Here is a 288,358-nt window from a genome sequence, read left to right as displayed (position 1 = left end):
TTTGACTGAATTAAACAAGCAAAATTCAGTGTGTAAATTAGTGAAAGGTGCTGTTTGGTGTGTTTTTTAACTTTGGACTAACCAGGCTACCCCCCCACCACCCACCCCCACCCTTGTTTTACGTCTTTATGCTAAATTAAGATGATCACCTCCAGGCCCCAGCTTGATATTTAATGGAACATAATGAGATTTATATTGATTATCTTGTACAGTATAGCTCTTGAACAGAAAGCAAACTGTCAGACTGTACCTTAAGCTCTACAATTAGGCAGATGAGGTTATAAACAGCCAAGGGCACAACAGATGCTCTGAAATGAACCCCCCATTTGCACTTCCTGTCCAGTGTCTGGTACATTATCATACAATCATCAAATGAGAGTTCCACCCCTATTTTCGTAAAATCACTATTATTCTCATCAGATCATTACTCATATTATGCATTTTAAAGATTTGCAGTTGGTCTTTAAGGTTTTCCCAAAACTGCACTGTTCAGTTTGAGTTTGTCAATTTGAAGTGACCCAATTATTCCCCAGGTAGAACTCCAGCACAGCAGCGCTCAGCTGGGGGCCCCTGAATATCACCACACCTGCCTACCACCTCTCAGCCTGGGAAACTCAGTTTGAGAGAGTCGAGCCCCTCTCCAGGAGTTTGGTTCTCAAACCCCTGCCACCCGCCACACAATGACCTCGCTGCCAAACCAGGTTCCATGGTCCAAGACCAGAGGGGCGTTCTGCTTTCTCCATACTGGATTAGGTAGTCAAGACGTGCAGAAAAGGCACAAATTGGAACATAAATATTCACCTGAATGCAGGAAATTAAGTGTTTGATGCTCAAAATTTCTGGCGGAGGGCACCCAACCCCCCCTGTTTCATATGTGTTCCCCCCGATGTAAAAACAAAACCTTTGCCCTTGGTTCATTGTTAAAAAAACAATGTATATATTTTTTCTTCTCTTGGAATCTAACCTTTGAGTGACCCAGCATTCAGATATAACCGCAGGGATTATTTGTACATGCATTATTTTATGGAATACTAGGGTCAGACTGAGAGGGCAACTTGGTCATAGGCCTGCTGGGAGGTGTAGTCTCTTCAGTCTGTTCTGCAGTCTCCTCCTCTCAGCAGGTTTTACCTGGAACACCATCAAACAGAAACACTTCAGGGATGTCCTTACCAGGTGCAGGAACCATGTCTCCTTTCAGTGAGGACAAGCAGCCGCTTGACACTGAGGTCCTCGTGTATTTCTATCTGACGCTGTCACCGAGTGTGAGGAAAGCTTTAAGCCTCCTCGCTCTCATTCTTTTAGGCGGTCTGTGCTAAGAGCTCATGAGCAGGTCAAGGTTGAAAATAGGTCAAAGGTAAATCAAGAGATTTGCTTAATGGCTTTCCTTTTTCCATTTTGGTCTGGCACAATGCCATTACTTGTGAAGTCACAGCACCTAACAATCCTAATAATCCTTTTTACCTTCACGCGTTATTCATCACTTTAAGCCATCCTTTTTCCACTGACCTGCACAGGACAGGCTACTGTTTCTTGCAGAGAGCAATGACCTCAGTGTTTAACCCACTGATGTTCACATTGATTAATGCTCAAATGCTGGTCTCCATCAGAGCACTTTGGTGTAGGCTCTCTGAAGGGTATGATCGCTGGATCGCACGTCATCAAAAAATATAGAGGCTATCCATTAGAGAGACGTATGCTTTGTGATTTTAGAGACATTTTAAAAATTGGATTCCTAGACGTTCAGTTGTGTACGTGACTGCGTTTTTCTTTGTGTCTGTGTTTTGGCCATCATTAAAGAGATAAACATATGCATACCCAGATAGAATACCTGACAGATGGGGAGTTTTCCTTGAACATGACTTTGTTGGCAGATCTCTGCCCGCAGAGCTTCCAAGGAGGATGCAGACAGACACAGGGAAGGCGCAATCAGTCAAATACCGTGTATCTGTTTCACCGCCAGCCAGTGGAAATCCAGGCTCTCTCTCGCCCGCACAGCAGGAGAGCTGGAAACACATTCACTTGGGCTTAGTCTGCAACCAGAGCCAGATTCTCCGTGCACTATGAGCAACGAGCCAGCTACAATAAACAGTGTGGAAAGTTTGGAAATGACGAACATGTTTGGAAACTAATTTTTACAAAATAATTAACTGGAGGAGTCGCTCTGGGTCAGTGTACCTTTGACAAAATCTGATCCAGGCAGCATAACGAAATGAGCTGTGGGACAGTTCTCTCACTGTGTGTGTGTGTGTGTGTGTGTGTGTGTGTGTGTGTGTGTGTTTGCACTTGGCCAGTCTCCAGCAGTGTGGACTGTGTAATCTTAGAGGGCAATTTTTATTGAAAATTCCAGTATTCCCATCTCTCGGTTCGTCAGCAAGTGATTTCGCTGAACCCTATCGCTGGTGTCAGCTGAAAATCTTGTATCTCCACACTGTTGACTTGTCAGGATCCATGTTGTTCTCAGTGATGCTGCAGTTTGGACTTTGTGAAGCAGTATGAAAAGTTTTATTAGCCATTGGGGCTACAGAATTGCCAATGCAAAAAAATGCAGAATTTCAGCTAACCTTAAAGTGTGAAAATTGTCCAAATTTGAGATGGAAATTGGCTGTTCTTGGGCGTTTGATCCTATCGCACAATCTTCCTGAGCAGATGGAGTTGCCCAGTTGTCATGGAAATGTGGATGTCCAAATTTGAATTTTTTTGAGCACTTTTTGTTGGCTTAAAACTTGAAAATTCATGAAATTCATTAATTCATGTCTCCCACTGGAGATATGAGGTTTTCATGTACTGTTTGCTGCAAGGGACTGTTCATCATCTATAGGAGGGGAGGGAGAGGAGCAAAACTGAGAAGGCCCTTCAAATATTTTTTTAAAAACTAGGGAAGGACTTGTGTTTTGTTATGGGGTGGAGGTGGTGAAAAGTTTTGTTTTGTTTGCATTTTTGAATAATATATGTAGCCCTGGTGTAAAATAGGGAATAAAAAAATAGCTACTTATAAAGTGAATGATAATACTTCATTAAGGAAATTAAACATAAAATAATTTGGTTTTATAAAGAAAGAAAAATGGTTAACTGAGATATTGAGAAAATTACCTCATAAAGAAGTTAGGATGTAGGTTGAATGAATGGTTATAATTAATAGTTCTAAATAATATTGTATGCAAACTACCCCCCCCCCCCAACGCCAACCCAACAGATTGTGCCTTTATTTTAAGATTCTTTATCTGATTGGTTATTGTAGGTATCAATCAAGCCACCTGTTGTAATTGGTTGTGAGTGAGGAAATGAACGTGGGAGGGCGGGCCACAAACAGTGCGTAGCAGAGTCGTTAGCGAAAGACACGGCCGGGATGACGGCAGAAAACCCAGTTAGAAGAAATACCGAAAATACTAAAAAGACTGTTGAACGTTTGAGTAAACATACGGAGAATGCAGCTGTGGACAGTACCGAAAATGCATTGTTTAATTTTGGTTTATAAAGTCAAAAGTTATGTACGCCTATGCTAAGCTAAAGCTAACGTCGGTGAATCGCTGGACGAGAGGACGATTTGCCGGAGAAGACTTTTTGTTTGTGGGCTTCCTGTCGAGGAGTCGCCCCCGCTGCCGTCTGGTTTTATCTTTGGGGCCACAGGCTGTTTCTGCTGGACTGTGTCTCCGAGACTGACGCAAAAATGTAAGTCAGACTTTCTGTGTTTTCTTGCTCTGCTGAGGGAAAAGAATTGCATCGAGACTTTGCGATTTTCAGGTCTGCAACTTTTTCAGTGTGTGCGCGTGAGTGTGTGCGCGTGTGATAACACAGCTGGGTTGAGTATTTTTGAGTCGGTAAAAAGAAATATTGGCAAAAATGGTGAGAAATATAGATTTCGACTGAGAAATCTGTGATTTGGTATTGTACGTTTGCAACAATATGAGTTTTTCTCCTTACGATAAGTTTCTCCATATCGCGTCTAAATGTGCGTTTTCACAGTATCACGGAATTATTATTATCAGTCAGAATGACCCTTACAGGTATGAAAAAAGACGAGTTAGTTATGGTTTCAGTATTGCTTTATAATTATAACTAATACTTGAAAGCATTTTTTTTAAAATGGAGGTATGTGGAAAACTCTCCCTTTTGAAAATTATTAAATTAAAGGTGATCTTTTCCATCTAGTTGAATTTTTTTCAATAATCTAGATTAGCAAATGTACATGATTAACTTTAACGGTGTACCTTAAAACCAGTATATTGCTTCAACCCAAGTGGTTTGTAATATTATGGTAAAAGTCAGTTCTGACTAACATATTTTTCAAGTAATATATAAATATCAACTAATTTATGGATTTACTGGGCGAACTTTGATTAAAAGTAATAATGTTTCTTATTAATTTAAAGGTGCATATTTTTTGTTATAATGGGTAGTGTTGTGATTTTTTTCAGTTGTGAATAGGGTGAATAATATTTGTATTTTCCAAACACCATAAAAAAATACAGTAAACTGTTATTCCCCTTTATTACAAGAGTTTTTGGGGTCAGTTATTTTAAGTATAATCGCATGCAACAGTCAGTGTGAATATACAGAATATACTCCTAAGTTTAAACATTTCATTGTTCAGGAGTAGGGTAATATACATTTCAGCCAAAACAGGTAAACCTTTGTGGTAGCTACCTTCAAAAACCAAACCCAAACGTCCCATCACTCCTGTTTAAAACTAGTTACTAGCATTTTAAGCATAATTTATAGTGTTGGGATGCTGCATATATAATAAGAGCCACAGCTAAATTGGCTCAAGAAGTCACTAGAAAGACTGAACTCTGTATGAAAAAAATGAAATAAAATAACAAAGGAAGCCCCTTTTACCGCTTAAAGTTGCAAAATGATTTAGTTCGCCCCCAAAATAGGATTTTATTTTATTTTTTATCACTAAACAAAAGAAAAGAAGGGAAAGAAAGCAAACAGACTTTGTAAAACATAAAATGAAAAATTAAAAGTTGGTGATAGAGACATACTATATCAAGATGAAGGGAAGGGGGACCCACAGAGACAGTCTATGCATAGGGCCTAGAATTTGATGCTACACCCCTGGTCAAGGGAAGAATATTTGTAGCTCTATAGAGTGTCATGACGTGAAAAAGACGAAGTCACACCTCAGCCATCCCCCTGCTCTGATAAATATAGTACAGTCCCTAATAACACACAATACTTTTACATTTTTCAAGAAAGCCACACTTTTTTTTTTAAACAGAGAAACAATTCATAAGCTTTAAGAGAAACAACTTTGCTGCAGTTGTTATGGCAGACTCAGCGATGTTTCTGCGCAATAAGGAGGAAAAAAACTCTTAGCTGCTTGTCCTCAGGCATGACATTAAGATATAGTACTATTGATTTACGTCTACAGGCTTAAAATATCCCCACCAACATACACAGATTGCAGAGTAGTAAAAACTTTGTGATGTGGGATAAAACAAAGACACAGAAACACACAGCAGGAAAAGAAAGAGAAGCGTCTCACATTTCATAATCCAACTCTGCCATCTTGTGGTTAAATTTGTGGTCAAAAAAAGATTTTCCCTTCAACTCTAGCCTTGCTTCTTGAGCTACAAAACCATTTTTTAATATCCAGAGTGAATCAGTGCTGCGGCCTGGCTTTTCCCAGAGCACTGGAACCTGTTGTGACAGCGGTGCTGGTCCCAGTCAATTAAGCCATTGACTGAGTTGTCAGGGGTGGAAGGGAGCGATGATATGATGTGATCAGTGGTGACACCCAGTGGTAATGTGTCGCTCCTGGTGCTCGCTGCTCCATCCAGCTCATTTGGCCCCTGCATCTCCCTCCACTTAATCAGATATGACAAGCTCCCCGGGCCTCCACTTACAAAACAATCACAGGCGAGCAGCCGAGCCGTCGCACCCGAGTCCGTCGTCCCGCCCAACGTTGGCCATTAAGAGGATGATGTGTGGCCTCTTTGCTCGTCTGAGCCCTCCTCTTAATTGTAAACACATTATTCTCAAGACAGCCTTGGAAACACAGCAGATGTCTAATTGGCGTGTTAATTATCATTATGTGCTACTTATGAGTCTGTCGACAGCACTCTGGCACAAAGCGGAGCTGCTGTCAGATGGCGCAGTTTTTTCAGCGCCATTTTTTGAGGCTCCCCAAACTCACTGATTAGATCCATGCCTCATCATCAAACCATAATATCAAACAGGCTGTGAATATTTGAGCTACTCCAAAAAAAAAAAAAAATTCCAACACTGCTTGAGTGCCACGGGTTATAAAAATGATTCCTCAAGTCTGTCTCTGTGTGACAGAGCAAGTTATTAGAAATCATCTTTCTGCTCCAGCACCAGCTGACCTGACAGACACTTCACTGTGCAGGGCTGGGTTTTGTCCTCAGCTGAGGGTTGATCAAACACTGCAGGCTTCTGTCTGTAGGAGGCTCTTCAGACCTCTTTCATCCTGTCCTTGCTTTTCTCACCAGTAGAAGAAGTGCCATTTCACTTTCTGTCTGTCTACTCTTGCCTGCTAGTATTGCTAAATGTCAGAACTTTAGCTGGCCTCACATAGTCAGACTAAAAAATTAGAAAATAGGTTTGCAGTATTGTTGCACTTTCTGACAATGATGTGACTTAAAACTGTAATTCGGAAGGAACTTTTACTTTGTAAAACTGCAGGGAGCTATTTTTATCCACTTATAATAAGTTGTTGCTGGCAAGTGTCTTTGTATGATGTTGAAAGTTTCAGTTTTGATTAATCATTTGCTAAAGGCAAGTTTTTTTTTTGGAGTTTGTTATATTCCAAAACTTCTAAATACTGACAAAGATTTTCATTTTTTTGTAAAAGCATATTGGTTCCAAACATTGGTTATTGGTCTCATTAACTACTGATAATCGTTATTAGTATCTGCCCTGAGAAACCAATACCGGTCGACCCCCCTAAGGTTTATTTCTTGTTAAAAGGACAATCCTTAAGGGGGTTAAAGATAGATTATGTTATATGTGATTCAGATTGCAAAACCCTCTGAAGCAAATTTGTGATATTTAGCTAACTATATATAATATGACTGGGGTGCCATCGATGTAATTGACATAATCGATTACGTGAATATGGCGATTCACGTGATGTCAACGCGTCGCACTGTTTCACACAGCACGTGAAAAGAGAGCGTGAGCAGTGCCGGGTGTGTTTTTTGTTTCGGTTAGAGTGTACCCACTGCTTGCACAAGCAGCGCTTGTTAGGCGCGTCTGAGCTGCGTGTCAGCTAAAGCCCATCTACAGAAACGGTGGTTCGCGGTATTTTTACGGTGACGCTCGCGTTAGTTGATACCACTTTATACTGCAGTTTAAAGTCTCTCTTTGTCACAGAGAGGAGGAAATACAAAGATGTTTGTTTCTTTGTTGCTTCCCTTTCAAAACAAAAGCTATCTTACTGTATCTCTGTGGACAAAATGCCATCAGTTGCTGATACAATGCATTTTATTTTGAAACATTTGCAGTATGGGGTTGTCAGCTGTGCAGGAGCTTGTATACCTTCATGAATGAGTGGAATATGTGCTTTTATGAAAATACAGCACTCGTTTCAGCAGGCAGCGGTATGCCTTAAGGCCCAGTTAAGGCTGGACTATTTTGATGCAGAAAGAATGTACTAGTTCTAATTAGTTATGTTAGAGAAAAGTTATAGTGTTATTCAAATTACACTAATTTTACTGTAAGATGTTTTGTTGGACTGCTAGGTTTGAGGTTTGTCACTGTAACAAAGAGTAACTATTTTGTTACATTGTTTAATTTATTTCCTGTTGGATTGCTAAATGTAGATGCACTACATTCCTTTTACTTGAATGGAACAAGCTCATGCATTAATTTTATTTTGTAGAGACTTTATATCAGACATATCAAATTTTAAAATGTAATTTTCAGTAAATCTGTTGTTATATTTATTGAGTAATAAAAAATAACAGTTAGATCAATTAAAAAATTGATTGATTAATTGATTAATCGAAACAATAATCAATAGATTAATTGATAAAAAAATAAATGTTAGGTGCAGCCCTAATAAATAACATTAACTTGACTTAACTCTTCGTATAACACCAGTATTTTACAATTCACAGTAAGAACACTCCATATACACGCTATAAACTTTCCTAAAATATCTGCGGAATGGCTGTACTGTCATTTTCATAACTTAAATGCATTGAAATATGGGTTCTCAAAAACCCATATGTCATGCAACAGATTAAACACTATAATTTTTGCTCTGTCACGAGCGGCTCTTGAAGGCTGCTCAGATGGTATCTCCTCCTTTTAACACACTGATATTTATAGGAGAGCCATCTGAATAATTGATCTGGAAGTTGAAGTAGCTGGCCACTGCTTCACGAGGGCACAAAGAAAAGCCCTGATGGCTGTGCCGGATGGAGTTACTGGAGCAGAAGTTCCTGACAAAGACAGAGGAGTGAGTGCAGCACTCTGCTCCGCTCTCCGCTGCTGGGCTGACAGCTACTCAGAGCTTGTGGTCGACTCCTTTTCCTTCCTCATTATTCTCCCCCGTGTGTGCTAAAGATCACAGTCTCTGCTCTGGAGCGTAATTTCATTTAACCATGTTATTACACGTTTGAACTCTAGGAAATACATTTGCACATAACAAATTGCAGAAGGGGGAAATTAAAAGAGTCAAAACATTTACACTGCAGAAAATGCAAACATGCGACTGTGAAGAGAGGGCAGTCTAAAAGCACCATCCTGTTTCTTGGCGACCTGCCCTTTCATGCTTTATCACTGCACAAATCAACCCTCTTTAACACAACTCAACACTTGTGGCCCCTTTCATTTAGCACTAATAAGATCCCCTTCAGCTTTAATGAGCATAAGCACCAAGGTTGTTTAATTGGTGAACACAGCAGTGTCGTTGTGTGCCGCAAGAAATTGAAAAGTCATAAAAATGTCACATGAATATTCAGATGAGATGGACAACAGCCCTTCCCTCACATCTCCATCCTCATCCTTCCACATCATCCTAATTATGGGGATATGTTAATTGGGCATCTGTTGCCTGGAGTCAAATTCATTTTTTTTTCCCTCTCTCCACCTCTCCTCTCTCCACCTCTCTCTCCATGCTCACGTCCCTGCTGCCTTTGAGGTGGAATCAGCCACCACCAGCATTTAAAATACACATGCACACACACATACATGCATGCAAACTATAAGCAGCAGTCGTACTTATGCACTCATCTCATGCATGTTAACTCGTGCCATGGGCAAGATGTACGCACACACGCGATGCCACATATGGTGGTGGTGGCAGTCTCTGTCAGTTGTAAGTGGTTGAAGGCGTCAGCTGGAGCTGCGAGGCAAGCTGTGAAAACCAAGTCAATTAAGGAAACATGAAATTTCCAGGGAGTAAATATGCAATACACCGGCTGCTGTTCCTCTCCTCGACGTGGATATAACACAACACACTGCCATTTGGTGGTTGCATTTTTTTTTTTTTTGAAAGTGCTTCCCAGTTCTGTGAGAGCTTGAATTTTTAGCGTGGCAGCGAATCAAACATTTAATCCTGGCTGGCAGTGTTGGTGCCGCTGTGGAGTGAAGGCGAGTGTAGTGGCGGTTGCTTGAGGCTCAGTGTTGGAGGGTGATGTCAGATGAAATTCAACAGAAGAAGTGAGTGCCTGTATGTCACTTTGTTTCAAGGATCAAATTCTTTATTGTCATCATGTGCACAACATAGACTGTATATAAAGATGGATGATGTGTCTCCACTTTCTCATAACATTGCTTATCACTGTGTATTAAAATATGCGAATCACGCTAGTAAAAGCCAAATGAGAATCTCTGACATAAAATAGTTAACTAGTTAAGTAAATGGTTAAGTAGTATATATATTAAGTTAAAATACAGGCTAAAATACAGAAGTAAATATGAATTAAAGTATGTACAGAGTATATAGAACATACACATTTGCGTAGGGCAGCATGGTGTTAGAGTGGTATCCTCTCACAGTCCAAACACGTGCAGGTCAGGTTGACTAATTGTATTGTTTGGGTTTTTTAGGCACTGGTGCTAAAATGATACTTTAAAAAAAAAAAACCCAAAAGAAACACAAAACGGTCAGTCAGTCAGTCATCTTCTGTAACCGCTTGTCCTCGTAAGGGTCGCGGGGGGGGCTGCAGCCAATCCCAGCTGTCATCAGGTGGAAGGCGGGGTACACCCTGGACAGGTCGCCAGACTATCGCAGGGCCGACACATATAGACAAACAACCATACACGCTCACAGTCACACCTAATTTAGATAGTAATTTAGTAGTAATTTAGAGTCACCAATCAACCTGAGCTGCATGTCTTTGGACTGTGGGAGGAAGCCGGACACCCCGAAGAGAACCCACACAGACACGGGGAGAACATGCAAACTCCGCACAGAAGGGCCCCCGCCCGTGGACCGAACCCCGTTCCAACCGGGTTTTCGAACCAGAGACCCTCTTGCTGTGAGGCTAACTTGCAGCTAACCACAACGCCACCGTGCCACCCACACAAAACGGTTAATGAGGCTAAAAATTGCCTTTTTTATTGCAAAGGGAAATTTAGACTTGAAATTGTAACAGTATACTCAACAGTCTAGATAGGTAGGTAGATAGATAGATAGATAGATAGATATAAATCATTAACAAATTCTCCTCAAATAGAAACAAATCCAGCTAAAATAGTTTAACCCTTAATAACAGTTATAGGACTACAAACAGAAAGTTAATTATAATTTGGGATCTGTTATTGTTTCACGAACAGAGGAGAGACTCAGCAGACAGACATTTCTCTTTTATCTGTTTATGAGCGGCTTAACAGTCCACCTAAAGGGAGCATGGGGGGTTAACTTACCTTGCTAACTTCAGTGGAGGACTGGAGTTGTAGCATTTATTCACTGACAAACAGCCTAAACTGTTCACGCAGTGCACTGCCATCTCATACTGTCTGCTCCACTCGCTGCAGCCTCACTGTCACCGGCACACAGTCGCTCACTTGCTCTATTTTCTCACCTGCACTCGCCCTCTGTCTCTCTGTTCACACAACCTGGTGCTGAACTGGGGCACTGAAATTTGTGTTATGATTTAGTTGTATAGGAACTGTATAGGAGAGTTTTGGTACCCAACCTTATTAACTGCTGACTCTAAATGTTCAAAGGTGTGAATGTGAGTGTAAATGGTTGTCTGTCTCTGTGTCAGCCCTGTGATACTGTCCATGATGTCCCCCGCCTCTGGGATCTGCTCCAGTCCTTCAAGAGGATAAGCAGTTATAGAAAATGTATGGATGGACATTACTGTAGACAATATTTGCCAGTGAAAAAACTGGATGTCAACAGGAATATAGTAAATGTATATACACGTAAAAAGGACTACTAACTACATATATACCAGAGGTGTTAACAGTTTGTAAAAGTAAAAGTGTGTAAAAGGTAAAGTGTCAAAGTAATGAACTCAGGAGCTCAAGAGTTCAACAGTCTTGTGGCCTCTGGGATGAAGCTGTTCCTTCGCCCAGTCGAGTGGCAGCAGATGCTTTGGTAGCGTCTGCCAGATGACAGCAGGCAGAACAGTTTGTGGCTGGGCTGTGGCTTTGATAATCCTGTTGGCCTTCTTCCTGCACCCAGGGTTTAGAGGTCCTCAATGGATGGCAGCTCTGTCCTAGTGATGCAGGGCCCTGTTAAGTCTTATGAATGTTGTTAAGTGCCTCATGAAGCCAAAAAAGTATGACATTACCTGGACATTATACAAAGAATTTATGTCAACTGGCATATGCAGGCTTCTAGTTTGGTTGTGGTTAGGCAACAAAGACTCATGGTTTTGGGAAAGGAAAAAAAATGGTGGTTACGGTTTATAAAAACATGAACGTTAAAAAAGGTCTGTTACAAGAAGTGAAACTCTAGTCTCTGGCATTTAAGTCTGGTGTGCTGCACCTGCTTGTTTTTTCATAGTGGTACTTCACATCCAATGTAATTAGAACTCAGATTCTCACCTCTAAGCAGGAGGTTGAACCAATTTACATACGTACAGTTTTTCACCTGTGCAGTTTGCAGTTGTTCTTTGACTGCAGCAACACCTGGAGATCTCTGTGTTTTTTGGCCCCTGGAGGCCAGACAGGGTTAATTTGCGGCTGTGTTACATGGAGATTTGCCGTTAGCGCTCTCTGATGATACATCCTCCGCTCAATTAGCCGTGCTGACGCCAGCGCCTCCCCGAAGATACCTCGGGGGCGGCTGAGATGAAGCAGCTCTGGATCCTGGGAAGCTGGATGACTATTCTGAGTGACTCACAGAATTGGCTCATTGCCCACGTGAAGGTGAGTTCAAGGTGTGTATAGAGATGGAGAGCGAGGGGAGAGCCAGGCCCACTCGTGCGACTGTAGTGAGAGAGGGAGTCCTTGAGAAATCCTGACACATTGGTCTCTGAGCTTTCCTGCTACACCAAGAATCTCCAATCCCCATGCTCCTGTAGACCTTATGTCTCTTTTTTTTATTAGCGTCATAAAGGTGAAGCAAGAGAGTAGGCTTCTGTAAACGTAATGCTTTGTATGCGTACTTTATTATAAGTTATTTTAAATTGTGTGCAGATTATCCACTTGAAAGAGACTGATCAATCTACCCGGAGTTTTTAACTGGATTCCATTCAGTGACTAAACAGCTTATCCTTTATCGTCTTTTACTTTTCACAGTTATAGCAGTTAATTTGACAGTTTACTTTGACAGTTCCATTTGTTTAATTTCTTCACTAGACCAGTTAACTGGTAGTAGGTAGTTTGTAGTAGTAGCTTTAGCAGTTGGTTGTAGTTAGCATTAGGTTTTTTTTTAATATATATGCTGCTGTGAATAAATGTAACTAGAAAAAAACATTTGTAAATATTAAAAAAAATCCAGTTTACACCAATGCCACCTTAAATTAAGTGCAAGTATATACTCTTTTCCATCTTAACATCAGCATATTTATGGATTTTGTATTTAATGTACGTAAATTATTGCATTTTAACATATCATTTTTAGCCATATTTATTCAAATAGCTATTAAATTATGCAATAACTTTTAAACAGTCCTCATCACAAATGCATAATAATTGTAGTTAAAAGTCTGCATTGTACTACTTTGATAATTCATGAATTAATATTTCACCACATGTATGACTAAAAGACTAGTGAAGAGATGGAACTAAAGGTACCGTCTACTAACTGAACTGTCAAATTGAACTACTGAACCTGAGAAAAAATAAAAGGAGAAAAGGGACAAGCAGTTTGGTCACTGAGTGGAATCCAGTTAAAAACTCTGGATAGATGGAGCAGTCTTTTTCAAGGGGAGAATCTACACACAATTTAAAATTGCTTAAGACCACCCATTAATATCAGCCTCTGCAAAGGTCAGAATAAGCCAGACAAATTTTCATCTGCAGCCCTTGAGCAAAATCTTAAGTAATCTGGAAAAACATATACGCAATTACATGATTGTTTTGCTGATTGACTCCACTTCTCACACAGGAGTAGTTCAACATTTTACCGTCGCTATCCTAACAAACATCTTGTATGGTAGGATTTTCGGAGGGAATTCTGGCTGTGTATATTACTAAAATTGTAAGAATGCTTATTTATTAAAAGACTGCAGCCTTTGGAATTGTCATCAACAATAAAAATTTCAGTCAGCATTGGTCACACAGGTAACCTGTGCGGAGTGCTGGCAAAAAGACCTTAGCAATGCAGCCCAGTCACCGGGAGAAAATGATGGCATTGTATGTTTGTGAAAGCAACAGATAATGTTACATTTGAACATTTCATATGCATGGTACAGTGTAATATATGATGATGGTGGATGGCTTGACACCTTAGCAAGATGCAAGCTGCAGAGCACAGATTGAGTCCAACAAACAACCACCACATGCTGGTATGGAGAGCTGTTTCCTCTCACGTAGGTGCAGAGCATACATGCATAATATTTATTATTATTATTATTATTTATTTATTTTATATTTAAATCAATTGTGTACTTTATTGATAACTGGCATAGGGGAGGAATGGTCTCTCTTTCTGGATCCAGCAGTGAGTCAGAAGGCATAGCTCGACATTAGAATAATTTGAAGACAGATACAAATTAGGTTTCACACTGAGCTTTTCTTTTATCTTGTGCTGCACTCACCACACAAAGCCCCAGAGGATGTAGGGAAACTCTGCTGCCTATCACCTCATATTCCCTTCTCACGGTGTAATGTCCAGCCAGGCTGCTGAATATCACAGAGGGCCAGTTGTTGGCACAGCGCCGGACAGAGAAATGCTGCGCAAGGGATTGTGATCATGCCTGCTGGTCATCCCTCCGTATCTCCAACACTTCACAATCCAAGTGATGGGAATCAGCCAAGAACATGTAATCTCACACTGAAGGCACATGCAGGAGGTCGATCCAATACAGACAGAATTTATGCTTCATGAATATGTAAAAGCAATTCTCACAATATTTGAGAAGATATAGTGGAACATGGTTAATATATAATTCTGTTATTGTTAGGGTTGGAAATTCACTTACATCTAATGTCTACACAGTTTGACTTCTTTTTAAAAAAAAAACTTTGTTGCCTTTGTCTAGAACAAAACTTTGCTTCTTCTTTATGGTTTCACCTCAATCCAAGGATGACATAATCATCTGGCGTGTTTTAAATTAGAAAAAAGGTCTGTGTATTCAATGCTTGGCTTTCATTAACTACATTTTATCCCCTCTTCACTCAAAAGTAAATCTGTTGTTCTGTGTCACATTGTTGCATCACAGAGGTTTTGTTTATTCATCCTTTTTCTTCACAATGCTATTCCCCCAAGACTGAGGTCTGTTTTACAAGTGAGCTCCATCTATGAATAAATCACTAAAAACAAGTACAAAGACACAATGGGAGAGATTGTCCAAACAACAAAGAGAGAACAAACACGCCATGCAGACGCAGTGAAGGCAGTGAGGCATGACAAAGGTGTTGGAAATGAACAGGAGGAGGAATAATAGACAGCTGTAAAGGATATAAAGATAGGTGGATGCTGCTCAAAATGATCTGTAACAGGTGCTCAGTTTATGGCTCAAGTTCAATTTTGATACAGTAAAAAAAGTCAAAATGCCAGATCTACACATTGTTTTATTTTATGAAATTTTAATTTAAATTCATTTTTTAATGAAAACTAACCATAAAGTTTGATCTTCTTTGACTTTGAACAATGATGGCGCTGCACCTGAGTGACCCATCTTCTAAGGTGTCTTCTTAGCAGCATAAAAAAGAGCAAAAACAGCTCCTTATAAAATATGGAATGTAATGTTGTAGCTTTAAACAAATACAAATAAAAGACACATTTTATTTGTTTGTTTTCTGTACAAAGCAAGAAATATGTTCTGGCTGGACTCATTAAAGTCCGGTTAAAGCAAATTCAGTGAAAGGACAAGGAAATGTGTAGCGCTGTGTATGAGTTCGCTACATCCCCAGCTGTCTTAGCTTTGTAAAACTAATAAATAATACAGTAAATTAGTATTATACACAGGCAGTTGAGGCAAAAAACCCCAATAATGCTACAACATGCATCACCAAAACGGAACACTTATACTGACTACTATTTGCGATGATCAGAGCCCTTTAAGAGAGAGTTGCGTCATCTCTGTTCGCTCCAATGGACCGTTCTTTTCACAGCAATGGCGGAACATGGAGCATCTCAATTGTTCAAGGAAGTAGCATTTATTGCTAACAGGGCAGTGGAGTTGCAGCAGAGAAAACCCTTTGTGATGGGCTTTAACAGGGTGAGACGTCTAAAGAATCTGTTTTTATATCAGCAGCATATTTTAGCTAAATAAACATGTGCATTAAAGCATGATATTGGATTATCTGTCGCTAAATTAGTAGATTTACAAAGTAATAACAGATATGCTAATAGAGTAAGCTAACGTTAATACACTGTACTGTATATACTGAACACATTTTATTAGCCGCTAACAGCCTGTTAATTTAAAATGCCCTGCTTTTGAAAATGTAATCTAAGATTGGGGAGTTAAATTGGAGAAAAGGCTTGTATGATTTATATCACAGGTCAGTGTGAGTTACATGTCAGCTTTGTTAAAGAAAACATGGTGCTTGATAGCAGAGTGCTATTTTGTGATATATGAGTATTGATATGGATTAAGAGTGCATATTTGAGACTAATAAATAATGTAAAAAACATTACTGTAAACAGAAATGTAATTTATGGGTGAGTGTTTTTAGCTTTATGATTCTGTTGACTCCATTTGTCTTTATTATGTTTCAGCTCAGCTGATTTTCCATTGATGGCAAAAGGAGGGAAGCTGAAAGACCTGAATGAGATCACAGGGTAAGTCATTTAGAAAAATGAAACATACTTGGCTTAATGGGGAATTATTCTAAACACTGACATTGTTACACCACTATATTATATATTTTTTTATTATTATTTATCTTCTTATTGTATATTGGTAACTTACAATAAGAGCACTGGGTGCTGGAGGAACTATTTCGAAGTGGGTTATAAAAACGCAGAAGGCTCTAGCTTAATGCAGTTCATTAACGTATAAATCCAGTAGAGGGCAATATTACACAGCCTGATGAAGGCTCTCTTCTAGAGCACAGATCTGACTAATTCATGCATTCACAGGCAGTGGTTTACGCTTTGTATTAAAATCACTCTCATATTAACTGTAGTGTGACGGCATAGAACAATGAAGTAGCCTAGACCTTTTTAAACAAAGGAAAAGCTTGGACACAGTGACGGCCAGGCTGACAAAGGATCAAAGTCTGATAAATTATTAAAAAAGGATCAGTATTTGTAGGCCTGTCATATGAAACGCTATAGACAAATGCTGAGGTTAGCACAGTAAAAGCTAATTTCTAAGCGAGTAATTCACTATGAGAAGCACAAACTTAACACAACTAACAAAGTTCCGTAACTGAAGTTGGGGAACAAACACGCCTCACCTCCCAAAGGGGTTTCCCATCCAGGCCTATAAAGGTATGTCTGACCCTCTCTCCTGTCCTTTTCTCCCTCCCCCTTTAAGCAAAAGAGCTACATAGGATTCGATAGAGTCTGCAGACTCCCTGCACTAAGACAGCACCCTTGTACTGAGTGTCAGCTCCCTGTCTTCTGCAAGCCTTTCCCTGTTTCTTATTTTTATTCAACCATATACAAGGCCTCTCAATGGTGTGCTCTTTGTTTGGGTAAAATGTTCTAATGCAGTTTTTGAAAATGATAACTATATACTATGCGCTCCGTGTATATTGTAAATCAATGCAGTTATTGACTGCTATTTAGCGAAAATCTGAGTTTTGTCTCTCCATATACAGTAATGTATTCAGATGGCCCGCCAGACACTTTGGGGAACTATTTGAAGCCTCCATGTGTCACGTGACGCCCGAGCAATTTGAACCTCCGTTGTTATTACTCTCTTTATCATTATTATTATTATTATTATTATTATTATTATATTTGGATATTGCTATGATACACTATTCTATGCTATACCATACCACACTATACTATACTATACTATGTTATGCTATAGTAGAACATAGTATAGTAGTTAATTAGTAGTTATAGTAAAACAGTTATACTATACTTGGCTATACTTAACTGTACTTTTCAATACTATGTTGTACCATGGTACTCTAAAATATGAATAAATAAATACTCTAAACAATGTTATAAGAAACTACACTATGCTATACTATTACTATACTATGCTATACTATACTTAACTGCATTATACTATGCTATGCTAGGCTACTTTATACTATACTATGCTATGCTATGCTATGCTACTTTACTATGTTATTAAGTCCTGAGTTTTCCTGGCTTAAGCAAAGATTTTTGTGGCATTAGTTCTGAGAGTCTACTAGTTCAGTATGATCTAGGTTTATACCGATGAGCACAGGGGTACAGCATGAGCTTTTTAATAAGGTGCTGCAACAAAATTATGTCTTAATCAGAGTACATGGAGATTCCTTCTAGGGATGTCAACATCTACACGTGTAAACGGGTACACGGATAACAAATCATAACCGTTCAGAAAAATCAATAACCGTTTACACGTAATTTTTTCCTCTCCTCCTCCTCGTTCATTTCTCACCAATAGTATTTTTAGGGGTGATAATGTTGCCTGAAAGCTTAAGATAATAACATTAACTAACTATACACTTAAATGTTCCCACTAATGCAGTTATCCGCATACATAATAGATGCACAGGTGGCAATGTTACGTTGATATTAAAAAAAAAAACGCAGCCACAGCCAGTGTCGCATCACTTCAAGTTGACTCGGGGCCGCATGGACAACAAGCAACAAGCGATGAACAAGCGGAGCTTAAAAAAATATATTGTACAAAAGTGAGCAATAGTTAAAACAATGATTAAAAAAGAAGGTTAAACCTTCTCCAGCTTTCACTTGTACGTTTTCTTGTCTGTCAAAATTGATGATTTTATTTTCAACTCATTTTACTTTCTGTCATAAGTAGGTCTAAGCCTTAAATGGTGAGATGGATTGCCTACTTTTTAAGTTCCGTTTGCTGAATAAACGTTTTTGTGCGATAACTAACTACTGGAATGGCTTTGATTTAATGAGATTAGGAGGTATTTGAATGGAGACAGAACCATCTAGTGGGTTTATAGCGCAACTGCGATAGAAAAAGATCATAAATCGTGTAACCGGGTACACGTCGGTTAGAAGTCCCGTTTACACGTGCAGAAAAAATTGTAAACGTTGACACCCCTAATTCCTTCATGCTCAGTTTTCTGGTCAGTGTCTATCGTCCGTTGTCTTTAGGTCAGTCGCTACAGAGGAAAGTTATTGCCATTTATGTTTTTTTATTTTTCTTTTTAAAATTGGACTTCTACATTAATCTTCCCTGCACCTCCTCATTCTATGTGTTGTTTATGGGACCCTCCTCGCGCCCCATCAGAAAACCACAGTGATTAGCAAATTCACTTCAATGTGGAGCCTAGTAGTTTCACTCTTGAAGTTGCCATTAAACATTCCTTTGATTCACATTGACTGGTTGAGAGAAAAAGATCATCCCTGCTCTGTGCGCGTGCTCCCCGGTGGCTTTGTAGAATCTTATTTTGGGCAGGAAATTGAAAACTCAAATTGCGTTGGACCTGCAACCTGCAGGCAGCTCAGCAGGAAGCCTCCATCATTTTAAATTCAGCCTACATAAAGGGCAAGTAGGGGTTTTTAGAACAGCTTTGTTGACAGTTTTATTTTTTTCCCCTGCATTTTGAAAAAATGTTTCTCTGTGTAGCCTGCTGTTTACATCATCCCTCTTCTGCAGCTTTAGAAGAATCTCTCCTTTCTCCTGCTTTTCAGTGAAAGCCCTTTTTTTCTCCTGCCGTGTGCCATATCCCCCAGAGCTCTCAGCTGTGTGCCCTATTTTTAGAGGAGCACTCGGGCAATTTAGCTGAACAATGTGCTGGAGTCGCATCTTCACTTCCATGTGATATGGTGGGATGTTGACTAAAGACATCACATTTGCATTGTATGCATATATGTAGCCTATATTTTCGGACATCTCTTAGGTATTGATTCATGCAGTAACATATAGAGAAAGCCGTGATTTTTAACATAATTCTGAAAAGCCACATAGAAAAACATGTGACTGCAACATGAGATAACTGGATGAAAAACAGTTAAGGTTAGGATTTACTGTGTAAAAAAAAAAAGCAATGTTTTTCCCCACACTACTTTCTATTTGAGACTAAGTAAGCCTCAAGTAGGAGCATAAGCAGATCCCCTTGTGTCCCGTCTATGGTTCATCATTATTGAACTGCATTACTACATTAGCAGCCAGGCTGGGTTAATTAAATGGAAGCCCTGTCGTGTCCTATAATTCACTGAAAGCAAGCTCAATTAACTACCTAATTAGAAGTAGAGCTTGCATGAAACATGTGAATTCCCCTTGTGTCTAATTCAATTTATTGATTGATGCCATATAATAGAATTAAGAGTCACACACAATGCAATGGGAGACACAAAGAAAAGGATATGCATTAATCAGAATATGATTAACAGATAATGTTATAACTTATCTTTATTGGCTCTGTTTTTGTTTTCTGCATGGACTTTAGTTGAGACCCACTATCTTTAAGTCAGTCTGATCAGTTTGCTTTGACATCTTGCGTTGGGTGCAGCTCTTAGACGAATGTAAAGAATACTTAAATGAATATACACAACAGAGTCACTTTCAGGAGACGACCTGAGCAAAGGCTGTTGTTGGACACTATACTCAAAGGAGTCCCATGTGGGAGGAAGACAGTCTGATGAATAGGACAAGAGCCATTAAAGTGACATTGATAAAAAGGCAGGAAGTGAGATTATCATCTGGAGAAGAGGAAGCCTATTAGAGGTGATTGCCTTGGCCTGCTGTAGGTAAAATGAAGAGAGCTAGTAGGAGGTTACTGCAGGCTGGGTCTTTCATTATTGAACTGCCTTAGTGTGAGCATGAAGTTCAGAGCCAATGGAACATCCTATATTCTTGCCTACACTTTCCGCTTTTACATAAATGCATGTAGTGTATGAATTACATCAGTATTTGCGCAAACACACATACATGCACATGCTGTTTCTTTCAGACAATGAATGGTGCAAAACAAACAATGATAGATGGATTGCAGACTCTGATAATTGTGCATCACTCACAGCCACTGTCTGATTTGTATCAGTGTAAAATCCACAGAAGATAATGTGGTTACAGTATTACAGCACAAACGTGCCCATGAGCTATTGCAGTCCAGTGCAGTTTGCCCTTTTGCATCTGATTTCTATTGTCTGTGTGGCAAAGTTTAAATGTTAAACACAGTACGTCACATTCCCATTAATCAGTATTCCCCGTATCTTCAAATAACACTTTGTCATGCCCCATCAGGCTTTTAATAAAACATATGCTCATACAGCAGTTAGAGTGATATGTTACAAAAATCCATTCAACAATTTGTATGAAATCCAACAAATAAGCATCCCATGACGGGTGTTGTCATGTAACATGCATCACCTAAAGTTATATACCTGATGTAAAGTTATGTAGGTTAAGTTCTGGCAAGAAGATTATGTTGGTTAGGTTTAGGAAAGTAAAGTTATGAAGGTAAGGTTCAGACAGTTAAGTTACATCGGTTAGGTTTAGGAAAAGAAACATGGTGGGGTGTCATCATGTGACATACTTGTTAAGCACTTAAAGTTATGTAGGTTAGAGTTTAGGTAAGTTAATTTATGAAGGTTAGCCTAGGTTTAGGAAAAGAAACATGATGACAACTTACCTTAAAAAAGCTCAAAGTTCATGTGGTTCCACATGGGACACAGACGCTGTCTCCTGAGGGAAAGTCCTGTGCCGGAAGCCTTCCAAGGAAAATCTCAGTATCAGTAAGTGATAAATGTCCAGATTGGTTAGCGTCAACTGCTGTTATTAATTGAAAACATTATGGAGAGAGCTGGCTAACATTAGCCCTCTGAATATAAATAAATATAATTTACACTTTAAAGGTTGTGTAATTATTAATAATCATATACCTGCTGTTGGGAGAAATGGAGATTGGCACCAAAGTGTGTTCATGCGCTTCATGTAACGTTATAACCATTCCTTCTTCTTTAGTTTCCTTGGTAGCTGACAGGAAGTGACAAGGGACTAAAACTTTTGCCCTAGCAACAGAGTAGCAATAAAAAGGTCTATTAATTTATGACTGCTTTTAATAAATGACACCAAGGTGGATGGTTTCGAAATGACATGCACATCTGTTTATATTTAGCATTGCAAAAAAAAAAAGCTTAAACACTTTTTTAATGTATTAAGCAGAGTGACAGGGTGAAGGCTTTGGTTTGAAAAGTTTCCATGTGTCACATCACCTTAGCAGCAGAGAGGAGTGTGTGTGTGTATGTGAGTGAGAGTGAGAGAGAGAGAGAGAGAGAGAGAGATGTCCTGCCACGTCAGATCAGGCACGTCTGTCAGAAAAGATATAGTGCTATTCTGATTCATCCCAGTTTAAGCCCAAAAGCATGAAATGTAATTCAACCTCTGAGCATAGACACAAAAATATAAATAACTGTCACAACTTCCCTTTCGTGAAACTTCTTCTGTCTGCATTCATATTCCTTTCTGTCAGACTGGCACATCTGCCATGCACACTGCAGCTTCTGTCAGAGAATCAGGACAAAACAGTCAGCTGTTCACCCTGTAGGCATATACACGCTTAGCTATCTTTGAGTTTTTATAACAGCGTCATGCACAAAGCTGTACGTGTCATTGTGAGTGTGAGAATCAGTGTTTGCCCTCAGAGCGTCTTTGAGCCCCCTTGTGCTGCTGTCACAGTCCGTCGAGTGAGTGAATACTGGACATTTCAATTTAAAAAGCTTATGGTCATTTAAGGGATGAAGAAAGTGGGAATAAATGTGTAAAATGACTTTGTATTCCAGAGCCAATATTAGAAGCCCTGCAGGAATTTTGGCACAACCTCAATCATCAGTGCTCTGGGGCGAAGGAGTTTGAAAGCGGGTGCTTGTAGGTGCCTCTCTCGCTGGCTAATGTCTCATTTTACAGCCTAGTCACCAGAGTAAAATGTTGACATTGCATGTTACTCCAAACCAAGGATATGTTGCATTTTTACCTTTCACACGAATCATATCAAAGTGTCATAAGTGACTTTGTTAAGGTTACATGTGTATGAGCTGAGTTTCTAATCAGGAGGAGTTGGGGATGGTGGATAGGGGGATGACATGTGGCGAGATGGCTGTCATTAGCAGACAGCAGCGGCTTGTTCAAGACCAAAAAACTGCAAAAGCTGGTATTTTTACGTCAGGACATTTCCAGTCATGTTTGTTGCATTTTTCATGCACTGTCAGTATGTATACCCACGAAAAGTAATGCACCAAAATTTGTATATATACATGTTGAGCCATGTACATGTATGAGCCAGTACTTTATAGTCTGTATAATCCACATTATCAGAAAGGCTGCAATAATATGATTGATGCACGGACAAGTGTAAAGAAGTTAGTTAATACATTGCCAATGGGTTTGAACCCATTGGCAATGTTTTAGTGCAGTTTTTCTTTGGGCTCTACACCCCACTCCCACTCTTTAAAGACATGCAGATTAGGTTGATCAGGCTGATTGGAGACTCTATAACAGGCATGTCAAACTGGTCCACAGGGGGGCCGGTTTGACATGCCTGCTCTATAAACTACCTGTTGGAGTGAATGTGAGTGTGAATGGTTGTCTTTTGTCCATGGTGCACTCAGTCAGGGAGAAGTGGCTACAGACAATTTATGTATGGATGTTTGTTGAATGTGACACACTGAAAACAAGGAACAGATTTACATATTCACATATTGACCTTGCGGTACAAGTGAATAGTGTGTCGTCATGTTGAATAGAAGTCGTCAGTGTTTCACCAAACGAAACCATCTTGGGCAATAATGAGTGACTAGTCCACAGTTGACCTTGCATGTGTAAGGCTTTGTTCAGACTGCAGGAAAATCAGATCTGTTTCTCAAATCAGACTGTCTGTACTGTTATTTGTAAGTGATCAGATCAGAGTTGTGTGTCCAGACATCACCAGCCTATCTTCATGGGCTGCTGTAGCATGATGTAGGTATCAGTTAGTCTGTAGCTATGCTGGTGATGCACAAACATCCCAAGATGTTTCACAAGACAAACTCCTCCATAGTGCGTTACTGTAATCAGCATGGATTCTGCCATGCATTTTGGTAATTCTGGATTTGACATTGTCCTCGTGTGTTGCATTGTGAGTGACGCAAAAGACAGTTGCAATCCAAATTGAGCATCCAGATTGAGGCACATCTGCAGAAATCCAATTGGAATCGCATTTCAAATCACCGCCAAATCTGTTGTGTGGATCTGATAAGCAAAAGGCAAATTTCGTTTTGTTTTTTCTGCTGTCTAGACTTTCTGAAATCAATCTGAATACAATCTGGATATGCCAATAAACAAACTTGAACTGGCAGTGTGACCAAGACCTAAGTGGCCCACAGGACACCCTGTTGGTAGACCCAGGCAGAGCCAACAATACACGCCTATTGATGAAAATTTTCTCCTTGTGAAAACCATTTCCCATTTTTACATAAGAAACTGATTTCCTGGAAATAAAATAAAATGAAAAGATAATCAAATTGGCTGCGAAGATAAAAGGTGAAAAGCAACGTACTATTCCTCTGCATCTTGCATAATATATGTGATGCTCTTGTACAGGGCGGAAATTGTCTTTCTAAAAATGTTAAGAGAATAAAGGTAAATGTGTTTGAATGTGAAGCTGGAAATAATTGCATGCCCCAGATAACCACCATATAACCAGTTTTTCTTCGACATGTTATGATAGATTTGAAGATAGTTCTATAATTTCTGTAGGCCCATACAATAACATGATGTAATACAGAAATCCAGACAGTGATAACAAATTAAAAAATGATTTTTCAATGTAATAATAGCTCATATTTTCTTTCCAGGATTAAGAATGCATTTTTGAGCATTTTACGAGTTCAGACAAGTGATAGCAACATTAGGGTGTCATGCTGGGCTGCAGAAGTCACACTGTGTCTGAAACAGAGCCATCACACTCACACCTCTCACTGTGAATTCACACTCATTTACTGTGCGCTTCATTCACAGAGACACAAAAAACTGAGTAAATTATTTCACAGATAAACTGTTGATATTATGTAGCGCTGTCATATGGGTCTGTAGTTGTATCTGTTTATGTAACCGAAAATATCTGCAATCATATTTATATTCAGATTATAGCGGAAGTTGGTGTGATTCATACAGAAGTGGTCAAAAATAGTCTAATCTGCTTTATTTTCTGTATTTTATTATTTTTTACTGCCTTTTATACTCTTCCTATATATGTATACAATTAACTGCCAACAAAATGACATAAAGCACAAGAAAGCTAATGACATAATGGCTCACAGGGCCCTGTTGCATAGTTTTTAGAGAAGAGATTATTTGTTGCTTTGGGAGGAGGTTCAGGATAGATTAAAAAATGAAATGTCTATTAAAGAAAGAAAAAGGAAGTTGTTGACAATTTGAAATTCCCCAAGCTCATTAGCATGCACTTTTAAGACAGTCCCTAATTTCATCTCCTCAATTTCCTTCTTCTGACAAGTCTCATAGTGCCAAAAAGTCTTAAAAGTGCCACAGAAGTGCAGCGTTAATCTTTTTTTTTTATTCGACACAGCGCTGTCCATATTACATGTAGTCAGAATTTCTGTTTTCAAAAAATCTTTTTTTTTCATGTCACAGGTTGACATTTATTTGTACACAGTTTTTTTTTTCCCAGTTTCCTCAACCAGACTACTAAGCCCCATAATTCAAGATTTGGATCCATGATCAGCTCTCCTGATGTGTCCAGGAAAGTGTTAAAATTGAGAGGAGAAACAAGAAAATAAATCCATTGATGAATTCCAAATTGCATTTTGAGTGGCAGCTGTTCTCAGAAGAGTTCCTTCTTGTGAAACATAACTCGTCACACCACAACAACAGGCAGCTTTCCTTCATGCTGCGCTGTTGTTTTGTTCCCATCACAAACGACTGCAGTCAAGTGTGGTGTTTCTTTTGTAATTAAGGAGCCAGACCTAGCTGCTGTAATTCTCGACATGAATTTCGGTGCTCATTAACACCCAGTGAAGCTATCTATGGACCAGTCTGCATATTTATGCACAGTAACTGCTGCTCCACTTCTCCCCACGGACGCCGTGTGTTTACTCATTGAGGTTGTTTGACACGCCGCATAACCTCTCAGGATATAGCCGTGCATCATGTTTTTATCCCTCCTCAAACAAATGTGTTTGAGGAGGGATAAAAACATTTTGTAGTGGGGATCTGATCCACAAGATGTGACAGCAAGATAAAAAAAGATCAAGGCTCCCAGGCTTTACCCAGATACAGATGAAGAAAACACAGTCAGTGAGATATAGCCCAGTCACCGCTTCCATGCTCTCCATCATGGACTCTGACCCTCTGGAGGGCAGAAGAGGAGGAGGGGAGGGGTTTTCCAGGTCTTGTCTTTAATGAGGGGAGCACCTTGTTATCCAGGACTCCTGCTGTTCAGCCCTTACCCTGCAGCAGTGGTCTTGGTAAGCAGGATGAAGAGGGGAGGTGGAAAAAAGGGTCAAGGCTGCATGTGTACTTGGACTTGGGTGGCTTAATGTTTGTCATCTGGAGGTGGAGGGGATGGTGGATAGTATGTCACTTAGCCAAGACTCCTGCCAAGCTTAGATCGCTGCTCAAGACCAACAAACAAGACAACAGATGTTTTATAAAGAATTGCTGTTATATTCCCAGCTGCTTTTTAGACACCAAACATGGGTGTGACCTCTCAAATACCTGCGTGTCCCTTTGTGTCATGCTGTGTTGTAAGGTTAATGTGGGACTGTGAATGCAGCAAGGGCAGCAGTTCTTCATTCAGTCTTTTTTTCCTCAGTGGCAGTTTGTGACTTGCTGGATGGATTATTGATCTGTAGAGCTGTTCAGCGCTGATCTGATCTGATCACATCAGATTGATGGATGAGAGGAGCAGCAGCTGCGATTGAGTGCAAACTTTTAGACCTAGCAGACAAAGTTTCACTTTCAGTGTGTTTGACATTCTACTGCTCCATCTGTGCCCAAAGTACACTCTGCACTCTGAGATTGTAGTGCAATAAATAACTGAATGATTTTTCAACATGGCTCCTAATGAACGGCCAGCTCTAAAAGTACAGAATGTATTAGTGGTAGCAGATCTTATAATTGTGGCAGGAAAACCCTGAAATGTTCTATATCCTTAGTTTGCAGAAACGTACAATGCCAACATTTATTCTCGTGATTTAGTTGACACACAATATGCTTTTGTATTAGTTTGTGCCTCAGAGAGTACACAGGTTCAGTTGCTTTAAAACTTGGGTCTTTATTGGAGCTATTTTTTCTCCAAATGGAGAAAAGCTTTGAAACATCTTGGGAAAAGAGGCAGAGCACAACACAGTCATATCTTTGTGGCTTAAATAATAAAGAAAAACATGTCCGGATGTTCAGGGTTGCAGTGGTCAAAGGCTGAGTTGCAGCATGTGGAAATAAATCATACTACAGAGAATCTATATGCTCGGTAGTTACTGAATAAGATCATGAAACCCCTGGGCACAATTAGTCTTCATTAGTGATGCACAGGTCAGCTGTGACATAGTTCAGATCTTCTTGCATGTAGAGCTCAGCCACCGGTGTGTGCCAACTAGAATGAAATTCCTGCATCTGCATAATGATAGCTAATTAATAATGCACGAAAAGGAGATCTCTAACCAACAAAAAATGTAATCTTACTATAAAGCAAGGAATCTCTGTCAGTCTCTATGTATGTGTGTGTTTGTTCTTTGCATATCTCGAGCACTATTCATCTGATTTCCTGCACATTTGGTGGATGTATGGGGTCCCAAGGACGAGCAGTATCAAAGATGGTGCAGTTTGAACAAACATGTTCACAATATCATCCTCAGGGCCCCATTTAGAATTAAACACACTTGTATCGCTCTGTGCACGTAATGTGCATTTCAAAATCAAGCTTTAAAAAATGTTATACATTAATATTATTTTCTACTTTCAGTGAGTTAATTTTTTGACCAACATCAGTCCTAATCATAAATATAAAATATTCATTAATTTTCAGAAATTCAACCCTTTAAATGCCAAGTTTTTGTCATGATTTTTTAATTTTTGATTGTAAAAGCGTGGAATATGTCAGCAACATTGATTGTGACACCTAGTGGAAAAAGTATGTATTTTCTCCATATGCCAAATATGGTGACGAAGACATCATTGGGAGATAGTGAAATTATAAAATTCCAAGGCAAAAGCCGAGAACAACACCCAGTAATAATACAGTGTATGTTTTTATGCTTTGATAACTGTGGGATTCAAAATTGCAGTTTGAATGAGTTTCAATGGCACGTTTTGCACTTAACTGTTTGAATGTAACAATTTTGTTTGCACAGTGTATTTTAGACTTATTGTAAAAGCTGAGCTGGAAATTCCAAGATTAAACAAAAATACACAATCTTGCCAAAATGTATGCTGTATGCATGAACACAGCCAAAATTAGCAAAAAATGAAGAATGAAAAGTGCGTAAACTGCGCCAAACATTCCCTAAGGGGTAACAAACTGTAAATAAATAAGTGGATAACACACTATGGATGTGCAGTGTTGGCTTTAGGGCTCTGAGTCTGAGCATGTTGTCCGCAGCTCATTGACTACAGTGCAGATGCTTGCCTAACCCATTACAACCGAACTCTTCTCCACTTTCTCTGTTGCAAATGTACTTAGACCGCCGTTTGGGTTTATAACTTAAAACACTAATGATGTTACCACTGGAAAAATACCTCAGCTTGTAAGGCCTTGCTCTACTTTATAAATGCTGTGGTTATGTCAAAGCAAATGACTAATAAGCCTATTTGGCATCTGCTAAGTGTATCTCTTTAGCCTCTGAAGTTTTCTGGTAGGATTAGTTTTTTTTTCTGTGGATGAGCCATATAATTTTTATATGCCTGTGTGCTCAGCTTAAGTAAATATTTTTGTAAAGACTTTAGTAAGGGCGTAGGGCTGTTTTTGTTCTTAAGCGTTGACTATAACACTGGGATTAAGCAAAATAAAGATTTAAATATTTTCTATTGTTCTTGCAGTTCAATGTAGACAGTTGTCTTGGTTTTTACTTATCTGAAGACAGTTTAAGTGAAGAAAGACGACAAAACTGCATTACATTTAAAATGTAGAACTATTATTATGAGAGAAATAAACTAAAGAGGTTGCAAAATGTGATGGCTGCTAATGTTACAGTTTTGGTACAATAAAACCCTATAAAACCAACCGGTGGCACCTCATGCCTGCCAGTCAGTCCCTCACAGAAGCTGACTACTGTCCAGTCATTTCCATTATTAATATTCATTCAAACAGTAAATTTTGATTTTGATATTATTTTAGATTTTGAGTACCGTTTCAGAATACGGCATGTTACTTTAGCTTTCTACAGCTTTAATCACTTGCCTAAGGCTTTAAAGCTGAGGTTCAAAGGGTGCAGTCTTGAACTGGGAAAACTCAGTTGATGAAGATCATGTGATATGATTGAAAGCTGCAGAACTCCTCTCACCTTGTTGTGAGATGGTTTTATTAACTGGCCTTCCTTCTGCTCTGAGGAATGAGTCAGCAATGATATTTTAATGGAGTATAAAGCTCTGCAGGCTTTGAGTGCTCTGATGGCGTGCCAACTTTTATTACTTTTGAAGTGATTTGCATCTTCATATTATTATTTTCTGCTTGTGTGGCGCGCCTATACTAAACCTGCACATTACAAAAACAGAGCCCACATAAAAATGTGCAGCTTTCATAATCATCACCTTAAAAGACTAGCTCTTTGTCAATCAAATGGGAGCATGGATCTGTGATATTGACAGTGTGAATATGAATGATTGAATGACTCCTGGAATGTGGTCAGGATGGAGCTGCTGTGGGAGTCCACTTATTCAAATGCACTCAAATTGACCTAACCCATGTGCTTAAGTGTCACACCCAGAAGTTTTCGGAGCTTCCTGAGTCACTGTGTGTAAGCATCAGAAACACAACATGTATTCACCACACCAAAGTCATGGTTGAAATTTGCACAGATCAGCTCATATACTGTAAAAACTTCACTTAAAAGCCCAGGCCATTATTTACTTAAACCATTAAACTCAACAGCCGTATATTTGAGACAGGCCTCTATATGGGACAGGCTTTTAAGTTTTCTTTTACACAAAACTGTTGCTCAGTAAAGATGGGAAAACAAAAAATGATTTATTTGACCCAAAGAAATCCAGGCAAATTGGCTTTTTTTTTCAAAAACATTGGAAGACAGTAATGACAAGCAAAAGAAGAAATGACCCAGAATTTACCAAGAAACTTAAACAAAACAAACAAAAAAATGAAAACAAAAAAAATACAAAGAATAAAACGACCTGAAAATAAATAATTCTGTTAAATGATTTTAAATATATATATATATATATATATATGAATAAAGTTCACCTGACATTTTTTCCCCTGGCTTTAAAAAAAAAAAGTCTTCTACATCTACTAATCTCTTTTTTTTTGTGTCTCGTTTACTATGCCAGTATGTGATGGTGCTCACAGTTTAAGTAAAAATTACCTGAATGATTGAATTGTGGAGAATCATACAAAGCTAACATTTTGTGTGTATGTCCATATTGACAAAAGTTTAAACATATATATATATTGTATGCACGATTTAAGCAGCTCACTCACGTTAGCTCCAGCAGGAAGCCAACAACCCGCTTTTTACATCTAAAGAACTTCTATAAAAAAGAACCGCATGTAGCATGCCTATATTGATACAAGCCTGTATTTGTCAAAATGTGTCACCACACCGGGTTAGTAAAAAGAGACTGGCTGTTTAATTGGGACTAGGCTTTTATTTGAAGTTTTATGGTACTTGTCTACAGGCTGAACTATTACAGATATCAATGCACTCTTTTATTGAGGAAATAAGAAAAAAACTGTCGGAGATTGATGTTAAGGTGAAGTTGAGATAAAAACAAGAATGTCAAAGTCCGAATAGACTCATGCATTTCTGCTGCCTTTCTGAAGTCTGTTAAAAACTACCTCAGCTTTTTGAGAGCTCAGCCCGTTGGTCCCCTTGCACAACACATGATCAGAGGATTGACACCAGAATCACCTCTGTGTCTCCAGCGGCTCAACAGACTTTAAACTACAGCATGTCAAGTAGCTGTTGTGAGATAATGAGCATGTGTAGCTTATATCTGTATCTTTAAGTGGCTGTCTTCTTTAACTTAATGAGACATCTAAAGCTGCCAGGCTTGTTTACGCGACAACTTCGTTAACGACATCATTAGTGAGCTCCATTATGAAGGTTTTGTTTTTAGGCTATAGAATAAATCCAACACAAACATAAACAGATTTGTCACGTATGTTATGTTAGGTGAACAAACTCCCTGAACTTCATCAGAGTTCTTTAAAGGGACAGTTCACCCCAAAATCAAATATACGTTCATTTCCTCTTACCTATAGTGCTATTTGTCAATATAGATAGTTTTGATTGGCGAGTAGTGGAGATATTGACCATAGAGATGTTTATCTTCTTACCAATATAATGGAACTAGATGGCACTCGGTGCTCAAAGCCCCCACCGCCATAAATACATGCATGCATGCACACACGCGACAAAAAAATGCGAAAAAAAAGTGTTCATCTACACATGGACAACAGGCTTGTGCACTCTTCTTCTGCGCAGTGATGCGGTTGGCAGGTGCAGTTTGGTAGAAAAGAAAATAGCTCATACATGAAACTGCTCATTAACAAGTTGTCTTGCCAAGGTCTGTGGATTATCTTGGTCATAGTTTCTGAAAAGAGACATTGCTGTTCAGCCCGTTCTCATTCCGAAATTTTTCAATACCGCCACTTGGTCAGTGATTTTGGCATCAAGGCAACTTTGAGGATGGTATAATATGCTGCCAGGCAGCAACGCCACCAGTAACCACATAAACAGGAGCTGGGCAGGTACAAAAAAACTCAGGACTTTCACCTGGGGGCCCGCTGTTCACAGTTCACTTCCTGTCAGTGTTGAGCCAAACCACAATGTTTTTCTCTAAACGTAGCTATGTGGTTTTTTCGCACAAGGAAATAAAGGCAAATACGATATTTATTAATGTTGTGAGTTTATTTAAAAAAACCAAAAAAAACAAAACAAAACTGTATGCATGTAACCAGTAGATACTGTTTATTTCCTGTGAAAACACAATGCATTTAACAGACAAAAATTGACATGCTGTCTTGTAACATGGACAACAGATTTAGGAGCATACCTAGGGCATCATATGTCAATTGCCAACAACCTGGCAGCGATATTTAATGAGTTTAGATGAGAATGTATTTTCAAATTGTTTTTATTTTGTATTTATTTATTTTTGGCACTGTGTGCACCACAAGCTGAGTGCCATCTAGTTCCATTTTATTAGAGAGAAAGCAGACATATCCTCGGCCAACATCTCCAACACTCAGCAACTCAAACCAAAACAATTTAAATTGATAAGTAATATAACAGGTCAGAGGAAAAATGTGTATTTTTTATTTTGGGATGAACTGTCCCTGTAACGGTAAATATCACCTGTACATCAGACTAGCACAAAGGTGTGTTTGTTTGGTATGTTCTGTCTTTTGCTGAAGAGACAAATCAACTGACAGCTATAAACCTCACTGGAACGTGGAAGCACTGTTCAATCCACTTTCCCTCTGCAAAAAAAAAAAAAAAAAATTAATCAGACAGACAAGGAATATAATTGCAAACCGTACTCCCATTGAATTTTGAATAGCAGCTCCTTTTGCACAGATGTGTTATGCACACCGAATAGCTGCAAATCCTTTGCATGCTTAAAAGAAGCTCTCCTCTCTTATATGTAAATATTCAAAAATGAGCAGATAGGTGACAGGTAAAATGTATTGTCTCAAGTTTTTGTTTATTTATTGATGTCCTTATAACACATGCGCGCTGAAAATAGTTGCTACCCAATATCTCTAAATAATAACTTTATTTTATTTATATAGCACCTTTAAAAACAGAGTTTACAAAGTGCTTTGACAAGCAAGGCAAAGCAGTAGTGAGAGGAGTTTCATGCATACGCAACATGACAAAAAAGAGCCAAAAAGTAATACTGAACTAAAGCCAGACAAACGAGAGAGACAATCACAAAACAGAAGTAACAACAGCAATGCAGCCTAGTATGAATAAATGCTGTTTGAAGAGATTTGCAGTAAAACACAGAATTAATAGTACTTGTAATAGACTTAAAACATTGCTGGGGCAGAATAAAAATAAATAAAATAAAACAAAATATATTAATAGAAGAAATAAGTAAATCATTTTAAAAAGAATTAAGATCCGATAAAATAGAATTAAGAAAATAAAAGATAAATAAATAAAAATACTGAGGTATGTATATATATAGAATAGACGACGTCACATAAATGCAAGTTATAAAAATGGGTTTTAAGATGTGATTTAAAAGAAGTCACAGAATATGCAAACCTTATCTCCTCAGGCAGGTTGTTCCAAAGGCGAGGGGCCCTGATGGCGAAAGCATGGTCACTCTTAGTTTTAAAATATTATACTCTGTATGTACTGCACTGTATTAAATCCTATCCATATGCAGAGTATAAACACAGAGTATGCTTGCACTACACAGCCACAGCACTTAAGTTTGCACAGGATGAGTCACTGTATATCATATACAATGTGACGTCACACTAGCATGAAGAAGGAAATGTATTGCATATTTCTGTACTTTTCTTCATATAGAACATAGCACACAGAGTCCTGAAAACTTGAATTGAATCCATGACACCACCAACCAAGCCATGATTCAGTCACATTATTAAAACATACAGAAAATTCAGTCTAGGATATGAACAATACATATTCCACACAGAGAGCACCCTACCTTGGTTTTACTGCTGGGACTCAGCTAACCGCTGAGCCTTGTTATCGTTGTGCTGTTTCTATTTTTATTTGTCAAAGGCAAATGTTCTTCCATCCTCAATCAAGTTTGTGTAATGAATCTGACTGCTTCAACCTGAAGTGGTGATAAGAATGTGAGATCTTTGAACTAGAATCATTCAGCAGATATATTATCATCACGTTGAAGCTAAAATATAATATTTGTGATAAAATACTACACAAATGCACATTATTAAACAGCAACATAAAAGTGGAAAATAATGCAAAATAATTAGGGGACAATATTTTTCCATCTCCCATACATTGACCAGAATGTTAAGTTGCATCATAGTTGAGCAATAGGAGCGCCAGTATTGGGACAAGCTCATGAGGTGAAAACACCAGTGGTCATGACATTGTTGCTGCCAGTAAATAAGGCCCTCACATCTGACTTAACACTTGATAAAATGCTGTTTCATAATGATGTAAACTGAATTTGGCAGGCTTTAAATTACATTTCACAAAAATAACAACCTCATAATACAAAGTTACCCTAGTGGTGACTGTAGTGACTAAGTGACTTAATAATGTTAGCAGGGTTACCTTGATTGGATATCGCCATTTCAAACTGCCTCTGAAAAACATTTCCTTATGTATTAATCGATAAATAAAAGAAAGTCAAACCTTGATTCACAAAGAATCGTCTGGTTAGTTTAGTACATCATTTGCCCAACAAAGAAATCTCTGTACTCAAAGCTCATGTCAAGGTGTTTTTTTTGCAGAAAAGTGCAAAAGTGTGTGCTTTTCTGACAGAGAATTCAAATTACCATTGGACAGTCACGTAGGTGTGAGGCGGGAATGGATGATGGCCGTGAGAGGAAGCCTTTGTGGAAGGAAGGCACGAAAGCAAGGACATCCCAGAGAATGGATTAGCTATGACCTTGTGTGGTGACGGGAGACAGCCGTGACATTTTTTTTTTTCTTTCAATTTCCTTTCAATTCATGGAAAGAAATGACAGGTGTTGCTCTCTATGCAAAATGCATTCTGTTTTTGTGGATGTCATGAATACATCTGCTCACATCATCATCAGAGGTGGTGAGATCTAACAGGAAACTCATGTCTATCATATGGTGAACAACTAAAATGATAACAGAGGGTTCGAGATCAATGAGTAGAAATTTTTTTTTTTTTTTTTTTTCAAAATGCTATTTTTGTTCAGCAAATATCCCACAGTATCGAGCAAAATGTCGTCAGCATTGCACTTCATCACCTGGGCTTCTAAAATAATTGTCCCATACACAATCTTCAGGCGTCCTTGTGTCCTTCGGTTTTTGAACATCCAGTCCTCAGCTGCTATTTCGACAGCCAAGGACGAGATTCTTGCTCTGCCAGAATTGTATTGTAGGAAAGACTAATAAGAGGGGAGCAAGGCGAGGTAAGGCGGCCTCTGAGCTGCTTTGAGAGAATGTTAATTTGAAGATAGTGGCATGACGATGCTACTTCCGAAAGAAAAGCAATTTATAATTCATATTTCATCACGAAGTCCTTAGGGTGTTTTTTTCCCTTTCTTTTATGCATTTCCTTTATGTATGTTCCCATACAGTAAGGCTTTATTTATGCATGCTCATCCATACTCCTCCCTGATCTTTTCTCCCAGCCGGTGGGGGCCCCGGCTTTACCCTCAGTCAGCCAACATTAAACCTTGTACAAGCAGGTCATGTAACAGACAGAGAAAAAGCAGCAGATTATGTGTGAGCGAGGGATGCTGGCATGATGTGTGACACAAAATATGGGAAGAGGCCCGCTGGGGGCATGATGCGGCAGCAGCAGCAGCATTATGTCATACGAGGGGCTGATCCTCTGATGACATGCTCTGGCACAACCCCATAATCTAGTGGCATGTGTTCCCCTCACATGTTGATGGAAACGCAGCAAATGAGATTTGAGATGGTAGAGGAGGATGGAATCAGAGGATGAGCTCTTGCTATGAAATCCAACATGTTTTTGCATTTCTGTTGGTAAACGACACGGTTCATCCACCTGCGCTAAAATGGTCATGGTAAGCACCAGTCATGCCTCCCTCCCTGCATTAGATCCTAACCATTGGTGTACAAACACAATGAAAAAGGAGTCCTGGGAGCCAGAAATCTCTGTTGACATGCTAAAAAGCCGAGAATGTCAAGCTTGCCTGTCAGCTTGCCATCGCCTAAAGATAATAAAATGCCACAAAGAGTTGTCCACCCCGTCTCTTATTTAAGATATAATTTGACATTATCAGTGTAGGGATGAATGAAGAGCTACCATCATTTTCAAGATTGATCAAGATTCATTGTGAAACTAAACTGGTTTGATTTAGATCTTTATTTCAAACATGCCAAATAAAATGGGACAGTAAAAAGGGATGTAAGGAAGATAAACGACACCAGAATGCCGATCAGACAGTATCATTCAGTCAACAACATAAGTATTTCATACCTGAAAAGGAGTATGTGTGAATACTCAACAAATCCTACCCCCTTTTTTTTCCAATTTTATATATAAAAAATAATTTTTAAACATTATTATTTCTAGTTTCTGCCTCAATTTTTACCGTACACACCTCAATGAAAGCAGACAAAAAATAAAGAGAAAACAAGGACAGATCAATCTGAACACACACACACACACACATAACAAAACAAATAAAACACATCAATACTAAATACAAAGTCACACTATCAAAAGGAACCTGCCTATCTTGTACCTTGTCTCAATGTGCCTGTAATATGTGGCTTTTTTAATTTAGGAGATATTATTCCTTTTTGGTTAGAACAGCTTAGAATGGTTAAGAACCATAGAGGCCTCCCCAAAGAGGTCATATTCTTAATATATTGGGGGTTGTTAGGAAAGCATATAAGACAAAGGCACCTAAAGATTTTCAAAAAAATTAATTCAACGGTCACAAAAGCAAATTATGATTAGTTCTGTCTGCTGGCAACACTTAAAAAAAGCTGAATATTCTTTGTTACCATAAAGTTTAATACTAGCAATCACTTGAGGCAATGAACCAAATTTGATTTAACTGATGTGCAGCTTCACGTCAAACCAGATGGATCCAGGCTCTCTGTTTTAAAAGGAAAACTTTACCTGCAACATGACCACCTGTATATCAGTCACTCATCGTGTGTTACCTTGAATTCATTAAGAAAAGTGTGTTTTTCTCGCATGCCTCCATGGTGAGCAGAGAATCCAAAAAGGCCAAAATTCTCCATGAAATGAACAGGGGCTGTGCTTAACAACAGCAAAACTTTATCAAGACATCCTTTGACAAACTTTCACACACCTTCTGCAGTATAATCCAAGTCTCATTTATCCAGTCGTGTGCTCACTTCTTACCAAACACCAAACACATGCATTTCATTGAAACAATGATTGAAGTTCTGCTGAATAATAAGACACAGGCATTAAAAATTATTTTCTGTTATTTTGGCATGGAGAGAAGAGTCATTGGTGCCAAAATGGTGACAGACAGTTGAAACTAAAAAACATTTGTCATTTAAAAAATACTGTTTGCATAAAAAAACTGAAACTGGGAAAAAAAAGTGACATGAAGAAAAAAGAATGCAATAAATACATGAATGAATAATTAAATCAATAAACAATAAAATAATTTGTTATGCATGTGTTTTATGTTTTCAGTTCAAATTTTATTTTCAATGGCATTTTTTTTCTAATGCCATAATTCTGTCATTGTTTGAGCTCCCTAAAAGCAGTGCTCCCGAGAACAAGAACCAGGAGAAGTGAACACACTTCTGTTCTTGAATCTGAACACTGACTCTCTGTTGGTCCCTTGGATCTTCCAGAATCAGTCAGCTAGTCGTACGTCAGTCTGAACTGAACAATCCAAAGCTGGCTACGTTTTGTATTTCATTTCATTTTTCTCATTTTATTCTAACACTTTTTCGTTGGGAATTTCCTGTGTTTGAACAGTGCTCTACAAACAAACTAAACTTCCCTGTCTCTGCATGATTTCCATTGTTCAGTATAATAGCTGAGATGGAGGCCAGTTAAGGGTCACTGCTGGAAGCTTTCTAAATGTCGTTCTGTGTGACTCGTCAGTGTCACTCTGCGAGCTGCGATGAAGACAGATTTAACTCACAAGTGTTGATTGGCCGTGTCAGTTAGCCACTGCTCTGAAACACATCGACTCCAGGCGATGGCACTGCTTTGTTCCTTCGCCACAGTAATCTGAGGTCACTTTACAGGTTACTCATCATCATCGTCATCTATATTTGTTTGCAACGTTTCTCCATGTCAAGTTGTAAACTTTTCTTTTGCCACTTGTCATATTTTCAGAAAAACACACAAATGTCGTTTGAAAAGTTGCGAATCTGTGAATTTAAAAATGTGATGGCTGTTAACAGCAAATTGGTTTGATTTCTTTCTAAAACATGGGAGCAACACAGTTAGCAACTTAAGAGGAAATAATTAAAAAGTTTTTAAAAAATTAAAAGAAAATGACCAAAAAAGAATAGCACAAAAACCCTGTAAAAAGTAACAAATATAGGTAAAAAACAAACAAACAAGGAAATCAACAACAGCAACAACAACAGTAAAATAATTTTAAATATATAATTACGGTAATTGTAAGTATGGGGTATTTTGTACATTTTCCCTCCTTTTGTTTGGTTGGTTTTTAAAACATTTGTTTTTCCAAATCTACTATTTTCTTGCAATTTTAGGAACACTTCTTTTCAAATTGCTCATTAATTTTTTTTCCCTCATGTTTTCAAAAGAAAAAGCAAATCAATTTCTGGTATGAAAGAGAGGCATAATGGGAGTGATGTGTAACACAACAGCGTCGGCCTCTGTGACAAACCCATCAGCAGTGCTCCGTGAATAATAACAATGGCATAATGCAGCATTAACAATCATTCATCGATCCTGTTATATTGCATCTAAAAAACTTCACACCCATCCTCATGGTCCCATCCTGCCATCTGTCTCTTTTACACAGATGTTTTGGCACTGTTACTACCTCCGCTGCCGGCTAAAAAGCAAGCAACTGTATCCCCCCATTGCATGATAGTAGCTTACATTTTATCAAGAACAGATGAGGCGGCCTTGAACAGGCAGTGTAAATGGGCTAATGAGACTGATACATCTTCTCTATGCATAGTTAGAGCACATTTATCTGTTAAATGACCATTGTTGTACCTCAAAATGGAAATTACAGTTTGCTATAATACTTGGCCTGTACCGTTCGAGGATCTTTATTTGCAGGAATGCAGTGGCCTTAGAAATGCTTTCATTGTCAGCAACGCTGTTGTGAGTGGGTTTGAAAGGATGAATTTAAAACTGTGGCCTTGAAATCTAAAAAGGTGAAAGAGTGTGTGTGTGTGTGTGTGGGGGGGGGGGGGGTATGCTGGAAAGTATAACTGGATGCCACAATGAAAATATCGCCACTAATCTTAGCTTTAGCATACCTGAGTGTAAAAATATACTTTTGATTTCGAAAAGGACGAGAGCATTTTCAGAAAAATGAAAGGCTATGGGCATTGTCATGTTAAAATTTACCTTGGTCTTTGTTCTGCTTTTTTTTTGCGGCCCCTGTAAAGTGATGCTGGTGCGAGTGACTCACAGAGAGTCTGAATGGCGGGCTGGGTTTATAAACCTCCTCCAGCCCTCAACACAGGACTTTGAAGGCCACTTGTCTCCGTGCTCTGTCACGTATGCACATGCAACGAGGTCCGACAGCCTCAGCACCCTTACTTTTCACCCTGGAGGGCACCGCGACGCAAAGACAGCTCTTCATCATGAGGTCCTTCTTCCTGCTGCTCTTCTCCCTGTTGTTGGTGTCCCACGGATCCTCAGCAGTCATCACAGGGGTAAGTGGAAGACAACAGGTAGATTCCTCATGAGTCTTTGGGAAGCTCTTGATGTGATGGAATAATACTTAGCTTTCAAATTTTGCTTTTTAAATATTTTATTTTAATATTTTCTTTGCCCTGCATGGCAAAAAAAAGCAAAAACAATTTTTTTTAAAAGCATTTATTACCTTTAAGAGTACTGGCATTTCTTAACACTCCACATAGAGCAAACCCTGTAACATAAAGGAAACTTAAAAAAAAAAGTAATAAATAGATCACATTGGTACATAGAGTGACACTGCAGGACTAAGAAAATATTATTATGTTCGTTTGTATTTGTCTTATTTATACTTAGACCAAACTCTTATTTAAACAACCATCCTTTCATAAAAATATTGACAAATTATCCTTGAAATAGTTATTGAAGTATTTGAATGTTTCTTTTAAAGGTTAGCTCAAATTCAGAAACTTTAAATGTGAAATTTAAGAAAAATCTCATACTAAAAATGTATCATTTATAATTAAGAAATAGGCATAACAAAGATTTTTGAAAGGCATTTTTGGTATTATAGAAGCACACATAGCTGTCAGATAGTAAGATGATAAATGCAGTGTATCTATCCACGAATCAATTTATAACAACCCAGCGGTGAAGTTACAACCTGTGAATGATTTCCCTTTTCCAAATCATAATCATAATTCCATCATCGTAAATCATGGCTATAACCTGTTAATAAAACAGCCGTCCCTGTCACAGCGACCCGCTCTCTGGTTGCTGATGTGAGTTGAGTGCGGAGCATGCAGCCGTAAAACACAAAGTGATTTTCCTCCACGTCTGTCACATGAAATCACTTGTGTTCCTCCTCATTGTGTTTCCCTTCATCTCATCCACAGCCACAACTCTCACTCAGCCTCTCATCCACACTCGCAACAATAAATCACCGCCAATACTGAGCTGTTTTATTGAGCTATGATATAACTAATGGTGTAATAACACTATTCCATTAGCATAAAATACTGTAATGATAACACTGTTTGTGTTGTGTGTAATAAATAGCATACAATTGTGTTAAATTTCACCACACAACATTACATATACATTATTGTTAAAATTATTATCATTATTGTATACATAATTGTTAATTTCAGCTCTCCTTTGATTAGTTAAAGCACCAGTACAACCAGTGACAGCTGTTCTTTCAGTGTTAGACCACGTTGTAATTTAGAACAATTTCAGACCTAAAACTAGAAAGGTCTCATAATATAAAGTTAATATTAACAGATAGTAATAGGCATAATGTTATTACATGTAATCAGGGGCTTAGCACCAAATTTTGGGTCCTGTGCATAAGCTGTCTCTGTGGGCCCCCTGCCCTTCCCCTCTTGATTAATGTCTCTCAATTTTTTAAAATTTTACACAGCCTCTTTGTTTTCTTTCCATTTTGTTTCTTCTTCTTTGTTTCTTATTCTCTCTTTTTTTTTAATCCCTATTTCCCTTTTTTAGGGAACACCAGTCTACGTCGGTGCTCTAGCACAATAAGCAGTCAGTCACTCTGTTCTAACTGTGTTCAGAGATGAATCTTAGACCAGGAGCAGACTAAACCATTTTGCATCATCAAGGTCTAAGAGGGGCTTCAGAGAGCGTCCATTGTTTTTATTTTTAGGTTTTTTGGTAGAACTTTCAGTTTTTCAGGTATTTAGTGGGCCAATTTTAATTAAATTATGGCACTAATTATTTGGACATTTAAAAAAAAAAGTAGCAAACTAAACCAAACCAAAAGTCTATTCAAGTAACCCGCCCTCCCATTTGGACTCTGGGTAATCAGTTCCACTTTTCCCTTCACTACGACGCCCCTGCGTGCAATGATTATGGTAATGTTAACTAGTGTATATTATTACTTAAGGGCTGTAAATAACACTGCAACAAAGTGTTGTAAATTTATTGTGTGTCAAAATTCTTAGTCAGTTTTTAAAAAATGCAGGCAAACACTGTAATCTGTATGTTTTTTTTGAGCTGATATTACACTGTAAACCTCACATTCTCCTGTAGAATTCTGTAGTGAATTTAACACTAATATACTGTTGACGTTATTTATGGTAATGATAATGTAAAATAACAATACGTTGCTGGCAACTACAGCTGCCAGTAGTTTACTGTAACTTTACAAGAATTTATTACATTGTTAGAGATTTAAATGTTGGTTAAAAGGTACTTCTCCCTAACCGTGTGTGTGCGTGTTCACAGGCTTGTGAGAGGGACTCTCAGTGCGGAAAAGGCATGTGCTGTGCGGTGAGTTTGTGGATTCGCAGTCTGCGTATGTGCACACCCATGGGACAAGAAGGAGACGAGTGTCACCCTATGAGCCACAAGGTGAGACAGATGTACCGCCATGTCATCTATGAAGTGTCACACGTCATTCATTTGTCTGCACGCAGTGGTGTCATGACAGCGGTGCTTTTGTGTGATCACCCTCAAAGCACCTCGACCTTCACACGCACAAGGTCAGAAAAACAATGTCTAGGAAGCGGTTTATAAGAAGTACTCTGGCTAAGTCTGACATTCACACTTCCCTCCACTGCTGACCGGTTACTCCTGATGAAAATAAATCCTGCACTAAAGGTGTCTCCCTCTCTGCCTCCAGGTCCCTTTCAATGGGAAAAGACTCCACCACACTTGTCCCTGCCTGCCCAACCTGTCGTGTATCACTATAGAGGAGGGGAGATCCAAATGTCTCTCACCGTACAAGTATCCAGATTACTACCTCTGAGGACCAAGTTACACTACCTGCTAGCTGCACTCTAACTCTTTGCCTTTAAAAGCCTGTTTGTTTGTTTTTAAATTTATTTTGAATAAAGAGATATATTTAATAATGCTTCATCCTTTTGTTTCAGGTTTAATTAAACTAAGGTGGGCAATTTATATCTATTATATTGTTATCTTGATATGAAACTAGATATCATCTTAAATGTTGGATATCATAATATTCTAAGTCTTTATTATCCAGGTTGTAAATACTGATTACAGTAAAGTGGATGTTAAGTTGGTCATTATATCCACATTACTGATTCAGTAATGTTTCTTTTATATATATATATATAAATATATGCAAAAAATGCACCATTGCAGTCCTTTCAAATTGCAAATGCAATTGTCATATTTACCATATTTGGCATATGGAAAAATTTCATGTTATTTCCACTGGGTGCACTGTCACAATCAATGTTGCTGCTAATCACTGACATATCCCAGGCTGTGATCATCAAAAAAAAAAAAAAAAAAAAACTTTGCGTGTAGTTTATTGAAAATATTTCATTTTCTGTATTTTCTTTTTTCTTCATCTAAAAACTTGGTGTCATGACTAAAGCCTGCCATTTAAAGGGTTAAAATTCTGAAAATTAATGTTTATTTGATATTTATGATTAGGACTTATGTTGGTTAAAAAATAAAATCAATGAAAGTAGAAAATAACATTAATGTATAATATTTCTAATAGCCTGATTTTGAAAAGCACATTTTGTGTGCAGAGCAATACGAGTGTGTGTAATATTAAAGTGGGCCATAAGGGGTTAATAACACAAAATTCGTAACTCGATAAGACACAGTACAGCACAGTACAAGTCACACACTATGATACAATAAAACACCATAAAACAATAAGCACCAAATGATTCATTCATGACTGCATGACTAATCTTCTGCCCAAACTGTCTTAGTAAGAGCTTAAAATGATCCCAGCCACCAAGTAAGGAATGAAAAAAGCTGTTTATCCAAATGAGGATTTATGTAAGGAAGTGTTAAAGTTCCTGTTGGATGCTCCACATGTTACCTAGCCTGAAACTCTAAGTGGGACTACGAGGTCCCTGAGCACCTAATTAGGGATTGACTTATATTGTTTTCTCAGGGCTGATACTGACACCGATTGTAAGTAGTTATTGAGACCTGTAATCAATATTTGAAACCAACATGCATTTACAATAAACATGAAAATCTTTGTCAATATTGAGAATTTAGAATATAACAAACTCCAAAACAAAACACTTAAAGGTCTTTAGCAAATGTTTAATCAACATGAACATCATATACAGCAAGTTCCCAGCATCTTTTTTTATAAAGTCATGTGAAAATTCAAATTAAAAAAATGAATGAATAAAAATAGCTGCCTGAGGTTTAACAGAATAAAAATTCCTCCCATGCTGACACTTTCTTTGCACTTTTCAATTAATTCATTTTATCATCGATCATTAAAATAAAACGCTGATACAGATAATCGACGAAATGCCAAATAGTTGCCTAAATAATCAGCCAAGGCAATAAATTGTCAACGTCTACACCTAATGATGTCGGTATTGATAGATGAGTTTAGCACATGTCATAAAATTGTCAAACTTGGAATACACCTGCAGTCCTTCTTGGATAATGTTGATACAGTACAGCATGTAATTCTGCAGTAGTTGAGTTGTCGGTGAGCTTTCAGCTGCCCTCTAGGGAAACCTGAAGAGAAGCACATGTTATTTCACTGCTAATAAAATGGCGTGCTGACTGATGTGCAGGTTGGGTTACAGTTTCATTATCCACTCGAAGCCAAAATGCACACGTGACACTGTTTTTTTAATTGTTTTCAAACGACAATGTGCGAAAAGCGTGACAACATTTCAACTGTGGTTGAAGGACGATGGCAGTTGGGCTTTTTCTCACATCCACCTTGGCAGCAGGTCTTTATAACGGCAGGAAACAGTAAGACAGCTATGGAATTAATCACTGTCAGCCTGTGATTCACTGTGTTTGTTTGAGGCTTTGAGCTATTATTAGGTTTGTCCAATGTGTAACGCGATGACTCACATCGGTCTTATACATACATATGAAATGGATGTTGGTCTTGTGTGTTTCTGGACATGAGAGCTTTCAAACAGAATCCTCAGTGGAGTGATGTGTGATCAGGCAGTGTCCCACATAATAAGAACATAAGAGTAGATGAAGGAATATATTTCACCAGGAGCATATACATCTCAAGACACAATTTGTTTAATTTACTGTGACAGTGTAACAATAAGCAAAATATGAGACATGACTTAAAATGAACCATGAACTCTCTCTAAGGCCTTGGAATAGTTGAGATTCTGAGAGTGTATCACCTAATAAGAGCTGGATAAATGAGTCAAATTATCTATTAGTTAACTGACAACAAAGTATTTGGCAATGTTGATCATGGACAATCTTTTTTTTCAGCAGGAATGTCAAATATTACCCAGTTCCAGCCTTTTTAAATGTGAGACATTGCTTCTTTTCTTTGTGTATGTGTATGTTATAGTAAACTGGACACCTACAGAAAAAAAGTGTTTCATTGCAGTTCTGCTAAATATGGCTTTTTCGAATCGCCTGACATACCAACTCATGCCAGTGTAAAAACTTTTTTGTGATTAGAGTTAGTTTTTTTATGTATTGACATGTTGCCATTAGGCAAATTATATGTAATCGCAATCTCAATTTGCGCAATTTTAGGGTCAATGGAAACCCGTCTGTTGTATCCAGAGGGAGCGGTATGAAGTCTGATAAATAGCCTCAAGTGATGTCACTTGAGTCAGACTACAAATTTGAACATGAAGTAAATCTGGTCGTGTCAAATTTTAAAGAGGTGAGTGTTCCAGACCTCTGTAACCTGCTCTGCTCGAGGCTACATTTGCTGCCAAAAAAATAACACAACCACATCTTCAACCGAATTGTTGGCAGTTAGAGTTGCATTGTGGGTAATGTAGGCACCACATTTTGACAAAATATATGATATCTTTGATTGTGCTGCATCAGTGTTTATCCCTGGAGTGCAATGTTTAGTGATGGGAGTGCTTGTCTTTTGTCTCAGAAATTAAGTTCATAGCTTTGGATATTGGGAAAAGCCTAACCTCATCAGATGATACTGTCTAAAAAGAAAAGAAATACTATCCAAATAGTATTTTAGGAAAACCCAGCGAGGAGGACAGAGGTCAGCGTAGTTGCTTAGTGTTTGGAAAGACTGAAAAGGTCAATAAAAGAGCCAGCAGTAGTGAGAGCTGAGCAAAAAATAGTCACATTTCCCAAGCATCACAGTGGAGCCTGCTTGCCCTGGAGACAACATGATGTACCAAAAATACCCCGACCTGCATTTGCATCACACGAGAGCACGTGCAGGTGAGGGGCTTCCTGCAGCTGAGGAGCCACAGCAATTACACTGCAGACCTCAGCGCGCTGGTAACAGAGCGCAGCCAGCTGTCAGGAACAGCCAGGCATGTTGTGATGCTAATGGTCATGGATGCACTGAGGGCAGGCGGCGTGTTGAGGAGCTCGGCGCTGTTCGGCGGATCACAAACACCTCGCTAAATCACAGTGATTAAAGTGTGTAATGAGAGAAGTGCTCAGCCTTTTGGAGCTGCGGTTTGGTGTAATCGAAGTCAGTGTCAATGAATGCAACCGCAATTAGCTAAATCAATAGTGTGCGATTGGCTTAAGGAGGCAGGAGGGGATCGGGATTTGAGGGAGTTTGATTAAAAGGCAGGTGTCACACAGACGGCCCATTAAAACAAATTTAATTAAGTGTTTAATAGGTGGTTTGTTAAGGAGGACAAATCAAACCTCTAACTTTAAACTAAGCATCTGCAAACAGTTTGCATTGTATGTCTGCTCACATTTTGTTGTTTTGCTTTTGCCACACATTGACAATTTCACACGACACTGTTTATTTCCACCAGCTAGTGTTAGTTTGAAGGCAGAAGATTTTTCAGTGGTAGTAAACGATGGTGGCAAATGTCTGGTTAAGGTTTTGTGTCAGAATCAAAGAGCAAAAATGTCCTTTTAAAATCCCTGTTTTAACCTGATATTAAACACTTATACAAGGAATCATAGCAGGGCCGTAGCCATGGATTTTAGATATACTAAGGTGATTATTAGTCCCCTTAATGCACCCCAAATCTCTATCCCTTTTTAACATTTTCTATCAGTGTTATATCAGTGTCTTTAAACTGGCATAGTATATAAGCTGACTTTGTCATCAGGAGACGGAGGAGATGGTGTCTGTACGGACTCCTAAGCAAGACAACCACTGCAAACCACTGTTTGAGACCAACACTAGATGACTTTTAGCATTTTGAGCCCCTTTTTTAGTGGCTTTTGTGCCACCAGATTTAGGATTTAGGGTTAGCAACCCGTCACTGCTTTACCAGAGGCTTGTCCTTTTGAACGCAGGTGTTTTTTAGTTTCTTATAACTGCTTTTCCAGCAGGTTTTGTTTCCACAGAATGTGGGTTTTTTTTCCAGAGGCTTTTGTGCTGTCAAGCGTAGGTGTTTTTTGTGCCTTGTAACCGCTTTTCTAGCAGCACTTGTGCCACCAAACATAGGTGATTTTCTAATGACTCATCACTGCATTTCAGGCAGCTTTTGTGCTGCCAAACATGTTTTTTTTTTAAGCAACAGTAGCTTTTGTGCAATTGGACATAAGTGTTTTTTTGTTTTTTTCCCCCACACATCACTGCTTTTCTAGCAGCTATTTCGCTGATGAATGTAGGTGTTTTTTGGCAACCCATTTCTAGTGTCTTTTGTGTCTTAGTGTTCTTTTTTAGCACCTCCTTGCCACTTTTAAAGCCGCTTTTGTGTCCCATATGTTGGTATTTTAAGTAAAAACATGATCTTTTTCTTACCATAATGAAGTGGGGTTTTTTTGTTTTTTAAATAAAGTGACACGATAATAACAACATTGTTATAAGCATAAAGTTTCAACAAATCAGCAACAAAATAAAATACAAATGTCACATATCTGTGGTTTGAAGAAACGTTAAATGCCAACATTTTTTTCTGGCGATTGGGTTGAACACAAAGCATTACCCAACTGAAGGTGTAGGGTTTGAAAGCAGTGGGAATTTAGATGTTACCCAGTTGCTTTATGGGAAATGTAGGATTAGGAGCTTAACCCATTGTAGTTATTTCTACTTCACTGCTTCAGCCCCAACCATTTCTCTTTCAAATTGTCTCTTCTGAGTCCCTGAATAGGACCAAATCAAGTATGCATCTTGTTCAAAACAGATTATAGAACCCAAACAACTTCATCATCATCCATGTCTCATTTATTTGCTAAGAAATACAAACAATGCAAACATCCTTTCCAGAGCACCAAATTGTTAACATTTTCACGTCCATATCCGTAGAAAAAGAATGATATCCATATTCATTCACAAATTCACAAATTCGAATCAGCCCATTTTTCAACACAACTGACCCATGAAGAAGAAGAAGAATTTGCAAAATACCTTTTAAGTGAGTTTCAACACCTTTTCAACACAAAGATTCCCAATGGGTTATGAAATATACAACATATCTGGTTAAAAAAGCAGAAGGAAAGAGGGAAAGGGGCTTTACAGTATTTACAAATGTGACGTCCTCGTTAAAAATATACTGAGATCTGAGTCTCATTTGTGGTATCCAAACAACTAGAAACCCAGCGTGTCACAGATGCTAGAGACTCTGACCAGGTGATAAAATAGTTCTGTTGTGTTTCAGTCATCAGCTCTGCAAAAGGCAATCAACCTTAGATGGGTGTGCTGGGGCATAATTTTAAAATATACAAACAAATAGCCAAAGTGACATTCATGTACAATATCATAGTGGACCAAAGGGTTGATTTATCAAATGGGGTATAAAAAATGTCTCCAGGATATAACATGACACATAGGGGAGAGTGGGGTCACTTGGGACGGTGAAACGGTGCCTTTTTAGTAAGTTAGCATCTATGCCTCTGCCATTCACCATGCTCACACTCTACCAAACCCTGCTTACTTTTAACAACAGAGAGTAGAAACCTTCTGACCTTTCCTACCAAACTGAACCACGGTCACAGGGAGGCAGAATTTTAGAGAAATACACTTGTATATTTTACAAAATGGGCTCTAGAAAACTTAAAAATTGTTAGCAGACAGGTGTACAGGAATCAAATTACTTTAATTACTGTTTAAGTAGTCTGTGGATAATAGAAGGTTGTTTCCAGCCTGTTCTCATGCAAACTCTTCAAATACTGCTGCTTGGTCAGAGATTTTGGCATCAGACACTGACATCAAAGACTGCCTTTCATGGCAGGATGATATGCTGCCGGATGGGGTTGGTTTATATTGCGGCTGGTCGGAGACTTTCTCGGCAGTATGATATGTCGCCAGTCAGCTGGATGGCATTTTTTGCCGTGGTATGATATGCGGCCAGGTGGTGTCATTTTATAACGTGTCCAGACAGCACCTGCGTGGCAGTATGATATGCTGCCGGACAGGGTTAGTTTATAACATATATGGGTGGAACCTTTCGTGGTAGTATGATATGGGGCTGGTTGGCTGTTGCAGCACTATGATAAGCTGCCACGTGGCATCAGTTTATAACACAGCTGGGTAAAATCTTTTGTGGCGGTGATATACGGCCAGGCGATGTCAGTTTAAAAGGTTATTAATGTGTCCAGACAACACCTGTTGCAATGGTATGATAAACCGGCGGGTGGCATCAGTTTTAAACGCTGCTGTTAATTACATAATAAAAGTAACTAGAAAATCCCTAAAGGGCAGGGGGAAGGGGCGGTGGATGGGTGCAACAAACCCCAGACTTTTACCCAAGAGCCTGCTGTTTGCTTCCCATATGAATGTTGTGCCAAACAATTATGTTTTTGTTTGTTTTAACCTAACCCCATGCTTTTGTTTACAAGAAAATAACATAAATACGAGGTATTTTACTGACATTGTAAGTTTATTCACAAAAGGGACTGTATGAATCTAACCTGCAGAAACTGGACATTTCCTGTGAAAATGTAAATGTATTTTGTAAAGACACAATGTGTTTAACAGGTGTAGATTGACACATTGCTCTGGAATGTCAACAACAAACACAAGACCTAGCATGTAATATGTAGACTTGAATTGCACTGACCAAGTGACGATATTTGATGTGTTTGGATGAGAATGTGTTGTTATTGCATGTTGACACAAACATGTCCCAACCGACCCCATTCTCCCCTATTGTCATTGAGGCTATACCCTATATTTGAAATTAATGTCACCTGCATTAAAAATTAAAAAGTGGTTTAACCATGATGCCCAGTTGATGAGGCTGACAAAAACATCTCATTATGCTTCAGTCCCATATTATGCTTCATAATAAACGAATGATTCTGATGAGCAAAATATAGAATTATTTTACATCATATTCAAGTTTTTGTCAGATTTAAACAGTGAATATAATCTTTCTCACAACTAAAATGCGGATAAATTGAACAGAAGTGGGTTCACCCTCCACATCATCCCTGTGCGTGTACAAACACATTTTTGGGGACCAGTCTGCGTACATTCTGAAATAAGATGTTATGTGTCTTTGGCAGTATTTTTTGGGGGGGCCTGTGTGTGGTTCAGATGACACAGTATGGCTCCATGGGTGTCTGTGTTCCCAGGCAACAGGGGAAACAGGCTCTGAAGCGCATCCGCAGCTCCTTGTTGAACATGAAGCTGATGATGGGGTTCGCTCCCGCCTGGGCGAAGCTCATCCACACCGCAGCGCTCAGGTAGAGCTGCGGGACCGGAGCTCCCCGCACAAATATTCTCAGGTAGCAGGCGCTTATATAAGGAGCCCACAGAATGAGGAAGGTCAGTGTAATCATGTAGTACATCTTCCCGATCCGTTTCTCCATTTTGAACTCATCCAGCACCAGCAGCCTCCTGTTGCCGGGGTACAATGCTTGCCTGATCCCGACCAGCGTCGGCGGGGTGGGTCCGCGGCCGAAGCCGGCGATCCAGTTGGCGGCGGCCTGCCCGGTGGCTCCGGGGCCGTGGAAGGTCCAGTTCTGGCTGATGGCAGGTACCAGCTGCGCCGGCTTCATTTTGCGGTGGTCGTACACGAAGCACAGCATCTTGATGTAAACCACATGCGTCGTCCCCACGATGACGGCCAGCATCAGCATGAAGCCCAGAGTGTCGTTCGCCTTCACGTAGCGGTGCTCAAAGATGCACTGCTCCTCCTCACGGATGAATTTATAGGTGCCCACGTCGAAAACAGGAGGGAACGCCATGGCCACAGAGAGAGTCCACACCATGCAGATGACCGCCACGCACGTACACAGATTCATGCGCTTGTAGTAAAACCTGTGGTGGGCGATCGCCATGTACCGGGTGACGCTGACGCAGAAGAGCAGGAAGGCGACGTGGAAGCAGAAGAGCACCGACATGAAGGCGACGATCTTGCAGCTGAGCGCGCTGTACGGCCACGCGGAGCCGCCGCTGATCGATGCCATCACGAAGGGGAAACACACTGCGGAGCGCACCACGTCCGCCAGGCACAGGTCCAGGAGGAAGTAGTAGGGAGCCTTGTGCAGCGAGCCGTCCTTGAGCAGCAGCAGCGACAGCGACGCGTTTCCCAGCAGGCTGATGCCCATGATCAGACCCAGGGAGACCAGCTTGACCGCAGAGGCCGCGGACGCATAGTTCTGTAAGGACGGGCTGCCCTCCCCAAACTCGCTTGTGTTTGCCATCTGTGCAGCCGAGGCAGCGCGTATTCCCACATCAATTCATCGACGCGCGGTGTTATCCTGCCGAGGCTTTAAGCAAAATCAACACGATCCGCCGCCCCTGTAGCAGAAAAACCGCTGAGGAATAAATTCCACTCAGACGCATCCGCTCAGCATCCCACATCCATCCCCGTGCGCCCACAAAAAAACAAACAAAAAGCACCTAATATTTCTTCTTTTTCTTCTTGTCCTTCATCTCACAAGTGTCCGGCGCAAAAAGCATCCCTGTCTGTTGGTCCGGTCTCTGGTTCAGCTTTGTACACCATCTCGGCAGACGAGCGGCTCACAAAACACATCTCAATTTCCACCGATGGCGGAGGTCTCCCGTTCGTCTTGAGGAATAAAGAGGCAGACAGTGCTGTGCGGAAGCATGGCGCAATTACGCACCCACAGCCTCATCAGCGGCGGTTAAAATACGAGTTATATATAGCCTGGAAAAGCAAACATGTTTGTGAAAAGCCGAGTGGTGATGGGAGGCTCGCAGAGCTGGGAGCGTCAGGATGGGTCTATCGGTGCATCTCACACAGCAGCAGCGTCTAGTCTATGCGACGCACGTCCGCCTGCATGTAGCGAGCAGAGCAGGCCTGGGATCAGCCAGCAGTCTCATCTGCCGATGCTTGTCAATGCAATCTATAGGGAGTCAGCCTCCAGGCGCTGATGACATGCAAATGTTGACAGAGATGCGCTCTAACATGGCAAAATATTTGATGTTGTGGAAAAATTACTCTTAATTCTATGTTTTCTTAGGGAAAATACTAGCAAATATAGCATCATATATATATTATAAAATAAGTACTGGAGTATTATAAGAGTCAAGTGCACTTAATGTCCATTAATATTTATTTGTAGCCGAATTATAGCTAGACAAAATATTGCTAGAAAACATTTTACCCTTAATATTAGTGTGAGCATCTCTTTAACCCTTTGAAACCTGGATCGACAACTTTTTTTCCTTCTTTTTTGTTTAAGAAAAGGGGAGAAGATTATCAGAAAATAATCAAAAAATAGGGGAAATGTACAGAAAACTTTATTTATATTTCTAATATTTTTTTGTTTAAAGTTATGGTACAGAAAAATATATAAAATAAATGCATATTTTTTACATAGTTTCTAGGCCCATTTTCTTTTTCTTTTTTTTTTTTTTAGTTAATTTTATCTATCTATCTAATCTAATATCTATCTAATTTTATCTGTAACTTTTTTACCTTTTTAAAAAAATAAAGACAAAGCAGTCAAGTTTCATGGTCATAGGTCATTATGTAACTCACGTCTATATCTTGTGGCTTATTTAATGAGGCTATAATAGAATAAGATGACACACTTAAAGGGCAAACTCATTTTTTTTCAAGCTACTCTATTTTCATGAGTGTTTGTGACTAAAGGAGACAACAGTATTTGAAATTAATCCAGTACTGAGTGAGACCACTGGCGGGAAAGGGTTAAAATGTAATGTGAAAGGGCAATGTACCTCCATTAAAAGTGGTTGATTTTGCCACTGACACGCACATATTGTTATTAGAAGTGTCATACACCATTATAGAAAGGATCCATACAGAGAAAGACATTTCTGTTTAACCATAAACAGCCCCAAAATTGCTATCACCAAACCCCCCAGACCCCATTTAAAAAAATAATAATTTCATTATCATAAAACACACTTCATTCTTAGTCAGCTGAAACAAAATTACTCTTACAAAACCATCTTGGTTCATCTTTTCACTATTCCAACATCCACCAACTCTGGTTTGGTTGAAGTGAACCCTTAGTTCTCCCAGGCAGAAGTGAAAATATAAATGTATAGAGTCTGGTGGGTTAAGCGATGACAATACGTGAGCTTTTTGTGGTGAAAGAAAAAGCATCTTACCCTTTAACAAAAAGGTCTATCCCTTTTGGGATCCTCCCCAAAATGTTGTCAGATACGTAGAATAACAGCCTGAACCTGTCAGTGGCAATAATATGCAATTTTAATGGACGCAAATCAACAGTGCAAAAATGCCCCAAGTAGCTTTGGGCTGTAGCTGTCTCCCTCAGTACTGGACCACAAAAACAATGGCAAAATATGGTCCAGGTTGAAAAATACCAAAGTTGCGCTTTAAAATAAACCAAAACAAAACTCTAATTCATCACCTATACTGTCCAGACTACTAAACTAACCACTCTATGGCCTCATTTTTTTCAGCACACAATAGTAATAGACAATCAGTTACAAGGTGCAACACCCACTGACAACAATGATTCACATCTGCAAATAAGTCATGTGGTTGTGTATTGATGAAAGTCAACCTATGAGGTTAAATTCAATGTTTTACCACTGACTGATGCAACACTTGGGCTCTCCCAAAGTCAGCACACACAGCTCGGTTTAGGAATGAAACGCATCACATGGCTACAGCCGATGATGACACAGTTAGAGCTAACAGTGTGGGTTCAAATGAGGTAAACAGTTGCATAAGACAGCAGTGGTATCTCTGAAGATACATCTGCAGAGGAGAAGTGGCTCTGACAATGAATGTTAGATTTTTTGCCTATAAGAGAAATGGTCGAAGATTTGACATGAAAACTGCTTAAAAGACTTTTTGCATTCTGAAAAACACAAATAAAATATAAGGTTACTTCAGAAAAAAAAAAGAAAAAGGAACACATCTTTCCTGGATAAATACAACACGGTGTCAGATAATCTAGAATATTTTGTGTTAATCTTTCAAATATCTCTAAAATATAAAATCTTGCTCTCAGCAAACTTGTGTACTTTGAACTCCAGATGCCGTCATGTGACAGAGCTGCACCTGCTGCTGCAGTGATTCACCAGCACCCCCTGCAGCCAGCACCAAGTAACAGCATGAGCTCATGATGAGGTAGTTAGCCTTCACTGCTGTTACACAGATACATATTGACCTTGTCCACAACTGACCAGAACTCACATTAGTCATGTAGTGTTTAGCTGATGCTTGTAACCCTTTCCATCCCAAGCCGGTCCAGGTTCTCATATATACGACCCTGTGACCTCACTGGAGCCCGAGTCCATCAGGTCTAGAGGAATAATGAAAGAAGGTTGTTTAGTCAGATTAGATACCACAGTAAATCCCAGTAACACCACTGGATCAATCAGATGTTTCCACCCATCAAATAGGCAGGTGTGGGCTCATGTTAGTTAGGGTTTACATTAACCCTCAAATTGCACAAACTGAAATTGTAAATATAAAATCCACCTAATGGAAATATGTCAGTTTTGAAAGAACCCCCATTTACTGCAAAAAACTTTGTACGCTTGCATGAGGTGGTGTTTCAGGTGATTTGAAAAAGCCATATTTTGCAAAACTGCAATGGATTTTTTTTTGTGGCTTTTCTAGGTCACATGATGCTATGGCTATGTGCGTGTCAGTAGGAACTGGCTCCCTCATGATGCAGCAGGAGCTATAAGAGGTGTTACTGCATCGCGTAACTCTTCAAAAGTCGAACAGATCATCTGGAAGTTTTGAATCCACAATTCCTCTGTGAAATTGTGCACTATCACCTCCCAGAAATCCCTCATACGTGGCTGCTCACATGTATAAGAGGGTCGCCTTTCCATTATCGCTCACATAACACGCTTACGTGGCCTTGGACTGGAAATAATGACGACTAGTGCGGTGACTGCAATAGAAATGAAGCTGCTAATGTTATGAACATCCATTCAATACTTGTTAGAATGTTATCACCAGAAGAGAAGTCGCAGAACATTAAACAGTGGAAACGCAGTCATCTGGCAATTCTGCCTAATGCGGATGGCAAAAAGTGGAGATAATAAGTTAATTTCCCGCTAAAGAAAAATGATAACTTCATACAGAAACAGTTCTGTTTGAGTATTAGAGGTGGTAAAGTTTAACCAACCCAATGGCCAGAGTAAATGTTGTCATTGTACGTTTCTGCAAACCACGGATAGATTACATTTTTATTCAGGTGTTTATTATTATGTAGCTGATATGTTGAAACATCACACTTCTTTATGTTTCAACAACCCTGTGGTTAGGTTTGGGACAAAAATGGTTAAAAAAGGTGTTTTGGCTTAAAATACCTGCTTTTGGTTACACAATGACTGCTGTAGTGTAGTGTAGTGGTCTGCAGCTTGGCAGGCATCTCACCTCTGTCTCTCCATCACTGTCCCCTCCACCTCCAGGTGGAAAAAAATGGTACATATGAAATGTGCAAGTGTAACGGTTTTGTGGTTTGCAGAAACGTCAACACTTTCTTCTGGAGAGGAGGATACTTTAACAATGGATTTGGTGCAGCTGCGTTCACAATAGGGAACTAGCAGAATGGTTAGCAGCTGTGATTTAGACTGCTGGAGCTTTAAAACCTCACATTAACTTTCTTTAGTGCTTAAATGCCAAAAGAACAACAGTCTTGTTGGAGCTTGCACAGTTCTTTCACGAACTGCCCTACAACAAGAAACTAGAAGCTTGAGACTGAAGATAGTGCAAATGAGGAGATGTGTCACTCTAATGAAAAACACTTGCTCATTCCACGGTCTGCAGTGGGCATTGCTCTTAAGTTGTACTTGGATAAAACTTGCTTACTGAACATGTCTCTGTCTCGAGAAATAATCCTCCAGATCAACTTTTCTTTCAGGATCAGAAAGATACATTTTGGTAAGTGTGCTGTGGCAGTGTCTTAAAGCCTTGCTAGAATATTTCATGGTTATTGTTAAAAAAAAAAGCTGGAGCTGCAGTAGAAATAGTAGACCCTTGGACTGAAAAGGCATTTGTAAAAGCAGAGGTGGAGGAAGTATTCAAAGTTTTTACTCATGTAAAAGTAGCAGAAATAACGTAAAGATACCCTGTTACAGTAAGAGTTATGCATTTAACCTCTTGCTTTAGTAAAAGTACAGAAGTAACGGCATCAAAATATACTTAGAATACCATAAGTAAATGTACTTATCATGCTGTATGGCCTATTCTACGATATTATTTATGTACTTCAGATATTGATGAATGTATGTGTATATCACATTGAGGTTGCAGTTGGCAGATGTGGTTAAATTAGCCATATTAGTTTATTTTTGAGTATCTACTAATGATTAATTAACCTGTTATAATTTACCATAATTTATTGGTTGACTTATAATTTAAAATCTAAATCTGCAAAGTAATGAGCAAAGCTGTTAAATAATGGAGTAAAAAAGTACTATAGAGTCGGCTGCAAAGAATTAAAAAATACAAATATTTTGAAATTGTACTCAATTACTTGTAAACATGGGTGAATGTGTTACATGTGAACGTAACTGACATTTTAAGGCCACTTAGGGGCTGTTTGGTATTATGAGAGTGATGCAAAATCAGGGAGGCAATTCCAAAAAATATTTTAAGCATTCAGGGAGGGAGTTATGTCACGCAATTTATTATATCCACAAACTGTGAAATGTGGTTATTAATGGTGGAGGGAGGTTCATGCATTTGCCCCCAGTTAGTAAGGGAGGCTCAAGGAAAAATAAACATTTGTAGTTCTGGGGAGGGTCATGATATACATATATATATATATATATATATATATATATATATATATATATATATATATATATATATATATATATATATATATATATATATACTGTCAAACCCAGCCACCCCCTTTTCCCTATTCTGATAAATAAAGTACAGTTTCTTTAAAAAAAGAACCCCAAAACCAACTGTTTGCCCTCCCGTTTGTGGAATGCTTATTAGTTCAATTTTTTCTGTATCAGAGATAAAAGTGTTTCATTTAATTAGAGAATTTTTGTTTGTCAAATCAACGTAGAAACAAGTTTTTCAAGTCATCCTTCTTATTTTATATTTGTGAAATATTAGATAGAAAAACAGAAATTCAAGAAATTTTTAAAATCGTAGAGTTTTTGGCCCTTATTGATTTTTGGCCTGATTTTTAAATTTTTTTTTATTTATTTTTTATTTTTAAGAACGGTGGTTTGATATATTTAGATATATTTCTGTAAGACCTGTTATCCATTGTAGTTACATGACTGCATGGTGATTTGTAGTCCAGGTCAGCTACCCGTAAAACAGACAGAGTGAGACCTCTCTCTGTATCTCCTGCTCTCTGGGATGGACCAACTGCGACGTCTGTGCCTGGTGACGCAGAGACGTCAGCAGTCGGTAGGCGGAAAAGCGGAAAAGCGGCAGTGTGTTTCAGTACCTGGAGATAAAGCCAAACCGGGTGCTTTTATTAAAGGGATTCGTAGCGGAGATATCGAGAGGTTAGCTCTGAAATGTCGGTCCCTGCGGGTCACACAGATGTTCAGAGGGACAGAGGCGCCCTGAGCGGACAGACCGTCTCCTCTGAAAACAACATTGACATCGACGAGAAAGAGTTGGAAAATATCACAAAGAAACACCGAGAAGACGAGACGACAACGCTGCCTCTGCACTCACCTTGGACGTTTTGGTTGGACAGGTAATATTTGACGGCCCCTCCGCGGTGTGCGTGAAAGTTTACAGGCAGAAATGTTGGGGGAGAAATGTAGAGTCAAGGCCACAGCTCTCAGCAGGCCTCCGGAGCAAATGTAGCGGGAGAGGGTTCAACATGACTGCTCTGTAAACAATACCGTTAAAAAGTTAGCATTTTCACCGCTATGTTGTTATTCAAGACAATGTTGAGCTTATTTTTCAATGCATATTAAGCGTCTACAGCTCCTTTTCACAGGAGCTTGACACTAGTAATGGCGTATTGGTCTAATTAAAAGTTTCACAGTTACAGAATACATTTACCTTTTTCTTATAGCTAGATGAAATATGTAACTTGGTGTAGACTAAATGCCAGACAGTTGTACATAGTACATTTGCTACCGGCAAGTTATTATCAATACAGTTCATGTCTTTCCTGCTTTTTTATGAGATCATGGGATATGTTGCATTGTTTATTGTTCTACTTTCTGCCTTGGAGCAAAGGTTTTTGAGGTTTTGGATGACACAGTTTTGATCAAAGTTAGTCATCTTTTATTTGTTTGCTCAGCCTGTTGACTTGAAAAATCAATTAAACCTGTAAAAGAAATTTCCAGATCATACACCCTTTAAAGGTCCAGTGTGTAGGTATTTGGGGGGATCTATCAGCAGAAATTGAACATAACGTGCATTATTATTTATTCATTAGTTTATAATCACCTGAAAATAAGATCTGTTGTGTTTTTGTTACCTTAGAATGAGACATTTATATCTATATATGGAGCGGGTCTTCTTCCATGGAGTATGCATGTTTTAGATGTCCAGAATGGACAAACCAAACACTTGCTCTAGACTGGGCCATTGGCGATTTTGTGTCGGTCACCTTAGTTTTCCTTCATGCCTGGCATATGAAAAAAAGTTTCAGTTCTGCAACCTCACCACTAGATATCACTAAATCCTATTTACTAGACTTTTAATTGAACCCCTGAAACCTCCTAAAGGACTGGCTAAATTATTTTCGAGTAACTTATTAGTTAAAAGTTAATCAGCAATAATTATGACTTCAAAAAATAATTAAGGTTAAAGTTTTATCAAGTTGGCTAAATATGAACTATTCTCTGGCTCCAGGAACTGTAGTGATGATTTGCTCCTTCTCTGTTTTGTTTTGGTTTTAAAGGTCTAGTGTGTAGGATTTAGTGGCATCTAGTGGTCAGGTTGTAGACTGCAACCAACTGAAACCCTCCTATGTACCAAGCGTGTAGGAGAACTACAGTGTTCAATGCAAAAATGGCCCTATCTTGAATCAGTGTTTGATTTGTGCTGAGTTTCTGGAGAAACAACATGACGAACTTGGTGAAAGATGACCCACTCTGCATGTACATTCATTTGTTTCTGGTGGAAGACCACGATCAAAACATCTGCCACCATGAACTGATTTTCTATTTTGAAGCTGGACTGTTAATTAGGAGCGCTATTGGAATATATATGGTTATGCATTGCAGCACACTCTCGGAGCACAGCGCAGACTCGGCATAGACGGAGCAGCAGAATGCCACGCACAATTGCGCTTGGTCTAAATTCATCAGCGCGACAGGTGTATTATCCACCTTGTGACTCAAACTGCACAAAGTGCTGCTGAGAAAAAAAATCACAAAGAGTTCCTGCATTCATGGACCTGCAAAAATGTCCAAATTTAGAGAAGGGACACAGAATTACATTCAACATGGAAAAGAAAAAAAGTTTGCCACACTTCTGAAAACTGATTAAGCAACAATTCTGACTGAAAAAAATCATTACAGTTCAGGTTTAATCAAGTAGGCTAAATATGAAGTATTCTCTGGTTACATATTCTCACGTATGTCTATTTGCCTCTTCTTGGTGTTTGACATAGTTATAAAGGTGTCTATGGCTTTTTAAACAATTTTTTCAACATACTATACCATGACTTTTTTTAACCGTTTTTTGACATACTAGAGGATGATTTTTTTCCCGACATTATATCGTATGACTTAAAAGTCATAGGACAGTATGTTGAAAAAACGGTTATGAAAGTATAGTACACTATGTATATATGTCAATACGTTTATGTCAATATATCAATAAAAGTCAGTATAGTATTTTGAAAAAAGTCATGGGTTGTCGAAAAAACTGTCAAATAGTAATGCTGTAATATAATGAAAAAAGGTTAAGAAATTCATACAGTGTGCTGACAAAAATGTAAAATGTTTTTTTTTACAAAAGTCATACTATAGTATGTGAAAAAAATAATAGTATATATATATATTTTTTTTAAAAAGTCATGGTATAGGATAATGGAAAAAAAAATCAAAAAGCTATATTTTAGTCTGTCAAAAAATGATATAGTGTAGGATGTCAAAAAATGTTTTAAAAAGTCATAGTTTAGTCTGTTAAACTTTTAAAAAATGTCATAGTATATAATACCGAAAAAAGTCTCAGTACAAACTTCTCCTGTTTGCCTAAGCATGTTGGAGAACTGCGGTGGCTGAAGCAATGTGATTAAAACAGATTATGAATATTATATTTAATGTTTGGCTTTATATCAAACTAAATCCCACATGCTGGACCTATAAACTAAATAAAGTTGAGTTTTATTTTGATAATTCAGCAGTTAATGGTAAAATAATAGGCAGTATAATCAGTAATGAAACAAAATGTTAGTGGCAGTCTTACGTAAGACTGCTTGGTGTCTGTAAAGTTTTGCCTCATTTGGTAATTAAAAAAAAAAAAAATTCTGAAAACCTAGATTAGAATATGAATTGTGACCCTTTAAAACTTGTTGGTTTCAGTATGGCTGTATGCTCCATACAATCCATACAGGCATGAATGAAGGCTCCATAGAAGTAATGGGACTTCTACCAAACCTCTAAAAAAAAAAAAAAGAAATCTCTGCTCCAAAGCTGGTCAACACCCATTAAGCAGCACAGACGGCTTGTTTCTTTCCTTGTTCCATCAGTGTATCATTACTGTGGGCTGAAACAGTTTCCCCTCGTTCTTCCAGATCATTACCAGGAACGACGGCCGCAGAGTGTGAATCCAATCTGAAGAAGATCTACACGGTACAAAGTGTTCAGGTGAGATTTGGTGTCAGCTCAAAGAGCTTCGTCATCCTAAGAGCAAAGAGATCAAGTGCATGACTTGGCTCCGAGTCAAATTTGCTTGAGAGGAGCCTCACTGATTTAAGGGAATAAGCTGCTGATTTGCTCTTAAAGCTACAGTAGGCACAAGTGGTGGGAAAAAATGAAACCGTTGTATCCTGAAACATGAACTTGTAGCACAGGTTTATTGGCACCATATTGCATCAGCTTCATCTACTGAAACTCAAACCTTTGTGACTGCAGACGTGTAAAGTTCCTGCTGTCGTGCTGCAAGTGTGACAGTCGTTTCTCATGTGTGATTGATATACAGTGTTGCAGTGCATGCATTACTGTCTGTTAGTGTGATGCTTTGATGGCTTAGGGACTATTTGACACATTTTACAGCCTTTTCATTCTTCATTTTCTGATAATTTGGCTGTGTTCATGCATATTGCATACATTTTGGCAAGATTGTGTATTTTTGTTTAATTTTGGAATTTCCAGCTCAGCTCCCAAAAATAAGTCTAAAATACACTGTGTAAACAAAAACTGTTAAGTGCAAAAAAATGCACAATTAAATCCCTTTCAGACTGCAGTTTTTGATCCCATAGCCCTAAAAGCATAAAAACATCCACTGTAGTATTTCTGGATGTCATTCTGGGCTTTACTTGGAATTTGAAATATTTACTATTTTCCACCAGATGATGTCATTTTTACCATATTTGGTATTTGGAGAAAATGCTTGCTATTTCCATTAGGCACACTGTTACAATCAGCGTTGCTGTAAGTCACTGACATATCCCAGGCTGTGATAATAATAATAATAATAATAATAATAATAATAATACTAACAATAATAATGATAGTAATGATAGTAAATAATAGTAATAATTAAAATAAAAATCTATTTAGCATGTAGTATATTAGTACATTAAAAGTATTTAATTTTTTGTGGGTTTTTATTTAATCCAAAAACATGACAAAAATCTTGAATTTAAAGAACTAAAATTCAGAAAATTAATTAATATGTAATATTTATGATAAGGACTGATGTTGGTTAAAAATAATAAAAATAACTCACTGAAGACAGAAAGCATGTTTATGTATAATATTTTTTAAAGCTTGATTTTGAAAAGTGCATTTTGTGTGCAGATTAATATTAGTGTGTGTGATATTAAAGCGGGCCCTAAAGGTTAGGAGTAAGTCGGTGTGTTGTTTTCATGGTAATATTTTTGAGGAGGTGCTAAAGGTTTGTTTACATGGCTAATTTTGGTAGAAGTGAAACGGGCTTGTAGTTTCAGTTTGAATAAGCGGTGACACACCAAATACAGTTACTCATACTCTTATCTTATTCTGTGTAAATATGTTCATTATACAGATTGGGACATTAAAGGCATTAAAAAATGTTTTAACCCTTTGAAATCTGAGCAAATTGGCTTGATTTATTTAAAAAACACAGGAACTATGCAGAGAGCAATGGAAGAAGAAATTACCCCAAAACAAGCAAGGAATTAGAACAAAATATTTTTAAAAAATCCTTAAAAACGTTTTTAAACAAAAGATAAGATAACAGAGAAATGCATTCGAAAAAGTGTTGTCATGATTTTGTAACACCATTTTAAATATGTAATTGTCATCACTATAACTAGTTTTTCCAAAGCGTTTTTCCCTAGTCATTTTAAACTTTTTAAAAAATAATATTCTAAATCTACTTATTTCTTGCAATTTGTGGAACATTTCTCACCAAGTTTGGCATTTCCTTTTTTATCCATGTTTTTTTAGGAATTGCACTTATTTTCTAAGAGTTCAACCGCCACACATAAACTCTAATTGTGCGAAACACTTGGAGTTCTCGATTCTGGGGAAGCCTTTCATAACAAAGCCTGTGAAATACACATACACAAAGTTTGACAGAACTGATTACATTTTATTTGGTGACTGAAAATAAAGACAAATGGAAAATACTTTGCTTTTAGCATGGTGGCTCTTTTCAGATTTGACTTTGTTTGCATTGACACTCTACTATAATGCTGTAAATAAATCAAATATGAATTGGATGAAGGGTGACAGAACATTAACTTCGTATTTGAGTTTTAAGAAAGTGAAAATGACCTTTTTTTCGACTGTTTTTTTTGCGTACAGACGTTCTGGAGTGTATACAACAACATCCCTCCAGCCACAGCCCTGCCTTTGAGATGTAGCTATCACTTAATGCGCGGAGAACGGAGGCCACTGTGGTGAGTATGTTGTTCTCATACATATTATGATTGTGTTTCTTAACACCAGCATGAGCAGAGGGCAGATTCTTAATGGAGCTCATGCGCTAACTGTCATAATACAAAATTTCAGCCATTGGAGACACAGGAAAAACTCACAATGATGTGATAGTTATGTAATACAACACAGCACCCCCTCAACTTTAAGATAAGATAATCACTTATTAGTCCCATAACGGGGAGATTTGCATTATTACAGCAGCAAAGGGATATCAAAGGAAGGTACAAGATACATAAAGCAAAAAGAAAAAAATAAATAATACATAATAAATAAAAAATGTCTTCACCAATTGGACATGGGTAATTGCACATTGTGATAAATTGTATGTTATGATCAAAAAATTGCATGTTGTGATACTGAAATTACACAGGGTTAAGTCCATTGTGGTGTGTGTGGTCTACTGAGAAAATATGATGTAAATATAGAAGTATGCCATAAAACCTTTAATTATTACATTGTGTTATTTTGGAATCACTGCATAGTTATTAAACTTGTAAGACCATTAGCTAGGCATGGGATATGATAATTAGTACTGTTTAACTAAAGTTTTCCTGCTTGTTACTTTAACAGGTTTTATATCACATTTGGATGTACATGTTTGCATTGTGATAACTTTTTGAGTTTTGAATAGAAAACCAAAAAAAAGAAACACTTTTCCACCAACAGGGAAGAAGAAAGCAATGCAAAAGGAGGAGTATGGAAAATGAAAATACCAAAAGAAAGCACTGTAGGTGTTGTTCAGCTTCTTGTCACAAAATAATATCACATAATAATAAAAATGCATGAATTATTAATTAGCTCCTGTGTTCTTCTTGCTTCAGTCTGCAGTTTGGAAAGAATTGTTACTCGCCACCATCGGGGAGCAGTTTGCAGATCACTGTGCCTCAGGTGAGCAACTGTAATTCTATACCAGACATTTTATGGTTTTCACATTGAATTATTGTTTATTGTTATTGTTTACAGATTGAAAAGAGATATGGGTTTCCCCTCCTTTTGCCCTGTAAGAGCCACAATATGACAATATATGTTATTTTTTGACATTGTATAGAATATAATTATGTATAAAAATTAGGGCCGGGACTTTAACGCGTTAATCACGATTAATTAATTACACAAAAATTAATGCGTTAAAAAAATTAACGCATTTTAATCACACCAATTTTTGCACCGCGGAACCTTTCTCACTTGATGAGTTTCCGGGAGACCGATTATACTAGCGCACCACCTACCGTTCATGACTTCAGACCATCCATGCTACAGACAACAACAATGAACGAAGAAGCAGATGAGACCGCTTTGGTTGGGTTAGGGTTTGGAAAAATAAATTGCTCCTCACTGTTCTCTGGCCAAATATTTCTATGCGATTAAAATGCGATTAATTTCGATTAATTAATTACAAAGCCTCTGATTAATTAGATTAATTTTTTTAATCGAGTCCCGGCCCTAATAAAAATATAAAGAAAAAAAATGCATGCATGTCGAATTTTAGTAGGATGCTCCCTTTAATCTTGACGCCATGTGCAGTGTAGTTGAGCTGCATAGTTTTATTTACCATGTAATTTCAACTTTTTTCAGTAAAGCTCTTAAACCAGATTACATTTCGTCAGACTGAAGTTACTGTGACTGCATTTTTTACATTCAGAAGGAATGTCACTACATTCCCAATATAGCATTTGCATTGATGAGTTACTTATTTGCTGTCTGTTTTGTCTTCTCCTGTTTTCCAGACGATGAGGTCGTTGGTGTCAGTGTTAGCGTTCGGGATCGGGAAGATGTTGTACAAGTGTGGAATAGCGATGCATCTCTTGCTAACGAAGCAAGTATCTTGCGAAAAGTCTATGAGCTCCTCCCGTACATAACTTTTAAAGCCGTTTTTTATAAGTGTAAGTATGCCCATTGTTCCCACTTCTATATATGCACTGCGCCTTTTGGATTTAGAAAAGGAAGTTAGTTCAAAGCAGCGGAAGGTGGACGACAACAGGCACATGCACATGCTTCATACAGTAACACAGTGTTTCCCATTCATGGATTTATTTAATCCTATTTTATTGAACAGTTACAGGATTCTTCACCAAAGGGACATGCATGCACATCTGCATTTGTAGAACAGCCAATAGGAACGCCCTCTCTCTGAAATCACCTGTGATTGGCCAAAGTCTCCGGTCGGGGGCCAGATTTACCAAATTAGACGAGATTAGAAGAAGAAATTCTTTAGAGGGCTAAACACAACCAATGCACACCATAAAAATAAATACAGTAAATAGAGGAGTAAATACATATAACATACATAAAGCTTAAAAACAGAACCAGAGGTCTAGTTTTCTCTCACACCTCAGACTTGAATTACAATGTGTGATTTTTTTACCCGTTTACGCCAAAATCAAACTGCCTACCCCAAATTTAAGCTTTACAGATGCTTTGTCAGAAACATATCAAATTATGTGACTGTAGAAAAAAAGTATATATGTGCACTGCAGATTGAACTGTGCACATTTAAAGGACATAGTTCCCACCAGAGCATGCATGCACACCAGAGGATGATTTAAGGAGCATGCATAGCTGTGAGCTAATGGAGGCTTTACTGACGTTGCAAGATAAATGCCGATGCCTTCATACCTGTTCCACATATTTACATAAGCCAGTCATGTCACTACATGTTTAATACTTGGTCCCAAAAGTGTGATGAGCTACAGTGTAAATTAATGAGGTTAAGCTGGTACATAAGCAGAAAAGCCTTTTAAGGACTATTATATTAGTTTTTTAAAATTAACTCTTTTAATGCTGAAATCTGGGGATAGGTAGAAATGTTCATATGTTCAAAAAGTCATTTTGCAGTCAGTATCAGGTTTATTCTCACCATGAATCACTTTGACTTTTTCAGCTCACATGGAACATCATGCCTTTGAAGGAGGACGCTCAAGACATTAAATGAATGTAACACACTTTTTTTTTGTCATTTGAACCGGAACTCTGTACCTGCCTTCACGTCGAGGCGCTGTCCACAACCTAATCGAGGATCTTATTTTACATTCAAGGAAATTGTTATCAATATATTTTTATAACTTTTAATGACTGATGCCTTGTTTCCTTTAGATTGTGGGTCCTAGAGCTCTGATCTTCAGAGACTATATCCAGCAAAAATCACATCTTGAGTCTATTAGTTTGTGTTGGATTTGACCTGCTATACTGAACTGCACTGTGCCGGTCCTGTTCTCTGCACGGCATATGGACCTCACAATTTATTCCTGGTATAGAGGTAGCAGCTAATTAGTGGTTAATGGTTTGATATGTAAAACATCTCAATTCATATCATGTTGTAATTAAGTCCGCTTAGTCAGTGCCAAAGCACTTTTCTGCCGTTTTTAGTCATCTGGTGTTTTTCTGAGGATGGAGTGAATGTCCCATTTGGTTTCTTAAAACTTCATCAACTCTGCATCAGATTGAAATCAGGGCAACACTTGGAAATATTGCACATGACTACCTATTCCAGTCACAGCGTCCCTCAGTTCTAAAGCCATCACAGGGAATCAGAACGTGTTTCAGCACAGATATAGCCCTGAGAAACTCAGCTTTAGTTAAAAAACAAAACCCATCCTGAAAGGTGCCTCTTTGAATCTCCTCAGCCACACCACGTTTGTTATTTCCTTCAACACACGTGTTCAAAAGTAGACACTCTGCTGTCCTGAACAGGGTCTTGGATTATTTAGCATTTTGCTCTGAAAAGATAACTGCACCTTTTTGTGCTCAGCTAGTGGTGCTCAGTGGAACTTGTTTGCCCGACTGTATCGAGTTTGCTTACTGGACTGTGTCCTTATAACACACAGAGAAATGCAGCTTTAAAGCCCCTGGGAACCAAAAACTATAATATGTAATTTAGGGTCTAACATGCATAATAAAAAGCCTAAAAAATGATCAGACATTAGCCTCATTTGAATCTGAAATAATGTCATTTTAGTTTTTTCACAGTTCCCTGAAGCTGGGTTGATTTGGGCGTGGTTATCCACGATCCATATCACGTAATATGGATTAGGCCTAATCAAAAATTCAACATCAGGTGTCTGTTGATACTAATTTAACATGTAAAAATGAAACCCCTCAACGCTCCTTTCAATAGAAAAAGTGTTTTGGAAACATTCATTCTAAGTTCCGCAGCGTACTTTGTCATCAACTGGACCGTTGGTAAATTCGGAGCACTGTTGGAGTGTACTGCTGGGTTCTTCAGAGCACCACGCTTTGGGTGCTCTGTCTGGGGAAATGGAGCTGCAAAGGCCGAAAGCAGGAAGCGTGTGGTGAACTTCTCCATTTGTTAATTCACAGAGAAACAGAACGCTTCGTGGCATCAAACAACAGCTCTCTCATTTTAGTGTAGAGCGTCAGATCGGGTTTACGAACACAGTCAGAGTCAGAGAGCTGGAGCAGTCTGGAGAAATGCTATTTTCCTCAAATTGAGCTGTTTTGAACCAATTTTTCTAATAGCTGGGAACATTTTCATTCAGATTTTGCAACGACTTAATTAGACGCTCAACTTTGATATAAGGTGTGCGTGCTTATGATTTCAAGCCACGTTTCCAGAGGATTTAAAGTCAGTAACATGAGGTCACGCTATTCCCATATTTAGCATATGCCAATACAATGTCATATTTTATCGTTAAGAAAAAGTCATATATGACAAATTGAGTTAATGCATACTGCTGCTTCAAAACCAGATGTTACAGTGACCTCACCTATTTGATTATAATGATAAATAGCACCCTTGTTAAACAGAGACAAACACATATTTGTGTATCAGCTGTTTGTACAAATTTGGGACATTTTACGCAACACTTCATCACCAGATCGAGTTACCGTCACTAATGCAGTTATACTTTTAAAGTGTAGGCTAAAGTAAGCTGAATGCTTGTGGTATTATTGTATGTCGCACCACTTTTGTAGTTCAACTTGGATAGATTGATTATGTAGTTTTTAAGGGGACAATATTTGCTTTGTAAAAACATGACTTTTGCAGTGACACGGAGAAAGTAAATAAAATGAGAATAAAATACAGTTAATAACGCGTGTTTCTTCTGTAGCAATCAACAAAAAATATTCCCCAAATTCTGGCATGGGGTGGTTGTGTGTTAATATTTGTGTTTCAGCATCTTTCACTTGTGTCGAGCGACTGAGTGCTGATTCATCACATTTACATGCACCAGTTGCACATACATATACTCTAAATGGAAAGCACTGAGTAGCAACGGTTCTACAATTGTGTGCTCTACGATAAAGTAGAACCAGTCTTTGTTTCTGAATTTACAGTCAAAATTACCTCACTGATAACCTCATGCTTTCATGTATGAAAACGCTTTTGTTTTTTTCTTTTTTGATTTGCCTCAGCATATTTAGTACTTTTCACATCAGACACTTTGTTATGGAAGCCAGTGAGAGACAGAAGTATTTGAATTTTAACAGCCAGTAAAAACTATATTTTTCTTTTTACTTTATTTATTCTCGGTTTACCTGTTTGTAAGTAAATAAGCCTAGATATTTCGCATCTGAAATCATTTTGTTCAGATATTTAAGAATTCTAAATAACTTTTTGATACTTGTTAAAATTCATTTACTTTATTCAGTTCTTTTTAATCAAAGCTGCAGTACTTAAGATCTATTCAGTTCACACCAGTCACATTTTTTTAGTGCGACACTTGCATATTTCCTTATTCCTTTACCAGTTTCTTTTATCCAAATAAATAATTATTGGATAAGATTCTAATTGCATTATATATTAAAAACAGTTTTCTTATTGTCCATATTGATCGACTTTGTAATACCGACGCCAAAGCACACAAAAAAGTGATTTTGATCTCTTAACATGTCAGAAACATCCAAAATTTGATGCGATTGTCTCCTGCGTGGCAGCTGAAAGCCAGCAGTCACATGGACCGCTGGCTTTAGTGTCTCTGTCCTCTGTGGTTATAAAAATGCATTCAGAAGGCTGTTCAGTCATTTAGGAAAGCAGAGCCGAGTGCATCTACCTCCTCTCCGTGCTGATCATGCTTTCACTCAGCTGCACTCTCACAGCCAATTGAAATAGTTAGAAAAAAAGGCTGATGCGGACCAGCACACTCACAGAAATGACTGTATCCACAGTCACACAGTATAAGGAGTCACAGGCCAGTGTGTGGTTCAGAAACATTTCGCTGATGATAAAAGGATAAAGAGAGCAGCTGACCCCGCCAGCAGCAGATACTCTCTCGATCTTTTGGGAAACGCTTCTATTCTTCCATGATTTATCGGATACGCATCCCTTTGGGCTACATTTCAAAAGCAGCTCCTCAGTTAGACCTTAAGTCTTACTTACACAAACCCAAGCATTAAAACTAGTTGAATGTTCCAAATTCCTTTTTTATAAAGATCATCTCTCTGCTACAATCTAGACGTTATCATACAAAGTTTGTCCTCCGGGTAAAGACGCTAATAGTTTCAGAAAGTAAGGAAGTTTATTACCTCCATTGTTATAGAATGGGGTAAGTGTTGTGGTTTTACACTCCTAAAAAGAGCATGCTGGTCACAGCCTGATTTTATTAGCACCTGCTGTTGTAAATGACATCAGACTAACTTGTTATAAACACCAAGATTAAAAAAAAAAGGGAGCGCTCGCTTTTCTTGTTTGCATGTGTTGAGAGTTCATCCTTAAATCAAAAATACATATTTTTCTTCTTACATGCAGTGCTATTTATCAGTCTAGATTGTTTCAGTGTGAATTGCCATGTGTTGGAGATGTTGGCCATGGAGATTTCTGGCTTCTTTGTAAGAAACATGATGTGGTTCCTCAAGATAATCCACAGACCATGTTGTGATCAGTTTTATGTACATTGTAAAATCTGACAAGTTGATTTTACTTTTAAAAAATCTAGGAAAAATGAAAAATGAAAAAAATCTGAAAAATGTTTGTAATCTTAATTTGTATACTTCATATCTAATTCAGTTTAATAAAAGTTAGTTACTTGATTTTTGTGATGTTATTACAACTTAAAAATAAGTTTAATGAAATGGATCTTTTTAAGTTTGAGCAACATAAGTAAACCAAGTTTACCGTGCAACATACATTATTGCATCATGTGGCAATTTCCCTTGAGTCTTTCTAGGTTTAGATTCAGATTTTAGCAGATCTATTTATATTTATGCAGAAATTAACACCACACATTAGGGATTTTCCAAACAAAGCAAATAGTTCTAAGTATGTTTTTATGAAATAAGAAGTTTAAAAATGTAATACCCATCAGTGGGTTTTCTGTCGCACAGCACACACTTTGATATGGACTTTACGCAACTATGCAAAGTACTTTATGTAGGTGCTTACATAACTTTGCAATACTTTACATAACTACACAAAGTGTGTACATTTATGTCATATTTGCATGAACCAAAAGTTAACATAGACAAGTGACTTTGTGGACTTTAAGCAACTGTGCAAAGTACTTTACATCAGTGGTTTCTGTAACTTTGCAAAATAGGTAGTTTACATAACTATGCAAAGAACATACATTTATGTCACAGACGTGTGGACAAAAAGTCAACGTGGTTTTGTCACTTTATAGTCTTTATTTAACAACATAAAGTACTTTATGAGGGTACTTTACGAAACAATGCAAAATATGTAAGTTTACATCACGTGTATCGTACAATCTTTTCCTAAAACTGACCAAGTGTTTTTTGTTCTTTAAACCTATATTTTTTATTATTTTTTTGTTCGTTGAACCTAACCAAACTGCAACCAATAAAAGACTTTGCATTGGCATGGTTTTAGTGTTCTGAGCACTTAACCCTTTGAAACCTGGACAAAAAACTGTATTTATAATTGTCATAGTAATTTATTTCAAATTATTTTATATAATTACTATTATTATTTTCAAGCACCTTTCTCTGGTCATTCCTTTGTTTGTTTTTCTCCCCTCTTTTTAAAAAGAAATTTCTGATTTTCTTTTCTTTTTCTGATTTTTGGGTTATTTCTCCTTAAGTTGCTCATTGCCCTTTTCCACTGCTTTTGAGAGAAATCAAGCTAATTTTGTCAGGTTTTAAAGGGTTAATTGTAGCAGACGTGTCAGGTACCACATAATGTATTGCAAAGAGGTTGTTTAAATGTCAGATTTAAGAGAGACTGTGCTGTTCCACCACAATGGTAAGATGTGTATGTCTGTGAAAGATCAAAAATAAAAACACTTTTTTATTTTACTTAAAAAATTTAGCATCTAGGCTGCCTTAAAATTTCCAGTTGACTGAATAACAAGTTGAGGTGATTTTGTAATGATTAACTTGTCTTCTCAAATTCAGCCGATTAAAAATGTAAGGCAATTAAGTTAAAACAAATGACTTTTTGTTTTCATATTATTGTTTTGAAGTAATATTTTTAAAAATAACTGGGATTTGATTATATAGGCCTTACGGAGTTACAGGAAACAAAGAAAAACATGTTGAAACCATTGTAACATTTTCATGTTTGGCTTTCTCATAAATTTTTAAGTTTTTCCATATTATATTTTACTGTATAAAATTAAGATTTAAAAAAAAAAAAAAATTTGATCACTGGAAATAAAAAAAAAATACTACATGATATACCACATCAACCACTTAAGTATATCAACAACTGCAAAGTAGTGCACAAAGTATCAGTTTCTTCTTCTCTGACTCATTTGATGGTTCTCTCCTGGTCATTATCCGAGCAGCTTCTCCCTTTCATTACACGCTGAATGCTACAGCCCCCCAGCAGCAGGGGAAAAACACACTATGAAAGCCATCCTTCCCCCTTTGGAAATCAAGAGGAGCTCCCATTCATTTGCTTAATTACCTAATTAACAGAAAGCTAATTACTTTGTTGTCTGCGTGTGTATGTGTGGAGAGGCTGTTACGTAACTGATAGTGATCCTCAATTAATTTGTAACTACACTCCATCCAGTCAGGGCCTTAATCCACACAACACATCACCGGCGCGACACCAGCAGAACACGATAATAAATTCCGGCCCAGACGCATGGGGCCCCGCCGGGCTCCGCTGAGCTCATGGATCCAGTATTGACATTCAGATCAAGCCACTGAAGAATTAGACAGATCATGTGTTAGATTGTCTTCATAAAACTGCACATACATTACAGTTTCTCTCATTAATTACACCACACAATTATGTTTACAGCCTCTGAAAAAAACTGCAGTAATCCTGGATCAGTATACAAATCAAAACTGCAAATCCTGTTAAGAATATAATGAGAATAATATAGGAGATAAAATTTCACAGAGCAGAAGAATGTCATCATCAATTTACAGATGAGATCATTCAAAAGCCAGATAAGAACATTTCAGTTCTCTCTGGGTGTCAAATGGTCAAATCTTTCAGGTCAAGAAATTTGTGTTTTTAATCACATATTTTTATTTGCAAAGTTTTTGCAGTTCTGGCTGTGTATGAATGTGTGCTGCGTGCCCCAATTTATGTTTTAAATTCAACCCTGCAGCTCATCAGTTGAATGGCTCAGAGGATGTGTGTGTGTGTGTGTGTGTGTGTGTGTGTGTGTGTGTGTGTGTGTTGCGGTGGCTTCATGGGCCCCGAGGTCATTAAACACAACATTGTGGTAGCATCGGGGGCCACGCAGTGACTGGTGCGTGTCTGTGTGACGGCTACAAAAAACACTGCGCCCGCACAGTGGGAATAAGGCTTTTTCTAGCTTGACAACTTTGAGCAGTGGGATTGAAGACACTTTTTTGTCAACAAACATTAAATTATAATTTCAATTACTTATTGATATACATCTCTTATGTATGTAATGTAACAAAATATTACTTTGATGATAAACTGTGTGTAAGCAATACAAATTAAACATTATAACTTGAAGACATTCACAGATACTCCATAAATCTCAGACAGTTATTCAATTTAACCTTTGAAACCTGAGCATATACACTTTATTTCTTTTTAAAACATGGGGACAAGGCAATGACCAACTTCAGGAAAAGAAAGACCCAAAAATGTGCAAAAAAAGTACAAGAAAATTAGCTGAAAATTAGAGCACACATGCACACACACACACACACACACACACACACACACACACACACACACACACACACACACCTAACTGAAATGAACAAAAAAACAAAAATGGAAATGACCTAGAAAAATAGTGTTATTAATAATAATAATAATTCTGTAGCATTACTTTAAATATATACTTTTTGATGATTATAAATTTTCTGGACATTTTCCCCAGTTTTTTTTTTTTTAATTTTAAAAAAAAAAAGTCTGAATCAGTTTCTTAAGTTTGCGGGGCATTTATTGGCAAGCTACTCATTGCCTTTTTCCCTATGTTTTTGAAAGAATTCAAACTAATTTTTTAAAAAGTTTAAATACTTGTGAAAGACGTCTGGAAGCAGCACAAGAAAAGTGATGCTGATCCAGGTTTCAAAGGGTTTAAAGTGCTTCACAGACTGCGTTACTCTTGTAACAAACTAAACTCTCATTACTCGTCTGTCTCTCCATTTTGCCCAAAATGTAAATCTATAACTATGATATTACAGCAGACCCGACATATTAGCTCTTTCCCACTTGTAACAAAAGTCAATTCTATTCGGCATGTTTGTGGCAAAAAGTATTATTTTAACTCTTGAAAAATGGAGACCTGCCCTCTTTTAAGACTAGCAGAAATGAGCAACTTGTTACATGTGGAGCGAGTTTGATACAATGTTTTTCTCGGCTCTACAAACTCTGATAAAACATGGCAATTATTTCTGATATATTTATTAAGAACGGCTTAGATTTTTTGTACTGTATGTATGTTTATATGATTGTGCACAGCACATTCAGCACGTGTGCATGTACTATGTACAGTATATGCATATCTAATTTTGTAGACATCCATTCTTTAGATAGTGCTGACTGCTCTGATACTCTCAAGAGTATGCTTTTGATTTGATTTGATTTATAATTGTTGGGTTTTTTTGTTCTCTTATGCTAAAATTGTTGTCAAATGTATTTCTCTAAAATGTTTATAAGACAATTAAAGACCCAAGAAATGTGTGTGTGTGTGTGTTGCCCTCACAGTATGCAGGTAACAGGAAGCATGTAATGTTGTTTTTTCCTGTTTGGCTTCATTTTGTGTCACTGTTACTATGAATTAAGATTTGTTTATATTGTGCTTAGTGCCAGTCACCACGCAGTCATGGTAACCCCTGTGCAACACAGTACATATGCATGTGAAACATAAAATGTAAAATTTTGAAACTGACAGTATTTATCATTATTCACTCTTTTTTGGAATGTTTTGCAGGAACAGTGCACGTTACACAGAGCAGCAAAGACACCACATAAGACAGCAAAATACATCAAATTCCATCAGTGTAAAGTAATAAAAAATATCAGTATAATAAATAGAGTGACTACAAGGTAATTACTGGTGTTGATGACACTTTTGGGCTGACTTTAGCCAGAGCTTAAGGTCTGTTTTCAACACTGCTAAACTTCCTGAGACTTTAATGTTTGTGGGTTTTGGAATTTTCTGACAACTTTGTTTGAAAGGCATACTTTCCTTGAAATTTGCCCAAAACGCACCATTAATCATAGCCAGAAAGTACAATTTTCCAAAGGTCCTTCAACACATCATTTTTAAGGAGGACTTATATTTTTCTGAGGAAATCAGCTGTTTTGGTGATACCTCTCCTGCCCATACTATATATGTGTGTGTGTGTGTGTGTGTGTGTGTGTGTGTGTGTGTGTGTGTGTATATATATATATTAAATGTACGATGTAAGGAGGGTTATAGATTTCCCCCCAGGGTCTCAGGGAGGGTCAGAGAAAATATTTGTAGCTTTGGAGAGGGTCAAGATAAAATGATAATATAATAATAATAATAATAATAATAATAATAATAATAATAATAATAATAATAATAATAATAATAATAATAATAAGCAATCACATTTCAGCCACCCCCCTCTTCTGATAAATAACTTACAGTACCTAATGTTAACATTATGCCACTCTGAAAAGTTTTCAAGCTTATTATTTTAATTTTAAGCTCAATATGTAACACATTAGCACTAGACCTGAGATATGTAAGAATGTTTGGCAAAATAAAAACCCCACATGCATTGATGGTTTTAAGAATATTGCAGAAAAAAACGTTGTTAAGAAATAGTAAAATGACACAACAGAGAACTGAGAAGATGAAGAAAAACCCTTATGAAATCACATATTACAGATACACTGTGGAAGTATTATTTTGCCAGTGATGGGACATGGTCAGAGGGTGGCGCTCTCTACTAACAAACAGACTTCCCTAAGAGTTCATCAGCAGCTCTCCTCCCAGATGCAGCCATGATAAATGTAATGTCGTTTATGGCTAAATGAGCTGTGCCACTCAGACCTTGATCAAGGGCAAAAAACGACTTAAAATATTTTCTCTTGAGGTTAAATTAATGTTGCTTTACAATGAGTGTTAACTGGACTGTTGAACTGATGATTCCCGTCTTTGGGGGGGGGGGGGGGGGGGCAAGTGACAGAGATTTTAATTACTCTCATAATGTTTTTCCTTTTCTTTTGACAGTCATGTTAAAAGGAAAATGACTGTATGGGAGTGAATAAAAGTTTAAAACCACAAAAAAAATATGCCATGCAGAGATTTTTTTTTAAATAACTTTGTTGAAATTTAAATGTTGCCTTCAAAATATTATGGCCCACATGCCAGAAAATATAACCACATTAAACTGAGAGAACCTGCACTCTGTCATTTTTTAAAAACCCATAATACCACCTCGCTGAATAGTTAAAACTCCTCACAGTTGAGATTAAAACATCTTTGATGATTATGTCAAAGCATTTCTCTGCAGTAGAAGAGTTATGATGGACCACAGATCAAAAAAAGAAAAAGAAAAAAAAGGAGACATTTCTGAAATAATAAGTTCATTCTGCCTCGGCTGTAATTAGTCAGCTTAGACATTTTAGCTTTTCTGACAGCCCCCTCTCTCCTGTCACACTTTGAGCTAAAACTAATGCATATCATTACATTTCCCCGTAGAAAGGACCTACTAAGTGCTACTGAATTGTACTTGTGATGTTTCTGTGAAGGACCCGCGATGCAATGAACGTTGTTTACCCAGCAGGTGGATATGACGTCACGGACTTGGAACATCAAAACAACAACATCCAAATCCGCGATTCTTCCTTTTTTCTCCCCTTCTTTCCTCGCCGCGTTAAAATCTAATAACAACATTAAGAGAGGAGCTCGTGCTTTTCTCCGCGAGGCACACGGCGAGGCGGCGAATGTGAAACTCCACGTTTTGCTCTTTTTTCGACGCCCTCGGTAAGATGATCTCTTTTCTCCTTAGTTAAGTTACTTAGTTAGTCCCCCCCACCACCACCTCCTCCTCCTCCTCCAACACCACCACCACTACCACCTCGCCACCAAACACCGAGGCGGGCGGAGTAATATTGTTGGTATTTACGGTGTGATTTGTTGTCGCGAGCTCGCGTGCACGGGGTCGTTATCGCATACTAGCAAATCGGTACCCTCCGCGTGCGCCCTGTTAGCCGCTGTAAAGCGTTTTTCCATTCTGGTAAGTTTCACTATTCTCATGATGTTAACATTAGCTTTGCTGTATCGTGTCTACCTGCTGATGCTGCACTCAAATACACAGACACACACACACACACACACACACGCATACACACACGGACTTTGGCTTGGCTTTTTGCTGCCGCTTTTCTACAGTTGTTACAGTTAGCGAAATGAAGAAATAAACACCTGCATTATTGGCACGAGGGCTGCTCGGTAACGCTGTTTAACGTCTTTGTAGCCGGAGTGTGTTTTGTAACTACGAGTTGTATCCTCTACTTTTTTTGTTTTAAAGTTCTAACTTGGCTACTCACGAGACCCCGGAGGGAATGCACCTTTATGGCCATAGTTGGTTGAAAAGTGCTGGTTAGCCGTTCAGAGTTAATTACAGCGCTACCTGTTAACCGTCAAAAGTTGTTAAGTTAAGTTAAAGGAAGTTTGAGTGCCGTGATTTCTTTTGGAGTAAGACCGGGGAGGGAGCTTTTCCCCACGTGTTAGCTGTCCTCCAAAACTCCGAAACACCGGAGGAAGGCATTACAACCGCCCGAAACTATACTTATTATAAGTGTAATGGAGTTTTAGCTAACAGGCAGGTCGACTTTTATTCGGCTGTCCGTCATTTGCGTTGTTGGAGGCTGTAGTTTCGGTGTGGCTGCACACAATACATTTAAAGCGGATATAGTTAAGTTTTCATGAACACAAAGGGATTTCGAGAATTAGTTTTGAATTATAGTTGTGACAACTTCAACTTAAACGCCGACATTAAGCGTTTTTGTTGTGTTGTATTTAACTGTATGGCTCAAAGTAATTATATTAAGTAAGTTGGATATTTTGTTAACTGTAAATGTGCTGAAGTAGCAAATAACTTTATTTAAACGTGTAATAATAGAGTTTACATTTTGTTACATTAACAGTATCCTGTTATGACTATAGTGTGCAAGTAAATTAATATAATGTACTGTCCAAAGGAATGTACTTAAACAAAAATATTTTTTGCCATGTATAAATACATACAAAGCAATACATATTTTAGATCTATCTCTATTTAAATTAATGTTAAACAACAGGTGTAGCTTATTGCAGATAATTGGACACTGATCACCAGTATGATAATGCATTTAATTGCACAGCTGTAAAATGTATATATACATCTTATAAACAAATGCATTGTGTAGTTAATCCATATTGCTTTATTAGTAATTTGTTAATAATTTGAATTATTATTCTCACCAAAAGTGATAATTCTGTTAAAAATACATACAGATAATGTGCGTCTGTTCAGAGTGAATTGCATACATATGTGGATGAAATATTACCCTAATATTTTTTACAGTAAGTCTGCAGCTGGCAACAGCAACTCTAAAACCATCTGAAATTTTACAAAAGGGAAACTGCAGCTTTAACAACTATTGCTGGCAGTGCTCCCTCCTTCTTGGTCTTTGGATTAGTCATTGTCTGAGGGGAAAAAAAACACTTTTTTGTAGGAGAAGTAAAGTAAACAGCCTCCAACAAGCGAACCTTGACAACCCAGATTAAGGAAAACATTGGAGATCAAACAGTGCTGCTGCTGGGCTGTTGTCATGAGCTGCCTGTGAGAGAGCTGCAGACTATTTGAACAGGCACTGGGGTTTGTGTGCTCACTTATGCAGAAATGGACCTTCGCAAATGCTGACCCAGGTTTTAAAACGTAGGATGAACTTTCTTTGCAACTTTTTGCGAGGCCTGCCGTTTGACACGGCTGTTACACGCAGACGTTCAGCGTTCATGCCGTCCCCCGCGTCTGCTTCTAGAAACTAGACTGGCTGTACTTTTCTCTGCTCCATATTACAACTGAATGAATTGAGTTGGTGGGGGGGGGGGAGTAAAAAAAGCTTGAAATTTGAGGAAGAGCAGCTGCATTCATTGTAATGACGCAAGATCCTTAACGCACCAATCTGTGATTTTGTATTATTTGGAAAGCCCTCGTTTCTAGTTTGGCCTCTTCAGGCTGGGGCTCAGGCTCCTCTTTGTAGAGAGTTGAGGTTCAACTGGTAAGAAAGTAATCAGTCACTCGTGCATTCAGTGTGAGGACTCCCATCCCTGAGTGGAGCGGCCCTCTCTTTCATCTGACGGCTCAGTATTTGTGAACACACATTGAAATACCCTGTGCTGGGTACGGAGGGGCTGTAAACTGACTGTGCACCCTCGCTTGCAGCTGAATGATAAGGAGAGTTATTTTCGGTCCAGTGTGGGAATAAGGTTCTTGCATTCGGCGTATTGTTTCTTTCAGATTTATTTGCCGTCTTCACCCCTCATTTGATTTCAGATACAAGACGCCCTCAAACCAGCTGCTTGAAACAATTTTTGCACAAAAGCAAGACAAGTGACAGATGCATAAAGGGACTTTTCTGGTAAATGAATTTGTCATGTGATTTTTGCATGTTTGATTCACACAACACAAAGGGGGAAGAGTACAGGCAATATGATTACGAGTGGTGCGGCGCGCTCATTAGAGCTGTATTACATGAATGGAAGTGATAACAAAGGAAAGCAGAACAATATTTCCAGGGTAAAGGTTAGTGTGTCCGGGCCCCTGTGGTGTGCCCAGGCAGACGGTTCTCAGTGCCAGGGAAGGCTATTGGTCAGAGAGTGGACAGCTTCAGGTGAGCTCTGTGCTGCTCCTCAGTCTCTATGGAGACTGCAAAATGCTCTGGACGGCCATTAACTCATGCAGCCATTAATTACTGTCTTCTACTGTCATCTGTCCTTAATAAAGGAAGGGATGCTGACAAAAATGTAAAACGTCTGCATGCAATCACAGGCGACAGAGTTGATACAATATTATTGCAGTTTTCAATGTGTTGCAGTCTGCTCAGTATTGTGATAGAATACATTGCAATTTATTACGTTTTTTTTAAACCACAAATTACACCCCCAAAGGAAAACTATGTCAACATCTGTATTATCTAATAAAACAAAGTTTTTAGTCTGTTCATCTCACTTAACCCTCTGAAACCTGAGCAAACTGGCAAGATTTCTTTCAAAATCATGTGAAACATGACCAACTTCAGAAGAAATGGCCCCAAAAAAGTACAAAAAAAGCCTAAAAATTCAACAAATAACAGAGAAAAAAGTAAAAAAAAAACAAAAAACAAACCAAACAGAGAACAACAAGATAATGACCTGAAAAGTGCTTAAAATGCAAATAATTCTATCAAATAAATTTAAATATATAATTGTGAAATTTTGACATTTTTCCCTAGCCTTTTTAAAATTATTGTTTATATCTACTAATTTATTGCAGTTTGTGGAACACTTTTTGACAAGTTGCTCATCACATTTTTCCTCTTATTTTCAAAATAAATCAAAGCAATTTGCTCAGTTTTTGAAAGTTTAAATCCTTGTGAAAAATCATTGTATTGCAGCAAAGTTTATCTAGTGGACTGAAAAATCAATAGATTTTTTTAATTCTAGTAGGCTACCAAAACATTACTTGTATTGGTAAAATTATAATTTTTTTAATAAAAAAAATGATACCTTGCATCCATGTAAAGTTATTGCCACATAAAAATATAGCAATGCACTATATCAAATTTTCCCCCTACCCCTAGCTGGTTTCTGATAAAAGTAGTCTCTTTATTTATTATTATTTTGAAAAAAAAAAACAAAACAACATTTTCAAGTTAATTTTTTTAAATGGAGTGAAATTTGTTTTCGGCTAGATTGGTTGCATAACAGTTTGCCTCTGCTTTATCAGTGTGTTTTATTGCAAAAGTACGAGAAAACAATATTTAGCATTGTCCCTTTCTTTGTATGACGGCTTTTAACAATTACTGTATAAATTCATATTTTCTGATATCAACATATTTTATCCTTTATTCAATCTCGGTGAATTGTGTTCAAATACTCAAGTTTTACTTGAGAATACTGCGGAAAAGATGAGCATGTCTGATGTACTCTTGTCAGATAACATAAAGACAGACCGAGAACAAATTGATAAAAATGTAAGGGAATTGCACTGTGGTGTGGTTTGCTCTGACATTTGACACCTTTGTTTGGGTAGTAATAGTGAAACTCTGAAACTTATTCAGCATATAGACTTTTTTTTTTTTTTTTTTTTTACATCTTTCATATTCAGACACAGGTATTTGTGCATTCATGCAAAGTCAGTTAAAAAAATATTAGTTACATTTTCTACTTTTCTCTCTTTTTTCTGATCTTTTGACACTTTATATGCTACCAAATTCTTATTTTTTTAGGCAATTAATTCCCTGTTCTCGGTTTGAGTGAGTGCAAGAGCCTCTTATCATGTAAAGACTAAAAGGTTTTTTTTTAAAAATTTTTTTTTTAAAAATAGCACACAGCACTTTTCTGTTTTGGGAATGATGCAGGTAAGCTACAAACATTTTAATCTAGACATGAGGGGCTCAACCATATGCTACAAGCTGTGCTCAGCTGCCAGCAGAAACCCCAGCACCTGTTTCTATCAGCTGTCCGGTCTGTGTGTCAGTCTGTGTGTGTTCATGATGCGGCTTCCATGGCCTGCTGGGTGACATCATTTCATTTTTTTGGGAATTTTTGATTGGATGTGTGTTGTTAAATGTTCACACTGAGAAGGTGTAGTTATTATTTGGAAATACTCCCATGTGTTGTTTGGTTTATTATGCAAGGGCAACAAACTTTTAGTAATTCCTCTCTCTGGTTCTTCAGAACCTTCACAGTATTTTTAAAAGTGTGTGTTCAAACAACAACATATGATTTGCAGCCTGGAGCTCCCAAGAGATGTCTCTCGCTTTCATGGGTTGTCTTGACCAAAAGATATTTTAGGTCTTAATGTTTTTTTTTCTCTCCATCATTATAGTTTTCAGTAAGCAATTTTGCTTTCTGGCAATTTTGGAGACATCAGAAAAAGTGAAAAATAATGTGACTGCTGAGTTCCTGGCACAGCTCATGTTGAAATGAGGCTTTTCCTGAGCTCATATGGTGGTATTTATGTTGAAAAGGTGGCTTCCTTCATCTAGATAGACTGTAATTTATAGGTTAAATCGACTGTTTAAAAAAAAAAAAAAATTTGGATGGAGTTGTGTGGATTGATATTTTTGAGTTGCTGTTGTCAAAAATCACTTTTTAGTCAAAAAAGGTGGTTAGATGTGTGATATGTTTTGTCTGTTTATGACGTTTTAGGGTCTAGTGGTGGCATGCTTTGCTTTTTCTGTTCAGTTGTGGTGGCTGCTCGTATCATCTCACAGGTTCCTCTGTTTGTGTCAAACTGCTGCTGGAAATATCAAAGTCTTCTCTTGCACCAAAGTGTTCAGATCTTAAAGGGGAGCTACGCCCTTTTTCAAAATACTCATATATTACTCTTTTGGTCAAAGACAAGGAATGTTCCTAATGACTAATCTCCCTAAGACTAGTCTGGTAGTTTAAAAATAAGAAAACACTCAGAAATTGAACACAGTTTAATTTATGGGGTAAAACATTGTTGGAAAAATATTGCATATATATTATAAGAACCTACAATAACCAAATTGTGTTAAAATTCTGCTGAAATGTATGGCACTTCGCACCATTCACTATGATCATTGCACATCTGTTCTACAGAACATGACAATACATTACTAATTAAAAGTTAATAAATAACATCTATTGAAAACAATACATTTTAAAGATAAAAATTAGAATGGCATTTTATATAGGGTGAATGCAATTGCATAAAACTGTAATAATTTTAAAAGCAAGTTAAACTAACAAGTATTTCTGGGTAGCAATGTTGAAATGACAAGTTGACAGGAATCCAGGAATGCATGTAACAGTCCAAAAAATTAAGTAAACATGAACAATTCTTGCCTAAAACCCAAAATTACAGTGCTAAAATTCAAATTTGTGATGATATAAAGTATGAAGTCTGGAGCTGCGCCACATACAATGAATTCGAAAAGATGATATAGATGCGCACCCAGGGGAATGATCTGAGTATATGGCTAAATTTCTGTTTAGCACTGAGAGCACTACAATAAAATAAAACTCATTACAGTATAACAAAGAACATCTGTGGGTCCACAAAAATCAGGCTCCCATGTATTGTCTATGGAGCAGCTACAGACTTTATTTTTGACATCACAAGTTTGAGACTGGTCTCTGGCTTTAAAAGAATACTTAAAAAAAGAAAAAAGGCAATTTGTATATTGGTCATGCCATGCACCCTTGAATTTGTGAAGAAAATGTTTTTCTTGCATGCCTCGACAAAAAACAGCAAACAGCTATTCATTGATCGGGGTCCATGTTTAACAATAGCAAAACTATATCAAAGCTTTTTATACAAACTCTTATACAACTTGTGCAGTATAATCCAAGTCTCATTTATCCAGTCGTAACCTCAGTAGTTCCCAAACACATGCATTTATGCTAAATTGATTATATTTTTGAATGATAGTACCAAATTCTCACTCTGATGTTGTCATATAGTAGGAATTGACTATTGGTACTTTGAAAAAACATTAACACAATTCAATTTTTTAACAATAATCATTAATGATGTAGATATGATTAAGTGACTAAGTGGTTAAAGGCAAGTATTGAAACAAGTAGAACTGTCTGATAAGTTGTTGTAAGTACATCACTTTACTGTAATGCAAATGTTAAAATTAGGAAAAAAAACACAATGTTTCCTTATGCCATATGTATATATTGCTATATCCTTATGTCATGATATAGCAATATCCAATATCTATGACGATATATAGCCTCATATCTTGATTCGATATAATATCTTTATTTTGCCCAGCCCTTATGCACGAGTTGTGTGAAAGTTTGTAGCGGTTGTTTTGATATAGTTGCTGTTTAACGTGGTCCCCAATCAATCAATAAATCAACGTTTTTTTTGCAGAGACATGCAAGTTTTCTTGAAGGAATTCAAGGTAACAAGGCATGACCAACTGATATACAAATGGTACGAGAGAGTAGCTCATGTTCACAAATATTAATTGAACTTTTCCTTGGCCTTAAAAATAACATATTGGCATTCTTAATTTAGGTGGTTTTCCCCTTTAAGACTCGTCCAAAACTGTCTGCTTAGAGCTGCAAAATAAAGGTAGGTTAAATCATCATTGTGAGAATGAGAGGTGCAGAGCTGAAACTGACTAATATGAAAATGTCACAGACTATCACTTAAACCCTGTTAACTGTAGCAGGCGGCGTTATGTAGAATAAGGTTACAGGAGCACATCTTTAAGGGCCTTCTGCTTGACTTCTTGGCTGTGTTTTCAGTTGGCAGTCCCAGCCTAATAAGAAACATAACATGGCAGGGCCTGCTCTTCCATCATCATTGCCGGGTGGAAAGTTGGTGCGCTTTGATCATGTCTTTTGGGCGCATCACTCCGGCTTAGCCTGCTGCTCGCTATGTGATAAGCCATCAGAGTACTCAGATCTAAGCCGGCAGCTCCGTGGGCTTGAGGAGAGACAGGAGAGAGTAATGGAGATGAGGAGAGAGCAGCAATGCAAATTTTGTTGACAGACTGTTGCTGCAGCTGTTCCCTTTGCCTTTGAATTCAACAATGTTACTGTCCCTCTTCAGTCGTCTGTGAAGAAAAGGCCATTTTTATTAAGTCCCTTTTTAGTGGAACCGCACTGTTCCTGTTGTGTATTTTGCCCTCTTGGCAATTAAAACACCTTTAATTAGACACTCACATTAATTGCCACAAAAACACACGTGATTTTAATTATTTTTTACAAAGTGTTGCGTTCAAGTTGACTTTGAAGTGCTCCGTTTTCATGGCGCTTTCTTCAAGTCTGTACATAAAACATAATTTCTTTGGACCCCCCATTATGAAAGGGTGCTCCTAATTGACGGGTTGTTGCTTGTTTATTTGATATATATTTACCAGCTGGGTGGTAATTGGGAAGCAGTAATTACCCAAGATGCAGTGCAAGCGCTTCAGCAGAGGTGCTACCAGCGCTGATGAGTCTGGATCGCAGATGAAAGTATGCAGGTTACTATTAACATCCGAGCAGACTGTTTAAATACTTGACAGCGGAGAGCAGAGATGGCTAATTGGGCCCCGTGTCCCTTATACATGCTCATTGTTTACTGTTATGATGTACAGTGTGAGATAAAAAATGTGGTGCTTTTACCTTTTTTTTTTTTTTTCAATTGTTACCAGTGTACCTGAGCAGTTAATAGCAACAATAAAAGGCCGGTGTGTGTAAGGGCCTCGTGGATTTGGAGTCCCTCCTGATGATGTAGTTCCTTCACAGATAATGGCCTTGTTAACTGAGATTCATTACCTCTTCATTCAGAGTCCCCTGGATATTGAGGGAGAGTGTTCTCAAAACTCACAGCTTTGCCACGGTGAAGTCATACTGATGTGGTTTTGCGAGCTATTCACGGACGGCGGTGACGGTATCTTCCCCGACTCCTGATGATTCAGTTGACCTGAGTCTGGGGCGGTGGGGGGGGGGGGGGGATTTGACTTTGTTTGCTGCTCAATTCCACTTTCGAGCCCCACCCTGTAACTAACGCTTACTCTATCTCTCTCTCCCTCCCACGCACACACACACACACACACACACACACTCCCTCTTGCTCTCCAATTCCCTCAAACGTACAGAGATGCACACCTTGTTTGTGCGCGGGCAGCTGCTGTTTGATAGCCCGCTCTCCCAGTAGATCCTCACACATTGTTGTTGTTTGCCTGTATTGGTTGGAGTGTGTGACTTGCATTTGCCCGGGCTCCTTGGAGGGAGTTTGTTTTTGTTCTCAGTGTTGTAAACAGGGTGGGGCTCCGTTCCCAAACCACTCAGTTGGAGATGGTTATTTTCACAGGAGTTATTTTTTTGTTTATCATCTCGGTCAATAGATTAGCCTGGGATGGAATTATGTGTTGGAGCAGAGATTGTGGCTAACCATTTGCTGCATGTGCTGACTTGATAAACACTTTGTCACAGTTGTTTTTGTGATTAAAGAAGCACTTTAGTTGACAGCTCTCGCTTTGTCATGATTGTTGATAATTCAGTAGTCTTTAATATCTTTCCATATGATTATACTAAATGCTAAAATTCTAATATTACATAGGAGTAGAGCTGGGTAATATGGCTGAAAATGTTATCACAATAAAAATGTTCAGGCTGATCAATTTTGCTAATCATCACAATAAATATTAAATAATTTTAGTATAAGGGCTGATTTTTAATCCTTAGTGAAAGTTTAAGAAAATGTACCTCAATTGTGGTTTAAACAAAAAAAAACTTGCCTACCTGTGAAAATATTCACATATCTGAGGTAGCCTTAAAACAGATGTAATCAAAAATAATGTCAACAAATAAAACCCAAAACAGACAAAAAATACTAATGTGATTTTGTTTAGCAGTATATCAGCATGTCATGCTCTTTGTACAGATGGTTTAAAACACTTTTGTTGGCCACTTGGCTGGTAGAAATTAGCTGTCTGGCTGCCGAAAATCTCATTTTATACCAGTGAAGTCAAACAATTTGGGCAACATGCGTCCCTCAGCAACTTAATAATGAAAGTGGCCTCATTGTCAAAGCTGTATCCAGTTCTCTTCATACATCCATGATCTACCACTACTACCAATACTTCTTTTCTTTAAGGTGCATGAAGACCTCCCTGGCGTAATGGTTATTTGTTATATTTCTATGGAGGAAAATTAGTTATTATTTCATCTCCTCTCATTCTCATTTTTAAACAAATAAGTCATGTATCAGTGTGAAATTGTATAAAGATGTGTGTCAAATCAATTTTCTTTTTCTTATTTTTTAACAAGAATTTTATTTTAGTGAAACTTCTAAGGTCTTGTGTGTTTTTCTTTTATTTTATTTACATGAAGATATTTTGAATACTTCTTCAAACATTGTAACATATCAATGACAAGATAGTGATGATCATAATATTCATTTTGTCCATATCCTACACCCTGGTGTTTTTCATATACTTTAGCTTTTGATTTTGGACATTGTGAGAAAGTAGTGCCCCTTGTTGTTCCCATTTATAACTCTAATCATGGTCGGTGACTATTGGAACTTTCACTACAATTTTCACTCATTACTTTCTGACTTTGCTCATAAACGTCTGTCAGACGAAAAGAATGAGGTTGTTCACAGATGTGCTTTTATCAGAAGCAATTTCAATGTTAAGACTTCAGTTAAAGGCCAAAAGCCCAGCCCAGTTTCCAAAACAATATTTTTGTTTATTCTAGCAAACTGGCTGAACACACCCCTGGCTAGGAATGACTATGGCTAGGGACAGTCTTTTTCTAGCCCACTAGTGTTTTGGTTGATATTTCTGACCTGCTGAGGGACTGCAGATGCGAAATAGCTCAAAGCTATAATCTGGTACAGTGCATCAAATGGTAACATCTACATTTTAAACTGCACATGGTCCCTTTTAAATACATAAATATTCGGATTGATATAGATGTGCAGCAAGCTTAGTATTTGAGGCTTCTGTTTATCAAGCGAGCGTAAAGGTGAGATCCACTCAAAGATCCTTGTCATGTGATACATCTGTGGCTTTTACTGAGCGGCTCAGCATTAGATGCTGCGGTTGTGTGTAAAGTCCCTTTTAGATGATGGTGGCTGATCCTGCCAGGGCTCACTAGAGTCACGCAGCAGCGAGCACAGCATTCTGCTGTGTGACGTGCAGCAAGTGGCAAGTTTGAAATAGTCAGCAGCAGGAATTGGGAAAATCTGTTGTTTGTGAGTGGGAAATTCATCCTCCTGCTGTGCTGCAACCGCAAAGTTACTGTCAGGGTCTCTTCGCAGTAAATGCAGTGGCAGCAAGCAGCTGCAAAGGTTTCATAGGTTTCATACAGCCAGTTGTTACTCCTCACACGCTTGCTCAATATTGTTTTGGTACAGCAGTCTATGTCCTCACGTAACATGAAGTATTTGGTTAATTTGTAGAGCTGAAGGAGACTTTGATATCCTGATCATATGCACTGGGCTCATATCTCTCTATACAACACAAGGCTCACTCTAACAGTTATCGCTTGCTGTATGAATGATGCAATTTACTCAAGCATATATTTATAGGGGGAGAAACACAAAACTTCAATGAAATGAAAGGTTATGAATCCATCATAGCTGCACAATTTATCAAATCAAAAGCGTGTTGTCAATTCAAATCTCAGATGCAGTTTGAATGATTAAAGGAGACGCTTCAGCGCCGGTTTGTTTGGCGGTAATAGCCCAGCACTGCTAGTATTCCCCTGTTTCCTTAGACAAATGTGCCTTACCTCTGTACAGTGAAGACACGTGCGCGCACACACACACACACACACACACACACACACACACACAGGTCAGGTGACATAACAGCAGGCGGTAACAAGAAGCACATACACAGCTCTTGTGTAAAAATGTGATCTGTAAAAAAATAAAAATAAAGTAGTGGTCACAGCACAAATGCACAAGAGCACAAATGCATATCAGGGTGTTTATAGGTCCCCAAAAACTCCCAAAATATCTCAAATTCAGCTTTGTGAATATTAGGCCTTCAAAGTCATAAATGTTCTGAAATTTGAATTTCTGGGATCTTAACTGCCTATATATATATTATTTCATTAATTCATTTTTAATGAATGAGCTCAGCTTGTGTAAAAGTCTGCATACTTAATGCTACAGATCTTTAACCCTGCCAATGAATCTAATTCTTAACTTTGTACTTAGTCTTACGTATTGGCTAAAATGTAGAGGAATTCAAAAACAAGACAAACACATCCCGTAGTGGGTACTGGATCCAAGATAAACCAAAATGTGAAAAGATAGAGGTCTGCACATCGGGGAGCTCCCCTTAAAGGATTTAATTTGTGAAATAAGTGATGTTTCGAGCCAAAACGCTCTTCGTCAGACTTACGAGGAAGTCTGAATGTAGAGGAACCCAACTCATTCGTATAAACCATACTCCTACATAAAACCTATCTCCCACAAGACAAGATATATTCCACCATGGTGTCTGCAGGTCCTTAAAAATTCAATTTTATAGATATTAGGCCTTAAAAGTCATTAAATAGTCTTAAATATTTCTCTTTTGAGGTCTTAATTGCCACAAATATTCTGTGGAATTTCTTCTATTCATCTTTTATTTCTTTTTGTGAAAAGGTGCGAGAGAGAGAAAGCCCTTCTGTGTAAATTTGTAAAATGTACTACTTAACCTAAAACTTTATTTTAAACTTGCACTTACTTTTTGGTAAAATGTAGATGAATCTAACTCATTCTAGTAACCATATTCCTACATAAAGCTCTGCACAGGAGTCGTGTATGCTATTTATCTTTTTACTAAACTGCAATGCTTGATTAAGAAAAAAAAATTACATTTGGTTAAAAATGACCTTAAAAACCATTAAATTTAAGCGTCTAATAGCTGCAGACATCCTAACATAAACTCTTGAATATCCGTTTAATAAACCAGTATTAAGCCTGAATGAATGAATGCTAACTTAGCTCTATGACCCTGACACTGCTCGGCTTTCTTATGAATGGGTTAACACACTTTTATATTAGAGATGGAAATGTTGTTAATTGTTATTGTGGCTAACAAGACATTTATCTTAGTGACTACGTGATTAGTCTAAAAAAAGACCAAGATAAAGACAGAGAAAGGGAGAGTGTGAGTGGGTGAGTGAGAGAGAGAATCTGAACTGGAACTGAAACTTTATTTGTTACTTAATTTGTTCCAGGAGCTATCGTGAAGAAGCATGAGAAAAGATCTGATTCTGTAGGCTAGCAGTGATGTTAATACATCATCAGTTGCAGATCTTGTAATTGATGATGACAATCGGACGTTCCAGAGATTAGTTTGTGACAGAAGTAGCTTGATCAAACACACGTTAAACCACATTAGATATATAGTTTGTGTTTGAAAGGGAACCAAATTTGTTTCACATTTTATTTATTGTCTTATTTATATTTAGAATATTTCTGTTATCAGTCTCCATGCACACGTGTTCCAGAGCTGCTTTCCTCCCAGCTTGCCACTGTTAACCATTTACTATTTACTGTTTACAGCCTTTTGTTGGGAATGTTCTGCACCTGTTGTAAATGCTGTAAATGTGCAGTGGCTTAAGCAATCAGCTGTTCTGAGGTATTGGACATTTTTTCTAAAAGCCTTTTCATGTTGTGTATGTGGAGTGCATGATGTACAAGCTTTTAATGTGTTGACCAATCAATTCCTCGCACTGAAAACAACTCACAGTTAGCAATGAGTAAATCAATCTTTTCATATCCAACTACAGAGAGGATTCAGGCCAGGATTCTGAGTGCATTTCTGTGTACTTCATACACAATTGTATGCAGTGATTGAAGGGCTAATTCAAAGAATTTTAATCAATCCGACCGACCCTCTTGCAGTGTCATCTTTTTTGCAAATTCCCCATAAAATGAATAGATGAGCAGTCTCTTTATAGAGCATAATGGCTACATTAGAATATGAGATGGATAGCAGATGAAAATTCTGTATCCTTCATGCACTCTTTCTCTTTCACTCAGTCACTCTGATCTCTTTCATCAATAGCGGCCCTGTGTAAAAGACCTTGCAGGCCACAGTGAAGTGCTCAGTTGAACCTCACATAGACAGAGGGATGGAAAAAGCAGAGGTGAGAACAATTTGAGCAGTAAATTGCAGAGTAACTGGCGCGGGATCGACTGTTTCAGAACCGGGGCTTAGCTAATGTATGATTTCATGCCGTGGAACCAATAATAGATTTGTTTTGTCTCCACCTTCATTGATTGCGATGCCACACCCTCCTACCAGATTCACAGTGACAGCTCTTTTTCCACCAAGTGAGATCATGCCATTGGAGGCCGTGTGTTGTTCTCATCAGGGCCAACCACACAGTGCCAGTCAATATGTAAACAATGGTGGAGACAGTTTCTCATTGCCTAACTGACATTTCTCAGTGCTTGGCTGATGATTCATCTGCGAGATGTCATCTCGTGAAGTGTTTTCAGAGCGCACTGTACTTATGGCGGTTTCAATAATTCACTCTGTGATCTTTGTCCACCACATTCAATGCCATATACTGTATATGCTAATACTGTAGGGTGTCTGAGGCTGCTCACTTCTTGTTTGGACTCTGATCCAAAAATAAGCAACGATTTTCCAGCTCATGTGACCAGACTTGGAAAAACAAGTTCTTGCCTAAACAGACAATACTGTTGCTAACTGCAGCTACCCATGTGCTGATGGCAACACATGGGTAGCTGCAGTTTATTTGTGTGGAGGTGATCACTTTAAAGTATAGCAGATAATTGTGTATGCTATATGTTAATTTACTGTGAGTCTTATTCCAGTTTTTTTGTATTGCAAGCAAACCCTAATTTAGTGTGTTGAAAATTAGAAGTATCCCTGTTCTTGTCCAAACTAATTTAGCATTAATAAATAAAGCATTGTGCTCTTTCATGCACTCAGGTGCTTTGTTAGGGCATAGTCTAATCTTTGAATTAAGTGCCTTTCCTTTTTTATTGATCCTAAAGTGTGCAATGCTTGCATCAAACTTGAGATTAAATATATATACACAAGCTTTGCATAGAATATGCAGTAAAATTTAAATATGGCTTACAAATATTTCCATGGCAGTAAAAATAACAGCAGATTTTCTTTTTTCTTTTAAATGCTTTTGTGTTTCATATCATTAGTGTCCCCTCAATACATTTTGAGCTTTTTGCAGCTTCGGCTCCATCAATTCAACATAGGTGGAGCTCAACATGAGATCTTTTTTTTCCCTGTAGCAGTAGTTTGTGACTCACGGGGTAGATTCGCTCAGAACTGATGAGATCAGATCGGTGGATAAGAGAAGTGGCTGCTGTGAGTAAATGCAAACTTATATACCCAGAAAAATGACCAGTGAAATTTAAAAAAATATAAATATAAACATTTGGAATTTAATGCACCTGATGTTCTGCTGCTCCATCTGTGCCCAGAGTATGCCCTGTGCTCCGAAAGTAAGGTGCAGAGAAAAACTGTAAATATATTTCATCAGTGCTCCTAAAAAACAGACCAGCTCCAAAAAGATAAAATCTATTTGTGGTGGAAAATGTTTTAATTGTGGCAGGCTGCCACAAATAAATGAACATGTGGAAAACCCTGATAATAGTTACTATGCATTACTTCGTACCATCCTCAAAATTTAAAGAGTCAATCTATGATTCTAATTGCCATGAATATGCTTTCTTTTACTAAGCCAAAAAAACCCCCAAAAGAAAACAAAACTGAAACCAATAACTCTGTTAGAAATGTTGATGTCCATATTGTACCTAAACACTCATGGTCATTCCTTTTATAAATGTAAGCCAAAATGGTCTTATGAGCGTAAGCAGGGTAAAAATACACAATATTAATACCAAACAGTGATGCTGGGTCCATTGTCTATGCAGACAACCAACTATGGGCCTTTTTTGTTAAACATTCTGTAATAAGTCTACTGTTTACTGGCAATAATAGGATTAAACTGTGTCATCCACATTCTGCTTTGTCTCTGTCCTGTAATTTAATGGTTTCTGCTGCAGAAGATAAAAAGAATTGCCATAGAATAATAATGACAAGTGAAATATTTCTCCCACTCCAACTCTAGCTAAATAAGAGTCGTAGGTGCACTTTTAGTTTTATGCCTCTTTTGATGGTGTAAGGAAACTGACCCAACTGAACTCGTGTTTTTGTATTAAGTCACCTGGCTGTGAGGTTATAGGAGGCAAACATGTTCTTTGCTTTCATGTTCTGGGAGTGAAACCTTAGATATTTCTCTGCACTCGTGCTAATGTAAATGATTTGCATGGAGTTTGTCCCTGCTGATTAAGGCTGTTTGGACTGTTCTTCTCTGGAACCGTGCCAATTGAATTTTCTGCCTTCTAACACGCTCCGAGAGTGGGGAATATGGTTCTCATTGGGGCCCGAGGCTTGATCTCCTTCTTGCCTCCCCCAATCCTTTCACATCACTCTGACAATTAGCGAGCTCGACCATCCCCAAATGACACACGTAATTAAAGAGTTGGCATTATAATTACAATGTGTTTATTGTCTGTTTATGGGTTTTGTGCGGCGCATAACGCACTGGGAGATTTCTTTGGTGTAAATGGATCGAGGGCTGTTAATATACTTGGTGGTAAATGCGATTTCATGTGGTTAACATCTCGATATCTCCTTTATCAGCCCTTTGACAGTTGCTCTGTTTGTAACACAATTTGGCTGACAGCGGAAACTGGCACCCGAAAAAACCAAATTATTTAGTCATGGGCTTTTAACGGGCACAACGGTAAATGCATGTTAAGTAAATGATGCAATTTATTCCCTTCTCCTCATTGCCAGGCTGGCTGCCACGGGACTTCTGCCAGCTTTAAATAAGTGGTACCCAGATGGTATTCGCATGATGCCCACTTGGTTACAAAACCGTCCAGGGGAATAAAGCTGACTGCCACAACAGCCAATGGGTCAGCCGGTGAGCCTGTTGCTTTTGCACTCAGCGTGTGCAAATGGGTTAATGTTGTGCCACTTTGCTGAATTCTTGGGGAAGGTTGTATCTCAGGGGTCCTAAATGAATTGGAAAAGAGCCCCGTTAATGAGGAGGGCGGGATAGAGACATAGGGGAGAGAGATTCACAGCAGGAGTTGGTATTTTTTTCCTCTGCTAATGTCGGGCTTCTTGATTCTTCAGTAAAAAGGCGAGGGAGGCATGTGATGAGCTTTGTCTCTGGAGTAATATAAGTCTGTCAACAACGCTATTTCTTTACCTTCTTATCTTAAAAATGTCAAAGTCTCTCCTCTGCATGAGTTTTCCTGCTCTGCAGCTGCGCCGCTCTCCGTGCAGGCTGTCTCCCGGCAGAAGTGGCGAACTGTGTCATCTCCAGCCACTAACAACCAACAGCTGCAGCGCCAGCCACCGCTGCAGATCGGGGGGGGCAATGTGAAACTGATTTCCTCAACGCAGAGAAATAAATAAACAAAGCCCCTGGGAAAAAAAAGAAACAACACCACAAACAACACACAGCTTATGCAAATGCTGGGGGAAATGTGTTCGCGGATCGATAAGCCCTATTTGTGTACAAAAACAAAACGAGTGACCATTTTACACAGAGATACACATTGCTTAGTTTGCTGTTTTATCTGCAGTAGCTACCCCCAAACATCTGTTTAGTTTTTATCTCCTGCAGTACATGGTAAACCCCACACTTTATGATGAAACACAAACTATTTGTTGTTGAGTTGTGACATGAAACGACTCAGAGCTGGGGAGGGTGCTTGCCGCTGTCTAAAGACACCAGATGTTCGAGGCAAAGTTTTAGTCATTGTGGTGGGAGAGGGGTCAAACTGTCAGTAGGTTAGAGGTCGAACGGCATAAAAAAACTGCAGCACCCACACAGTTAATTAGAGATGAGAGATTTATTGCGGACTGGTATATTTATGTTAAACTGCACTTCTGCCGCCGTTGTTTTGATTGTGAAATATGAGTATTCTGTCGAAGTGTGTTTCAAGACATGACCATTTCTTCGGAGAGATATCAGTTTTTTCCACAAATGAAAAATGAAATCTTAACAGCTCGTCCCATTGTTTAGCTTTTTCTCCCAGTCACCTTGTAATTGTTTCTGTGTCATAAGCAGCTATTAGTATTGCTAGAAAATGGTAATGCTTTGAGAGACTCATCTCTTTGAGAGAATGGCTCTCTATCACACTCTCACATTCTTTTAAAAGGGAAAAGGAAGATGAATTTTGCCCATAAAGGCTGTATCACAAGGGCTTTTTATCCTAAATGGCTCTGGGGATTGTTATCTGTGGGAAGTGTGTCCTGCCTCCGTCGTGTTCAATCAAGTGTCCACTTAGCTGTGACTGGGAGTAATTGTTCCCAAGTGGGCCACACACTGACCTGTTAATGTCTGCGTTGACCCTCTAACCTTGTCAGCACGTCTTGGGGAGGAGTTTAAATCATGTGGATCTCCTCCGTGTCTTTACGCTACCGGGTCAAGTGGGCGTCGGCCCTGAAAGACCACTCTCTTGTAATTGTCCCCAGCAGCATGGGTCAGCCATGGGTGTTCCCGAAGACCGGCTCTTAGATGAGGTACTGGGAGTGCTGTGACTTAATGGGTCAAGCCATTGATCCGATACCGCACCAATGTCCCCCAGTGTGGCAGCAGTCTCAATACCTGATCAGTGGCCTGACTCTGTTTTAGAGTGTTGCAGCATGGTTTCTCTCAGGCTGAAAGTTGTGAATAGTGATTCTTGTTTTGGCACCAAATTGAATTTAAAACACTGCAGACCACAGATCAGGTCAGAGAGAACGGTCACTAATGTTGCATGGGACATTCTGCACAAATCTGCCTTTTTTAAGTTACTGTCAGTAACGAGCAACATTTTTTTTAATTCACTCAACCCAGATTTAAAAAAATGGCAGTCTGCGAAACTTTTCTGAACCATACAATTCAGGAGATAAAGACGCTCCTTTGTTGGTTGCCAATTAAAGAATTCAGTGTAGAGTTCTTCACTGGGTTGGAAATCGTGGGTCTGGGGGTGTTTAATTATGAATATATTTAAAAAAAAAAAAAAAAAAAAAAGAATATAATCATAATTTAGTATAATGTTTGAATGTTTTAATCCTCCAACTGCTGACTTTTTGTGTCGGCTCTGTATTCTGCGCCACTGAGATTATAGGGTGGCTTTAGTCAGGTGTGTTAGTTACAGGCATGTTAACTGTAATGTTAACAGATAAGCTGCTCAAGGTTATGAAACTAATTGGTCATTTGCATATGTGCAGATGTAGTATTGCATGTAGCGGTTCTGGGGTGGGAGCAGGTCTTAAAAATTAAGAACCATGTGAGTCGGGCTGGCCGATACAGCGAAAATCAAAAATCCCAATAATGCAACAATATTGCAGGACTGACTATTGGGGTGTTAATAAATATTTACAAGATGAGATTTGTTTTAAATAATAATCAATGATGACTAAGTGAGGAAAGGCAAATAATAGAACAACTACAACAGTCTGGTTAATTCAGAAAAAATACATAATTTTATTGTAATGCAACCTGTAAAACCAGGAAAAGACAACACTTAGAATAACCAAAATATAAGACGAAATCAAGTCTTATATCACAGTATTAATATGGTATTGGTGTATTGCCCAGCCCTATGTTGAAGATGATGTCACTTTCATGTGTTCTCGCTATGGTGATCAGCTGAGAATCCCGCCTACACTTAGAGGGTATTATTTCCAGTGGAAAACAAAGCAGAGAAAAGCACCTGGTACCAAAAATGTGTGAAGTTGTACCATGCAGTGGATTCCTTTTATAGACCTTATGGATGCCAGGTTGCAGTCTTTTAAAATATTATCTCTTCTGAATGCTTTATTATGCTCCTCTTCCCTTTCACACTCACGTTTCTTTCTTTTTGACAATTTGAATAAGTTACATAAGCTCTGCATTGTAGTTAATGGTGTAACATGACAATAACTTCAAATATTTGTAAATGCTGTATTTTCAGACCTGCAGCAAATGGCTTGTACTGATTTAAATAGCAAAAAACATTATTTGGTTCACCTGACGGGCCCTAACTTCTGCCCCTTCTCATACCTCTCAACAAGGATGGACAGCTTCAAATGCCCGTCTAGTTTGCCTGGAAACTCACAAATGAGCGGCAATTAACACGCTTGCTGCAAAGTGGCTGGATGCAGAGTTTCCTCAGAAACTGACACAGTTTGTAATTTGAGTGAAAAGAGGGGATTACAACCACATGTTTCCAGAGCAGGAGTGAGTCGAGTGTTGAGCAGCTGGCATGCAAAAGGCCACAGAGTGAGAATGCTTTACAGCCGGAGGTAAAAATATTTAACTTGGTGTCGGCGTCTCAGTAGCAGTATATCTCAAAGTGTTTGGTTGTTTAGTCTTTTTTATGGACACATTACACTGTTAAACCTAACCACTTTATAAAATCCAGTGCTTGTTAATTTGCAATAAAGACTCAAAATCAGAGCAACCTCATTAGTGTTGATGCACTCCCATGCTATTTTAACATCCCTTTTGTGAGTCTGCTCATAAATTCCATCTCTTTTGAATCTTCTCATCAGCTGAAGCTTGAGTGAGTTGTATGTGGGAGACATGGCAGCGATCTTTGTTGAAGTCACTGAGTGCCCTCTGTTAATGTTCTCAAAGTGAGTCGATATTAAAGGATGTTGACGTTCAGTAGATCAGCCATAAATCCATAGGTGGTTGGCATTCATTGTTGGGATCAACATATTTTGAGGAGTAACGATAGCGATGCAACTGAGTAATCAGAGAGGTCTTATCTGGGGCCTATGTTTGGTCCAGGAATGTGGACGGGGCTGTAGAAACAACGGCTGCACTAATGGGGTTAGTCGAATTCCACACTGGTGAATTATGAGGAGTTGGGACGTCGGGGCTGCGGTTTGTTGTGTCTGGTTGGAGAGCTACACCGCTAACACGCAGAAACAGAGTTATAGATTTAGTTTTTGACACGCTTTCTCACAGAGCTGGCCAATTAACTGGAAGCTGAATTGCTTTTGCTGTGCTGCCGGAGACGCGGCCACATTAAAACAGCAAAGTGGTACACACATATATCACGGGGCAACAAGCCACACATGCAGCCATGACTCCTGTGACAGGGACAAAACCAGGAGCCATCCTTTCTGCTGCCTCATTTGCATGATCTGAAGCGTATCTGGAAGTCATTAGCATCTTTCCACTTGTTTGTCTGGCTACAGATGAATGCTTTTGAGCTTAACACCAGGTTTTTTAATAAACAAACTGTTGTTTCAGGTGTTTGTTGTAGTGGTACAAGTCATGCATCATTTATGTAAAGAAAAACATGTTATATTCTAATATTTTTTTCTACTAAGGTGGAGACCACTGGAGGGTTTATAGGTCACTGTATTAGTGAGAATAGTCTCCAGAGCAAACAGACATGTGGTTTCATACCATCATGCAGATTGTTACAGTGCTTCAAGGGGACTTATTATGCTTTTCTGTAATTTGTGTCGTATATTTAGTGTTACAATGAAGGATGTTCATATTAAATGTGGCGAGAGTTTCAAATTAATGAGGTAAATGCATGAAGAATTAATACAAGTATGAAAAAACCCTCAGGTATCCATCTGTTCTGAATGATCTGAACACGTAACTTTCATAGGTGATGCGTTGTTGAAAAAGTATTGTCACAATGCTTAAAAAATATTGATGTTCAAGACCATTTTTGATACCAGAGAGAAAATTTACATAAATTCTTTTTTATTTTAAGATAAATATAACAAGACAGTAACATGACAACAACAACTTTTCTTTTCTTTGTACGTAGCAGGGAACAAGAGAATGATTTTTGTAAACATCAGCCATAGAACAGAGCAAGAAAGCACAGCTTATACTGGGGTATTAATATTGAAAAAATAGCCTATTTAAACAATTTAAAATAGTTAGTATAGATATGTATGGTCAAATCAATGTTTTTAATGACATTTGTAAAAACAACCGCTGTACTTGCAGTTGCAGTCATTCTCTAGCTGCAAGTACAGTGCTGACATACATGTAGCTACATACTAACATCAGGGAAACCAAATGTTTTAGTTGCAGATGATGTCAGTTTGTCCCAAATTTAGGATCGTATTCAAATTGGAACATGTCTTGTTGTGTTTAGAAACTTTTTTTTCCATGGTGAAAAGTGCTGCTATTCTCTGTTGCAGTCATACCTTGGCTGCAATGACACTGCAGAGACGCAGAGATATAGAAGACCCAAAAATGCTGACCAATCAGAGCAGATTGGGCTTTTTTGGGAGGTGGGCTATATGAGACAGGCACTTAATGGAGCATTTCAGACAGAGGGTGAATAAACTAGGTGTTTTGTCACAGGCAGTATGAGTGTTTTTTGTTCATTTAGAAACCTTAAATACAAGTATGAAGCTGAAAATGAGCAAAAATGAGCAAAAATGAGCGTAATGGGTCCCCTTTTGTAGTAATCTCCTAATTTTTATATTGTTAATTTGCCGTAAAGTGATTTTTGTGGTGGATCTGTAATCAATTTAGGATGTGTTTGATATTTTTCTGACATTTGTCTTCTCTTATCGGGGAACTTTGAATAGAAAAAAATACACACCTTTTAAATTCCGTGCATACTGTTGGCGTATGTGTTTTATCACAGTTGACTTCACGCACGGCTCTATGAAATGAAAGCAGCACGTTTTTATGTGGGTTTATCAAAGTGCTATGAGATGTTAACAAAGGTCAACCATGTGACATGTTTACTGTTTAAAGCTGAGAAACGAACCACAGAAACTGTGATACTTACCATTTGCCTGTATTTTACATCATTTGTGTCCGTCATAGCTGCTTATCTGCGTTTTCAGATATGAAAGATAATTTTTTATGTATGTAGGCCAGGGGATACCAACAGGAATCGGTGCGTCATAACATATCAAATACTTGCGGCTGACGATGAGCACTTTTACTTTTGCCAGTTCTTATGTCATTTCTGTACATGTGGGCTCATTAGAGCAGTGTAGGGGCTTTCCCCACCTTTTCACTTCCTGTTTGTAATAGTTGTATCTTCCCCCCCCCCCTTTTGTCTCTCTCTCTCTCTCTCTCTGTTTTTGTCCTCTGTGAAACCCCAGTGGTCCTGCCCTCGAGACTGTGTGCTAAATTCTGATTGGAGGAATGGAGCGCCAATCTGTCCTGCACCAGTGATCAGGGTATGTGGCAGTCCTCCCACCAACCCGTCTCTTATTTCATATGGTAACGTTTGTGCAGTTTGTCTGTGAAGTGACTCCAAAAGCGCTGTTCTTCTCGACTATTAGGCTTATTTGTATCAGACCATAATAAGCTGGAAGCACATCCCAGTAGATGTATTCTGAGCTTTCATCACTTTTATTGCTCAGCTGCTGAGGCCAGTGAGCACGGACGTGAATGATAAACACATATAGTGCAGAATATGGCTGAATAGTTTGGGTAAAATATCGTTTTATGACTTTACTGAGCACCAATATTGCAATAATTTTGTATAAATTAAACTCCAGGACTGTATTTGTGAGGACTGGTTCTAAGAGTCTGAATTGCTGCCTACATATCTGATTTTCCAGCAATTTTAAAAAAGGTCTGGGACTTCGCTCAGTTCAGAATCAGCAGAGCCAACGCACTTTACAACTCTTCACAACTCTTAATCCTAGAGGTCCCGATTCCTGAGAGCTATTAAACGAATAAGCTTCAAACAATGATATGATGCTCTCACATGTAACTATAAAATTGTGACAGGGATTCACTCTCTTTCCACTCTCCTTCATTTTAACAACACAGCTATCTGCACAGTACCTGTCTTAAAATGATGTAATAATTATTAAGTGTATTTGTAGAAATACTCACCACACTGTTCTTTTTCTGTCTTTTAAAAGTCTCTTTTAAAGGAATACTTTGCCCACAAAATGATCATTTGGGAAGAAAACTTAGTTTGCGTCTACACATGTCATGCCTACACAGTGAACAAAGAATCCAAAAACAGCCAACATTCTTTATGACCTGAACTAAAGGGGGTCCATATTAACAACAGCAAAACTATATCAAAACATCACATTACAGACTCTAACATAGCTGGTCTTGTAGTATCTGAGTCTCATTTATCTAGTTGTATGCTCATACTGTCCAAAACAATTGTATTTTTTATTAAAACTTAACTTTTAAAACAAAGTAAACATTTCACAAATTCACTGGTTCCAGCTCCTTAAATGTGAAATGTTACCTATCTTCGTCACCTGTGAGAGGAAACTGAATATTGTTTGGTTTTGTGCCGTTGGTTGGACAGCACAGGACATTTTAAGACATCTCCTTGGGCTCTGGGAACTTAAGCTGAATATTTTTTTTTCATGCAAGAATCTCAGTTCTTATTTTTTTTTACCATTCTCAATCAATTCACAACTTCCAAAAATTGATTTCTAAATTTTTTTAGTCTGACAGTGTTGATTTGTTGCGTCCCCTTTGCGTATCTGCAGTAGATGATAACCTGAGTTACTCTCCTTGCAGCAGGTGGTATTGCTACTGGCTGCTAACGTTAACTCTGTGTGTACAGTATGTGTCAGTAAACGCAAGTGTTGGCTATACACTGGTATGTGTGTGTTGGTGTTGTAAGTTTCATTTACTGGGTGTGGTGGGATGTTGATGTGAAACTGTTATTGTAAGTTATTGTAATAAATTTGGGCGGGCTGCGACAGTTTAAGCAGGACTTTTTCTATTGCTGCCCCCTTCCTGTGAAACTCTCCTCCGACACCTCAACTCCCAAACACTCCCAATCATTCTTGCAAAACGATTTAAATATGCTTTACATCTGTGATCTTTTAGTCCCCCTCTTATTCTTTTCATTGCTGTAGTTGTTTTTATGTTGTTATTGCTTTGCTGTTTCTATAACTGTTTAATTACCATGTAAAGTGCTATGTATAAAATGTATTATTCGTACTGGGAAAAAAAATGTCCATAAATCAGCTGAGTATTTAGTATAAAAACTCAATAATCTTATACAGACTTAATTCTGCTTTCATTTGGAATTCAGAAATCGCTTTGAATCGAGAATAGATTTTAAAATGGAACTGTCACCCCAAAATTGAATCCAATTGTGAGATACTGAAAGATTCCCACCCCCAGCTGAAGCCCTATTGGGCAGTAATTACAACTGAAAATTCCACTTTTTGTAAATAATTATTTATTGTCATGAATACCAAAAGATCCTCAAAGTGAATGATTACTTCAGATATTTTTGTTTTGAAATTTAAATGCATAGCTCAGAGGTTTATGTGTGAATCTTGTAAAAACCCAGAAGTTTTCAGTGCTTTAGGACACTTGTATATCTTTGCAAAAGTTTTCATTATTTATACAATATGGCAAGCAAGCATATTTTTAGGTCAAAGCAAATACATCAGCTGTTATATCATTTTTCTTAATTTGTTGCTATAGCAATATCTTCTCAATTAATGAACCTATATTTACCAATCTTTGCCAATTGAAAATCAATGATAATAACCGTAAGACTAATAGTGATAACAATACTGATAATTGTCCATGTGAAATCAATAAAATTAATACAGCATATTGCCCTCTACCTGAATGTTGCACCGTCAGCTGCTTTGCGTTCGTGACTCTCCTTTGTTTTTCAGTATCTTTGGCGTACTCGAGTCTTTCCGTCCCTCTGCTCACCTCTGTCTGCCCCGGGAGCCCTGATTGGCTGAACACTTTCTGCACTATAGTCTGGCTGCTTGCCAGCCATGCTGCCAGTGGCTGCCGTGCCCCCTGATCAGAAGAGAATGTGACATTTGTGCAGAGGTAATGGAATCTGCGTGCAATTAAATCTCTGACTGTGAAGCGGAGTCTATCCCCCCCCCCCACCCCCACCCCCACCCCCACTGTCTCCTGCCATTGCCAGCAGCAGGGGGGGTCAGCCACAATGATGAAACCTTCCCAGCAGGCCCCCTCACCGCCCTCTTCTCTCCCAATCTCCACGTCAGGTTGTGTTTTTTAACTTTGCCGCACTAGCCCTGCCTCTATCTGGCAATTAATTACAGAAAACGTCCATTAGGAATCTCTCCAAATATTGCGTAAGAATTAATATTCAATTATAAAAATTACATTACCGGACTGCGACATTACCAATGCTGTAATGAATTCTGCTGCAGGTGACAGTTGTTATTTTGTGGCGACTGCTGTTGGGCTATTAAGACTGTTTTGATGTATTTTTTTGTAAGGGGGGTGATAGAGAGTAAGACAGAGAGAGAAAGGGAAGGAGGCAGAGGGCAGATTCATGCATGGCTGAGCGGAGGGTCATATCTCTCTGCTCCTCTTTCTCCGCTGCCCTGCCACTACACTTAACGCCTCATTTGTGGGCTCTGTGGCCAATGGCTTGAGTCTGTGATCTGTTGCCATAAAAGGCAGCTTTTTCCTCTCTGCTGATGGGGCACTTGCTTTGTGGGTTAATACCAGACCCCCTCTATAGGGTAGACTCATATCTAATGGATATGTGTATCCCCATCAGAAGGAGAGCTCATAAACATAAAACTCTCTGCTGCCATTGTGCTTTGGTGGAGCTGGGCTGGAAAGGACAGAGCCACGCCACGCAAGCATTTCCCTTGAACTTGTGTAGGAGTAGTTCCTATCTGTGTTCCTTGTACACACACTGGGTGGACAGAGATGCAGGATATCCAGGTCAAGGTTTGGCTGCCTGTGTCGCTCACACCCTGTGTGGGTCTGTGGAAATGGCACAAGACTGGGAATGCATGTTTCAGTTCACCTAATCCTTTGAAACCTTGATCAGCGTCACTGCTGCATTCAGACGCCTTTCACAAGTATTAGTTTTCTTTCAAAAACATAAAAAAAAGGTAATGAGCAACTTGGCAAGAAATGTCCAGCAAATTCCAAGAAATTAGTAGATTAAGAAAATTACTTTTAAAAAAGGAAGGGAAAAATATTCTGGACAACAGGGGTGGGTGATATATCAAATATACTTGCTGTATCGCGGCTTTGTTCTATGCGATGTATAAAATTACTTTATCGTGAACATTGAGTATAAATTGTGACTTCATTTTTATAAGCAACTGGCGTTTTGGTTCTCTCGCTCTCTCTAATGGCTCTCCACCTCTCACAGACAGACACACAAAGCAGGGCTTTTGCAGAGCTTCAGACTGTGATTGTTTAGTCACATTTTGCAACTATAAAGCACTACTGCGATTTGCAAATACTATTAATATATGAACTGGGGAGCTGTTGGTTTGTTTCCTGCTTACGGGGAATTAATCATTACGGTTAAAGTTGCCGCGGTAGCTGTTAAATTGTACTAAGACTAAAATCCAACTATTGACCAGAGGCTTCAAGTTCACAGCAAAAACATTGACACATCCTGTATGAGACAAGCCAATTCCTTCAAAATAAAAGCACCATGGGTCCTACTTTGATTTGTTTAATTATAAGTACTTTTAAATTTCACTCTAAAAGTATTTTAACTACCATATAAATGTATTCTATTAAATGGTATTATAACAGTAATGTATTCAACTTATTATTTGACAGCAGCTACTTTATTTAACTTTATTGTAACTGCAGTTCATTCAGTATTTTTTATTTTACTTTAGTAGTTAACATTAGTTTAAAGGACATGATAAAAATATTGTGATATATATTGTATATCATATATTGCCCTAAAATATAGTGATATTATTTTAAAGCCATATCACCCAGCCCTACTAGACTACTGTATTTGTAATTATTATGATTATATATTTTAAATTATCTTACAGAAAAAATATAAGTTTTAAGCATTTTTTTCAAGGTCATTTCACTGTTGTTATTTTTTCACTTTCCTGTTTGCTCACTTTTTTGTTTCTTTGGTTGTTTTTTGTGCTAATTTTAATGTAATTTTCTTGTACTTTTGACCAATTTCTTGCTAATTTCTTGGTCATTTCTTCTTAAGTTGCTCATTGCCTTCATACCGTGTTTTTAAAGAAATCAGCCCAGTTTTCCCTGGTTTCAAAGGGTTAAATGGTAAAAGATTACATTTTATTTCTCACGTGCTGCTGAGTGTTCAGCTTTAATGTGACTGTTTGTACACTCAGCTTCCTCGGTAATGTATTTTGTCACGATGAATTATTAATGTCAGCGTTAGTTGAAGGGAGTGTTGTCTCAGAAAATAAGAAGGTCACTCTGCTTCTTCTTTTCTCCTCACCCAAGGGTTAATTTGAACCAACAATCAAACGAACCTCCCTATTTCCCTGCTGCACCATGATGAAAACTGCCGGGTTTCAACTTTATTCACCAACATCCTGCTAAACAAATACAACACCATGCCTCTCTCTGTTTCCTCTGTCGCAGATGGCTCTGCTGCGTTGTGTGATACAGAGGGAAAAGGCTTCGCTCGGGGAAGGAGAGAGAAAGAGGCTTACTCCATTAGTGTCATTTGAATGGTAAATTAGATCAGTCTGACAGATAGATGCGGAAAATTGTTTTAATTGTATAATTAATCTGCGGCTAGCCACTTGTGCGGAAAAGTGCTGTGATGTGGGTGAAGGCCGGGGAAGAGCACATTTTGGCCTTTATGTGCTTATTTTGTTTTTGTACAGGAAATGAACAACAATCGGGGGTCCTGAGGATAAAACATAAACACACCCAAGCTCGCAGACCCCCCCTCCCCCGGGCAGGTTGTGACATGCTCAGTGAGATGCTGCTCTGTGCAGTAATGTGTCTGGCCAGTGAGCCTTCTCCTCAGGCAACGGGGAGGCCGCCTGATCAAGATGGCACAACTTAACACAAATGTTACAAGCGAAGCAGAATGGCTCGCTTAACACTGCTGGAGCTCTGTAAAGAGAGAACTGGCTTAATCACATTCAGCTTATTTCGGATAAGATGTAAAAATTCAAGGCCACGGACAGATGGCACTAAATCTTTGGCTTTATTATCTGCCGCTTGTTCTCTGCTGTTTTTTTTTCTCCCCCTCCTGCAAACATTCCCATGAATGAGTTTGCATGAAGTGCCTATCTTAACTGCCAATTTGGTTGGAAAATAATAACAGTTATCATCTCTTCCTGCTTCAAATAGTGAGGGGCTATTTCAGCAAAAGAACTTATGTTTTGTTGTGTACTGAATGTTTAACTGTGAGACTAATTTAGTCATACTTCCTTCATCCGATCGCCTCAGATTGTTGTTTTAATGCTTTTGAATAGAAGTACTCTTGCATTGCTTTTTTTGCAAATAGTATGTCATCACTTTAAAAGCAGTGGACTGCTCAGAATTACTTATTGCTATTTTTTAGGCTTTATGTACAGATTAAACAACCAGCATGTCTTCATCTCAATGTCAGTTGGATAACATTTTGCTTGTATGGATGCACCAATTTATCAACCGGACATCGGTATTGACTGATTTGCCGATGCAGTTGTTGACTGCCATATAAGATGACATTCAATGATGGCAGTGACGTCTTGGAGACGATGAACAATGTGTTTTGGTTGAAAAGAGATATTTACCATGATGCCGTTGGGGAAAACATTTTTTAAAGTGTATTCGTCGTCTCCTACAGTCATATCTTTGAACTTTGCTAAACTCCAGAAGCTTTTAGAAAACATGCAAAAATATGCCTACCAGCTAACGGAGGTTGCATTGAGTGACACTGTGATGCATTCACACTCTATTCAGTAATAATGAGTATTGAGCAAAGGTAAATTATCATAATGTAAGTAAATGTCATCTTGCAAAATTTAGTTTTTGTGAGAAACTTGAATAAATACAGTGGTTTGAAGGAGAAATTTGTTTCCACGTCAATATAGAATAGATTTTTGTGAGAGGCAGGCTTTAGTGACAGACTTTTTAAGCAGTTGCTATTTTTAACTTTTTAACTTTTTTTTCGTATTAAAGTTGTTTCATAAACTTGTATAATGGAATTTGTGCTATTCAAAGATAGTGTAATGAAGGACTGAATGACCTTTAAACAGTTCTCTGTAACCCTGGCACAAAGGGAAATAAATAACAATAAACAAAATTAAAAACAAACAAAACAAAAAACATCACATGACAGTGATGTCAGCCCTGAACTTCCCTACAGTAAAATAATTTCTTGATTTAATTGGCAATGTATTTTATGAAATATATGCCACTACATATGATGTCCTGTCAATTTTTTTTTTTTAAATGCGTATATATGACAGTTTTTCTTCCAGTAACTGTGACATTTTTATCTAGCATATAAGCACCCATACAGAAAGCATGTAGATGTGGCTCACAGTCTTGACAGTTCACTTACTGAATGGTTTTTCAAGCCTGGTGGGCAGAGCTAAGCCCAGGCCAAACACTGATGCGCTGCAGTCAGCAGCTGCATGCAATTTTCAGCTCAACTCATTCAAGTGTAATAAAACAATGCAAGAAGTGCTGGAGGACTGTGGGCCTGGATGCTCTCACTCTCCAAGGAAAAGTTGAAATAGGACAACAGCATAAACATGAAGTGAAGCTGCTCTCTCATAAACCCCCTTCATTGAGTGGCTGCTCCTGTTCCTGCATTTGTCTGTAATCCAAAACATTTTGTCATCACAACAAGCAGCCCTTTGATGCTTAATCAAATGATAGATATTCACACACTGAGCCGGTCTGATGAGAGCCTTACAACACAAAGCAATTCACAGCCCAAGAGCTTGTCATGTCTCAGTTGTTGCCTCCGTCATGCTCCGTTGCTCTGTTGCATCTTCCTGTGATAATGCACAGGGGATTAGCAGGTAACAAGGCAGCAAGCACTCCTCTGAGGATGTCGCGCGTGGCTTTGAATGTCTCGTACAACACTCCATAAACGGAGGGGGGAGCACCACCAAATGGTGATTTCCCGGCTACACAGGGAGCCTCCTCCTGGATAATGTAGTAATGAAAGGTGACAGGAAGGACTCAGGGTCTGGAACGAAGCCGGGGCAGCTGGTCAGAGCAGGAGAATAGGAAGCAGCGTGCACCGGGGCTAAAGTGCAGCGAGAAGCAAATTAAAGCTCATATCTGCCATCTCCCTCGCCTCCCTGCACTTTCCTGTTTGGACTTGAAGGTGATTGGGAGCCAAGGCGGTGACAGTTGACGGAAGCTGCGCGGAGGAGAGAGTATTTATTTACAGTGAGATGCAGCGATGCTTGTTCAGGATGCGGTTTCACGCAGGATGTGCCCCCCCCACCCCACCTTCCCCACACACACACCTCCTCCCATCTTTCTCATCTCCACCCTCACACTACAATCCTCAGGTCTGATCAAGAATGGGAAGTGGGTTATTGGAGGAGGAGGGGGTTGGCCTGCTGCAGGGCCGGGCTGGGCTGCATTGTGTAAGAGGCCGCGTCTGGATACAGCCAACAGAGAGCTCACTCAGCATGCCTTCCTGCCTGGCCCAGGAGGTGGTACCAAAGTCAACACAGGTCACTGAGAAAAAGGAGTGTGAAGCATTAAGACTGCATTATGGGACAGATATTGTCTTTAGTGAAAGGAAAAACCTGTTTGAAGTGGAGAAAATGAACAAAATTGAGTATATGAGAAAAGTGTTAAAGAGAGGGTGTGTTTTAAGATAGTCCAAGGGAAAGTGTGTGTGTGTGTGTGTGTGTGTGTGTGTGTGTGGATGTGGATGTGTGCATGCGTGCTCCCTGCCAGGAATTCCACCTTGTAAAGCAGGGGTTTGGGGGGAGTTGAAGGTGTGTAAATCCCAGTAATTACACTGTACGCTGTGGTTGCCGTACAATTACCTTTGTCATCACCTTACGATATTCACATTACGGTAAACTGCTCATTTGAAAAAAGTGTGCCGCATTACTTCATACCACCCAGGCACAGATAGATTTGACATAATTAGTCAGATGGAATTGAGCGTAGGGCAGTTTTTTGTCGATCAGTAAGCATGCAAAAGGTGAACCGCACACATCTCTGCCCCGCTTGCTGTCATGTCGGCATTAATCCTCCCCAAAGTTTCAAAGGCAGGTTTTATGACCTGCCTTACGGCCTCATCTATGTGGACAGCGGCATCTAAACTCTTGAGAACCTGCCACATAAAATGCACATCTGTTAAAGCCTAAATTGTAAAACAGTCCCCACGTGTCCAGGCAGCGTTGAGTTAATAATACACTCAAAGTACAGCTTTTAACACTCCCCGCAGCAACAACAGCAGTGATTGTCTTCTGTTCACTTCTTTTGATCAGCTCTCTTATCTTTTTCTTGGTCATTGCTATTTTATGTCTTTTTCAAAGTTTTTGACCTTTTAAAGAGTATTTTGTTGTATATATAGCAAAACAATATGGTGGAAAGCAGTGTCTTTGCTAGAATTTGTCCAGGTATAGAGAATGGGAGAATGTTTTGATCAGACTTCCCTTTTTACTAACTTGGGTGTCCCCTTTTTCATCATTCTGTGTCCCCTTTCTAAATTTGAACATTGTTTTTGCTGGTCCATGAAAACAGCGCAGGCGGAGTTGTCATGACTTTTTTATTTCAGCAGCAGTTTGAGGAGTTTAAGTCACTGGATGGATAAATGATCTGTCGATCCTTCAGAGCTGATCAGATCAGTTATATGGATCGGAGGAGCAGCTGCTTGTGAGTGAAAGCAAACTTTAAGACCCAGCACAATGAACGGATAAGTTTCACTTTCACTGTGCCAGATGTTCTGCTGCGTCCTCTGTGTCCGGGGTGTGCTTCGAGAGTTTGGTGCAGTGAATAACCAAACTCTTCAATAGTGCTCAAAATGAACTATCAAATATTTGGCGGCAAATGTTTTAATCATGGCATGCCGCCACAAATGAATTAATGTGTTGGAAACTCTGAATGTTCAGATGAAATTCCTGACAGAAAGTGCAAAAAAATGATCCACTTCTCTAATTGAGTCAACTTTAATAGCTAACCTTGCTTGCAACACTTAAGAGTTTTTTTTTATTTTTTATAATTTTTTTACAGTAAATGTCATCCACTCCTTGACATTATACAGAGTCAGTTTGAGTGACAGAATGACCCATAAATAGCAATAAATACTACATTAAGGCTCGTAGCATTACCAAATAATGGCAAGTATTATATTCAGTCTTGAGGTTTAACACCGCAGCCCAAATACTATTAAAAGATCTGTGAGTGATGCAACCAAAGCAGCAGTTGTCATCACAGGGGCATAGTTATTACACACTTTTTTTAAGTTCAGCCTCTTAAAGAGGAAGTGTTGTTTCTCCTCCTCTTATCAATGTACCTGATACCTCTATCCCTGTGGCTTAGCTGTGTGCTGGTGAATTGTTTCAGGGGACAGACACTTAGCTTTGGACCTGACAGAAACAACCCAACATAAACAACATAAATCTCAGCGCTGATTTGAGGTTTGTTCAAAGGCACCTGGCAAATAACCTGAAGGAGAACTGCTATACAGGTCTGTCATGTTCACAGCGTAGGGAGCAGGCAAAGGACTATTCCTGTGTGGCATAGCTGACATGCAGACATTGTTGGTGGTGGTGGAGGGCAACAACAGAACTAATAATAACTTCTTTTTTTTTTAACCTGTGGCAGTGTCATTGTATTTTGTAAATATATAAAGATTGAATCTCTCTGGCTGGAACTTTCTTGGGCTTTTTGTGGTGCAGAGTCAGTGCACTTTTAAGTCAGGGTTTCCCCCAGAAAAGTCCAGGTGGCAAGTGTCTTTTGACGGGGGCCAATAGGTCATACATATGTACAGTATATGCAAATCAAATGTGCTTTAAAGTTGGTAATACTTCAGAAATTGTTCTTGATACTTTTTTATTTTTCATAGAAAATATTGCATTCTTACTTACTCTTCTACTCACTTTTGGTACCAGGTGCTTTTGTCAGTTAATATTGGTGGTATTCTTAGCTGATTGTCGCAACATTACCATATGAAACTGCCACAACATCATCTTCTACCCGGGACAGCGCAAGTTGCTTCATCCGCTTGCTGGATACATTCATCGTGAGCCAAACAGATTTGGCCATGGCACGGTTTTGTGGGCTGCCATTTTTTAAAAATCTTGTCTGTATTCGTATCTTTTTGATCATATGTTGGCTATTTCAAAATTTGTGTTGGTTTGTGTAGGATAGCCTGTGTTGTGCTCTTGACGGATCTGTCTGACCTGTAAGTGGTCTGCAGTGTTCTAACCCCACCTTCTATCCACTTAGCTTTCTTGGAACCTCGTCGGAGGTGGTACAAGAAAAAGTATCAGGTACTTCCCACAACTTCTGCATACAGAAAAGAACAGCTCTGAGCGGGTAGAATCGAGTCGAATTGCACCACACCAACCAGTGGAAATGAGGCTTTTGTGTACAGTACACACATACTGATTTGATTAAAAAATATTTTTCAGCCTTACATAAAATGCTTAGCCTCTAGGACTGGCAGCAATGGGCAGCCGGTATGAACTTAATGTGCATTTTGAGCTGGTAAAAGGTTTGATTCAATCTGTAATATTTGTATTTATTGGAGTAAATAAGCCAAAACTAACCCTGTTCAAAAACAAGTTCATTTAGCCAACACTGAGAAGGTCAGATCAATTCCAGATTGTATTGTTAAATGTTTCTATTGGGTCAGAGGGTCCAGCGGCAACACCTGTTACTCCTAAAGGCAAAGAGGGAACAGTCTTAGAGAATTCACAATGTTTTTATTCATTCTTCTCTGTCTTGTGAAGCTGTCTGTAATTGGCAATGACAACACATCTTGCATGAGTCGGAAAAGATTAGTTATTTACTCTGATAGCAAAGGCTCTGTTTGCTTGTAAGCTGGATCTTAGCCTAATTGATGTTTGGAAGATGAGCTGAATTAGATGAATCATTAGGTTTCATTAATTGCCCCAAACCAAAAAGAAAAAAAAAACTCTTGTGGAGTATTTTCTTCCTAGGATAACAGGAGCTTGGATTGGTAAAAGGCAAATAATATATGTGTGAGATTGATCAGTGAGTAGCGACCCCATTATCTTCTGAGATGTTAATTACACTGTGCTCAGCTTGCATGTCAAAAGGCAGATAATTGAAGAAGGTAAAAGATGTGCCACACTTTATTTATGCTGTCACTTGGAGCTGGTCTCTCTCTCTAACTTGCTTTTATTCCTCTTTTTTCTTCTCTCCCTTTTTTGGTCCATGATGTATTTATTGTTGGGTAATATTACATTGCCAGAGCCGATCATTGTGCAGGGATATTATTCACAATCATGACTGCACCCAATGTGTGTGTGTATGTGGACACACACAAGAATCTTCTGCACTGTTACGTTTTTTACCATCAAAGCTATGGTTAGGCCAGTGTAATTTTTTTCTAACTGGTTTGATAAGAAGCCAAACACAGGACACACTTATGAAAAGCAGTATTAATTTACGTATTACTCCCTGCCAACTGTAAGCCATTGCACTACTCGTTAATTTACTTTTCCGTAACACCCCACAAAATTAGATGGCTAAATTCGTCCTCTACAAAAATTCTGACAAATGTGCCTCTTTGTAAATGTTAAAGACAGCTCAGTTTTAAAAAATTCAAACCAGTTTGGACTGGACCAGGATACTGAATTTTACCAGGTGTCACAGTTGACTCAGCAGCCATGTCATTACAGGAAACCGGCACTTTGCACGCGTAACATCGGAGGTCTGTTACCAGACTGAATCCATTAAATATGCACTTCTGTTACATCATGTAAGCAAACCATGTAGTTATCAGCTGTGCGCATCATCAGACTGCAGACAAAATCACTTAAAAGACTGTTGAGTAGCCTATCTTCCTACATTTGTACTTATTAAACATAAAACACTTTGTATATTAGGATATTGGCTGGTAATGACATATATAGCAAATGTAGCCAACAGTAAGTAGGCTAGGTTGTTTTTTATTGATGCTTAGAAGCTTTAAGCCTTCAGGCGATCTCCCTCCAGCCAGCTGACACCTTTGGTTTTTGCAGTGAAAATAAAGATTCCTTTTTTCAACATCATGAATCAGCCGTTCTTCACCTTTTGCACAGCTTTCAAAGCGAGCGACTGAAATAGAAAAAGGGTATCAGACAAAAGTTATTAAGGAAAACTCTTTGGTTGAATGACTTCAATGTCGCCTTTGATTGGAAATAATGACGGCTGGTGCGGTGACTGCAATAGAAATAAACCTGCTAATGTTTTGAACATCCATCACTATGCTTCTTAGAATGTTGTTGCAAGAAGAGAAGTTGCATAACATCACTCAGTGGAAACGCAGTCATCCCTCAGTTGTGTTTTATCGACATTTTTTAAAAGTATTGCTTAAGTTTTGCACAAATCTGTAATGGAAACCTGCCTACTGATATTTGCTCTCTATTGCTAAAACCTGTAGTTTTGAAAATGGACAGGAGTGCCATCAGGCTCCGTGTAGACCCCAAGTTGAGAGAATCTGAAGCTCCTCAAATTTCATTTCATGTAAAGAAAAGAACTCTCATTCACTATATTAAGTAAAGCTGGTGTAAGAACAATCTTGCCAGGATGTTGTTAATCATTAATGACTTACAGTGACTACAGCTGCTAGTTGATGACAGCAAGAGTGGTAAAGCACAGCACAAATATAAAAAAAGAAAGAGGAATAAAGAGGATGGAATCATTTTTGGGAGAGTCTTAGTACGTTACAGTTTCTGTCAGAGTGGTCCTCTGAAATACACACGGAGGTGAGAGGGTGCCAAAAGCACCAGAAACCTTTTAAAATGTCTATTGCTTGTTTCTGTTCTGAGTGCAGTTCCCCCACCTGAGTAGCTCTGTGTCTGTGAACTTCCTATTGACAGTATAAGCCATAGGGGACACGCCGTACTTTAAGCCAAAAAAAAAAAAATCTTGTTTGTCATTTCGTGTGCTTGAAGAGATAGCGTCAAAACTCTGTTTCCTGTGGTTTCCTGTGGAGAACTGTGGTGTCTCTGTGTGCTGCAATTTACAAGTGCACGTGAACGCTTCTGCACTCCTAAAAGCAAATGCGCACGCGCGCACACACACACACACACACACACACACACACACACACACACACACACAGAGTCTTCTTCTCCTTTCTGTGTTGTCATCATAACTTGGGGGCGGATCCTCGAGGGAGTGGCCAGACTGTGGTCATCACACCTCAGGGGCTGATGGGCAGTCACTGCTCAGATGATTTAGTGCAGCACCTGGTGGACACTGCTAAGAATGAGCACAGCATGATGGGAAACCACATTAATTCAACACTGGGGGTATACAGTCTGATGACCTGCATATCCACTGTATGTGGCTTCAGTCTTTGTCTTTCTGGTTTTTGTAGTTTCCTTTGCTCTTTTTGTTGCTGTCAGAAAGCATCAAAATCAGCGAGTGTTTATAATGACATCATCACACTGGATTATGATAATGATTAGGGGCACAGATTGGAAATAAATGGAAAATTTCAACTGTTATGTAACAGTGAAGAGGACAAAAAGGTCCAGATGGTTTTTGTTGGAAGTGTTGAAAGAAGAAACAGTTTAAAGCCCTCCTCTTCCGAACAGGAAACTCGGTACAGAGACGGAGCCGAGGGCCGTTAGTTCACCTTTGCTCTTACATCAAGAGCGGCGAGGCAGCGCCCCCCCCCCCCCCCCCCCCCCCCCCACCTCCACCTTTTCTTCACTTTGTCTGACCAGTATCTAAAATCCATTAGCATCTTTCCACTTGTTTATCTGCCTTGCCAGAAGACCAGAAGGCTCCACGAGGCAGACAATGAACTTCATTGGATTTAACGTCCTTATGGTATTAAGTTTGAAGTGTTTTTCTCATTTTGGCCACTTTTTGTTTGCCAGAGAAAGACCACTGCTCTCTCAGATGCCAGTGAGCAGTATTTCGCCGTGGCAGCGCAGCCTTATCTGCGCTTGAGGTCTGTACTTTAATGGGCTTTATTGATCTAAACAACATCAGGGGTTGCGGTGATGTTATTAAGGCAGAGATAACTTATGTGTAATTCCACTCCAACAATATATTAGCCTTTTATTGGTCTAAATAACTTTGCCTTTTAGACAGTAATGCACCAGTAAGTCACGGCAGCTCTTCATGTCGGCAGGATCTTAATAAAGCATTTCCTCTGGACATCCTGCTGCGGAGAGAGTGAAAAACGACAGGTTAAAAGGCATGCTGGGAAGTTTCCATGCCATCACTGTAAATTATCTCTTTTGAATACATAAATAAAACTAGAAGAGAGCTGTGAATGGGAAGGGGGTGGAAGGGGGATCAAGTTTGCACAAACATGTGTTCCAGCGCTTTCTGTGTTTCACACATGGAGATCCTGTAAGGCTGCAGGTTCCCAAAGATAAACTGTGTGCAACCACGTTGGCAAAGCTGTGACTGTGTGGCATTACTGCTGAAATAGTTATATATAAATCCAGATTAATCAATGTATGCATTAATAATTTGAACTATTGTTCACATCAAGATGTCACTGTGGATCTGATAACTTGTGATTGGCATTATTTGTGCCACTCTGTATCACAAACAGACAATTCAATCAATTCAAAAACACAGCACAACAAAATAAAGAAAGAAAAGACAAAAAGGGAAGTGATAGCATGCATAGCATAATATTTATAATATGTGCATGGGCTGTATGGTAACCACCAGCAGACATAAAAGTGAACATGATGGCAGTATTAATAGGTATAAAAAGTAGCTATGGATTTAATAGAGAAACAATGTTTTAAGACCACTGTAGAAAATAACAACAACATTTATGATGACGATAAAGGTCTATTGTCCAGCTTTAACAATTCCATTGTAATGCTTGGGCTCAGTGATTTTCTCTTTTTTTCTCTCTCCACCCCATACCAAAATGTACATAAACTGTATAAAAATAAAACATGTCAAAGACGACACAGTGTAGCTTACTGGTAGCCTACAGCGGCACTTTTGGAGCGGGGGATGTCCAGTCCTGATGGTGGATAGCTTGCTAGGTTCTGACAACAAGACAAAAAGTCTGTCAGTTGTAGTTTTTACCCTCTGACAACTTTGTTTTACTCTCCATAAATCCCCCAGCAAATTGCAGCACACAGGCTGGTGTTCCCAGTGCTTTGCGAAAATTGTCTAATTGTCATAAGAGGCATCTTTTGGTTTTGATTTAGAGTTTTTCATCCAAAATTTGACCACATACATGCAGGAATTATAACCCATATTCTTCAGGCAGCCACCCTAGAGTTATTTTAACAATAAAAACCTAGTATGTTGCTATATGTCTCGCGACCTATTTTACCTTAGTGACAAACGTACTTATCTTCAGCTAAACCGTGATGTTTTTACTGAACTTAATCATGAAGTTTTGGAGTAACTGTTACTGTTTCAGATGATTACCCACAAATTTCAAACTGCGACTGTTAATGGTCATAGGCCTACAAGCCAATCTGTCATCCACCAGTAGGTGCGCTGATACAGGAAACCTTCCTTTAGGTTGCAGTCAGAGGTATGAACATATGAATTATGTGGTTGTATGGGTTAGATGACTTGTTGTTTTATTTTTGTTGGCCAAGTTTTGTGTTAAGTCTTAAATTGAGTCATTTTGAGATACTCCTATGAAGGTTATAATAATAATAATAATAATAATAATAATAATAATAACTTTTATACAACACCTTTAAAATCACAGTTTACAAAATGCTAGAAATATGTTAAAAAAAAATTTTCATATTCGAATATCAATGTCTGAACTAAAATTTTGTTGCTCTTAAGAAGGGTTTACATTTATTATTATAGTATTTTATTACAATTATATGGGCAGCATACAATGGTCTTAAAATGACAATAATATCATTTCTCTCTCTTATTTCTGGGACAATATATCGTCCAGCAAAAGCAGTTATAATGACAGGCCTTTTTTATGAATAAAGTAATGATGTAAAGTCAAATTAATTATATCGTTTTGGTTGTTTATTATTAGGTTTTCTTTGATTAATTCAATGTGCATGTTGCTTTGTGTGTCTGCAAACTTCTTAACGGACAGTTGCAATATTTCTTCCCTTTCAAGGGCAGCATATATCTAATATTTATATGAAATAACGAACCCATTTATCTGGAAGTGTATTTTCGCGGGGTGGGGGGGGTAGGGCTTCATAATTTGCAGCTATTTAAAGCCTTGGTTTTGGTAATGAATTATTTTGTCATCTCGACTGTGATGAGATTCATCTTTAATAACTGTAACAATTATTTTATTAAAAAGAGAAGCCATGCATTATGGCTATCTCGCCAAGGTCTCAAGCTGGAAGGAATTCTCATTAAGAGCATTATATTACCCCGGTGCGCTTTCAGTCGGATGTCCCGCTGAAATTACATTAGGTGTCAACAATGTTTGTGTTCCAAGTAAGCAGTCATATTTACAGAGGCTAGCGTTTTCATTTGCCGCCTGACACTGGGAGATGTATTAAAAAAGATACTAATGCTCTGTATCTTATTAAGTCACTTAGAGAGAAACTCCTCTAAAGTGTTGACTTTTAATATAAGCCAAGCACCGCTGTGTCATCACAAAGACATAAATCTTTATTCGGAGATGAGGAACTTTTGATTGCTTGAGATTATTCCTTGATTTATTTAGTTGGCACAAAGAACCGTTATCACCCCACTCCTCCTCCCTCCGTATTCCCAACATCTAGATCCTTTCCAAACTGTAAGCATCAGGTTGTTTGTGTTATGATTGATTTATCTGCGTCTTTTCATCTACATCCTGTGTTTCTTCTGATGGTTAGCGTGGTGTGCAACATTGTGTTTGGTTAATGGTTTCAGGCCCAGGGTTGCTGCTAATGACATGGTTGTAATTGTTTGTCAGTGTGATAATGTGTGATTTCCTATTTCCATGTGAAGTTGGACATTTGATGAAGGAGGGATCTTGTCAGGAAGACAAAGTGCTGTCATTTGTCAGCGGCTAAATGAGCTTCTCTCCAGACATCCTCTTGCTTTTCAATGGCAATATTATATTCGCAGATCCTGGACTTTTGCCATGATTTCCCACATCATGCAGTGTTTTCTATAAAAGATGTTTGATTGGTCTCGCTCTTTGGTTCTCTTGAGGTAGCTCCAGGTTGTGTCGTGTGCTGACATACAGAAATCTGTTAACTGTATTTCACAGAAAGACAGAAGTGAAATTACTGAGTGTGGTAATCTTTTATTCTTAGTGTTTGCAAGGAGTAATCACTTCCCTAAACTTCACATTTTTAAAACTGAGGAACGATTTCATCATTTCCAGAGGAGAGACTTCATGTATACACTCAGTTTATTTCACCTTACCTCAGTTATTATGTGGGAGTGTGGGGAAACAAGCACACAAGTAACATACAGCCAGTTTATCTGACAGAAAAGAGCAGTAGGGATTAAAAATAAAGTGGATTCAAGAGAACACACCAATGGACTGTTAATCAAGTCAGGATTAATGCAATATGCAACATCTTTGCAATTCAACTACATGCAAAGATGTAGTTGAATTACAGTGTTTGTTACTTATGTTTAGTGCAAAAAGCAGTGTTATTAAAAAATATTTTAAAAAATTGTTTCTAAACATCAGTATGCATAAACTACTTTAAAGCAAATGTGTATTTCAGTATGTGGTGTCAAACTGGAATTCTATAGAGAATGATTTAAAGGGTAATCTTTCAGTTCAAGAAAATGTTTAAGGAGAAAATAATACACAATAAGAAGTTGCGAGGTTATGTTTTTTTAGTTGTGTATGGCTTTTGATTATTTTTCTCTCTCATTTTTCTGTAGGTATTGACTGTTAAGTAACTGACAGACCATCTATTTCTATTTGATTTTTTAATAAAGTGGTTGGTAAAATAAGATTTTCGTCTCTCTGCCCCTTTCCGATCACGGAATGTAATGCAGCGAATAACTTGTGGTTTGATCTTAAACTGTCTTGTTTCCATGAGCGGAATTAAGTGAAAGTGAAAGTTTCTGATTTGATGTCTAATAGCTTTTTGTCAGTTATGTCTCTGCAGTAGTATCACAAAGTTATGAGGCACATAATTGCAGCAATTGAAGGACAGGATTGTGGGACTGCCTTCATACTTTCCAAAGTCTTTGATGCAGTCGCCCCCTGAACAGACTGCTTCTGTTTCTGATTAGACTCATTCCATATTGTGGGGTTGGGGGCAGATCCTTCCTAGTTAACAATCTAATGAGCTAAACAAGCCAAACAAAGGAGAGGTGTAGTGAATAGGTCTCCTGAGGGAGCTACTTATTGTCACAATTGCCCCTCTGTCTTCTCTTTCCACTCCATATCGATTCATGTCTTCATTGGTTATGCTCTGTCCTCTGTAGTGCACGCGGGTGGTGTAATCAGCTAAATGTAGCCTCTGCTTTCCTATTATTACCTGGGTGCTTAACACTGATATTTTTTTTCCTTCAAGGACAAATGGTGTAGGAGAAGGCAGATCCCGTGTGAAGTCCCCGAGCTCTCGCCGAGCGGCAGATCCCTTTTCAGTGCCAGCTGTTCTCTCAGATACACAAGGCCGTGCTGAAATTCTCTTAATATAATTCTGGGGGGGCTCAGGAGAATAGTGCAAAACAAGCGTGCCAGCCAGGAGAACGTTGAATTTTTCATCAGTGGGCCTCAACTCGCTGAGTTAGTGGGCAGCGCTCTCATTCATGAGCAGATGTTCAGCGCAGTTACACTCTGCAGTTAATGTGAACTTACTGGCCTCTCTGCCATTGGCTGCAAGGACGTTGGCAGCGACCTGGCATCTGAGAATTACTCCCAGTAAAAGGCGCAGGCCTGGAAAGCGTAGCCCCGGCCCTTTTTTAGCCACTTCCCGGCCCAGGAGCTGGATGGTGGACAGGGGAAGGCACTGACAGCCCATCCGTCTTCAGTCCGACAGTGATGAAACACTTGCCACTGTTTGCTCGGGGAATAGCAAATTCCTGAAGATAATTTCTGCAAGTTTTAATTTTTAAGGGCTTGCTAAATATGAAGCACTCAGCAGGTGAAATGCAGTGTATGAAATACAAGTAGATGAAGGTACACTGTTAAATCTGACAAGTTCTTTAAAAAACGATTGCTTTGAAAAATGTAAATAAATATGTCAATTAGTCCTAATTTATGTTAACTTTTTATCTAACTATTAAGTGCACCTAAAATGTAGTTATATTTACTTGATAACTTAAAAACTTAAAAATGACAAGCTTAATTAAATCAATCTTGTTCCAAGTTGTTGCAACTTCAGTAAACCAGGTTTTACGTCTCAGGCCACTTTATTATTTTAACAAGGTTATAATCGTCATAAATTTATTTCTCAATAGTATTTATTAAAATACAACCACAACATACAGGAAAATTCAAATATTTCAGAATAAAACAACTTGAACAGGCTAAAACTGCAAGTATTTAGTGTGACCTCCCTTTCCATTTAGCATGTGTTGAACTCTCTTGGGCAGACAGTATGAGATTTACAGTACTAATCCTCCAGTGTATTTACACGGGTTGCATTCAGACATGTTATAAAAGCTCAATATTGACTGTTTGAGTTTGCTTTTTGTTTAGGTTATACAATTCCATGTTTTACACTAAATATTAATTATAATATTGACTTCAGTCTGAAGAAGATATTTTGACTTTTGACTGAGAAATATATATATATATATATATATATATATATATATATATATATATACATATACATCTAGATATTATCTAGATATCTACAGTACTGTAGATCTGTAATCTGCTGGTTGCAAACTACTTAGTCTTATTTGTATTTTCTTTAAGATGTTAACAAAACAGAACTCGCAGACCTTCATTATTGGGTTTACTGGAGTTGCTTACTCTTAAAAAGAACAAGGTAACTTTACTTGTCATTTTTAAGTTGCAACAACTTCACAAAATTAAGTAAATACATCTAAATACACACACTAAATAACTACAGCTTTAGCCAGTTGAAGTTGTTTTTTTCTGAAATATTTACATTTTCCTGTATGATCTGGTTGTATTTTAGTAAAGAGACCACTGAGAAATAAATATGTATGATCCTTATAACCTTTCTAAAATAGTAAAGTTTAAGGTGGCCTAAGACAGTACTGTATAGCACAGTAAAGTTGGTTTACTGAAGTTGCTAAAACTTAGAAAGACACATTTAATTAAAATTGTTATTTTTAAGTTGCATAAAGTTCACAAAATCAATTAAATGTAACTTAATTTTAAATAAACTTTATAAGAATCTATAAAGTAAACATAAATGAAGTTAATATTTACTTACGTTTTTTAAGGCAGTCAGTTTCCAAGATTATTTTAAGGAACTTAATTTTTTTTTATTTTACAGTGCAGCAGCCTCTAGTATGAGACAGTTTTACATGCAGAGGAATGATTCCAGTACCCTTGAAAGAGGAAATTCATAGAAACCAGGCACCTGTGAGGGGGTAACAGTTTGGCCCTGGTAGGTCTATAGCTGGAAGCAGCTGGTGCTGTGGTCAGCCTGGTGGGCTGCATCCTCTCCCCAGCCTGGTGCTTCAGACATCTGCAGGCCCAAGCTGCTCAGCCCGGGGTTTGATGTGGCCATACAGATCTGTAATGGTTTCCCTCTAACTAAGCAAAATGCCATTTGATGTAAAGTGCCATTAACTGGTCAGAGTGTGTACGTGACATCAGGTTTCACAGGCTGCATGCCAATCATCATCCTGTGTGTGTGTGTGTGTGTGTGTGTGTGTTGTGTGTGTGTGTGTGTGTGTGTGTGTGTGTGTGTGTGTGTGTGAGAGAGAGAGAGAGAGAGAGAGATGTTTGCATTAGTGTGTGTGTTTGAGAGAGAGAGAGAGAGAGAGAGAGAGAGAGAGAGAGAGAGAGAGAGAGAAAGCCATCACAGTAGAGAGAGAGAGAGAGAGAGAGAGAGAGAGAGAGAGAAAGCCATCACAGTAAAGTTGTGCATATGGGACTTAAACAGTGGAAATGACAAGCTCTTGTTTCCTCTGCACGTCTCATTTTCACTTTCTAATTGGTCGTTTTCAGGTTGGCTTTACGAGAGCAAAACTAATTAGTGTTTCTAAATTCAGCAGAAAAAAAAAAAAAGTCAGTCGGCTTGATTGTTCTGGTTTCCTCTCCTGTGTCAGGCGCTCAACAATAAAATAAGACTCTAATCATTTTCAAATTGCTCGTATTTTTAAACCCCAGAGCTGAATGTCACTCCCGGTCTCTTGGCATTTTGTTTGGCAAGATCAGGGAACAGTGGTTGCCCTCTTGCCTGTGTGCTCTCTTTGTAATTCGTGGGAAGTTTGGACTTGGGGCCGGTTGGAAAGAGAGAAAAAAAAGTGTTGTGTTTGAGGTGGGGTTGTTTCTGCTTTGATTGGGAACGTCCTGCTGACAGGAGCAGCCTCGCAAGTTTACAGTAGCTGTGACATTGCTGTTACCTTTATTCAAAGTGCTCCAGCTGCAGCGAGCCCTCAGGAAGCCCAGCGCAGGCCCACATGGGCGGCTGGCGGCCCACAGAGAGGAGAATGAGCCCTGTTTGAGTTGGCAGACACTCCCCTCTCGGGGAACTTTTGCTGCCTCTGCAGAAAGGCCAGTGGCGGCGGCTCTGGTGGGGCGGCGGTGATTCTCGGGGCAGGATGGGCTTTTTCCACCTCTCCTCCCTTTCAGGAAACACATTTTGCTGTTTCTTCCCTCTGTGTTTGCAACGGAGGGAAGGAGTTAAGGTGAAGGGGCACGGGGCAGTGGGGCTGAATGACACAGCTCAACTGTGAGAGGCTGAGTGCTAATGTGTGGTGATTTGAAAAGGCTGGGTTAATAGCCTCCAGAAAGCTTGGGTAGCTCCTAGGGATGTCAGTTTCACTTAATTTTATTTTCAATAGCCCAACACCCATTAACAAGTAACTAACTGTTAAAAAAAACAAAAAACAAAATAGAAAATGATGTGAAATACAAAGGGCGCCCTTCTTTAGTTGTCGCTACATTTACTCAATTAGCTTTAACACTGCATTTCATTGTGTTATGAGAATGTGAACTTTTAACATTTTATGATTTAAATGTCTTTTTTTCTGTTGGCTTTGCTGGCAGACAGCAGAGTCAACGCAAGGAAACTATAAACTTTTATACTTTTTTTAAAAAAAACTTTTATCGTTTCCTTGATGCAGTAGTTGAAACATAGTATCCACTTCTCACCCCCCCAGGAAGTTCACCAGGCTCTGATGAAAATGTTGCATAGTGGCCAAAAGTGGAATTACAGTGTTCTGGTCAGTCACGTGGTGCCCATGGGCCCAGAGATATTTTTTCCCATAGACTTATGTTGGGAAAGAGATGTCTTTACATCAGTGGATACAAGTCATTTCACTATCTAGATATAAGCCATCCAGTTCAATAAGAGATCTTTATTATCACTGTACAAGTATAATGAAATGCTGCCAACATTTGGGAAGCCTAAAAGAGCAGCAAGACTGCATTTTTTAGACAGCCATTTAGTCTAGTGAAGCGCTAAACCAGAAGTCAGTTGCTCCGCAGCCAGAAGTTACCCGCACGTCAAGTATCTTTTTACATTTTAAAAAAAAATTAGATTATTAATTTTACAGATACAAATGAAACTCTTGGTAGCCTTCTGAAATTAAAGAATCAATTGTGTTTTAGTCTATTGGATACGTTTTGCGGCAATTACAGTGATTATATTCATATTCATATTATATTGTGACTTTAGTATCATGGTAATATTATTGTATGGTGGGGCCTCTGGTGATTCCCGCCTGTAATAAATACCTCTTTAGCATTGCACATGAGAGTACTAGTACTAGGCTGCTACTACATGGGGAACAGCAAAAAACAAAATGTGCAACTGGTCAAAAGTATTCTGTGTGGTAACCGTTGACATCCCTAGCTTCATTTATATGAAATAAAAACACTTAGTGAGCTGTAAAACTTGCACTGTTTTTATTTTTCCATCAACACTGCAGGGATTCAGCCTTCAGAAGCCAGTAATTAAAAAAGTGCTTGATCTAAGGTCAGGGAGGAGCAGTGTTTAAATGCAAATTAGTGCAATGCTCAAATTAATTTTTTCAATTTTCGGAATGTGTCATTATTTGTTTAGTCAAGGGGGTTTTCGTTTAAGATTGCTAAATATGTATCCACAGATATTTAAAGAGGGGGACACAGTGAAACCTATTTAATTCTGCCTTAATGAATTTCAAAGTGACCTGTTATGTGCTCCCCTCCCATGATGTGTGTGCGCTTACACATACTCAACCAAACAGCATCTGAGCTGACTTCACTGTTAGTATGTAACAAGGTGCTTTGAAAAAAAGCATGTTAGTTTTTGGCTAGTCACCTTCATGTTTAAAATAATTTCCACTCTTTCTCTTCTACCACCCCCACCTTCCTTGCCCCCCCCCCCCCTCTCTCCTCCCCTCGTATCTGCTGCTCGCCGGTCCAGCCAGGAGACTCCAGTGGTGACATCCTGTGGAGCCAGAGATCAAAGTAAGTGCTTCTCATGCACGTCTGTACACAGTCAGTTAACACACAAACACTACTCATGTATCAGCTTTGCATCATTATTTTCCAACTTTTGCACAAGCTGTTTTTAGTGTTTTAAGTGTTCCAGTGGTTTTTCAAAGGGCATCATATGGAAATTGTTGTGAATTTGAGTGCAACTAAGTGATAAGACAAGATTTTGCATAGTAACTGATTCCCTCATTTCCCTGTGCAGTTATATATTTACATCACTTTGAATGATGCCAAACACGATGGCGATGCCCCCAGTGTGTGTCAGAGCCCTCTCAGTGTGTAAAGTTGACCGGGAAGCTGAAAAGAAAAGAAAATTGCTGATAGTGTGCCGGCTCATGTCTGCATCCCCCTGACTATCCTAGAAGTCATTACTCCTTGTGTGGTGTATAAACACGTCAAAAACAAACAATGACCCTGGGCAGACTCCACACTGCAAAACAATTTCAAAGCCTGCAGTGTAGTGTAAACACAAAACATGGCCAACCTTCACGGAGGGAAGACTTCACCTTAAACCCGGTGTTTGTTTTATAGTCCCTGTCGACCTTGGTCAGATGTAGTTTACGTCTCTTCGGTTCTCTTCAGGTCGATGTAGCTCAGGTTCTGAGCTGACATTTAAGTTGAAGCTTTCAGTGGACCTCTGTAAAAGGTTATAATGTGTTGTGATTGAGGCTGTTTTTTTTTTACTATTTAAATATGTGTTTTGTGTATGTTACTTATTTAAAGATAGGTTTTTAAGCACGGGATGAGTTTTTTGGATAGAAAAAGCCCTGAAATCATCCCTCACCACATCTGTAGAATACAGGACGAGCACAAAATGTCAGAAAAGATTATACATAATTTTTTTAGCATTACTATCCCATATTTCACTATAGCTATAACTTGATCATCAGGCTCTTCAACACTCTGATGTGGAGCTTTTGGGGTTAGTCCCCAACAGAATAACACTTTTTTTTATAGGAATACATCCCATTATAATAATAATGTTGGAAATGTTTGCTTGACATGGCTTTCCATAACAACCGCGTCACATGACAGGGGTCATAGGGTATGGCTTTGACACAGTCTGTCGCTTGAATGCAATATTTCAAGAACCTGGTGAGGGTATTTCTTCAGATTTGGCACAAATGTACACTTAGAATCAAAGATACACTGATAAGTGGCTTTAACTCAAGTGATAGAACAGAGGGTTGGTGGTTTAATGCCCTGATCCTCCAGTCAACACGTCCTTCGGCAAGATCCTGAACCCCAAATTTCTCCTTATGGCTGTTCCATCAGTGTGTGAGTGTTTCAAACTGAGCAGCAGGTGGCATGTTGTACAGTTGCCTCGGCTACCAGTGCATGAATGTGTGTGTGAATGTGTGAATGTGACTTGTAGCGTGAAAGTGCTTTGAGTGGTCGAACGACTAGAAAAGTGCTATACAAGTGCAGGTCCATGTACTGTAAGATTATCTGTTTCAAAGGTCACTGTGACCTCACAAAACATGTTTTTGGCCACAACTCAATAATCCTTATGCTTATTATGACTAAATTTCACTGCAGCAAACTTCACGTTTTATTTTTCTCCTATGTGTGCCATCCATTTTCTCATATTTTATGTCCCATAAGTCTCGGGGCCTGGTCGTCTTCTAATGAGATGACAGTTTGATCCCCGGCTCCTCCGGACAATGATGAAGTATTCTTGGGCAAGATACTGAACCCTGGAGTGTGAATGTGTATATGGTAGCCTCTGCCACCAGTGTGTGAATGTGTGTGTAAATGAGTGACTCTGACATGTAGTGTGAAAGTGCTTTGAGTGGTGCAAAGACTAGAAAAATGCTGTTAAAGTGCAGTACATGTACCAGAATCAATCTGTCGATCCAGTCAGAGTTGATCACATCAGATCAATGGATACGATGAGCAGCTGCTGCAGAAGTGACTGAAAGGGAACTTTTAGACCCAGGACAATGAACGGTTAAATTTTACTCTCACTGTGTCTGACGCTGTGCTGCTCTGTGGTAACTCCGTAACGTTTTCAGACTGATACTGAATTGGTGATGCTAATCTTGAAACTGTTGTAATTGTATAGATCTTCTGTGCTGTTGGATTGCATGTGAAGTGTCCACATTTTGGATTTTTTAGGTTCTTTGCAGCAACATTTGTCAACTGTCATGACAGAATGTAAAATCTAACTGCAGCTGGTTCATGGAGGCACACAACTATGAGGCAGTAATGCTTTTTTATATATATTTAAGATATTTTTTCATTTTTTACAATTTGTCTCTAATTTTAAGAGTTATGAGCTTCTTGTACTTCTCTTTCAAAACACAAAATATAAAACTTTTTTTTTTTTTTTTTTTTATCTCCAGAGGGGCAACTAAAGGGCAAATGGGCTGAGACTCGAGCAACTTGTGCATGCCCTGTTTGAAATAGCATTTAGATCATAATGGGACTCTCTTTTGAAGCCATACTGATATATGAGATAAACTCCTTACTTCACTCATTTCCCTGGTCAGCTTTTCAAAATAAAAATGATACTAAGAAAACCAAATCCATCCACATCCTTCAGATCAGAAGCGGATGACACTGAGAAGATGTTCAAATGTTGTTCTAAACTGAGTGTAAATACTTTGCTTGGGCGTAGATTTCCCATCCAGGGACGCCGTGTATCAAGTAATGAATATGCATATTCTTGTTTCATGGACTCTTCAGCCTCTGTGAGCTCTTTCACACTGAGCCGGGGGTGACTGTAGGGCGATGTGAACCCATATTTTTAATAAAGCCCAGCTGCTGAATGATCAAATAGTGTCTCTAATTAAGGCCTGAGTGTACACCCATGTAAAATTCTCTCTGGAATGCTAACAACCTGTGATATTTCCAGAGGAATTTGCTGTGCAGGTCTCACAGAAGGGAGGGGGGTAGTTGAGTGTTTGGGGGGTGTTGGCGGGAGGAGGGGCAGTGTTCATGTGGCAAGCCAACATGTTGTTCACATCCGTGTCAGATTGAGGCTAATGAAGGCCAGACTGATCCTTGGATGCAAGCCTTAAGTAAATGATCCCTCTTTGAATATATTAGAGCCACATAGCAGCGCCGTGCCTCCCTGCCGTGCCTGCGCCGCTTACGTGTTGTCTTGTGGTCTGACGAGGCCGGTCAAAATGGCAGTCACGGTGTTCGATCACGTTGTATTCCACCCAACCTCCATTTCAGCAGTATTGTTACATTGAGTACACACACACACACACACACACACACACACACACACACACACACACACACACACACACACACACACCGTTTCCAGGTTAGCGCTTCTGCAAAACAGCTTGATAGTAAATGGAAAGTATGAGTGTTGTGTCATTTGACAATGTAAATGAGCCGTCTCAAATTTTTTTCCCCACCCTCTTAAGAGGGATTGCATTTACATAACAGGCTGGGGTTCATGCAAATTGCTCATGTAGACAAACCTTCTCATTTTGCTGTTATTTTTGAGTTTTATTTCCAATGAAATCAAAATATGTAGAAATAATACAAATAAACTAGATAATAAGAATATTAGTGTAAGGACAAAAAAAAGCAATGAAAAAAATCTCCCAGAAAGAACTTTTCCATTTTAATTTATGTCCACACTGGCACTTTGCATGTAAATGAATCCTAAACGTGTAATTACGAGGCACTTTTGAATATTGATTGGGAAGACAAGGACGCAGAAATGAAGCACTTGTGAATGCGCCCCTCCTAAGCTACTGTAACATCCCATTAATAAATACCTTTCTGGCTCTTTAGTGCCGGGCTTGCCTTACGCTGACTGAAACAATGTCGTTTGATTTCCGCTGATATAGCATGTGTACTTCATAGCTGGATGGATGGGATGGAACCAATTAGCCATGGTCATTGCTCATGTGTTTAAGCTGACAGCGGGAGTCTCGCAGAGAATATTCTTGATTTTTGGTAGCTTTGTGAAATGCTCCTGCGAGGCGCTTTAAAAGCCCATAAAGAGCACGTTGTGAGGAATGGAGATGGAGATTTGATTTACAGCTGGAGCAAACTTTCTCAATTAGACATGGAAGGGAAATAATTGATTTTCAGTAGGCGGTGTACAATGATGGGGAATACTTAAAGGATAATAAAGTGACCATACCTTTTCTTTTTTCCTTTTATACACAATCAACACTGCAGATACGTGTGATTTTTACTTAAGATTTAATGCACGGTTTGTTAGCAGGTAATGCATCTTCTAATCCCCAGCACCCACCCTCTGCAGCCTCTGCAGCAGGATTGATGGCTCGTGCCACCAGCCGCACAGGTGCACGCACTGTCTCGCGTGGCCTCCTGACCTTCCACATGATGTGTACCATGCTGGCCTGTTTGTAAGCGCGAGGCCCTGTTTGTAAACACGGACAGAAGGGACGAGGAGCACATTTGCCCCGGTCGCACTCAGCTCGCAGACAGCCACAATGCAACGTGACAAGCAACAGATGTGTCACACAGGCTGAAATCAAAACAGCCGTCCGGCGCAGAGTTGTGCGCACCATCAGACGCGGCCGCTGTGATGAGGCAGGGAAGGCAGTGAGCGCTGCTGGCAGATGAGACAAGGCAGCGCCTCTGCTGCTCCCAGCTTCCTCTGTGGAAGAGGACAGGCCCGTTTGTAGGCTGCTTTGACACTCCTAGTCACTTTGTCATCTGGGCGCTCGCTGGCGCTCTGATCACATGTACATGCCACATTCAAAGAGCGTCATATCAGGCGTGTGACAGGTAGGCTCCCAATGAGACAACAGCTAAAGGGGATGTCCTTTTCAATACACTGTGTGAGCACAAATGCACTGTGCAAAATAACATCATGTGGCATCATTCTGAATGCTCTCATGTTGTGTTTTTTTTTTCAGTTTCGAAAGAAGTTTGTGTGTCGTTTCAGAGCGGCATCAGAACAGAGAGACGGGGACTGAAGTCACACTTCATAATGTCCGCTTCATGCGGGGGGGGGGGGTCAGAATCCATCATCAGAACAAGTGAATGAATGAAGGTGCTGCAACAGCTGCTTGACTGATCATGTACTACAGACTGTCACCCCACATCTGTTTACCACTCCGACAGCCACATGAGTGTTTGTATCCACGGCTGTAATTGAGCCATTTTCCCGAGGGCAGCTGTGACCCGCACTAAGTTCTATCCCAACTTTCCATTAAAGCGTGGGGGGAAGTTTTACCGATAGTAATCACGCCCAGCAACACTGCTATGTAAATACGGCTTATCAGCTTTGCCAATTTGGTTAAGTGACATGTACGTGGGTGATTCACACACTCAGCTCTGTGGCTCTGACACAGGCCACATGCAGCCGTCATTTATTAAACATAGCTAACTTGCATTGTTAGCAAGTGTGTATGAAGCAAAAACACAATCATGAAAATGATGGTGTGTCAAACCACTGTTGTGTTAAAAAAAAAAGAAAAAAAGATGCAAATATGCTCACAAAGTCTTCAACTTGGTGCGCAAACTAAACTGTCTGCGTTCAGCATATATGGAAATTAAAATGGGAATATCTAGATCTAAAACGGACCATTTAAATATTCAAATGTCATCACCAAACAATATAATGCATTATGGCTTTCAGTATTTGCGTACAACTCTGTTTGCTGCTGTGAGCTGGGGATGATACAGGGGAGAGAGACACACTGAACACTGAGTGGAGGACGTGGCGCGCACAAACAAAGCCTTTGTCTGCCCGTCATAGGAGAATAACGTTTGATAACGGTACCAACTTTTTATGTCAGTTTATTATTACTTTTAATGTTATGTTATTTTACATAATACATCAATATTATGAAACCTAGAGCGACCTCACTTTTCTTGTGTTGCTTTCAGAAGCCTTTCGCAAGTATTTAATACTTGCGAAAGGCTTCTGAAAGCAACCTTTGAATACTTTGAATACTGAAAAAAATTTGTTTGATTCCTTTCAAAAGCATGGGGAAAAAAGGCAATGAGTAGCTTGGTTAGAAATATTGGTAAGAAATATTGCACAAATTTTAAGAGATTAATAGATTTAGGAATTTTTTATAAAAAAGCAAAGGGTCAAATACCTATGGAAAAAGAAAGAAGCAAGGGAAAACTTATTTATAATGATCAAAATTAAATATCATAAGTTATGTTACATTATAAGTTATGTTACATTATTATAATTTTTAAGCACCTTTTCCAGGTCATTTCCTTGTTTGTTTTCTACAATCTTTTTCTAATTTTTTGCTAACTTTCTTTTGCTTTTGACTACTTTCTTGCTCATTTTTGATCATTTCTTCAGAAATTGGCCATTGTTTTGAAAAAAAATTTGCTCAGGTTTCAAAGGGCATTCTGATTCTTGTTTATGAGTTAATATAAAAGCTACAATTCTAGTCTTAAAAAGGAGAAAGTGGGAGATATAAACATTATTTTGTATAGCTCTATTTTATTGCACTTACAGGGGAAAAAACAGAAGAAAACAAAATCACTGAGGTAGTCTACTTGCAGAGATAATGAGCCACCTGACAGAGCTTCTGCTTATAGTGCACACACAACTGAGTGTTCACCAATTTGTAGACACTTTCTTGTAGCAAAGTACACCCAAAGCACTCATATTACTTGAAATTACCAGTGTTTTTGACATTGACAACACAATCATTTTCATACCCAATTTTCTTTTACTGTAGGAAAGAGTCTGAGATGTTAACCGGTGTTTTCAAATTTTTTCCCCTTAGTTACAAACAAATGTTTTACACAACAATCAAAGTGAAGGTTATGCAAGGTGCTAAAAATTTAGTCTCTTTTCAAAAGGTATTGCAAATTGTGGAGATTTGTTTGAGCAGAGATTCTAGAAATCAGACTGGTGAGTAACAACAAATGTTTTTTTTTTTTTTTCTTTTTAATCCAATCAAAGTGAGAAATAAACTAGACAAGATGGAAAACTTGATGATTAGATTTTACTTAACAGTCAGAAAAAAAAAGTGAAATTTCTCTTGCGTCTCAGGATGTCAACAGTTTCACATAAATACACACAGGCAAAACAAGGTAACCCTAATGCTTTGTCAACACAGCACATTTGTACATCTTGGGTTTCCTGTAATATTGCTAATGCTAAGTTTTGAGAAGTTCTTCAGAAATGATGCAGTTTCCATTAATCATTAAGAATGAGATTATTTGCCATCATAGAAAATAGTGCCACCAATTGAGGTTTTGGAATGAAATACAAAAAAATCCAACTAGAATCATTAACAATATATGTAAAACATCCTTTAGGTATTTTAGAAATCTGCATTACATACAGGTCTTATATCAACTCTTCCTCTCTCCACTCTCTCACCTTCATCATCACATGGCAGTGATTGTGTGGGCACTGAGCAGACAGACACAGATGAACATTATGCGACAGAGTTTAATGTTGTAAAGGTTCGCCAGTCCAAGCTGTGACATCTCTAGCCACCCTCAACACGCACTGTACTTAAGAGAAATTTGCAGTTTTTAATTCTATATGCTGTGCAATAACAGCCCCCAGCAATGAATAATTTAAGGAATAAGGCAGGCTGTTACTTGACGCCTTTTCACTTTGTGTTTAAATTTAGCTGGTGTCATTGTCCAGCGGTGTGATTAATAGTTTATCAGTCTGGACTATACATCTCCATGAAATATCTCTTTCCATCTGTCATTAAACTGCAGATGGAAATTGGTTAGATTTTCAATCAGGCATAGCTAAGACCAAAAAAAAAAAGAGGAAGGAAAATTACAAAAGGAAATAGCCATCAAGATGTACTCACATGTAGGTAAGGCTGTGACCCAATATAGGACATCATTTATGGAATAAGTCTTCCTAGCACTATGCATGTGCACACTCTTCTCGTGGAAAAAATTACACTTTTTTTGTATGAAAATTGGATTGAGACCTCATACAAAGCACAGTATGCATCCTAAATGTGGTTTTAAATAAGCCAGAGATGTGAGGCAGTATAAGTGAGACTGTGAGAGAGGGGCCTACCGCAAGGGGTTGACCAGTGAGCCAGAGATTGGCTTCCCTGTCAAATAAAGATTAGGCCTTTATTTCACCATCTAATCCCTGTAAATCTCTTATTGAGGAACTTATGGAGGCAGTGCGGGGCTTTTAATGGCGCAGAGGCTTCACAGTCTGCATGTCTGTCTTATCTCTGAATGTACATGAGTAGATACTGCAACCTGTGGCCCCTGGTTAGTCAGCACATTTAAATCTGGATTAGGAACCATTTAATAGGTTACATTTGTACGTGTCGTCAGTATCATATCAACGTTATTTAAGTGATGTAGTATATGGGCTGACTTTGTCATCTGGAGGTGAAGGGGTTGGTGGATGGTATGTCACCTGGCTTGGATGCCTACCAAGCTGAAGACCAACAATCAACCAAACAGTTTTGATTTTGTGAGTCATTGCTGTGTTTTCAGCAGCTTTTTATGACCCGCTGCTGTTTTACCAATAGCTTTTTAGGCACCAATGATGGGTGTTTTGTAGCAAACCTGTTGCTATGTTTGCAGCAGCAAGATTGCAAAAAGAGTGATTGTTTTTTGCCGAAATATTGCTGTTTTTCCTACCACAATATTGGCAAGAAATACATTCCTGCTTTTCCTGTGGGGATAAAAGCACAAAAAGCAGTTTACTGAGATATTCCTATATTTCCACTTGGGATTGCCCCCCCCCCCAACCTGCTTTTTAAGCTAAAACATGATCTTTTCCTGACCTTAGCCATGTGGTTTTTGTGACTAAACCTAGCCACACGTTAACCATGGTGTTGTTGAAAAGTAAAGTTTCAACTTATCTACATGCAAATGTAACATCTGAAATGTACTATGCTGAAATATTTTCTTACGATTAGGTCAGGCTGTTCTTTTAAAGTGTTAAGTAAGGCATCCAAATTTGTATGTATCCTACATAATCATGAACCAGTAATTTGTGCATAACCTATGTACATTTGAAAGGCTGCAGTCACATGATTAATGCACCAACGGCAGTAAACAAGGAAGTAGTTCCGACTGCTCTGTGAGAAGGCAGGTTGAGTGGTGGATGGATCAAACAGACACAGAACTTTGAGTCATGTTAAGGTACGTCTTTCTCATGTTTTTTTTTTTTTTCTCTGTAAACCTAACCTTCGTAACTTCACGTGAATAATGTAACTTAATGTTAAGGATGGAACATTATTCATGGGGCACTAATTCGTAAGACAGCCTTTGAACTGTGTGTGCGTTTTCATAGGATATCATGTGAACTGTTCCATGAGAATACATTGATTGGGTTGTGAGTAGATGAAATCTTCCTTCTGCACAATGATTCCATTGGGAAGTGCAGTTTGAAAGAAAGAAAATAGTTCCTACATGAAATTGCTCACAACAAGGTCTGAGCATTATCTTGAGTAACCGGGTCATGATTTGTGGAGAAAGGCATTGCAGTTGTTTTTTTTTTTATATATATATATATATTAAGAGAAGGCAGACATCTGTACGACTGATATCTGCAACACTCTGTAACTCACATCAAAACAATCTAGATGGATAAGGAACTGCTTCATATGTAGATATAAACAGCTCATTCCAGGAAAGAAAAGCACCACAAGTCTTAGTTTTAGGAAATTTTACATAAATGAAAACATAGTTATGAATATTATATCCCATTTCTGCCAATGTATTCCCATAAATCCCAAACATTGGACGTTTAAGGTGAAACAAGAAGGCTTCTTGTGCTTGTGTGCTTTTCTCGCTAACGTCCCAGTTGAAGTTGCTCACAGAGCGCTGGCATTTCAGATGTAGTTATTGTATTTAGCTAACTCTGTGCCGAAATGTGACTTCTTTGGCTTCATTCTCTCACATTTAGTTATTGAACGTCTCCAGTTTTCCCTCCTCAAATACGCTGAACATTCTTTATATTGAATTATTAATGTGTGTATTGAATTATTGAAGGAAGATAATTTCTGATCGGATTAATATTAACTCCCCGTGAAATATTAATGGCTAATGTTAAAAACGATGAACTTACGGAACTATTAATATAATCATAAACAGACGCTGTAGAAAAGTGGCAAGGAGTCAAATGTGCTTCAATCCCTTTTAATGCAGTTTCCCCTTGAGGTCGGTGAATATGAAATATAGCGCGGGTTGACTTTGTGCTCAGACTCTCGGCTCATGTCATTGGCCAGTCCTGCCCCGGGGCTGACGGCGGTGTCACGGGGGGGAAGTTCACCAGCATTTGTCTGCAGGTTACCTTTGTCACCTTGCCCACACATGACCTGAACTATGTCCAGGGGAAAAGGTACAAAGATGTTTTGGTGTTAATATTGGGCTGGTGGCTTTATCACCCCTGCTGATTGGCAGAGCTCCACTGACAGCTCTTGTATTCAGCCCCTCCTCTCGCTCTCAGGGCTGCTGGCTGAACTCAAATGAGACTGGTGTCAGCTTATTTTTTCTCACTGAAGGTGGCACAAAGTAAATTGAGCAAGCCTGGAATAAATCCAGCCTTTTGTCAGTTTTGATTAAAACTCTCTTTAGATTAACGATATTCAGCAAAGATTTGATATATCACCTCTTCGGTTTGTTATCACGAACTTCCGATTGTATTCATAAAATATGGAAATCAGAAAAAAAATAAACCATTATTGGAGCATAATGGCGAGCACCTAGAAAATATGGTTACATTGATTATGTTTTAAATGCTAATGCCAGTGAAGAGCATAATAACGACCACATGAAAGACTCCCCATTCAAAATCTGATAGCCAGGGAGAAGCAAATTATTTCAAATATTTGATATTTAAATTATTTTCAAATGAACAGAGACATGAGTAGAGCAGAGGCGAGTAGTTTCCCCTGGTGATCCTCCAGGCTTCTTTGTTTCCTTGGTGTGTCTCCAGCTCATTAATGTTCTAAGCATGTGAGAGAACCAGACCATACTCCATAACCCATAGCAGGGTGACACCCCGGGCCCCGACACACACATATATACAGTACACACACAAAAAAATCCCTCAGCCGTTTAAAGTCCACTGGCCCTTTCAGGAAGTGATGGCCACCGAGCTGTCCTGATTAAAATGACAATAGTCTAATTAACTCGACCTCAGTCTCAGTGCACTAAAACGGCTGATGGCTCGCCAGTTCCTGTTTGAAAGCCCTTTGTCTCCTCATCGACCAAAAATATGACTTTTTTTTCTCCCCCACAGCAAAAATGCCTCAACCCCATTTGACGAGATTTGCTAATGGCAATTATTTCTCATAAGCTAATTAAATCTAGGCAAAGTTTTCCAGTTTTTCTCCCGTAGAAATCCTTATGTGCAATCCTCCAGGGGTTTAACATTTGGGCTTCGGTATCACAAGCCCCTTCAAGCAATGTTAGTCATTTAGATTATATACAATTCCAAAGTGTTGTTTTGGTGTTTCATTTCAAGCATTTTTAATTATAGTCATTTAGTACTTTAGTGATCTACAGTATCTTCACTGGTTGTGTTGCCTTTTCCACCAACCAGTTTCATTCTGGTTCCTGCACCTCATTTTGAACTAAAAAAGAGAATTGTGAACCAGCGTAAAAAAGGGCTTCAATCAGTACACTTAAACAAATTAAGTTTATCCAAAGTTTGACAATAACAACTGCTTGGAAATTGAGTTGAGGAAACTTAATTTATTTCTGTGTCACCAATTGAAGTAATTATTTTAAGTTGCTTAACTATTCTCTTTTTGTCAGTTATGATTCATTTTGCTTTCGATAGGTCAACAGTCATTAACCAGTAACTACTTGGTAAATTTTTAAGGAAAAAAAGAAGATATGAAATACAAAACAGCCTTTCCTTTTAGTTGCTGCTCCATTGATTCAGTGAGATTTAGTGTTGCATTTCAAAGCATCTATTTAGATGTGGTAAACTTTCAATGTTTTCTGATGTAAAATTTTTATTTTATCTTCTGTTGGCTTTGCTGACAGCCAGCCAGAGAGGTTGGTAGCTTTTTCCAGTTTATATATATTTTTTAAATTTTTTGTATATTATATGTTATATTTTTTATGTTTGATATACATAGGTCACTCTACATGGATAGCAGTTAACAATAATACCATATTACGCTTAACATGTGATCAAAAATTGATATTTGATACGGGAATTAATGAAAAAGTTTTGACCAAACATTGAATTTCTGCCATTTCTGCTGCCCTGAAACGTCACGCAAACCTCACACCTCAGCAACTCGGGAATCATTGCTATTTCACAATTTCCCACTCGTAATGAGTGTCATGAGCTTGTAACTTGTAAATCCGGTAAATACGATATTTCCAAAGAACACGTGAAGGCGGCATTAAATTGAGAATCTAAAAAGTTGAATCTCAGCCGCATGTTTTCCTTAACCTGAAATGGGAACTACGGCAACATCAGTGGACATGTCATATTCTACAAAGAGAGGATGGAGAAGTCAAGTGAGAAATCATCACACATAAATAGTGTACAGTGGTCTCATTATAGCTTGCTTGTTTTGGGGGTAAAAATAAATGTCTGTACTGCCAGCATAGAAGTTTGCAGGTAATCAGTATGATCCAAGATTTTGCTTCAGCTATTTACTTGTGTTGATCATTGTGTAACATCCTCCATGATGGCACATCCTTGATTTCAGTGGTTCCATGTGAAACTGGTGGGCTGGTTTGGAGGATAGCAGCAATAAGGCTCCAAGAATCCTGACAGGAACCAGTTCAAGAACCAGAGCTAACTGAGTGGAAAAGTGTTATTAGTGGCCATCGTCAGGTCAAACAGGCTGGTAGAGAAGGGGCAAAGATGGCACACTCAAGCAAAGGGCTCTACTTTATGGCCCAAATCTGTGTTTAACAGACAGTGTTTGAAAATGAGACTTTACTCATGCCCCCATGATTCTTTTGCATCATTTGATGGACTCATCTAAAGTGCAGAGGAGAGAAAAAAGAACAACAACATAAAAAAAAAAACTTTAATGACTGAAGAAGAAACCGCTTTTTGTTCTATTATCCTTCTGTTGGTGATTAAGGTCTATAGGGAGATAATTACGCTTTAGTGTGGAGTTAATGAAACGAAAACTTCTCTTTTCTTGTGAAAAAGGAAGGGCAGATCTTTTGTACTGCTATCTGCAGACATCTCCCACCCTTGACAAGTCACAGAGAGAATTGGTTTTGTTTTAAGGGGTTGCAGCCCCCTCCCTCCGCTGCCTGTCAGTCTGCGGCTGATATGAGGGATCTGTGAATGAAGCCAGAGTCAATGAGGTCTGTCTCCGCCGCACTGTTGCATCTGCCTGTCTGTGAACGTTAGGCACGCTGGAGAACATCAAATGAAAACATCACAACAGGTCATCTGGGATATGTGCTGATCTGAATAAAAAAAAAAAACCCCAGCGGGGCCAAAAAGGAATCGTTCTTCCCACTTCTTGCTGTTGTGTTGTTACTCCACTTAATGGTAACAAGCATGTGTTCGCCATCAGATGACCCCTCTTTGTCGGACATAAAAGGAACGCACGGATTCGAATTTATCACACGGCAACACGGGAGCCATCTGACTTCCTTTTGAACAAACGGAGGTGTTGACCGAGCCATTGTCTGGTATGCCCAAGCCGCGCGGCACAAGTGGCGGCCAGAGAGCACATATTAAACTGCCCTTGTGGAAGTTCACATCTGGTGTGTGTGCATGTGTGTGACCCACGCACACACACACACACCCCTCCAACAGCACTCTCACATTTCATCATCTGTTCTCCAGCGCCAGGGTGCTCCGGCACAAGTTGGCCGCTCTGGATCCATCTGTTGTTATTATTTTCCACTGATAATTGGCTTGAACAATGGAATGCCTGTGTCCCCCTTGCCTTTGAAACCCTACACCCTGTTTATTTTCCAGAGGTCTCATTTCTGCTCTCCCTCCTCTTTCTCTCTCTGACTCTCTTTCACCCCTCAATTTCTCCCTTTGCAGCCTCCCCTCACCTAGTGTCACCTCACCCCCACCCCCCACCCCCATTCCCCCTGATACATTTTGGCTTCACATGAAAATGACATTTTTGACTGCTCACATCAGTATGTCACTCAGCATCTGACACTCTAGATCAGTGATACTCAACTTATGGCCCGCATTCCTAATCTGGCCCCAAACCATTTTCTAATTCACAAAAAAAGAAAGAAAGTGATTCACACTGGGAATTGTTTTTGTACTTTTACAGTACAAAAGGTGTCAGAATGCATTAAACAGCACCGGAAATAGTGCTCGTTTATTTAAAAAAGTGGAGGATCTCCCACACCCCTAGCTAAGCCCCTAATGTCCTAAAATCCTAGATATGTCCTAAAACCAGAAAAATGTCTTAAAATCCTAGAAACGTTAAAAAGATCCAAGAAATGTCTTTAAATCCGAGAAATGTCCCAAAATCCTAGAGATGCCTTAAATCCTAGAAACATGCTAAAATCCGAGAAATGTCCTAAACTCTTACAATGTCCTAAAATCTGAGAAATGTCCTAAAACACTAGAAATGTCCTAAAATCTGATAGTAAAATTCTAAAATGTTCTAAAATCTAAGAAATGCCCTAAAATCCTGGAAATGTCCTAAAATCCTTAAATCTCCTAAAATATAAAAAAAATCCTAAAATCCTAGAAACATCCTAAATTCCTAAAAATGTCCTAAATCCTAGAACATTTATGGGGCTGCTGTGATTGGCCCTTGGCATCCTGTCATTTTGCAAATGTGGCCTCTAAGCGAAGCAAGAGAATTCTTTAAATTTTGTGGCTCCCATTCTCTTCCTTTTTTTTTTTTAAACTCTGACGACAACTGGCAATCTCCTCTGAGAGTTTCCCCCATCACCACATGCTACTGCATTCCTGTCCTAAATGAGAAAAAAACACAGAGGGACAGATAGATGAAGAGAGTAAGAGGGAGGGAGGAAAGTATTTGAAACACTTAAAAAAGGGAGGCATGGAACATATAAATCCATTTTTATGCTTATTATTTTTTTCCCATTTCCACCAGGAGGTGTGTGAGGAGAAGCATATGTAAAGACAAATTAAAAGATCACAAGGTGCATTCTCTTTAATCCAGGACACACTTTTAATGAAAACCCACACCAAAAAAAAAAATGACCTAGTTAAATTAATTAAATTTGATATTTTAAAATTTAATTAGTGTTTTAGGTTGTAATTAAGCAGTTTCATGTTGAAGTCTTCATGCTGTGGACGCATTCTTGTGTATTTTATTTTATCAGACAATTAGAGTTTTATCACCAATCTGACAAAAAATAATATTGTCAAAATAATAAGAAAACTTTGTTTAACCCTTGATCAAGTTGGCTTGATTTCTTTGGAAAAAAAAAAAAAAAACAGGAAGAAGGCAATGAGCAATGAAAGAGAATGACCCAAAAATTATCAAGTAGTTAGTGAAAGGTACAAGAAAATTACATGATAATTTGCATTAAAAAAAGACAAAAAACACGAAAAAGAAAGTAAAATACAACAACAAAAGCAAGGAAATGACCTGGAAATAGTGCTTAAAAAATTATTACAATTTTAGTTTTTTACCCTAGCTTTTTTTCTTTTTCACCATCTTTTTAAAAATCGTTTTGTAAATCTAATGATTTCTCGCAGTTAGTGGAACACTTCTTTCCAAGTTGCTCATTGCCTTTTTTCCCTATGTTTATGAAATAAATTGCACCAATTTCCTCGGGGTTCAAAGATTTAAACACTTGTTGAAAGGTGTCTGAAAGCAGCATGAGAAAAGTGATGTCGCGCCGGGTTTCAAAGGGTTAAATGTAGAACTCATGTTCAAGGTGCAAACAAGACATCACACCAGAAAGAGAAAAAAAAAAAAATCAAACGTCTCCTTTTGTTCCGGCTTCTCTATAAACTTCTGTTCTTCTCATTAAGGACATTTTTGAGGATTGAGGGAGCATTTCCTTTTTTTTTTTCCCTCTCCTTTCCCTTTTGTTCTGCCTCGTGTGACCGTGTTGATGTTCATTTGTTCTGCCTGCTCTTGTCTAATTAAAAGAGGCCAGGACAGGTAGGGCTCTCAGCAGGCGTCTGCTCTGTGCCAGTTCTTCATTTGCTGAGTGTTTGTGTTTATGCAAAGGGGGCCTCTTCCTGCATATTTAATCTAGAGCAAGGCACCAGCTTTTGTTGTGTTTAGACCACATACCTCCAGTCCCTCTCAACGCTGCAGCCTGGGCTCGCTCTGTCTCTCTCTCTCTCTCTCTCTCTCTCTCACGCACACACACACACACACACACACACACACACACACGAACACACGAACACACACACCACTCCAACTACTCCATACCTGCATCTTTCCCTGGCAGCTTCTCCTCTCCTTCAGAAGTGGATTTGAAAACACTCAGTGCTTTGGAGGGAATCTGCATCAATATACAGTTTCATGAACACGATGAAAGTCTGTTTAACTGTTCATGGGTAAGTCTGTAAAGATTTCATTATCTTTCCCCGCTTTTCTCCTTTTTTTCTCCTCCTCCTCCTCCTCCTCCTCTCTTGCCTTTTATGGGACGCTGGTGGATGTATGCATGTGCATGTCAGTTTGTAGGTGTGTTCTGTAAGTGATTGACAGAGTCAGTGTTTCGGCTGTAGACGGCAACTGGTTTGATTGTAGTTCCCGAGTAGGAGTTCCTACTACATGCCCAGTGTTTATATGAAATATGATGCTGTGTGATATTGCAAATTGGTGAAGAAAGTCAATAAGTGTCCAATTGGATTGCTTGTTAGCTGAAGTTATTATTCTGTTGATAATTTTAATAATGTTGTGATCAAAAAATAGCAAATATTCGCATTGATCTGTATTGTCACTATATGCACAGGTACAATGAAACTTAATTTGGCCACTTGATCGTGAATTAAAAACAAAAACAAAAACAAGACGACAAGAGAAGAACAACAATGACAATGAAGCGCTAGCAGTAAGAGGAAAAGAACTATTTTAAGTTGCATTTTTGTATTTGTGTACATTATTCATGATTTTCTGACTAGCGTTGTCAAAGATATCGTTTTATGGACACACTTCTATTCTGAAAAAAACTGAAATAGTTTCAGTACTCCTTTTCCACAGCTGCAATTTCTTACTCTTTTATGGTCAATGTTAACTTTAGTCACTGTGCTGTTCTCTGCCACAGACCACAAAAAGAAAAGTTGCTTTGTCATGTTAAAGCCTATGAAAATCTTCAGTTACAAATGAACTCAGTTGCAAAATAAATGTAACTAATCAGTTACAGTCACTGAGAAAAGAAAAAGTAATTAATTTACAGTCAAACTGTTGGTTATTACAAAGAGGTTACAACTGTATATATATTTTTTGGCAAAAGGTTAATATATGCCATTCATTCTGTTGCATTGCATCTTTTCACTTGCAGAAATGTCTGTTGTTTGGCATATATCTCTGGACATTTTTCACCTATATTACCCAGTTTAAAACATTTCTTCTGAAAGTAATCAAATACAAAAAGTTAGATTAGCAGGGTAACTTGCAATCTGTAACCAAATAAATTAAAAAGTAACCTTTCCAACACTTTATCCTTTAATAAAAATGTTAATTTTATGCCCTCAGTGTCAGTTGTTCCCTTTGGTATTGCAAATGGCATCAAATATTGATATTGTTCAGGTAGGGCATGTCAGTGTGACATGTGATATCATCTTCTGGATATCGTAAAATCATAACTGCTGTCTTTTCCTGATTTTGATATTACAGTAAAGTGAAGTAATTCTCTGACTTGACCAGATTGTTCTAGCTGTTCTGTCATTTACCCACTCATTTATTATATCCATATTACTGAAGATCATGTATCAAAAATCTTATTGTGTTAATATTTTTGTGAAAGCAGCAGTAGTCAATCTTACAATATTGTCGCGATATCGTGATGTTTGGTAAAAAAAGGTTTCATTTTCTCCATATCGCCTCATCGATGTCAAGGTATTGAAGTTCCACTGTCGTGAAAACACTAATTTGGACAAAACAATCAAGAAAACAACTGGCAGATCAGTTGATAGTGAGCAGTTTGTTGCAGCCTTAGTTTTGTGTCCAATCTAAAACTTTTTTATCAAAGTGCCTGAATGATAAAATAAACTCATGCATGACCTACAACACTGTCAATAAAAAAAAAATCCTGCTGTCAGTATCTGTGTGTCTTTAAGCTATATATTTTAACAGATTTGAATTTCCATGAGAATGAAGATGAGAACAAAAAACTGTTGTATAGCTTAACCTGACGTGGGAATGTGTTGCGTAAGTTAAATAATTCACAGATGATTGGAAAGCATCAGCCAGCAGTTGGCCTGTATTTGCATTGCCCTGCTGTGGGTGTCCATGCAGCACTGGATGTGTGAAACAGCAAAAACACTCCCTTCTTTTCAGCGCCAGCAGGGTTGGAGGTGATAGTAAGTGGTAACCCCACGGTGATGCGTGAGGGTATTAGTTCCTCCCTTCACTCATCGCCTCTTGTTCTTCCTTTGTCTTTGTCTGGGGAAATGGAATCTGCAGCTTATTGATATTAATAGCGCACAGGATCCGTGGTCGGAGAGGAGCCGGGACCTGGGTGAGAGTGGAAACCTGATATGGCTGGGTAGAGTTGACAGTCCTCCTACTTGACAGAGTGGAAAAGGGGTCGCTTATAAAAATAGGATTGCATAATGTTCGCTGTTTGTGTGCTACATGCATGATAAGGGCAGAACTTTTTGGACTGATATCATTTGCAGTGTGCAAGTGTGAGACTTTTTGGCGGACAAAATACTTCACAAAGTGTAGTTTTCTTATGGGTTATTCTCACCGATCAATAGATTACAATTCCCAAAGGCACAGATTAGCACGCACTGCTTATCCACTTGATAGGACTTTTTTTTGCAACGAGCTCATTTAAATAGTGTAAAGAAATGTGTGGCCTTATTTGTTTTGGGTTAGGAGTGAAATTCCACTTCCTTGGTTCTAAGGCTGCAAAGCTCTCTGTTTGCACTCTGTGTACTTTGTTCTTAGCTCAGCAAAACGTGAGGGCAGGTCCAAAGAATCAGGGGGGATCAGACAGGCCTGACATTCACCAGACTGCACTGTTGCCTTTTAAGCTGAGGAAAGAAAAAAAAAAGTGAAAAAACGCAGCCAGAATAAGGGCTGGCTGGATTGAAGTTGGGTTTAATTGGTGGGTTTTGAGTCTGTTTGCGTGTCAGAAAGTGCTGTTGTTTACAGTCTATGTGGGTGTTACAATATAATGCCAGGATCCTGCCAATCACATCAAAAAGAAAAAAACAACAATGCTTGTTTTTTTCACTTTTTCAAATGCTTTTTTTTTCTTCTCTGTCTTTACGAGACTCGGCCATGTTTTTAATTTAATCAGTCCTTCTTAATAAAAGCGTCGAAGAAAAACGAGGGAGAAAAATAGTGTGCTGTCAGCCCTTTTAGCGGATCAGATCATACAGTAAGCAGCTGCGTTTGTTGAGAAGTGAGTCATGCTTTTGATTTTCCTGTGTTTCAGAGCACAGACAGTGACTTGGAAAATCTCCTGCACACACCCTAAAAACAAACACCAGTGACCCTGTATATACAGTAGATATCCCTGACTCTCCTACGCCCTCTTCTTCTGCACACAATGCTCTTTAATACACATTCACCAGCCTTTCCCAGTGTTAACCAGTGTTTCTTTTTTTAAATTTTTATTCAAACACACGGTGAGGCCCCGGCATGATAAATAGATCCTGCCGATTTATTCAGGTGCTGCTACTAAGTGATCGAAACATCCCGAGGACGGGGCTGTAAAGAAGCGAGAGACAACTCTGGCAGCCTCCTATTGACAACCATTGAGTTGAGCATTAATTAATATGGTAATGATGTGTGAAGGTTCATTAACGAGCCGCCACAGAAGTAGCCACAGATACAGTATTAAGCGTGCTTAGAGTAATTAATGGAATAACTTTACTTAGTGGTAAATATTCATGGGGCCCTCAGCTTTTTGTCTGCGCCGTGTGAAGAGAGAGGAGAGCCTGTCCATTAGAGGAGCTGAAGAGCTGTCCACAGTGAATGCGGGGCCTTTTGTTGGGATTGGGTGCGTTTCAGTGGAGGGGTATTAATTCATATTTTGAACATGCAATCTTACAACAAAGCCAAAGGCACTGATAACATACCTGGGACTAGAGAGTGCATTGTGAAGCCATAACCCCCCCCCCCTTCCCCCCACCACTAATAGGGAAGTCCACTTCACAGGTTTGTGGACAGAATGAAATGAGTCTTTGTTCATGCTCACATGTAACCACAGCAGTTCATTACCATAGCAAAAAACCCTTCTGATTGTCCATTTCCTCTGCAAATCGGGTGTTTGCATGTTTTTTCTCCCCCCCCACACACACAATTACAATGATGCCTGTGGTATTTGCATAGAGAACGGAAACATTTATTTGGATCATCTGGTCCTCTGAGGGTATCAAGCTAGTGGTCATGCTATCTATTGCAAACACCAGTCTAATAGCAAACTATAGCCATGTCTCAAATCATATTACTACCCATTGTACGCTAACATGTCTATCACTGTACTTTGTAGTAAGCCCATTTTGGAAGGGTTGAGTCACCTCAAATCAAACATGGATGTTATGCACTTTCCGGAAATGACGGTTGCAAAATCTGACAGCTTTTCTTCCTCTGCTCAGTCATTTGCAACGATTGTCAGTCCCCCAAAATGTACGTATGCTTGCCATATCTGCTTGTTAGCTCACTTGACTTTTTATGTAATTATCTTGGGGCCTTGGGAGGTCTGCTTGTATCTAGATCTCAAAAAAGGACCAAATAGCTTCAGCATTCATTCCTTTTGCAGCAGAAAGCCAAGATGTCTGTCTTCTCCGCCATCACATCATGACCTTATGTTACCTTACCCTATGTGCCGTGCAAATGTGGTATTTTGCCCTGATTATGTCGGTATTTCCCCATAACAGCTGCAGGAGATCTTTTTTTTTTCATAATCCTTTTTATATCAATCTAAGATGATAACAACAACATAAATAATAATGTAATATCTGAAACATCGCTGTCATTGCGCTATACATCCCCTGCAGTGCAAAAATGTGTGGTGGCACCAGAGGAAATGAGTGATGAATCTACCATGATGACTTTGCACTCTGACCATTAAAATGAGCAAAAAACTAAGTAATGCACATAGTTCAAATAAATAATGGTGTTAATCAGTGTGTTTCATGTTTCGTGTTAATCAGTTATTAGGGTTAATTGACTTACATAACCTTTTAGTTTAGGATGTACAGATTTAAGGGATATAAAGAATTTGGAGATACTCCAGGAAATTACATCACAATAGGCAAAAATAACAAAGTAGGGCACTGCTGGAGCGTTTCTATTGCAGAGTTCAAAGGGTTAAAAATTAACATGCTTTCACAACATGTTTCTATATATAGATATATATATATATATATATATATATATATATATATATGTATTTATGAATGACAGCTGCAGCATTTTGTGAATATTTACAACTTGTCTAGCATCTAACTACAAATCTAATACCAAAATCTTCTATGATCTAATATAACATAATCTTCTAAAACACATGCATAAACACCAAACATAACTTGAGCTCATACATCATATAACTTACGCCACACATTAATGCTTCATAAGATGTCCATCTGTTAGCTAGCTAGCAAGCTATGGTTCCCGGTATTGTTTGTGGTACCAACACAACATATATATATTTTCACTGTGCTTTCGTCTCTGTATTGTTGGCTGACATGACACAAGTTTAAAGTGTGTCTCTTTTGCTGCGTAATGGCAACATGAAATGATTGAGGGTGAGAAGCATCCAATGTTCCACGATCAGCTTTTTGACCGTTATGAGTGCACCATCTGGGTCCTTGTGCACTGCATTTTGCCATACGTCTCAGTGTGCATGCACCTATGCACCCAAAATATCAAGTCTAAGCACAGAAGTGTGCAATTTGAGACACGCCGTATGAGATTTTTCTTTGTCAGAAACCTTTGTTGTGCTATTTTCCACTTTGTTTAACACAGAACACCTACAACATCCTCTCAAGATTTCACCAGAGAAGCTTGCAAAATGCTCCTTAGTTCCCTTTGTCTTCTGAAATTGTTGCATTTTGATTCATATTCTTAGCCTAAGCCTCTTACTGAGCATGCACATAACCCACCTAGGTGGGTAATTATCTCAACCAGGAGTTGTTCTATTCCCTAAAATCTCAATGTGGGAGTGTGTGATGGGCTCGGTTTTCCCAACCGGGCGAAGCAGCGTGTGCTTGTTTATCCTCACCCTACGTTCTCCGCACCCCCACTGTTCTAAATGGCAATATTACAGCTTTGTGCTGTTTGAAATGGAGACAATTATCTGTTTAGGCATTACAAGATGGGCATTATTGTACAAGGAGAAAAAGGCGTGCAGCTGCTATCAGGATCCCGTTGTTGCCTTTTCTCTCCAATACAAATTTTCCGTCATTAAAATGATGGAACATTTATCTAAATGGATGTTATGCGTTGGGTAAACTCATTTAGCTCCCGGGGCTCTTTCAGGTGATGGGAATTAATGATGTTTAGTAGTTTGAAACTGAAAATATCTGTCATTTGTCACCACTCGCCATTGATTTACGATTCCATTGATGATATGTTAATTGAAGTGTAATGAATCACAATAATAGGGTAGTTGTGTGGGAATGGTCCATTTTGGATGATTGTTCAACCTCTCGGTGGAGTTCATAGCGAGCCGCGTGTTGACTCGCGTTTTCAACAAGGGCATTTAACACGTAATTAATGCAGAAACTGGGCAAGTCGGACCGCTGTGTTTTTTTTTTTTTTTAATCTTTGCTCAGTCTGCTTCAGATAAACACTCACACAAACGCCCGGCCACAGTTTTGACTGCCAAATGTAAACGGCAAAAAAGAACAGTGGGAGAGGGAGTGGGAGCTTTTTTTTTCCCTTTCATATTTGGATATGCTTTAATGCTTTTATTCAAATGCACCTGAGATATTGCCCCACAGTCACTTCTCAGTTTACCATAAAAATAAGATTTTGTTTCCTTTTTTTATTTATTTTTTTGCCTCCATCTTTCCTTGCCTGGGTTGAGTGCTCTGTTAGGAAAGCTGTGTGCATGCAGATCGGGACGGGGGGGGCTGCCCAGGGGGAGTTAAGTGCAGGGCAGGTACACCATGCTCGCCACTTGGGGGCAAGACGGGCCTCTACTGTCCGCGTTATGAGAAGTTTTTGTCTTGCAAATAAAGCGTTCACTCACATCAGACAGCCTCCATTGTTCATGTGTTATCATCAGTGGGTGTAGTTGTAGTTAACAGACCAGGATGTGTGTGACGGTGACAACAGAAGGCTACAGGACGGTAAGTATCCTTGCGTCCCCCTGAGATGAAGTGGTGGCTGCACAGGGACTGACTCCAAAACGCTGGAAAGCAAACAGCACAGGAATGCAGAGAATTGATTTTTTTCCCTGACAATTTCTCCAAACATGTTATAAATTCTAATCAACAGCAACTGGTGGGCAATGCTATTTAGCAGCATTTAGTTTACACCCATGTGTTTCTTGCTATAAATTGGCTCGTGGGTGCTGTTGACAGGCATTATGGTGTGCAGTGGTAATCATTTCATAATTATAAATAATTCTCCATCTTGTGTCCGCAGGGTGAGGAGGCTGTTCTACCACCGCTGGAACTGAAGATTGCTTTAAATAAGCAAGCCCTTGTAGAAGGTAAACACACCATCATTCAGCAGACCCTAGTCCATGTGCATGTGTGTGTGAATGCTGTATTGAATTGGCTTAATAATTAACTGAATGCAGCCGGGTTGTCTTGTTTGTGTACTGTAATATGAGTGTGTGTGTGTGTGTGTGTGTGTATGTGTGTGGCGAGAGAAGGAGGGGGCAGGAGGGTTCGGCAGGTGCACTCTGTGTTACTGTAGATGGTGAGTAATATAGAGACAGTTCCCCCTGAAGGTCAAAAAGGAGTGAGTAAGAAGTTGTGATGAGTAATTTGAAATAATGCTGAAGAAAGGGAGGACACGAGAATGAAGATTGCTCAACGTGGAGATATTTGTGTGTTTGTTCGTGTTGACATTTCTTGGGAAAAGCCGAAATATGGTAATGCGATGTTTACCAAACAAGAGAGGGGGGAGGTTTACCGCACTCAGTCTTGTTATCGTTGGCATCTCAGTCATTCTGGTGGATATCTTGTGTTCGCTTCTCACACCCGTCTGCCTATCTGAGAAGGTTTGGGGCCCCTGCGATGTCAAACCTGTGGCATGAGTGAAACGCTGAGGCAGAGTAGGACTGTGTGTGTGTGTGTGTGTGTGTGTGTGTGTGTGTGTGTGTGTGTGTTTGTCGGGAGGTGTTAACACTTCAGGAACTCAGGGCTTCAGAGGAAGAGTGCGTCTGTTTTCTGTCTCTTGCAGCTTCATCCTCATCATCATCTCCTCCTCTAATTCTATTATTTGTTTCATCTTTATCACGTCTTCTCTGTGTCTCGTTTGCTCTCTCACTCCATCAACACGCTATGACTTGTAGGTAGATTGGTAGGACATGTGCATGTAATGTGCCGAGTAATGATGGTGCATTACAAAACAATGAGTCTGTTTCAAACAACATATGTGAGATGTACCTCTCTCTCATTCATTTGTGGGATTTTGACGTTTGATTAAGTTCATTATATTAAAAAGACAAACATGCTGCTTTCATTTGAAGGTTTGCATAGATTTTAAAAAACAAAACATTTACTGGAGAAAAGGCTTCTCGATTTTAGGGGAGAGTCCTCCATAGAACCCATTTTCATCAGATATTTTGAGCTGAGGGTTCAAGGGGCCCCCTTTAAAAATGGCAATGCCAGTTGTTCCCTCACCGAAATTAAGCCTGACTTTGGAGCATAATTTAGGCCCCTTCCCGGTAAGCTATGCTGACATGATTGGTGCCAATGTTCACTTTAGATTTTTTTTTAAAAAACTGCCTCTTAAAGACGGTAATATATCACCCTCCAGTTATTTTCACCACTTGGAAAGCCAGCAATTGTATCGGGGCCATTGCCTCCCCTGGCCCCCCCTTTTGGGGCACCACTGCCTGCCCATGAAGGGCTATTTGAGAACAGCTTATTCTTATAGTTTTCTTGTGGAAATAACAGTATTTTCGTAGAAACATTTCCAAATTCTAATTTTTCGTAAACTCATGCTGATAGCTGATAATTCAGTTTTCATGAGTTAAAACAAAATGCTAAAATGTGAACATTTTCTCTCCAGAAAAAAAGGAAACTGAGGAAACATTCATTTAAGTGTTAAAATCTTCTACCTCTAATGTATATATTTAAACAGCACTGAGTTTAAGAATTGAGCACAGAAACAATGTAATATATCCAGTTACATGATAGAAGAAATGATGGCACTTCAGGGCCACTGTCTGATTTTCAACAAAGCCGTCACTGAAACATTATTCTCATCTTAAATATTAACTGCAGCAGTGCCTCTGTAGAGTTTCAAAAAAGTGAGAGCAGCTGTAACTGTCGTCGTTACAGCTAGCAATGGCTGCAGGATTTCAGCCAGACTAGTTCTGTCTCCATTGTAAGAGGAGGCCCCTCATCACCACAACAACGTCCACCAGCCTGCACTCCTCTTTTATTTGGTCCAGACAATTACCCCCACATTTGGAAAACAGACTTGGAGCAAATTGGAAGTGGAGGATTCCTGCTGCTGCTGCTGTTTATCTGGAGTGCATTCTCCGCATAGTCAGGTCCGCTCCAGCAGGCCCCTCAGCTGCCGGCTCCAGATGTAAGATCAGCCCACGAAAATCCTCCAAATGGTTGTGTAATTAATGTTAATGTGGCAAAATCAGCCTAATGATTGACACAACTTTTCCAATGTGATTTTGATTGCATCGCTAATGCAAGAAATCCCTGCAGCAGCTTATGGGATTACCATGTCTTGGTGTTTAAAGCTCTTTAATACAGTGTATGTGTTTGTGTGTGAGAGCATGGCATTCATTTTTTTGTTATACATTTAAAGAAACGGTGTTTTGCGGAATATTTATCATTAATTGAAATGTAAACGAGGAGCCTTTAAAGCTGTCTGACAAAAGTTTAGATTTGGAATACTTCTCATCATTTGGACATATCTCAGCGCTGAGGCTCCTCTTATATGTGCGGGCTTGTTTTTTTTTTCCAATTTATTCAGACCTGATGACATCCAACTTCCCAGAAAAGTGCCTCTGCTTAGAAGAATCCTCAGATGCCCAAAACATGTTTTCTCTGTTTTTTGAGGGCTTCAAAATGTTATCGTCTCATGCCGGACTTCATTTGAATTTCATGAATCCATGTAAGGGAGAGAAGAACACATCATGCAAACACTCTTGTAATTCCTCTTTTGCTGTAAATGCTTTGGTTTATATTGCCTTAGTTTCAGCCGTTGAGGTTGCTTTATTTAATCCACTTTTTTATGGAAGTGTTAAGAATAAACAAGTGGATTCATGAGTTGGACTCGCAGAAAGGTTGTGTGCAGATTTATGCTGGGATGAAAATAGGGCCTGTGTAATAGTTCCCTTGACTGCATTTATTGCTTACTTTAAAAAAGTAATTTCTTTATATCAGCATCAAGCTGAAAATTGCCATGTATTAGTATTAGGCTTGGTAAGCTTCTAATTCTGTGGCATTTACAGCTGGCTGTGTTTCCATGCATTTATAACACTTTGATTCTTAAGAGCTCCTTTAATCGCTTATGCCTAGCTCGGAACATAATAAACAACTCGCTGTAGCAAAAGTGCCACATGGGGGAGATTTCTAGCAAGAAAGTTAAACGCTCCTGTCACTGGCGGTTTTGTTGCTGTGTTTTTCATGCACCGCAAGTGCCGTAATCTACTCTCCGAGCTTGGCTGCTGTAGTTAAAAACAGTGACAGGCAGAATAGATGCAAGGCAGCGTGAAAATGAAAAATTACAGTCCCTACAAAAGACGTCACAATGGAGACGCAGGCGGAGACGGCGTGCTTGTGCCTTTTCCTGCTGATTGAGATCACAGGACGTGTCAAAGCCTTCTAAACACCCTCACCTGACCGCCGTCTGCTTTCCCTATCTGATGCTCTGCTCCCATCAGCTGCTATCAAGACACACACACGCTGGCAGATCGCCTGCCTCTGTATTGTCTGGCTAAACAGGTCGCGCAGTTAAATGCACGCCTCATGCCGAATACAATATGTCACACAATGGAGCAACATTCTTATTTTCTCTTGCATCTCCTGCAACTTTCATGTGAATTATCTTCCGCTGTGAGGTAGAAAGAACTGATAATGTTATCACAGATGTGTTATCTTGAAGCTACTTAAAATATCTTTTTGGGGGAGAAAAAAACGCGTTTGGCAAGTTTCAATCTATTTTTCTATCAGCATCAAACAGACGGCGTCTTCTTTTGGTCTGAAACATATTGTATAAACTCTGGTCTGCTAGGTGGAGTGAGGAGCTTTGATAATGCCTCCCTGCTATACCAGGTGCAGACAGCTAACAGTCTTTGTGAGAGATTGACTGAGGCGACAGAAGTAAGCAAATTCCATCTGCCGATGAGTTGTCTTACAGCAAGATGAAAAGAAAATCACAAAAGTGAGGAATAGTGTCAAAGCTCTCTTTTGTTTTTGAGCTGTGGCCTTGTGCCTCGGCTTCAGAAAAAATGAAATACAACTAATAACTTGAACTGATTTGTTGTCTTCTGAGCAAAATGACTATACGGGTTCTTTTTTTTGTGTTAACCCAGGCCAGCATCTGTCAGACTGCCTTTACTGCAGAACAATATACTGTACTAGAACTGGAGGGATTTCAAATATAACTCAATATATGTGCACACCAGGGTTTGTAAGGCTATGAAAATCCTGGGAAGACAGGGAATTTGCTAATAGCAATTCCCAGGCCTGGATAAGTGTTAGAACACTTAACATACTGACATTTTTGGGAAAGTCATGTAGGACCATTGGGAATTTGAAAATTCAATGATAATTTCAATTTTTACAGTTTTTGGCTATGGTAAATTTCACAACTTTTTGTTTCTTTTAAAGAAAACATGTGGAAGGCATGTTGTCTTTAAAATTCACCAGTAATTAAAAACAAACAAAAAAAAAAACAATCACCATTTTTTCTTGAAAGTAAAAAAAAAAAAAAAAAAAGGCAAATTTTATTCTTTCAAAATTGCCAAAACATATTGAAGAAAAAAAAAAAAAACTTGACCAGCATTTTTTTTTCTTTAGAAATCACCCAAAAATTTTAAAGATAAAAACCTGGACATTTAAAAAAATGTTATAGAAAACATGTCTTCCAAACCTGTCGGCCATGTTTTCCCTAAAATCAATGGCAAAATAAATACAAAACACAGAAAACATTGTAAGCCTCGACCCTAAAGCCAAAATTCAAAGCCTAAGCCCCTCCCCAGTGCTTAAAAAATGATTTAACATGCCTACCTGTTGCTGCACCAGACTCTCCCCTTTCACAAATAACAAACAGTCCCTAGCTTATATTGAATATTCGGCTCTAGTCATTATGTTTTAAATAATATATATTTTAAAAAAGCTATTGTATAGTAATGAAAATGAACCTAAAAGGAGTATTGATGGTCGTTTCAGAGAATGTATGGTCTTTAGAATTTGCTTCAAAGTCATGGAAAAGCCATGGAAATGTATTGATAAAAAGCATATGAACCCTGACATGCTGTCCCCCTACATTTGTATGTTATGACACGTTAGAAAAGACACTTGTTTATGGTTTGCAGAAGGTCTCTGACTATGTAAGGCAATTCAAAAAAGTTCCTCCAAGCCCCAGTCATTCTTATTTGGATAGTTTTGACTTTGTTGCAATCACTTCATGTCATGGTAAATATCACTTTGGCAGTCCTTTGCTTTCTCCGTTTATTTTAGAAAACAAATCCCTTTTAGGGATAAAGCACCTGGTGGGGCTACTTAATGGAATGGCTTCAGCCTTACGCAAATAAACAGCTTGCATTTTTTGGTGTGAGATTAGGAATGAGGCTGAGAGGGAGAGCTGGAGCGAGGTGGGTAAAAACCAAACAAAGAAAGTCAACATGTGGAGAGGACAGAAGTGGAGAAGTTGCACGTCTCTCTCCAGCTATAGCTAACTGTATGTGCTGTGTGGCTGTAGAAATGCATGTCATCATTGGCACGGTGTGAGCTTTGAACTTGGGCAAGACTTTGCTTTTTTTTCAGCATCATGTTGAGTTTTTTATTTTTTTGAATACTTGACCAGTGAGTCAGCAGGAGGATATTATTCAGAGGGGCTGGAAAATATCTTTGTTTTCCACACTTGCAAATAGAAAAACATGCGTTTATGACTTTTCATAACCGGGGAAAGATAACACGCTAACCAGAGCCAAAGGAAAGGGAATAAACAATTCACCAGTAAAACACAAAGCAGAATGAGGCCTTCATTTCTCTTAAATTACTCAACATTCTGTAGAAATGAGTGAAAAAAGGAGAACTTTTAAACCTTGGAAACCTGGAGCGACATCACGTTTCTTGTGCTGTTTTCAGACGCCTTTAACAAGTATTTAAACCTTTGAACCTTTTATTATAATTATTACTGTTATTATTATTAGTAATAATTTAATTACATTATCACATTATATGTGTATATATATGTACTTCAGAAGGAAAACTCAGACTCTTGCTATCTCCAGTATATCTCAATATTGTTGGGGTTATTTCCTTTTGTGTTGCTTATTGCCTTCTTTCCATGTTTTTTAAAGAAATCAGGCCAATTCGCTCAGGTTTCAAGTGTTTATCAATCAGATATATCAAATACAGAACATATCAAGAGTATGTCAGTTGTTTAATTGCAGCAGTAGTTTGCCTGCTGCTCTATTGTTCACAATAAGGTGCCCAACATCCTATTCATTGTCTTGATGGATTGTCTGGATAATGTTAAAATATTTTTGGACACTGAATCAGAATTAAGGGGCTAAATGAAACCATTTTCTTGAGAAAACATATTGTGCGAGAAGCTTGGTGATGGAAGGACTACGCGTATGGCTATGCTAGTTGGTAAACTTAGACAATAGCTAGCGCAATAGCTAGCCTAGCTGGGCTAGCACTCGTCATTCACAATAGCTCTCTAAATTCTATTTTCTCGTTACTGGCCCCTTTTCTCTTTTCTGGCATTTTGGTTTTGGGATTGTACCTCATTTTATTCAGTAAAGAGACACTGGAGGAGGATAGCAACTCTCCAAGCTAACTAGCTTATACTTTCAGTTATCAAGCTAGATAGAACTGTTTCTAAGTTTCACCCTTTTTTCAAGAGATGAACGTGTTTTATAGTCTTCTGTAGACCTCTTCAGTGGAGCAGGTTATATTAACGAGTTAAATAAAAGTGAACAGTACAAGAGAGTTAATAAGTGATGATAGCTTGGATTTCCGGCTCAGTGTCAAGATATTTTGTAAGAGTTCGCCAAAGTTGAACTCGGTGTGAAAAATAAGGATGCAGATGAACTTTTCCCCATTGTAATGGGTTGATTTTGCAAAGAAAGTTTATCTTTTTTAACTCAGGTGTGGTGTATAACTTGCTACTTGCCTGTAGTTCTAACTGTGGCAGGGTGTAACTTTTCCTCTAGGTGGGGCCACAGCCTATAGGCAGCTCTGTGTGTTTCGGCTGTCAGTGTATTTTAAACATTAGTGTTTTTATATTATTTCTCATGTTACATAAAGCACCGTGAGTGAAATCTGTGTTGATGGACGCACCTCTGGTTGACCAACCTGGTTAAGTTTCACTTTAGCTACTGTACTTTGGTGTTATGAGGTTGGTTCAAAAACATCAGTATTAGCCAGTAAAGAAAAAGAATTTTTTTTTTTAGAAAAGTTAGAAAAATATTTGCCCATTGACAAACCAAAGTTTGCAACCCTAGCCTAGCACATTTTTGCAGACATAATCAGTCCTAAGGTTGCCCAGTTGGGTGGAAAACTGTCCAATCTGGCAACTTTCATTGGCTTTAAGAAAATTTTCTACCGCACTCAGTTATTTTTAGTACCATCGTCGGTAAGCGAAAAGTACACCCGGTGGCACACAGACAAAGACTGAAAGCAGCGCTTTTTCATTTGTTGTAGCATGTTTCTGCAATAATGTATGATTTATGCGAGACTAACTACTATTTTTAAAAAAAATGTTTTTGGATATCAAATATAACTGAAGATTTTTATTGTTTTTATGTTTATGAAACAAACTAACTGGCAGAAAATAGCACATAGATAAACATATTCATCAATGGTAAAACAAAACCAAAAAGGAGCAAAACAACCAAAACAAACAATACTCAACAGACCAAATAAATCAACAAAAAGAGATAAAAATGGATAGATGATACTCAAAATATATGTAAAATTAATTACAATAATAATGCACAGTTGCACTGTACTGGAGAGCTTAGTTATCTACTATTTTAAATGCCGTCTCTGAACTGCAGGGGCTGCAACTACTAAAAATCTATTTATATTGAATGCTGGAGAGGCGGCGCCCCAGCACCTTTATTTGATCACATGCCACTGAGCTTCCATGCTCTTTCATTCAGGTGGAGTTCTTGATAAGGTGCTTGTTTTAGGACCATATTGAATGTACTGAGATTTTGGGGAACTTTGTCTATTGAAATAAAAAAATTCCTTAAAAGTTAAACATAAGGTATATAAATGCGACTGAAAAGCAATAATAATGAGTTTCTGCACTTTCTTACCCTCCATGATCAACTGTATTGAGTTTCAGTGTAGCGTTTTTAAAGAATAAAGTAGTGATTTTAGTAATGTAAAAGCAGTGTTTTCAGATTAGTCTATGAGAGTGTTTTTAAGCCGTACAGTTTGGATCAGTGAAAGCTTGGTGAGTCAGTGTGAGGTAAGGCCAAACTGAAGAGGAAAAAATGCATTTTCATCTTCAGCCGCCTCAGTGTGGACACGGCCGGAGGGGGACACGGAAAGCGAGCGGCTATTTCTACCCAAATGTGGGTTTATTTATGTAATCAAATGAAAAAAGGTGGAAGCATTTTTTAAACTGATATTTATTTACAGTTTTTCTCTTTTGCTCTGGTTTTAGCCTTGGCTCCTGCGTTGTTTTCATAAACAAAGTCTCTCTGGCTGGCTAGAAAAAACACGGGGCCGCTCAGTGCACTGAAAACAGGAATGACAAACACCATTAGCTGAAAAATTTCCATCTCATTGCAACTATGTTATTGTTTACTTTACCATACACGTCCTAATATGGTTACCTCCCTGTCAAAGCGGCCCAGAGCAGAGCCGAGGGGCCCTCGCAGGGAGACGCTTTCAGCTGCCACTTAGACAATAAGAAACAAATGTCACAGCTCGGCAAAATAGCCCGGCTTTCACGGCCTTACAGTACTTGGCCTTCCACGCCGCTGCTTGGCGCAGGCTCCCGTGTGATATTTATCTACTCTCCACTGTTAGATGCCCTCACAGTTTGCCCCCACCCCTCTCCTCCTCCTCCTCCTCTGTCCCCTCTCTTCTTCTCTTCTTTCTGTCTTTCTTTGTCTGTATCTCTCCATCGATCTCTGTCCCCGTCCTGGTGTTAGCTATATGGAGCTTGACTGATGGGCCTCTGTTTGCTGTGTTAAGTTATTTATCAGGGGGTGGGGTGATGTGTTTGGAGGAGCTGCTCTCCTCCCTGTGGCCGAGCAGAGGCCAGTTCAGCTGCAGGTCACGCCCCGGCCCCAACGCCGACGCTGCGTTTGAACTGGAGACATGTTGGCGATGCTCAGAGACCCTTTATGATACTTGGATGAAATCGCAAACCACACGACCTCAGAAAGGCTTGGAATACTGCAGAGGAAGTGTAACATAGTGGAGACAAGCGGCTGTCTCGTTTGAATCGTGCAGAAGTTTGCAAAAGCATCATCTGTCGTTGTATGTGTAATAATTTAACCTACACTGTAAAATCTGACTAGTTGATTTGACTTAAAAAAATGCAGGAAATCGATTGCCTTGAAAAATGTAACTAAGTTTCACTTTTTCAGTTTTGATTTCTGTTTACTTCATATCTAATTTATACATTTACTTATAAAATGTAGTCTTATATACTTAAATGTAAGAAGTTGTTGCAACTTAAAAATGACAAGTTTAATTAAGTCAATTATTTTGAGTTTTAGCAACTGAAGTTGCTAAAACTCAAAATAATAACCAAGCTTACTGAGCTGTATATCAAGTATACTCTGCTATATATCTGTATGCTGCTGGTTTCATCGTCAATCATATTTGTGCATTCTTCAAAATGTGAACAAAACAGAACTTGCAGATTTCCTAACTTTATTATTGGCAAAATCCTCTTTGATGTTCAAGTTAAGCCAAACTAATTTGGTTTACTGAAGTTAGAAAGACTTAGTAACTTACAAACACTTAGAAAGAACAAGGTGATACCACTGGTCATTTTTAAGTTGCCACAACTTCTCAAAATTAATTAAATACAGCTAAATTTTAAATAAACTTCACACTTAGATATAAAGTAAGACTAATGGTAGTGATCAACAGATTATCAGCCTGGCTGATTATTGGGGCCAATATTTGGCATTTTTCCAATTATTTGTATTGGTGTTTTATTTTAATGATAACTGATAAAATTAATTAATGAGAAAGTGTGCGTATTACACTCAACCAACACCAGGGGAGGCAGTCTGCAATACGTGCAAAGAAAGTGCCAGCATGGGAGGAACCTCTATTTTGTAAAACCTCAGGGAACTATTTTTATTTATTCATTTATTTTTTTATTCAAATTTTCACTGAATAAAAAAAAAAAAAAAAACTTTATAAAAAAGTTGCTGGGAACTTGCTGCATATGATGTTAAAAGTTTCAGGTTGAGTTTAGTTTTCTGTGTTGGAGTTTATGTTTCAAATTCAAAATTTTGACAGAATTTTAAAAATTTTATTGTAAATACATATCAGTTCCAAATATCGGTTATCGGTTTCATTTAGTACTAACGATCAGTATTGGTATTGGCCCTGAAAAATCAATAACGGCCGACCCCTAATTGATAGATGTACTTACTTTACTTTTTCAAAGTAATCAGGTTCCAAGATTATTACCTGTCAGATTTTACACTGTATAAAATCCAGCAGTTATCAGATCAAAATCCAAATTTAATGTCATCAAAATCCTAAAACTAGACATTTCTCAGATTGCCAATCCTCTGGGAGTATCCTCTGTGGATTGTCAGTTTATACACCATTAGACATTAGGGTCAAGCAACCTCACTGAAGGTTAGTCCAGCAGGAGGTGGAAATGGGGTTCTTTCAGATGCATGGGCTTTCTTTTCCCCAGTTGGGTGGAGGATGATGGCAGCCCTCACCTCAATCCTAAAATCCTCACGTTTATGATATTTGCCCAGCATTATCAGTGCCTGCGGATGAATGGGAGGACAGAGCATGAGGAATGTAAGAAGGTCAGACTGCGTGATTTACACAGTACAGAGCCAGAGAATCCTTGGGAAAATACTTGGGCCAGGATCAAACATAACGTCATGTGATATGTTCTTAACACTGACCTTTAAATTCATGCGTTTCAATGCTACCCTTTGGCAAATGATGCACCAAATGTAAAACAATTTGGGTAGCATGTTTTAAAATACCATCAAGTTCAAGAGAAGCATGATTGTGTGTTTACTTGTGTAGTTGGATGTGGTTTGGGGCTTTTATTTGCAAAATGTTCCAGTCATGTGCAATAGAGCTTGTTTTCCTTAATAAAATGCATATTAAAAATGCCAGTATTTTGAAGACATTCAAAGTAAAATCAGCCACTTTTTCTGAATTCTTGGAAAAGATAAGTGTGCTAACACATATTCTGAATCACAGCGGCTGATGTTTATGAAGTGTACACTCAGAGTGAGCTGCAAGGAAGTGGTTAAATGATAATAAGTTGACATTTTAAAGTGGTGATACTATGATAAAATGCAGTATGTCGTGTTTACTCATAGTTCAAACAGACATACTGTTCATGATATCTTATGTAGGGGAGAACAGGGTCTGTTGGGACACTTTTGTATCGGAATTGAATTACCTTCCATTACTCACAAACTGATAGTAACAGTAATGAAAATATTTGATCCCTGAACAGATACGGGTATTGGCTCACAATTTCTCAAGTATTTTTGAGCCTAACCCAAATTTGTTGAATTACAAGAAAAAAGGGGAGAGCAGGGTCGGTTTGGACACTTTTGTATCAAAATGAAATAACCCTCTATCACTCACAGACTATTGAAACAGTGAGATTGATTTCCTAACAGGTACAGGTGTCAGATAAAGTATAATTTAAAAAATTAAATTTTTTTTAGATCCCAACCAAACGTAAAAGGCAGAATTTTGTCAAATGTACAGTGCATTTTCCCCAAATTCCGCCTCCCCAGGAGGACTGGGGCAGTGGCTGGGGTTGGTTGGCTTAAAAATGTAAATGAAAACATTGCAGTTGCACAGTTGTAAATTTTGACATCTTATATTTACAGTATCCCTACTTTACACACATTTTTAAGAAAAAGAAAGAAAAATATTTCTAAAATTAGTGTAGTTTAATAAATTTTCCTACAGGCACAAGAGTATTTGAAGAGAGCAAAAAAGGGTGTCTGACCATTTTCCGGTTTAATAAACATTAACTTCATGACTTCACACAAGATCTTACTTAATTAGGAAAAAACGTAGTCTTTTTAAATCTATATTTTGTTGATTTTTAATAAGGTAGCAACTATAAACAATACTCTCCCAACTATCCCAGAGAGAGCAAGAATACTTTGGACTCCTGTGTGAGCTACCAACAAAAATTAAGACAACGGACACTGGGGACTCATTGAATGGACAAAAAAAAGAACTCTTCAACAATATGGTTTGGTATGCGGTCTAACTAAACACAGCACATTAGAAGAAAAATTAACAAAAGAACCATAAATGTACTCACATGCAATAGATTTCAAAGCAATTAATAAAAAGTGAGGAGTAATCAAAAGGTCAAACTATCTGACCTTTTGATTTGATTTGATTTGAAACAGATTATCTGTATCAGTGTTTCATTTGAGGATCGCTGATAAAAATTAATTAATGAAAAAGTGCAAAGAAGGTTTCACCATGGAAGGAACTTTGTAAAACCAGGAAGGGAGCTATTTTCATGTATTCATTTTAATTTAAATTTTCATCTGACTTTATGAAAAAAAAAGATTGCTGGGAACTTTCTATATAAAATGCTGGTGAAAGTTTCAGTTTTGATTAAACATTTGCTAAAGACATTCAAAGAAAGTTTTGTGTTGGAGCTTGTTATATTCCAAATTCTAAATATTGACAGAAAGATTATTATTTTTATTGTAAATGCAAATTGGGTCCAAATTAGTATGTCTGGACAATATTAATTAAATATTGTCCAGACTGCCCCTCCCCCCGTCCCAACCAACCCCACTCTCCCCTATTTGTTTAGTTCTAACCATAATTTCCACTCCACTGCAGTTATTTTTTGCTGATAAGCTAATGCCACTGACCTTTTTTTCTCTTTCTTCTCTGAGAGGAAAGACTATACCCTCTTTGACGTTAATGAACTTTGTGAAATGGTTGTTTACCGGCTTCAAGGTCAGTTTCTGAGAAGGGCAGCAGGTTTCCTTGTAAACATATTTAAAGCCAAAGATGTGTAAACACTGTAAATGTATACAGGTGGAGTGGGAGGCCACACCGGCACATTTTCCTGTTTTCTGTGTTTGTTTTTTTCCCTGACCTTTCCCCTGTGACACACGCATATAGGCTGCTGTAATATGCAAACCAACAAAAAGCAAAGAAAAAAAAGTCTTAGAAAGCGTAATGATGTGCCTACTCACAGTATAAAGCTGAGACGGGAGAGAGGCAGATAGCAAGGCAAACGCAGGACTAGTGGGGGTATTAAATATGAATTAATGGAATGTTGCTCAGGCACATCTCTGGGTGTAGTGTAGTGTTGAAAAATAAAATTTATGTTGCCGGCTGCTAGCCGTGAAGGTGCATTTGGACTTAGTATCCTTTAATTAGAAGTGAGATATTAGCATTTCATAGGGCTTTATGCTGGGTGAGGGGATCGGCCGGCCACCGCGCCTTCATTAGCCAGCTTCTCTGTGTAATGAGTGCCATCATTAGCTGATGGAGTGGATTTGCCCTAGCTCTACCTTGAAAGGCACATCTCTTACATACTTGCAAGGAATAAGGCCTTTTAATGGATTTCTTAATGAATAAAATAACATGCCACTTGTTTAAAATTTGACGAGTGCATTTCTGATGATGCACACCACCGCTGCCTTTTACGTTTTTGTTAAATTAATAGCAAAATACTGCGGGTGATAATAGTAGAAAGCGGAAAACAAAGGTATCCACGGGGCTTGGTGGTAGCAGAGCTGACGCTTGTCCAAAAAGAAAAAAAGAAGTTTTTATGTTGTATGATCCATCATAAATTCCAAATTTTACTAATAATATGTGCACAATAAAAGTTCTACATCAAAAGGGTCCAGTTTCATTCTTATGCACATGAACTGAGGTGTGTGTGATGTCTGTCAGAGGTCTGAGGAAGTGCTCTGTGAGTGCCAGCGCTTAAAGCTCGCCATGTTTATCAGGCGAAAAAAAAAAGGCAGGACAGCTATTGGATAAACCTGACTGCATATTTATATATGTGTCTGTGCAGGATGTGTGTGCACATTCAACAACAGTGAAGACAGTCAGAGCCGAGGTGTGTTTTTTTTTTTTTTTTTTTGTGATATGGAAGTCTCCCTAAGCCTTCGGCTGCAGCTCCATTCTCGGAATCAGGCGTGAAGTGATTAGTATTTTATTGATGAGCTCCTGAAGTGGCAAGTGTGGGAAATTGGATCTTTGATCTCCTGGAGTTTGGGAAATATATCCTGAGAGTGTGGAGCTCTCCAGGTAAAACACCACCCCCCCAACTCCCTCCATAACACACACACACACACACATACACACATACTTAGACAGACGCAGACAGACATGCCGTTTGGGAGGGATATTCCTCCCCTTCTCCAAAACACATATTTGTTTTGGATGTTTTCACTGAGAGTCTACACGGTGATTACAGATGTTCATTAACAAAATTGCGTATTTGTTTTAAACTTTAACCAATCACTTTGATATGCTAATTACAGTGTAATTTAATTTGAGCCCCTGTAATGATGATGCTGTTATTATGGACATAAATGATGCAGTTAAGCTGAGAGTAATCTCATTTGCATACTGTACATGCCAGTAAATTAAGCCCTTTCCTGCGTTGCTTCAGCTTTAATTTTCCACCCCTTTTCACACAGCATCCCTCAGCCCCTGTGCCTAATAGCAGGCCGGCTTGTTTGATGTGGAGAGCCGCTTCCTCGCACTAAATCTCGTCACAATATGTAATACATAAAGGCTCTCATTATAACTCTAAGTGCTCTTTTAAGAACTTGGTATTAATAAGCAGGCAAGCTTTTTTTCCCCCCGTGCCTTGTATTGATACACAAAAAACAGTTTTGTCCCTGGCCATAATCATCTTCAACATTCCCTAATCTGCATGTGAGAAATAAATACCGTCACGGCTGTGATAACGATGTACCCAGGAATAGTTAAAGAGCCCCTAATCATATTGTATATACGTGTTGATCAGAGATTTCTTCAAAGAGGTGATTGTATTTTGATATTCCGCCTTTGAAAAAAAGATGAAGGGCATTTGGATTTTTTTTTTATTTTTAACCAACACGTTTTCCCTCTCACAAAAACTAATTGAAAAATATTGCCTTATTGTATGTTTAGAGCAAATAATTTGGCTTTTCTTTGTACAAATGCCTTTTTGATGTGTGTATGAAAGAGACATATTTCAGAGAGAGGGGACACGGCTCGGCCTTGATAAAAAGCTCCCGTGTCTTCATTAGAGAAGCAGCACCTCGTGGCGTCTGATTGTCTGATGTTTGCGGTGAGAAGGTAAACATGTTTGTCATACAGGCTTGTATTTATGCTGATCAAACACGTGGGATAGGCGGTGGTGAATGTTAAGGACTTTGGCTCACCGCAGGGCTCAGCAGACAACCTCACAATGGGCCAAACCTGCCTTCACATCCTCCTGCTCACAAGCAGAGTCTGACACCCCTTTTGAAGGTGGGCTAAGAGGGTGGTTTATGGACTTTAACACAGACAATACAATTGCCCTTCACTGAGAATGCTCCTCCATTTTGGACCATAAAGAATATTATTTTTCTGCCAGCCAATTTTCTCTGTTAGTCTCTAATTGGCTACATAAATCTCGGCCGTTGAGGGTGAGAAATGTTGCAGTGTCACACAGTGTAATCTTCACCCTTATTTACCAATTCATTAAGATTCATTGATGCAGGATCGGTGAGAGGAAATGACAACATAAATCAGGCCTCCAACATAATGACCCTAATCAGTTGGGAATTGCAGAAAATGTCATGATGAACTATGTCCTTGTATTAGTGCCACTGTACATTGTCATTGTGCTGCTTTATGAGTGGGACGCATCCTCCTGACATGGGCTGTATTTAACCAAAAAAGAAGAAGAAAAAAAAAAGAAAGAGTTGTTAAAACCTGATTTCATTAAAACGCTGAAATTCATGTAAGGTCTTTTGGTATTTAGCCCTTCACCCCTTTATCTTCAGTTTAACTGCTTAATGGAAGGCACAAACTCCCATCCTTTTTAACCCTCTCTGTGCTCTCTCTGGGATGCTGGGGCTTTTAGAATAATAACATTCTTCTGAGGCTGAAATGACCACCGTTACCATATCGAGGATAGATTGCTTCTTTAGACTCAGCAAGAGGGGTCAGCTGGGTAAGACCACTCCCACACCAGTGGCGGTGAATCAGATGACTTATAGCAAACTGGCTGTTGTGTGAAAGCCCAGACACACCAAACCGTCTGCCTGCCTCTCCTCGCGTTGCCTGTGTCTCGACCAAAATGTTTCACCTGAGCAAACCACAGAAACAACAGCCAACGGCTTATAGCACAAACATTCCGTTTCTGAGTGAGAGAAATTAACTCTTTTTACTAGCAGGCCACTTTTGTCTGTATCTATCAATCAAAAACTGAAAACTGGAAGAACGACAGGACAGATTCAAGACGCCAGTTAGCACATGAACAACACAACTCGATGCTGAAAGAACAAGTGGTTTCTACCGTGCGCTAGCTAACAATAACACAAGAAAATAAAAACAGTTTTCACTGAAAAGCTCAAAGAGCTTAAAAAAATTGTTCAATATAACAACTTAATTATTCCCAGTAGTTTGGTGGTAAAATTGTTAGGATTAATAAGTTCAGCCTCTAGGTTGGGGGGGGCTCTTCTGTCCAGAGTTTTCATTTTGTCCCTGTGTCAGCAGATTTTCCTGGGGCGCTCCGGCTCAGCTCCAGGTTAATTGGTGACTCTCAATTGCCTTTAAGTGTGAATGTGAGTGTGAATGGTTGTTTGTCTCTATGTGTCAGCTCTGTGATAGTCTGGCAACCTGGTCAGGGTGTACCCTGCCTCTCGCCCAATGACAGCTGGTATAGGCTCCACCCCCCACTCGACCCTTAAGAGGATAAGCAGTTACGGCCAATCAATGACTGAATGTTTCGATCTCAGGTCCCCTTGACTTTAGCCGTTTTTTTGCTTACCTCACGTCCAACAGGCTCCATTGACTTTCACATGGATTAAACATGCTACATTGGCTAAAAAATAGGAGATAAGGGCCAACATAGTGCTAACAGTCCAGGAAATGCCACAAAAAGTAGGGCTACAGTTGCTTACCGACGTCCTGACATTGACCAACAGCTTACTTTCAGCTTGATGTGTCAGGGCCCTAATAGCAAATTGTGTATGTGCCACAGACACCTATGCCGACCTTAAACCAAATGACTTCTCAAGTAATTTTACTGCCACAGAAAAAATTCTGATGTTAATATTAAGTCATGAAAGTTTTTCCTCAGTTAGTGCACACTCCCATGATCTCAATCATTTGATGTAAGGTGGTTATAAAACTCAGTCAGAGCTGTCTTAAGTCAGTCTTTTTTTCTTGTCTTGACGTTCCACAAAGTCAAACATGTTCAATATTATAGTAAGTTTATATTCTAGGCTCATGCAAAAACTGAAGTCAAAGACATTAACATTGTCAACAACTAATACTTTTCTGACTCCAGCACCAAACAGGAAACAGCAAACCAGGAAAATAGTAACATGACACTCTGGGGAGGCGCAAAAATGTGGACAGGCCTTGATTCTTTATACTGTTTAAAAAAAGAACAAAAGTGTTAGAACTGTAGCGTGAACAAGAGTCTTGAGCTTGTATCTGATCCTCCAACCAGCACTTATTTTAGTGAGAAATCTTCATTTTTGAAACAGGTCGCCTCTCGTTTTCCATGTCCTCCTTTAATTAAAGTTGTGCAGCTAACTAATAGAGGCTGTTAACCAGTTGAGGTGACAAAATTCAAAATGTAAAGTTTGTACACAAATACAGTTTATCCTTATAATTTACATTAATGCCAAATTTACAAGAATACTGTCAACATGATTCCTTTTATCTTGTGTTTCTGGAGTTATTTGTTTTTGCAGACACATAAGGAATTGTTAATATGCCATATTTCTTAAAGCGAGATGGGTGTAATGTTTTCCACCAGGAGCAGGGTTGGGAATTAATCTGAAAAGAAATGTAGTTTTGCAAATAGTGACCCTGAAAGATCCCAAGTCTGCAAAATCTTACAGTGTGTGAATAAAAACTTAAAATCTTTTGATGTGAGTGCATGTTAGAATTTCTTTGAAATGTATTTTCAAAGTTTTAGTGTATTGTAGGCATAAATTTGAAGCTTATTACTGACAGTTATCAGTGAGATGCTACTGGAATTAAATAGCCATTGCACTTTCATAGTATTACTTGTGTGTAAAGGTTAATGATTGCATCTGAAAAATCAGTAGCTTAACTTAATCTCTGTTTGAGTAACTCTAAACAAAAGAGGTTGGGGACCTCCACCTGTGATGTGTTTGTGTGTGTAGATAATATTTAACACTGTGAGGAATCATTTAAGTAGCAGAAGTTAGACCAGACCTCACAGATTCTTCCAGTTTTTATGGTACTGAGAGAAGGAATCATAATAAATGCATCTAGCACACTTGATGACTTACTCAACAGTAATTAGCGGCTTACTTTGTGTGTAGAGCGGCGGTTTACCACAAGTCTGTCTTGATGATTTAACACAAGTGCAAAGCTTTTCCCCAAAACTGACGAGGTTACATGTTGTCAGCTCACAGAGGAAGTGTGCACTCCAGTGAGTTGACAGCGGCTCTAATAATATTGTCCTTTCTTTGCGTAGGTGCGCGGTATTAATTAGACAAGTTCGTTAAGGCTAACCTTGGTTTTCCCAAGGAAAATGCATCTGACACATTTACCCTCCGCAAATTCGCATTCCCATACCCCGCGGGAACAGCCCTTACATGAATTCCAGTAAAAATGATTAAAAATATATGACACACTTTAAGTAATGTTAAAACAATAAGTGCTTTTGCAGATCCCACAGGATGCCAATAGATTGAAGTTGTGTTTTTCTTTGGGTATGCATGTTTGACGGGTCTAATTGGTAAGATGAGCTGGAGGGAAGTGATGCCTGCCTTCATGCTGCGCATTGAGCCCGTGGTCAGAAAAAAAAGAGGCCCCGCGTCTCCTGGTGTCTGTCCTCACGCTGCAGTGTTAATGGGCATGAGCCACATGTGAGCGAGATTATCAAAGTCAAATGAAGGAGAGTCGCAGAGAAAATGTGTGGCGAACCACTCCTAAAAGAGGCTCCACATCCCAGAATTACTATTCCATTCATGTACAACCAGATTTAAACTCATTAGACTTCTCTATTTACTTAGTCTCTATCGGCCCTAGCTGTACTAAAAATACCATGGCCTGCCTTACTTTGGCACATTCTGTCATTGTCTGTGCACAGCAGGCCTTTACACCGAGGTGTTTCTCGCTGCTCCGTGCAAAGGAGACAAACTGGTTTGTGTATTTTCTGAAATTATGGATCTACTCAGCTTCACCACCAGAGTCTCTGGTACCCTTCTTATTGTTAATTTGCCTGAGCTTGTAGCGTGATAAAGGGTTGATTTTCACATAAGATGCTGAGTCCCTTCCCTCTGCTCATGGTGTTGTTAAAGATTTGGATCTAGATTTTATGCTTGAGAATCCTATCACAGCTGTCTCAATATGTTATAAATATGTGTTTGGCACCCGTTCACATATCTTATGCTGTCCTTGCGTGCTTGGTGGATCTTCCTATAGGCAGCAAACCAGGGTTGCCACTCAGAGTGGTGCTAAAATTGACAAAAAAGTTGACACTCAAAAAGTGAAACATACGGGAAATGATAGAGCGGAGTGTATGTGGAGAGCATTTAAAGTAAGGTGAAGGTTAGGGCACAAAAAATGAAGACACATATCTGCACATACTGTACTCTTATTGTTTATTTATTATTGTTGTTTGTTATCTAAGTTAAGTTAATTTATGTTTGTTTTGTTTTTTTTAGGAGTCTGACTTACCAGATGTGACTGTGCACGTCTTAAATCTTTTAAACTTAGGCAAGTTGATGTCATTTCTCTCAAAATTATGGTCATAGGGCAAAGAGTGACTTAAGAAGACATGATCCAAAAATTAGTAAAAAAATAATAAATAATATTAAAAATACAGGAAAATACCCCCCCCCCCAAAAAAAAAACAACAACAAAAAAAACTCAACAAAAAGTAAATAAAAAGGGGAAAGTTAAAGCAAATAATGAAATAAAAACAGGGAACTGACCTGAAAAAATGCTTCAAGAAATTTAAATAATTCTGTGAAATAATTTTAAATATGTAATTTAATTAAAAAGAAATAAATAATAAAAAAGTTTTATGGACATTTTCCCCCTAGCATTTTTTTAAAACAAATTCTAAATCTACTATGCAATATGCAGGACATCTCATGCCAGATTGCTCATTACTTTCTTTCTCATGTTTTTGGAAGAAAAAAAAAATCAAACCAATATGCTCAGCATTCAACGATTTAAATAGCTTGTAAAAGTTGTCTTAACACAGCAACTGATGTTGATCCAGGTTTCAAAGGGTTAAAGCCTGCAGTTGGGCGACTGATTTCATCTGATAATCTCGCTTACCTTTCGCTATCTGCTTACTGTTTCCAAATCTCCTTCACTACAGAAAACAGCTACCTCCGAGCTAACAACTCACAAACTGAAAATGGCACATTTTGACAAAGATTTGGATCTTGCAACAGATAAAGCAACTCGTGAAAGCATCTTGAAAAAGCCTTGATTTCATCTTGCAGGATTCTGATGCCCAGTGTTATCCATTTTCTATGTACATTGCCACATACAGTCAGCAAATCATTTGTGTTTTTAACAGGTTCATTTAGTTTCTCTGGAGCTAAAGTACAACAGGTTTCACCTCTTGGACAGATTATCAAATTTTGTTTGTCTTTTTTATCACTAAATGTTGAACCACACAGACACAGGATTGTTAATGTTTATGTAGCACTTTTATTTTGCAAAGACCATTTTATTGCTCACCTCCCCACATATAGGTGTTATGCAACTACAAGATCACCCCTGACACTTGGGAAAGAGTCAAGACGATTCTGTTTGCTTCAAAGAAACAAAAATAAACCAAATTATTTTTTCCCCTGTGCCAGAAAGATCATCAGTGATTCCACACCTTTCTACAGTGCTGACACAGCGCTGTGGGGATAATGTATGTAACAAATTTCTTTGTAGTTCTTGTAAGTTGTAAATAAAAATGATGATAATAAAATATATGGGATAAATTAAATCAGTAGGCGAAGTGTAGACCAGAAACTATGGATTCTGGGTAGTGAAGCCTTATTAGATGGCTTCAGTTCAGCAGATGGCAAGTTACTGCATTCATGAAAAATGCATGGTAAAGGTCTTTTGTAATCACAACTTATTTTTGGCTGATGAAGTGTTCGATACAGCAGATGGACTAACTTATGATTTGTTAAAATTACACATAAATCAAGTAATCAAAGCCATGCACTTTGATTTGAAATAGATAACATCTTCATCTGTTCAATTCCACACAATTCCCTTTTTGTTGTTGTTGTTTTTCCACTCCGTACCCTGATGTTGTGAGTGCCAGCTCTCTCTCGACATCCTTTGTTATTTCCACAAACCCAGTTACTGAATAATTGAACAAGGTAAATGTTTAACATGTTTTTACAAGTTCCTTGCTGCGCTGTTGTGTAGAGCCACTGTTTGTTGGGTCTGGAAGAAACACTTGCTTGCTTTGCTTGACAATGACGTGTTTCCATAGGAGACCACCACCTCGCCGGGGCCGCCCGCCCCATCTTGTTCTCATTCACTGTGTGCTCGCTAGCAGCTGCGACGCACCAGCCTAATGCGTCTTCAGATGTCAGAAGAATGACTTTTTGTTTATCTTGACTTCTGCCTCGCTGTTTATTCTAGCCCGAGCCGCCTTTTGCATCGACCTTGATTCCCTAAAGCCTGGCCCCCCTTCCCCTCCCCTCCCACAACCTGTTTACACTGTGCCTGCCCCGAGTGTCACCTAGGAAATCGGCTGATCATTCCACCTGGTTAATATTAAATGGCTCCTGCAAGGAGATGTGTTTGTTCATAAACACAAACCCCTGCTCCTCCTGTTTACTGTAGCCATGGCAGCAATCACTTATTAAACAAACAGCTGCTTTGTTTGCCAGCATGAGTGGTCTGCTTTGTCCCGCACAAGGTCTGGGAAGAAGTTGGACAGATCTGTGACTCGTGTGGTGCAAGGATGTTGGGGTTTATGATGGAGGTATTACTAACAGGGGGTGGGGTGTATGTTCGTACTATATTGTCACAGTAGTCTGGAGATATGCTTTGCTTATCTGTGACTTGGTTGAAGTGGCTGACAAGATTACACGGTTGTTTGGTCTGACTGTGAAGTCTCCTTTGGCAGAATGTCATCCCCGCCGTTAGCTCCTTTCAGCGGAGGACGGACTGACAATCGCAGTCGGAGCGGCAAGTGAGTCCAGATTGAGTCCTTTTGATGGAGGTGGTTCTGGTTTGCAGAAGGCCAAGATAACATGTGGAGGGATGTGGGAGTACAGTTTGGAAAGTTATTGGGATTTTGCCCAGTTTTCTGTATATTGGAGTTGTCAGTGATTAGGGCTATGTTAGTGGATTATTTGAAGGGATATTTCGCCAGTTTTCGACCAGCTTTGTAACCAAACAGTATTGGTAGTATAAGTGTAAATGTAAATATATATTTAATCTGTCTATATGACCCACTGCCCTCCAGCCACACAACTCTACTTTCACATTTTCGTATTCTGTTTTTTCAGACTAATAAATACACAAAAGAAATGCACAAAATGTTAAGAAAAGCCGTAGTCTCTCACCTATTACAACTTTTGACCTAAACTTTCTCTTGGTCACACAAGACTGATGAGACTTAATTGCTTTGTTAACCCATTGTAAAACACACTTCATTAAAACAATATAAAACTCACCCAAACCGTCTTGGTTACTCATGCTAGTAATCTAGTCAGTAAGTCCAGTATTTCAACAATAACCAGCTCTGGTTTGGTCAAAATAAATCGTTAAAGCAGTGGGTGTTTCGTATCCTACAGGTTTTAAAGAGGATTGAAGTGGCAACAATTAAGAAGTCAAGTGAGAAATCATAATCATAGTTAGTCCATCCTTGTTTTTTGGGTAAAAAACAAGTTTCTTTAAAAACAGATAAAGAGTTTGCAGGTAATCAATATAACCTACAATTTTACCTCTGTTGTTTATTTTTTGTTGTGTAATGTCCTCAATTCATGACACATCCTTGATTCCAAGCAAAACTGGTGAAAATACAAGCTGGTTCTCAGGGTTCCAAGAATCCCGAACAATACCAATTCAAGAACCAGAACTCATTTGGTGGAAAAGGAGTAAAAGCGTAAAGAAGCAGATCAAGAGACAGACCCACTGAACTGTGATCAAATATAAATTAATATTTTGTTACTAGACTGCCATTAAAAGATATTTTAATACCCTGATTAGATGTAATAACGAGAGTTTGTGAACAGGAAGCGGGTACCAGCCGGCCATGATTGTGTCAAACGAACAAGTTTGCGCTACATCACCCACCAGCGGGAGCTTGTATTGGTCCGTTATAGCGCAGTGCATTCTGGTAGTGGTAGTTTTTCTACCTCTTGAGCAAAAGTGAATGCCACAGTCTTTTTTCTCCTGTCACATTACACCTTTATCAATATATATATATATATATATATATATATATATATATATATATATATATATATATATATATATATGTGTGTGTATCTTTCTACTGCATAGACAGCCTAGTTTTATGTGAGCAGCATTTTGTATCGGTGAAATACCTCTTTTAGGTACAGCTTGTGTTTCTCCTTTTAGGAGCCAAAACACAACACAAGCCTGTTAAGAATCCTTGAGAAGCACTCTATTGCTACACCTTTGGTACAGGCTGATGTTGTGTTGTCTAGTCTAGCAACCAAGCCGAACCTAAACAGCACTAAATTGAACCTCTCCCCATTGTCTCCTCCTCGGTTTGTCTTTATCTCCCACCCAAGAAATGTTGTGCTTTTGTTGTGTGCTTGTGTAAACAAGGGCCGTGTGAGAACTCTGCGAATCGAAGCAGGTGGCCGCCGAGGCTTTACTGTCATGAGCATTAAAGAAAAACAGAACATGGCGAAGGGTCAGAGCACAGCTGCGCAAGGCCGACCCTACCTTGAATCGACTGCTGACTTGTTTGAGCTGTTGAATTCCAGGCAAGCATGACAGGGGGACAGGCATTAGATTTCCAGCGAGGAGGAGCAGGAGGAGGAGGAGGAGGGGGCAGGGCTGATGAGCTCTGGCTGCCGGCTGTTCTTAACCTTCAACCTGTCTGGTCAGGTGGGAGACACATGTGACTCTTGTTTGTACTGTACTCCCCATATTTGAGGCTGGGAAAACAAAACAGACTGTAAACAAACAGAAACTCTGACCTTTTTTTATTATCCAGTGTTTGTTCCAAACACTTGTTTTGTTTTGCAAGCAACTACTCCCCCTGAAGAACAGGCAAGGCATCTAATAATCAACAGCACAGCCGGTTCTCCTTGTACGAACTGTTGTTGACTTGTTTTCATCTCCTGGAATTTCCATGATTTCTTTTTTATATTTTAGAAAGAAAGCTGCTCCATTAATAATGAGATTTTTTTCCTCATGTGTCCTGTTGTGTTTTGTATTATATTTGGAGCATGAATGCATATGCCTTTAACCCCAGTAACTGACCCCCTTTTAGCAGGACATTTGACCCATAATTATAGCTGAATTTGTCCTGTATAAATGGAACGGATGGAAAAACTTGGAGCTTTTTGAGTCATCGCAGACGAGGCTATCCCCTGAGCAAAGTGAAAATAAATAGATAGATAAACACACGGCGGGGCCAAGTCACGTGGTCCGAGTTGCCCGGGCCCCAGCTGATGATGGCGTCCCTGCCTCAGTGCTTCACAGATTAACACTGTTATCAGCACAACTCTCTAATAAGGCTCTTTCCTATCTTCTTGATATTTATGATGGATAATGCCCATTTTCCATTTTCTTTTTTTTTCTCCAATTTTTTTTTCTCCGCTCATGATATTGCAGCTTTGAATTATTCTGTGGTGAAAGTAATGAGAAAGTAGATTTATGGGTTTCATTTGTTTGTCAATTCGAAAATTAATTGGGTGTTAATTTTAGCCATCCCCTCATCAGTGCCGGTTCCAAGCATGCGCGCATTACTTTGCATTCATTGTAGCCTTTCTCTCCTTTATTGTGGGTCACTAGTTTTGCATACATTAAAATAGCCCTGCGGCTCATTCTCTTGATTACTTTTGGAGATGCCATGCATTTGGAAATTTACGCCTTTCCGTTATAATTATGAAAATTTTGCATGGAATGACAGTGCATGTATAATAGCTATTACTTTCCCCCCTTTTATTTAGCTTTGGAAAAAAGAAAAGAAAGCAGGCCCTTCTTTTTTTTCCCCCCGCATGTGGAAAAATGTCTTTTATTTGAAAAATAAGTGGGGGTGAATAACGTCAGCCCATGGTTTATTTCAAATGGCATTTAATTTCGCCTGAGAATGTGTGTTTCTAATTGGTGTCTCAGAAGGGGAGTTGGTGCGAGCAAGGGCCTGTAGATGGAGTTGTGGCTGGCTGCGTCCCATCCCGCAGTATTCCTCTTTGCTCACTCCTTGTTTAGAAAATCCCATTATGGAGGGAGGCCGTGCCAGACTGGAGGGGTGAGCCGGGTCAACATCTGTCTGGAGGGAGAGGGGGGCCGGCTCTAGTCCTGGCCCAGAGAACGGGGTCTGTAGGCCGGGCCCGAGCTGCTCAGACAGGCCCCTGAGTGTGGGGGCGTTGTGACACACAACTGAACCGGCACAGGCCACAGTGTCAGATGACTCACTCGGATATGCTTCTTGCATGGAGGGCTTCTACAGCAGAAGAAACCAGAGTGAACTTTGGATTTTTTTGTTCTGGTGCTGTTTTAGTTCAGCGGAGCCCCAAAACTGCTACTGATGATGCAGAATTTGAAAGAGCAGAGCTGCTTAGAGTGCTGTTTATTTTTTAATAATCCCACATCCAGATTATTATCTCACCTATACTCTGTAAATATTCCTATGTGACAAGTTGTCAACCGCAATTTCCTATCTGTCAGCCTGAGTGTGTGTCCCCACGGTGTCTGGGTGTGTGTCTGCATCTTGTTTAGATTTGGACCTCTGGAGACACTCTGCGCCCCGTGTAGTTGAGCACATATTAACCGGCACCGGCCCCCCTATTACACGCTTTAAACGCAACACCATAAATCTGCATTTAGTTCCATTTTCACCTTCTTTCATGATGAGGCCCAGTGTTTTAAAGGCATTTATTCTGCTTCATATAAATAATTAATCAGCCAAGTTAATTTGCTTCTGCCTGACTTGGTCAGCTTCATTAACCGCCCTGGAATTGGGGGGCTAGACGCGTTGCGCAACTGAGGCCCGCGACCAGCGCACAATAGCTGTAAATCATTCCACTGATTTGAGGAATACGGGCACAGAAATGCACCAGCGTCACTGGCACTTTTCCCCAGAGAGACGGAGGGGGGGTAGAGGGGGGCATCATGTCTGTCTGGCTTTTGTGTATCCAAAAGCAGAACAGAGGTTGTAAAATGTAAGCAAATAGCTGTGTGTTCACACAAATTACTGCTGTCATATTTTGAAGTCAAAAGCATGCGACCATACATAAAACTACCAGTTTTTATATGTTATTCTTTTCAGTTTTGAGTCAGAAACAGAGAAAACAGAAAAAAGGGTGCTTTTGCTAAAGAGGTAGAAAACCTACAACTACCAGAATGCAGCAACCTAGGTGACGTAATTTGGACTGGTCCGTGGGACCATGGCGGCCGGCTGGATCTCGTGTTACGATAAGCTAAAATATGTGTCTGAAAACATTTTAGGCAAGAAATATGCGACTCAGTAACAGAATCTTGGTTTATATTTGATTAGTGCAACTTAGTTTTACTGTTTGATCAAAGTTTTTTGGCCTCCATTGCCAATGTGCAGGAAGCAGTATAGTGCCCACTTCCTGTTCATAAAATCTCACTATTACGGCCAAATATGGCATTCATATATGTTTCTGAAAACATTTTAGGAGAGAAAAAGGCATCTGATCTGATTTCGGTTCGACAGAGAGAGGGGCGGGTCTGTCTTTTGATGAGCTGAATACTCTTTGTGTCCATGTTGAAGTACAGCCTGTATTTTGAGCAACAGCCCAAGAACCAGTGAAACACCGCCAAATGACGTGTTTTACATCGTTTGGTGGTGTTGTGGAGGGATATTAAGGCAGTGGTTGGACTGAGGAAAGTTTACTACAGTTCATCTACACATACTACAATTGTTTTTATTCAAAGCTGGTTGAAAATTGGTGAAGTATCCCTTTAAGGTATGAAAGATGAGTTTTTTTCTAACAACTCAAAGCGGTTTATTTATATTCAGACCTGTATTTTGGTGTTAATTGAGCACCCCTGAAGGATTTGACTGTTTTCGCTCGGCCTCAGATTGGATGTTTCTCATGGAGATCCTTTGGCAGGCCTCACACAGTCGCCCTGTTTCCCATTAAAAAGCTATTCTGCAGTGGTTCTTCTGGGAGCCATGCAAGTAAATATATCCATTTCCATAGAAAGTGTTTTGTTTTGGAGGCTCAGTGTTTTCTTGGGCTCCTCTGCTCTCCCTCAACTCAGGTTGGGTTCCTCTCGGATGGACCCCAACCCCTCCACCGCACCCCTGCATATGCCCTATAACACAAACAAAAACCCGGTCCCGCTCCTTCTCCTTTAGCCCAGTATGGACTTGTCATCTGCAAAGGATCTGCACCGGAAAAGACAAAACAAAGGAGCAGTTCATTATACTGCGGAGAAAGCGGTCTGTGGGAGCGCGTGCATGTGTGTTTGCCTCATTGCATATGCTACAAGCAAACAAACAAGACACAGGGAAGCACAAACCAACAGGGAAACCTGCAATAAAAGTGAAATTGTGTGGGAAGGATATGACAGATGTTTATAGTTTGGCCCAGAGTTGAAATGCGACCTCATTGCTGTGTGTTTTAACAGCTGTTCCTCTCCGTCTCTGTCCCTGTTTTCTTTCTGTGTCTTCTCTCAGGTTTTTAAGTCATGATGCAAGAATCTGGGACGGAGGCGACGAGCAACGGACCAGCCAACCAGAATGGAGGAGCCAATGTGGAGGGCGGGTCAAGGGATGGACGACCCAAGAGCGCCACGCCGTCCGTGGAGGTGACTGCAGCTGACCTGCTGCATCTCCAGCAGCACCAGGTAGGCCAGCCCTCCCTTTCGCACCTGTCTTCACTTCATTAAGGCATGTCAACAGCAGGCCCGATGCCCCTCTTAAAGTGCCACTTAATATTTAATTCCCCCTCAAAGTACATCTAGTACATAAACACATTATTATTATTATTTATGTATATTGAGGCCCTTTTTGAATATTTAAAGAAGGGGAAGTGCTCTCTCTGTGTGATTGTGTTTGGTTGTGAACGTGTTTATCGTAGCATGCAGCATCTGCATTTTGGTGAAATATTTATGGCGATGTTCCGACATATTTTAAGTGTGTAGGTGCCGCAGGATTGTGTAGACAGTGAAGAAACTGTGACGTCCAATAGGGTGACAGCATCTTCCCCTGGCTCATTGTAAACACACCTCACACTCACAACTAATGCCACACTCTGCCCCGTTGACCAATGAGATGCAGAGACGCACGCCGGCGTTATCGTCCATGAGGCCCAAAACATTTTCGCCATCTCAGACTTGAGGCAAACAGACAAGCTCTTTCTGTTGGTGTCAGCGTTATGCGTGGCACACGACAGCGTCTTTAAGGGAACAACATTGAAAAGATCAGTGTGTCTTCTGCTATCTCGGTCTATTCGACAGGACGACTCGGGTTGTTGTCAGGAGCTGTTTGGTGATGATGCACAGGCTCTGTGCCGCTGTCTGTTGTCACAGCACATCCATCAGCATTTGCACTGGGAGGGCAAGGATGCTGCGGCATGGAGCACAGGAGACATGGCGCTGTAACATATAGAGCTGAGCAATAACTCACTATTATCATTTATCACCTTTCAGCAGAATCATCTGACATCAGGACGAGATATTATTGTGACACTGTGATACACAGTTTTCTTGTCAGAATCGATGATAGCCGGCAAATTCATTCATATCTCATTTTGACAACAGAAAGTATGAAACATTTTTCATAAATAGCTTTGCATTTTGACGTCTCACTTGATGTACTGTGCAGGTCAGTGTAGTGATAATCAGTTGTACATACGCTTTATCATAGTAAGAAACAAATATTGATTTCAAGTCTATTGCTTGGCCCTGCTTATATACAGCTTGAATAGCGAGTAAAATTACCTCATAAGTGATTATTTTACAATGCAATTAGTCATATTTTTTTTATTATTTGCTTATGCTTTAGTTGACTGTAGGGTAATGAGATTAATATCTCATTACCCTGGGCAATATGACCTTCAAATAATATCAAGATATTTTCAGGCTATATTTTAAGATACACAATATATGAATTTCAAAAATGTAAAATCTTTTTCAAACCAAGATTCTCAGATTTCCGAGGTTTAAATGCTGGTGAAAGGTGTCTGAATGCAGTACAAGAAAACCAATCTTGATCCAGGTGTTAAGGGGTTAAATAAAGCACTGTTATCAAAAAGGTAGATGAAGTAGCAGAAAGTCAAACTGTTTCAGCGTGCCGTGAAACTTGAGGATTTATTCACTGTGAAGGGGAAACAAACTAACAGCTCTCCAGTTCATATACGTATCAATAATATTCAATCAATCAATAATAAGTTGCAGTAGTGCTCCATAGTAGCAAAATGCGACAAAACGGTCCCAATGGATGCCTCCTCTGCTCACACTATTGCCCAGGAAAGAGAGGTCTGGATGGAAGGGTGTGTTTCCTTTTTTTTTGGTCAGTGAGGAGAGATCCACAGGAAAGAGCAAGACAACCAAAGCAAGTCTAATGCCTAAAAAAAAAAAAAAAAAAAAAAAAAAAAAACCCGACAATTTAAACTATACAATTCATAAGCACCACATGTACAACAAGACAATTGATAAATTGCTGATCCGTAACATATATGAATAATTAGTAGAGAGGCAAACACACAATACAGACCAGAAGTTTTAGATGCCGTCATCTTAGGAGGACATGGTGTAAGCCTTGGATCAGGATGCTTCTGTTTATCAGATGGTTCAGGGTGGGAAAGTATTGGAATAAACACCAGAGAGGAAGCTGATCAGTAAGTAGAAAGAATGTCGTCCTGCTCCTCAGTCTCAGTGTTTCAGTTCTTCAGGCCTTACCAGATCTCTGCTCTTCATCCCCACCCCCCACACCAGTCTCCAGACCCCAGCCACCAGACCCCACCTCCCACCCATCTCTTTTTCCAGCTCAAAACGAGCATGTCGTCAGTGAGAAAATCACAGCCATACTGAATTCATTACTGCAGTAGTCACACAAAACCATGGATAAAATTTCAATAACTGCAGGCCACAGTTGAGTAAACAGTTGCACTGAAACTTAATTCCTGTTGACTTTTCCTTCATTCTTTGCCAGGGGCACATTCTGATTCGCTCTGCAAAGACAACAGGGTTACAACTTTGATGAATTGACACAGGGGGGAGAGAGGAGAGGGAGAGAGAGAGGAAAAGTGTCATGGATGTGCACTTGACACCAAGAAGGGATGGAAATAAAGCCGGCCCCCGCTAGAATAGAGCCAGTCGTCCCTGTTTTCTAGTCATCCAGAAAGAACTATTACTCTCCAGGATCTGCTCTGGCATTTAAAGGAGGGAAAAACGAGCTCTGCTTCCCAACTCAATGTATTACAGGCGCATTTTCTGCCCTCTGCTTTCTGCTGCGGTAAATAGCGAGCGCTTTTTGCTTCATGCCTTTTGAACAAATCCAGTGGTTAATTTCTGTGGCCTGCGGTTGGGGTTGAAACAGAGGGAGGCGTATTAATTGTTGTGTGTGATAAATGGCGCATGGATGGGGACGGAGGACGAGATGTCTCACTCTCGGCTCCTGACACTGGGCTTTGATAGGCTACTTACCAGGGTAGTGTTACTGGGAAGGCAGGCAGGCAGGCTTTTTCTTTTTATTCTCCCATTAGACTAACCCAGGATTTTCACTCATGCACCATGAACCATGTTAATTGTCCCCAGGGCATTACGATCTTCGCTCAATTACTTGATAACTTTTTACTTTTGTGGCATTTCACAGTCTTTCTTTTAAGTTTTATTTGCGGCTCGTGCTAATATGCCTCTGAAGGTTTTTTTTTCTTTCTTTTTCTTTTCATTCTTTGTTCTTCACAACATCCAAGATGCTATTACGCCTTTAGGTGATGCAAAAATCAATCTCTGATTCAAAGTGCAAATGTCTGAGAGTCCCCCGAGCGAGCGGGAAACAACAAACCTGGCAGTGGCATATCATTTATTCTTATTAGGGAACATAACTATGAAAGACAGTCCTCATTAATAAAGATGGGGGATGAAATAATTGTAATCTGTTTGATCATCTTGATTCTGACAGGGGAATTCATCTTGTGGACTAGTCAGATTTGGGGGAAGTGGACCATAAGCTTGATTTAAGCATCTCTATTAGTAAGTCAAATACTGTTTGTAAAGAAGTGAGGATGAAAAAGAGGCACTGCCTCTCTTCTTTTTTTTTTTTTTTTTGTCCCTTGAAGAAGCTGCGGAAATGTCACAGATTTCACTTTTTAAGGAACTCAAAGTGATAATGGTTGTGTTGTAACGGTTAGACGTTTGGGTGTGCCTATAAATGTTTGTACACTGTAAAATCTGACAAGTTCATCTTATGTTAAATCATCTCAGAAACTGATGTCCTTGATAAAAGAAAGCAGGCATCATTATTGATCTTAATGTATGTTTTTATATCTTTCTGTTAAGTTTAGTGGGAATTTAGCTGTATTTACTTAATTTTGTGAAGTTATTGCAGCTTAAAAATGAAGTGGAAGTACCTTGTTTACTCTGTGTCAATACCTTCAGAAAACCAAGTTAGTCTGACTGAAATTGATCATGACAAAAAGGATTTTGCAAATAATGAAGTTATGAGATCTGCTAGTTCTGTTTTGTCACCATGTTTATGAAAATACAAATATAACTGACTAGTTTGCAACCGACAGAATAAAGACATATTGCACAGTAAACTTGGTTTAAAGATGTTTCTAAAACATAAAAGATTGATTTAATTAATCTTCTCTTTTTTAATTTGCAACAACTTCCCAAAATCAAGTAAATAGAATTTAATTTTGAATAAACTTAACAATAAATTATAAAACAACAACAAAAATTAATACTAATAGTTATATTCACTGACATTTTTTCAAGGCAGTCGGTTTCCTGGATGTTTTAAAGTAAAATCCGCTTGTCAGACTTTAAAGTGTATATAATACATGAGAATATTCTGAGTATACATGAGTATAGCATGTACCCTGAAGCTGAGTGTGTTTATTTTCTCTGTGGTTTTGTTTGTGTTGCAGAAGTTGTGGTTTTAACGTTATCCTCATGAGGAAGTGAAGCTACTGTAGGCGAGCGAAAACAACACAAACAATAGAATGAAAGAGGAGTGTTTGTGCAATAACCTGTTTTGTGATTTAAATGATTTTTGCAACAGGAAGTTGTGTAGCAGCCGAATAAACACACCACGGTGACAATAATGGCGTTAGGGACTTTGTATCAGCTTTGTAGCTGCCATCTTCAGGACATCCAACTCCCTACACGTATTTCCTGTGATATGTGGTCAATTTCAGCATTTATAACATCCCCACATGTTTAACCATGCAATAGATTCCCTCACTTGAAATTTAGTTCCACTGATACAACCATGGAGCATTAAATATTAATATCCTGTCTTTTAGAAGAGCCCCTTTTAATCAAGTTAGAGAGATTTCTAAACTATCAGTGTGTCTCTTCCTCTCAGTGATACTGTACAAATCCCCAACAATATCTCAAAAGGAAAAAAAAACAGGGATGAATAATTGCTTCTCTTTTATTGCACACACATCCATCCAGTCTGCTTTGTCAAACAAGTGCCTTTAAAGCCTTGTTACATATCACTAAGATAAGGCCAGCCAATTATGTTTTTTTCCCCTCTTCCTCTCCTCTCTGCCTGCTTGGTGAAGGTGTCCGGCGTGTTGCGTGTGCAGAGAGGAGAGAGTGACACGCAGAACAGTGGCCACAGAAAGAGCTGAGCGGGCACAGGTTTCCTGTTTGCATAATGCAGGGCTTACATGGTCCCTTGCGGAGGCTCGAGAAGGTGGAAATGCACGTCTTGGCCACCGTCACCACGGCTCAGCTTCAAGGGGAGAGGCACTAGATCGGTGATACTCAACTTACGGCCAAATCTTGCCCCCTATAGGGTGCTAGGTGGCCCCTCAAAAATTTTCTAATTCACAATAAATGGATTGATTTACACTTCGAATTCTTTTTGTACTTTTCATATACATAAGGTGCCAGAGTGCATAAAACAGCATGAAAATAGAACTTGTTTATCAAGAAAAGTGCCACAGGAGGATCGCCCTCACCCCCTGACAGAGGTCCTAACTAAGCCATAATTTCCTGAAATCCTGGAAACGTCCTAAAATTCTAGAATTTATCCAACATCCTAAAATCTGAAATCCTAAAAAAATCCTATGACCTAAAATAGAAACATCCAAAAATCTGAGAAATGCCCTGAAATCCTAGAAATGTTCTAGAATCCCAGAAATGTCTTATGATCCTAGAAACATCCTAAAACCTGAGAAATGTCCCAAATCGAAGAAACGTCCAAAAATCCGAAAAACATCCCGAAGTCTTATAGATGGCCTAAAATTTGACAAATGCCCTAAAATCTTAGAAATGTCCAAAATACTAGAAATGTCCTAAAATCCTGGAAACATCCTTAAGTCCTAGAAAATTTCTAAAATCCTAGTAACGTGCTTAAATCCCAGAAACCTCTTACAATCCTAGAAATGTCCTAAACTCTATAAAGCATGTATGGGGCTGCTGCGACTGGCCTCTGGCCCCCTGTCATTGTGCAAAAGTGGCCCCTAAGCAAAGCAGGTCAAGTATTCCTGCACTAGATGATAAGCCTCGCTATCACAGGTACTTAGAATATAAATACTTCGATGCTCGGCTGGAATACAGGCCCAAAGGCCAGGAAAAACCAGTGCAGGTCCTGCTGGTTTCTGTCCAGTTCCACATTATGGGCTAATGGTCAGACTGAGGGAGTTAACAGCACCAGGTCAGAGAGGAGACCAGAGAGCGTTTGCTGCCTCAGATCTCTGCTAATCGTGTGTACTCTGCCGCAGAGCTGAGGGCAGGAGGGAGAGAGCTCTATGCCTGGATTGAAATATGGTGTTTCACAAGAAGAACGCAGCCTTATCACTGCACTTTCGAATTGAATTCCTGCCAGTATCTCTGTATTTGCTCTACTGTAGAATTATCTGTGCAGAGCGCTGCTGAGTATTTGACATGTGTAATAAAGGCTTCTTTGCTCTGGGTGCTTTCTGACCAATAGCTGCGGCGCATTATGCTGCTGAATGCATGCTTCCTTCCTGAGCCACGCCATCTAACTCGTGCATCCACAGAGCGGATCACACTAGAAGCATGCGAGTCCCTGCGGTCCCGCCGTGCATCGTCCTCCATCTCTTGGAGCTCTCAGGTATCCTCATGTATACTGTTCATATTGTCACAGGAGGCCAAGCACAGGCTCCAACTTATTGGAAAATCTGGAAGAGAGGATAACATCAGTGTTATGACACTGCATATTGCCCTAAATTGCTTTATTGGTAAAATGATAGTGCTCGTCCAATTTGAATAATTTTATGGAATCCCTCACTGAACAGTTTAATTATGTTATCACACAACTGGCAACATCTGTCTTTATACCACAGCACATGACAGTTTTATTACAGGCTGAATTTCTTTGCTGGTTCTGGCAATTGATGTGTGATCTGATTAATAATCACACAGATGGAGGTGAAAATTGAACAGTGATGTGCCGCTATGTTGAAAAAAGGAGGAAATAATTATTAAAGGGGAAAAAAACACAGCTTGTGTCGCTGAAAATATCACCACTGCTGTTACACAGGCTTAAGCTTCACTTGAATCATATTGCTTTTTTAAACACTGCATTTTTTTTAATCAGAAAAAAAATCTGTTTAGTCTAGGCACAACTTTTTAAATCCTTTTGTCACCCCGGTTTTGTTAGTGAGGTTTTTGGGAGGTAAACCACCCAGCACCTCTCCTTTGTCTTATGGATGCCTTCCAAGACAGCCGGCCTGTGAACTCATCCATTTTGTTGAGTCTACCTCCAGCCGCCGCTCTCCGACTGAGAGGAGATGAAGCACAGGTTGCATGTGTGCTAAAGCCATAGTTTAAAATAGTTGACTGTTGCTCGGGTTGACATCCTGTTTACACACCCTGCTTATGTGGGCAGCAGGAGGGGGATCACAGGAGTTGTTTGACATTGTAGTAATCAGAATGGACGCACACACACACACACACACACACACACACACACACACACACACACACACCCCCACAGACACACACACACACACACACACACACCCACACACACACTTACTCATCTTAGTTTCCATCTCATCCCAGTACAGAAGAAAAGAAACAGAAAGTGTTATTATGACACTTTAATAGTAATATGTTACTACCTGGAATTAAGGGGTTCTTCAGTCTTTCCTGTATTGCTGCCAACAAAGGGGATGCTCATAAATCCAATCTGATGCTCTATACTAAAATGACAGAGCTGTTTTTCAAGAAATTGAGAATTTGAGAATGTTTTATCTGAATTATCAGCTCACCAAGCATAGTGAATTGGTGAACTCTGCTGCTCTATCTCCTCTGACAGAGTGCCCAGAATAAACTGCTGCTTCTAGAGTGTGGTGCTCTGAATAACCAGTTGTGGTGCTCTGAATCTGAATAACTGAGTGTTGTGCTTTGAATAAGCGATTGTAGTGCTCTGAATAACCAAGTGGGATGATCTGAATAAGCGATTGTGGTGATCTGAATTAGTGACCGTGGTGATCTGAAAAACCAAACAGTATATTCCAACAGCACTCCGCATTCGTGAACAGTCCAGTTTGTACCACAGTGTGCTCCTGTGCTTGGAGTGACTATTCACAAACACACCCAGAGATTCAGGTGTGCTATACTAATAGCGGCTAATGTAGCCTTGAGCCAGCAGAAATAAGGACACAGGTCCGGTAAACTCGCTTCTCTCAAATGCTGTGTTTCATTTACCTTAGAAGTTGGAGCTGGGAATGACAGGTTAGTCGTTGTTAGCCATTGTATCAAGATCAGTTTTAACTAAGCAATATGTCCAAAGATAGGACTTGGAAAGACTGATTTAATGAGACACAAATAAGACAGAAGTGCTAACAGCTTTCACCACTGTTGATGCACAGAGCAGCAATCTTGGGTTTTGAAGTTGGAGTTGGTGATGTTCCACGGACAGAAATCAGACCTCAGAGTACCGGGACATTTTTCCAATATCCAAATTTAAATGGAACACACTATAACTCCACATTTCAATTTCAAATTTTCCCACCAATTCATCAGATTTTGCTCAGATCCTCTGAAGACACAGAGGGCTTTCTAGACCTTTTTGCACAAGTGCAGTAAACAGACTTTCATATTTAAAATGGCTGAAGCTCCCCTTTGATTAATACGGTTTACTCTAACATTGTTTATGGGAAATATGGACTTTGTTTGATTTGCTCTTCTTTCTTAAGAATTGGTGAAATCATTCCAGCAGCTGGGCTAACTTAAAAATCACATCCACTCCACAGATTTACCTCATTTGAATGATGGGTTAGTCAAAGACCATGACTATGCAAACAATTAAGCCTGAACAAAAGTTTTAAAATAGATAACAGCACAAAAAAGTAACACATGTAAAGATCCACCTGATTTTTAAAACATTAAATAAGCAAATAAACTAATTTCTTCTGTTTGGTTCAGGAATTAAGACTATTGCTACATCATGGCAAATGAATCTGAAAAAGCCAAAAATGTGTTGTTAGTATTATATTGGTTGTACATGAAGATCTTCAACAACAAAATACCGAAACAATAAGGCAACTTCACAGCCTGGTTGCTTTACAGAGTTCAGCTGGTTAAACCTCCGTTCTGTCCCCTCATCATTTATACTGGACTTCAGTGCAGCCAGACCAGTGATTCCCTTCATTTCAGTGCCAAAGTTTTCTGTCCTTGTTGTCAGACAACTGAACAAATATTTAATCATGATCTACAAATGTGACCTATTAACCAAGGCAAACAGTGCTTCATGTGCTGCTGAACCGAAGTCACTCAAATCTCTGCAAAGTCTTTGATCCACATCCAATACAGGTAGAAGACCTGTATCATGTGATCAGCTATATTGTCTTTCAAAATGAGCAAAGGACACAAAGTTGTTTTTTTTCCCTTTTTTATCTGACTGTGTTTAAGCCACAGAGAATATTTTGTTTTCTCTATACAGCATGAACTAAAAAAAAAGCAGTTTAGATTCACACACTCTGAAAACGTTTGCGAAAAGCTCTGATTCTGTGTAAAAACGTGTGTGCTCAGTGTGGAAAAAAGAGTATGTACGAAATGTGCAGCGCCAAAAAGTTATCCATGTTGTCAGTAGTTGACATGTGACCTGTTTGCCACTTGCTAACTTGTCTGGCATGTTACATAGTAGGTCCACCAGAAGAAGGTACGATAACAACTAACTGAAAGAGGGCATACGCTGCTGTTGCAGCCTACTGTGGAGAAGTTGGACATAGTTCGTCAATAACTCGATCCTACCCCGCTGCCTGTATACTGGCACAAGGACAATAGTCCAATGAAATTGCCTAATCGAGCTATAACCGTAGCTCCACTTAACTACGCATTTAAACTTACCGAGTGAGGAAAAAACGCTCACAATCTACAGTCCACTCACTGCAACATAAACCCAAATACTCTAGCTAAACAAACAAACCTCTTAATTCACCCGCATCACCAAGCAGACTCCTAAAATATCCAAAATACATTGGATATGTCTTAGTGCTGGTACAGAAACATAATCAGCTGGAATGGGATGAATCTGATGTAGAAAAAGACAGACAGATTGTTGCAGAGCATGTTGATGCACCAACAGGTTCCTAAACTGATTCCTTAATATTGATCTGCTTTCGTGTGTGTGAAAACATACTCAGAGAAAAAACAGATTCTTCCTCCTCCGTCTTTATGGCTTGATTTAGCGTGTCCCGGTGGAGAAGGTGTGGATGAGGAAACCTCTCGAGGACGTGTGCACGTACAAACGCCTCCCATGTAAATGATGCAAGTGTATGCTGGTATCATTAGGACGAGTGAAGTGGCTCTCATTGTGTGGCGCCCGGATGGTCTTTGATGGCCACGGTCTACGTGTTTGTGCTGAAGTGGGCAACTCTAAACTTTGAGCAGGTGTCTGAAGCAGCTGGCTGGAGGCAGACGGGGAAACACGTCTGCCTCAGTTCAGTATTAAATGGCTTAGAGAGAGAGAGAGGCCTCGCCTAGCCAGAGGACTAATGCATCCTCAATGTTTTATTTAAAGTAGTGCCAACAACTGCCTCTGAATGCGCCACATCAAGACACACACACACACACACACACACACAAATCCTGCCTCACACACACACACAGGCACACAGAGTAATTTTGCGCTGTTTAGCTGAACAACTTGTGTATTTAGTGTTGTAAATAAGTAACCGTTTTAACAGGGCCTCAGGAGACTGTGGTTGGGAAAGTACACGCTCAGACATGACTGGCTTTAATAGCCATTGTCAAAACACTACAAAAGGCTTTCTTCACGCGATCGGAATGTTTACACTTAGCTGAATAATAATGCCGTTTTAAGGAGAAGCTATTCTTTAAGGATAGCCAATCTGACCTAATTTATTAGGGATAGACTTAAGGATGCACATTTCCTCTTGGGAAAACATTCAAGCGCATGGCCTATTCATTTTTAATGAGAGCACTACTTTAAAAACTTCATAGAATTAATATGTATCAGTGAAGTCTTTCCTGTGCAGAAAACTTCAGGGTAATTAATATTCATAGGCTGTGCTTGTTAACACCCCCAATGCTGGTGCAATGTAGATCCAATTAACATAGAATGGACCCCAAGGATTTGGGCAGATAAGGGTTAAATGAGCTATTGAAATTGAAACCGAGACCGTCTCGTCTTAAAACACTTATTTGTTTCAATAAACCCTAATCCGTGTTGCAGATTAAGGCATCTTTTGGGTGCACGTGTGAACGGTTACAAAAGTAGAGTTGCCTGAGAGACTTCATGGAGATTCTGCATGTTGATGTGTGTGCGCACATGTTTAGGTGAATGTGTGTGCATGTGCATGTGCATGCAAGCATGTGCACTTGCTTGTATACATGTATGCATAGAGGGCATCACCTATACAGCCAGGCTAATGTGAAAATCCTGTAGTGAGCTCGGCTTTTATATCTTATTCATAATCTCTTGACACAATGTGGGTAATAGACATCAGAGTTCATTCTTGGCGTCAGCCAGCAAGCCCCAGTCAGGCTGGGTGGCAGAGGGGGAGGTGCTGGGGTTCTTAGGGGAGCTAGGTGATGATAGCAAAATGCCTGTTTCCCACCTGCTGTTGTTCGTTAGCACACACACTGCAGATATTGCTCTCCAGAGCAGCCAGAGACAACTAAGCGCCCCCCGACTCAGCTCCAATAAGACTGACAGTTAAAGAATAGATTTAAGCCAAGTAGCAACCTCAGAGGTGGAAGTCCCAGTTCCTCAAGTGGCCACTAGAGGCTTGCTCAAAATGTGAGTCAATCCCCATAGACCTCCATGTTAAAATGCCCAACTCTACAGCAAAAATGAACGTGTTTACAGCCTTGTACAAAAAGCCCCTATGGTCTCTGTAGCTAATTTACTCATTCAAGACAACTGCACAGGGGTGAGTTTTTCTATAACTTACCCATTTAAATGCTGTTTAGGCTTAAAGCTATACATAATTAAGGGCTTAGCTGCTTTGAGTGACAGGTGGGTGCTGTCTGTTGACAGGTTGCTACCATAGCAATAATGTTGGTTAGGTAATGTTACCATGTTGGAACCCCAGATTCATTGAGTATACTCTGTATCAGCCATAGATGTAGTCTATTTCAAGTTCATAATACTTAATTGGAAGATTTTGGTCACCTATATATATTTTTTTTTCAATGTTCAGTTTTACTAAAGGACCCTCTAAAGAGTTGGATGTTCAGTTTTTCTATTAATTACATCTTGTTTCAATTTTGTTTTTGTTCTTTTTTTGTGTTTATTTTTTTTTGCTAGCAAAAATTAGCATCAGCATTAGCTGCTTTCAAATAAACATGGTTATAAATGCACTCTGCTAACCAAGCTAGCAGCTATTTTTAGGTTCATCTCCACCCTCTCGTTCAAATATGATCATTTATGGCTTCAGAAATTCAACACGATGACTGCCAAAAAAGCCTATGATTTAAAACAGCAAGCTGATGAAATTGGGTTAAGGTGGCTACCCTTAAATTCATTGTCACTGAAGTTCGTTCAGCAAACTAAAACAAAATTGGGAAAAATTATTATTTTCGTGGAGTAAAATAGACTTGACTAAACTGACTAAATAAACTTTGACATTTGTAATGTGAATGAATATAAAAACTGTCAAATGGAACAAGTTTCCACCTTGTTGGACAATAAAGAAGAACAACACAGGATTTATCATTATTAACTGAATATATCAGTACAATCCAATCACAAAAAATGATGATGTATACAATGTACAGCATACAGCACAATATTTATTTGTAGTCTCAGACTTATTATTTGATCAATAAATGAATGATTTGATAAGTTAAACATGTACAAGTGCTCATGCAGCTCATCATGGATAATGTTTTTCCTCTTTGGTTACATATAATTTGATCAGTCTGTAAAGGACGAATATAAAGTATGTTTGTATGCCACAGTAATAGAACCCCATGCATGCCAACACCACCATTCCAAGGCTTATATTATTTAGATATTTAGTTATTTTTTAGTCAGATAGTCTGGTTGTACCTTTGTGCTGTATTGAGCTTGAAAGAGGCCCAGACATAATGTACACACATGCACCACAGGCCTGGATAAGCTTTTTTGTTTGTTTTGTTTCCTTTTGCCCTTTTGAACTGCATTGGAAAGCCTCGCCCATCATAAACTATGGGATGTAGCTCTACAGTGAAGTAATTGGTCAATATTTGACACATGGACAATGTCGCTATAGGACTTATATACTAACATTATTATTCATTATAGAATTTAATCTTACAAAACTGTGTGATATCAGTTATCATCGTAGCACTAATATACAGTGTATATCCCTCTTTCTCTGTGATACAGAAAAACACTGACAGCTCTGTTTTTGGCCGGCAAGGTGGAATATGATAAATGAGTGATGCTGGTGATCAAATGAGCCTTCATTGAAGTAAATATGCATGGACAGCCACACCATGTATAGGTCTCTTAGAGTAAATTTGATTGTTTGACATGTATTCACCCATCAAAGTATGTATCAGTGATTAATAACAACCCCCCTGCGCGTTCAGCAGTGACATGGCCTCTATTTGAGAGAAAAATGGCACAGGTCGGTATTCACTGGTGAATAGCTGTATACCATTTAGAGAATGATATGCCGTGATGGGATGTCTCGTCATAAATAATAGTGATGGCACCTCCGCATCCTGTGAATGGCATGTGCCATAAATACTTAGCCAGGCCGGAGACAATGGTTCTTATAAATCCTCGTGCAACCTTTTTCTCTCTACAAAAAGAGATATATATTATTTAAATGGACAGTAAAAACAAATGTTTTTTCCTCCTCAGTTGACGGCAGAGAGACCTCCAGAGCAGGACAATGTGTGCCGCTCCCTCGCTGTGGTCTCTGATGCACTGTTGTTATTTGCTTGTTTACAATCTTTGACATGATGTAATGGGATGGCTGTGAAAGTACTAGCCAGTAAATGGCACAGAAAATAAGACGGTCCTTTATGTCTCTCCCCCGCCTTTTTTTTCTTGTTTTTTCCCTGCAAACGGGGAATATGTTCTGCATTTGACTGAAGGAACATGAGCCTTGAATATAAGTAACTGTTTTTTGCATTAGGTACTCCCTGGAGGTAGGGGGGGGGGGGATATCATGTCCCTGCGTGAAATGTGAATGTGAAATCTAGCAGAAAGAAATATTTATGACCATTTTTTGCTTGATTAGAGCTGGATGACATGCCTTAGGAGACAGTGAGTGGACAGAAGGCAGCGGTGCTGCTTGTGGGCACATGTTAAAGAAAGAGTTGTTTTGGGAGGAGGGCACTCTGTCTGGGGGCTCTGTGTGCATGTCTTTGTGTGTGGGAAGGGGTGGGCTGGGGGGTCGGGTTTGAAGCATGGTAGAGGAAATTGAGTAAGTCCTACAGGAGTGTACTGAGAGGCAGACAGAGAGCACATAAGATCCATCACTGGTCTTGTTCTCAGACACAAAAAAACACAAGTAATCTCTCTCAGATGCTATGTTTAATATATATAAAAGGCTATTATAACTGTGATACTGATAATAATTTATCAAGCAGTTTAGGTGAAGTGGGAATCAGCTCAACTGTTTAATGGCAGTGAGTTTGACTTTTATGATACTGATACTGTCCAAAGTAAAAAAACAAACAAACAAACAAACAAAAAAAAAAACAAAACAGGCTGCCTTGTGTAGAATATTGACATACAATATACATTATACTAATCAGTAATCAGTAATCAGTCAGTAGTCTGTGCATGCTGCACACTGAAGTATTGATTCTGCCCACCACCTATAACAAGTATATTTATTCAAGGCTCTAATACTAGCACAGATGAAACTTTAAATTAGTTTACTTTTATCTAATGATACAGAGCTTTGTCAATCATTAACAATTCAACAAATTTATGTACATTTGTCCACATTAGCTTACATTATACTTATACTATGTTTGGTCAGTCATTGCTGTCAGTATTTTTTATTTAATTTGCAAAATTCCAACTCAATTAGCATTCTTCTGTTGAAACAAATCACTTGACATTTATGAGGATGAGTTTTATGTGTATATATATATATAAGGGTTACAGCTGCAATTGACTTTTGTTTGATCAGTAAGTGATAATTTTCAACTAAGAACAACCACCACATGGTCAGCAGGCTGCACTGGCTGAAATGACAGGAGGGCCTTATTGTCTCTTGCTTTTGAAGGGTCACTGGCAGGGGTTGGGGACCTGCGGCTCCTTCAGTCAGCCTACTCTCACTGAAAAAAATTGACCATACAGGTTGACTGTACAAGCAGGTTATTACGACTCAAGCTTCCGTTTATTTTAATGTTACACCGTCTAGTGGCTGTAGTATTTATTACAGGAGCAAACAAAGACATGACAAAGCTTAAGCGACAAAGCCCACGGTATGTTGTACAACTATCTAAGTAGTCCCTATAGAGTTGGCAGGAGGGGGAGTGGTCTATGGGTCAAACAAGCACAGGACTTTTACAAAGGAGCCTGGTGTTTGTGTCCTGAAGTCAACATTGATTCCTCTTGTGTAGCCTAGTATGCTAGTATGTGTAGCATGCAATGCTAGTGACATATGTGATATGTTGTATGTAACAAATGTCATGTGACGTGTGACGTTATTTTAGTGACAAAATTACATATTTCAACCAGGTACACTTAAAAAAGAGAACTGTTAACCAACTTCAAATAATTACTTCAATGTGTACCACATAAATTAAGTTTTGAAGTTTTTTAAATCAAATTAGCAAAACTAATTAACTCAACTGCTTAAAAAAAATTGAAAGAACTGATTTCATTTATGTGTTACCGAATGAGGTAATTATTTGAAGTTGGTTCACAGTTCTCATTTTTTAGGTGTAGTTTTTGAGTGGAACTGAAAAGTTTAATGCTATTAAGTACATGTTTAAACTGTGACCATTAGAATGGTGATACATGTAGTTTTGGGTCATATGAGTTGTTATGGAAAGTCAGTGGAAACTGTACTATTCTGTTTAGGTATGATAGAGCTTTTAGCCACTTTCCAGTGGCTTACTGCGGCTTTGCCAAAAAATTATATAGAAAATTAATAATGGTTACTTTTTTACCATTTTAATTTTAATTTATCATTTTGTAAGGTTTAAAGTGATTCTTAATTCTCCAGTTACAAATTTGTGTAGCCTTATACACAGATAAAAAAAAAACAAACCTTTTTGTTTATATGTTTATATCATCAGCTAAAATGTGCGCCATATGTCTATGTCACGGTGCCCTTTACCTCTAAATTTTTGCCAAACTTCAGTGGGGGTAGCTGGTCTTGAATCTTGAGATTCCTAATCCCCCAAAAAACTGTCTTAGAAAGTTTCACAGTGCATCGACAGATTTTTTTTGCTTTTTGCTAAATAATAGTAAAAAGCCCATTGCAGAGTAGCCACCTTGTGGTTCATTGAGACCTTTTAGTAATGCTAAATTAATTTAGTCTAACTGTTATCTTTATTATAAGGCTTTAATATGTGTTGCAGCTTTATACAGATTTTTTTGGGAGGGTGGGGGGGGGGGGGGGGTGAAGGTTGCAGACCCTTGGTCATTGGGAAAACAGTCTCTCACTGTTTGATGCAACTATGGCAGTGTTCTTATAAATCAGAATGAATAAAACAAAGTAGCATTTTTTTCTATTTGTTGCGTAAATATTTTGATCCATATTTGTACATACTCAAGCGAACGCTCACCTGTTAAAACACCTTTAGTGAAAGCAGAGGACATGAAATTCACACAGCAGTATTTAAGCAGAACTGACATTTTAGTTATCATCACTCCGCATAATACCTTATTATATACGTGCCTTTCAAAAGCTAAAATTGCCACTTAGAAACTTGACGGCGTGTGGAGCTGATCCCTCTGTCAACTATAACTTAATGCTGTTTTGTCTGCACATTAGCATATTTTATACATTAGATCAGCATAGATTGCATACAGTAATGGCGGGGGCCAAAACAAGGATTATTGAAAACCTACAGGGGCCCACGCATGGATAATTGAGTTGTATGGATGGAAAACTTCACCTGGTCTAAGCAATTTTGTATTTGCAACAGTGAATATGCTTGCTATTATGGCACTATATGCATTTCAGGGAGCGCGTTAGTGTGCGAATGTGTCGTCTGACAGTATGCGCTCAGGGCCAGCTGAGAGATATTTCCCTACAGTCTGCACCTATTGACACAACGTCCTGTCAGATGAATCCCCGCTGTTCTGCTTGGTATAAAACTTTGGATAATTAAACGCTGTTCCTGTGTCAGACTGGAGGAGAAGCATCTCCGTAATCATCACCGCTTGCAACAAGCTTATCAGTGTTGTGGTGCGTCAGGACAAGTGCCAACATATAAATAATCAGTTAATTACCGTATTGATGCAATTGTGTTTGTTGCAGACGCAACCTCGTCTCTGGCAGCGGCATGATTGTGTTTAGATGGAGTCTGTGACAGGGGAGAAGCTCTTAGAGCCATTTCCAATGGATCAGAGAAGTACAAAATTGAGAGTATGATTAATTTTTCAATTTCTCTCTGCGGATATCTAATAATTGTGCCCATAGATAGCCAAGGGCTCTTATTAAACATTAACATGCAAAAGAAAAGTTAGAATCAGAAAGATGGTATTTTGGATTGAATAATGTAAAATATCTTTAGGGCAACAGGGAAAGAAGCAAACTAGTCCAGGTTTATTCTTCAAATGTTTTCCACCACCGCAATGCCTACTCCTAATTACCACGCTCTTATCTGCACACTCAACACTATATTTATTTTTCACTCATTGCTAAATGCAAATTTCTCTTAACCTTTTAATAACATATACATGTCAGTAATTTTTAAAAAGAGATCATTAGAAATGTCAGTCGGACTCTGGCGGGATTGTGTTTTTAATTGGTATGTAACTCCACTGGACAGACAAGTTTTTATTTTTTAATTCGGGTTTTTGATAATTAATGTGAGACCGTCTCCAGAATATAAATGCTCAGCTCTTTGATCTGGTAAAGGGAGCGTTGCGAGGCACATGGTTCTTATTAAAATATATCAGTGTCTTATCTACTCGCTTTCCAGTAGAGAGACACTTTGCCTTTAAGAAGTCCGAGCCTTAGAGGAGGTTCCACCTTTTCTCTCTCTCCTTTCTGTCGTTCTCTGCTTTCCCCCCGCGCTGTCTTCATCACTTTGCTCACTTCCACATAATATCATCTTCATCTCAGATAGCTGTGGCACAGGGGAACTGCATTTGTTGATCAGATTTGGCTTGGCTGACGCCTCCTCCCCAGAAGTACGGGATGTGCGCGTAATGCTTGCCTGAGCCCCAGCCTGAGCCGGCTGATTGAGTGGTCCTGCCTGTCACAGGACAAGATAACCACATCAGTAAATACTCCTCAGCCCCTCACCACCACACCAGCGCTACCTGGGGCAGCAATGCTCTCCACAAACACTGATGCATCTTGTGATTTTCAGCTGTTTTTGTGTCATAACAAACCTAATTTTTGACACATATTTAGTCCATTTCTATCAAAGAAGGATGCAAATCAGAGCACATCCCATATTTAATACATAGCCATATTGTTCCAGCTCTCAGCCTCTCCAAAGGGAATTCTGACTCAAGTTACAGTTAGCTTTTCTTCTCAATTTGATGAGGTCTCTAGTCGGTATCATGCCACCAGACTCCAGTTTCACACTGCGATCTTTTGATATCCCCCTCTCCCTCTCTCTCGCTCTCTTTTCAAAACATCACCGGCATGGAAGACGGATTGAATTAGCGATTTGTGGTGTATTTATCTCGATCTGAGAGTAATTTTGCTCTCTCTGTCTTAGCACTCAAGCTCAATGAAAACAATAAAACGGTGTCCTTATCTTCGGGAGTGAAATCAAGATAGGCTGCAGGAGGCTGTGAGTTATTTGTGGTTGATTTGGGGAGGGGTGGGGGGCAAGGAGGGACAGGAAATGGACACCCCTCTCGCATTACCTCTCTTGCCATACAGAGGGAGGAAGGAGAGAGAGGCAGAGGGAAGGTTTTTAATCGGCAGAAAGCTGTGTTTCTAATGTAAAAGTGTCAAAGATGTGCCTTAGCCCTGCAATGAGCGAAGTCTGGTCAAGTCTCTGTGTTAAATTGAAAACGGGGCCTGCTGGGATTTGGAGGTGAGGGGACGGGGACTTGGTGGAAGCAACATCTTGGTCAATTATCACAGTCGTCGCCTGTGCTCTGTTCTACTCTTGAGGCCTCTTCGCATGCGCCTGGTTTCATGCACAAGCAAGAACACAAGGAAATGCAACAAATAAAGATCAGTGGATTCTCATTATGAGAAAAAAAAATCTAAATTAAAGGGACAGTTTACCCAAAAATGAAAGTTGGGTCATTATCTACTCACCCTCATGCTGATGGAAAGCCAGGTGAAGATTTATAGAGCACAAAACACTGCTGGAGGTTCAAGGGGAAAAGGTGTTGCACTCATCTCCCAAACAACTGAAGCAAATAGTGACCAGTATTCAAATGTTAAAAACATACATAATAAAACCACAAAATGCCTCCATACTGCTCATCCGAAGTAATCGAAGTCTCCTGAAACCTTGACATGCCAATTTGTTTTGAAAAATGTCACTGGTGCCATGTTTTTGTGCCTTGTTGTAGCCTGTAGCTCCTAGTGTAGGAGCTGCATTTACATTTGCACGCTTGCACAAGACCAACAACATCTTGTGGAAGCCTCCTCCTCACACAGAGAGAGACTTGTGGAGTTCTCAGCAAGCAACAAGTCCCTTTGTTGGATTTAAAACTACTCTGTCTGTGGGAGAGGCTTCTGGGTAGCATGTAAACACTGCAGATACTGAGCATACATGAATGCAGCTCCCACATTAGGAGCTACAAGCTACAGGTTACGACAAGGCTAAAAAAATGGCGCCAGTGACTTATTCAAAACAACTTGGCATGTGTGGGCTTCAGGACACTTGGATTGCTTTGGACAAGCAATATAAAGACATTTTGTGGTTTTATTATGTATTTTTTTATCTATTGATTCCTGGTCACCATTTGCTCTAATTGTTAAGGAGATGAGTGTAATGTCTTTTCCCCTTGAAACTCTGGCAGTGTTTTGTGGGTGATGAGGGCTAGTGACTGACTGACTGACTGACTGACTGAATTTTCATTTTTGGCTGAACTATCCCTTTAAATGATGATCCTCCATAAATAAAGTGTTTGCTCAAAGACACATCTCCTTTGGATCACGTCAGCAGGTGAAGCTTGCTTTATAACTCATGAATGAAAAAGGGCTACGTGTGCCTGCTCCCAATGCCCTGCCTGTAGGAGCATCCAGCTCACGTCACAGCGGCATGTCCCGACGTGTCCCTGCAGCCCCTCTGGCTTCATAGAAAAGAATCACTTCCTGGCAGGTGCGATGTGGGGAGCCACAGATCCTGCCTTTTTGCTGACACGCCACCAAGTGAAAAAAAAAATATTGTAAACTAAAGGGGAGGAAAAAATGAAAGTTACCCACCACTCTATTAATATGTGTACGCGAGCAGTCTATTTTAACCACCTGAGTGGGAGCCAGGAAGCCAGCACTCGCCCCATATTTCAACCAGATGTTTAGGAGGGAAAGAAAAGGCTCACAAGAGTCCTGCAATCAAAATAATTATCTTTACGGGTGGATGTTTACAAAGTGTTAATGTGATATTCTGCAGCCGGACTCACTGAGTCTGCTTTTATGTGTGAAACATGTGAAACGCTCGTGTCTGTTAAAAGACCAACAGCTTTACTTTATACAGGAGCAGTATAGTATAGAAATGTCTTGAAAGACTTGTCCAAGGAAGGTAAGAACATCTATAGGAGTGATGTCAGAAATACTCATCGATTATAAATATCTAAAACTGCTGAAACATTCATTTTTAGCAGTATTGATACACTAGTACCAGTTATTATAAAAGGGATAATTCCGAGTTTTTGATATAGGGTTGTATGAGGTACTTATCCATAGTCAGTGTATTACATGCAGTAGTCACTCGGCAGACCCCCAGATTGGAAAAGCAGGCTGGAGTTCTGTGTAGGGGGGTCAGCAGCAAAACATACTGTATTTTAGCCACCTTTAAAAGAAATGCCAACAAAAAAATCTATGCAAGTTTAAGTTTATATTTCGAATATTTTCACTGTTTTACATTTTGGAAACCTATATGATATGATATGTCAGGATTCCCACTGTCATGGAAAAGCTGGGGAAGTCATGGAATTTCACAATCACATTTTCCAGGCCTGGGAAAGTCATGGAATTTTGTTTTGTGTTATGACATTTTTACAAGAAATCTTCAGTGAATAGCTTTTTATGTCACTTTACATAATGGCAAATATATTTGTTGTAGCTGTCGATGTAATGTAACTCTAATATGTGTGACGTTTTGTTTACAATCGTGTATCTTTCTTCATTTTCTCCACGCGTCCTGTCTCCCCTTTTATGTATGCCAGTAAGATGAGATTATGTTTGAATAGAGTTTGAATCAAATATGATTGAAAAACACTTGTCAAGGGTAGCAAGATGAATTATTTTTATCGGTCCTTGAAAAGTTTTGATAGTTTTTGTATGAAAATATATGGGAACCCTGGATATTATATTGCTATCTTTAAAGTCCATAGAGGAAAATAGCGATTTAACATTGCTGAACAAAGTAGCTGCTGGTCTCCTGCTGTCTTGTTCTGTTAGTTTGCTTGTGTTATTGTGTGACTTTGTTGTGTAAAAGTATTTATTTGGATTCACCAAAGTCATAAAATAAAACTAACTGATCAAGGCAGCAATAGACCAGCAGCTTCTGTGCTCAGCGAGCTAAGATTATTGTTTTTGTTAATGGAGTCTGGTGCCTGAACAGCTGTCTGACGAAAAGGTAAAGTGGCGAAAATATTCTCTCTATAGAGTACAATTATATTGATTTTTGTTAAGGTGGTGCTCTTTTAGGTAGCTAAAATACATTTTGTTGCTGGCCCCCATCCACAGCAGTACATTGCTTAGCTTCTGTGTCAGACTCTTGCCTTTTTCTCCAAACTGCGTTCGTGGTGACTGACATCTGCTGTATGTAATACACTGACTATGGATAAGTACCTCATACAACCTCATTTCAATGAATCTGAACAGTCCCTTTAACCATTTGAAACCCAATCAAATTGACCTGGAAAAATAGCAAAAACACCCCAAACCAATCAAGTCAATCCAGGATTCAAAGGATTAATGTTTATATTTTATTCTAAATTCTACTGTACTCTGCGACTTATCAAGAAAAGAGAAGTTGCTGTAGTGCTATAGTCTTGTTATATTTATCTTTACCTCTATGCCCTCAATGTTAATTTACCCTGTGGTAAAACAAAAATCAATCATTTTCAAGGCTTTGAATCAAAGTAGGAAATTCCAGCATTGTGACAACACGTATGTAGTCAGCCATGATCGTTCTCCTCTCTTTCTACCCACCATGAGGCAGCAGACAGGAGTGGATGCGGCCTCTTTGATAGACAGTCAGAGGAGCACTGGCAGTGATTTGTAGCCACAGGGCAACAGTACTGCTGGAACTTGTCCTCCTGCCAAGAACTCAGATCAGATGGCGGCACAGTGCAGGCGCTTCAGCATATTTTCATCATAGCTGATATTCCACAAGATCACATTGTAATTTCTGTTTTGATTCTGTATTTATTTATTTACTTATCGCCCGATTTGGCGAGTCAAATAGAAATTTACAGTATGTAGGCTGACATCTAATAGAATTCCCTCGTTTTGCTTCGGGGGAGTTTGTTTTTGGAGCACATTAGCTGCGGCGCATTGTAGTCTGTCGGCGTTCTCTCTCAGGAATCGATGTTTAATTTGAATAATCACAAAAAAAAAAGTGTGTTCTTTTGGTTTGCGGGGACATCGGTGTCCCAGATGAATAAAGAAGTAAATGAGGGGAAGAAAAACAGGTAATTATGCTGAACCAGTAAATGAATGACCCACTGACCCTCAGTCCTAATTGATTCTGTAGAGGCAAATCGTTTTTATCACCCATTTTGATGTGTTTTTGTTAACTGTCTTTTTGCTGTTTTTTAGATGTAATTAATTGGTTGTGTGGAAGACGAATCAAACACTAGAAACAGGGTTACATCTGTGTCTTTTCCATTTACCAGCAGTGCAATTACAGCTGGCAGCTTGTGCTTTCTGGAATGATGTCATATCCTGGAAGAAGAGCAAAGACTTCACCTCCCACCCGAGTCATTACGCCCCACACTGTTATTTAGCTTTATTTACTGTCTCAAAACCATACATGCATAACATTAACATACTGTTGGCTGTTTGGTTAGGCTTGTATGTACACAAATTATGCAAATGTAAAAAGAAAAGTCTGTGGCAGCTGTGTTCAGAAATAGCTTTGTTCAGAGAGCGGCTGCCCCAGGTCAGACCATCAACCTCACAAACCGCCGCAAATATGTGGCGGTCAGCGAGCGCATGCCAAGTTACAATGCAACGCTACATGTGCGAGCGCACAGTCTGGGTGATGACATGTGCTACTTTGCATGTAAATTCTTTAGCGATTCACCTCCGAGTGAACCCACTGAGAGCGATTCTGGTGCTGGCTTAAAGACAGAGGTGTGTTTTTATGACTAGGTGAGGCACGTCCTCTCCAAGGCCCTCAAGCACTGTGTCCCTCTACCCTCCCCTTTAATCACTGTATCAACCGCTCTCATAAACTCCATGAGGTGTGTATTAGTGCGCGTGTGTTTGCTTGTGTGTGTGTGCAGAGGCCATGCATATGTGAGCATGTGCCCTTCCTTGTTTCCCCATTTTTAAACTTAATCAGCAAAAATAAAAAGCCGTTGTACGCTAGCTCATATTAAAGAGGTGATTATTGGTAATAAATACTTTTTATACATACTTATTACAGAGGCAGTTTTCTTCTTGCGCTTAATGAGAGTAATTTGATTTGCTTGAGAGATTACAGTTTCCTAGAATTAATGCGGCAATCCCCATTCCAAGATAGAGTGAGATCTAAGATTCTTCACAGGTCGTGTGCTGCTAGATGCACCCCTCTCACATAGCAGCTAATGGAGTTGAACAGCAGTCTGTCATCCCCCCGCCCACCACCCTAGCAGCTCTATAGCCCACATGCCCTTGGTTCCTGCAGTGCTTGTTGTTTGGGCTACTTCTGCCACCTGCATTTTACTTTTACCTCTCATTCACACCAACCGCTACTAAGTACCTCTCTGTGAAAAACAAGGGGGGGTTGATTTATTGTATATATGCAATGTTCAGTCATCAATGAAAATTCAACATCTGGACAAATTATTCACCCAGTTGCACTAATTCAAATGGTTTTCAAGTTGCATCAGGGCCTGTTTTTTTTTTTTCTCCCTCGTCTTTTCCCTCAGTTTGTTTAATATTTCCATCACATGTTTATGTAAGCCCTTCAAGCTTAGTGCATAACTTAATTTGAGTTGTGATCATCTTCTCCTGCGACATTTATTGAAGCCTGCAGCCTGCAGGTCTCAGCGCCTAAAGCTGAAGGTGGCTCAGGCAGATTGAGGGCGGCCAATTCTGTCACCACGCCGCACTCCGCATGCTAATTAAGCTCGAGGTGGTTTGGAAAAAGTGCTTACACTCAAAGGATTTTTTTTTTCCATGACTTGTCCATAAACACACAGAATTTTTGAACTGTGAATGTGGTCGGCCAATCTAATCTCAAGTCCTAGATGACTACGAGTGCTCCCGATGGCCTCAGATTTTGTCTTTAGTGGGAGAGGGACTGTGCTTTAACAACTGGAAATCGGTTGTTGCCTTAAAGCTACAGGGCTCATCATCACTCCCTATATATTTATATATCCTCATCAAGAGCAAGTACTCTACCTTGTGCTGACATTTTTACTTCCGCAAATATTCTGTATCATAGCAATCATACGCAACCAAAGCGTCTCAGCTAAAAGAACATAGGAAAAGCACTCTTGTGCTCTCAACTGGGTGTTTTTAGAAGAGTATGTGGCATTTTCAGCTGGAAAAAAAACACTTTGGTGGACACGCGACCTTATATAAGTTACACCTACGACTGTCCAGCTAATGAAAATTTGGTCGGACAAGAACATATCCAATAACCAACTGAACAACCAGCTAAAGGGTGACAACCCTACCAAAAATAGAACCAAATATTCAGCACTTCCCTGCCCTCTGAGCTCTATTAGATTCATCTCCTGAAATGTTGTATAACCACTTTACGTAGTTTTGGTTTGCTAAACTAGCTGCCACTCTCAGCCACGTACAGGCCCTCACTGCAAAATGCAACCGCGCTGTGCCATTTCTTGGGTTGTTGTGATGAATCATTTGGTTTCATGTAATGTAAAGCAGTTGTCATCTCAGTCAGCCCAAACTAAACAAGCTCTGCATGTGGTTACACTTTGGGCGATACTCTGGGAGGATGCTCTACTTTATTTTCGGTTGATGTTTTTTGAGCTCATTAAGCTCTGACATACAGTTTATGGCTGTGGGATTGTTCAGTCACTCTCGCTGCTGTATGCAGTCGTTCAGCCATCACCAAGGGACTCCAGTCAGGTGTTTTTGTTGTGTGACGCCATTAGACTGTTGCTACTTGAGTCTTTGCGGTTGCATACATAACATACAAATCATCCTGGTGGTTATTAACAGTTATTTCATGATTTTTGTAATTTCACGTGTTACACTGTATATTATCACCATAATATGCAGATTATCAAACATAATACAAGATATTTTTTATGACTCTAAGGATGTCATGCAAACAGTGCAGTCGTAGCCTACGCTCCCAGACCTTTGTTACCTTCAGTGTTCCCACAGTATGTACAGAGCTTGGCAAAAAGGCACTTTCTTACTCTGCCCCTTCAACCAGGAACACGGTACAGCAGGATCTGAAGCTGCCCAGCTTGACCCCAGAGGGGATTTTAAACTCATTTTAAGGGCAATGGAACAAAACATGTTTAGAAACTTTCCCATTTTAGTATTTTAAATCTGCTTCCATTTGGCACTTTCACTTAGATGTTGTGTTTACTGTATTGATAAATCTGCCTGTCTGTAACTAATTGTTGTTATATTGTATACTGTCAAAAACAGGTCTCTCTTGAGAATGAGACCCCATGTCTCAATGAGATTACCTGTATAAATAAAGGTTAAATGAATTAAAAAATAAATAAATAAATAAATAAAATCATTGGAAGATCACCTCTGCACACCTAACATTAATACGTTGTCTATGTTATCAAATAGAGTGAGAGTCTTAATCTTTGTTGCCCCAAAAATGGAACTTGCAATGGATCTTTCTACTATGTCAATAAAGATGAAAAATTCTCAAATAAGAACTGTATAGCTAATTTCAACATTCATGACAACTGTATGAAGGTAAATGTTTATAGAACTCCAACATTGAAATGTTATTAAGGCTTAAAGTTATGTTATTTTGAATGACAGGCTGTTTACTAGGCATCACCATAGACTGTATAACCTTCACCCCTCCACTATTTCACCCTCTCGACCAAATATTGTCAACTTATGTCACTTCGGTATCTGAAAATCCAAGATGGCGACTCAAAAATGCCAAACTCGAGGCCTCAGCATGAGTCCACAAACCAAGGGTGGCTGCATCCGTTATTTTTACACAGTCTATGTTCTGCCGAAAAAGTGAGGCCCACCATGTGTCACATCATCTGCCTGCGAGACTGTAATACATTACAGTCCAGTGTGACGGGTGATGTGTCTGACCCTGCTGGAGATTACTCCTCTTTATGGCCGGAGCAATCACATTTTTTTCTCCCCCCTCCTTTTCTCTTCCCTTTCTTTATTCCTGGCGGCATAGGATCATATTACCCATCTTGGAATGACTTCAACAGAGACACTGCTATTCCCAGGGAGCTGTCTCTCCCCGCTGCAACTCAATCCATAGCCAATTGGACTGGCCTGTGATTTATAGAAAATCCTCTCCTTCGGAGGAACTCTCGCTGCACACACACACACACAGTGGGAATTCTCCCTCAGCAGCTCATGATGTGTTAGGTCTCAGGTCAGGACATTTCAAGGCAGTGGGAAAAGATGTACAGTCGAAAAACCACAGAAAACCTCACCATAAAGGCTCGGGTCCGTTCAATACAACGACTTGTTTACTTCTAGAGGAGAAATTCTTGTTTTATTGTCTTAATAAAATCAACAGGATGCTTCGCTTTGCTCTTTAGGCAGATGTCATTTCTAATCCATCTTTGAGGAAACAGTCAAACTTAGCTTTGGGCGGTGTCACGCTTGTTGTCTGTTGCACTGATTAGTGGGATTATTCATCTAGATGAGTTCCTTTTGCATTCCACACTGAGTTAATCAACGCGCCCTGTGGTGCCGAGGCTGCAGAGTGGTCAGCCGACAACGTAGGCCATCAGTCCGGGCCCCCGAGCGCTGTGACGCTCCATGCCGTCTGATCGCTCTCTCCCCTCCTCAAGCACCATCCTATAGTTTGTGTGTCGACTACATTCATCTATATTCACCACGACTAAATTGGAAGATTTAAGGGGTTTTACCGGTCGTATCCCGGAAGTCTCGAGTGTATCAATAATGTTGAGTCCTCCGTCTATGAGACCAGGGCAGATAGAGCTTCCCATTCTAAACAATATCATTCACGCATGATAAAATCTGCTCACAGTATTCTAGGTCTCACGCTGGGTTTTTGGAAGCGCCCATTTTCCCAAGCACAACACTCCCCGCTACAAAGTGATGCAACACTTCCAACAAAGAGGCAATCGGGAGGAGCGCGTGTTTTCTAACAGTCCGTCTAAGTACCCCAGCACAGTTGGCACGCCTCTGCTCTCTTCCTCCCACTTTATCAACTTGACGGATATTATCGCTGTATTCAGTGGTGGGCATCCTGAGGCATCATATGCTCAGAACAAAAAGCTAAGGTCAGGGGGAGAGGGGGCTGCTGAGATCTGCCCGCCGCATTGTTCCCAGTGCTTTTTTATGATTCTTTTTAGCTCATTTTATCCTCCTCACTTTTTTTCACCCCTCTTTCTCTCCATCTGCCTCTAAATGACACCTAAGCACTGACTGCTCCTCCGACTGATTTCCCTGCATGTGACCTCCCTCCTTAGTGGAGCCATTCACAGGCAATGCTAAAGCACAACGCCTGGCTCTTGGCGGGTAGACAGTGACACGCGGCTGTGCGCTGATAGACTTTCCACTGGAGTGGATTAAATCAGCATCAGGCTAGTGGAGCTGATTACCCCAATATGAAAATGCAGTATCTTAATGGTACATATTTTCATGAGGCAGCCCAGTTGCCTTTCATTTTGCAGCTAATATGTCTATTCTTATGAGTCATTTACTTCTTTAATTACCTTTAGCAGCAGATGCACAATGGTGTATTAATGTGAATGATTTTTACTGCCACTTTATCATACTGAGCCCGCAAAGTTGAAAGGCGTAATTGAGGTGGAAGAGCGACTCATGAGAGAAACAATATTTAGTTGACAGCTCCTCTTGTACTCTGGGAGGGTGTTTATGAGTTTACACCGCACTAAAGCTGTAATAAACACAGGATTCGTTTAATAATGGCGGGGGACGGAAATGCTTTCACTCAGATCTGCTCAGTTATTTAATCGTCCCCGGGAAGTTGGTATAATCAGATGCCACGTTGCATGTGTGTGCCCGCTTGCATGTGTGTTTTACATGCCTTTTTGTGGGCAAATACTGTAAGATCTGAAAAGCTGATCTTACTTAAAATAATCTGAAACCAATAGCCTCGAAAAAGGCAATTAAATGTATCTGTAAATCGAATTTGTGTTTACTTTATATCTAATTGTTATGTTTACTTGAAATTTAGACGCATTTACTTAATTTTCTGGAGTTGTTGCAACTTAAAAATGACAAGTGAAATCACCTGCTCTTTCTAAGTGTCGGCAACTTCAGTAAACCAAGTTAGTCTGACTTCACTTGACCATGGCAAAAAGGATTTTGCAAATGATGAAGTTAGGAGATTTGCATTTTTATTTGATTTTGATTTTAGGAGATTAGCTTACTAAAGCTAAAACTTGAAAAAATTGATTTAACTCAATTTGTCATTTTTAAGTTGCAACAACGTCACAAAATTAAATAAATATAACTAAATTTTAAGTGAACTTAACAATTAGATTTAAAGTTGACATAAATTGAGATTCATAGTTATATTTGCTTACATTTTTCAGGGCAGTTGCTTTCCTAGATATTTTTTTTGTAAAAATAACTTTTAAGATTTTACAGTGTGTTTGTGGCAGCCTTATTTGCCATCCCCCTGTTTGCAGCATGTGCAACTCTGACAATCCATGTCATTTGCATGTGTGTGTGCGCGCTTGTGTGTGTTTTGTCTGCAGCTTGTGTACTTTCCTTGGTGTGATTTTCTGATCCAGACCACTCTGAATAGAGGCCTTCTTTAGCCATCTGTTGTTAAGCTGCTGGCTAAGCAAGGCTGGGGAATCCAAACAAACGGCGAGCACACAGCAAACGGAAGCTGTCAGGCCCGCATAGCTGAGCTGACCTCGCCGGGTTGGTGGGGGGGGGGGGGGGGGGGGGGGGTGTGTGGGGAGGGTGACCCCTCTGTACCAGGCTCCAAGCGCCCGAACCGCCTGGTTGGGGCACTGTTTACCCTCCCTCCTTGCACCTCCTGCGACCTCCCCCTCTTTGCTACTCTCTCTTCTTTTCCCCTCTCTTTTCCATCTCCCTCTACCTCTCCTCTTCTCAGTTTCACACTCTTATTCTCTTCCTCCATCTGTCTGTGCCCCCCCCCCCCCCTTTTTTCCCCCCCCCCCCCCCATCATCAGTGCTGCTTCACAGCCCCCTCTCTTCTATCTCCACTCACAGTTAATAACTTTGCTTTCGTCTTGTTTTTCTTACAGTCATTTTTTCTCTGAAAAACATTTGTCAGGGCGCTGCATTACCTGTTATGGGGAGAGAGGGGGGGTTGATGCGGGGAGGTGTGCTGGACAAACAAAATGGGGTTTTTATTGAAGTCAGATTCTGCCTTATGTAAGTGCACGCACTGCCTTATTGTTTAAACGTGGACATTTGAAATGTTTAGTGTTGTCATAAATATTAATAGATTAGTTGAAAAGTGCAGCGAAGGAAGGGAATCTAATGGTTTGAAGTGGGTATAAAACGTTGATTTATTTATGTATTCTACATGAATTAGTTTGGAAATCTAAACACAGACTGGAGAGTGTTGTTGCGAGGGCCCCGTAATGCGCAAGGTTTGAGCATCAGGGCCTGTTTTCCATGTGGAGTGGCTTTTTGGAAATGGCATTAATTATATACTTACTGGGAAACCAGACTTTCCCTGCTTTGCATTGCAGATAAACTGTCTGTATTACTGAGGAAAAGAGAAAGGGGAAAAAAATGCAATTAATATAAATAGACATGATCCTCACTGCTTATCGGCTTATATGTTTAAAAATCACCCCCCCACCAAAATATTTAAAAAATATATATTATATGCGTTTCAATTAAAGTGACAAGTATTCCAAGTGAATCGCATTACTATATGTTTGCATAGTCAACACCCCTCTAACACCAGATCTACTGTCTGTTATATTGTGAATATAGAACCAGCTTTTCTGAATTTATTGTAACTGGCTAAGATAGCCCATACATTGTACGAAATGATTGGACACATGGGGGAAGATGTTACATTGGCTTAAAGGGGCTTATTATGGTTTTCTAAAATTTGTGTCTTATATATAGTCTTACAAAGAAGGATGTCTATGATCTTTTTGGCCAAAGTGAAAGTAATGGTTCCCTACCATTCACACTCCATCCCTAACACTTTTTTTCTATTGTGGTTACAGTTTGACATCATCATGTGCCACTTTTTTTATATGGTCATCTGATTTAGGCAGACTACTGCAGGTGTTTAAAATTACATAGCCTACAGTGCTTAATGTACCTACATGCCAGTGTCGGAGAAATGTGAACTTGGCTACAGATCATGTGTTTAGTGACTTTTATTGGTGATTTTTTTTTCATGGCTGTTCTCTGTTATTCATTCAGCAACTGCAAGTGCACTGCTACATGTAATATATGCTAACATCAGGAAGACATGTAAACTTAGTTGCTGATGTTATACATTTCTCCTCATTTTTAGATCATATTCCTGTTGGACCATGTCTGGTTGTGTTTAGAGGATATGTCATTGGTGATTTTTTTTCATGGTAGAAAGTGCCAAGATTCTCTGTTATTTCTCCACTGCAAGTTCACAGCTTCATGTAGCTATACGTCAAAGTGAGGAAACATTTAAATTTTGGGGTCGATGTTAGAAATTTCTCCTTGATTTCAGGTCAGATCCCTGTTGGAAGTCTAATTGTGTCTAGAAACTTTTGTTTGCAATTTTTCATAATAGATCGTGCCACTATTCCCTATAACATTCTGTCACTGACTGTAAATACACTGCTACATGTAGCTTCGTGCTAATATCACAGAACATGTAAACTTTGTTGTCAATTTTGTAAATTTCTTGCTGATTTTAGATCATATTCCTGCTGGCACATGTCCGAAGACATTTTTACTGTTGAATTTTCACCCTAAAACGTGCCACTCTTCTCCGCTACAGTTATTCTGCAGTGGTAGTAACAGTGCAGAGACACAAATTTATGGAAGACCCATAAACGCTGACCAATCAGAGCGGACTTGGCTTTTTCTTGATGTGGGCTTAGAAAGACAGAGGGTACTCTGTCACAGTATGAGAAAGATAAATTGTTTTTCACCATTAAAAGACATAAACTAGTAGAAACCTTACAAAACCTCAACATGAGCATATCAGGTCCCCTTTAACATGTTAGCAACTTATGTGGAGGAGCTGCTAAGAGAAAAGTCTGGCCTCTTGGCTTGGTTACCACTGAGGAGCAGAGGGCCTTGTCTTTGAAAAGAAAACAGCAGAAGTGATAAATGTCAGGTGAGTTGAGACATGCGATCAGTCAGAAAGTCAAGCAGATAACCTTGACATTTAGGCCATTGGCGTGGAAGCCCCGTGGAGGCTGCAGGGTGAGACCTGAGGGCCCGGTGTCTTCTGAGCCGGACTACATTAAGAGCTAACCTATTAGTCGTGTTGTTTCTGGCTGTCTCTGAGCCACACTCTCCTGACTAATAAAGGCTGGCAAACGTGGCTGCTGAGTAAATACACCGAAGCGTGCGCGTGCGCGCACACACACACACACACACACAAGAGCAGAAAGACACAAACAGATGCACATCTCGTTCCGTCTCCCTTTCTCTGAGTGGCCGCAGGGATCCGGTTACACCTGCTTGCACATCTTCTAGCAATTAGAGCAATCTGCTTGAAACTATTTCACGTTCAAGGTCTTCCCCAGCTGTGGCAAGAGGAGCCGGACGTTTATAGAACTAAAGAGTTCTCTCTGTTGATGGGCCTGAACAAACAATGCTGGCCCGTTTCTCACCGTCTGACTCCCAGTGGAGACGCCCTGAACGATTCCCTCTTTACACCCCCCCCACTTAACCACGTCATCTGTATTTTCTCTGGACCTTTTATCACATTCTCCTTCTATTTCTCATTTAGAAACTGCCATATAAGTGCTGTGTGTCTGTCACACTTGAAGCAAATTCTCTCGAATCCCTTCCCTTTACACACAGTTGGATTTGGAGCTGTTTTTGATTGTTACTGTGGGTCAGTAAAGTTGCATAAAATGAGATTAAGGAGACACATGTCTGAAATATGTCTGTTTCATGTCGTAGAGGGAGAAGGTGCAGCGAGGGATTCAGCGGAGAGCAGACTTGACTGTGTGGCAATGCTCTGAGCTGGGATTTGTAAGACACCCAGAGCTGGCTTTAGCAGCAGGAAACCCCAAAGCCTGTAAATAATCCACATGTGCAGACTGCACATAAAGACATCCAGTACTTAGCAGTTCCCTTATCACAGCGTGATAGCCCAGGGACATAAGAGACGCCTCCTGCCTCTATTCACTAATATGGTGTGAAAGTAGATGCAGATAAAACGGCTGTTGTTTATTGAGGAAGTTGCGTTAACACGGGGAAGAGGGTGTGAACTTTGAACACATTTGAAATGGGGAATATAAAAGAGGACTGCAAATGACAAGGATACCAAATTGCACCGGCTTTGTTGCTGATAAAACCTTTGTCATGTGCTGGAGGGTGTTTTTTAATCAAAAGCACCTGGAGGGTTCACTCCCTCCATGGTGTTTGTGTGTGTATGTGTGTGTGTGTGTGTGTGTGTGCGTGTGTGCGTGTGTGCGTGTGTGCGTGCATGTAGACCCACAAACAGTGTATATAGTGTCTGGATAAAGGCGTCTATCTCTGCAGTTGTGTACTTATTCCGGTAACAAGCTCGCCTCCCAAACAACCTCAGTTTGCGATTATAATAGGACTGCTGTCGTTCCGTATGCTTACACATAACATAGTGACACAAAGCCAATGTATGTATCAGCACACAGCTTATTACAAATCCAGCTTTTCCTAATTGTTAGCTTTAAGTAAACTGCTTACTCTTGTTATGCTGGAAAAGCGTACAATGTAATACATCTAGGCTATATCAGTGGTAGGGGCAACAATCAAAATTTTGAATTGCCATTTTTCTCTCCTCAGCATTTATGTCTAAACATGGAAATGTCAGTAATTGGACAATTAAAATGAAATTCTCAGTATTTTGATCAGCCATAGCAATTTTATAAGATTGGGCTGTAGATTCCTTACGGCTGAGCCAATTGGACTGTGAAACATAATAGATGTAAACATGTGCATTTGGTTTACATTCTAATACTCTTGTTTTCATAAAAAAGTGATGGATAATTCATATTTTTTATTTTTTTATTTTATTTATCTGAAGTAAATTATTGATGGCCCAAATGTAAACTTGCCTATAAAAAGGCAATGTAAGAAAACTTAACACAGTTTTAAGGGATTTTTAAAATTTACCTAACCTTTATTTAGATAGGTTATCTCATTGAGACATGTACTTTCATTCTCAAGAGAGACCTGATAAAACTTAGTGGCCACAGGGAGCCACCTTCAGTGATATCGGGTGGCAACAGAGTAACATTTTGTAGCCACGTTGAACCCTGGATTCCCAGCCCTGTACAATGTGGATGACAAACTGACTTTTGAGGCAAACATTGACTACATCTGCAAGAAGGCCATTCAGAGACGGTTCTTTTTGAGGAAATTATGTTGACAGATTACTTTAAAAAAATGTGTTGTTCATCATATATTGAGTCAATTTTAGCTTTTGCAATAATCTGTTGGTTAAGCAACCTCAGCATGGTTAACAAAAAGAGGCTGGGAATTGTTTAACTTTGCCAAAAAATCATTGGCACTAGCTTGCATAATCTTGACGATGTCTAACGGAGTCAGAGCCTTTCAGAGGGCAAAGGTCATTTTAGCAGACGCGCATCACCCTCTTCATGCAGAGTTTCAACTTATGCCATCAGGGAGGAGGTATACTTTCTCTCAGAGGGCAAACAGATATCTTAGATCATTTGCTCCCTCAGCTGTTGGGTTTTTAAACAAGCTTTAGGCCATAATGTCTTTGTAATGAACAATTAATGATGAACCTTGAATGTGTCATATTCACTATAACTTACTTTGATGACATCTACTGTATGTTATATATTATATGTATTTATGCCTCAGTTTGTTGTATTTATTTATTTTAAAAGGTAGATTTGTTTGACATTTTTTTAAACATAGTTAAAAAATGAAATTAAAATGTGTCCCTACATTTTTTATGTTTCTTTTTATGTTTTTTTTAATGTTTCTATTTCTTTCTTTTTTTTCAACTTTTTTTCTATTATGGTGTGAATTGGTTGTGTTTACTACCAAATTGCACCTCAGGGACAATAAAACTTTTTAATGTAATCTAATATAACCTAAAAGTATGATTCTGTCCAGCTGACCATCTTCAGTACAGTATAAATCTTGGGGCAACCTACTATACTTTTCATTATCTATTTGAACATTTTTTTACCGATCAGTTTAACCTCATCAGTCTCTTGGTCTGGACTCTTCTAGCACCTCGGCATCATGCTGTCTCCCTCCTTCCTCTGTGCTTCACATGCCTCGAGCTTGTCACCAGTTTCCTGTGAATCACGTTTGTCTGGAGCAGCTCTCCCTCTTGCATGTCTATCAAGCGTCCAGTACCTTTGAATGGAAGATCAAAAGGAGATAAATTCCAGAGGAGGAGTAGGAGGGAGGGAGGGAGGGAGGAGAGCTCTGAAATAGAGGAGCGGGTGCTGTGTAAACATGGCAGTGACAGTTCACAATAGGTTATTTTAGCTGAGCATTAGGCCTCTCAAAGGCATGCCAGCTCCAGTGGCCTTTTGAAAACACAAACATGACAGCAACATTCCTAAAAGGGGGGCCCGCCTCACAACACAACACAACACAACACAACACAACACAGCACAGCACAGCACAGCACAGCACAGCACAGCACAGCGCAGCACAGCACAGCGCAGCACAGCACAGGTTCTCAGCCCTGCTCGCTTTTGTTTGGCTTATTATTCTCTGTACCAACACCAGCCTCAACTCATTAGAAAAAATCACACTGTAAAGTTATTAACACGGCATATTTCAGCATGTGCTGGCATGCCATTGTCGAGAAAATCATTGACTATATTTTCAAGTGCACGATCAGATAATTACTGCCCTTACTTTAATTGGAAGAATAATTTGATGAAGCTGTTGACATGAATGGGTAGAGGTTATAAGTCATGCATTGTTGCAAAATGTTTAAATTATTTTTACTCCTCTGCTTTAAGCTGAACACGTGACATATTTCTTACATATAATGTATACAATAGCAAAAATTTAGGTGATGCCTGTTTGATTGTAGGATTGTAGGATTGTCTAAAAATGGAATATTATATTAATATCACAACATAGTCATAAAAGCATCAGTATGAGAATATGAATGTTTTTGCTGACAACTGACAGTTTCAAAATTGCACATTTTTGTGGTCCCAGTTTCTTTATGAACTGGTATCTGATCATTGAGCAACTTTTTTGTTTTTTTTTTTTTTAAATTTGCTTTACTTGAAAATGACAGTGAAGGAAGACTTCCCAGAAATGTATCTCTTCATCCATTACTGTCTCAACTTCCTATCATATCCTGTTGACTCAACTCTCTTTGTTCCAACACCCTCGGTTGTAAACGCAGACACACACACACGCAGACACCACACACACATTTCACTGCATGTGTCATCAGTTACAGGGGAAGAGAAAACAGACAACTTTGTTTACTCTTCAGTGTGCCCGTAATACCACGCCTTGGGCGTCAAGAATGATTTTGTTTCTGCTTTTTTTTTGATCTCTTGAATTTCCTTGTGAATTATCTGTGTTTCACCGTCTTACTCATCCGGGTTTACTTCTAATTTCATGATGCTGTGGTGTCTGACACCTCAAACATAAACAGGTCATAGATTACTGTAGACCCTCAGAGCTGCTTATGCACAAATCCTCTACTCCACCAAAATGTTATTAATATTATGAATATTGTTTTAAAAGTTGGCGACTTTGCTAACCTTGCTATTGTGGTTTGATGCTGAAATATAATAATATTTGAATGGAAATCAAGCTGAATTCCCAAATACAGTTAGAATTTTAAAATGTTAAATGACATTTAGTTTGCCAACTTTGGTATTAAAATGTGACGGTGTAATATCTTGATTTTGTTTTTATGTTGCATTGTGGGTTTTTATTCTATTTTACTTCAAGTGAAAGTCAAGCTGATTTTCTTTTTAGGTTAGAATCTTAAAATATTTAATTGCTTTTAATTTGCTATTGAAATTTTATAATTCAATGTCATATTTTGAGTTTTTTTTTTTTATTATAAGAGGAAATCAAAATGAACGTTATCTTCAGTAAAGTTAAAATATTTAACATGAACATTTTATTGGCTAACTTTGTGGTTGAAATTTGATATTGAAATATAATATTTTCTTTATTTTTTTAATTTTTACTTTAAGTGGAAATAAAGCTAAATTGTTCCCCAATAAAGTTATAATTATAAGATATTTAATAAAACTAAACTTTAATAATACTTGTCTAATTTTGCTATTGTAGAATTAAATGAAATATCTTATTTTTATGTGTTTTTTGCTTTTTACTTTGAGTGCAAATTAAGCTGAATTTTCATTCCCTATAAGGTTAGAATTTTAAAATATTTAACAATCTTTAGTCTGCTTGCTATTGCAGTTCAATGCTAAATATATTATGTTAAGTTTTATTTTTGTTTCTTTTTCTTTTAACTTATAGTGGAAATCAAGTTTTTTTCCCCAATAAGGTTGGGATTTAATATTATTATATATTATATATTAATAATATTTACTTTGCCAACTTTGCTATTGCAGTTTGACGCTGAAATTTTATTTTTTAAATTCTTTTTATTCCTTTATTAACTGAAGTTTTAGTCTTAGTAAGTGAGGAATTTCGCAATAGTTAATAACTTTTATTTTGCTAAGTTTGCTATTACAATTTGATGCTGAAATCTGTTTTTCTTTAGTTTTTAATATATTTTATCACCTTTATTAAAGTGATAAACAATACGCCTATTTAGTGTCAAGAACGTTAAATCATAACATTTTAGAGCATCACTCTGTTTTTGATGATTAAACTGTTTCATAATGTGGTGAAAAACATCGTCTCACTCTACATAACTGCAAGAGACGATGCGTTAGTAGTTTTCCAATCCCCTCCCCGCCACAGTTTATATGTTTGTTTCCGACTTTATGACCGGCTTATTGTTGCTCCGTAGAAAAAGCTAAATGCTCAAAATGTAAGATGTAAATATTACCTTCATGTGTGGGAGTGAATCTTGCTCACATCGTTCTTAGTTTCAATTTGCGCACTTTCTTTATGAGAGCACTCGCTTTGCAGAGGGGGTTCCCCCAACACATATTGTTCAAAGCGAAGGACAATTAGGCATGCAGAATGAGATGTGTTGCTGTAGTGTCGTTTATCTTTTACATGAGAGCTCGGAGAACGACAGAGACAGACAGACGGAGGGATAATTTATGCACTTTAAAGTTAAGCATGGTGAAATGCCAGGAGCGTGGCCTCTTTGTAGCCTGCGGTCATATTTATGTCTCATGATGTCATCGGACAGCCGTGTGTTAGGGAGGGTCAACACATACACCCACACAGACCATCATACAGCTGTTCACTCCAACGCCTAACTGTCTCTCGCCCTTCCCGTCTTAAAGTATTGTCAGACTTTACTGGCACTAAGAGCAGCTCTCAAAGTGATCTTTTCATCCGTCCACACCGAGCTTTTTATTTGCCCTCTCCCTGCAGATATCTTATTTTCACACAGTCTTTCACAGGTTTCACTCACTTGTTCACACGTCGCTCTAACTTTTTTTTTTTTGCTTTTTTCTGCTCTCCCTCCCTTCTTCCTCTCTCTCACTATCATCTTGCTAAATATTCCATTTACTCTTAAAATTTCTGAACTCCTCAAACAACTGACTGTAGAACTTGTATATTGTCCGTGTGCGAGATGAGCTCGGATGTGCCCCGACTGTTTGTTTAATTGTGGGAGCAATCGTCTGAGGAACACGGAAAGAATGAGGCCAGTTATTTACCCAGATGGTTTACTGGTGGAGGTGTGAGGCTGGCCAGCTCACTGTGGGAACACAACGCTTGCTTTTCTTGGTATCGCCGAGCGTTTTCGAGACCACTGTGTTTTTTTCCCCCCTCCAGCTCTCTCCAGCTTTGTTTGCTCTGGATGGCATGTTTGATTATTTATCGTAAGGGAAAAGGGAGTAGCTGGAGCAATAAACATGTGACTGCACTGTATTTTGTTTTCCACTGAGAAGGCCGTGTCCTTTAACAGATATTCGAAGCTGCCATAAAGCCTTTTTTATTCGGGGGAGTTTGACTGAGCTAAAGGAGGATCAAAAGAGCTGATAGTGTCTTTGACCGTTTGTGTTTGCTGTAAGTGCGACTTATCAACAGATAAATATTTCTTCTGGATGGCTGCGGTTAATTTTTTTGTTTTGTTTTTTTTGTCTTTCTGCGAATGTTTTGTCATCTGATCATTGTTCCCGGTGTATTTGCGGAGGGATTGTTTATGCCAGATTTATGACTCTGAATTGGAGAGTATGAAAAGACGGTCTGTAGTGTTTATTTGTTATCTATCAGAAGGCCAAGGGAATATTATTGTAAGAGGATACATCTGTTCTGATAATAGGCATCAAAGTGTTCTCATGGGAGTTTTAGCATATCTAGCATTTCTATTGGACTGTTTAAAACAATCACTTTATGTATTTCTCTTTTTCAGGCTCTCCAAGTGGCTCGGCAGATACTCCTCCAGCAGCAGCAGCAGCAGCAGCCGCCTCAGTCACAGCAACTGCAGTCTCAACCAAACACTGGCCGCAAATCCCCCAAAGTCAACGACAAGCAGCAAAGCCTACAGGTACCGTAAATGTGTTGCCATTCTCTCTCTCTCACACTCTCTTATTTATTTGCTCATCATTATCAGATAACTTGGTTATTTGACTTTGTGGTTGATCAAATAAGAAGAAAAAAAACCTTATGCAACTCTCTCTAGAACACAGTGTGCGAGAAAAGCACAGCACCGGGCTAAGTTCACAAACAGGAAATTAATATTGGCAGTGCAACATTTGCAGTGATGTGTGCTCACGCATTATGTGTGATTTAGCAGCACAGACACACACACACACACACACATGCAGACAGACAAACAGTCAACCATGTGTCATCTAAATCTTGACACAGAACATTAGGAGCAGCGGTATGCAGAAACGGGCGCTGTTGTGAAATATATAGGCCAGAATGTTGGAAAAAGCATCTGTGTGGCCAGTTAAGATCACATGAGCTCATCCAGGGTCATTCCAGTGCAGTAACACACATCAGCATGTGGCTGATCCTGACTTCTGCAGTGGAAAGGCCTTTACTGTTTGACTTAGCGTAGTTTAGAAGGTGTACCAAGGCAGTAATTATAATATAAATAAATATTCAGTATTCAAATATTCTCAAAACATACCCCCCAATACACTGATTAAAACATATAAACTTAAAACATTTTGCTATGCCACGACAAACAAGTACCTGCACAGCTGTTAGGAATAATTATTAGCAAATGTTATCATAAATAAACTAATTGCTATTATAATTTAAACTGCATCTGGTATTACAGTGCACTGCAATTCTGCGTGTGATTACTCTAAGTGGTGTTGCCGTAAGCAACAGAAGCTGCTGTTTGACTGCTAAGGGTAGTGTCACAACAAACATAACCTTGGACTCTTGATATTAATCGATGTTCCCCACAGAATTAGAATCTATGTGTGACCCTTATTTATCATTCTGTGTCCCCTCTCTGAATTCAGACATTTTTGAGTCCGAGTCTGAGTCCTTTTTTTCCCTCAGCAGCTCTTTGTGGAGTTTTAGTTATGTTGTGAATAACTGACCTCTCCATCTGGTCAGAGATGATCCGATCACATTAATAGATGAGCTGCTGTAGAGGTGGCAATTGCTCACTTTTAGATCCTGTTACAATTAACAATTCTTTGTCAATTTCACTGCGGCTGGCGTTCTGCTGCTCCGTCTGTGCTCTGACTACACTCTGCACTCCCAGAGTGTGATGCACTGCATAACAAAAGAGTCCAACAGCGCTCCTAATAAATGGCCCAAAAATATAATATTAATTTGTTGCAGCAGATGTTTTGATTGTGGCAAACCACAAGTCATTACTTGGGGCAAACGCTCATCTAGGGCTTCTACGACTTGGCTGCCTGTACATATATTACCAGAGAATGAGTGTTTGACTGCTAGGTTAAAGGTATGGGATGTAGCACTGATCTGACAACCGTTGCTTGGTCATCTTACTCTCTGTTGTCCAACACTGGTTAGCATCAGACCTCCATCGTAGAAATTACACAAGCGGACAATAAACTTAAAACAAAATTTAATAGGGAAAAGGAGTATTTCTTAGTTCCTTGCGGCACTCAAAAATATCTCATATTGACTGCCGTCCCGCACCGGCCCTGAATCGTCTCTCCAGCACAACTCTATTTCAGACTAACACAAGCCCTTTTTACACAGAGATTGCACTATAAGCCGCTATGAAATCCCATCTCTACACCACCTTTGCATTTTTATACAGAAACCAATGAAGACAGCATCATGCGGCCCCAGTATGTGTTAGTTTCGATAGCATGCTGGCATCGCGGAAACAAAACAGGCGTGATGACTATGACTTTTAACACAACAGCATCGGCCTTAGTGTGCCATAACATTGGTAGCTCTATCTAAACGAAAACAATAGCTTAACTCAGCAGTATCAATCATTTGCCCTGTCCCTGTTGTGTGGCGGTTTAGGATAAGGAGCTCCCCGACCTCAGTGTTTTTTTCAGAGTTTGCTGCTAACTGCTGCTGGCTGCTTTTTAAATATCCCATGGTGTGTCACACACATAAAAATGATGTCAAAACGTAACACCCGTCCTGCCGTTACACACACATGGTGTCAGCGATGTTACCGTCAATGGTCACGCACTGTATTATCTCACTAATTTAAACTGTATTAAAAAATGGGGGCAAAACATTCTGGATGGTGACCCCCCCCACCCCCCAACGTTGACCCCATGGCTACAGCCCTGAAATGTGCAGCTTGTTTTAAAGCAGGAGAAAGTGTGGAAATGAGAGAGTAGTAAAGGAAGAAGTGAGAGTGGAGCTTCAGTCCTCCTGCAGAGAAGTGAGTCTGGCCAAGCAGAGGAAACTCCATGCTTTCCCCCTTTCATCACTGCTCTCTCTGCACTTACACACACAGCAGAAAGAAAGGAGGCAGCTCCCTACCACCAGCAGCAGGAGGTGCTGTAGAACAGCCCAGGAATGGGGTGGGTAACCCAGGTGGAGGGCTTGGAAGTGAGGGGTGGGAAGAGGTACAGAGGCGGCAGGACAGTCATTTTGTATGCTTTTGTGATGCAAAGAAAAAACAAGCAAGATAAAAATGTATTTTTTCATCTGCTTGTAATATGAATGGTTCTACGTATCTGATGCAATATTTACGTTAATTTTCAGATCAGCTGCCTTCGAGATGTATATCTTTGTTTGAACAAGGAGCGGTTGTTTGTGTCGGTGTGAAATTGCAAACGACTTGAGGGCATATTTGGTAATTAATACGGAGGCCCTGTTCTCTATGTGTGTATATATATAATATTTAATACCCTTACTATCCCATTGGGGGCCCTTTTTAATGAGCTATTGTAGCAGCTAGGTCTAATGTCAGGTTGAGAAAAAGCCTCTTTGTTGTGCAGATGTCTTCGGAATAGCTCCAGAGGATGAAATATGACTGTGATGACCTTTCAGTTGTGTGCATATTTGTCGGGATTCAAATAAGTTGAAAGGATCAAACTAAACTGTTTCCCCCAGCCTGCCAGGGAATTGTGCTGCAGAGGTCAACAGAGGGGACCACAACGGCAGATTCCAGCGTACAGCCAGTTGTTGGTACATAGTGAAGTACTAGACCATCTCCTGCAGACAAAGACAAAATTAAAATTCTAATTTATTAATGTATACAGAGAGCTTGGCCAAGCTGTCACTCAGCTATTGAAAAGAGAGTCGGGCCCTTTCCCCCGCTTCCTCTCCCCTCCCCTCTGCTGCCCAGTTCTTGTGAAGAGAGCACAGGCTCGCTGTAGTATCTAACACTGTAAATTGCCTGCTCTCTAATGCTGTATGTTGCTTTTTTTCTTTTTTTTTCCTGGGTTGAAACTGCCATTATTAAAAAAAAAAAAGGAAAAAAAAAGCCACAGGTCCAGACAAGTGTTTGTTTATCTCTGAATTACATATTCTGCTAATTAAACAAACCCTGGCCACATATAAAGCCAAGCGCTCATACATAAACATCAGCGTGTGTGGATGTATTACATTGTGGATGTATTACATTGTTTTTGTTGTGCTTTTTTTCGCTCATGGTTTTTCTGGTGGTGAGATTGTTTTCTCTCTTTCCTCGCACCGTCTCTCTCTCTCTCACACACACACACGCAAACACGTTTGGTGAAACAGCGGAGGTTAACGGTTAGAGTCTCATCTCACTTCCTCTTTTAAGAACAAACCAGTGCCTGGAGGAGCCCCCTTCACACAGAACATTTCACTATCTCCATCACACAGCCTGGATAATGATTCTCTGTTGAGCCCGACTGGGTCATCAAAAGACATGATCCAACAATTATGAGGCTGTGTAGTAAGCTGACACCCCATAAAAGCACCTGATCTGCGGACGAGGCTCCATTCATCTCAGCGGTCTTCCCATTAGGCACGAGGAGATGTGCGGAGAGACTTTTACTCATTTGGAGATGTGACTCACTTTCCAATTCATTCTTATGCAAGTCAAAAATAATGAAGCACAGTATATACAGAACATCTGATAAAAAAAATGACCTGCATAGAGTAGTAAAGAAGGGGAAAATGTGAGTCAAACAAGCCTCAGGATCCTTGATCAGCATTAAATGGCTCTTTGGTTTTATATCTCTAACAGGGATGCCTGCCCCCCAGACACACACACACACACACACACACACACACACACACACACACACACACACACACACACACCCTCAGCCCTACACCACACAACACCCCTGCCTCTGGATGAAGATGCCTCCGCTGTATACTCAGCAGCCTAGAGGCGCTTTAATCAGGCTCGATACACAAACAGCTGCTACGCACGCCGGAAAGCAGCTAAACATACTTGACTGGTCAAAAAGCCAGTAAATTACATTGACTGAATGACACGTGTGATTAAAAGAATCCATGCCGCTTTTACCTTTTGCGCTCCACACCTACAGTGGCACGACGACGAGAGCCGGCAACTCCCACCCCGCTAATTACCATTATCAGTGAAATGGTAGGGTTTGACTCATTAGTTCCATGTGCATTTAATTAGAGGCAGGCTGAAATTGGATTTAACTTATTACTTTTTCATGGATCACTTTCTTGTCATCACTTCAAATTGGATTGCAGCCCCAGGTAACTAATTATGCCAGCCGCAGGATCAGGAGTGGAGAAATAGGTAATTAGGAACAACACTGTCGGACCCTCGCTGATAGTCCACCAGCACCGAGGTGGGAGGAGGAGGTGGGGGGGAGAATTGAAGCACGTTTTGTGGCGTTGCACGCGAGCCCGGCTGGTTAACTATACCTCATTGCAAGAGATCCTAGGTAGGCATCCACCTCCTACAGGGGATTATGTGGCATTCAGCTGGGCTGAAGATGTTGTGTCAACATGGCGCCTTTGCTATCAGCGTAATGCAGAGATTATGCTTGTTTCCCATCCAGGATGGTGCCTGAGATTGGCCTTCATTATTCATGTCACTGGTACAGTGTGAGGTATGGCCAGCAGCCAGCTGAAGTTCCCTGTGTGGACGCTGCTTGAATGACATTGACTGGTTTCTGTCTGCAGTACATCTGCACTGACTGAAGAGAATACAGGAATAACCAGATTCACAGCACATATGCTACCTATAGAGAAAGGTGTGGGGCAGGGATATTCGACTTGCTTTGTTTGGGGGCCACTTTCACAAAACCAACAGGAAGCCAGGGGCCAGTGGCAGCAGCCCCATACATATTTCTATGATTTTACAATGTTGTTAGGATTTTAGGATGGATGATTTTTGAATTTTAGGATATTTCTAGGACTTTAGGACGTTACAGAATTTTGGACATTTCCAGGATTTTGGGATGTTTCTCAGATTTTCAGACATTTCCAGGATTGTAGGATGTTTCTAGGATTTTACAGTGTTTCTTTGATTTTAGGATTTTTTTTTTAAAATCTTTTTTTGGACTTTTGGATGTTTCTAGGATTTTGGGACATTTCTTGGATACTGGAATGTTTCTCAGATTTTAGGATGTTTTTAATAGTTTGGAAAATGAGACAAAAAAAATTGCCCTGAATTTTGTTTTATTTAGTTTTTTAAAATGATTTTTAGGATATTTCTCAGACATTAGAATATGTTTTGGATTTTAGGACGTTTTTTGGATTTTAGGATGTTTCTAAAATTTTAGGAGCTTTATAGGATAACAGCACGTTTTAAGGATTTTAGTACTATTTTCAGACTTTTCATTACTCGAATTAAGGACATTTATAGAATTTTAGGAAACTCCTAGGATTTTGGTACATGAGGGCCTTAGCTACGACTTCTGTTAGGGGTTGCAGGGGATCCTCCACTGGTACTTTTTTTGTGAACAAGCTCCATTTTGATACTGTTTATGCACTCTGACACCTTATTTAGACTACAAATACAGAAACAATTCCTAGTTTGAGTCACTTTATTTTTATTATGAATTAGAAACTGGTTGGAGGGCCACCCCGCACCCTATCAGGGGCCAGATTTGGCCCACAGGCCATAGGTTGAGTATCACTGGTACAGGAAAATGATAGTGTCACTTGGAGCTTCCATGTTTCATCTTACAGTGAAACGCTTCTTTGTGTAGACTGTGAAGCAAAGCTATCCTTTGAGTTTCATTGTTTTTTATATTTATTATAATTATGTGATGGCCTTTTGTTTTTAATAAGAAACATGACTCACCACTCTGATAAATGTTGCATTGAACATTTTCATGATGTCAAAGGTGCATCACTTGTTATTCTTTAGACACAGAGAAACTACTGATAACATTTCAAACAACCACGCAAGCAGACAATTTTCTTATCTGTACCATTGCCAGTTAAAGCTACAATCCACACTTTATTCTTCTCCTCTTCTTTTTACAGTCGTTTCTTTTTCCCGTGCTCTCTCTGTGTTTTCACACCATAGTGTACAGCCTCAAAGAGGGCATCTTCAGGTCAAAAGATAATGTCTTTTCAGTTTACAGGATGAAAGCCTTTTAAGTTGTAAAGTGCCCCTTTCGACGCCCCTCCTCCCCTAGTTTGCTCTTCACATCCTTCATTTGTGGTCTGTTGGGGGGAAGCGTGATGTGACACAATCCAGGGGCCAAGCCTCTGTCTGACAGGACAGGGAGAAGCCGCTGGCTCTCTTTCTCTCCTTCTCCTACTGTTTTTGCAGTAGGCCCATGGCATTGTCCTGACACATGTATACCACAGCGCTCCAATCTGTAAGTCATTAGAGCACTAGGCCGGAGCCTGTCAGCTGGAGCTCAGCCAGTGCTGTGGGGCAATCTGAGGCAGCATTTTGAGGTGCTCCCGCAGCCCAGTCGGCCAGTGGGCCAAAGTGGCACGGCAGTGGTAGCCTACTGGCGAGGTGACAGTGAACACAAGACTGGATTAATGTTCTGGTGACGAGATAATGATTCTCTTTGCACAAGGGACACCTGGCCAACACAAAAGGACTGTATTCATTTTCAAGTTAAAATATATTTGGAGGAAAAAGAAAGTCAAGTAAAGAAGTGCTGAGAGACAGAAGAGGTATGGCACTCTCTCAAAACACAAATCAAAGCATTGCCAATTTCAAATTGATTCACTTAATGACTGCTGTAAGCTTGCCAAGATTAACCAGTTTATTAAAGTTCAAGTCTCTGCACGTTGTGTTTTGTATCGAGCATGAGATCATTCAAAGACGAGGAAGTTGTTTCAAACTGTTCTGGCTGAGTTATCCGAAAGAAATGTCTTCCTCAAACTGAATAAAGCAGTTTTTGTCACAAATCTCGTTGCAGAGGGGCTGCTGAATGTGGTGACCAACGCAAAAACCCTATTTAGAGCCAGTGTTTAATTTGTCCATTCTGGGCTACTGTAGAAAAAATGGCAGTGTAACATGGCGGACTCCTTGGATGAGGACCCGCTCTAGATTTAGATATAAATGGCTCACTCTAAGGTAACGAAACAAACAATTCTTATTTTTAGGTGATTATACACCAGAGAAAACATACTGTTGCATTGTAATCAATTTTTGACAATAAATTCCCTTAAATCCTACACACTGGACCTTTAAAGGAATGTGCTTATTTACTTTTATTGCCAAAAGTAGGATGAGTAGAGTGATATCACACAGTCATCTGTATGATAATTATGTAGCCACTGCCAGCTGCCAGTTAGCTTAGCTTAGCACGAAGACTGGAAACAGGTGGAAATGCCTAGCCTGGAGTCTTGTCATCACTGTGAGGTGGCCAGAAAACCAGCAGACTCAAGGAAGTGACCATAAACCACAACATGTTGATTTTATACTTTACACACTGTTTTTTTGTACAAAGGAGACTGGAGGCACTGGAAACACAGGCTGTTTCCCTGTGTTTCCAGTCATTGAGGTAAGCTAAGCTAACCAGTTGCTCAAAAGTAAAGCAATAAAAAAATCTTGATCACCCCCTGGTGGCTGGCTGCAGTATAGGTCATAAACCCCGTCCTCTTAATGTTCAAAATCAAAAAAACTCAAAGTTCAAGTAAATAGATTTCCCAAAGATTGTTTATGTCATTTTAGGGTTTTTTTTTGTTTTGTTCGGATAAGCTTGGTTTTAATTAGATATTTCATTCTATTAAAAGCAGGTTTGAAGTCATGATTGGCAGCTAAGTGTGCCAATCAGTGTGCTTGTGATCAGTGGTGGTGCTCGGGATTGATCGGATAGGAGTATGGGTGAGTGCTTGATGACAGCAGGCATTATTTTAGCTTCATTTTTGTGCAGTGGGAGTGAATAGAGACGTGGTGTCCATCATTCTTAGCCTGTCTATGGTACAGACATGAGAGTGGAATCAATCTTCTCATCTAACGTCTAAAGAGCAAAAAGTGTCAAACTATTCCCCTAAATGCTGCATTATTTAAACTGATTGTAGTCTGGGCTGAAATTGTCTTCGCTTCTTTACCTCCAAGGATGTGCTGTTGCCGTCAATATTTTAGGATGCTGTTCAGATTAGCCCCCCTTTCCGTCTGCAAAGTGTCTCTAACGGTAAATTCCCACAATTCATCAGTTGTGTGCGTGATCTCTCGGAAGGAGTTCATCTCCTTTTTTTGTTTGTGAAAAGTCTCAAGGTGATGCTGTAATGAAATCTCATTTTGACGCACGCATTGCTCTGAGGTGATACAATCTGTCAGGAATGATCAGCACAACGCGGCGGCCGGTGCTCGCGTAGAACCCCGGGATCAGGCCGTCTCTTTTGCTGCTTGTTTTCCTTGTCATATTGTAAAAATGTATTATGTGTACTGTATAGATTAGAACCAGGTTTGGGATAATCCTGTCAGAATGAAGTCATCTGTCCCAATTCCACGCAGCCAAGCAGAAACTGTGAGGGGGGGGCTGCTGTGTTGGGAGCTCTCTCCGAGCCAAGACGATGACTGTCGAATTGACTCCAGTCACAGCGCTGGGAGCCACTTACCATTTTCAGGACCCTCTTTTCATGTGAGGCCTGATGTTTCCCTTCAAGCAGTGAACCCTCTCACCCCTCCACCCCACTCAGTCATCCACCCAGATACACATACACACACACACACACACACACACACACACACACACACACTTTCCCCCTTAAAATTTGTTGTATCTTTGTGTCATCCTCTGGCACTCTGTCTTGATGTCAAGCGTGTGTTGTTTGGAGTGATTCACACGCCCTTTGCGGAGGGGTGGAAGGATGGATGGATGCACAGTCAACCATAGCATTAATAAACACTAACAGCTTTGCAAGGTGCAGTCAAGTCAGCATCGACTCACGGTTGCGGTTTCTCTTCGGGTGTCGTTGCACTTTTGACAGCTTTTGCGATTCTCAGATTCCATTTTCAGTTTTTGTTAGGAGTGGTAAGGACAAACACGGTGTCGCTCAGACAGCAGAGACAGAAGGGCCCTTTAGCAACATGAGGGCATCATTGGAGTTGTGTTTTATGTTTGTGTTGGACACCATACAGCAAAACATCACAGTGCACAGCCTAGTCATCCATGTAGTTACACCCAATGTGCAGAAAGCAACATTTTAATTTTTTGCCTTGTTGGTTAAAACAAATTCATATGCAGAGCGCTCATCTATTACCTCCAGGAATGTTCCAGAGTAATTTTATTAGCTGGTGTTGGAAACAGGACAGGCTAACAAATACTGTTTAATAACACCACAGAGAAGGTTAGCTAAACAGTAAATCATGGTGGTTAGCAGCACTGCAAGCTTAGCGCGCGTCCTACATTCAGAGTGTTCCTTAAAAGGTGGTGACGAGAGCCACCCACACTGCAGGTTGCTTGTATTTTGCTAAAATCATTGCAATTATAATAGTACACTGTAAAACAAGTTGATCTTACTATAAGAAAAAAATTGGACACCGATTACTTTGAAAAAGTAAAGTAAATATATCTATAAATCTCAATTTTAATGTAGTTTTTAATGCATTTTAATGTCTACTTTATCTAAGTGTTAAGCTTACTTGAAATTAAGCTGTATTTACAAAATGCTGTAAAGTTGTTGCAACTAAAAAATTGCAAATTAAATTGCCTTAATCTTTCTATTTTTTAAGCAAGCAAGCAAAAAATAAAGATAATATTAATAGTGATAGAAATGATAATAATGATGATGACACAAATACTATATAAAGTCCAGAGGGAAACAATGAAAATAAATAAATAAATAGAATAAGAGACAAAGACCATGATAATCACAAAAGAAAAAAAACAATCACCATCATATTCAAAATAATAATAATTTTGTTTAGAGAATATTAGTAAGTAAACCGACTTATTCCTACTTAACTTGATCATGACAAAAAGAGGATTTTGCAAATAATTAAGTTAGGATATCTGCAAGTTCTGTTTTTTTAGTATGTTTAAGAAAATACAAATATGAATGAGTAGTTTGCAATCAGCAGAATACAGATATATATCACACTTGGTTTACTGAAGCTGCTAAAACTTAGGAAGACTGATTTAATTAAACTTATCATTTTAAAGCGCTAACAACTTCATAAAGTTAAGTAAATAGAGCAAAATTTTAACTAAAATTAACAATTAGATATGAAGTAGAAATAAGTAAAGATTAATAGTTATATTTACTTTTTTTAAAAGGTTATCAGTTTTCTTTCAGATTTTACAATTTAAATCTCATATATTAGTGAAATCGGAAGCTTTACATAACTAATCTCTGTAATTACAAACACTGGTGCTCTCTACAAACTTATTTTTTCATCAGCTTTATCATTCAGGTTATTTTTATACCCCCACAGCCCCCACAAAACCATTATTATAGTTATTGCATATTAAAATGCCTGCGCTCTAAGTTTCTGTGTATTAATATAGTTTCTAGATTTAAATCAAAGATGAATCAAACAAGACAAGGCAGAAATTCCCCCACCTCCTGAAATTGAAGTCGTTCAAACCCCAGAAAGTGTTCTTGTTTTGACTAGGTGAAAAACCGCACGCTACAACGCTGAAACACAAGCTGTGTTATACATTGGCATATCACCTCAGGAAATATTTGTGCAAATACGGAGTTCACATGTGCTGACTAAACAATGTGTTCCTGAATGCTGAAATTAAAAGTAAATAACCAAACCCATATATAATAGACCAGAGGGTACACGGTGACTCAGGCGTGACTTACTGTAACTCCAGTCTGCTTCGGGTGATAACCTCATTCACTCTAAATATGACTTATTCCAAGTATCCGAGGGAGGGTCGGTGGGTTGCAGATGTTAAAAGGTGAGTTCACTGTCACGTTGTAACAAGGGAAATACAATTGATTTTAACAATGAAAAAATAAAATAGAATAAAAACAGAATTAAAATAATGAAACTTGTTCGGAAAAAGGATTAGAAAAATAAACTAAATAGAAAAAATGCAAGTTTTAATAACATTGAAAATCATGTGAATTCAAACAAAAGCAAGTGTGTCAAACTTTGATTCAAAATGAGCTCTAAATATGACTTATTCCAAGTTTTAGACGAAGGATCGGTCGGTTGCAGATGCTGAAAGACGAGTTCACTGTCATGTCGTAACAAGGGAAATCTTTATTTTAACAAAAAACAAAAAAAAATCAACAGTATTAAAATAATGAAACCAGAGTAAGGAAAATGGGGCTGAAAAATAAACTAAATAGGAAAAAAAATGCAAGTTTTAAAAACATTAAAAATCAAGTGAAGTCAAACAAAAGCCTGTGTGTCAGACTTTGATTAAAAATGAGCCCCGAATGGAAAGATCAAATCACTTTTAGTTTTGTTATGACTTCAGAATAGACGGATTCCACCTCTTCAAAAAGTTCATTGTGCTGTTGTTTTGCTGCTGCAAAAATGCATGATGTCGGTGCAAGGGAATGGGTCGCCGAAATCAAACCTAGGCTCTTTGTCAACTGTGCCAAGTTTACTGTAGCTCAGAAAAAAAAAACACTTGATTGAATGCTTTGACATTAATAGGGGACACATATGAAATAATATAAAGATACAGAAATAAAAGAACACATTATGGCACTGTGAGGTATTTTTGTTGCCTTGGTGATATTATATAGAGCAGCGGTTATTTATATAGGTCCCACACCTGCCCTGCTGACTCCCACTATCAGTAAACAATGATTTACTTCACACACACACAGGGAAACAGAGTGTGTTTGTTTCCTCATGACAATGGTCCAGGTCACCAGAGCCTCTCAAAGAAAAAGGAACGACTCCAGTTTTGTATTTTCCTCCACTTCTCTCCTTCTCTTTGTGTAGTAGCAGCAAGACACAGGTTGGCATGCTGGTGCAGCTTTATTCACTGGCTGTGTTAGTGTTTTGGGAAGGCTTTGTAATTGGAGGCGAGTCGTTATCTTTAGCCAGAGCCGCTGCTCGGGCCAGACCAGACATTAACTCATACTTTCACTCTAACACGAGCAGGAAATATAATGTCATCCACTCTGTCATGAGCACAATCGCTCAGCACTCTCTGTAAACTATCACAGGGGGGGAAACGCCGGTTCAAGGCTCAAGGATATTGATGTTTCTGTGTGCACAAGGAAAGAGGAAAAAAAAAAATCTATATGGCGTGTGTATCACATCGACACATATATGTAATTATTTTACATGGCGCAGGCACAGAGGCAATGGATTAGAAAGACAGTGTGTGAGAGGAGAAGCTTGAACTGTGTGTCTGCTAAATTTATCATGAGGCCTTTGGGAGCGTTGAAATGAGAACAGTGGCCTATTACTGCTAAGAAGGTGTTTTATTGAGAATACGCCGACATGCCACCCCAGGGAGAGTGCCGGGGGAGAAGAGTGTGGCTGAAACCACTTTGTGCATGTGTGTGTGTGTGTGTGTGTGTGCGTGTGTGCGTGGAGCATGTGCGTGCGGTTGTAAGCACATGCCTGGATGTCACTGTCTTCTTTTTTTTGTGCGAGCCGTCTTGAGGGTGTCAGATAGAAAATAAAAAGCGCCTTTTCTTCCACTTAATTATTCACTATGATATGTATTGGAATTGTCACTTATGACACTTGAGGTGTCCCAGTCAATAATTTATATAGGTCAGGCCAGCTTAGCAGAGCTCATTGTTAGTTATTAGCAGATGAGAGCGGTGGCTTGTTATGCAGCCGCTGTGTTTATTTTACCAGTGTGTTTGCGGACTGGAATGCATCCCATGAACATTCCTTCATCCTTGGCCAAGGGTTTATAGCTGTTGATATGAGCTGTGTTTTAGAGCTCTTGTTATTCAGCTCCGTGTTTATTGTCATGATAATTAACAAAGTGAGGTGTTAATCTTGCCTCATGCCTTTCCTCTAATTCTTTGTTAAGTGGGTTGCACAAGTTAGTGATTTTATTGTTGCTACAGAAAGTAGGTCTTATTCCATCTCTTTATGCACTATAGAATCAAACAGTTACATTTTAAAATGAGGTAGCAAGGTGAACATAGAGTATACATGTTGACAGGAGCGTAGTTGTTTCTCTCTCCTGGTGAGTTCAGCAGGATCTCCAGTAGGTGGCAGGGTCCTGTTTTCCTCTCCTGTCTTCTCCCCTTACTGAGTGCACATGGGTGTTAAAGAGTGTGATGATATTATGACAGCTAATTGCTCTCATTGGGATGGAGTTGGATGGATTGCCTGGTTCTGTAGCCGGTGTAATGTTAGCTATTAATGTAAGTGGTTTGAGCTCGTCTGAGGCCAAATTGAAGGATAAGTGTTTAAAAACTGGGGGAAAAAAAAGTTTATGCTTCTGTGGTTGATTTTACGACTAAATACACACAAACTTGCCTTAATATGTTGCAACTAGTTGCGTGCTAAGACGCAAGTGTGCATATTAACACTGGAAGAAAACAAACTGTTCTCATAAATACATTATTTGACACTGCATGTTGTTTTGTCTCAGCTTTGGTGGAGGGGGGATTTAAAAAGGAAGAAAAAGTCCAAATAAGTACAAAGAATTGTTTGTGCATTTGTTGTTTTCAGCATGTGAAATGAGTTGTGTCTTTGTTCCGCCACTGTAAACAATTCCATTTAGCAGAACAATAAAGGGGCTGATAGCGGGGCCACTTTTCTTTCTTTCCGCTGGATAGCTGTGTTTACTTATCTGTTGTTTAATTAAAGGGCCTCTTTTCTTTGGGCTCCCATTGTTTCAATAGCACGGCCGGAGTCCCGGCAGGGGTCAAAGGGTTAACAGCCGTCAACTGTGTCTTTTTTTTTTTCTTTCTTTCTTTTTTTTTTTTTTTGAAAGGGGCCCCCACACAAAGGCACGGGTTCACCTGCAAGCCCAGCCCGCGGCTCCCTATTGTGTGGCCCCATTTGAATTGATTATGTTTAGAAGGCTGGTTGTGATTGGTGGAGAAGGGCGTGGTTGATTGGATAGTTTTGTATCTTGTCAGCCAGGGAGCAACCTTGCGCGTGCAATCTGTCTGTATCCCGAGGAAGGTTGGAGACTCCACAGCACAGCAGCGCTTGTTCTCTCTCAGCCTCCCTGCCTGCCAGCCCTGTGTGCCTCTACCTCACTCTCTCGCTCTCTCTCTCTCTCACTCTCTCTCTCCCTGTCCCTCTCTCTCCTTCCCTCACCGCTCTGCTCTCCGCTCTGCTTCACTCCACACCGCGTGGCCCAGCACTCTGTTTACCCTGCCAGCTAAATGGAGTTTGTCAGGTTTGTCAATATGATTGATTTCTGTGATTTTTGCCTGCTTTCTTGTGTAAAAAAACTTGACAATTTAATTTGAGCGGGGAAAAAGAGAAAAGGAGGCTTCATTGTCTGTCTGTTGTTGGGGTTGTATCATTGTCAGTGGTTGATTTTTGTCATGCAGTTTGTGTGTGAGAGTGGAGCAGTTATCCAGGTTTTTTTTTTCTTTGCTTTGCCGTTGAGACAGTGACAGTTTAGGAGGAAACAGAAAGCAGGTGTCATGTACATTAGATTTACTTTAACAGAATGCATTTCAAAACAACCCTGTGTGGATTAGCTGCTGTTGTTTGTCTGTGTGCTTCTGTGATGTTGGTGCTTTTCAGCATTTCACATAAAGTCTTAGCAACAGTTTGTTTTAGCTTTGCTCGTTTGTCAGTCGCTATTAGATACCTGAACATTTACAGCAAGTTTCTGTCTGCCATTTTATGCTGTTTGTTTAGTTTTGTTTACTTTGCTGATAGTGAGCTAACCAGTTAAGCAGGATCCGGTACTGTACTCTATGCAGTTTGAATTATGGAAAGTTCTAGGAAAAACACCACACAGGTTTGCCTCCTCTAATACGTTGTTGTTTTTCTCTGAAATGATCATGTAACTTCTTTATTTCAAGAATATTTACACAGTAAGGAATATGACAATCTACAGGAAGTTTTTTTCTATTTTGTTCCAGATTTTGTTTTGCTGTTTGTGTATTTTGTGATGCTTTGCTTTTCTGAGTTAATTAGTGCTCTCAGGCTACGGCCTGGACTAATCCTCACTGTCCTCATGGTGTCACAGTGAATTAAGACAGGCTGGCATAGCTCTATATTTGACACCGTCACCACAAAACCACATTGGAGACACGCTGTCACTCCAAATGTCATCGCTCATATCTTCCTGAAAAGTTGGAGTGTGTGAATGTCTGCCCGTGTTTGTGTGTGTGTGTGTGTGTGTGTGTGTGTGAAAGGGATTGCAGAGTGCATTTAGGAGGTAACGTTGTGGTGATTTTCCTTTTCTTTCTTTTTTTTTTCTTTTCTTTTTGCTGTCAAGTTTGTGTCCGATTTGACAGCTTTGAGGTTTTACACAGAAGACAGTTATTGACTTTCAGTTGTTTAATGACCTCAAGTGTCTTTACAACAATTTAAACTAATGCAATCATGCAACTTGTGATTTTCTGAGTTTTGTTTGTTTGCACTGTTGAGCTGAAACTTTTTTGGGCTGCAATGTTTCAGCACCTTGCATCACTGCTAAAAAAAAAAAAAAAAAAGAACAAGTGTGTGTTTGTGAGAGAAAGGAGAGATGGAGGAGAATAGTGGACGAGCATATCAGATGGTGGAGGAGGAGGAGAGCGAAGCCCAAACAGGGCAGCGTGCACCGTAATGCCGTGCAGCTGTGCCGAGACTCGCAGTTTGGGAGAGCTGGAGTGCGAGCTGATTGGGTTGACAGTTTGTAATCAAAGTTGATTTATTGTTCATTAGTAGTGCATTAGCCCTTTCAGGCAGGGGCGTTATTTGTGCAGTGGCCTGTCAAGGCGAGGGGGCTGCAAGCACCTGTCATTTCTAAACCATGACATAGGCAACCAGATATTAGCTGTGTACCCGGAGAGGGGGGCGCAGGGGGGTAGAGCCGCCAGAGCCTCGCGGCTCGCTGGGATATCCTTTACAGGGACGGTGTCTGCTTTGTAGAGGAGCAGGCAGGCAACACAGAGAGGAGAGACGGGGGAATAGTTTAGCAGTGATATAGTGAGCCACCAGCTGCTCTCCGCTCTTATTCCCCAGCTTTCCTGACTAAAACATGTTTTTACTTGAAAAAGGCTTTCATTCATTTTTTTTAAAGGGTCATTTGTGCGTCTCTGTTTCAGATAGGAAGATTAACTCTACACTTGAGATGCCATGTGTTTCAAAGGGTTGAGATGGCAGGATAATAATGGGATTACATGGTGTGGAGTGTTTTATGGCAGAAGGTCTTTTCAGCCACTCATCTCTGTCACGACCTATATATTTTTTAACAATAAGGTACATGACGGTATTGACATGTTGCACTGAGAAAATCAGGGTTGATTATTTTGGGTTGTGCGTGCGCATGAACAAGCTACAGAGTTTTGCTTTAAAGCTGCTGCTGTGTATCTTTTTCTATATAATTGTATTAAAGGGCTGCATAACACAACAACATTTAGAAGCAACATAATTTGTGGCCCTCTCATCTGCCGTCATGGAAACAAGGATTAGCTTTGGTGTGCAGAGAATAAAAACAATCTGCACAAGGATGTGTCAGCCATTGTCTTTTAACTACAGTTTCATTTAAAAGGGATTTTAGAGGGCTGTGATCTTAATTAAATCTCAACCGAGTCAAATAATGCATCTGAAGACGTGCACCATTGCGTAACCACGCAGAGCTGCTAAAACCATAGATCACGGGCGATGCAGTTTCAGCCCCAAACAGTGATCGGAAGACGTTTCCGGGGAAAGGTGAGAACGGTGAACGAGGGCTTGTGGGATAGCAGCAGTCACCCTGAATTTGTAAGGCAGGTTTCAGAACTCGGAGGTCTTGTGGCTGTGAAATACGCACATGGAGGTGTGGCTTGAAAGGTCAAAAAGAGTGACAGGACACTGAGTCACACGCTGCAATCTATGGAAATGCTTAGATTTTTTTTTGATTTTGTGGCTTGATTTCTTTTTAATTTTTGTGTTTGGAAATCCTTACCTCTTAAAAATATAACATATGTTACTGCATTATTTTTATTTTATACCACTATTATTTATTGAAGTATTTTACGATTTATTTATTTAGTGTATTATTTTTAAGTATTTGTAGGAAAATACAATTGATTTTTGCTTCTGGAATTTTCAATTTTTTTTTTTTAATGAATGGACATTTGGAATACTGTACTAAAACATGATACAAAGGATGGTGCCTCTGTGAGTGTGTGTGTGCGAGCGTGTGCGTGTCAGGGGGATGTGTGCCCTGTGTGCTCTCCCCTCAGCAGTGGTCACCTGCAGTGGTGGCTGCTGCCTCCAGTGTGGGAAACAGCGTCCAGCTCGCAGCTCAGCTGTTATTGTTGGGTGTGAGAGCTCGCTTCACTTCGCCGTGCAGTTTGTTTGTTTAAACCCGACACTGGGACCGGCTCTGGAAGAAAAAAAATAGGAAAAAAAAAAACCCAACCTGTTTGTTTGTAGTCAAAAAGTTAATTAAAAAGCAATCTTAACTTTTGTTTTTACAGTTGCTCCAATAATTTGAGCCCCGGCCCCCCTCACACCCCTACACACCAATTCAGAACATATATAGTGTATAGTAAACTGAGACAAAATGTGATTATCCTGTTTATGTGAGATGTAAACATTTTTAAAACGGCTTGATTGTGGATGATGAGGAAGAAATAATGGAGGTCTTCAACACTGTTAACACTTATAATGATGAGTAGTTCTGTTCTGCTTTTTTAAAATTCTTTAGGCTTACTTAAAGCATCCAAAATGTGCTGTCATGTGCAGAAATTATGTTTTGTAGCAATTAATATGCTAAATGTTGTTATTATTTTCATTATAATTATTATTATTGGGGGATAAGGTTATCTGTGTGACTATGCTGCGTCTTTTTTTTTTTCTTAGTGGGGAAATAAATGCTCTCCACCTCAGAGATTTCAATCAACTCGAATGGTTAATATGGAATTAGTCTTTCCAGTCTTGTCAACGACTAATTATGTTCACACATCACTTAAGTACAATAGCTCCCGTGAAATCCTCATTTCGGCTACATTTTCATGCAGGAGATCACAGCGAGGATGGGAAGTCGTTTCCTTGCGCCACTGCAGGCCAAGGTAAAACAACAGCATCAAACGGACTAGACTCGGTGATTTCTCCAGGGCCTGTTATTTCTTTTTTACTTCTCCATTCCATTTGATGCAACCTCCAAAACAAGATGACCCCTGGGAGCACAAATGAAAATTTGATAATTCTTTTTTTTTTCTTTCTTTTTTTTCTTTCTTCCCAAGAAAGCTGCACCTTTGCGGCCAGTGAAAATGTCTGTGCTGGTCTCACTGACATTCACCTCCTTGTCCCTCATTTCTGTTCCTCTTAATTGACTCGGTGTCGGGGAAAAGGGGGCCATCTCTCAGCTCATTCACCCCTTACTCCTTCTCACCGGGCTTTGACCTCTGACTTGTGACAGGAGGGGGTGCTCGGGGAGCGTCTTCATTAACTCTGAATCAGTAACTCTGTAACGTCTTCAGATGTGTGGTTTTGTGTTGCCTCATTAGATTATCATATTTTGTGCTTTTTGCCTCTTGAAGTTGGCTTTCTGTAGGTGTCCTTTAAATGCTTACTATGCTGCGTGTGTGTGTGTGTGTGTGTGTGTGTGTGTGTGTGTGTGTGTGTGTGTGTGCATGGTGCATGGTGCATTGAAATATGATATGAAGGATATGAGTGATCCATATCTTTTTTAAAAGAAAGATTTTGGTTTGATGGAAGTTTTAAAATGTTTTTATTAATGTTTTTTTTAAATCTATTATTCCATACACATTTTTATTTAGAATATACAGATGCTTTTTGAGTCTATATGAAAAGCATGCTCCTCCTGTACAGTGTGTAATGTGCTGCACATGTGCTTGTATGTGCTTGTGACAGTTAACATGCCACAGTTTAGATTTGTGTGTGTGTGTGTGTGTGTGTGTGTGTGTGTGTGTGTGTTTGTGTGTGTGTGTGTTTGTGTGTGTGTGTGTGTTTGGCCAGCAGCAGGCCTGTGCTGGTACAGTACATTGCCTCCAGTCACTCTGCAGCTGTGTGAGAATGTTCCAGGTTTGAATGTTTATGCATAGGGAGGCACCTGGAGAGCGCCACACCTTTCGTGAAATTCATAAACGTCAGCTATTCTTGGCATCCTCAGAATGTCCTCTTTTTTCTTTTTTTTTTTGTCTCGCACTCTTATATTGGTGGAGTAGATTAGAGCTGGGCTCGGTGGATCCCTCCAGTTATTAGCCCAGTACGAGTCCCCCTTTTAGACTATCTTTAGATGGTGATATATTTTTGTGGATCATCTGGAGTCATGATGTTATCCAAGAGATAAGGGGAGTGCACCATATGGGAGTGCTCTAAATGGCGACTGGCGTCCTGTGTTTGCGTTAAATGGGCATGATACGGCGGCCAGGGCAATATTTCTCAGTTAAAGTGCTCCCTCCCGCCCTCCCTCTCAATAGGATCCAGTCTTAGGCAGATTTTCACTCCTTCAGCACAGGATTAAATGGTAGTAGTTACATTGATCAATAGGTTAAGAAGCATACAATCCCTCTTGCTGCTAATGACCTCAGTAGTAATGGGTAATAAAATGGGGGTCTGTAATAGCCTCTTGCCGGAGCTGTGCACAGAGGAAGCAGCTCCAGCTGTAGTTACTGCAAGCCAGACGCTCCTGACAAGGCGAAGTGTGAAACCATGATGAGATATACACCCAAGGTGTAAAGAATTAAGACAGTTAAATTGAAGGGAACCTCAATGCAATTTGTAATGAAATTGGCAGCTATTGAGAGCTGAAGTGTGTAAAAAATCTGTGCTAAGTTTCCCTTTTTTCCTCCACATCACACCCTATATAATACAGCATGACAAAATGATTACACATTTGAAAATACGACTAAATTTACAGCTTGAACATGGTTTTAAAAATAGAGCATGACAAGTATGGAGTAGATTTTTAATGCGTGCAGTTAAAAAAAAAAGGGGGGGGATTATTATTTATCTTTAGTGTGCGTGGGGGGGTAAATGTCATGTTTAGACGGGAACTATACATCACATCATGCTTGCACGTCAGCAAGACAGGGCTGCTTTGGTTGACCTTCAAAATAGTTCATCAAAATTAGCGATGCCCAGAAAAAAGGACTTCAGTGGATAATGACTGTGAAATTAGGAAATGGGAGGTCGGGGCTATGCAAATGACAGGACAAGTCATGTGCAAAAGTCAAGATGAACTGCATATTAAGACATAATACAGGGGGGAATTAATATTGCATTTTCCTCCGCGTGCTCCCTGACGACTGGTGCTGCTGGTGATGAGAAATGTGAAGTGTGTGTTAGTCCTGGGTGGGGCTGAGCCTCCTTCCTTCGCCTCTCCTGGGGGCTTGGAGGAGCACAGCACAGCGTAGTCTGGCACCGCTCTATAAAGTTAACGGAGAGCATCAAAGCTGCTCTGTCCTATTTGACACCGCTGCCCTTTCCACTGCACTTGCAGTACAAGCTGTTCATTATGGCGCTGCTTTGTTTTTGTTTTATGCCACAGTGGGGAGAATGAATAAGGTGATATGCATGCAGGGTGTGTGTCAGGAAAAGCCCCTTCGTTACCGGACGAGATTTTTAAACAGCGACATTACACTCAGAGAATGCATGAAAAATTCAAAGGGGTGTCATTAGCTATAAGGCGGACGCACAATTTGGGTAACCTTGGTGAAGACAGACTGTCAGTGTCAGACTCAGCCTGCTGACATCAGCCTAAGAGAGACAAAGCACATTTTATATGCACATATGTATACGCAAAGAACGCTCGCCACAACATATTAACAACTGCAAAGACGCAGCACGATCAAGTAGTTGCTGTTTGTCATCCGAATGTCAAGCAAAGGAGCTTTTAATGGTATTGCACATCATAGCGGTGAGTGGCAGCATCCAGACATACTCCAAGTCCCCTACGCCGCCGGAGCAATTAAGGCACCCTGACAACTGTGGGGGCTCTTTCAGTGTCACAACAAATCACTTGTTTTGAGGAGTCATGCACTCACACCTTTTCTGCTGGGAGTTAGTTAGAGGCCCGAGTGCTCCTCGCCGTGGCTCCTCCTTCAGGCGCTCTGTATCGTCACAATAATAGATCGCTGTTGACAGCGTCTCTAATGAAATGTTCTCACATGACATGTCGCGAGTGTGCGACGAGCCAAGCACAGCATTTTTGGAGGCAATCTTTCACGTCCTCAGGTATGGCAGATTTGCCATGTTGTATAAACGGCGAGCTCTGAGAAGACGCCGATGATAATCCGATACTGTCAGAGGGTTGTGTGTGTGTGTGTGTGTGTGTGTGTGAGTTGGGGAAGGTCGGATGGAGGATGGAGGATGGAGGATGAGGGTGGATGTGCTGGCCTCATGCTCCACAGGCATGATCCACGTCTGGCTGTCATGTGTCCTTTAGCCCGCCTCAGTCTGGTGTGGTGTCAGAACAGTTAGAGGGGTTGAAATGTGTGTTTGTTGGAGGTTTTTGTGGCTTGTAACACGAGATGACACTTGAGATGAGTTCTTTGACGCCAGTCAAAAGCAAGGGCCTATTTTATGTATATTTTATTTTGTTGAGCTCTATTTATCCTTCGAAAGTCATCAGCCTTCACTTTTTTCCATATTTGTCTTGTGTGTTACATGCTGGGTATAGACGATAGTTCGCTTTTTGTTTCTTTGAGACCTGAAAAAAATTGTTTTGATATTCTTTAAAAAAATGGTAAGAAGGCAAAGAGCAATGCAACAAGACATGACCCAAAAAATTGCCAGTAATTAGTAAAAACATTACAAGAAAATCCCCTGAAAATAAGCAACAAAAAAAAAACCCAAAGCTGTTGAAAAGCTAAAAAAAAAAATGTATACATTATTTTCTGTAACATATTGTTAAATGTCAAATTAAAATAACTGAAAAATATTGTTTTTTGGGGGGAAGTTTTTTCTATTTTTTTGATAATTTTCCATTTAATATCTATGTGCCTGTTTTGTGTGTCTGCAGGTTCCAGTTTCAGTGGCTATGATGACACCTCAAGTGATAACTCCACAGCAGATGCAGCAAATCCTTCAGCAGCAAGTCCTGAGCCCTCAGCAGCTCCAGGTTCTCCTCCAGCAGCAACAGGCCCTCATGTTACAGCAGGTAATGTGCACCTGACGCACACACGTCAGGAGTCATTTTGTCAAATCGTTTCATGTACAGACACAAAGATAAATTCACTTTGAGCTGCTTTTCTCCTTTTTTCCCTCTTTCAACATTCCTCAAAGCATTAGAAATTCTCCCACTGCTCACTTTACACGACTTTCCCTCACGTGTCGCCTCCCCGTCTCTTCTGCAGCAGCAACTCCAAGAGTTCTACAAGAAGCAGCAGGAACAGCTCCACCTCCAGCTTTTACAGCAGCAGCAGCAGCATGCAGGCAGCAAGCAGAGCAAAGAGGTAAGCCTGACATCACTCGTAGGCTGCCATTACCAAAAACCCGTTGGCCAGACTGAGTGTGGAAGGCATGTGTGCTCCCTCCCTCAACCCCATCTGCTTCCAGACTGTGGTTAAAGCAGAGAGGAGAGGAGGGAGAATCAAGTGCACTCATGCTTCTGATTAGCATGTCAGACTTGCCGGATAAATGGCAACAACTGACTGATGCTAAGAATACCAGGTGTTTTTTTTTCTGGAGCCACATTATAATATTCTATAGAGCCTGAGCCCATTGTTCTAGATTTTTTTTTTCCCAAGTAAACAAGTGTCCTGTGTAGCAAAGAGATGACCGTTCCTGTGAGCCTGGTGTAGGACATAATGAAAGGCAGAAAGGCAGGAACAGGGTGCATATAAATCTGAGAGGCTTTTCTCGGTAATTAACATGGAAATGGCAGAGGAAGAGAAGGCATGTAATTGTGAGATATCAGTGCAGAGAGCGCTCCCAGCTTTGTTGCCCGTGTTGAGTTTTTTTTTTCTCTCTCCTCCATCTTCCTCGCTCTCTCCTTCGCTCCCTCTAGTGCGGCAGGGCTCGCTCATAGGCAGCAGCTTAATGCGTGTTAATGACTGGAGGATACAGGCATTGCTGTGGACAAAGCAAATTATTATTGTGCGGTCAGAAGAAGTTCAAAGACAATCTGGGGATTTTTTTTTTTTTTTGCGCGTGTGTCCCCGTTGAGTTCCATGTTTGGAGAGTAGAGGAAGAAAATTAAGGCCGATGTTAAAAGCGGGAAGCACGCGCGTACATGCGCCAACGCACGCACGTCCGCGTCCTGTCGAAGCGCCCAACTTCAAAGTCGTAGCTCCCCTAATTAATGAACTGCGGGCTTCAGTTTGGACAAGTTGTGGCGTGATGCTCCCATAAATCAACATGACAGCGGAGCTCCTCGGCCTCAGATAGGGCCTGTCACCGAGTCGCATCTGATGTAAACACTAGAGGAGCAAGGGGATAAAGGAGAGGGGGGGTTGAGGAGGTGCAATTGATCAGTTGAATGGAGAACGAGAATAAAAGAAAAAACAACTTTTGAAGCATATTATGTATGATCACAGGAAATGGATGCAGCCTCGAGAGGCTTCTCCCCCTCCGCCGATGTTTTCTTTCTCTCCCCATTGCTCTCGCTTTTTTCTCCAGTCGCGTTTCTCGCAGCCATCAAAAGACAGAATAAGAATTATGCAGTGACTCCCCTGTGGCTGCCAGACAATAACCCCCTGTTGTTGCTTTGTGCCTCTTTTATTTTAAAGACATCAAAATTTAGTTTTTCAAAGATCTTTAACTTTATATTTGAAGCTTGACAATAAAGGCCTGCCAGTGTCACTCTTTATCATTTGTCAGGGACTGTATTTTTCTCTCCCTCGTGCCACTTCTTGTTAACCTCTTATTTGGTCTATTGGGCCTGGGCTTTTTAATGTGTCTGCATGCTGGGAGCACACAGGAGCTCCTGTCAGCTGATGGGACCAGAAGAGAAAAAAAAACATGTGAAAGGGGAGAGAGTTAAATTCATTTGCGATACTTGATTTTTCTTTCTTCCCTTCTTTTTTTTCCCAGAAAACCCACCCTCCATTTATTTAGCGTTTTGATGAAAGACATTGTTCCTTGTGAACTCCCACCCCCGTAGCACTATTATCATTGTCTCGGGCTGTCAGGGAGGAGCTGGAGAACAGAAAACCGCTGAAGACATGAGGAACTTCTTTCACACTGATGGGGAAAAAAGAAAGCAACCATCTTGTCATAAATAGAGATCAGAGAGGATCACAGACCACCTGAATATCACTCGCTCTCTCTTTCGATCACACGTGCAATTGAATGTGGCTACTCCTCAATTATGACCACTTCTTCCCCTGATTGATCCAGTGAGACGACCCGGCTCGCAGTGCTGCCCCGGAGCTTTATTTTTAGTGAGCCGGTGCAGGCAGGGTGTGGGGCAGCAGAGGAGGGAGGAAGAGGAAGGGAAAGGAAAGGCCGCTAGACCCCTTTTTGACAAGCCGAAAACGGCGGTGGGCGGAGGGGACGCGTTTTATCTGGCTGTTTCAGAGCCGCCAGCGAGTGACCTGACAGCCGCGTCGCACCGAGACCTTTTTTGTACGCACTCAATTGTGAGAAGTAAACAAAGTGGTGTATCCTGTGTTTGGTAACAGGGTGCGGTGCACAGCTTGGCAGCCCCTGCACTGCTTTTAGTGCCCCCTCCTCTCCTCTCACCCGCTTGACAACTGGCCTTGTGTACTCATAAACAAGCCTGGTATCCTGTTGAGTCTCGGGCGTGCTTATTTTATCCCAACCTGCCAGAAAGCACAAGGTGTTCAGTGATTATGATAATGATAGAGTTTTTGGCGAGATTCATGTGAGAGCTGGGATTACTGAAAGGGTTAAAAGTCATCTCTCTTCTCTTGTGCCCCTGTTATCTAAATAACTTCTCTCATTTGTTTTGACTCAAAGGAGATTGGGGATATTAGATCATTTCCGTCTATTTATTATTTCTTTTTCTCCTCTCCATTTTCTCCACTTTTTCATCCTATCAAAGTTCACACATTTCACTTAACTGGAGCCAACATTCTCCCCCCCTCATCCTAACCCTTAAAATCAGTAAAGACACCAGCTTTTCATTAAAAATTCCTTGATGAAACAGCGCAGTTAGATCAACACAACAGCCAGTCAGTCCTCAGTGAACAAAGCTGGCTGCGCAGCGCCGGCTGTGGGGAGCGAGCGTGTATCCCTGAGCTCAGCGCCATGCCTGGGAGAGTTGTAAGAGTTGCTCGGGTGGTTATTAAGCACTTTGATTTAGTCACACGTTGTTTGCTGAATTATGAATGGCTGTAATTAAATTCCTGTGGCTCTTATTATGAATGATTAACTATGTTGTTTCATTGTTTGTCATTTGCCTCGCGACTCCTCGTTAATTAAGAGAGAGAGAGAGAGATGTATACTCTACCTGTCTTAAGTGGGCCCAGACAAACCCCCACTAAAGGCGAAATTTATGAAAATTACACTGTGCCATTGTCTGCTGGGTTAGCACACGCAGAAATCCATTAACTTTGTTTTTTATGAATGAATGTGTTGTTCTAAAGTGTTACATTTTACAACCTGTGAACTCCGTGGCCTCCAACTTTAAATGTTTTTCATCAGCAGCGTAGGTGAATCCAGACATGTGTACAAACCTGAAATTCAGCTTTACGTGTTTGCACGAGCTGTTGTGCCTCCCTCTATATATGTGGCATATGTTTTTGCTAACGCTGTGCCCCTCTGTCTTTGTGTGTGTATCACCAGCAGCAGGTGTCAGCACAGCAGTTGGCCTTCCAGCAGCAGCTCCTGCAGGTCCAGCAGGTCCAGCAGCAGCATTTGCTCAACCTCCAGAGGCAGGGGCTGCTCACAATCCAGCCCGGACAGACTGGCCTGCCGCTGCACTCCCTCACTCAGGGTCAGTACCTCATATCACTGCACTTTGCTCCACTGTAAGCCCACTGCACTTGAAAGCTCCTGTCCATCAGTTCTCAACTGCAGCATTGATGGTGACGAAACACTGCAACAAAATGATGGCTGAGAACAATACTAAATCCTCCACCTGTTATTAAAGGGAGTTGTCAGAGGGGGGACCAAGTCATTGTTTTTTAAGTCACAAGTAAGTCTTAAATCAAGTCCTAAGTTAAGACTGACGCATCCCAAATTAATTTCCAAGCCCGAAAATTTGACTTTATGGTCCTTAAAAAAGTTATAATGCCCTTTTAACCAAATCTAATGCCATTTTAAAAGCAGAGTTATGTGGGGTGGGAATCACCAGATGCTCCACGATACAATATTATCACAAGATGGTATTATCATGATACATTGTTATCATGATAGGTTATCAACACAATACAACAGTATCGCAATACCATATTATGAAGATATTATATTATCACGATACAGTATTATCACAATGGGTTGTGAAAATGATGCAATACTATCATGATACCATATTATCAAGATACAATATTACTGCAATACAATATCAATGCAATATATTATCATCACGATACAATGTTTTTACATTTTGTAATATGCTAAGTATTATGATTATATATATATTGCGATATATTGCAGTTCTTTACCTTTTGTCAACTGTAATTGATGTTTCCAAAGGCAAGCTTTGTCATCTATTTTAGATCACTTGTCTTCTTTATAATAGCAAAATGCATTTAGTGGACAGAAAAGCAAATGATTTAATTATTCTCGTCAGCGACCAAATTTGTATTTGCAATATTAATAATGTGCATATGAGAAAACAACAGACAAAAAAAATCTACAAAAATCCTAAACACTTTTTAAAAGTTGCTTAATTGTTAAAACATGTCAGTTAGAAGTTGTTGTGTAACCCTCTTTAATTTCTAAACCTCTTTACTTCATCAAGTCGAGTCAAAATGTGACTGAAGTCTGACTCGATTCCAGGTCATGTGACTCGATTTCACGCCTCTGGGAGTTGTTCCATGAACACACCTCATGACTATGCTTTTATAATTAAGAAAATTCTATGAAAGGAAAAATATCTAACCAGAGACAGTGTTCAGTTGTAGTGGAGGAGGATTTTAATCAGCTGTCTGTACACATCACTATGCCATCATGCAGAGCTATTGTAACATAGTAGCTTATGTAGTTGTTTATAATCAGAGTGGTTTCATTTGCCGCCGTTATTGCTCTGCTTTAATACATGAACAAATATGCTTAGTCAAGAGGAACAAAGCACTAAAGTATGTAACCACATAGTGTCCATGGTTTAACAGACTCAGGACACACCTACTGTAAATCTGCACTCAACACTTACTAAACTGCATCTTATGCCTTTTGTTCTTGTCTGCTCACTGTACTGCAGTGTGATTGTGGTATGCTGCACCTTTTTTTTACTATCATCCTTTAGAAGGAAAGTATCCCACTGTTTAGAGTTAGATGTCCATGCTTCGTCCTTGAACTCTGTGTCCTCTGCCTGTGATTGGCAGCCCGGTGGCAGCCTGAAGGAAGACTGGATCTATTGTTCCTAAACTGCCAGTGAACTTGTCATTGTGTAACTGCTTCTTACTCGATAGGGAGTCAATACTTGTTGTTTGGCCAGGAAGTTTATTTCTTTATTTATCCTTTAATATTTTGTTAAGGAGTGGTTCACCTCGTGCACAAAGACGCCGTCATAAGGGTTTGAGAACATGACATTGACTATTCATTCCCAGCTAAGACAAACAGTTTTGAAATAACAAGATAAGGGCGATAAAAAACGGGGGGGGGGGGGGGGTGCTTAGGTAATAGGCAAACACAAACAGGGTTTGTACAGTGATGTTATTGTTTGGACTGGGTATGGAATCACTCATCCACTCGCAGACGATCGCCATGGGCACAGGCGTGGAGCGCTGCTGTGTTGTGAGTGCGCTGTGCTGAATTGCTCTGTGTCAGATCTCTGGCAAACATATACACACCCCTTGAGTAAAGCATTATGTGGTGATATGGCGAGGTGCTGCACTGTTTATGGATTTCACAACAGTCCCAGAACATCCTGTTTATACTGTGTCATCATCAAATACCTGCAAGGCATCTCACCTTATCAAGAGTGGGTGTATTAAAGTTGGATCGCTTTTACCTTTTCAGGTTTTGATGCGTTTTTACACTCTGGTGGGGCTGTACGCTTACCTCTATCAAAACAGTGATTTAAATATTTATATACATTAACAGGGAGGATCCATGCAACACACCACATGCTTAATTTCTTTCTAATGTCGATAAGAGGACTTTGGAAAGACTGAATTCGGACACCCTTTCACTTTCAAAGATAATGTTACTTTTTGATGGCACGCTGTAGGATTTTAAGGAGACTGGGGATCTTGCAGGGTCCCTATTTGTGAGACTACAACTAGATTCCTTTTGAGATTATTTCTTATCCTTCTCCTGGTGGAAAACTTAAGCCAAACTCCTTTTAAGAAATATGACATATTAGCAATTGCTTATGTTTCCTTAAAAACACATAACTCTAGAAACATGATATTATACATGTCCATAAAGATAAACTGTTTTTGCATATTTTGGATGTTATCACTTCAGCTCTCTATTAGCCTCCGTTGGTCACCTGCAGAGGCAATCCTAGACCCTTTCACTTGGCCAAAGTCGAATTCTCCATCATTGTCTTGTCATTTAACATATTCTTACTCTTGTAAAGCATATAAACTTCAGTTTTTTGGATTTAGTCGCCTCAAATTGCTATCAGCCTCCTTTGGTTAGCTTCGCTATTTTAGTGGGAGAAGACTGTTGAAATGAAAGGCAAACGGTTTCAAAAATTAAGATTTCTCACTTAAATAATTGCTGGTTGGTGGATCAGATACAAAATGAATTAAACTCTCACTCACTCCACAATTCAAGTAGTATCTCTTCATTTTCCACAGTACAAGAGAATCGAGACTTGTTCACGTTTTTGCAACGTCCCTTCCATGTTGACTGTCTACTCTGTTTCCTTCTTCCTGTTTGCTGCTGGAGAGATTGCACCTATTGGTTTTTGGCAATGTTCACGGCATTGAACTTTAGTATTTGCATGGGCCAACTAACCCATTTCGAACAAGGCCTTTGGCCTGGCCAATAATTTGGCGATGACTCTAGCAGCAAGACTCTAACAGTTTTCCAAACATCACCAGTAAAGAAGCACAGATGTGGACATGTACAAATGTCTATCTGATGGTCATAAAATCTGTTAGTTATCTTCATGCAGGTGCAAACAAAGGTCTTGGTCCTTAGAAGCCTCTAACTTTTTATGGTCCACACTGGCTTGAACCCCAGAATTGCCACTTGCAGCTATATTAAATATGTTTTATTTTGTCACGGTCCAGACAACAAAAAGATTGACTTAGACAGCTCAGAATGAGTCACACCAAATGACTGAGATCACACCAACCGAGGTAAAACTGTCAAGAATTTATCCCAACATTAGAAAATTATCTGTGACAGGGAAATAAAAGTCGTTTGGTATAAGGCCAGCATACTGTGTATCAACTCATGACAAAAGATAAATCACTGAAGCTTCATACATGCATCACCATAAAATACCAAACGGTGTCATCGACATAATGAAATTATAGAAGAAATATATTTTCCTAAAGAATCATGAGAGATAATCTTTTAATTCTGAGTGCGATAATCGGGATTTTAATTTCTAAGGAATTTTCCACCCTTCAGCCAGTGTATTAAAATAAATTGTAATCAAAGCTGAGGGGGTAATTTCATGAAGGTGTGGAAGGAACAGAATTTTCACCTCACGTACAATAAGAGTTTTGTTTCCTTGTGTCACAACCAGTCGAACCCGGTTAGTTTGTCCTCGCGATCTGCCGATGGTTTAACTGTGTGCCTCCGACAGCTGTTCCAACACTTAGGCTAGTGCTTCAGGCCCCCGGTTTGTCTTCCTGTTCTACACATTTTCTGCTTGACTGTTTGAAGTTATTGATGACCTTTCTGTTTTCCACATCACTAAACTCTTTCATGCATCAGCGGGCCAGGCCTATGGTGCTCAGATCTAATCTGCAATACTCAGCTAGCAGTTAGCAGCGCGTCGGAAGTGATGAGTTGATCTGCTCTGTTTGGGGTCCTGGTGATTACAGATTCAAAGATGAGGGGAGAGGAGTAAATTGGCATGACTTTTTTTTAACTGATGATTTCAAAATATCAGGAGATAACAATAGAATTATTTTTTAAAAGCTGTTACATGAAATACACTGTGCTCTTTTTTCCATGTGCCGAGACAATGAAAGGGACAAAAGGTTTTCAGATAATAGGTTACTGTAACAGTAATTAAAGGTCCCATATTTTGCTCATGTTCAGATTCATACTTGTACTTTGGGTATCTGCTAGAAGTGTTTACATGCTCTAATGTTAAAAAAAAATGTTTTTCTCACACTGTCTGCCTGAATATATCTGTATTCAATACCTGTGTAAAATGCCCCGTTTTTCTGTTTTTAAAGGCTGTTTCACTGGATTTACATTGCCAGGCAACAGCTTGGGTTCATGTTTGTTTCCTGTCAGCGGATGTCATTCAAATACATGACAAAACATTCCAAAAAGAAATACAAAAGGACCCATTTACAATGTTTATGCTTCAAACAGTCTGTATAGTATACTTTTGACATCACAAATTCACAGAAATCCTGACGGCTTGTTTAAAGGCATATTTATATAGCACTCACAACTGCTTTATATTTAATTTAGGGCTGTCAACGATACATTTTTTAAATCGCGATTAATCACAGAATTCCAAAAATTAACTGCAATTAATTGCATTTTATATCACATTTTTTAAGTTCCATTATTTTGAAGTCCATATTAACAAGGTGAAGCCATTCTTACCAGATCATCTTGATTAGAAATCAAATAACAGCAAAAAAAACTGCATGAAGCTGGCGTAAAATGGGCATGTCTGTAAAGGGGAGACCCACAGAACCCATTTTGAATTTCAGTTTTCATTGCCAAAATTTAGCCTAACTTTGAAGAGTTATTCCAGCCCAACACTGACAAGCTATAGCTTTAAAACTCAGCCTGGTGTAGACTTGCATCATAACACATTAACGCTGACAGATCTTATTTTTTAAAAAATGGATATCAGACTTTTTACGATGTGGGACCTTTAAAAAAACAGCAGGTGCACAATCAATTATATTTTGGGTGCTATGATGACGTTTCCAGCTCATTTTTGCATCAGCATCTCCTGCTAAGTGACATCATTGGCTGCCACAGATTAGTCATTTTTTCCTGCCAAAGCGCAAAGCGATGGACTGAAGGAATGCATTTGAATTAGCCTTTCAAACATTTGATAGCACTAATTAAGTATGAACTTGTAGATAGCAGTTTTGAGTGAAAAACAATTGCTCACATTATCTGGAGGATAATTTGTTTCTGTTGTCGTAAATTCGTTTGACATTAATGTTCAAAGTCTTGGAAGCGGCCAGACGGTATCTGTTATAAATTACAACAGTGTGTTTGGGGAGGATATAACTCTCATAAATATAAATTTGATCCCCCCCCTCAACCTCCTCCCCCTCCTCACAAAAAGCCTGTCCTCTTGACCTGATAAGTGAGTCAGTAGATGCTCAGGCTCATGTTGCGCAGGTGTGTGTGTGTGTGTGTGTGTGTGTGTGTGTGTGTGTGTGCGTGCGCGCGCGTGCGTGCGTGCGTGCGTGCGTGCGTGCGTGCGTGTGTTTGTGCTCGCCCTCGGAGGTGGCTCTGCCAGAGAGTGAGTTCTTGTAGCTGCACAACATCATTTAAGCTGTCTGGGAGAGGCCAGTGGGACAGTGACAAGACAAATTTGTCGGTAATATGAAAGCAAAGAATGTGGCGAGCCATGAAGTGCTCACAGAACAGCAGCACATCAGGGACAGCGGCGGGTAATGCGGCTGACCTGTCAGTGATTGATACGTCCAGCAGCGGGCTACTGGTAATAGTTCCTGCAGCATTAGGACAGGACATATTTCAGGCCTAAGGGGTGCATATCAGCAGGCCAGTGATTACGGCAACATAAACAGGGGTGCAGTAAAGGTCCCAGCCCTGACGGAACAATAAACTAATAGCGATGTCACTGTCCCCCCACGGCACCGGCACTGTGTGTAACAGCTCGGTTTAAAGAGCCCCGAGCACTGGGGGCCATTTTTTATTTGGGGGGGATGATGGCCTGCAACTGATGTCATTATGAACCTTAAATCAACTTTCCGCTTGCTTGAACATGGTCACCTGGGTACAGGGGGACAAGGACAGGAAAAGGTTGAAGAGCTCGGCCTGTCTCGGTGCCAGAGCTACCTGCGGAGGTAAAATTGAGTTGGGAGGCCGGTGATCAATCAAGTGTCCCAACAACATACATTTTTTAAAGTGCTTGTCCGTATTTCCCAGTCGTAATGAGCGGAATAGTTGTGTTGAAAAATGGAAACAGGAAAGATAAACCAATCCGGCATTTAAAGGACGGACAAACCGGGGGGACCAGAGGAAGAGGATTTACAGATCAATGTCATTACGTGTCCCGGTGTAATCAGATGGAGAGCGACCCAATGCGTTTTGTCCAAACACAAAATAGAATCCCCCGCTGAGACATTTTTGTAATGATATTTTATTGTCATTTATGTGGAATCATGAGCCATAGCTGTTGTTGGGTTTGAGGAGGTTAGGGTTAGAGAGGAGAGCAATAAAACTGGGGGACTAGATCCAGAAAGAGACAGCTTTGGTCCCACTCCGTTACCTCCCTCATCAGAGCGGTCTATCCGCTGCGGTTTCATCTGAGTAAACAGTGGTGTCGGGGTCACCAGGACTGCTGGGTAATTGAGCCAGTGTGGGCCGCCCTGTCAAGCACATCGGCTAAAAATACATCGCCCACTGTCACCGGGCACCAAGTGGGGGGAAAATGATTGTTCCCGCTGTCGGAGCGCAGGACACTCGCATCACCAGTGACCTTCCAAACCAGCCGTCACAAGAAAAAAAACTTTTTCCCTCCTTATAGCATCAAAACAACAATGGCTCCTTTTTTTTTTTTTTTTTTTGCAACTGGAAATGAGCATGCTGTGAATTAGCATGCTATAACACAGGCCGCAATATTAAGCATGTTTAGCCTGTCACGGACGTGCGCTTCGATTAGGGCACATCAAGGCATTGAAGAGAATAAGGGAGAATACAGGCAGGCAGAATAGAGCGAGCGTGTTGAAATCTCAGAATGAGGAAAGACGCTCCTTGGAACGTGGAAAGGTTATTGATTTGTCCTGTAATCATTTCCTGCTCTTTGATATGCAAACGATCTAGTGTGAATTTACAGCAATCCTATCAGACTCATTTCACAGTTCTTAGCCCTCTGCGTCTCTCCGGAGTCCTCCGCCTCATTAGGCCAATGTTCTCCATTACCAGCATAATTAAAATCTTTAGTAGCTTATCAAATTAAAAATATTTTTGCTGATCGTATTGAGATCTTCACCTCACAGTTATTTTCCACAACAGGAATAAATTAAGACTAAGCATTTTGCACACAATGTGGTACAATCTGGTGCTTGAAAGGAGCACTTCTGGTATCTATAGAGGCGGTGATGAGAGGGGGGGGGGGGGGGGGCTATAAACCCAAAAAGATAAGCATGTGCAAATCATCTTTCATTTGCCAGTGCTCATTTTGAGAATGGATTTAATTAATTGTAATGTTAAACGAGCGGTCTTGCCCATTTGCTCTGTGGTTAAATTCAACCACATATCCATGGGCTTCTTTCAGCATGCTTAAAACATGTGGCTTATTTAAGCACAGAACTACACATATTCCCCCCTGCGAGATCTCTCAGTATTAAAATTACCCTGCGTGTTTTGAGTGAAAACACAAATAGCCACAGATTTCTGCACCCCATGAGGCTTAATCTTATTTTACATATCGGCTTTATCCTCATTTATGTCAAATGAAAGCAGGCACAGTAACACACACACGCAGCATGGATGGACACTTATATATTGTGCGCCTAACAAAGGCTCTCTTCTCTCAGACATGGAAAGTGGGGTGCACAAACACGAGCATTATCCTTCTTCATCCCAACTCTGGCCCTGGGTGTCGGGGATCGCTGTCACTCACAAGAAGAAAAAAATTTTAAAAAACGGTAGATGTGTTTCCAGCACGCAGAAAAATGTCTTCTGTCTTCAAGGGATTTTTTTTTTCAAAGGGCTGTGTGAGCTGCAGTGTGCTTGACTTGTTAAATGAGGTTTAAGTCTTCTGTGTCAATTGGAGGCGGTGCAGAGCTTTAAGTATTTTGCACATTAATGCGCTTTTGAGAATATTACCCCAGGGTCCTGTTTCTCAAGGAGGCAGGGGTGGGATGTTTTCTAGTGTTGCTATTGTAAACTTTTTGTTGTGTGTGTTCGGCGCATCTCTGTTGTTGCGGTAAAATGACGGTGATTATTCAGATTTCATGCCTTGTCTGGATGTTAATTATTTACTCTGGGCATGAAATCTGCGTGAATGCCAGGGATTTGTGTATACAAACACGCTTCAGATCACAGGAAAAATGGGAGGGAGAGAAGGAGGTGGTGGAGAGAGAGAGAGAGCGAGAGAGGAAGGGGGGAGAGGCGAGAGCTCTCAGTGCATTACCCTGTAGTGGAATATTTTCTAATTAATACTCGGCTTTGTTTACAGACACTTTGATTTAATTAAGTGATGAAGAAGAGAGTTGGATTAGCCGTTAATTGATTTAATTATCCAATTTGTTTGTCTCAGGCATGATTCCAGCCGAGCTGCAGCAACTGTGGAAGGAGGTGACAAACGCTCACGTGAAGGAGGAGCACAACAACAGCAGCAGCAACAACGGCCACCGGGGCCTTGACCTGTCCTCCCCGGCACCGCCAAAGAACCCACTCCTCAACCAGCATGCCTCCACCAATGGGCAGTACATGAGTCACAAGAGAGAAGGGTGAGTCCCGAGGGCTTTAAGATACACTTCTTGTTTTCTTTGCGTTTTTCCTGTGCATGTGTCTTACATCCTATGCATGCTCTCACAATGAGAACATGGGTCAGTGAGGACACACAGGCTTTAAATGATTGCTTTTATACAACTTTTAAGGCTTTCTTCCTCACCTCAGGTCTGCCTTACAATAGAAGACATTGAAAAGACAAAAATCTGACACCCTATTACATCTGAAGACTATGTGTTTTTAGTAAAAATTTGTAAAGACTAGAGACCTTGCAGAGTCACTTTGATTACTTTTGAGATTATTTCCCATCCTGCTCCTGGTGGAAAATGCCATATATTAACAGTTCTTTTTGTGTCTGCAAAACACATAACTCTAGAAACACAATATAACACTGTCATATGTTGACAGCATTCTTGTCAGTTCGGCATCAGTATCATTCAGAAGGATAAACTGTATTTATGTACATATTTCACATTTGTTACCTCAACTTCTTACCAGCCTGCATTGGTTAGCTGCAGTGGCTCCAGGCAAAGAAGCCAGTCAAGGCCCCCTGCTTTTTGATCTGACACCAAAGTCTCTGCCGTGTCTTGCCAGTAAACTTATACCTTATATACTCATCACATTACAAGTGAAATCTGCTACTGTGCACACAGCCTTTAAAGTAATCCAAGCTACAATGTTCCAACTAGTTATTGATTTTTAAAAAAGAAAAACAACAGTTGGTGCCGTGGGAAAATAATGTAATCGACGTGTGCCAGAACACCGTGTTAAACTGTCTACAGGCCTAGTTTATATTGTCATTGCAAAATGTACTGATTTCATAACGAAGGGGCCCCTATTTCCAATTTTTTTAGGGGGTGGCACTAAAAAAATTGCCTTGTTTGCCTCTCCTGGTGGTGCAACCATGGTTCGCTGTGCTATTTTAGTAGGAAGAGACCATGGGAACGAGAGGATAATCATTTCAAAACATTTAACAATTCCTTATGTGACCACAAAAATAAAAAAAAAGTCTCTCAATATCATCCACAGAGATTAACAGTATTTGTGGACAAACTTTATATTTTGGATTTTGTCACTATAACTCACAATGAGCCTTCGTTCTTTCGCTGAGCTATTTTAGCAGGCAGAGACAGTGGGAATAAGAGATGATCCATTTAAAAAATGAAGATTTCTCCCTAAAAAAGTGCTGGTTGGTAGATCAGATACTTGCCAACTCAAACAAGGACTTTCGTTCACTCCACAGCTCCACTAGTATCTCCTCATTTTCAACAGAACAGGAGAACAGAGACTTGTTCACCTTCTTGCAACTCCCTGACGCCCCCCCCTGATTTACTGGTTTACTGTCTATGTGGTTTGCTGCTTCCTGTTTGCTGCTGGAGAGAGCGCAGTTATTGGTTGTTGACAATGTTCACACCACTGAACTTCAGTATTTGCATGAGCTGAGATAATATTTAACATGTTCAATTTGTGTGACTGTATATAAAGATGGGTCATGGTCCTCACTTCCTATCACTCTCCTACACTTTCTACCACTTGTGCTGGTGACGTCATTTGGAGCCAATAGCGATCTCTGGGATACTGGGGTCCCACCCATACACTCCGACCATTCGGGAGCAGCGCCACTGATCGTGAGCACACTGATTGGCACACAGCTGTCAATCATTATGTCACACCCCCTTTTTATAGCATCAAATAACATATTAAAACTTAGCTTATCAGAAACTGTCTTTTGGGAAAAATTCATTTGACATCAACTTTTGAGTTGACATTTTAGTTTGTCCCATGCTAGCCTGAAGGGGGCGGGGTTTTTGACTTATACTACAGCAGGCCACCAAGTGGCAATCGAGATGTTTTGGCTTCACTTTTAGGGAGCTGTCAAGTCGTCTGTCTTTTTTATACAGTCTGATGTCAAGAAGAGAAAAAGACTGACTTCAGACAGCATCCGACTTTTATGAGCACCTTAGATCAAACGATCAGGATCAGTGGATCATGCACCAACTAACGTAAAATTCATCCGCAACAATGAAATCACTTAAACAGGCCGACATTATTTCTGTTCTTTTAAACCTCTTCTTAAAACCTATTTTTATAGACTTGCTTTTAAGTGATGTTGTCTTTTTTTATTTCTTTTACCTTTTAAATTTATGTTTTATTTATTTTATTACTTTTTGTGGTTTTATTGCTTTTATTGCTTCTGTTGTTGTTATTCATTCTATTTCTTTGTCTTATATTGACATTTTACGTCTTGCGTCTTGGATTATTTATCCTCTGGTTTTAAATTTATACAAACCCCACCCTAGTTTAATCTCGCTTGTGTTCAGTAGGATTGTTTGGTTTACCATTGTTTGTCAAAGCACTTTGTAAAGTCTGTTTTCAAAGGTGCTATATAAATAAAGTTATTATAATATTATTATTTGTAACCTACAACTGGTAATTAAAGTTGTGGAAAAGTCTTGACTGTCATCTAAAGCAAACAGAGGGCCCATGTGCCACATATTCCCATTAAAAAATTGCAATTTCTCCCAGGACCTCAGTTGATAGACATGCCCCCATAGGGTTTGCTTTGAGATTACACTTAAGTCATAGTGTGTAAGTATTATTTCTATTAAGGCCAGAACAGTCACAGTTTGCTCTGTGGCTGGATGCAGCTGGGGATTTCACAGAACACCTGGAAGGAAGACGGGGATTTGGAGAAATGTGCATGCAGTCGAAATGGGATCACTGTGCTATTAATGACGGGGTTAGAGTATTGACCCCCTCCTGCTATTGTTTCAGTTGCACGTTGGGAAGTGCAGCTGTGACTCCTAGTTGCATTACCTCGAAAACACTGAGTGTGTCTTTCAGAAAGGAAAACCAGTTCCTTGTATAGTGGGAACTTGTTGATGTGAACAATCAAACCTGTCACATCGTGAATAACTAAAGCGTTACAAGAACAACAAGCTGTGTTTGAAAAAACAAACCCTGGGTGTATCATATTTTCAGAACCCGGATGAATCATCTGTGAAAGGCGTTTGCTCTCTGAGCTGTGTGTCTGTGTCTGTGTCTGTGTCTGTGCGTGTGTGTGTGTGTGTGTGTGTGTGTGTGTGTGTGTGTGTGCACGTGTGTGTGTGTGTGTGTATGTGTGTGTGTGTGTGTGTGTGTGTGTGTGTGTGTGTCTGTGCGTGTGTGTGTGTGTGTGTGTGTGTGTGTGTGTCTGCGTCTGTGTGTGTGTCTTTAAGGAAGGAATTAATTTGGCATCTTACACATTTGCTTGTTTTCTTGCACCAAAGGCTGATCTTTGAACTGCTAGTGAGGAGCCTCCAGGCACCGTGAGCTCACTGCAAAACATCTGACTTGTGTTTCAGTGATCAAAACCCTACGTGTCGTTATGAAAGCAATGCCGATGAAAACATGTTTAGCACAGTAAACCAGCGGGCCTTTGGAGGTGAAGAGGGGCTGCTGGCGGGGGGGTAGAGAGGATCTGAGTGACTCTGAGAGCTATGATTCACTAAGGGAGAGATACACGGCTATTTCTTTTCAAGCAGTGGTTTTTTTAGACATATTACCTGCGCACACTTATCCTCTTTCCTGTTTCAAAGTTATCTCCCAGCGCAGACACTGGAATAAAAATAAAATGAGAAAAGGGCGTTAGTTGCTCCCACATTTGACAGTATCCACAGGCTTTCAGTCCTTCATCCTGAGTGTCTGGTTTGTGTGTAGTTGAAGACAAATCGCAGGGGGAGGATATTGATTCGCTCACTCCATCACACATTGTCGCGAGCGAGCAAACAAGGTGAGCACCGGTGGCAGGGAAAAAGGCAAGAACCAGCCTCAGCTGAGGTGCTCCATGAAACATCGGAGAAGACATAACGCAAGAGCTGGCAGCCCCCTCTGCCTCGCGCTGACTGTCAGAGATTAAAGAAGATGTCAACAGCAGTTTAACACGAGCTTAAGTGAAGACGGCAGCCTCAGTCTGAATATTCTCGCAGTATCTTAGATCTGTCAGAAAAAAAAAAAAAACCCAAGCAGGTGAGTCTCATCCAGCCCCATCTGCTGGGAGGAAGTCGTGGATTACGTATGGAGACTTTCAAACGTGCAATTACTTCGACTGATACAAAGTGAACACAAAACACTGCTTATTAAATGCCGAATTCAGATTCACACGAGCAATAATCCTTTCTTAATTTTGAGACACTTAAATCGCACAACTATCAAGAGCATTGTTCTTCTCTGCACCTTTTGATGATGCAGACTCAATCAGACTCCATGGAAAGAAAAAAAAAGAAATATTATTAAGTATGGTTATTCTAAGTAAGGCTCTGAGAAAACGTCTGTGTTATAATCCAGGGATTTGAATAATCAGGTTGAAGATAATGGGCTGGGCCGGCCCAGGCGTAAATAGAGAGCATCCACTCATCCTCCCAGCGCTGAACTTAATGAACTTTTAATTGATGCGGTTTCGCGAGTCCTTTTGTCATGCAACAGAAACAAGCCTCTCTGCTGATGGGCCTGTTTTCCCGACTGGCTTCAGATTGGTTTACAGCAGGCCCTAAGTACCATGTAGTTAGTTTCATGTGTCATATAAAATCTGCCCAGGCACAACGACGCCTGCAACTAAAACCTTAAGTGCATCCACAGGAATCACTCACCGGCTTTGCACTTCCGTCTTAAAGGAAGGAGGAGAAATTCAATCACTGCCGGGCTTGACACAAACCGAAGACGAGGCACGTGTTCCTGCTTTTACTTGTCTCTGAGAACACTCCGGCAGCAAAGGCTGGGATTTCTGTTTGTCTGAACAACACCCCCCCCCTCCCCGATACGACCAGGAGCCTGAGTCACTCAATCTGTCAGCTGCTGTTCTCCAACTGTGATGCACAGATAGAGATATACCCCTGTGAGCCAGGTCATCTTTATTCAATGATTTGCTTATTTAAATGAAATGTGGCTGATCTGTATCTGACACAAATTCCCCATACAGTGCTGCATCAGCTTTGTAAAAGAGAGGAGGGGGCGTCCTCACAAAGCGCCTGGCCCACTTTACTTCCCAACAACCATCAGTAACCACAGCTCGGGGACTGTAACACAGCAATCTGTTAAGGAGATAAATAATCAGATTTGGCACAGCACTCCCATCTTTCTTGCCTTTCATTTGTCTTAAAAAAACTCATAATTAAATCATTTAGGGTGAACCGTGCAGTGGCAGAGAAGGAAAGGATCGAGTGTAGAGAGTTAAAAAGGAGGGAGGAGGGAAGCGAGGGAGTAGGCTAACATTAGTAGCATGGGTGTTGTGACTGGCTTCACACACATTGTGTCCAGACTCTGACCCAGCGTGCCGGACATCCATCTTCCGTTCTTTCGCTGATAGATTGAGTCCATCAGCACACGATGCCATAGATCATGACTTGTTTATGGCCCAGAGCGTCTCATCAAAAGAAAACAACTGGCCAGCAGCTGTCGTCTCCACATAAGCAACACCTTTCTGTCTGCGTCTATAGGCGCTTTAATGTTTTTCTAAAGGACGCTGATGACACGGTTTCCCCTCATCGCTGTTACAAGATCATTAGAGTGTTCTCCCCCCCGGGGGCTGCCTGACAATAATAACATCCTGACAGACCTGTCGTGGGTGAGAGTCAAATATAACGCAACACAGGGAAGCATTTCAGCACAAGCGTTGGAGCACTTTCTTTCTTTTTTTTCTCCTTCCCCTCTCTTCAACATGTTCTCAAATGGGAGAAAAACCCACGAATCCCACACTCTTCTCCTATTACACTAATGTAGCTCATTTGCTGTAAATTCTGTCATTTACTACTGTTTAGCCATCCACCATTTAAAAGGGCTCTTCTGCCGCCAGCCCCTCGCAGCGCTTTGTGCTCATTGATTCCCAGCGCACTCCACATTTCAATTTCTTATTAATACAGAATTAACCAACAAGCCCTGCTCGCAAAAGAATTAAAAAAGGATCTCTTTAAATTAAAAACCAAAGCGTTACCTTCGCCAGTCCACACATTTCCTTGTTAAAAACTCATTATAGTAGGTCTTCCGCCATCTATTTATTAGCTGTATCAAAACAGAGGTCTTAATGTGAATGCATAATTCATAATTGAATTAAAAAAAATATCTGACTTTGGGAGGAAAAAAAAAAGAGCTGCTAACCACATTCATGAATGCTTGACTGCTTCCTAATTGCAATGCAATTATCACATGTTATGAACAATGTGAACTCTTAAGCAAGTAATTATAACACAAGGGAACCTGTGACGACCTTTAAAATTTCCTACTTGAGGTACATCTTTTCTAACACTGATACAAATGAGATTTTAATCTGAACATGTTAAATCCCGAGAAGTTGGCGGTTAGATTACTTTCTTTTTGACTAATTCATTTTTACATCCATTTTTTAAATCAGAGCAGATGGATGATTGGCGCAGCGACACAAGATGTTCCCAGTATTTATTTTCCATCTCTCTCCTTAAAGACGCCCCCTGAAGTAGCAGCATTAGACATTATCTCTTATTGAATACATGTATATGAATGAGATTTTAGTGGTTATTCCCACATGGCGACACAAGTGTAATGAATCTCCCTCTCTGGCCCGTTGTCTCCGAGAGCGCAGCTCAGACTTGGAGAAGAGGCAGCAGTAGCGTTGTGCTCACCAGAAGCACAGGTGGTAGCGATATAGGCCAGTCCCCCAGGCTCTTGTAGCTGAAAGTTGTGTGTCTTGTATAGTGCTCGTGTCCATATGGCTGCCTGTCTTGCTCTCTTAGCAGACACTGCCTCCACACAGGCAGCTCTCTCTCACTCTCTGAGCACCGATTGTGGTTAGCCGTGGTTCCACACCTCTCGCCATATGGAAGATGTTGTAAAGTTTGTTTTTCCGGGGACGTTCCCTGCTATTTAGACTGATTGTATGAAGCCTCCCCCATAGATGCTTGTCAGCCCCCTGGTGACACGGATTGGTCAGTAGATAAATTGATACCAGGCGGTGGGGATGTTTACAGTTTGTGTGAAAGTGCTTTTAGGCGGTTTTGTGGCGCACGCTCCACCAGGTGGGCTCAGGGACATGATGCAGCAGGCGGCGGCTGAGGGAGCCCCCCTAGCAGTCCTGATCAAAGTGAATTGCAACATGGCTCAGTGATACTAAATAATTACATATTGATTTGCCTGCACTTTCGCAACATGAGTCCCCACTTTTAAGAGAAGAGCAAGCAGAGATCACACAGGTACACTGATTCAACACACACACACACACATACACACACACACACACACACACACACACACACACACACACACACACACACAGGTTCACAGATCAAGCTCAAGTCAAGGTTTTCATGTGGAAACCATATATAGTACACACAAGGAGGTGCTGACCAGGCAGCAGATTAAAAGGAGAACTCTTCCTCTGTAATGTGTTTCTCTAGGAAACTTTTTTTTATTAATAGCTGTCTCTTTCTGTGAATTTTCTCCTTCAGATCCACGCTAGAAGAGCATTCCCCCCACAGTCACCCCCTCTACGGCCACGGCGTCTGCAAGTGGCCTGGATGTGAGGCGGTCTTCGACGATTTCCATTCATTCCTCAAGTAAGTAAAAGTCATAGTCGGGGGTGCGTTTCCATCACAGTTTGTTTGTCCTCGTGTTGGGTCGATTACACGTTTCGTGACCCCCGGCGACTCAGAGGCACTACAGGTGTAGCCGGTTGTTATTCTTGAGTGCGGGTGCCTGGGTTGGCCCTCTCTCTCAACAAGGTGGCGGGGTCTCCTTCAGAGAACGGCATGGGCCTCTAATTCCTGTGATAAGTGCAGTTCCCATGGTGACGGGGGCCGTTTTTCCCAAACAAACAACGGTAGGATGTTTATCTGTGGCAGCCCACACTTAGGGCGCTCTGCATGTTTGCCCTTGTCACTGGACAGGGGGATTGGTGTGCGTGTGTGTGTGTGTGCGCGTGCGCGTGCGCATGTGCGTTATTTGTCTTTCTTTCTATTTTCTCAGGCTGTACTTCTTTGACTTGTGTTTATTTTATTGAAGGCTTATACTTCAGCACTATGTTAAAATCAATCATTTATATTGTACCTAAATGTCCAGTGTGTAGGATTTAGGGGCATCTATAGCAGAAGTGGAATATAATATTCACAACTATGTTTTCATTAGTTTATAATCACCTGAAACTAAGAATCGTTGTGTTTCCGTTAACTTGGAATGAGCCATTTATATCTGCTGTATATACAGGGCTCTGGGGAGTCTGCTGTTGTTTCTACAGTAGCCCAGAATGGACAAACCAAAATTTGGCTAGGACCATTTTTGTGCCACCATAGTTCTCCTATAGGTTTGGCAACTGGGAGAAGTTTCAGTTTGCTACAATCACTAGACCTTTTAAGAGCTCCATCTAAGCCAGGATGATCTACTTTGTAGCATTTTTGTAACATGCAGTGTCAACAGTGTAAAGCCTTTTTCCTATTGCACAAAAACCCACTAACACCTGCTAACATCCGGCTTTTTTAATGTAAAGTTACAATCGGCATTTACACTCAAGTACAATGACTCTGCACTAGTCATGAGTATTTATCAGCTCTGGCTTTGATTGGGAGCGATGGAAATACAACACCAAGGTGAAGGTGCTTATTTTAGCACCTTTTCTTATGGATGCAATGATGCAGTACCACAAAATACTGTCCGTCTCCAACCAATCGGCGCTTTAACATCGATTCAAATTAGTTTGCACTGAATTTGAAGGAGAGACTGAATAAGCAAGAGATATAAAAAAGAAGTAACTTGTGTAAACGTTTTCATTGGCCTCCATGCTGCTTTCTACTGTTTACTAATCTGTTTTCCAGCCGGCCATGGAGTCAAACATGACACACACTAAAAAAAAAGCCCACACACAGATAGGCATGCTAGTCTGCAGTGGAGCCGTGCTCCCTGCTCTGGTCTACTGGCAGTAGTCTATCGCCTATATTTAGCTGGTTTTCCAGTGTTTACACACGCTAATTTTGGTGGAAAAGGGGTATAACAGGATTGACTAGGGTTGCAGGATGTGACGGTGCATTCTGTGTGGTGGTAAAAATGTCTCCACCAGTAGAGATTTAGTAATGTTGTTTCTACCATGGGTACTATTGTGTGTGTATGCAGCAAATCAGAGCTGAATTCTCATGTGATTCTCATGTGATTCTTCCATGATATCACAATGTCATGACATTGATTGACATTGATTTGGGCAGACTTGGAGGAGGAGAGTGAAGTTCTAAATACAGAACATGTAACACTCTCATTAATTAATCTTCATTAATAAATCATTGTTCTCAGGAACCTTCAAGCTTCCATTTTGAAAGAATTTTATTCTAAGTGTTTTGTTTTTAAAGTGATACTATGCAGGAATTGTCACTTAAAGTTTGTTAAGACAATTTCAATCAAAAGTGAAATTAAGAGCTAACCCTCACGTCCACTCTCTTTTGGCGTTTCACCTTGCTATATTTGTGTTTTTCGGCGCTGTGTCTCTTTAATGCCTGCTGCTTATGGTCTGGCACTTGGTCCCTAAAGCCCTGACCTCACCTGAGCACTGTGTGGGGACAAGCCCATAAACATCCCATACACAGAAAATATGAATAAAATAACAAACATACAGGCAGAGAATAGAGTCTTTGCAGATGAATACAAGACTGTTCACTTCAAGTGTGTCACTAGTGATGATTGAGAGGGATTACTGGTGTTTTTTTCGTTTGCTTGGAAGTTCCAAAAGGGGATATGTACCGTTACTTTGATATGAAATTACATATACTGTGATCGAAGATTTTGGCCATATCTCCCACCCCTCAGTCTGACCCTGTGCAGTCTGACACAGGCCTTTGTTTTGCACCATGTTCCTCTGTCTGAGTCACAGCCGCTGGTTTACTAATCAACCCTGTGTGCAGCGCGCTCTAGGTAATCCAACACATAACAGCGCCATGGTTACGGAGGGGATGAAAACATCTGCATTGTGGCAGCAGATCAATGGCTCACTGTCACCCCGGATTAGTCGCACTTTAAACAAGATATGACACAATTCCATTATCCTAAAACAAGCACTCAGCGAACACACGGTTTCCTCACAGAAGGAGAGAAAGGTAGTGCGGAGGGACGCCTCACAGTCAACATTTTTGAATCCTCTTTTGCTTTTTTGATCGTTTGCTCAAATCCACTTTAAGTTAGAAAAGCTTATTCCGGCAGATTTTATGGTGCTAAAGTTTATGCACGAGATGCAAAAAAATAGGAGGCAGTTATGTATTTTGATTTTAATTTAATAAACACCCTGTGACACATGCACGCATTACACACACAGACGCATATTTCAGCGTTGGGAGTGCCCTCTTAAATCCATCACTATTTATTGTATTCTGACATTGCCTCAGTCTTTGTTTATAGAAGAGAGGGGAATTAAATTCAGGGCGCCCGGTAGAGCTCTGCCTTAAAAAGTCTCTAAGTGCACTCTGCTCTTGTTTTTACAAGTGTTTTTATCATGGCAACATCTTGTTTACTTTAGTTGCCTGCTCAAACTGCTTGGAACATGTTAAGAAAACATTTGGGGAGAGTCTCCACAAAGCCGCCTTTGTTTAACAGCAGGCGAGAGTGCGAGCAGCTCACCAAGGTGTTAACTCTCAAACCCTTAAGCACTTCCACATGAAACCCAGCAACTGATACTGCAGGCCCACCGAAAACAAAACAATCAAAAAATCAAAAAACAGGCTTTATAATGCTCTTAGAAAAGTCTCCAAAGGTTGGGAGAAAATCTTAGTGAGGATAGGTGTATGTGTGTGTGTGTGTGTGTGTGTGTGTGTGTGTGTGTGCGCATGCGTGTGTGCGTGCGTGCATGTGTGTGTAGTCAGCAGAACACAGTGTACCAGAGAGAAAGAAAGGTGAGGAGGACTCTAACGTCAACCAGATTTCTGCTCGGCATGCCAACAGCAACAACTAACACGGGACTGAAATGTTGTTTTAAACTGCGTGTGTATTTATTCTATCTTTTAAAGAAAACATTACATACCTACACGCACTATCCTGATAAATACAAAAGCACCAAATCCCTGTTCCTGTTTTTTGGGGGGTTCAGCACACAGGAGGGGCGGAGGCAGACTCGGAGCAGAGCCTGGTGTTTTTATGAGGGTCAAGACCCGTCTCTTCAGTGTCCAGTCAGAGGTCAGAGCCAGGGAAACACTGCAGTGCCCTCTAGTGCTGCACTGTCTTGTCTGTCTCACACCTCGAAACAATGTAGGAATTTGTTTTGTACCACCGCATGTAAAAAAAAAAAAAAAAAAACACAAATAAGCCAAACATTAAATTTAAAAATAAAAGAAAATCCCGCAGGAAAAGTGTAACCATAAAATTAACAATTCTGACAATTAGAAATAATCTGTAAAGCATTTTAAATTAAGATCTGTGCATTTAATTTCAAATCCCAGCCTTCAGTAAAGAAGATAAACCTTCCTCAGAGACAGCCTTAAGCGCTCGGTCCAGTCTATATAATTAGAAATCGTAAAGAAAGAGGCAAACTAACTGATATGTAAAAAGCCCACTGTTACAGGAATGTCTATTTAACTTGTTTTATTGTGGCAATTTACATTAGGGACTGTCATCCTGCCAGAGAGCTTTTAAAAGTGGCTTCATTTGAAGTCCAGAAAGTGACACATGCCAACGTTCATAGCCTCTCCCGACGTCAATTCCCCCCCGTATCCCCTGCTCCCCATGTCCAGACACTCCTCTCAAGGCTGCATTAGGGCCATTTGAATATTTCATTTCCTATTAATTATGCACTGTGACTCTCCATGTCATTAGAAGAAATAAAGTGGAATGTAACAAAGGATGAAAAGAAGCAGGGCACATGTCTCCTATGAGCAGAGAAATTCCAAAGCTGCTCACGTAGGCCACCCTTCATTGAAAATTCACTCTGTGCCGGTTAAATTGAAGCTGAAACGTCTTTACCTATTATTTTCCTTCTTTGAAATTTAGTAAGATGTCCTGAAATGTTTACCAGTTTCATTTTCCGACCTACTTAATTAAATGGGCATTTATTTGACTCAAACAAATGGAAAAGCCCAGAAGAAGTCTGAATTGATTTCAGCAGAGGGGGTTATTACCCACGCTTCCTTTTAAGTATGCCTTTTTAATTTTTTTTTTCCATAATAATTAACTTCAAGTGCTGAATGTATATCACAGTCATTTTGAAAAATGTATGATCAAAAACACAATAGGAGGACCTGAAGGGGGTCCACATTTCCCATAAAGATTTAAATCATTCACTTCAAGGTTGAAAATACGGCAGCTGAACAGAAACCTTCACATTTCGAGCAGAGCACTATCAATTCTCCTCTCCCCTCACGTGTCTGTTTTCTGAGCGTCTAATGCACAAATGTGTTGTCTGTACATAAAGCAATGGCCTCAAATTTATTGGGCCATCATCACGCCAGCGCTGCCTTCACAGGTTGACTCTGGCTATTTTTGATTTGCAGTAAATGACAGGGAAAAGGGTGCATTTTTGAAAAGGCGGGGTGCACCTTCTCCTCTCTCCTCTCATCTGCCGGCGCCACCGCGCACACACAGACATGCCTGGTGACAGTGACCTACATGGTCACCGAAGATGTGATATAATTTATGATATATATAATATATTGGATCCATTAGCGAGCATAATGAAGTAGTGAAATGAAAGGGTATTTGTGAAATCAGTTCAAACATCCTGCTCGGATTATGATTAAATGATTAATGAAATGCCCCTGCATAAGCATTTTCAAACAGTAATTCATGCGGTGGCTGATAAAATTCCTCCAATCATATTTCCTTCACTCGTGAACCTTATCTCCACCATTTTATATAAATCACAGAAAAAAAAACGAAAAAAAAAACCCTGTCTGCTACCCAGCGAGCTACTTATTTAGATTAGTTATAGGAAAAGAGAACATCTTTCCTGTGTAAAATAATCATGCATAATTATATCCATAATTCAAGTTTGTGACAGATCCCATCTCTTCGTCCTGTTGTCCTCTGCATTTGCTCCGGCTTTATTCGAAATTCTCTTAATTACAGCAGCATAATTAACAGAAAACACATCTGAAAATGGCAACAAGGAGAGCAGGGAGGGGGTAAAACTGGCATGAGGGCAGTGGTTCATAATGTAGCAAAGGAACCTGAAATTCTTCAATCATCCCTCTTATCTGTTAGCTGTAGTCGGAGGAGACATGACTGCCATGAAATATTTAGTGTCATTCTTGTATGTTAAAGGCGTTTTTCCTTCTTGTTCTGCAGATATGTTGCAGCTCTCTGATATTTACCTAAAACATGTTCTCCGTGCATTGTACTTCTTTTGTTTGGAAAATTCTGCAGAAAAGTCAAAAGCTCTTTTCCCTTTTTGTTTTTGCAGGCATCTCAACAATGAGCACGCCCTGGATGACAGGAGCACAGCCCAGTGTCGGGTGCAAATGCAGGTCGTACAACAGCTGGAGCTGCAGGTATTGTCTCTCCGTTTGTTTTGGAACCAAATATTTATGTGTCTTCTTCTCCTGACGTCTGACTCCTCGGCGTCCTCAGCCGCGGACGGGGTCACTTCGCGGAGAGGGAAAAGGCAGCAGAGGGGAATAATTTTGTAACATTTTTGCAAGTAACCAGTCATTAAAAATGTGTTATGTATGCATGACAGCCAGCGAAAAGATATATGAATGGCCCCGAGGCTAAGTAGAGAAGATAATTACATTTTGAATTTTACTGGGTTTTAAAGTTATTTATGGCTTTTAACTGTTTGGCACCAACAATAAAACACTTGGTGGAGTGACTGGGCAGCATAGTGTGGATAACAGTGCAGTGTTGAGTGACTTAAAAGTGCAGAACATTTGAGAATCAGTGGTTTTAATACTGTTTCCTGGTTGTCTTTTTCTGCATGTGTACATTAAGAATGTACTTTATGAGAAAAGCCTGACGTTCCATGGGGGGGTATTATAATGGCCAATGTGTCACGTGATGGTGGCTTATATGGCAAACATGAGCTTATTTATTAGTATAACAGGGAGAGATAAAAACCAACCACCGCATGTAAGGGTATATTTATTAATTATCTGATGCTACAAAGTAAATCCAGATCCATTTTGATGTGTTCCAGATTTTATGCAGCACTTGTGGTTCACATCTTAGCCACATAACACGCCCCAAAAAATGTCTGATAATGAGTGTAAAACAGTTGTGGTTTGCTGGATGTTAACCTTAAACAAAGAGAGCTGCTCCAACATTACACCACACCAGCGTCCTGTTATTTCCGCTCCGGTGGTGTATTATCCAGAGGGACGGAGCGAAAGGTTTATCAGACACAGACTTCCTTTGCATGCAGCCTATCACCATAATTTAAGCTGGCAGCTAAGACAGCGCTGAGTTTCAGACAGGTAGAAAGGGGCCCGGGCCTGTTACTGGCGATGAGACATAGTATATTTTAACCTTGGATTAGAGACAGTACTTAGATTGTCCTGAAGTGCAGGACTGTTGACAGTTTCTAAAAAGCATTTTTAAACAAATAATTAGACAGCTGCAAAAGATAGAAAAAATAGTTCAATTTGTTCAAAAAGATGCCCTCGGTACAAAGGGATGTATGGAATTAGTAAAAAGTAGAGGTTTTCTTTTTTTGTTCATAAAAAATGTAATGTGTGCTCTTTCCTTATCACAGCTAGCGAAAGACAAAGAGCGTCTGCAAGCCATGATGACGCACCTTCATGTCAAGTCCACGGAGCCCAAAGCCACCCCACAGCCGGTGAGCAGCAACCCTGTCATACGTCCCACTCTCCCTCTCCCTCTCCCTCCCTCTCTCTCTCTCTCTCTGTCGTCCCTCCCCCATCCTTTTGTTTGTCTTAATTGGCACACATGTATTCATTAATCCCTTCCTCCATCTTCTTATTTATCTGCTAAATAAAAACAGCTGTTCTCTTGAGGGAGGCAGTAAATATTGTTTGGACCACATCTGCTGACATCCGAGATTCAATTTGGTGTCTGGTGATGAACTGAATGCACACACTGTAACAGCCTCAGCAGCAGCACTGGCTGTTTGGGCAGACAGGAAAGATGAGAAAGCACAGGAAAACAGGAGTAAAGCAATAATACAAGACGTTATATTTAATAGTAAAGATTAAATATAACATTTATTTTCAGTGCTTTCCTGTCTGGTAACATAACATATAAGAAACATTTATTAAAATACCAACAACAAATCCATGCCAATGCATGTAGTAAAAAGAGGAAAATAGACTGTTAAAATTAAAGAGTACTACATTGCTAAAGCAATACATTAAAATTGTAATATTTTAAGAAGGGGCTGAAAATAAGATATTATTGATTGATAGCTATGTAGATAGAAGCAGTCTTGGGGAGCAACTAGTAACGTGATTAAATTAAAAATAAATGTAATTATGATCAGTTACAGATACTGAGAAAAGAATTTAATACTTCACTAATCAAACTGATGGTGACATGGTCACATAGGAGTTACATCTGGAGATATCCTTTTTGGTAAATATTTTACATACAGAATAAAACATTCATTCTATTGCTTTGCATCTTTTAGTAGTGCAGGAATACCTTCTTTGGGAATAACATTTTATTTTACCTTTATTGGCCAGTTTTAAACATGTGCTGGAAAACAATCAAATGTAATCACTTACAGTAATTAAAATAGTTACATTACTTATTAATGTTTTAGCTGTGCAACTGCTAATTTGAACCCGATTACACTTTAAAAGTAACATGTCCAGTAACGGATATAAGATTCACGTACTGATTTTGAAAGAAACATTCTATGCACCTGCTGAATGAGAATTTCATACTGATTTTCTATGATCACAAATGCTTCCCTGAGAAACAAATTCAGGGCTGAAATATTCAGGATAGGCTCATCTTGGGCTAACGTGATTTATTTAGGTAGACATTCGGTATAAAAAAAGAATTTTAAATTAAGAGTGTTTGTGCATAAATATCTCAAAAACATTTTTTCCACATTAGATGAAGTTCCAGATGGAATTTAAATGTTGTTGAAGTTGTGTTTTGCATCAAATTGAACCTCACATGGAAGAGTGAACAATGGCAATTTTATTTATTCTGCACATTTCATGACACATAAAGTGCTTTACATTGAAAGACAACAGACAGAAGAAAATACAATTGCATACAATGCATAAACATTCAACCCCAACTTCAACTCCCAGAAAAAGGTGTGAAACCAGCAAAACACAAACAAGTACAAAAATGACTTCCAAATTCCTGTGTAAAAAAAAAAAGTACAATCGTGAAAAATAAGAGAAGAAACAAAAACATCTTATTTTTGCATACAAACAACTGAAAATCTTGGACAAATGTACAAGCAGATCAATTTATTATCTCCCTGACAGATTCCAGACATCATGCTTATCACTCTTAATATATGCCACGCCATAAAGCCTACTGCTTAATCCCTATCCTATAGGGGCAAGGGCTTAACATATGGCATTTAAGTGTCTGCACTGTTTTGTCATGTTTAAGAAGGGGCCTCACAGCACCATATTTCAGTCTGCGTGACAGTTCATTCACAGATCATTTTACTGCAGGGCGTGAATCCGAAATCACATACACAGATGCACAATATATACATGCAGGAGTCTTGTCTCTCAGCGCAGCTTGGAACATTTATTTACAGTCTGAGAGGTGGCAGCTATTGACACGGCAGCATAAAGCGCCCGGAGATGTGGAACGACAAAAGGCTGTCTGTTAAAGCCGCATGTGTCACACATGCTGATCGTGTAGATTGGAGTGCAAAACGAGAGCTCTGACACGGGGACATTTGTGTATGAAAAGTGGTAGGAGCGGCAGATAGCATCTTGAGTTCACTACCTCTCGTCTCTCCCCGGGGCCTGTGAGTATGGCTGTGTCAGAGCTCAGCAGCAACACTCAAGGGGGCAAGCTGGGATTTTTATTCAAATAAATAGACTCCCATTTTTGCAGCGCCACTTTTCCTGCTGCGAGCTGCTGTGAAATGCAATGATAAATACGTTTGGCTTTGGCTGGGCGAGTGGTGGACTTACACAGGTCAGGGCCCCATGGCACCGCTGAGGCTTTAGTGAGATTGCAGCGTCAGAGGTGGACCTCCTTTGAGCAGATGCAGAATCAACGGACTCTCAGAGCTGACACTGTGAAGAAAACAGTTGTGTTCTTCCAGTAATTGCCTGTTCTGCCGTTCTGTGCTGTTGCATTTAATAAAGGCGTGTATAAGTAGCCAACTGTCATAGCAAAGTAGCTGGTTTACATTTAGTTATAATTAAAGACAAACAAAGTGATACTGTGTATGCACGACGTCAAATGAATAGGATTCATTTTGTTCCTCTGAGGTGGATGGGAGCGGGGGAAGATCAAAACAAAATGTGCCACATTAGCGATGCATGTTTCTGTGTGTGTGTGTGTGTGTGTGTGTGTGTGTGTGTGTGTGTGTGTGTGTGTGTGTGTGTGTGTGTGTATGCGTGTGTTTGTATTTGCATCCACGCGTGTGTGTGTGGGTGGGTGTCTGCACTTGGTGTCACTAAGCATTCTTGTCAGAAATCTGACCTTTTACGCCATACATAATTAAGGAGGGACTTTTTGTTTATTTTCTTTAGCAGCTTGCCGAGTCAAAGCCAGTATAATTAGATCACCAATTACCATTTAATTAATTTCAGTCTGAAGTCTCATTTTGTCTAGGCACTGGAGTGAGCCCAAATGGTGAGGCAAACAAAGGCAAGGCTATTACCAGCCTGTCTGGCCTATTGTTGAAGCCTCTCTGTGTTTATGGCCAGGGAATATGGATGAAACATGAAACAAAGCCTGCTAATCCACAGGAAGAGAAGTCAACACCGCAGCCCCGTTCTATTGATAGCATTGTGTCAGAAACACGCGAACTCGAGTGTGATTTATTTAGTTCGTGATTTAGAATAACACGTCTTGTGCTACTGTTGGTGAGGATGCAGACTACATTTGTGCATCCCAGCAGTAATCCAAATTATTTGGGCAGACTCTGCCAGAAAGCCATAGTTCAGCCTCCAAAACATAAATAGACATTGTGAGGACTTGGACACGTCTGTTTAAGTGGGAGCACAAGGAAACAAAAATGTCACTCATTTTAGTAATTCAGTGAGGTCTAATTTTTTTTGGTAAAACATTAAAAATAATAACTTTATTTATAGAGCACACTCCATGCAAAGATGCAGTCCAAAGTGCTAAAAAAATAAGATCTGAACCATACAGCAAAATTTCAACTATGATACCAGTAAGAGTTAACTTAAATGAAAAGCCAAATTTTAAAGATATGTCTTTAAAAAAATGATTTGCTACTCTAAGACCTACGAGGAGGAAGTTCTCCAGTTTGGGGCCTTAAAAACAGAAAGTGGCCTCCCCACATTTCTTGTGGGATACTTCAGGAACTTCTAAAAAAACAAAAAGAACGGGAGTAGTAGATCTCAGAGTTCTTGTTTTGGACTTAAAATTAAAGGCACTTACTGGTGTATGTAGCTTCCAGTTTATGTAAGGCTTTGTAGATTAATAAAAATACTTTAAAATCAGTTCTGAAAGAAACATGTTGTCAATGCTTCTGGGAGTTGAAGGATTATGTGTTTTTTTTTATATCAGTTGGAATTCTGGCTGCACCATTCAGAAATAACTGCAGATTTTCTGAAAGACTTTTTGGGAAGACCAGTAAAAAGAGAGCTGCAGTAATCCCAGCTCCTTGTAATTAAAGCATATATCATCCTTTCAGCATCGTTCTGAGTTAAAAGTAGTCCAATTTTGGCAATATTCCTCAGATAAAAAATTGATGTTTGCGTAACCTCATTAAAGTGGCTGATAAAATTAGGATGAGTCTAAAAATTGCTCTCAGATTTGTAACATGAGCTTTAATTTGTTTGGACAGGCTAGCAGACACTGACTATAGTCTGCCTTTCGGCTTTTTGACATACAAGTAGAAGTTAGAAGTTTTGTGCTCATTTGCTTTAAAAAAGAGCTTTTAAAGAAGTAGGGTTGTCAGGCGAAACAGAGATATATATAGTTGTGTATCATCAGCATAAGGATGAATGACATTATGGTGACTTATCATGTTAAAATGAATAATAATTTTTATATATATATATATATAAAAATTATTATTCATTTTAACATGATAAGTCACCATAATGTCATTCATCCTTATGCTGATGATACACAACTATATATATCTCTGTTTCGCTATGTCTTTATTATGCCAAAGAAGTGATAATAGACTGTAAAATAATTGTACAGGATCTATGCTGCTGTGTACAGTCAGATGTATGTTCACTTTCACCTGTCTGTCCTCACACCCTCCCATCTCCTCCATGACGTTATCATCAGAAATCAGACCTCTGCTCCCTCGTAATCAACAAATGATGTCACTGATGAGATGTGTCCTACCGACACTGCCTCCCTTTCTCCAGCCCTCCTTTTCTCTGTCTTTCTCTCTCCGCTTTCTTTTTCTCACAGTCTGAAGTCATGTTTAATTTGGATACTGGCCTCCTTCGGCAAATTAGCAATTAGAACAATTTTGTGGGAATATGTATATGTGTCATTAGTTTTCCTGCCAATTAATAGCTGGAGCGGGGGGTCAGGCTAGAATTTTCCACTTGACTGCTGCTCCAGTGCGGAGGCTTGGCGCTTGGCTCCGAGCCGCCACAGCTGCTGGAAGCCATGCTATACCTTTGGAGCACTTGCCATAATTAGTTTACCTTGTAGCCATTATTACTTAAATCCCTCCTTCTCCTCAGCACGCCCAACCCATCCACACTTGCAAATATTCTCCACGTAAGGCTGTGCATGCAAATACTGCCAGGCCGTCTTTAGCGCGGCCATCGTGGCCCTGATGATGGAGGTCAGTCAGATACAGTAGTTAATCATCAGATCACCTCCATAAGCAGCTCCTAATTAGAGTCCTCACAATACAATTTCAGCTTGTAATTAGCCCAGATTGGCTTCTTCCTCTGGCTGCCTTATTAGCGGGGCTGCTCAGCGGTAGGTGAGAATCACACTGTCATTTTTCAGAGCTGCTCTGGCCGCCCATCTTCCCTTCTACCACTCATCCCTCACTGGTTACCATGCCTCGGACCCACAGAGGGTGGATGTGGTGGATGGGAGGGGGTGTGGTCCAAACAGGACAAGAAGGACAAAAGATTAAACAAAGGCGGTGAAACAGAAAGCTGGGAACAGACCTGACACGACAGCAAGAGAGAGAGGGAGCAGAGAGCCAAGCGTGAAGAATAGAGGAGGTGGGGAGCAGAGGAGTGGGGCTCCGGGGTTGTTTTCCAAACGTATAGCAAACGTTCATGGAACATCTCAGGGCCCGCCTGCAATTAGAGAAGGAGATATGCATAGTCAATGAGGCGTCTGAGACACAGGGGTAATTAGAGGACTAACCGAGCTCCTGTCTGTCTCTCTGTGTTTCTCTGTTTGTTTGGTTTCCAGCTCAACTTGGTGTCCAACGTCACGTTGTCCAAATCGGCCCCTGAGGCCTCTCCTCCTCTGAGCCTCCCCCAGACCCCCACCACGCCCACAGCACCCCTCACACCACTGTCCCAGACCCACTCCGTCATCACAGCCAACAGCCTCCACAGCGTGGGCCCCATGCGACGGCGCTATTCAGAAAAATACAACATGCCCATCTCTCCAGGTACTGCAAGACGAACACGAATACTCACATCTACCAATACATACATGAAATCTGCCCTGCTAAATAAATGACACACAAACCATTTATATACTGTATATGTATAATGTCACTGGGCAATATGGAGAAAGTCGATATTAGGGGCACCCGGTAGCTCACCAGGTAAATAATAAAAGGAAATACATAAATAAAATATTGCAATATTTTTTAACAAATACCTTAATATTAATAATGTGATGCTATTGTGAGTAAACACAAATAAAACTACTACTTCACTGTAATACAGCCTTTAAAACCAGGAAAAAAATGCTTTGCAACATTCGAAAGATGATATCTAGTCTCATATCACGATATCGCTATAATATCTGTGTATTGCCTAGCCCTAATGTATTTGCACACAGCCATGTAATCGTGCTAATATTTGTGTTTCCTGACACTGACATTTCTGACATCACAGTTGACACCTGATGTGTTTTTTATTCATGCTGACAAAGTTTGTATTTGTTCCTTGTGTGCAGATCTCAGTCAGAACAAAGAGTTTTACATGAATGCAGATGTTAGACCGCCGTTCACGTACGCCTCACTAATAAGACAGGTAAGGACTCTGCTTGTGCTATTTAATGTGTCAGATATTTACCATCCTCCACTCTGCCTAGTCACAGCGAGAAAGACATGCACTCAGCTATTTAGAAAGCCACAAACTACATTTGTTCGGCTTATTTCTCTGCTTCTTCCTTGTTAAATTTTGAATGCAATTTAGACAGAGGGGCAGATTAACCATCTTCAAATGAGTGCAAGAATGCGTCCGGGATTCAAAAAAAAAAAACAGCCACATATGACAATTGCATTTGATTAAGCATTTCAGTGGCTGTGATTATTACCCAAATTCATTTCACACAACAGTAGGGATGAACCTGTTTTAAGATGGCCAGTCAATTATCGGCGGGCCGCAGTAATCTGGGATCTCAGGAATTAATCTGCAGCGGCCATAATTGCCGCCCTGTAATCTGCCTGAGAAATGTTTTCGCTTGCCCTTCATTTACACCCACAAAAGAAAATATATTCAAATCTTCCCGTTTTTCTGAATGAGAAGTGCAGAAGTCTTCCATAAACACTTTACACAGCCGCTTTCTGTGCTGTTTTCCCTCAACAGAGCAAACACAAAACCTGAAAACCTCTTGTGAATTATTGATCGCCCTGTGAAGGGAGACAAAATTGTAAATGTTTGTTTCTGTCACTGTTCCTCATCCAGGCAATCCTCGAATCTCCAGAAAAGCAGCTAACACTAAACGAAATCTACAACTGGTTCACACGAATGTTTGCATATTTTAGGCGCAACGCGGCGACGTGGAAGGTAATTCTGCTGTTTCCTTTCTTTAAACCAGAGGAGAGGGAGGCGTGCTGCTGTTGGGGAGAGTTAAATGATAGCCAGGCATAAATGAACCTTTACCGAAACACATAACAATACTCCACTTATTCTGTCCAAATGAACCACCCTTTAAACAAACAATGGGAACCACAGAGAGGAATATGTGCATTCTTGTAAAAAGAGAGAGAGAAGAAAAATGACATTTTCCTGTAACGTGTTGGGATGTTCTGGGGGTGGGCAGCATGAGTTGAACATAGCGGTGCTCTGCCAGTGACTCCTGGCTGAGCCCCTCACACTCACTTCAGAAGGGAACGCTGTGTCTTCCAGAAACACAAACAAAAACAACAAAAAACAATCCAAAGTCAGAGGAAGTCAGCTTTGAATGAAGTAGATAGTGACTATGTTTACAAGCACACTCATTTTCTAGTATTTTTCAAAAAATGACAGTATTCTGAATTGGATGAGGGTCATGCAAAAACAGCACGTTCTGTTCAGATATTCCAAATAAGGCCTTTTTCTGAATTTAGCCATTTATGGTTAAGATGTGGGATATGCCAATATTATTTGGATTTTAATGGCATTTTTTGGGCATGAATATAGCACATTTGGAATATGCATCTCAATTGGGGTTTTTACTGTCTGGGACACACGGCCTCTTATCTGATAACACTTTGCAATGCTGCTGTAGAAATGCATGCCCAAAAGTAAAGCCCATATTCCCGATCAGAAGGAGAAACACACCTGCTTTTAATCCTTTGAAACCTGGATCAACATCAGTTTTCTCGTGCTACATTCAGATGCCTTTTTCTTCTGAAAACATGGCTTAAAGGGCAATGAGCAGCTTGGCAAGAAATTACCCAAATATTGCTAGAAATTAGGAAAAGATGAAAGAAAATGAAGTAAAAGTAAGTTTGAAAAAAGACATTTAAAAGAGAGAGAGAGAGAGAGAGAGTGAAAATTAATAGAAAATACATTTAAAAAATAAGAAAATAAGAAAAAATGTCCAGGAAGCAAAGTTTTTTGTTTTGCTTTATTTTGTTTTGTTTTTTTTTGGCAAATTTACAGGTAGTTATCGTGTAACTTTTTATTTCAGTTTTTGTAATTTCGACTAATTTTTTGGTTATTGGGCTCATTGCCTCCCTCTCATGTTTTTTAAAGAAATTAAGCCAATTTGCTCAGGTTTCAAGGCGTTAAACTTTATGCAGGACTCTGATATCTACAGGTTTTTGGACATGTACAAATATGACAATACTGACGTTTTCAAGAAGGTGGTTGAGCTAAAACTTTAAAATAATCTTATTTTGATGCAATAAAGGTAAAATGAAAAGCAGCTCAATTGCTCTACTTTTTTATATATTGACATGATAAACAACATGGTAGGCACGTTAATCTGAGTTTTCACAGCTGCATTTATATGGGAATATTTGTGAAATATTAATTTTCATTAACCAAATAAACAGCATAGTTGCATAATTGTCATTGTTAAAATAATGTCAAAAAAATAAATATTTCATACATATAAATGTACTTGATGAAGTGCTGAAAGCCTCATAGCTTTAGCTGATTTGTCTCACTCTCACACACACACACACACACACACACACACTGTACCACCACCCTGCTCCACGCTCCGTCCTCCATCAGCTCTCACATTCACTGACAGCCCCTCCATAGGGGCACATTGGTGTTACAACCACTAGATTCCACAACTCTCTCCACACACACACACACACACACACACACACACACACACAAGCACACACACACACTCACACTCAGTATACACACATGCACTCAGCAGAGCTCCTGCAATAACAAAGGGATGATATATGCAGGTCTGCTTTCATGCCTAAATGATTTGGATTGGACGCTGGCTTTAACTTTTAATAGCTCTTTTTTTTCTCTCATTGTAACGGGGAAATGACCTGAACCTTTTCTACTCACTGAATATCTCACTGATCAGAAAAGCTTTGTGAATGATAAGAAAAAAAAGAGGATGTCACTAACTCTATTACCATGGAAACGGAGAAATATTTATGTGTTGTTTAAAACTTCAGGGCCATTCACTGCCAATAACACTGTGCTTTATTTATTGTTTTCATTCAGGTTTCATCCAGTGCCTGTCTAAATATTTCTTCTTTGATATTAAATAATTTTTTTTCTTCTCTCCATGCAGACATGTTGTACTGTACTGATAGCAACCTTTTTCTTTCTCTCTTTGTGTTTTTTTTTTTTTTTTCTTTACACCAACTGCAGAATGCAGTCCGGCATAATCTTAGTCTTCACAAGTGTTTTGTGCGAGTAGAAAACGTAAAAGGGGCTGTGTGGACAGTGGACGAAATAGAGTTCCAAAAGAGACGGCCTCAAAAGATCAGTGGGTAGGTTTGGCCCTCTCCAGCGTCTGTGTCACTGATGGGAAGAGGCTGCTGCTGCTCCATCTCATTGTCTGTGTGCCATAATGTCCAAAGTCCCCGCTTGCTTTGGCGTGCTCCCCTTCATGCTTTAAGAAGCCTTTTGGTGATGCCTCATAACCCACAATGGCTTATTTTGATCATCACCCTCTCCCCCTTCCTCCCTGTGTCTGTCTGTCTGTATGTGTGCCCGTCTTCTGTCTGTCCTGTCCATCACTGCATCTGCATCTGGCTGTCCGCCCTCCCTGCTCCTCCTCCCCTCCGCTGCTTTCCCAGGGTGCCATTCGCACCAACCTTTCCCTGCATAAGTGCTTTGTGAGAGTAGAGGATGAGTTTGGGTCCTTTTGGACTGTTGATGATGAGGAGTTTAAGCGCGGCCGCCACATACAGCGAGGCCGTCCTCGGAAATACGCCGCTGATGAGAACTTTGACGAGCTGCTCGTACAGTAAGCACTTCCGCCTGCAAATGCAAAGCTCCAGAGGGCTCCACCTGCATGCTCCCCCCTCTCCCTCCTCGGTGTTGTCATCATGCTTTTTGTGTTTAGCTTCATGCATCACGCTTCCATCAACCTGTTCTTCCTTCTCAAAGTGTTGCAGCTAGTTGTGTGGTATTGTCAAGTGATTGAGCATCTTAGAGCTGTAGCCACATTACCACGCCTGTAAATGTGTTTAGTTCTTATACAAAGTGCATTGATTTCTCTTTATGAAATAAGATACTGTAGCTGAGGAATGCATGCGAGCTGAGACACAAGTCTGCGGTCGTAATTGAATTTTTGTCCGTTTGCAGAAGTCCAGCCTTAGTGAAGAACATTCAGACCAGCTTGGGCTATGGTCCGACCCTCTCTGCTGCCTTCCAGGTAAAGAGTGACCTCATCTTTAGCAGCCTCGCTCGGAACTTTTTAAAGAAAGTAAATCATAAAAGTTTCTCTCCGTCTCGTATGCCTGGCCGCCTCCTCTTTGTTTTTAAGGGGTTGTACCGGTGTGAAAAGAGTGATAGGCATGTGAGAAAGTGCTGACAACTCTCTTCCGTTTCACATTTAATGCTCCGGGCTTTGCTTTTCAGGCTTCAATGGCAGAAAACAACATACCTCTATACACTACTGCTTCCATTGGAAGTCCCACCCTCAACTCGCTGGCTAACGCCATCCGCGAGGAGATGAATGGAGCGATGGACCATGGAAACAGCAACGGCAGTGACAGCAGCCCGGGACGCTCGCCCCTGCCAGCTATGTGAGTGGCATGCACGCTTTCTGTCTCAGCCGCAATCTTTATAAGAAGAGAGGCAAAGAGTTTCAGATGCAGCTCTAAATGGATTCAAATGATTTCAGTGCCCACCCAAAATGCTCCAAAGTGACCTAATACATGGCATCAGATGAAAGAGAAACAATGAGGACAATAAATAAAGTGAAGAGGGGAGATATTGGAGTGGTGTGTGTGGGGGTCATGGCCAAAGCTGTGGCGGGCCTCCCTGCCGAAAAGGAAACTCCACCTTTTTGGAAGGGAAGAAAAAGAACCGGAGCCCCTCTGTTATTTCAACAGCGAGTTTATGAACTCCGCTTTATGTGTCCTGCTGTCTGTCTGAGTCCCGCCATAATCAGCATTCCAATTTAGTTAAAATATTTACAAAATGCCAGAGCGCAGAGTGACAGAGCTGCTGGCTTGGACGGAAACGCAAGCCTGTAACACATTCAGTGAAAACGCCTCTGAGCCCTGCTGAAAGAAAAAACAACACAAAAGCATAATTAGTCTGGAGGACATCATCCAAGATTCTCATGTAGGAAAGTTGCGGTCGGCCTGGAAACCGCAGCTCCCCGTTCACTTGTTGTATAGGAGTGTCTGCTAAGTTGTTTGAAGCCTAAAATAATACAGCACACGCTGCATCGTTTCCAGATGTGGGGGCAGACCACCGATGCGCGGCGCGGGTAGACTCGGGGATGGCCTCCTGAAATGTCTGAGCTTGGGGGAAATTGTGCCTGAAAACAAAAAAAAAGGTGCAGTAATGAGCTCCTGGCCAAATGGAGGAAAGTGCCATCCCTAATCATTGTGAACATAGCTCTGAGCGTGGCTGTGGAACAGGAAAGGCAGAGACAGGATGGGTGTGCTGGCCTAAAGGCAGCCTGCTTCTCCCTCTGCCCCTCTGCTTCTATCTTTAGGCTGATGGAGCTCACAAACTCTCGCTCCATAATTATGTCTATAAGCACAAAATGAGTTAAATCTGTTTTCTTTTGCTTTTAAAGAACTTCTCTTATTAACAAAACATATCCACTGATGCACGCCTACAGATGGAGCTTTAAAGGTCCCATTTAGTAAAAAGTCAGATTTCCATGTGTTATTTAATATAAAGCAGGTGTAGGTGCTGTATAAATACTGCAAGAGTATCAAAACGCTCAACCCACAGAGAACTGCACTGTTCAAAAACTCTGCTCTGTTATTTTTTGTGATGTCACAAAAAATAGGCCACTATATAGACCAAATCACAATGATTATTTCAAGTAACTTCCAGGTATAAAACCACCACGTCAAATACATAAAGTCAACCACTGCATCACTTGATTAGTTTTTAGCCTGATAAAAAAGGCCCACCTAAAAATAATTCAATATTAGTTTTGGTGTATGTTATATTTAGCGTGTTTTCACATTTTCTCACAACTGTTTAATTCCCTGTTTGAAAACAAGTCATCTCAAAGCCACCCGACTCTATCAGCTATCGTGTAAGGCAAAGCCATGAAAATATTCAAATGTAGTGTACAATTAGAACTAAGTTATCTCAACTTGCCTGCTAAAATTTAGCTAATTTAAAATTTTAAGGAAGCCTGGATACTATATTTCTAAGTTAAAACAATCACATTCTTAAAAAAAAAAAATACTGTCAGGGCTGCCTCAAAATTTTAAGTTGTATGAATTTGAGAAGTTGGGGTAATTTTGTGATTTTTCAACTTAACTTCTCAAATTCAGTCAACTTAAAAATTTAAGGCAGCACCTAAACTGACTTTTTTGTGCATATCTTCGCAATTCAAAATGGTTTCCTACTCAGAAGTGAGTGTTATTAGCACAATTCAGTCTTTAAACCCATTAAAAATTTAACCTAAAAATATATAACTGGGGCCCTCCGTATTAGCTTTTGGAATGTTTTGCAGTGTATGTGACAAATGGAGCGTTTCACAGAGATAGTGATTACAGGTATATTCAGGCAGACAGTGTGAGAAAAATACAGTGTTTTTTGAAAATTAAAGCATGTAAACGTGTTCTAGCAGACGCCCAGAATAAAAATATGAACCCAAAAATAAGCACAATATGGGACCTTTAAATGCAGCATACAGTAGCACCATACATCGCACCAAGTCTCCTCCTGCTTGGGGAAGGAGCACATGTTTTACAATGATGCTTTGGCTCCAAATACAAGTTGATCACCACTGTTCACTGTGTAACATGTGTTTCCCACGTGCCGGTGTGCTGCTGGTCGACAGCTTTGCGAAGAAACCGGAGCACTTCTCTTGTGTTAAACAGCCAGACGAGAGTCAGGTATCCAGAGAAGGCTAATTATGAGCAAAGTGTAGAATCAGCATGCAGTTCAATAGCATAATAATAACAATTTCATGTCTGCCCCGCAGCCACAGAGTCAGACCTGAGGCAACGGCACTTGTGGAGTTACTTTGATGTGAAATGATAGAAAAGCTGACTTTACTTTTTCCCCTTTTTATAATTCACACAAAAAATATGTCAGCTCATTAGCATATCTCCATCACATTAGCTGCAAATCACACAAGACATCCCGGTGTGAATAAATCAAAACGCAGAGCTTTCGGCTGATGAAGAATGTGCCAGTTGTCCCTTGTTGTTGTAGTAAATGAGCCCGGTGCCTCATCCTGACACCGCTCTACCTCCACTACAGCAGCCTGGCACCGCGGGTTACAGCGCCGAGTCCCCTGCAGCTGCTCATAATGTTTTTCTTTTTTTCCCCTCCCTGCCACCGCCAGGCCCTCCTCTCCCCCTCTGCTTTATTCCTGCTCTGTTTCTGTAATGAGAAATTTGGCAGATCTCATCTCTTTAGTGGCTCTTTCGCCCAGGCTGTGAGCTGGGGGGGCTCATGTTTTTGCCTTGTTTACAAGTGACAGCGTTATTATTCTCATAAGGGCTCTGTTTCTTATCACAGTGTTGTGGCGAAACGCGCCGCCGCTGCTCTCCTCGCGCGCCTTTCCTGCCAGGCGCTTTTCTTCCCTTATTGACACTCGCTTGAAAATATGCATTAATTCTGGAGTTTAAAGCATGTACGGCGGTGTCTGGTCGCTGTGTTTGCTTGAAGTTGATTAATGATAGAAGCCGGCTCGGGGTCGTCCTCTGGAGACCCGCCTCGCAGGTTGTGCATGTTAACGAGCAGGAAGGGGAACACACAGCGCGCCGCTGATCCTCCGCCACCAGGAGGCTGACAACGGCAGCCCACTCGCTCCGCAGAGTCCATTCTCTCCTCTCCTCGTCTCACGTTGTTAATCTTCCTCATTTATCAATTCTAAGTGAATACCCTGTTGTCGGTTGCCATGAAAATAAAAAGCCTGCAGCTTTGCCGGGATTGGAAAACCTCAAAAGAAAGCTGAAATTATCATCAGCGCCAGTGAGGGCCCCCACTCACAGCCTCATTGAAGCCAGACATTTGTTTTTGTTCCCCTGCTTCTTTCTTTATAAACAGAATCAGCACAGGTCGTTTTGTGTTTGAAAGGTTATAAAAAATAAAAAAACTGAAGAAAGTAAGGAGCCATATTAAATTTTTGCTCTGCTCTCGTTAGGCATCACATCAGCGTTAAGGAGGAACCACTGGACCCCGAAGACCACGAAGGGCCCCTCTCACTGGTAACGACCGCCAATCACAGTCCGGATTTTGATCACCACAGAGATTACGATGACGACCAGGGCCACGACGACATGCTGTAAGGCTAGTGCTGCCCGCCCCGCCGCCCCTTTTCCTTTTTGCCCCCCTCCCCCCCCAGCCTCAGAGGCAGAGGCAGTCTGGGTCATCTGGGAAACGCTCAGATAACAAACACTGAACTGCAGTCTCAGCCACTGATGATGACAGCTCTCAAATGTCTCCGAGTTGAACTTTTTTAGTGCCATTACAACATAGCAAAAACACGAAAAACCCCACATGAGGATTTTTTTTTCCTGATTACTTTTGATTTAAGCTTAATTTCTACTCATGTGTGGGATGTTTGGTACGGAGTGGGGGGGGGGGGGGGCGTTTGGAGATCCTTGCCGTGCAGCCAGGATGGACTGCACCCAGCGGACTGCAAGAGAGGGGTCGTGTCTCTACACCCCCCTCCCCCCTCCTCGTCCTCCGCTCTCCCTCCCTCTCTCTCACACGTCTGACCACAAACTCAAGAGAGAGAGCGAGAGTGACTGACATTTAATTTGCTACGGAGCGAGCGCGGACTTCTGTTCATTGTCACTGCCTTCAACACTTCTCATTGGTTTCCATCAGTAGTGGGAGGGATGTTTTTATTTGGGTGTATTTTTTGTCAATGTTGGGGATGTGAGAGGGTCTAAAATATCAACATAATGTGTCTTTTTTTCCATTCGATGCTGTTATTGATGTCTTTGTTTTTATGATTTTCTTTAAACTGATCAGACCTCATGCCCATGCTGTGGAGATTCTGTGTGGTCAGCACTTGATGATGAATGTTTATGATTTCTTTTCATGTTGTTCTTTTTAAAAACACACACACACACACACACACACACACACACACACACACGAAGCAGAATGTCACATACCAAGTAATGTTTTTCTGTCATTTATTCCACCATCTTCAAAAAAAAGTCACCACTCTGACGTGTAGCCGCCCCCTCCCTCCTCCCCCTCCCCCTCCTCCTGCTCATGAAGTCCATTGGCAATGCACTACTCGTAATGAAGGCTCTCTCCACGCATCAATGAAGTTTAATTTAAGATGCGAATGAATGACAGAGAAATCATGCAGGTTATGATTTATCCTTATGAAATTATACTTTAAAACAGCCCCCCTCACGGCAGAGCATGTCGAGCCGCAACAGAATTTCTGATCACCCACAAGCTCTTTTTTTTTTTTTTTTTTTTTAGAAAAAAAAAGCAAAATGAAAATGTCAGGTGTGCGCCGGAGAGATAATGATTTAGACCAACTAATTGTGATTCCTGAACACAGCCGCAATCAAACGCGTCTGCTTTTCCACGCCGTAATTTTCATTCACAGATAAACGTGCATTCCCTGTCGCTTTATTTGTGTCTTGCGCATGACCGGTTTTATGGTTTTTTTGGGGGGGTTTTTTGTAGCCCGGGGTTGGAAATTGCACACCGGGTATTTTTTCTTTTAACGAAAGACTCGCAATAAGACGGTAACATTGCACATTCCATTCCAGCATTTGACAGCCATTATAAAGGGCCCAAACGTTTAGGGAGCTGTGGATTCCTCGACGTTCAATGTCCAAAAAGCCAATAGTCATATTCCTGCAGCGTTGAACCGAGTGGAATCCATGTGTGTTTTTTTGTGCTGCAGCAGCAAATATTCCAGCTTTGGTAGGGAGGTAAATTTGATCACAATTTCAAGACTGCAATCAACCACTTTTTATTTATTAATATTATTATTTTATGTTTTATTTGGCTTTTTTTGTTTTATGTGTTTGAATATCTTGTTCTGTGACAACCAAAGATAACGTCAATGATGTGTGTTCCATGCAATAGCAGATAAGGCCAAATATCTCCCCTCCATCCTCTCCCATTGGACGATCTCAGCAGCTGCGATCACCGGTGGCAGATCGAATCGAGGGAAACGCTCCTCAAACTGGTGTTTTCATTCACTTTTTTTTCTTTTCATATAAACCAAAGGGGGTGTCTCGAACAGGACAGCTGCAGTCACGTTTGCAGTGACCAAAACTGAACGGGAGGCGCTGACAGTCTGACTACACGATGACCAAATTAGGGAAACTTTTTTTTTTTTGCCAGTGAGTGGAAAAGGGAGCTTTTTTTTGTCAGGAGCAGATTTGTGTGCAACATAAAGTGTATGTAGATTTAAAAAAAGTGGTAAATGAGAAAAGCTTTTTGCAGAGAACAATGTGAAACGGATTCTATACTTCAACTGGACCACACCATGATTTCTTTTATTCCTTATTGTATCCTTTGAAATGATTGTATGCCACTTTTTAGGGTTTTTTGGCGTCTTTCCTGGGCAAGACTTTATGATTGTGTTCTTAGTTTTCTGTCAACTTATTACTTTTTATATTAAAAAAACACTCCTGTCAACTAATAAGCTGGGTACAAGGTACTTTATGGCAGTTATTGTTATTATATTTTGTTAAGTTCACAGCTCATTAACTACAAAAAAGGAAAAAAAAGGGCAATCTGTGGTTTCCAGAAGTTGTATTTAATATCCAGGCAGCTGTGGGATGGGTCAGTTCCAGCCGTGCTAGGATCGTGAGAACAGGGCCGAGCTCATCCACAACCCCCCCCCCCAGTCATCTGGCTGGTTTGTTTGGTATTCGCAAAAAAAGGAGGAAAAGCGCTGGTAGATTAGAACATTCTCAGCATGTGTAGCTTGACATTACTAAAGATAACAGCATGAGAAAACCGTTTGTACGCATACCTCAGTTCAAACCTATAGGGAATGATTCAATTAAACCAGAAAATAAACAAACATTTCACTCAGTTGCACTTAGTTGTACGTCTTGCATGTGTAGTCTGATATTGTAGAGAGAAAACTACAAAAAGAAAAAAATGAAATTAGAGCTTGTTTATCTTAAAGCTTTCATCCTTTTTTTTTTTTTTTTTTTTTTTTTTGCCAAACCAATCCAAACCTCAGGCCTTTTGTTCATGGAAACATCACCCAGCTGTGTGTGGCACCATTCATCCTGTCAAAGTCTCTGATGGGTTGTTTTAAGGGCGTTCCAATATTAGGTTGTACATACATGTCGGTATAGCCTTTGTCTTTTTTCCTCTCTCTCTCTCTCTCTCTCTCTCTCCTTTTTTTTTAAAGATCAAAAAAATACATTTGTGTTATGATGTTTGCTTTATCGCTTTGTATTAACTATGAAATAGCTATGAGAAAAAAACTGCTGTATGTATTGGAATAGCAAACTGTGCTGCAAATGTATTTTACTTAGTAATCCTTGCTTTAAAAAAAAGAAATGAAAAAGAAAAAAAAATCACATCATCCACGCAGACATCTGGGTGAGCTGGGCAGGGGCAGGCTGGGGGGTGGGAGGGAGCGGGTGGGGGATTATCCCCGATTTTGGATTTTAAACTGTAATATAGAAAACAGACTTTTCTCTGTTATCATTGACCTAAGCATTTTGTACAGATTTTTTTCTCCCTCTTTGTGTTAAGCTGTTTTTTGATACTTCCTTTTGATGGTCCAACCACTGCCTTCTGTGGCTGTATGTTAAAGATTACTGCTCGGAGGAAAAGGGCAGACAGGTATATTTCCTCTACGAGACGGAGATATCATGCATGACTAATCCCAGGGTCACAGAGATGAGGGGGGGCGGGCGGGCGGGATATGTTTTAAGTGGTCAGTAATAATATAAGGGTGTATCAATCTAATGATATTTTATATGAAATTAATAGGAAAAAGAAAAAAATATGCAGTGCCAAGATGTAAAGAATATTGTTAAATGCTGTTTCTTTTTTTTTGTTTTCACTCACACATCAAAGATGTGTCCTTCTCATCCATGTCATGTAGGTAAAAAACACTTTTTTTGTTATGGCATCAAGATATTTATATTTTTATCTCAAGGGTCATTGTAAATGAGTCAAACCAAGCACAGCAGGCAGGTCAAAGGTTAGACGCTGATGGAGACTTCCTGCAAACTGTGGCCGCGTGGCATCAGACCCCCCCCAAACATCGCACACCGGCACCCGAGCTTAAAAAAAAGAAAAAAAAAGACGCCATTGTTTCATCCATCACCAACCATCCAGCCCGCTGTCATTCCGTCCCCCTCTCTCGCTCCCTCTCTCACAAACCGCGCTTTCTCCAGATGGAGGGGGGAGGAAGGGGGGGGGGGGGGGGGGGGGGGGGGGGGCAGCCCAGGAGCTGTCACGGTGCTCTCATCCTGCAGCAGCTTTTCTTTCTCTTTTCTTTGAAGATGTACTCTGTAGTTTCTTTTTCCTGTTTTTTTTTTTTTTTTTATTCATAGAGAAATATTATTGCTCATCACTTCCATCAGTCTGTAACCTCCTCATCATTCCTCGTCTGTTGGATGCAGACCACTCTGTTGTAGTCAGTGGCGATGACTGACGTGAGCATTCTAAACATGCAATAAAATGCTGGTTGTTCAGATCCGTTCGCTCCAAGTCTCTCTTTCTGTCTGTTGTTGTGCTGCGTGGCAACACAGAGCTGCATGTTCTGGCTGTGTTACAGTCAGCCAGGCTGTCTGCACGTATCACACACTGAAATTTCATGTTTTTTTTAAAGGTAATTTCTATCCAAATTTTAGACAGATTTTTTTTTTAACCTTTTTCTTAGTCAAGCATTGAAGGTAAGTGTAAAGGTGAGTATTATATGGTCCTGTGCAGAGGGAGATTTATGTAGAAATATGGCTATTAAAGTGAGTTCATCTACATTTTGCCAACAGGTAAGTGGAAGTATAAAGTATATTATTAGGTTCAGGAATTTGGACTTTTTAATGCAGCAGAGATGTTTATGGTAATTGAGAATATAAGAATATTTAATAACTTTTAAGCTCCTTAAATTTATAAAATTTGAGACATTTTAAGATTTTTGAAGGACCTGCAGCCTTGCAACTAAACACTGTAAAAAGAAAGTTTTTGTATTAACTTTAAAAAAGTTTTGAATTTTAAATGTTTAAATTGACTGAATTTGAGGAGACAAGGTGAACCATTACACCTCAACTTGCCTTCTGAAATTCATATAATTTAAAATTTTAAGGCAATCCAGACACTAACCTTTTTTTTAAAAGTTAAAACAAAAAACACACAAATCTTTTTACAGTGACCATTAATGCAAAAGGCAGACTAAAATTTTAAACTTGAACACATTTACTATTTACTTAATAAAAGATGAAAAATTTAAATAAGATCAAATGTTTCGTGGCAATTAAGACCTCAAAAATTCCAAGATAAGAATATTTAATTACTTTTAATGCCCAATATTTATCAAAAATTAAGACTTAAGACATGCTGACACCCTGCTTGTGACCAAACCCTAGCGCAGAATGTAGAGTTACACCAAAAACCTCTTAAGTTTTACTTTATAAATTACTGATAAATCAGATCAATTGTTGTAGTCAATTAAGACCTCATAAATTCAATTATAAAAATGTATTAACTTTTAAGGCCTTAATTTTTTTTTTAATTTTAAGACATTTTAAGACCTCTTAAGGACCTGCAGACATTGTGCTTGTAACGGAAATCTAGAGCAGAATTAAATTTGAATTAAGTTTGAATACATTTGCTTTTTATTTTGACTTGTGCATTAAAGTACACATTTTGCAGCACTAATAAGTCTTTAAAATGCAAAACACTTGCTTTGTGTTTAGCTGCAATCTACTGTGAAGTCGAGTAATGCATCAAAAGTTGAGAGAACGCGTTTCTGACCGACACAAACTCATATGAGCAGATAAATAGTAACAGAGCCTTATTATATGTTTTTCTCATCATTGTCGCCGGCAGAAACGTTTCACACAGACCTGTGTTTGTCATCTGCAGCAGGACTTCTAGCCTCAGCCTCAGCGTTAAATTATATCGTAATTAAAAAGAGACAGTTAAACTGTCTTTTCCTAACAGCAATTTAGGTAACTGCATTTGATAAGCTATAAATTGTAACAGCATTAAAATTCCAGAAATAATAGCGATATGGATTTGGTGACGGGAGCTAATGCTGATGACCAGGACTTGCATTTTTACGACGGAAGCACAGGTCATGTTGGCCACTAAACAGCAGACAGAGATCAAGGCTAAGCACTTTTAATCTTGTGAAACAAGCAATTACAAATAGTTGCATTGATTTGTTAAAAAGCTTTAGGTGACATAAATCGTTTCTTGCTTAGCTTATTGCTGGAAAACATAAATGTCAAGTGTATTATTAATTAAGGCCTTTGAAAGACAAGATTTAATGGAAACGATATAAAATCACAAGCAATCTTTCTGTAGGCTGTATTTCACTGCACGCTTGGGATTCGTGCGTATCCGTGTTGTTGTCATGACACTGATCACAAACTTGATCAGATTACATGAAGTTCGAGGGAAATGCACAGTAATGGGATGTGTTTGTGGTCAAAAATCATCCAGAGCAGAAGCATTCACATAAATTAACTGCACAGTAACTAAAAGAGAGGCATTAACATATGATATTATTATAGACCATTAATGTAGATGAAATATTATGGGAACAGTGGGTCTCTGTGGATATACTGGTGCAGTGACACGATCAGTCAATACTGGCCCTCCACACATAAATCCAATTCTCAATGCAAACCATTGACAACACAGCAGTAAAGCATATATAAAACTTAATATTCTGGTTTTATTCCAGTCATTTTTCTATGGTGGCCCCGAGAGCTCGACAGTGCAAATTAAAAAAATTTTTTTTAAAAAAAGATCAAAATAAACAAAACACAGAGCAAATTAAGAAATCATGAGCACTAATATGACAGCACATTGCTACAAAACCCTAAACCGAATACAAAAACACACAAACGAGAACCACATGGCAATGGGAGCTGTTTTACAGAGGACATTAAAACGTTTTTTTTTTTTTTTTTTTGGCCTTTGGAGTTATTAAAGTTGGCTATCCATCAGTAGTGTTCAAAAATTAGATACAAATATTTTTATTTCAGGTTTATCTTGACATGGGGATTGAATGATTTAGATGAGGATATATTGCTGGTGTTAGCCTTTTGCTTATTAATAGCCTGCCAATTCAAATAATCTCACAAAATAAACACAATCAATTGTAGAAAAGGCTGATATTATTTTAGCTGGAAATAGTTACTTCCAGAATTCTCACCAAATAAAGATCAACGGTGAAAATAGAAAGCAAACAATTTAATAAATGCTTTCAAACAAGCAAAAACAAGTTGCAATTTGATGGCATAAATATTATTTGAAACTGTCTATCTCAACTTTCTCTGTCATGAATGAACGGGCAGCAGTTACTTTACTGTTCACTACAAACAAACTACACAGTGACAGGTTTCAGTCAGTTGTTATCCAAGTAAACCAACCTGTGGTTTAACGCTCATGTTCTAGCCTAATTATTAATAATACAGCTAACAAAACATTAGCCTGTTTCCCTATTATTTGTGTGTATTTCGTCAGATTATTTAAATTAGCATGCTATTATGAAACAAAAGGCTAAGGCTAGGTTAATATCAGCATAGTGCATCATTTTTTTGTGTCACCCGAAAACAATTTCCGTTGTCATGTGGTGCCTTTTGTAGTGTGTTTCTGTATTCATTTATTTTTTTCTATTTGCTGTGATGCATTATCAAATTGGTGTAGATTTTTTTCTTGCTTGCGTTATGTAGGTTAAAAGTTAAGCTCCACATTCAAAACTTAAATGCAATCTGTTATTGAAACCTCTAAATCACCAAACCATATCACAAATGCAAATTAGCCTGGTTCATCTCAGTTCATTTTCAATTTTTATTGGGTATTATCAGTGGCTGTAGACTGAAATGCCTCAATTGGAAAGACCTACAACCAATCAAAGCAATGAAACATGACATAGCAACAAAACAAATCTAAATAGACTACAACATGTAGTGTATCATCAATGTCTCTGAACAAGCGTTGCGGTTGCGGTTTTTCCCATCAGTATCCGAATATAGTACATGCATCAGCATGCCTCAACACTCCTCCTGACAAATCTAAATTCTCGCGATCTTGCCCTCGGCATGGGAGTGCAGAAGCCAAAAAGGAAGCTATCATGTATTTTGCATCAAGTGTGAAGTTGAAGTCTGAAAGTTGTTATCGTTGTCATCAAATCAAACCAGCTCCACATTAGACGGCTGTGATTAGCCCAGACAGAACCAGACCAGCTGGAGATCAGTCTGAATGTGCGGGGAACAGATGCATCTGCCAGAACAATTAAAACATGAGCAAGCAGATTTGTGTGGTTCCCAGACTGTGGACTTTTCAGCACGTCGCCTCAACTTTGTAGACGATGCAGTCCTATTCCTATCTGACTACAAAGCTGTGATTGGGTGAGTTCAAGTTTACTATAATTTTAAACTATACTAATACTGTAAGTATTTTTTATTCTTACCTTGCATAACATTTACATTTATGTTTTTTTTTCTATTCCTGGCAGAAATGGGCTTCCATACAATCCAGAGGTTTTGAGTCAGGCACATTAATGCTGTGTGCATCAAAAATGAACTTACATCCGCCTTCACAGTACTGAAGATGACTTGAAGCCTAGATACCCCATATGGTAAGTATGAACTGACCCTGAAACACTGTTAATTCTACTCAGTATTGCTTTTTAAGCTGTTTAAGGGATGCTCTCTTCTCTTCTTCTCTGTCGTGCAGACATCACACAGATCACCAGCCATGTTATTTAGCTGTGTTACATTGCAAAAACAAACACGGATGGCCGCTGCTCACTTTACTCTAATTGAAGTGTGGCACAGCCTCATCCATTCACACAAGAGCTTCAGTCAAATAGTCAAAGCTGGCAAACTCCCAACATTGCAGTGAGGCAATTAGCAGTCCTGCAGTGTTTGTTATTCATGGTTTGATGTAAAAATGTGTTTATTAAGATGGGCTGCAGGCCCTGGTGTGCAATAGACCTGCTTGTAATTAGATTCCAATTATTTGTCTGTTTCTGATATTGTAAACTGGCACTTACCACATCAGTTAAATTGACACACTGCACTGCTTGGTTTACTCGGTAATTAAAATGTGTTCTGTTAATTAGATGATGACCACTTTATTCCAGGGCTCTTGTGTTTGGGCTCCTCGGCGGCTCGCTGTTTGGATCATGAGTTGCCAGACGCTTCCCTAATCAGCCCTTGTTTTGTTTCAATTACCACCTGCTGTTCAAAAGGCATGCCTCGCTACCCCCACCCCTACACACACACACACACACACACACACGCACACACACACACACACACACACACACACACACACACACACTTACACAACAATAACATGAGGCCTGCTTTACTAGCAGCTCCAGCTCCAACACAACAATCAGTAATTCACAGCTGGGCCTGCTTTCTTCTTTATTAGAAGGTACAACTAGGTTTCTGAGAGAGTCCAAGCTATTAAAAAAGAGACCTAAAGGAAGATGAAAGTATAAAGGTACTTATCACATCAGTTAGCAGGCCTCATGTGAGTAGCCAGTGGTTAATTATGCTCATTGAGTAAACAGCTGAGATGCTCAGATGCCTCCTTCTCTTGGTAACAAGGGGGTTAAGGGTGGGAGAGCTGTTGGATCCACTGATGAGTTTGCTAACTGAAGATGACTAACAATATAACGCAGGTGCTGGGATGAGAATGCGGGTGTGCTGTCAGTCAAAGATACACTTGCTCATGTTGTTAACAGTAAAACTATTGACTAAAATTTAACACCTTTACATTTACCATTTATTAATGACAGTTTTTATAGTTTTACCAATTTAACTGAACAGTGTTGTTTAGCAAAGGTTTGTATTTCCTCTGTACCACAGAGCTCCGTTTTTGGCCAAAAACTATTTAAAAAAACACATAAATGAGCCGC

The 288,358-nt window shown here is 39.7% G+C and overlaps 4 protein-coding genes across 8 annotated transcripts; 3 read left to right on the top strand and 1 right to left on the bottom strand.

The window, feature by feature from the left end:
• Positions 1-39,116: 39,116 nt before the first annotated feature.
• prok2 (prokineticin 2) lies at positions 39,117-42,102 on the top strand. The gene is given in 4 exon segments (XM_042494799.1): positions 39,117-39,144; positions 39,147-39,352; positions 41,580-41,705; positions 41,977-42,102. Coding segments are annotated over 4 exon segments (486 nt in total).
• Positions 42,103-49,181: 7,079 nt separating this feature from the next.
• gpr27 (G protein-coupled receptor 27) lies at positions 49,182-50,846 on the bottom strand. The gene has a single exon (XM_042506029.1). The coding sequence runs from the start codon at positions 50,844-50,846 to the stop codon at positions 49,731-49,733; it is 1,116 nt and encodes a 371-aa protein (XP_042361963.1). The 3' UTR covers positions 49,182-49,730.
• A 6,173-nt stretch (positions 50,847-57,019) lies between these two features.
• On the top strand, positions 57,020-66,556 carry LOC121954889 (eukaryotic translation initiation factor 4E type 3-like). The gene is made up of 7 exons (XM_042502632.1): positions 57,020-57,305; positions 60,312-60,384; positions 62,530-62,624; positions 63,331-63,391; positions 63,486-63,552; positions 64,392-64,547; positions 65,546-66,556. Exons 1-7 carry the CDS (start codon positions 57,121-57,123, stop codon positions 65,590-65,592), a joined length of 684 nt encoding a protein of 227 aa, XP_042358566.1. The 5' UTR covers positions 57,020-57,120; the 3' UTR covers positions 65,593-66,556.
• A 9,549-nt stretch (positions 66,557-76,105) lies between these two features.
• Positions 76,106-282,496, top strand: foxp1b (forkhead box P1b). Of its 5 annotated transcripts, none has more exons than XM_042499118.1 (20): positions 76,114-76,239; positions 98,825-98,902; positions 123,017-123,060; positions 146,688-146,754; positions 174,690-174,859; positions 213,947-214,081; positions 236,364-236,501; positions 236,701-236,796; positions 240,092-240,242; positions 249,036-249,228; positions 256,684-256,791; positions 262,596-262,683; positions 263,883-263,966; positions 269,675-269,879; positions 270,395-270,471; positions 271,129-271,230; positions 273,502-273,623; positions 274,444-274,513; positions 274,720-274,886; positions 278,438-282,496. In XM_042499118.1, the coding sequence occupies exons 5-20, from the start codon at positions 174,701-174,703 to the stop codon at positions 278,580-278,582; spliced, it is 2,040 nt and encodes a 679-aa protein (XP_042355052.1). In that variant the 5' UTR covers positions 76,114-76,239; positions 98,825-98,902; positions 123,017-123,060; positions 146,688-146,754; positions 174,690-174,700; the 3' UTR covers positions 278,583-282,496. The 5 variants fall into 5 exon arrangements, with proteins under 5 accessions (XP_042355070.1, XP_042355052.1, XP_042355044.1 ...); XM_042499110.1 differs by having other exon boundaries at positions 76,115-76,239; positions 236,698-236,796; positions 240,095-240,242; XM_042499102.1 differs by having other exon boundaries at positions 76,115-76,239; positions 236,698-236,796.
• Positions 282,497-288,358: the final 5,862 nt, after the last annotated feature.

The sequence above is a fragment of the Plectropomus leopardus genome, chromosome 2 (genome assembly GCF_008729295.1).
Source record: "Plectropomus leopardus isolate mb chromosome 2, YSFRI_Pleo_2.0, whole genome shotgun sequence".
In the NCBI taxonomy this organism is placed as follows: Eukaryota; Metazoa; Chordata; class Actinopteri; order Perciformes; family Serranidae; genus Plectropomus; species Plectropomus leopardus.
This window is presented reverse-complemented; position numbering and strand designations above follow the sequence as displayed.

Coding starts and splice junctions, on each gene's coding strand:
- foxp1b (XM_042499102.1), top strand. CDS start 174,701: ATGATGCAAGAATCTGGGACGGAGGCGACGAGCAACGGACCAGCCAAC. Junction 249,229..256,683: donor ATGAGTCACAAGAGAGAAGG/GTGAGTCCCGAG, acceptor TTTCTCCTTCAG/ATCCACGCTAGAAGAGCATT. Junction 274,514..274,719: donor CCCTCTCTGCTGCCTTCCAG/GTAAAGAGTGAC, acceptor TTTGCTTTTCAG/GCTTCAATGGCAGAAAACAA.
- gpr27 (XM_042506029.1), bottom strand. CDS start 50,846: ATGGCAAACACAAGCGAGTTTGGGGAGGGCAGCCCGTCCTTACAGAAC.
- LOC121954889 (XM_042502632.1), top strand. CDS start 57,121: ATGTCGGTCCCTGCGGGTCACACAGATGTTCAGAGGGACAGAGGCGCC. Junction 62,625..63,330: donor GGAGAACGGAGGCCACTGTG/GTGAGTATGTTG, acceptor TTCCACCAACAG/GGAAGAAGAAAGCAATGCAA. Junction 63,553..64,391: donor TGCAGATCACTGTGCCTCAG/GTGAGCAACTGT, acceptor CCTGTTTTCCAG/ACGATGAGGTCGTTGGTGTC.